The following is a 241033-nucleotide window of genomic DNA, read 5'->3' as shown; positions in this document are numbered from 1 at the left end:
AAAAACTGAATTCAATGTTATTGTTTAAGGGTGTTCAAGGGAGTCGGACATGTCATTAAAGGCAATGTTATGTGAGATATTAGTCATATATATGTAACAAGTATGTGTTAAGAGCATGTTTAATAACATTTCGAAACCAAAACTACTTCTATTAAACTTTTTAATTTAAGTTTTAATGTCCAAAATACATTCATACATATCGATATACTTATATTTCTTTTTAGTAATGTTTAAAGATATATTTATTGTAAATGTTTTCAACATTATCCTCTGAAGATTTAATTTGGTTAGAGCCAGAAGATTATTTTTTTTATTCTATTAAGAATTATGGTCATTTGAACAGAAAAAAAAATGGTTGCAGTTTACTTAGAAAATGAAATTATAATAGGGGTATTATTGAATCATATTACCAGAGGATACAGCCATGTCTGTTCACTTTACGCTGATACATGATTTGTATATATACGATGAAAAATACAGCTGTGGTGTAAGAATACATGGAGACGTGTGTCGCTCTCGCGCGAGTAACCGACTTCGTGTTTCGTTCCTGCGCAACCTTCGTCCCCGCGTGTCCGTCCACTGGCGCTCGTGGTGGCATTGCTTGGAACTACGTCCAGGAGCTCCCACCAGCCGCACCGCGCTACTGCGCGTTCGTCAAACACTACTATCGCGCGCATTTTGTGTTTTCTTTAGTGAAGTGCATTTGTTAGTCGTTGAGAATATTCTTCCGTGCGCCATGCCGAGGTCTAAACCACCTCCGAGCCGCTCTCACAAAAAAAAAAAAAAAAAAAAAAAAGCAAGAAAGCAAGGATCAAAAGGAATTTTTGGCTGGAGAAAAAAAGCTAAGGATACCGAATCTGAAAAACTTTCACATATTTTCATTGCGTGTATTTAGTTGTGTCTATTGGTATATCCTTAGACAATGTGTAGTTTTAAATGTATGTGTGCATTCCCACACTCTGTACTCATCATTTTTTATTTTCAGAAATATATAATCACCTACATCCAGCCCACAGTGGGGCTGTACACAATTTCTCTTTCAGTCGCCTCTACTTGGACCCTTGTGTCCTATTCCTTTGGTACCGCCCTCATGAAGTGATATCGGGACCTTGTCTCCGGGTTAGAACCTTTCGGCAGAAATTAACTTTTATCTACCTTTAAAATTCTAGCAGGAAAATGTCATAAACAATTATTAGATTTGTGACCTTGTAAACAGCGTCATGTAATGGTAGACTGTATCTGCTTTCGTGTGATTCTTCAGATGTTAAAGATTATTCATTCATTTTGCTTTCAAAAATTGCTTGCTTTAATTTTAAGTATACAGTGTAATTTCTTAAGTTTTAATTTCACAAGGAAGGTTATTTATGATCGTATTATATTTTTTGTGTTTGGAGTTATTTTAGGTATTGAGTTGATCGGGAGATTGAAATGTATTCAAAGTTTATAGTATTTATTTTATTCTTAATTAACTGCACATATTATTTAAGTAAATGTAGGTGTGGGTTTTAAGTATAGTAAAAGGTTTCAATTACTATGACTTAATAAGTTTTTATTAAATAAAAATATAAATTAAGTATGAGACTTGTTTTATTGACGAAATGTAACATTGCAAAACCCAGCAAATCTTTTAGTTTTTTAAGGTATACTAATATGTTTTATGTTATACAGAAGATTTGCTGATCATGTCAATCAAGGTCATGTTAATTAATATTTGCTTTTTTACTTAAAATGTGTATTTACACTATTTACTAAATTTTTCGTATTTGGTTAGGAGAATTTTTATGGATAAATATTTTACAACATACAATTTAAATGATTTTTTTTAATGTGAAACGGCCCTCGTGTCGAAATGTGCCGAAATACCTAATTTCCGGCACATATGGATTTGTGTTATATTAGCGATGTTATAAAAGCTATGTGTCGTTACTGCAATGTTGGTGCATGTGCTAGTGAAAGAATAGACGACAGGCAGGTGTGCACCGCGACTAGCCGGCGCTAAGACATTCTGAGGCCTACTGCATGTATTGTTATGATGGGCAGTTGAACCAGTGAACTCTGGGGACACACACGGGGAGACAGTAATTTCATCCATATTTTGTAACAACCAATGTATTTGTGTATGAAAAGTGTTTTGTCTCTCCATTTTCTCCCTCTGTGATTGGAGGAGTTGCGCCATCTTCCTCAATTTAATATTTAAATTAATATACTAATCATTTTAATTGGTTGTGCTAAAAAAATAACTGAAATAATTTTTTTCACATATTTAAAAATTGCGTTCTCTGTTTTGCAAATATTGTTTGATGTTTTTCTGCGATCTAATTATTTCAGGTTTCATTGCCAGTGGCCATTGTACTTTGTTGATGTTGTTTCCAGGATTTGGTATTTTATATGTTATTTTTGATGAATACTACCAGACAGCAAACAAGACAAAACACTAAGATGTGTTCATTATATTTGTTATTAATTTATACACTGATGATAAGAGTATTTTGTTTTATGATTAAAATTTGATATAGTATTTTGTTTTATGATTAAAATTTGATATAGATTATATTTTTCGTTTTTTTTTGTCTATTCAGTTGGAATGAATTTTGTGTGTTTAATTTTTAGATGAACGTTAACAGTCTTATGATTTATTTTGAGAATTATTTTACTGGCTCTCGTCCTTGAATACTTAACCATCAGTTCTCCTAGCTTGGATTAAGCTCTCAGTTATTCTTGAAATGTCATTTTAAAAATAAATAATACTTAGTTCTTTATCTGAATTCTGGTCAAATGAGTAACTTTCCGAGTGAATTGGTAATAATCATTACGATTTAAAAGGCACTTGAATTTAAGAATAGTTCTACTGAAGTAGTTCTAATATTTATCTATACGACTGTAACACTGCTTGGTCTGAATCGTTATTAGTTAAAAAAAAATTGTGTTGTACAATTAGGGATATCATATAATTTGACAAAGTACTTATAGTTAAGAAAATAAATTAATATTAAATTGCTAAAAACAGAAACATTAAAAATCGTGCCAAAATCGTTTACATGAATCAGCCTACATAAATTTCGGGGAATACCTATATATTTTTCTAGTTTTCATTTGCTAGAAATAATATATATATATATATAATTTCGATTTTGTTTATTACTTTAGTCAGAAGAGACGTCAGACGATTTCCATAGTTTCAACAACGTGTGTATACACATAGTCTACATACATACATACATATACATACTTCAACAGAAAAATCGTAAATTTACAGAAATTTACCTAATTGTTATAATAATTTGTCAGTATATTCACGGAAATTTCAAGATAAATATTTACCAATATTTTCCATAATATAACAGGATTTTTTTTAAACAGCATACCTAAACCATAGTCGATCATCATTATATACTTTATCAACTTATATATATATATATAATTTATAGACATGGGGCTTGTAGCTGATTATTTAGTGGGAAAATGCACGAGTTTGTGTGTTTTTCCATGATGAGGCTTCTACAACAATGGTACAATATCACGATGCTGCTATAACAATGGACGATGGCCTGGCTTGGTGGGGAATTTAGACGATTTTTTTATTGCGACGTCAAGAATAAGAAAAAATTCAACTTTTTGGAATTTTTCCGCCGGTCACGGGACGAGATCTATTTCGTGTGAAAATTTCGAGTTTCTAGCGTTTCGGGAAGTGGGTTAGAATTTTTATAGGTCACTTCAGTGAGTCGCACAAGGGGTTGGGTTGTAAATATATTTGGATTAAAAAATTAATGCATATAGGCCATACAAATTTTAAAGTATTAGCGTCACACCGCTCACCGAGTCTCAAACCAACGCAGGTTCTGCTCATCGCCGGAATTCGGTTACGTCTTCTGCTTTGTTTCAGAACATAAGGGATAACAGTAAAAATATTTCCATTGTATAAATATTTGTCAACAAAATCTGAATCAAATCATAGCTACCTTATGCTTGCAGGTTCCGTGATGTGTGTAATGTAGACAGTGCTAAGAGTTTTCTGTTGAGATAAATCAAGAAAGTGTTAATAATTTGATACAGAAATAACATAATGGTGATCTGAGTAATTTAAGTATTGAATCAATTTTATTTCTTCTTATATAATGGAACGGTTTTATCTACCATGTCTTTTCAGATAAATACGCCAGTCTTAAAAGAAATATGCACTGCATATGCATTGTGTCTTTGAGTTATAAAATGCAATACCTTATACCAAAATATTTTAGAACTATAAAATTTGTTTCCGCAATCATTGTTCAATCTAGAAACATATTGATATACTTTAACGTTGAATACAGACAAAAAGCTAAGAGAGTTTACACCTATATAAGTATAGCTGAGTACATGTGATAGATATATATAAGTATCGGCATGTGTATGAAGCAACAAGAAAGATAATCGAGACAGGATATTAAATGGCAGCCATATTATTCGCTGTGAAAGTACGCCGTTGCTTAGCATGAACACGCAAAGCTACGCTCCGTGCTGGCACAAAAAGCCTGGCGGACACCAGGCGAATACGACCCGGCGAGGAGTGAGTTCTGGTTGTGATATCCCAGCTGTTTCTTCCGCCCCCTCCATCCTACCTTTGAATATATGTACTGTAAAGAAGCGCCAGCCAAGGTTAAAATTTCTAATACGGTTTGAGGTAGTTGGTTAATTCACCGCCGCAATCGCCACCATCTCTAGGGCATCGACTTGTGGTGGTCCCTAGCGGACAAGTGTCGAACTCTTCAAACACCCCTTCCCCCTCCCGTTGAACGACCTTGAGCTGCAGTGAATGATGGGTGGGGGGTGCGGGGGAATGACAGCGGGCGACAGTGCTGCGCTCTAACGTGTAAATAACAACCTAAGACGATACTGGGCGTTACGGCAGCGCACTGCAGCGGTGAAGTTCCCAAGCTGCACATCATACGCTCCTGAAAAACGTAAGAGTAAATCCTATCCACTCGCGACTTCTATACAGTATATATATTCAAAGATCCTACCTGCTGCCAGCCTACAAACGGTTAGCTAAACCCCCGCTTGGAGCGACAGGGGCGACATTCTTACGCGCATCGACCTCCCGCTGTTCAGGAGCCGAGTGACACAACCTCCCCCTTCGAAGGCCCTCAGGCGACTGAGCGCTCAGCGGTGAGACCTAGACTCTTATACAGAGTGCTATTAGGGTGTTTAGAGATCAGTTTTTATGCTATTTTGAGTGATATATCAGTTTGAAGTCATTCGGAAGTGGGGACTTTTTTTGGACCACTGGAACACCCTTAAGGAACCGAGCAGACAATGAAAGCTGGTATCTGAATACATATTAGGTCTCCCATAGATTTAACCGATAAGATCGAAGATCCAGAGATCCCCAGATATCCCAATACAATATTGAACTTCCCACCTATCTTCTCTATCCCATTCCTTTTCAGAGTTTACTATGGTGGTGTCAGAACCTCGGACCACTACAGTACGGGGTCAAGACTGATTTTAGAATCCATACATACATACACACTTACACACACATATATGTATATATATAAATAATATGTTATGGGTAATGCCAGCCAGCGTTCGGCAGACCTAGGTGAACACGGGTAAACGTCGAACTCAAATTTATTTGAGTGAATATTCGGACTATAGTCAACAAACTTGGATAATTCTAAGTTAAGTTAACCCGGGATGAACTTAGGTTGACTTATTTTAGCATTATTCGTAACACACATATACACTGTATTAATGATACATTAAATAAATTATTAATTTCCGATCAGTCTGCAATATAATTCGAGACCTCCGGCACTGACTGAGTGGTAGGAGGAGGAGAGTGAGGGGGGGGGGGAGGGCCGGGTAGTGGTAGGAGAGAGGGGGGGGGGGGGCTGAGCATACTCAGAGCGAGAAATCTCGCTCCTACATTCTTCGCAGGACGGCTCTGTTGAGCGACAGCGATGAAGAAAAGAAATCCTCGGGAACCAGGCACTCGTTAATAAGTATTTTCCTTTGTTTATCGCGAGGGGCGTTATTATTAATGAATTATAAATAAAATTTCGTGCCCGGGGCCACACTACAAAATATTAGAGACCGGAATAATTCGTCGTCCATTGTAGTCCGGCCTCCACTAGGTACCGGTCGCCCGGGCAAGCGCGCATCGCCTCCCACTATCTGAATGAAGGCTGTGATCAGACAGGAGGGATCTCGCTGCCCGCCCTCTGCGCGCTCCTTTGTTCCCGCACGTCACACCTGAGCGCCAGCGTCAGAATAACAATAACAAAAAAAAAATTGTAAAGAGGGGTTAAGCCCGAGAATTGGGCAAGGCCCAATGTGCAGGGCGTTAAATGGATGCAAAAAATATGTATTGGACAGGTAAAACCCACTTAATGGCCCCCCGCCCACCCGGAGACACGTACGGTGTGCAGAAGAGCTCCAGAAAAGAAACTACGCTATTTGGAAACAGCTCGCGATACCAGACAATCATCTGCTCACGAAGAGCACTTGAGAATGCGCTGAGGGTGGATGAGTAATTCTGAGTCAGAAGAACCAGTGGGTGTCGCACTTATCATCCCGCCTCGCTGACGTTAACACACCTATGACTGGTCGGGGCCCCTGGAACTTCATAAATGCAAAAACCAAAACATTTCTGAGTTCAATTCAAAATCATTTGCATGGACGTGGGGCAGTTTGCAGAAGTTGATTTAACATCAACGTAAATATTACACAGTTACGAATGCGACAGACCAGACCGCAATGCCAGGTTCGGAGCTGGCTGGCAGCCCCGCACGGTCACTGACGTCACGCGCCATCAATTGACGTAAGGAATTACAAGCGTGCCTGGCCGGATGCCCACCCCTACCCCCCCCCCCTCCTTCCGCTCCCCGCGGATTGTCATGGCTCGGCGCTGCTATCTACCGTTGAGCGGCCTTGGAAATTCCGCGGGGCCGCCGCGCGGAGCGGCGTGAATTTACGCCGCCCTTCTGGATTGTTCGGGCGTCGGGTCGGCGCGGGATGGCGCGACTCGTCACGGCCGCTCTCGTCGGTTCGAGAAAGCACGCCCAGGTACTTAAGCAGCGAATCCTCCGGCCCTCCGCGGGAGTTCGACAACGGAGTCCCGCGTGGGAGTGTCGCGTTGAGTACCGAGTTCCGCGACAGTTGCGGAGTTCCGAGCGGTTTCCGAGCGAAGGGAAGTGCGACATCGGCGAAGAGGGCGAGAGACCCCCCCCCCTTCCCCAGTGAGAGTGGCGCGACGTCCCGGAGTTCGACTGGATCGTGAGAGTGCGGCGACCGAGTAGCGCGACACTGCTTAATAATTTGAAGTTCATACAAATTATCTTGCATATAAATATCGTAACTTCAGAATTAGAATTACGTGAATATGATTGTTACGTGAAAGTTCTCAAGACAATTGAAACCTTCGGAAATATTTTCGCAACTAAATTTGCCGACGAAAGCTTTTGCAAAATAAACTGGGAAGCCTCTCGCAGATATGAGGTAGATGACGTTGCTTCTTTACCAGCTGAGTTTGTTACGGCCACTTTTATGGTGTTTTACCACCTCAAATTATTTAAATGAAACAGTTTCGCTACAAAGGCAGAATTCTTTAAAATAATGCTGAACTTGAGAATACACAAAAAATAAATTGTTTTGAACTACATTTCTTGGCGCGAATCGCACGTAGTTTGCGCAACCACCGCTAGAATTCGCTTTAGAAGAAGCGGCTACGTCGACTAGTTTGCAGAGTGAAAATTGAAAACTATATTAACTAAACGGCTCCGATAAAAGCGACAAAAATACTTCAATGACTAGTGAATGTTATTAAAATAACTGCGAAGTATCCCTTTAACTTTGTGGATTACAAGCAACGCTTTTGCGAATTTTTCCGTTTTCCACGCGACTCCTGTTTCCAATTCACGAAATCATTGCAATGTCCGAGAGGTGAAGACGTTGCACGTCAGTAGTTGTGACCTGGGTCACTCTTGCCCGCTGGCCGTTGAAATGCGTCAGCGAGGCGGGATGATAAGCGCGATGCTCGCTGGTGCTTCTAGCGCGGTGTCTCCTCTGGACTGGCGCGCAGTCTTCTCGTCGTGCACAGGATAACTGTGAGATCTGAGCGGTGACCGTAACATTATATGGCCGATAAATGAAGATAAAGGTGTAATGCAAGTCCCTTAAGTGCTTTCAATAATCTGTATCTGTGGTTTTACGCCTAAAAAATTACTCTGAAAATATGCGTTTTAGCAATTTTAAGTGTTCTAAAAATACAGTTTGAAAACTTAATCCGAAATCAAAAAGTACTTTTTTGGCCCTCAGCGAACTCTTAAACGCTTTTCGTAAGCAGACCCCAACACGGATATCTCGAGTAGTTTTGAAATCGCGTTGTTTTTTCCTCCTGAAGCTCTGCGCACCGTGTGTGTGTGTGTGTGTGTGTGTGTGTGTGTGTCCGGGTGGGCGGGGGCCTTAAAAGGAAGAACGTAGCGCGGAGTCGCGAGAGTGTGTGACGGCTCGCGTCAAATGGGCCACGTTGGAGCGAGTCCGCACGCGCTGAATCAGTTAGTTTCAGTTGCGCTGCTGAGACGGGGGGAGACGTTCCACAGGTGAGTGAATCTTTGCGGTCACGCCACAGCGCGTTTAAGCTAACGGGAAGCCTACGATTCACTCGTCTTTCTGGACATACCCGAATACTCACGTTGGCAAGCCTTTTTTTTTTCACAGACGAGAGAGCCAAGCCCGAAGTTCCCCGAAGTTCATGCTCTCTTTTTTTTTTCGTTCTATCTCATTGTATAAACCGGTGTGGCATTAAATTTTGCGGTCGATTAGGATAGGTTAGCTACATTATAAATACTTTAAAACATTGTGGATGGTTGGTATAGCTGCATTAAAAATACTGCAAAATCATTTTATGGTTGCTTAGCAAATAACTTTTTAATATGTAGCTATCCAGGGCTAGGAAACCGTTTACATGATTTCACAGTATCTTTAATGTAGCTATCCTAACCAAATCAACCGTCTACAATGTTTTAAAGTAGGTATTTATAATGTAGCTAACCTAACCTAATTGACCATTAGTTATCATGAGTTACAATGAACAAAAAAAAAAACCGAAGATGCACGATCGGGCGTTTGGCTCTCTCGTTTGTTGAAAGAAGGCTTGCCAACGTGAGTATTCGGGTATGTCCAGAAGGATGAGTGAATCGTAGGCTTCCCGCAGTGCGTTTAAGCTAACACTAACGCGTTCCAATCATTCTCTCTCTTTTTTTTCTGAAGTGAAAACTTCTTTAGCCGCGTTGAGCTTTTTTTTTTGTAGGGGGCAAAACTTAAAGGGTTCCGACATGCTCGTGACGTGTTGCGCCAGACTGGCGAATCGCAGCGGCCTGTGTACATGTATACTCATATATACACTAATACATCGTATATACTCGACTGTATCATGTGCGTGTTGGACTCTGTTTGTATGGGAAAATCTTGTGAGCTCGCATCACCGACATGCTGTAGTAGCAGTAAGTGAAGTTAAAATTGATTGCGTTGAGCGATTTTCTTTTGTTCAGTTATTTACGAAGTGAATGTTTATTTTATTTGTGAGTTAAGTTCATAGATTTTTTAATGTTAAAACTTAATTTATTCTAATTCGAAGTTATTTTTGGTACGTGAAAAACTTACGGGTTCGCGTCACCGACATGCTAGTGACGTTTATATATATACATACACACACACACAGATATGGATATATAGAACGCTCCACACTCGACGGCCAAAGACGAAAATTACTCGCTAACGCGTGAAAAAATAGAAAAAGAGAACAAACGGTTTCGTCTCACTCGCACTCTCTAATAAAGACAGATAGGTCCGAGAATAGCCGAAGACCCTTCGTTTGTGTTCAGTTCACACGTACGCTCGCATGCACACTAGCCCCACTTTTACAATTACGCTTTACTACTTTCTCTCCAATATTTCTCGCTCATGTTTGCAAATACGAAGATGGACATGAGAACCTTTTTTTATGTATTTTTTAAATTCTCCGCAACATTTGTTTGAAACGTTTTTCGCTTAAACGCCTAAATTAGGAGAAAAACTGAGTCGAACCAATTTTTAACAACCCTTTTCTCTAAAAACTTCACGTCCGATTAAAAATAATAATAATAACACCATTCGATTCAGCATCCTCGAATTACCCTTATTTCAAGTTTTCAGGTCTGCTGGTGAAAAGTGCTTACTTTGCCTCTTGTTGACTGGCCTACGCTCGCGTAATGGAGGAGCCTTAAATTCCAACGACCCTCCGCGGTGCATTGCTGAACAAACTGCAAGTCTCTCGCGCAGTTTCGCTGTGGGAATAGCGCGTTACAAATTAACATTTCCTTCTGGTTTAGAGACACTGAACTATTTTTAAGTTTACTATAACAAAAATTAAAGTAAATACATACTCAGTATTAAATAATACAACAAACATGTGTATAAAACGAATTATTTAATTTGGTAAAATAATCGAGATGAATTTTAATTAATAATGAAAAGCAATAAATAATTTATTAAATGTTATTATTTATAATGTAATAATTTATAATATGCACAAATTAAACGTACATACAGTAACATACACTTGAAAAAGTTTATAAACACTATTTCTATCACTAATATTCACAATAAATTAAGATTTTTTTTTTATTTTCGTACACGTGAGGTCCACCGTCTTCCTGTGAAAATTTTCTTTGCAGGTGCGCAAGCATCGTAAAAATTCACTCACTTTTTTTTCATAACGCGCCTAAAGAATAACAACTTCAAAAGATCAAGCACCATTTGACTAGTTCCCCCCCCCCCCCCTTTTTTTTCCATTTAAGAGTAACTCAAAATCACTTTTTTTATGACCAAACTTCGTCAATACTAGCGATAACTACACTACTAAAAATTTAAAAAAAATAGTTGTCTGTAAAGTTGGTTTACGATAGTTTAACGTGACAACGTCATAACAAAACATTGATGAAATGATTGCATACTTTTATTAATAAAATTGAATAATTTTTATTTTAATAATAAAAGAATAAATACTTGAAATTATACTAGTAATCAGATTTTTAAAATGCAAGAATAATTAACCTTTATTGCCGAAATTGTTGTTGTAATAAGCAATGAAAACCACATTAACTTTTCACATCACTTTATAAACAGTCGACCTAACAGTTCACGTGTAGATGTAAGTTGTGTGCTGCCGCTGTCTTTCTTCTCCTCGGAAGCATAGGCCAATCGAGTGGAAGAGCGATAGATGCGGCGCAAGCGTACAATGAGCGTAATGGTACACAGCGTAACGGAACACTTTTTCGTTCGTGCAGCCGGCGCGGCGTTCGTCGATTTATTAGACGTTGTCACGTCAAAAATAGTTTAGACTGTATCGGTACGAAGCCGCAAATTTTTTAACGTGAGTACGTCGTGTAAATGGGAAGTTCAAAACTAGGCAAGGTGACGTCCGCCATTTTGGCTTTCAGAGTCTGCACCGGTGAATATCACAAGCTGTCCTTTCTTTAATCGCCGTTTCTTGCAATTAAGATCTTATATATTCGCTGTGTGCCCCGACATTGTAATTTTTGGTACAATTTATTTCGTAATTTATTTTCTCACAGTTTTACCAATAAATTTTATTTTTAACCTTTCAAGCGTGGTTTGTGTTCTAATAACTCTTTATGCTGCTGGCCCCTAGTTGTGGTAGCCACTGTAATAAAACCTCCTTGCTCTATAGTATATGGTGTTCAACTCTCTCTCTAATTATTGGTGTGTTCTCACGGGGTTCTTGGCGCCTACCCTCTTCGCAGTAAATATCAGGAACGCTGCTACTGGATGGTCTGCCCAGACTGATAGTCCAGCTAGCACGTCACTGCCCTGTGTTACTGACCAGAGAGTAATTATAAAAAGAAAATTTGGTATTGTTGTGTGACTAGTAGAAATTTGCATATAAATGAAATAATAATAACTGAAAAACATATGATTTTAATGGGTTCTTGAATATGGGTGTGAAGTTACTGTTAACCTGTGATTAAGCGAGAACAACCAAGGTGTCAAACCTAGGTGTCGGTAATTGGATGCAAATGACGTCACTGGAACACATTGAATACCATGCCGGGTCTAGCTATACGTTGTCGGAGGCTTGAGGCTCTCTTCACAGGACCTCCAGGTGGTCTGCTGCTACACTGGAACACTGGATGCTGTAAGCTGTAATTAGCGAACTACAGAAGGTCTGAGGTAGCCGGGTATCTGCTGAAGACTCGACTTCCCTCTCGTCCTAGAAAGTCTGGTTTAATCTGGATCGGTCTCACCAATCGTCGTGGCCGATCGCACCTGGCGCTGACCTCAGTTGTCTGGAACCACTACGGGACGAAAACGGGACCGACGCGGAAGTTGGCACTCGAAGTCGCCGATACTCCCTATCTAGGACTTATTTAGTCCAGATACAATTCTCTCAACTCGTAGAGCGGAGAATTCTAAGTAGGACACGATCGCGGATGACGCGAATCTTCTATTTCTCGGGCGGCAACCAAGGCTTTGGTTCGCCCCAGCCCGAGAAACGTCTTCCCGCTGCAAGATGGCAATGGCGTCTCCCTTCTTCCTCCTTATAACTATTTACTTTTAGTCCCTAGCAACCAAGGGGCTATCGATATCAGCAAACAGAATAAACTGCATAGTGAAATAAAAACTTGGATGTTAGAGTGTAAGAGTATCGAACTAAGAGCAAATGAATAAAGTTTCCAAAGAATAATTCTTAGAAGACCCTGAAGTTGAAAGTGTGTTGTCTATGGCAATAATATGTGTTATATCTGTTATACCTTGGTTGTCCTCTTTACAATCAAAACAATTAAATACATAATATTCGCTCATGAAATATACAATTAATGTTATAATAATAAAAATAATAATCATATAACTGTAAACAGTTGTACTGGTTACAGTGTAGTTCTTTATTTTTATGTGCAAAATTTATTTTATCTCGTTCAGTTTGGCTAACGCGTGTGTCAAATATCAGCTGTCAAATTATATGAGGCAACCGGACACGATCGTTCTAGAAACTTGCCTAATACTCGTGCAGACTTATAAGTATACCAAATCTGTTTATAATGGCGCATGAAAAGCCATGAATCGCTCTCTCTCTCTCTCTCTCTCTCTCTCTCTCTCTCTCTATGTCAAGCCCGGTTTATTTTTATAATGTTTAAAAATCCATCGTTATATTTTATTTTAACTTTGAGACTGGTATCCCGATTTATATAAGACGTGGTATTGAAGTCTAAATAGCGAATTTTGCCGAATGTGATGTTTATGCTACAGGCCTTACCTAACCTACCGCTAACCACATAAAAACAACAAAAAAATCCGCCTCTTTCGTTTTTTCTCGTAACGGTTTTCCCCGTAAAAAAACTCTTCTCTCGTCCAGATCACATTCTAAAACAAATCGTGAGGCAAATATTTTACTGAACCATCATACGAAAGCTTTTTTGAACATATTAACCTAAATAAGTGTATATACAACGATATTTAACTAAATGAAATACAAAATGACTTTCATTGTATTTTAGCGCGAACATCAAATACTTTTCCTAATTTATATCTATAGAAGTATTGGTTTTAACGTTTAATTATTTATTTCTAGTTAAGTTAGTTTTTTAGCACTTATAATTTATATATATTTTTGCCCTTTTAGCTAAGTAAATTTTTATGTTAAGTTATAATTTTTTTTTATATGTAGCGATTTATCTGGAAACAGGCTAAGAAAAGGAAGTAACTGTTAAGTTGGCAATACCTCACGTGATCCGAAAGCTACGAAAACTTTGTGGTTTGTTACAAATCGTGTTGTAGGGTATTTAGTATGCTTAAAAATATTATTTACATAAAATTTTAGCTTGAGATTTTTAATACTCATATATTACTTGGCTACCTGAGTTATAGGCACGAGTTATTATAAAAGAAGGGGGGTTTGAACTATTTTCGTGCCGTGTGCGCTGACGTCAATTTGGTCACGTGTGTTCACGTGTGCTTCCGGAGAAGCCTAAGATGTACATCAAGTTCCGTCCCTGCCCGAACACGCCCGAATATTCACCTTCGGCCAACCTCGGGATTTGTTTTATTTTTGCGCAGGAAAAATGAATTCAAATATTAAAAGTGGTCGGTTAGGTTAGCTACATTAAAACACTTTAAAACACTATGGACGGTTAGTTAGGTTAGTATAGCTACATTAAAATAAACAGAGAAATATAAATGAACCCGACGTTGGCCGAAGGTGAATATTCGGGCGTGTTCGGGCAGGGACAGAACTTGATGTACATCTTAGGCTACAAGAGTCTAGAGGCAGCACCGCTACTTCCTGCAACTGGCTGCAAATGCCGCACCGCTCACGCTCGTTCCGGGGCCGGCGGCGCGATTCCGCAACGGGAAGCCTTTTCACTGACGAGAGAGCAAAACGTCCGATCGTGCATTTTCGTTTTTTTTTTTTTTCATCGTAAATAAATATGGAGGTGTTGATAAAAGGAAAGACCATAAACAAGGCAATGGTATTTATTTGTAATTGTTTTTAGAGGAAAATACCTAATTGAAGAAACTTACTTCGTGGATTTATATATTTTTCATACCGTATAAATTCTAGGAAGTCTTTGTCTTCCACAAATATTCTCGGGGCGCCCCATATTCCCTTGCAATTTTACGCAACTTGTAATTTTCAAGTGAGGACATGATAACTAATAGTCAATTAGGTTAGGTTAGCTACATTATAAATACTTTAAAACATTGTGGACGGTTGATTTGGTTAGGATAGCTACATTAAAGATACTGTGAAATCATGCAAACGGTTTCCTAGCGCTGGATAGCTACATATTAAAAAGTTATTCGCTAAGAAACCATAAAATGATTTTACAGTATTTTTAATGTAGCTATACTTACCTAATATAACCAACCATACACTAAACAGTCTATGGTGGCTTTTTTTTATACTGGAGAGAAAAAACGCGCGCGTAAAAATAAAAAAATAAAAACATCCAGGGGGTAGGCGCTCCCGATCGGCCAACTTCGGAAAGGCTCGGCATTTGCAGCCAGTTGCAGGAAGTAGCGGTGCTGCCGCTAGACTCTTGTCTTAGGCTTGCCGTGCTTTCGTACGTTGGCGTGTTGGTGGGGCGGGAGGGCGGAGGGTGAAGTTGACAGATAGCCACTGGCCGCCGCGGATGACGCGTTCGCTGCTTCGCGATTATAAGTGTGCGTTACGTTTCGGGATGGCAAACTGGACGGTTTTTTTTTTTACCCCGAAGTGACGAGCCTTCAGAATCGGCGAGAGCGTTGACTTGCGTCCTACAGAACTGGGTGCAGTTGGTGCTACATCAGTGTGCTTGCTGCCCTGGCAAGCAAACACCCGGAAGAAGAAATTTCTAGAAGCCACGGAATCGAAAGTAAGTGTTGGCCGGCCATTTCATATACAAATTCCCCCCCCCCCCCCCTAGTGCTTTGCCTGATCGTGTCTGTTCCGAAGTATTTGTGATTTCACAAGTACACTGAAGAGAAAATCGACACGGTTTTTTTGTCTTGGTTTCGCTACGCCGTCGTGGAGTGTATTTAAAATTCCCCCCGGAAATGGACTTGAACGTAATGATCAGCAAAAAAAAGCCGCCATTTTACGGACCTGTTTAACGGTATTTTTTTTAAATAAACATTTTCTTTTGCACACGCGAAAGTTCAAATGACTTGATTTAAAAAAAAAATCATGTATTTGTCTCCGCCTGGGCGTAATTAATTAATTCTTAATGTCTAGTATTTTAACAGGTTGCCGTAATGCTTGGTGTTTTTTTTTTATATTTTCTGTAGTCATATTTTAGACGCAAGTTTATAATGGGTTTAAGTCTTATTAAAAAGTGTGTGTTTCAGAATTATTCAAGGCCATTTGCATTTTTTTTTTGCTGTAAGAGAAGTTATTTGTTTTATAGTAAATGTTAAAAATATAATTTTGAATTTTTTAAAATGCTGTTGCTTATCCGTACACCCAATTTTGTCTGCTGAGATTTTTTAACATAAATATCGATTTCAGGTATAGGTTTGCTGGCACCCTAGAAGACTCTAGAGATATTTTTTTTATTTGTGCGGCAGTTAGAAAAAAATCGGTTGATGTGTGCGACGCCATTGCGTAATGTAGATTCCCTCAAAGCGCTGCAGATTTTAGCACTGCCTCAGAGAAAGGGCAATGGTAAAAGAAGGTTTTCTTTACATTATCCTTGAGTTAAATACGAATAAATTAAATTTAAATAACGTCCTATGTACTAAGCATGATTTGCCTACACATTCTGGATGCAAGCCATACAAATATCCTGCTTCCGTCAACAAAAAACGTATTTGGAATGATTAAATGTGCATTACTCAATAACGTTCTATTACTGAAGCAGTTTTAGATGAAATTTGGATCAGAGGTAGGCCGTAATCTGGATTTAAGTAAAGGCTATGATATCGTTACGAAATTTCACTCCTAAGGGGCAAGTAATTATAAACATAAAGGGGCGTGGTCATAATTATTTCATAACATTCAATTCCTTTTAGGCTATCTTGGAAATTTGCTATTTTGTGAATCAAGGCGTAGGTACTCTTCATCTCTTTATAAGACAAGAATTCATTGAATTACAAATATGACATTTCATTTACAAAGATAACCCATGTTAGCCCAGGCCACAAAAAAAAAGTTACAACACTCATTACTCGCCAGACATGTGTAACATCTAACCTTGGTTAACGAGCCAATTCATATGTTCTCACGTTGAAAATAAACTTATAATATGAAACAATTACTCAAAATTTAATTCTTTAATTTTATGCCGAGTGTGGTAAAAATGTAAAAGCCATTTCCCCGTTTTAAAACTTGACTATAATTACTGTTAACAAGATGATAATAACCTTACCTAACTGAAACGAACCTAATCCCAACCACCCAACCCAGTTTATGTTAGGTAAATATATATTTTTTATATTCCTACAGTTTTTCTCAAAGTCAATACATCTGATGCGCTTCGGGTGGTTTCGTAACAGCTACGATGCTGTTCTTCCGCACGGTGTGAGCAAGTGTGTAGTGGCTTCACTGTGGTATTCAATTCCGTGCGAAAATTTACTCACATACCACCAAGAACGGGGAGAAAAAAATTATTAAAAATAGCGCAACTACAGAAAGCACAGTAGTTTTCCTGAAAAAAAGACCATTACGTAAGACATAAGTAATAAAAACATGCAAATTAATGTCAATCGAAAAGAAAAAAAAATCTGACTTGCGTCAAAAAACAGAATAAAAATAAATGTATGTTTAATTGTAGGTTATTGTGTCAATCTTGGTAATAAACATAAAAACATATTTATACGTGGGTCCGACCTATTTTCAAGATTTATGAGACTTCCCGGCAGAAAAAACACCCTGATTACGCATTTCCGATCATTTCACTGCCGTTCCATTCCCGAGACTACTTCTACCAAATGCCGTATACCGAGAGCTGAAATGTTTACACATCAAATTCGAAAGCAAAAAAATTGGTTGTCTGTAAAGTCGGTTTACGGACGATAGTTTAACGTGACGTCATAACAAAACATTGATGAAATGATTGCATACTTTTATGAATAAAATTGAATCATTTTTATTGAATTATCACTATTTTGTATGGATACAAAGAAGGAGTGAAATTAAATCCACAATTTAATTGATAAATTTACTTTTATTTGCACTCATTAATTCAAATATGTTTATTACTTTAACAAAAAGATTATTTTAACTATAACTTTTATACATGTTTGCTATTTAACTTCTTCCAATATGTGTTATTCTGTTAAGAATAGGACGATGTTAGGAAAAGTAGGAAACGAATGGGAGTGTTTCAAGTTTAATGTGCCTCGATAAATCAAATCGATGGTTGTTCCAATCGAGTGGAAGAGAGATAGATGCGGCGCAAGCGTACAATGAGCGTAACGAGACAATGTGCGTAACGGGACACTTTTTCGTGCGTGCAGCCGGCGTTCATCGATTTATTAGACGTCACGTCAAAAAAAATTAGCCTACTGTAAATGTTTACGTTAGCATTATTGAATTCCGTAACAAGACGAACATAAATGTTTTATTTTACTCGGTACAAGACGAATATATATATATTTATAAGTATATTTTTTTTTTTACTTTTCCCGGATTCTATATGGCGAGGATAAAGCGAGTATCAGGTGTTATCATAGATACAGACGTGCATATATGATGCTGAGAGCAACAGAACGCCGCATAAATGAACATAAATCAAACGCAGTCAATTATGGGTACCACAGCGAATTATTCATTAAATTAAAATAAAAATAAAATTAAAATTAAAATTAAAATAAAATTAAAATTAATATAAAATAAAAATAAAAATTAAATAAAAATTAAAATAAAATAAAAATTTAAAGTAAAATAAAATTAAAATTAAAATAAAACATTTTTATTTAAAAAAAAATTTGCACCAACGCTGTCGCCAAGCTACAGGCGTAGAGAGAGTGAGTGAGTGAATCCCATGCATGAGTGGTGGGGGTAAGTACCTGCGTACGCAGAGCATGTTCGCGAAGCATGACCTCACGAGAAGCAATGCAGTGGAAGCATTTAGCTGGGGGCTTTGTTCTACGAGGACGCATGGCACGCAGCGTGTCGGTGACACGTCTGGACGCATGTACGCACTCGTGAAACGCAAAGACCCCCGAACAGCTAAAACATGCGAGTAGCCGCGCTTCCGTGTAACCATCGCCGAGCGATTCATGCGCTCTACGCTTGTCACGCCCATGCAAGGTCCTGGTGCATGTGTGAGTGTGTGAATATCGACTGCATGAATGCTCAACTTTTTAAAGAAAGATTCACATAGTTGATTACGCGACGCGCGACGTCACACGATGCGAGTGCGCTGACGCACGTTGTCTTGCGTATTTTTTAGTTAAATATACGTAAAAAGGAAGAAATTTAAGTGTTGTATATGTTTTTTTTTTTTTTTACATTTTCGGTGGTACCCAACGTTGTCGGTTTAGACTTACGTTTAAATATTCTTTTTAAAAAAAATAAAGTTAAGTACAATTCAAAGGGAATATTATGTATATTATGCTTAACTACACTAATAGTTAACTTAAAAAATATGTATTATTTTACTTATTTGAAAAATTGGGTTGTTTACCCTCTCTAGAAGACGGACTACGGACTGACTTAAATTTTTTTTTGTTTGGTAAAATAAAAATGATTTAAAATTCTTGGTAGTGTAATACTGTAGCAGGAAATATATCCTTTAAAATGTGTCCTACACTCGGGTATCCTGCGAAACTTCGCGTCACACTCGATGCAGAAGGGGTGAAGTGTCGTGAAATTCTCTCAACGAGTATGTCGACGAAACAAGCGGTGAAAGGGTGTGAAAAAAAAATAATAATTGCGCTGTCATGGCGCGGGATTGAATAGATTCCGGTGGGTGGTCCAATTGATCTCCCCTCGATGGTATTCATCCATTTCGGTCTCCGTCTCGTGTCTCAACGTCTCGCGACGCGTCTTGATACTTCTCCGACAGGCTGTATCCTTAGAAGCGGAGTCTGTAGGCATGGTCCTCTGGCATACCTTCACCTCCGACCAGCAGCCGTCGTCCTAGCTGTTTCACTGTGGACACACTTATTATAAAAAAAAAATGGAAGTAAAACCGTTTGATGTGTAATACTTCAGCTCGCCTTACACGGCATTTTGTGGGAATAATTTACTGAACGTAAAGAAAAATACGTACCCACGGTACTGCTTTCTGTGGCTGGCGGCGCGAACTGAAAGTTCACAAAGCCAAAGGTAAACTTCATTTCATTAACTGTTTGATGAATTTTTAACAAGATAGGGGCGGTATTTTTTATGAAATTCCTTGTAGAAAATCAGGTTCTTAGCCGTGATTTATTATTTTTTTTCTTTTATAGGAACTTTTTTATTATACAGTTTAATCTTTTCGTTCTGAAAATCGAATGATTGAATAGTGAGGTAGCTGCTCCTGCAACGAATTCTAGCGGCGGGTGCGGAAACTACGTGTGATCAGCGTCAATGAATGTAGTTGAAAAAAATAAATTGGCGTGAATTTATCAGGCTCGACATTATTTTGAAGAATTCTACGTTAAATTTCGTTTACGAGTTTAGATTTATATAGTGTTTTTGCAACATGTGAACACATGAATTTGCTTGTTACCAAGGTTAGATGTTACACATTTCTGAGGAGAACTGAAAAAAACTCTCTCCCCTTTTTTTTTTTTTTTTTTTTTTAGATTTAATCTTTTACTATTACACCAACAATTCTCTCGTGATTAATGGCTTTCTAGAAGTGTTATGGATTTAGTTTATAGCATATTTTATTTCGATTAGTCTAACCATTACTGCAAGGGGTTTAAAAATTACTGGGTAGAATTTAAAATATATATATATATAACTCCATTAGTAGGTACACTATCAAATTCGTTCAAATTGTTTGTAGGGGAGAGTAGGGTATAACGGGGTACTTAGTATAAATCGCTTTAATTTATTGTTTTAATATTGCTGTATCTGTCTGAAAACATCAGCATGCGTAGATTAGAATGTGAGTTTAATTCTGCAACTAGTACCGTGTCTTCTGAAATATTATTCTTGCAGAGATATTTATTTATTTGAATGTATGCACACTACCCTGTTTTACCCAACTGGTTGGGTAAAACGGGGTACAGAAAGCAGATTTTTAAAATGATTTTACATGTGCATTATAAAAAATTCTGAACAACATGTAATATGACAAATAAATACAAATGTCAGTAAAAATATGAGAATTTAAAAAAAAATCAATTATAAGCCTTCACCTTACATTTTCCTCTGTATTTGCAGTAAAACTTCACAAAAAAATTGGTTTGCGGAAAATCACAAACATTGTTTGAACAACAATAACACAACACTGTTAATTTTGAGGAAGTGGTTAGTCTAAAAGCATAATCTAACTATGTATAATACAAACTTGCATATGCGGTGAACCCAAATATCTGACAAAACATATGATTGTTTAATTAGCCTAATATGGCATAGTAGGCCCATCAGAACACAAAATAAGGCCAGAGTCTTTATTCCAAACTGGCAGAAATCACATTCAAATGGCCTACAGTCATCTGTGTCTACACCAGCACATCCTTCATGGCTCCAAGAATGACACTTTAATCATTGCACCCAACTTTCGGCTGATTTTGAAGTGGAGAACTGTTCAGCGCAATAAATGCAAGGAACGTCATCATCATCAGACACACGCAAAGTTACTGTTGGTATGGATTTGTTGCTGTCTTCTTTATTCTTATGTGTTTTAGAACTGTTTTGAGATTTAGACACACCAGCATTTTTCCTTTTTAAAGATTTTGGTGAAGCTGACTGAATAATATTAGTTCGTTCTTATATGGCGAGTCGGTCAGCACAGCTGCCTTGCCACGTCGTCGTCCTCTTCCTTCTGCAGGATTCCTTTTGACATGGGAAATCGGCATCACTGTAGTCGGTGGAATTGTGAAGCTACTGTTTGATGAAGCATTTCGATTGTTTTTATCAGATAGGCCTAAACGAGATTCAGTTGGTGAAGATACCAAACCAGATGTCCCAGGAATATTACCAACACTGACATTTCCATGGGACTCTGAAGGCATTGTGTAAGCTCGATCAGTTGTTGCAGCAGTCACTGGAATATCACCTACACTGTCATTTCCACTCGGTTTTGAAGGCCTGGAGTTAGCTCGGTCAGTTGTTGCAGCAGTCAGTGGAATATCACCGACAGTGTCATTTCCACTCGGTTCTGAAGGCCTGGAGTTAGCTCGGTCAGTTGTTGCCGCTGGCTAAAACATCCAATCTGGGAAGATACTTGCATCAAGGGGAAATATTCCAGTTCTTCTGAAACCATTTACCGCAGTTTCCATAGAAGCGGCCTTCATAAATGCAGCGCCATAGAGTTTCCCGATCTGGTTAATTGTAATGGGACGTCCAGGATGTAAACGAACCCATTTCCTTGCTTCATCACTATAATACTGCATCAATGGGGACATGAAGGAAACATCTAAGGGCTGCAACCTATGGGTGCAGTGTGGGGGAAAACACAATAGGACGACATGGTTTTTTCGAGCATGGTTTTTATTTTTAAAAATAGAAAAAAAAGATAAAGTCAAATTACAATTTAATTACATGGGCCTACAACATTTTTACGTTTCCAATTTTTTTCCTCACCGATACAAGACTTTTGGTTGACTGTATAAATGTACTGTAGGTAACTCTGTATAACATTTAGTATGCATAACAAAACTGTTTTTAATTTTAAAAGTCATTTGCACAATTGATCGAAAAGATGATTAAAACAGGAAACTGGTTGGACAGAACGAGGTACTACCCCGTTTTACCCATTACCTGTGTACCCTGTTTTACCCTACATGCAGGTTCTCAAGCAAAAAGACAACAGAAAATCTTAACACCCGTCAATTACATCGGTTACTATGGCACAACATAGCAAATATAATACTTTACTTGAATACAACTTACCATAAAATATATCTGCAACCACTGATTAAATATTGTATAGCCAATACACGCTAAACATTTTAGTGAAACATCATAAATTTGTAATTTCCATTATTACGCACGAAAGAATACTGTGCGACACTTCATACTACCTCACTCTAGTGACGACGTATAGAGGAGTAACTTACCAAACGTACACACAGATAGCACCACGTGTACGGAAAATAACAGTGGTACCCCGTTCTACCCAACTACCCTGTTTTACCCAACTCTCCCCTAAATCTTATAATTTTTTATTTAAAACTTTTGTCTGAAAATTAAAAAAAAATACGAACCATTGTTCCAGGGTGGTTAAAAAATAAAGTTGTAGAATTTTAAAAAAAGTCATAAATTACTTACCGTGTACACTGTTAAATCCGTTCTGTTTAATTGTAAAACCTTAAATTATCTACAGTTTTCGTCTGAAATATTTTTTATGTGACCAATCAATGTTACTAGGTGTAGAATAAACAAGGGTTGGAGAAAAAAAATCGTTACTCCCTTCGTAGACACAACATTGAATTCGTTCAGATATTTTGTAGAGAACAGTTAAAAAAAAAGTTGAATACAAAGTTAGGCATAGAACTATGGAGTGTACATTTTCTCTTTCTTTACTACCTGATGACTGACTTATTTAATTTGGTTACGTTTGTATAAAACTGCTGATAAAAAATTTATTTATATGTTTCTGTGAAAGTGTAACTCGTTGGAAAATTTTCCGATTTAGCAGAAGCTTTTCCGGTGAGTTACAGTAAAAATATTTCCACAAATAATTTTTTTTTTTAACTGTTATCTCTAGTTGTAAGTCAGATGGAGGCGATGTCCTCCGAAAGTAGATCTACGATAGAACAAACGGGGCGGGGGCACCTTCAGGCACAGACACACATCGCTAAGGGGCTCCGAGCACGAATCAGGTTATAGGATTGAACATTACATCACAGCTGGATACCTCCCCCTCCCCCCCCCCCCTTGCTCGACCCTGACACGAGCCACTCTCTCCGGAGAATGATCGAATTACATCGAAGCTTTGAGTATATATACTGTATAGAAGTCGCGAGTGGATAGGATTTACTCTTACGTTTTTCAGAAGCGTATGATGAGCAGCTTGGGAACTACCACCGCTGCAGGGCGCTGCCGTAACGCCCTGTATCGACTTAGGTTGTTGTTTACACGTTAGAGCGCAGCACTGTCGCCCGCTGTCATTCCCCGCACCCCCACCCACTGCAGCTCAAGGTCGTTCAACGGGAGGGGGAAGGGGTGTATGAAGAGTTCGACACTTGTCCGCTAGGGACCACCACAAGTCGATGCCCTAGAGATGGTGGCGATTGCGGCGGTGAATTAACCAACTACCTCAAAACCGTATTAGAAAATTTTTAACCTGGGCTGGCGACTTATATACAGTATATATATTCAAAGGTCGAAGCTGCTGAGGTCTATGGAACAGGTGGAGGGGTGAAATTGAATGAAGGTGTTGGAGGGGGGGGGGTAAGGGAGCGTGAGAGGGTGCACGATGAAGTTATAAAGAAATCATAAACGATGCAACGCGGGTCCGTAGCGATGTGACCTTCGGCATGAACCTTCTTGTCCCGACGAGGCCCGACGAGGTACTATCTCCCCTCTTCCCATAGGCCGAGCCCACTCCACGATGAATAAAAGCATAACGACAAGTTGTTTCGGGCCGAAGCCCGGCCTAGCCTCAACAACCTCCACCTCCTGGGACTGAACCCGTCAGGGTGTTCCCAGGAGCACTAACTTTTCTTCTTTTCCTCCGGATGTCACCGGATGTACGATGGCATCTGGATGTTTGGCCTTTTGATGTTAACATATGCCGTGATTCGGATGGTTTTATACCATTTCTTTAGCCTCAACCAGAAAACAACTTAAACCTTTCTGTTTGAGCCGCCGTGCCCGCAGCCAGAATATAGCTTTGTCCAGTTGGTTATGAATCCTTGGCAATTGCATCAATGCTTTGTTAAAACACGACGGCTGTTGGTAAAAACACTACTGTCACTCCGCGTGGGGAGTAACATGACGACAATGATTTCCCTTCAAGCCGGGGTGGGGGGTTTCAGGGCATTAAGCCAACCTTGCTCACGGGCTACTTGGTCTCTTGTCTCACCACGCAGTCGCATGAATGAGCCGTCACCACGTGGCGCCCCTAATGCCACCTCTCGGTTGCCCGTGTGAACGAATAAGCCTCAAGAGGGGAAGTAGTTCGACCACGGCCATCACCAGCCTATTGGAACAAACGTTCCACTTTAAAAATAGCACACGTGCAGAAATTCTGAGCGTATCTGGTTTTGTACTTTAAAATGCAGCATCCACGTCAACAAAAAAAAAATGAGACAAAACAATTTGCTCTCACACCTTATCACCCGCAAACCTTCCCTCGTGACATCCTGTTGAAGTAAGGCACCGGAAGTGGCGTGTGGACAGCCGAGTCGCAGGAACATGCGCACGAAGCAAGGAACTATGTTGTTAGGAACACTAACCGCATTACGTTTAATGTAAATTTATTTATTTTTTCACTGCGTAACAACCAAAAACATTACTACCATAAAAATAATTTATCTTTTGTTACCTACAAATATTACAATCATGCATAGCAGCAAATTTATTAGTGCTGAAAATTTTAACGTCAGTTTCTATTGCAGAAAAAAAATAATTGCACACGAGCACATGCTTATTTAATTGATAAAAAAATAATTTAATTTCAGCATAAATTATCCCAAAGTATATAATATTTTGCCGTTCTAATCAAAACGCCACTACGTTAATACACAATTCCATAAATTCTTACCTAAGGATGTTCGTAAATATTATTATTTTTTATTTATGTTATTACTTTTAAGAATTGTTTTATGTTTCCCTCAAATTCGAAACTTAAATTTCGATGTTGGTATTTCTCAACCGCGCAGTTCCTTTGGTGGTCATGTTCCGCCCGTGCAGTTGCGTTGTGTGTGTTGTGTTTGTGTTTATTATTTTGTTTTTGTTGTTGTCAGTGTTGTGTGTTTTGTGTTGTTTTTGTTTTTCATGTGTTGTTTAGTTTGTGTTATTTTGTGTGTGTTGTTTTGTGTGTGTTGTTTTGTGTGTGTTTTGTCTGTTGTGTGTAGTGTGGTGAGGATAAGGTGCAGTGAGTTTTAATGTGTTTGTGGTGTTTTTGTGTTTTATGTTGTATGTTTGGTGTTTTATCTTATGTTTTTGTGTTATGCGTTTTGTGTTTTGTGTGTTGTGTGTTCTAGGTGTTGTTGTGGTGAGTGTTTTGTGTGTTGTGTGTGAGTTTTGTGGTGAAAGGAATGTGGTGTGATGTGTGCGGAGTGTGATGTGATATTGTGGTGTGCGGAGTGTGGTGTAATATTGTGTTGTTTGGTGTGATGTGGTGTAATATTGTGTTGTTTGGTGTGATGTGGTGTGTGGTGTTTGTTGTAGTGTGTATTGTTTGGTGTGTGATGTTTGTTGTGGTATTAGATGTGGTGTTGGTGTTTGATGTGTTGTGTGGTAAGGTATGTGGTGTCTCGTGTGTGTTTTGCGTTTTATGTTTTGTGATGTGAATTTGGTGTCTTTTGTGTTTGGTGGTTTATGTTTTTATGTTATGCGTTTTGTGTTTTGTGTGTCTTGTGTGTTTTAGGTGTAGTTGTGGTGTGTGTTTTGTGTGTTGTGGTGAGTTTTGTGGTGAATGGAAAGTGGTGTGATGTGTGCAGAGTGTGGTGTGATATTGTGGTGTGTGGAGTGTGGTGTGATATTGTGTTTGGTGTTTTTTTTGTGTTTCGTGTTGTGTGTTTTGCATTTTATATGTTTTGAGTTGTGTGTTTTATGTTTTGTGTTGTGTTTTTGTGTTTTGTGTTGTGTGTTTTATGTTTTATGTTTTGTGTTGTGTTGTGTTTTGTGTTGTGTTTTGTGTTGTTTTGTGTTTGGTGTTGTAAGTTTTTTTGTGTTTTGTGGTTTTTTTGTGTTATTGAGTTTTGTGTGTTGTGTGTGAGTTTTGTAGTGAATGGAATGTAGTGTGATTTTGTGTGCGGAGTGTGGTGTGATATTGTAGTGTGCGGAATGTGGTGAGATATTGTGCTGTGGTGTGTGTTGTGTGGTGTGATGTGATGTTTGTTGAGGTGTGTGTTGTTAGATGTGGTGTGGGTGTTTGAAGTATGGTATGGTGTGTAAAGTATGTCGTGTTTTGTATGTTTTTATGTTGTGTGATGTATGGTATTTTTGTTAGATGTGGTGTGTGATGTGTGTGGTGTGGTAAGGAATGTGGTGTGTGTTGTGTATGGCGTGGTAAGGTATGTGCTGTCTTGTGTGTGTTTTGTGTTGTATGAGTTAGTGTCTTATGTGTTTGTGTCTTATGTGTTTGTGTCTTATGTGTTTGTGTCTTATGTGTTTGTGTCTTATGTGTTGTGCGTGTTTTGTGTTGTATGTGTTTTGTGTGTTGGTGTTTTCTGTGTTGGTGTTTTGTGTTGTCTGTTGTGTAGTGTGCTGGGGTGTAAGTAGTGAATTTGGTGTGTGGTGTGGTGAGTGTTTTGTGGTGTGATTTGGTGTGTGGTGTGTGGACTGATGTTTGATGTGGTGTGTGGTGTTTGCTGTGCTGTTGGATGTGGTGTGTGATGTGGTGTGTGATTTGTTTTGTGGGTGTTTTTTGTGTTTCGTGTTGTGTGTTTTGCGTTTCGTGTTGTGTGTTTTGTGTGGTGTGTTTTACATTTTAGTGTTTTGTGTGTTGGTGTTTTGTGTGTTGGTGTTTTGTGTGTTGGTGTTTTGTGTGTTGGTGTTTTGTGTTGTCTGTTGTGTAGTGTGCTGGGGTGTAAGTAGTGAATTTGGTGTGTGGTGTGGTGAGTGTTTTGTGGTGTGTGATGTGGTGTGTGATGTGGTGTGTGATGTGGTGTGTGATGTGGTGTGTGATGTGGTGTGTGATTTGTTTTGTGGGTGTTTTTTGTGTTTCGTGTTGTGTGTTTTGCGTTTTGTGTTGTGTGTTTTGTGTGGTGTGTTTTACATTTTAGTGTTTTGTTTGTTGTGTGTTTAATTTGTTGTGTGTTTTTGTGTTATGTTTATTTGTGCTGTGTGATTTATGTGTTGCGTGATTTATGTGTTGTGTGTTTTATCTGTTGTGTGATTTATCTGTTGTGTGATTTATCTGTTGTGTGATTTATCTGTTGTGTGATTTATCTGTTGTGTGATTTATGTGTTGTTTGTTTTTTGTGTTGTGTGTTTTTGTGTTGTGTTTTTTATGTGTTGTGTGTGGTGTTTGCTGTGCTGTGGATGTGGTGTGTGATGTGGTGTGTGATTTGTTTTGTGGGTGTGTTTTGTGTTCCGTGTTGTGTGTTTTGCGTTCCGTGTTGTGTGTTTTGCGTTTCGTGTTGTGTGTTTTGCGTTTCGTGTTGTGTGTTTTGTGTGGTGTGTTTTACATTTTAGTATTTTGTGTGTTGTGTGTTTAATGTGTTGTGTGTTTAATGTGTTGTGTGTTTTTGTGTTGTTTATTTGTGCTGTGTGATTTAAGTGTCGTGTGTATTATGTGCTATGTGTTTTATCTGTTGTGTGTTTTATGTGGTGTGTGTTTTATGTGTTGTGTTTTATGTGTTGTATTTTGTGTTGTGTGTTTTATGTGTTTTATGTGTTTGGTGTTTTATGTGTTCTATGTTGTATGTGTTTTAAGTTGAATGTGTTTTATTTTTATGTGTTTTGTGTTTTGGTGTTTTTAATGTTGTGTAATGCGTTTTGTGTTGTCTGTTTAGTGTGGTGGGTTTATGAAGTAAGTTTTGGTGTGTGGTGTGGTGAATGTTTTGTTTTGTGATGTGGTGTGTGGTGTGTGGACTTATGTGTGATGTGGTGTGTGGTGTTTTCTGCGGTAATAGATTTGGTGTGTATTTGTGTTGAGTATTGTGTGGTGTGTGTTTGGTGTTTCGTGTTGTGTGTTTTGTGTTGTGTTTAGCATTTTATGAGTTTTGTGTGATGTGTTTTATGTTTTGTGTGTTTTTTGTGTTTTTTGTGTTGTGTGTTTTACGTTTTTGTGTTGTATGTGTTTTTGAGTTGTATGTGTTTTGTGGGTTGGTATTTGTAGTGTTGTGTAATGTGTTTTGTGTTTTATGTTTTTTGTTTTTTTTTGTGTTTGTGTTCTATGTATTTGTGATTAAATGTGTTTTGTGATTATGAGTTTATGTTTTTGCTGTGTGTATTGTGTTTTATGTGTTTTTGTTTTTAGTTTTATGTGTTTTGAGTTTTATGTGTTTGTGTTCTAAGTGTTTGTTTTTATGTGTTACTGTTTTATGTGTTTGTATTTTATGTGTTATATGTCTTTATGTATTTTGTGATTTATGTATTTGTTTTATAAGTGTTTTGTGTTGTATCTGTTTGGTGTTTCGTGTTGTGTTTTTTGTTTGTGTTTGTTTCAATTTTATGTGTTTGAGTGTAGTGTTTTTTATATTTTGTGTGTTTTTGGGTGGTGTTTTGTGTGTTTAATGCATTGTGTGTTTTGTGTTGTGTTTTGTGTTGTGTTTTGTATGTGTTTAATGTTTTTGTGGGTTGGTGTTTTTAGTGTTGTGAACTGTGTTTTGTGTTTTATGTTTTTGTGTTATGTGTTTTGTGTTTTGTGTTTTTGTTTTATGTGTTTTGAGTTTTATGTGTTTGTGTTTTATGCGTTACTGTTTTATGTGTTAATGTTTATGTGTTTGTGTAATATGTTTTTTGAGATTTCTGTATTTGTTTTATATGTGTTTTGTTATATATGTGTTTTGTTTTGTATCTGTTTGATGAGTACATGGTTTTTGGATGTGTTTTATGTGTTGTGTGTGTTGTTTTAATTTTTGTGTAATGTGTTTTGTGTGGTCTGTTGTGTAGTGTGGTGGGGTGTATGTAGTGAATTTGGTGTGTGGTGTGGTGAGTGTTTTGTGGTGAGGAAGTGCATGGTGTGTGGGCTGATGTATGATGTGGTGTGTGGTGTTTTCTGTGGTGTGTGTGTTGCATTTTATGTGTTTTGTATTGTTTCTTTTATGTGTTGTGTATTTTATGTGTTTTTGTTTAATTGCTTTGTGTTTTGTGTTTAATGTTTTGGTGTTTTTAGTTTTGTGTTGCTTTTTGTGTTTTGTGTGTTTTTGTTTTATGTGTTTGTGTTTTATGTGTTTTGATTTGTATGTGTTTTGTATTGTATGTGTTTTGTATTGTATGCATTTAGTGTTGTATGTGTTTTATGTTTTATGTGTTCATGTTTTAGTTTTGTGTAATGATGTTTTGTGTAATGATGTTTTGTGTTTTATGTGTTAGTGTTTTATGTGTTAGTGTTTTATGTGTTAGTGTTTTATGTGTTATATGTTTTATGTGAGTTGTGTTTTGTGTTGTAAGTGTTTTGTGTGGTAAGTGTTTTGTGTGGTAAGTGTTTTGTGTGGTAAGTGTTTTGTGTGGTAAGTGTTTTGTGTGGTAAGTGTTTTGTGTGGTAAGTGTTTTGTGTGGTAAGTGTTTTGTGTGGTGTTTTGTGTGGTAAGTGTTTTGTGTGGTAAGTGTTTTGTGTGGTAAGTGTTTTGTGTTGTATGTGTTTTGTGTTGTATGTGTTTTATGTTGTATGTGTATGTGTTTGGGGTTTTTAGTGTTGTGTAATGTAGTTTAGTGTTTTATTTGTTAGTGTTTTATGTGTTAGTGTTTTATGTGTTAGTGTTTTATGTGTTAATGTTTTATGTGTTAATGTTTTATGTGTTTGTGTTTTATGTTGTTTGTTTAATGTGTTATAAGTTTTATGTGTTTTGTGATTTATGTATTTGTTTTGTGTTGTTTGTGTTATGTGTCGTATATTTTTATGTTATTATGTGTTTATTTTTACGTGTTTATTGGTTGTGGCCGGCAGGGCCACATTTTTACTTGTAATTTATTTTTGTTGCTGGTCTCTAGTTTTATATGGTTTTTTATTTCACGTATTTTTACGCCTTTTTTAATTAATGTTAATTTATCTGTAAATTTTTTTAATTATATTTGTTTCTGTTAATTAGTTATACGCCGTTTGGTAGCTATCGATTATGAGTTTAAGAACATCGATTGTGTTTCACGTAAATACCACTTGGCGAGCGCCCGGCGGTTGGCTGATGACGTCAGACATTCGGCTTGCCGGGAAGAAAAAATCAGCTGGGAGTTGGTGCCGAGCGACCGTCGAGGGTGAGAGCCATGTGACGGCGCGGACTGGTGTGCCGGACGGCAACGGGCGACGAAGAGTATTGGGATGGAGGCTCCACGATGGGTGACAGGGCAAATGGATTGCCCTGTGGTACAGAAGAAATCAAGGTAAAGAGAAGCCGCGATTTTGATTTTTACCCTCGTGGTGCTGCACTGGTTTTTGGCAAACCTAGTGAACTGTGTATTTTCCCATACTAAATTTTATTTGGACGGAACTTTTTATTAGCCAGTTTGGTGAAGAGGCCCATTTGTTTCACACGTTGTTCCAGTGTGGGATTTTTTAAAAAGGTCGCCCGTTTGCCTGTAGTTGCAATAAAAGTATAAGTTTGGAAGAAACGAACATTTTGCAATTTGTTTTTGAGACTTTGTCATCGGAATTTGCATACGTAAAGTTGGCATTTAGCTAATATATCAGCTTGTGCAGTATTATTAAATGTATGCGATCGGTATTGGACTACATGCGCAGCCTGATGTTGGTTGGTGCGGCCATTCTACGTTTTTATAAAATCATTGGCAAGTTAATAAAGAAGTAAGACTTTGTTTGAAGCTGATGATAAATACTTCTGTGGTAACATGGTTATGTTACGTGAAGAGTTTTTGCTACATTTCCCTTAAAAATAAGATAATTTTTTTTTGATCATCGTTCACGTCTTTGTGAATTCGTACCTATGGCCCGGCGTGGCATTAGACTCTGGAGTTGGTGAGGAAGGTCAGGAAGCCAGCGCACGCCTAGGATATTAACTTTGTTTTTTTTTTGGCAAGTCTTTAGCAACGAACATCTGAAGAGAGACTAAACCGTTGATTGAGAGTTTAAGAACTTTATTTAAATAAATTGTTTGTACTTCAGTATTATTTTTGTAGATTTTTTATATATTTGTATTGATTGTCTTGTTTGATTTTTGGTATTAGGGCAGTCAGTAAATTTTGATATTTTATAGTGGCCACGCCTCACGCCCTTATATATTTTTATACTTGTTGTTATCAGTATTTATATTTTTACGATTTTTTAAAGGTTATTGTTAGTATCGCAAATGGGGATAAGATGCTGCCATTATTAACGTCAGCTTTTGTAACTAAGCTTGTATGGTTATGTATAGTAAAAATTATTTTTGCAAATTTCTATTTTTTAATAACATACGTCCAAAGTCTTGCCTCTTGTTTGTTTAATGGTTACTCTACTATTATATCCTTTGAATTTTTTGGCCTGACCCCTGGGCAGTGGTGTGGGGAATTTATATTGTTTAGCTTTTTATGCCTGGTTTTAATATTTATTTTTTCCCTTCGCGCCCAGAGTGAGTCGGGGACGCAACCCCTCTTCCAATTAAGGAGGAAGAAGGGTTACAACCTGCGCCACTCTGCTCGGCAGAGACTTTGGACTTTTGCGATTTTGCTGACCTTTTTGATTTTTTTAATAATGGCAGTTTCTTGGATTTATAAACTTCCCAAAGAACAGGTTTACGCTAATTTGCAAGCAGCGGGAGTAGAGAGTGGTCTGGAGGATGACATTGATACCTTACGCAGGAAATTAAGTACCCACATTAAAGAAGGGAGGAAAAAACCTGTTGAGGAAAATGTGGAGAATTCGGAGATCAGCCAAGTAAATTCATTGAATACTGCTATGCAAAGTAAATTACTTTTCAAAGAACTGGATAGGTTGCCATCTTTATGTTCCGGTGGGCCAAGAGATTTAATAAAGTTTTGCTTGGGAGTAGATAGTTTGAAAACTAATTGTTGTTTACAAAATGAGCAAGAATTGTTAAGGTGTATTTCGACTAAATGTAGCGGGATCGCTAGAGACGTGATTACGTCAGGTATAAATAAGTCTGTTGGATGGTCGGTAGTGAAAGAGAATTTGTGGGAATATTTGTGCCCTAAGAGGGTGAAGGACGATCTAATTAAGGAATTGATTTTCCGTTTTCAACGGGAAAATGAAAGCACCTTAGAATTTATACAGGATATTAGAAATCACGTTAATGTATTTGGTCTGCAGTTAGATGATCACCGTTTTGTAGCTATTATTTTGGAAAATCTAAATCCTGCCATCAGACACGAATGCGCATTTATTGGCAGACCTAATAGTGTGGAGGAACTCAACACTTGGGCTATCCAGGTAGATAATATTTTTTACGCTAAATGTGAATTCGATAAGTGTAAAGGCAAAATCAATTTTAAACCGGTTTGTTTTAAAACGCCGGGTAATGAAATAATTGATAAGACTTGTTTTAAGTGTAATAAGGTAGGGCATTTTGCTAAGGATTGCTCGGTTTCGGAGGTTAATAAATTTGTTTGTGGTTTTTGTGGCAAATATGGTCATTTAGAAAAATTTTGCTTTAAAAAGAAACCGGAGCAGGAAAGACACAAGACATGTTTTAGGTGTAGCAGCATGGACCATTTGATAAAAAAATGTAATCGCAAGAAAAAATTAGTTTGTGGTTTTTGTAATAAAGATGGTCATAATAGCGGGAAATGTAATTTCCGTAAGGAAGTTAAGAAATATCGATTTAACAATAAGCATAGTTTGGCGGTCATTCAGGCAAAAAGAGGTTTATGTGTCAAAGTTTGGTTGTATGATCGTGAGATAGAAGCTTTACTTGATACGGGGGCTAGTTGTAGTTTCATCCAGCAGAAATTTTTGAGTAATTTGGTGCGCGATCATAAATTTTTGAAAACTAAGATCGTAAGTAGTCAAGGCATTAATGTGGCCATGGCGGACGGGCAAAAGGTTCAGGTAAAGGTAAAAGTATTTTTACATTTTAAATTGGAACATTTATCTTGGACACGTGAATTCTGGGTAATGCCCGATTTGATCCATGAAGTAGTTTTGGGAATGGATTTTTTAAATGATAGTAAGGCTATAATAGTGTGCGGCGAGAAAGTAATGAGGTTCGATTTTAATGATAAAATTAAGATAAAATTGTGGGAGAATAAAAAAAAAAGAAAGGTGGTTTGTGGTGGTATCGAAGGGTTAGAGCAAAGGTTGGATGAGAAGGAAAAATTGCAGATACAGCAATTAAGCGAGGAATATAAGGATGTTATCACTACTAAAATTGGCAAATGTACGCTAATGCCATACAAGATCGTGCTGGTAGATGAAACCCCTATTAAATGTGTGCCGTATCAATGTGCCCCGCCTAAAATGAAAGCCTTTCGAGAAATTATTAATGATTTACTTGATAATAAGGTAATAGTCCCTTCTAAATCCAATTTTGCCTCACCTGCCTTTTTAGTAGATAAGAAAAATAAGGGCAAATATCGTTTGGTCCTTGACTATCGCCTCCTTAATGACAGGGTAAAACTAGATCCGTTTCCCATGCCTAAAGTTGAAATTGTTTTGCAATATTTGGGAAAAGCCAAGTTTTTTACGGTGCTTGATTTGAACTCGGCGTTTCATCAATGTGAATTAGAAGCAAGTAGTCAGAAATTTACCGGGTTTGTCACTCCTTGGGGGCACTTTGAATGGACTAGAGTGCCTTTTGGGGTGAATTTTGGGGCCCAATGTTTGTCACGAATTTTAGGGCACATATTACAAGAATATCAGTATAAATTTGTAATAAGTTTCTTGGATGATATTTGTGTTTTTTCAAATAGTTTTGAAGAACATATAGAACATATAAGAAAAGTACTTGAGAAACTAAAGGGAGCCGGCTTTACCGTAAATCCGGAAAAAATAGTTTGGGCCCGTAGCGAGATAAAATTTTTAGGATACATAATCCGAGAAGGTGAATTGGTCATGGACCAAGATAAGATAAACCCCATAGTTAATTTCCCGGCCCCCCGTAATGTTAAGGGAGTGATGCGCTTTTTAGGAATGCTTGGTTATTTTTCCCGTTTTATACCGAATTACGCTAACCTATGCGCGCCTTTAAATAATTTGAAAAGGAAAGATGTTAAGTTTGTATGGGGGGAAGAGGAAGAACAGGCCTTTAGGAATTTAAAGAAAGCCATAGCTCAACCCCCCATTTTAATACTTCCGGATTTTGAGCAAAAATTTATTGTGCAAGTGGACGCTTCGGGAGTAGGTCTGGGGGCGGTTTTGTTGCAAGAACGTGAGGGAGGTTTAAAACCGGTTATGTATGCTAGTAAATCCCTAAATAAGCACGAGTTAAAATACAGTGTATATGAGAAGGAAGCATTAGCGTGCATATTTGCGTTGGAGAGATTTGAGAGTTTTCTTGAACATGAGAAATTTGAATTATGGACTGACAACCAGGCTTTGACATGGCTTTTTTCCCACCCGCGGCAACTAGGGAAAATAGGGCGGTGGATCATGCGGTTGACGCGTTTTCGTTTTGACCTCAAACATATGAAAGGACAGGATAATGTAGTGGCCGATGCCTTATCGCGCATGTTTGATGAACATGAGTTTCAGTGTAAAGACGAAATGAGAACTGAAGACAAGGAAGAATGTAACATCCTGAGGGAATTCCCTCAAGGATTTATTGATTTGCGCGAAATACAAAAAGAGGATCCTGAGACTAAAGATTTAATAACGCGTTTGGGACAGGATACTACTATAGACTTAGGAATGAAAGACGGGCTTTTGTGTTGGATGAAAGATGGAGAACATAAAGTTTTTGTTCCTAAGGGGGTAAGGAAAATGATAATGCGGTATTACCATGATTCTAATATAGGCGCGCATGGCGGAATCGAAAAAACTATAGATAAAATCTCTAAAGAATTTTTTTGGCCAGGTTTGAAAAAAGACGTAAAAGATCATGTTTTAAGCTGTGAAGATTGCCAGCGCGCTAAGCAATCTAGACATAGTAAGATAGGTAAATACTCTGTTGAAGCTCTGACTAGACCTTGGGAAAGGGTTTATTTGGACATTTTTGGGCCCCTACCTAGATCATTAGGGGGGAATAATTGCTTACTTATAGCGGTAGATGGTTTTTCTAAATTTTGTTTTTTTTTGCCTTTGCGTAATATGAAAAGCGAGAATATTATTAAGGCTTTAGAAACTAAAGTGTGGGGTTTGTTTGGTAGCCCGGAGCAAGTAGTATCAGATAATGCTACATATTTTAAGAGTAAGTGTTTTGAAGTGATGTGTTTAGATTGGGGTATAAAACATATTACTACCAGCCCCTATTATCCCAACCCTAATTTGGTTGAAAGGGTGAATAAAAATGTCAAAGTGGCCCTCACGATTTTTCATCAACGTAACCAACGGAAGTGGGACAGTGTTATCCACGTATTAAATTTAGCTTTTAACATGACCATACACAGTGGTACTAAATTCACACCATCGGAAATTTTTTTGGGAAGAAATGTACCCCATCCTTTACTAAATTGTTGGGGTTTGCGTCCAGCCCTTTTGGAAACCCGAAGCCCCCGTTTGTTGGAAAAAATGTGGGAAGAAGCAGCCGAAAATCTGCAAAAGGTTAGAAAGAAAATGAGTAAGTTTTATAATAAGGGGCGAGTGGATAATGTATTTAAAATTGGTGATGAAGTGCTATGCAGGCAATTTGTTTTGAGTGACAAAGTAGGGTATCAGAGCTCTAAGTTAGAGAATAAGTATGATGGACCGTATAAGATTGTAAAGATTTTAGGGCCGGTTACTGTCTTGTTGGAAGAAGTTGAAAGAAATAATAAGGTAAAAAAGGCCCATGTTAGTCATTTGAAAATGTTTGTAAGGCGGAGTTCCTAAAATGAATGTGGATGACCCTTTTAGGGTGAATATGGCTAAATATTTTTATTTTTATTTTATTTGGAACTTACTCTGGTATGTTTTTTTTTTATAATTTGTAGTTGTGGTTATTTTTAAAATTTTCTTTGCTGTTTAAATTTTTTTTTTGTTCAAGGCGGAGGTTGTGGCCGGCAGGGCCACATTTTTACTTGTAATTTATTTTTGTTGCTGGTCTCTAGTTTTATATGGTTTTTTATTTCACGTATTTTTACGCCTTTTTTAATTAATGTTAATTTATCTGTACATTTTTTTAATTATATTTATTTCTGTTAATTAGTTATACGCCGTTTGGTAGCTATCGATTATGAGTTTAAGAACATCGATTGTGTTTCACGTAAATACCACTTGGCGAGCGCCCGGCGGTTGGCTGATGACGTCAGACATTCGGCTTGCCGGGAAGAAAAAATCAGCTGGGAGTTGGTGCCGAGCGACCGTCGAGGGTGAGAGCCATGTGACGGCGCGGACTGGTGTGCCGGACGGCAACGGGCGACGAAGAGTATTGGGATGGAGGCTCCACGATGGGTGACAGGGCAAATGGATTGCCCTGTGGTACAGAAGAAATCAAGGTAAAGAGAGGCCGCGATTTTGATTTTTACCCTCGTGGTGCTGCACTGGTTTTTGGCAAACCTAGTGAACTGTGTATTTTCCCATACTAAATTTTATTTGGACGGAACTTTTTATTAGCCAGTTTGGTGAAGAGGCCCATTTGTTTCACACGTTGTTCCAGTGTGGGATTTTTTAAAAAGGTCGCCCGTTTGCCTGTAGTTGCAATAAAAGTATAAGTTTGGAAGAAACGAACATTTTGCAATTTGTTTTTGAGACTTTGTCATCGGAATTTGCATACGTAAAGTTGGCATTTAGCTAATATATCAGCTTGTGCAGTATTATTAAATGTATGCGATCGGTATTGGACTACATGCGCAGCCTGATGTTGGTTGGTGCGGCCATTCTACGTTTTTATAAAATCATTGGCAAGTTAATAAAGAAGTAAGACTTTGTTTGAAGCTGATGATAAATACTTCTGTGGTAACATGGTTATGTTACGTGAAGAGTTTTTGCTACATTTCCCTTAAAAATAAGATAATTTTTTTTTGATCATCGTTCACGTCTTTGTGAATTCGTACCTATGGCCCGGCGTGGCATTAGACTCTGGAGTTGGTGAGGAAGGTCAGGAAGCCAGCGCACGCCTAGGATATTAACTTTGTTTTTTTTTTTGGCAAGTCTTTAGCAACGAACATCTGAAGAGAGACTAAACCGTTGATTGAGAGTTTAAGAACTTTATTTAAATAAATTGTTTGTACTTCAGTATTATTTTTGTAGATTTTTTATATATTTGTATTGATTGTCTTGTTTGATTTTTGGTATTAGGGCAGTCAGTAAATTTTGATATTTTATAGTGGCCACGCCTCACGCCCTTATATATTTTTATACTTGTTGTTATCAGTATTTATATTTTTACGATTTTTTAAAGGTTATTGTTAGTATCGCAAATGGGGATAAGATGCTGCCATTATTAACGTCAGCTTTTGTAACTAAGCTTGTATGGTTATGTATAGTAAAAATTATTTTTGCAAATTTCTATTTTTTAATAACATACGTCCAAAGTCTTGCCTCTTGTTTGTTTAATGGTTACTCTACTATTATATCCTTTGAATTTTTTGGCCTGACCCCTGGGCAGTGGTGTGGGGAATTTATATTGTTTAGCTTTTTATGCCTGGTTTTAATATTTATTTTTTCCCTTCGCGCCCAGAGTGAGTCGGGGACGCAACCCCTCTTCCAATTAAGGAGGAAGAAGGGTTACATGGTATGTGTTTATTTCTATGAGTTTTGTGTGTTGGTGTTTTTAGTTTTGTGTAATGTGTTTTGTGTTGTCTGTTGTGTAGTGTGGTGGGGTGTATGTAGTGAATTTGGTGTGTGGTGTGATGAGTGTTTTGTGGTGTAATGTGGTGTGTAGTGTGTAGAATGATGTGTTAAGTGTGTGGTGTTTGCTGTGGTGTTGGATGTGGAGTGTGATTTGGTGTGTGTTTTGATTTGTGTGTTTTGTGTTATGTGTGTATGTTTTGTGTTGTATGTTTTAAGTGTTGTGTTTTTTGCAATTTATGTTTTTTATGTGTTGTTTGTTTTATGTTTTGTATGTTGTGTGTTATGTGATTAAGTGTTCTGTGTTTTATGTTTTGTGTTTTATGTTTTGTGTGTTTTATGTTTTGTGTGTTTTAAGTTTTGTGTTATATGTGTTGTGTGTTTTATAAGTTGTGTTTTTATGTGTTGTATGTTTTATTTGTTGTGTGTTTAATGTGTGTTGTGTTTATTGCAATTAATTGTTTGTGATTTATTTGTTTTGTTATTTAGGTGTTTTGTTATTTATGTGTTTTGATATTTGTGTTTTGTTTTGTATGTGTTTTGTGTTGTATGTGTTTTGTGTTGAATGTGTTTTGTGTTGAATGTGTTTTGTGTTGAATGTGTTTTGTGTTGAATGTGTTTTGTGTTGAATGTGTTTTGTGTTGTATGTGTTTTGTGTTGTATGTGTTTTGTGATTATGTGTTTTGTGACTATGTGTTTGTGATTTATGTGTTTGTGTTTTAGGTGTTTTGTGTTGTATGTGTTTTGTGTTTTATATGTTGTGTTTTATGGGTTAGGTTTTGTGCATTTTATGTTGTGTGTTTTATGTTCAGTGTTTTATGTGTTGCATGTTTTATGCATTGTGTGTTATATGTGTTGTATGTTGATGTTTTAAGTGTTATGTTGATTTGGGTTTTGTGTTGTCTGATGTGTAGTTGTGTAGGGATGTATGTAGTGAATTTGGTGTTTGGTGTGGTGAGTGTTTCGTGGTGTGATGTGGTGTTGGATGATGTGTGTGATGTATGTGTGTTTGTTTTGTGTTTTGTGGTGTGTGTTTGATGTTTAGTGTTATGTGTTTTGTATTTTATGTGTTTATGTGGTGTTCTTATGTGTTGTGAAATATGCGTTGTGTGTTTTATGTGTTTTTAGGTTGTTGTTTTAAGTGTTGGGTAATGTGTTATGTGTTTTTTGTGTTTTTGTTTCATGTTTTTGTGATTTAATGTGTTTTGTTATTTATGTGCTGTGTGTTTTGTGTTTTATGTGTTTTTGTTTTATGTGTTTTGAATTGTATGTGTTTGTGTTCTATGTTTTTGTGTTTTATGTGGTATGTGTTTTATGTGTTTTATGTTGTAAGTGTTTTATGTAGTTTGTGTGTTGGTGTTTTTAGTGTTGTAATGCATTTTGTGTTTCTTTTGCTTAAAGTGGTGGGGTGTATTTAGTGACATAGGTGTGTGCGGGTGAGTGTTTTGTGGTGTGATGTGTGTGGTGTGTGGACTGATGTATGATGTGGTGTGTGGTTTTTGCTGTGGTTTTTGATTTGTTGTGTGTTTTTTGTTTCGTGTTGTGTGTTTTGCATTTTGTGTGTTGTGTGTTTTATGTGTTTTGTTTTATGTGTTGTGTGTTTTATGTGTTGTGTTTTATGTGTTGTATGTTTAGTTTTTAGTGTTGTGTTGTTTATGTTTTTATTTTTCTGTTGTGTAGTGTGGTGGGGTGTATGTAATGCATTTAGGGTGTGGTGAGTTTTGTGGTGTGTGGATTTTGTATGATGTGGTGTATTTTGTGGTGTATGGTGTTGGATTTGGTGTATTTTGTGGTGTATGGTGTTGGATGTGGGGTGTGATGTGGGTTGTTTTGTTTTGTGTGTTTTGTGGTATGTGTTTCTTATTGTGTGTTTTGAGTTTCGTGTAGTGTGTTTTGTGTTGTGTGATTTTGTATGTGTTTTGTGTATGTGTTTTTTGTGTTGTGTGTTTATGTGTTGTGTGTTTTATGTGTTTTGTATTGTATGTGTTTTTTATTGTATGTGTTTAGTGTTGTATGTGTTTAGTGTTGTATGTGTTTTATGTTTTATGTTTTATGTTTTCGTGTTTTAGTTTAGTGTAATGATGTTTTTGGTTTTATCTGTTAGTGTTTTATGTGTTTGTGTTCTATATTTTGTGGTTTATGTTTTATGTTGTATATGTTTTTCTATGTGTTTTATGTTGTTAGTGTGTTGAAGTTTTTAGTGTTGTAATGCATTATGTGTTGTCTTTTGCGTAGTGTGGTGGGGTGTATTTAGTGAATTAGGTGTGTGCGGGTGAGTGTTTTGTGGTGTTATGTGTGTGGTGTGTGGACTGATGTATGATGTGGTGTGTGGTTTTTGCTGTGGTGTTTGATTTTTTTTTGTTTCGTGTTGTGTGTTTTGTGATGTGTTTTGCATTTTGTGTGTTGTGTGTTTTATGTGTTGTGTGTTTTATGGGTTGTGTGTTTTGTGTTGTGTGTTTTATGTGTTGTGTGTTTTATGTGTTGTGTGTTTTGTGTGTTGTGTGTTTTGTGTGTTTTATGTGTTGTGTGTTTTTGTGTTGTGTTTTTATGTGGTATATGTGTTGTGTGTTTTATGTGTTTTTGTTTAATTGTTCTGTGTTTTGTGTTTTATGTGTTTTATGTAATATGTGTTGGTGTTTTTATTGTTGTGTGTTGCGTTTTTTGTGTTTTATGTGTTTGTGTTTTTAATTTTGTGTAATGTGTTTTTTTATGTTTGTGTTTAATGATTTTGTGTTTTATGTGTTTGTGTTTTATGTGTTTGTGTTTTATGTGTTTGTGATTTATGTTTTTTTGTGATTTGTTTTTTGTGTTGTATGTGTTTTGTTTTGTATGTTTTATGTGTTGTTAATGTTTTGTGTTGTATGTGCTTTGTGTTGTACATGTTTTGTGTTGTACATGTTTTGTGTTGTATGTGATTTGTGTTGTATGTGATTTGTGTTGTATGTGTTATATGTTGTATGTGTTATATGTTGTATGTGTTATATGTTGTATGTGTTATATGTTGTATGTGTTTTATGTTGTATGTGTTTTATGTTGTATGTGTTTTGTATGTTGGTGTATTTAATGTTGTGTAATGCATTTTGTGTTGTCTTTTGTGTAGTGTGGTGGGGAGTATTTAGTGAAATTGGTGTGTGGTGCTCTGAGTGTTTTGTGGTATGATGTGGTCTGTGGTGTGTGGACTGATGCTTGGTATGGTGTGTGGTTTTTGCTGTGGTGTTGGATATGGTGTGTAATGTGGTGGAGTTTTGGTTTGTGTGTTCGGTGTTACGTGTGTGTGTTTTTTGTTTAATTTGTCTATGTTTTACTGTGTTTTATGTATTATGTGTTGGTGTTTTTAGTGTTGTGTAATGCGTTTTATGTTTATGCTGTTTTGTTATTTTTATGTTTTTATGTGTTTGTGTTTTATGTGTTATTTGTTTTATGTGTTTGTGTTGTATGTGTTTTGTGTTGTATTTTTATGTTGTGTGAGTTTTATGTGATTTGTGTGTTTGTGTTTTTTTGTGTAATGTGTTTTGTGTTGACTGTTGTGTCGTGTGTTGTGTGTAGTGAATTAGGTGTGTGGTGTGTTGAGTGTTTAAGGTGTGATGTTGTGTGTAGTGTGTGGACTGATGTGTTAAGTGTGTGGTGTTTGCTGTGGTGTTTGATGTGGTGTGTGTGTTTGGTTTGTGTGTTTTGTGTTACATGTGTGTGTTTTGTGTTTGTTTTATGGTGTGTGTATTGCATTTTATGTGTTTTATGTGCTGTGTGTTTTAGGTTTTTTATGTGTGTGTGTTTTATGTTTTTTATGTGTTATGTTATATTTTATGTGTTGTTTGTTTAAGTGTTTTTTGTTTAACTGTTCTGTGATTTGTGTTGTATGTGCTTTATGTTTAGTGTTGTGTAATGCGTTTTGTGTTTTGTGTGTTTGGTTTTTTATGTGTTTAGTTTTATGTGTTTGTGATTTATGTGTTTGTGTTTTATGTTTATATGTTTTATGTGTTAAATTTTTGTATGTGTTTTGTGTTGTATGTGTTTTGTGTTGTAATTGTTTTGTGTTGTAATTGTTTTGTGTTGTATGTGTTTTATGTTGTATGTGTTTTATGTTGTATGTGTTTTATGTTGTATGTGTTTTGTGTGTTGGTGGTTTTAGTGTTGTGTAATGGGTTTTGTGTTTTCTGTTGTGTAGTGTGGTGGGGTATATGTAGTGAATTTGGTGTGTTGTGTGGTGTGGTGAGTGTTTTGTGTTGGGATGTGGTTTGTGGACTGATGCTTGGTATGGTGTGTGGTGTTTGCTGTGCTGTTGGATGTGGTGTGTGTTTGGTGTTATGTGTTTTGTGTTTAGTGGTGTGTGTTTTACATTTTAGTGTTTTGTGTGTTGTGTGTTATATGTGTTGTGTGTTATTTGTGTTGTGTGTTTTAGGTGTTGTTGTGATGTGCGTTTTGTGTGTGTTGTGATGAATGGAATGTGGTGTGATGTGTGTTGTGTGGTGTGAATTTGTAGTGTGCGGAGTGTGGTGTGATATTGTGTTGTGAGGTGTGTATTTTGTGGTGTGTATTTTGTTTTCGTGTATATTGTTTTTGCATTTTATATGTTTAGTGTTGTGTGTTTTATGTGTTTGTTTTATATGTGTTTGTTTTATATGTGTTTGTATTATATGTGTTTGTATTATATGTGTTTTGTTATTTATGTGTGTTGTTGTATGTTTTTTGTATTGTGTGGTGTGTTTAGTGTTGTGTTTTAGTGGTGTTTTTTTCTGAAGTGTTTTGTATTTTGGATTTGTGTTATGTGTTTTAAGTGTTGTTTGTTTTATGTGTTGTGTGTTTTATGAGTTGCATGTTTTATGTGTTGTGTTTTTATGTGTTGTGTGTTTTATGAGTTGCATGTTTTATGTGTTGTGTTTTTATGTGTTGTGTGTTGGTGTTTTTAGTGTTATGTTGATATGAGTATTGTTTTGTCTGATGTGTAGTGTGTGGGGTGTATGTAGTGAATTTGGTGTGGGGTGTGGTGAGTGTTTGGTGTTGTGATGTGGTGTGGGGACTGATGTATCATGTGATGTGTGGTCTTTGCTGTGGTGTTGAATGTGGTGTGTGTTTGTTTTGTGTATTGTGGCGTGTGTTTGGCGTTTTAAGTTGTTTGTTTTGTGTTATGTGTTTTGTAAATTGTGTTTGTATGTTTTGTGTGTTATTTGTGTTGTGTTTTATGTGTGTTTATGTGTTTTTTGTTTAATTGTTCTGTTTTTTATGTTTTACTGTGTTTTATGTGTTATGTGTTGGTGTTTCTAGTGTTGTGTATTGTGTTTTGTGTTTATTGTCTTTTGTTTTTATTGTCTTTAATGTTTTTTGTGTGTTATATGTTTGTGTTTAATGTATTATATGTTTTTATGTTTTTGTGATTTATGTGTTTTGTGTTGTATTTGGTTTGTGTTGTATGTTTATTATGTTGTATGTGTTTATTTGTATGTGTTTTATGTGTTTTTGTTTTTATTATTGTGTGTTGTGTTTCACGTTGTCGTTGTGTAGTGTGGTGGGGAGTGTGGTGAATTTGGTGTGTGGTGTGGTGAGTGTTTTGTGGTGTAATGTGGTGTGTAGTGTGTGAACTGATGTGTTGAGTGTGTGGTGTTTGCTGTGGTGTTGAATGTGGTGTTTGATGTGGTGTGTGTTTTGGTTTGTGGGTTTTGTGTTATTTTTGTATGTTTTGTGTTTGTTTTCTGGTGTGTGTTTTGCATTTTATGTGTTTTATGTTGTTTGTGTGTTGGTGTTTTTAGTGTTGTAATGAGTTGTGTGTTATGTGTGTTGTGTGTTTTGTGTGTTTTGTGTGTTGTGTGTTTTGTGTGTTTTGTGTGTTTTTGTGTTGTGTGTTTTATGTGTTGTGTGTTTTTGTGCTGTGTTTTTATGTGGTATATGTGTTGTGTGTTTTAAGTTTTGTGTGTTTTAAGTTTTGTGTGTTTTAAGTATTGTGTGTTTTATGTGTTGTGTGTTTTATGTGTTGTGTGTTTAATGTATTGTGTTGATTTATGTTGTGTTATTTATGTGTTTGGTGTATTATGTGTTGTGTGTTTTATGTGTTTTTGTTTAATTGTTCTGTGTTTTGTGTTTTATGTAATATGTGTTGGTGTTTTTATTGTTGTGTGATGCGTTTTTTGTTTTTTATGTGTTTGTATTTTTAATTTTGTGTAATATGTTTTTTTATGTTTGTGTTTAATGATTTTGTGTTTTATGTGTTTGTGATTTATGTTTTTTTGTGATTTGTTTTTTGTGTTGTATGTGTTTTGTTTTGTATGTTTTAATGTGTTGTATATGTTTTGTGTTGTATGTCCTTTGTGTTGTATGTGCTTTGTGTTGTATGTGCTTTGTGTTGTACATGTTTTGTGTTGTACATGTTTTGAGTTGTATGTGATTTGTGTTGTATGTGATTTGTGTTGTATGTGATTTGTGTTGTATGTGTTAAGTGTTGTATGTGTTTTATGTTGTATGTGCTTTATGTTGTATGTGTTTTATGTTGTATGTGTTTTATGTTGTATGTGTTTTATGTTGTATGTGTTTTATGTGTTGGTGTATTTAATGTTGTGTAATGCATTTTGTGTTGTCTTTTGCGTAGTGTGGTGGGGAGTATTTAGTGAATTTGGTGTGTGGTGCTCTGAGTGTTTTGTGGTATGATGTGGTGTGTGGTGTGTGGACTGATGCTTGGTATGGAGTGTGGTTTTTGCTGTGGTGTTGGATATGGTGTGTAATGTGGTGGAGTTTTGGTTTGTGTGTTTTGTGTTACGTGTGTGTGTTTTGTGTGTTTTTTGTTTAATTGTTCTATGTTTTACTGTGTTTTATGTATTATGTGTTGGTGTTTTTAGTGTTGTGTAATGCGTTTTATGTTTATGCTGTTTTGTTATTTTTGTGTTTTTATGTGTTTGTGTTTGTTTTATGTGTTTGTGTTTTATGTGTAATTTGTTTTATGTGTTTGTGTTTTGTGTTGTATGTGTTTGTGATTTATTTCTTTTGTGTTGTATGTGTTTTGTGTTGTATTTTTATGTGTATGTTTTTATGTGTTTTGTGTGTTTGTGTTTTTATTTTTGTGTAATGTGTTTTGTGTTGTCTGTTGTGTCGTGTGGTGTGTGTAGTGAATTTGGTGTGTGGTGTGTTGAGTGTTTAAGGTGTGATGTGTGTAGTGTGTGGACTGATGTGTTAAGTGTGTGGTGTTTGCTGTGGTGTTTGATGTGGTGTGTGTGTTTTGGTTTGTGTGTTTTGCGTTACATGTGTGTGTTTTGTGTTTGTTTTCTGGTGTGTGTTTTGCATTTTATGTGTTTTATGTGCTGTGTGTTTTTTTATGTGCTGTGTGTTTTATGTTTTTTATGTGTTATGTGTTTTATGTGTTGTGTGTTTAAGTGTTTTTTGTTTAACTGTTCTGTGATTTGTGTTTATGTGCTTTATGTTTTAGTGTTGTGTAATGCGTTTTGTGTTTTGTGTGTTTGGTTTGTTATGTGTTTAGTTTTATGTGTTTAGTTTTATGTGTTTGTGATTTATGTGTTTGTGTTTTATGTTTATATGTTTTATGTGTTAAATTTTTTTATGTGATTTGTGTTGTATATGTTTTGTGTTGTATGTGTATTGTGTTGTAATTGTTTTGTGTTGTAATTGTTTTGTGTTGTATGTGTTTTATGTTGTATGTGTTTTGTGTGTTGGTGGTTTTAGTGTTGTGTAATGTGTTTTGTGTTTTCTGTTGTGTAGTGTGGTGGGGTATATGTAGTGAATTTGGTGTGTGGTGTGGTGTGGTGTGGTGTGGTGAGTGTTTTGTGTTGGGATGTGGTTTGTGGACTGATGCTTGGTATGGTGTGTGGTGTTTGCTGTGCTGTTAGATGTGGTGTGTGATGTGGCATGTGTTTGGTGTTATGTGTTTTGTGTTTCGTGTTGTGTGTTTAGGGTGTGTGTTTTACATTTTAGTGTTTTGTGTGTTGTGTGTTATATGTGTTTGTGTTATTTGTGTTGTGTGTTTTAGGTGTTGTTGTGATGTGCGTTTTGTGTGTGTTGTGGTGAATGGAATGTGGTGTGATGTGTGTTGTGTGGTGTGAATTTGTAGTGTGCGGAGTGTGGTGTGATATTGTGTTGTGAGGTGTGTATTTTGTGGTGTGTATTTTGTTTTCGTGTATATTGTTTTTGCATTTTATATGTTTTGTGTTGTGTGTTTAATGTGTTTGGTGTTTTTTGTGTTGCGTGTGTTTTTTGTTGTTTTGTGTGTGTTTTCTGTTCTGTTATGTGTGGTTTATGGTGTGGGTTTTTGTGATGTGTTTTGCATTTTGTGTTTTATGTGTTGTGTGTTTTATGTGTTGTGTGTTTTATGTGTTGTGTGTTTTATGTGTTGTGTGTTTCGATTTGTGTTTTTATGTATTGTGTGTATTATGTATTGTGTGTATTATGTGTTGTGTGTATTATCTGTTGTGTGTATTATGTGCTGTATGTAGTATGTGTTTTATGTTTTTTTGTTTTATGTTTTATGGGTTTTATGTTTTATGGGTTTTATGTTTAATGTGTTTTATGTTTAATGTGTTTTATGTTTAATGTGTTTGTTTTATATGTGTTTGTTTTATATGTGTTTGTTTTATATGTGTTTGTTTTATATGTGTTTGTTTTATATGTGTTTGTATTATATGTGTTTGTATTATATGTGTTTGTATTATATGTGTTTGTATTATATGTGTTTGTATTATATGTGTTTTATGTGTTTGTATTATATGTGTTTTATGTGTTTTGTTATTTATGTGTGTTGTATGTGTTTTGTGTTGTGTGGTGTGTTTAGTGTTGTGTTTTTGTGGTGTGTTTTTTTCTGAAGTGTTTTGCATTTTGGATTTGTGTTATGTGTTTTAAGTGTTGTTTGTTTTATGTGTTGTGTGTTTTATGAGTTGCATGTTTTATGTGTTGTGTTTTTATGTGTTGTGTGTTTTATGAGTTGCATGTTTTATGTGTTGTGTTTTTATGTGTTGTGTGTTGGTGTTTTTAGTGTTATGTTGATATGAGTATTGTTTTGTCTGATGTGTAGTGTGTGGGGTGTATGTAGTGAATTTGGTGTTTGGTGTGGTGAGTGTTTCGTGGTGTGATGTGGTGTTGGATGATGTGTGTGATGTATGTGTGTTTGTTTTGTGTTTTGTGGTGTGTGTTTGGTGTTTAGTGTTGTGTGTTTTGTATTTTATGTGTTTATGTGGTGTTCTTATGTGTTGTGAAATATGCGTTGTGTGTTTTATGTGTTTTTAGGTTGTTGTTTTAAGTGTTGGGTAATGTGTTGTGTTTTTTGTGTTTTTGTTTTATGTTTTTGTGATTTATGTGTTTGTGATTTATGTGTTTGTGATTTATGTGTTTGTGATTTATGTTTTTTTGTGATTTGTTTTTTGTGTTGTATGTGTTTTGTTTTGTATGTTTTAATGTGTTGTATATGTTTTGTGTTGTATGTCCTTTGTGTTGTATGTCCTTTGTGTTGTATGTGCTTTGTGTTGTACATGTTTTGTGTTGTACATGTTTTGAGTTGTATGTGATTTGTGTTGTATGTGTTATGTGTTGTATGTGTTGTATGTTGTATGTGTTGTATGTGTTTTGTGTTGTATGTGTTTTATGTTGTATGTGTTTTATGTGTTGGTGTATTTAATGTTGTGTAATGCATTTTGTGTTGTCTTTTGCGTAGTGTGGTGGGGAGTATTTAGTGAATTTGGTGTGTGGTGCTCTGAGTGTTTTGTGGTATGATGTGGTCTGTGGTGTGTGGACTGATGCTTGGTATGGTGTGTGATTTTTGCTGTGATGTTGGATATGGTGTGTAATGTGGTGAAGTTTTGGTTTGTGTGTTTTGTGTTACGTGTGTGTGTTTTGTGTGTTTTTTGTTTTATTTGTTCTATGTTTTACTGTGTTTTATGTATTATGTGTTGGTGTTTTTAGTGTTGTGTAATGCGTTTTATGTTTATGCTGTTTTGTTATTTTTGTGTTTTTATGTGTTTGTGTTTTATGTGTAATTTGTTTTATGTGTTTGTGTTTTGTGTTGTATGTGTTTGTGATTTATTTCTTTTGTGTTGTATGTGTTTTGTGTTGTATTTTTATGTGTTTTGTGTGTTTGTGTTTATTTGTTCTGTGATTTGTGTTGTATGTGCTTTATGTTTTAGTGTTTTTAGTGTTGTGTAATGCGTTTTGTTTTGTGTGTTTTGTTTTTTATGTGTTTATGTTTTGTGTGTTTGTGATTTATGTGTTTGCGTTTTATGTTTTATATGTTTTTATGTGTAAAATGTTTAATGTGATTTGTGTTGTATATGTTTTGTGTTGGTGCTTTTAGTGTTATGTTGATTTGCATTTTGTGTTGTCTGTTGTGTAGTTTGTTGGGGTGTTTGTAGTGAATTTGGTGTGTGGTGTGGTGAGTGTTTTGTGGTGTGTGGACTGATGTGTGATGTGGTGTGTGGTTTTTGATGTGTTGTGTGTTTTAAGTGTTTTGTGTTTTTTGTGGTTTATGTTTTGGTGTTTTAGTGTTGTGAAATGTGTTTTGTGTTGTCTGTTGTGTAGTGTGGTGGGGTGTATGTAGTGAGTTTTGGTGTGTTGTGTGGTGAATGTTATGTGGTGTGTGGTGTGTGGACTTATGTGTTTTGTGGTGTGTGGTGTGAGGAGTGATGTGTGATGTGGTGTTAGATGTGGTGTGTGTATTGTGGTGTGTGTTTTGTGTTTCGTGTTGTGTGTTTTGCATTTTATGTGTTTTGTGTTGTGTGTTGTGTGATTTATAGGTTTGTGTTTAATGTGTTGTGTGATTTATGTGTTTTGTAATTTATGTGTTGTGAGATTTATGTGTTGTGTGTTTTATGTGTTGTGTGTTTTATGTGTTGTGTGTTTGGTGTTTTTTGTGTCAAGTGTTTTGTGTGTGTTGTGTGTTTTGTTTTGTGTTTTTAGTGTTTTGTGGTTTATGTTTTTGTTATGCGTTTTGTGTTTTGTGTGTGTCGTTTTGTGTGTTTGTGTGTATGTTTTGCGGTGAATGGAATGTGGTGTTTGTTGTGTGGAGTGTGATTTGGTGTGTGTAGTGTGGAGTGTGTTGTGTGTAGTGGTGTGTTGATTGGGGTGTGTTGAGTGGGGTGTGTTGAGTTGATTGTGTTGTGTGGAATGTGGTGTTATGTGGTGTGTGTTTTGTGGTGTGTGTTTTGTGGTGTTTGTTAAGTTGTGGATGGTGTGTTTTGTGTGTGTTTATTGTGTTGTGTGTAGTGTGTTTTTTGTGTAGTTTGTATTGTGTTTTGTTTTTTAGGTGTTTTTTGTTGTAGTGTGTTTTTTGTTGTGAGTTTAATTGTTTGTTGTGTTTTTTGTGATATTTGTTTTGTTTCATATTGTTTTTGTTTTGTGTTTTTGTTTAATGCATTTTGTGTGTTGTGTTTTTGTGTTTTGTGTGTTATGTGTGTTTTGTGTTTTTTGTATTTTGTGATGTGTGTTTTGTGTTAAGTGTGTCATGTGTGTTTTTTATATTGTGTGGTTTGTGTTGTGTGTTGTGTAGTATATGTTGTGATGAGTTGTGATGTGTCCTGTGGTGTGCTTTTGGTGTTTTTTGTGTGTGTTCGGTTTTAGTTTATGTTTTATGTTATGTGTTTTTGTGTTGTGTGTGTTATGTTTTTTGTATGTGATGTGTGTTTTGTTGGTTTTTTGAAATTTTTTTTGTGTGTGTTATGCTTTGTGTCATGTGTTTTTTATATGGTTTCTGTTGTGTGTTGTGTAGTATGTGTTGTATGGTGTGGTGTGTGTAGTGAATTTTGGTGTGTGATGTGGTGTGTTTTGTGGTTTGTGCTTGTGTGTTTTGTGTTATATGTTTTTTGTTTTGAGTTGTGTGTGTTATGTATTTTGCATTGAAATTTGTTTCTTGTTTAGAGTTTTTGTGTTATGTGTGTTTTTTGTGTTGTGTTGATTGTGTTTTGTGTTTAAGGTGTTGTGTGTTTTGCTGTTTGTTTTGTGGTGTCTGTTTTGTGTTGTGTTTTGTGGTGTCTGTTTTGTTATGATTGTGTTTTGTGTTGTGGTGTGTGTGTGTTTTGCATGTTGTGGTGTGTGTATTTTATGTATTGTTTTTTCTGTGTTTGTTTTATATTTTTTGTTTTTTTGTGTATTGTGATATGTGTTTTATGTATTTTGAGTTATGGGTTTTGTGTTTTCTGTGTGTTTTAGGTTATTTGTGTTGTACGTTTTAGTTGTTTGTTTGGTTGTGTGTTGTGTGTTTTAGTTGTTGTTTTTGATGTGTGTTTTGTGTTGTGTTTGGTGTGTGTGTTTGACGCTCCTTTGATGTTCGAAGGCGTTCGTAACAACTGCCAAAACTCATCCCATAATTAATGGGATGTGGAATACCCATTAAGTTAAGTCTACCTACTGATCTAATACAAAATGTATTTGTGACTGGTATATCCATACGAACATAAAAAAATATTTACTAAGGACTACTGAACTTATTTCAAAGTGCTTAAATTTTTTTACTGGATTTTTTTTATTATAACTACGTAACTATCATTTTTGTGCAAATGCATAGAATGGTTTTGATGTAATACGTTTAACCGTTTAAAATTTATTATATTAATGCCATTAATAAGTTCAACAGTTGACAAAAGAAAAGCTCGAGACTCTATGTGAAAATTCATAGAATAACATTTCCTAGCTTCCTATGAACAGAACCGACCTTACAGTGAATGGCATAAGAATTTAAAATAGTTTTAATTTATTGAAAGCTGCGTTGCGTTATTGCTAGAGACCGGAAGATATAGCGGTTTCCTCTCGCGATAGGCTGAAATTCAAATACATATATGTACTACTTATGCTTAGAGACCTGAAAAATTCGCGGGTTCAATGCCCTGTAGGATGAACTCCACAGTTCTACGTACACTCGGTCAAATGCCACCCACTCATTGGCTGCTGTCGTGTGAGACGTCCCAGCGTAGCAGCCTGTGATTCGATAAAGCTTTGGTTGGGCGTTTCTCATTGGCCCAGAGTCATCCAGGTGAATTGTGAGCCAATAGCAGAGGCCGCACTGAGGTAAAACTATTTGTATATTAGCCTATCGCGAAATGAATTCGCGAATTTTTCCGGTCTCTACTTATGCTGCTTCTGCTGTTGGCTCACAGTTAATCTGGAGGTCACTGATCCAATTACAAACACTGAACAAAAGAAGCAACCAATCACAAGCTACCCTGTTGACGTCTCACAAGTCGGCAGCCAATGAACGGTGGTATTTGCCACCGTGTCTACAGAGGTCTTAAAGAGTCTTTCCCAGAGGACACTGGACCGACGAATCTTTCCGGTCCCCAGCTATTGCACCTTGCGTAGTTCATAAACAGGTACTCTAAAATGAGGTTGTTCAATAGTTTGCATCTTACGTTCTTGCGTAGTTTATAAGCCAGGTCTAAGGCCCGTCATATATGTGACACGTAAACGGAGATGGACCCTTGCGGATTAACTCGGCAGTGCTGAGCTCTCCCGTTTACGTCTAGAAGCCGATTACTTGGCTGCAGCTCTTCCGTTTACGTTGCTACGTGCGACCAACAGAAGCCTACTACTTGGCTGCGGTGGTAGCCCTGTTTGTTCGTTTTCTAAATGGGTTTTTAAAAAAATTGTTTTCCAGTACAAGGACGCCCAAAGCGAAGGGGGGAGAGAACTCCCGCGCGCCCGTGCAGCAGAGGAGAGACTGCGGCGTGGTTCGGCCGGCTGCCGCCAGGATGCGCGCGTGTCGCTCCGCGGAGCGTGACAGACGGGCGGGCCCAACTGACGTGACGTGACGTGACGTGCGTGGACTAGCGATGAGGAGCGTGCTGCGCAGTAGAGACCTATGTGGCTCCATCCAGGGGCGTAGCCAGGGGGGGGGGGGGGGGTTAGGGGTTCCACCCCCCCCCCCCCTTAGCACCAAATCTTTAATTAATTTCTTGTTCACCACTCAAACAAATTTCATATTAAAATTAATAAAAAATTTACCATTACAATATTTAAATTTAAGAACCGAAAACTGCTAAAATAGCACTATTTTACACCTTAAAATCCAAATTTTCCCGGGGGAGGACCCCCGGACCCCCCGCTTTAATACGGAGGGGGGATGCTTCTTAACACCCCCCATACACAAATCCTGGCTACGCCACTGGCTCCATCCATCGAAATAGTCAGTCGAAATTGTCACTCGCCAAAACAAACATTGAAAAAACACACACGTCACAGATGGACACGATTTTCACAGTCCTGAAATCAGGGATTGATATCTGAACGCCTATTAGACTGAAACAAGGTATATACCCCGCTACCAGCGGTTTTTGCCAAGATCCCTAGCTGGTAATAGTTGTTTGCTCACCCTTGGTGGATGGTTTTTTTTTTTTCAAAATTTTTTTTTTCTTCCTTTGCGTAGTATGAAAAGTGAAAATATTATAAAAGCTTTGGAAAGTAAGGTGTGGAGCATGTTTGGTAGCCCGGGACAGATTGTGTCGGACAATGCCACTTATTTTGCTAGTAACAATTTTTAAGTCATATGCCTCCATTGGGGTATCAAACATATCACTACCAGTCCTTATTACCCGAATCCTAATTTAGTGGAAAGAATGAACAAAAATATCAAGATCGGTCTTACTATTTTTCTACAACGCAATCATCGTTTTAATTGGGATAGTATCATCCATATTTTAAATTTGGCTTTCAATATGACTGTGTAATTTACGCCGTCAGAAATATTTTTGGGGAGAAACGTACCGCATCCTTTACTTAACTGCTGGGGTTTGCATCCGAAATGTTTGAGTACTCAAAGTCCTCGTCTGCAGGAAAAAATGTGGGGCGAAGCAGCTGATGATTTGCAAAAAAGCTAAAAATAAAATAAGTATATATTATAACAAAGGACGGGTGAATGATGAATTTAAGATAGGAGATGAAGTTTTATGTAAGCAATTTGTACTAAGTAATAAAGCTATGTACAAAACTGCGAAGTTAGAATATGATTATGATGGACCTTTCAAGATCATAAAGTTTTTGGGACCTGTAACCGCTCTGTTGCAAGACGTCGAAAGGCCTAATAAGATTTAAAAAAGGGGCCCATTTAAGCCACATAAAGAAATTTGTAAGGCGGGACCTAAATTCCTGATTTATTTTTGAGTACGTCTTGTTGGATCGAAGTGTCCAAGTTAATTTATCGATCCTAACTGTTGGACTACACCATTTCAATTTTTGCTAATATCATGTTTTTGGACTGATGTACTAAAATTTGGATTTTTTTTTTGTCTTAGCTTTTAAGATTTACCTGCTAATATGCAGTTATTTGTAGTGCTATCTAATCATATCTTCTATGTGCTTTGTGATGTTAAGGTTTTCTAATCTTTTATATTTTTCTTAATCTTAACGTTTCCTATTTGCATATTTTTTTCTAGGTATCTTTTGAGCTAAGCAAAACATATTTTTAGTTACTAAATTTGTAAACGTAATGTTTGTCTCACTTATCAATTTGGCGTTTATCTTTAGCTAATTTATATACCAAAGTTTTTTTTGTTAGGGGTTGTTGTGGCCACCAGGCCACAATTATTATTTATATTTTATTTTGGCTATTCTGATTTTTCTCAATTATTTCAATTTTAAATTACCGTTTTAATCTTTAAAACTAAGTCGCAGTATTTTTAATTGTTTAATTTTTATGAATAATTCTTTTATTTATTATTCATTGTTTTGGTTTGATTCAGTTTCTTTAATACTGTACATCGATATTGGTTCTATGGCCGGCTACTGGGCGCGGTATCGTCGCTTCCCGGTCTGACGTCACCAGCCCCATAGTGCGGGAGTGGGGAGTGAGCTGTGAGCCTCGGGGAGCGATGGACTGCGAGTCGCCGCCGACGCACGTGCGGTGGAATTACGCCGCGGGCAGAGGTGTATAATGCTTCGACACAGCGCCAGGCAGTCCGTGCCTGGGTTGGCATGGATGGGGCCGTACCTCCAGCTGGTACGGAAGGAAGTGCCTCGCAAGAGAATACTTCGATAAGGTAAAGAGGCGACACGCAGTATTGTTCGGATTTGGCGCAAAAACTAAATTTTGGAAGCACTATTACAGTTCACGTGCGTGTGTTAATTATGCTTGTCCCAATATCGCAGGATCTAAGGCTCCATATTGTATAGGATCTAGGGTGTTATTGTTATTCCAGTATAATGGAAATATTTTTATAATTCCGCCCCCCCCCCCCCAATTTTTTTTTTTAAAATTGGAATCGTTCGGAGAATAACTTAGGTTATCATCTATCCATCAAATTAAAAACTTATTCTGAAGTCCAACAAATACACATAACCTAACAACACCATGTTTACTTGTAGATTGTTAAATATTTATTTTCAAATAAAATTTTTCACATAGTTTCTAGGCTTAATATTTTCACAGTGCGGCACCCAGCATCTTCTTCCAAAAGTTTTCTTCTTAACTTTTTACATCTAAATTTTTTAAATAACTCAAAGTAATACCAAATTGCATTCATTTCAAATTCAAACTATAACAGTTAAAAATTTTTAAACGAACAGTGACACCAACACCTACATTCAAAATATCAAAGAAATAATGTATTTAGCATGAATGATTTTAAACAAGTAAACTAAAGTAAATTTCGAAAATAAAATCAGATTCCTTCATCAAAGTCAAATTATTCAACATAAAAAAATTATAAAATTATTTAGTTTAAAATAACTTTCTCACGTTGGCACAAGGATTTTCCACAGTCTTCAATAAGCCCTATCTAGTGACTATCCCCTGTTTTAACCCATCCGAAAACGTACTATGCCGTTAACAATCGTGTCTATACACTGGTTTCTAACAAGATTTTAAATTTGATTCCTGTGTTAAAAAAAAAAAAAAAAAAAAAAAAAAACTATAGCAGTATATTGTGTAAACGTAATGTAATTGAACACGTAAGAAGTATAAAATGTTCTTAAAATCCAATTCAATTTATTATGTCACAATTATTTAAAAATAACATTGCTTAAGAAATTAGATTAACAAGTCACAAATACATACATAAAAATTCTTGTTTTTATTATATGACTAAGATATTTTTTTTTGTAAACACAACTATAGAATAACAAAGCATTGAGTACCTTAAATAAGGAAGGGAAAATCTATGAAACGTTTTGTTTGAATTAGCACAGCCGGGATTGGGGTTAATCATTTTGACAGATCATGTGGTTTTTTGGAGCGAAGTAGCGCACTGGCTTACTAGGAAATCACGTGGTTAAATGCATCTCTTCAGGTACCTATCGTATTACACGCCTTTACCTTCAACGACGTTTTTATTGTATGGAGCCGTCACTACAACACGACAGCCAACAGCAAAAAAAAAATATATTTATATACAATGTGCGTTATAAGCATATATATCTTTAAAGTTTATTGAAGTAAATATTTAAAATTACAAACATGAACATTGGGCATTTGAATTTTTTAAAAAAAAATTTAAATCCGATTGATAAAGCCATATAAAGTACAGTGCAGTTTGTGTCTGGTTTTAAAGTTTTAATGCAAGTTCTTTATAAGCAGCTTATTTCGAAATTTTTCGGAAACTTACGCACCAACGACACCATTTATTTTTTCGTGACGTCAATAGTAGTATGAAAATGCGGGTACTGGCACAGGTGCCAGAGCATGGATGTGGATGGGGTCAATGACCCACTGACCTCTGACGTCACGGTGGCCATCTTGGAAGACAATGACCTTCAAAATTCCTCAAAAATGACTCAAAACTCCTAAAAATTACCCTATTCCGAGGGGGAAATTCCAGTTTATAGGGAAACTTTCCCATTTTTTCATTAAAAAAATGCAAAAATTCGAAATTTGCAATTCCTCAAAAGATTCTTGCATTTTAAAGAATCCAAATTTCTAAAAATGGCTTAAATTCTTTATCGACAAGCCTCCCTAAGTCACCGAGGCCATGAACTCGATTCCCGGCGAGAAAAAAACATGTAATTTATTAATAAGAAATTAAAAAAATCTTAGTTACAATTTTAATAAAATGGTAGTAAAAATTGCTCATAACACCCACCATCTTGGAATCTAGAACATTACATTTTTCGGTAAGGTTGCCATATTGAACGTGTATGACGTCATTGTTGTACTTTAGGTTACGGTTGCAATCTCGAATAATAGAACGTTGCAATTTTTTGTTATGGCCGCCATCTTGAAAATCCGTAATTATTATCTGATTTTAACGGGAAGAATTTTAAAATTAATAAAAAAAAATAATTTGATTCAATTTTAATAAAACAAACGTACTTGCGTTATGGAGTCCTCGGTTCGAATCCGACGAGGTCATTTGATTCAAATGGCGATGAATACTTCCTCCAGGGAAGACACCAGCCGGCCGACCACCCCCCACCACTAATGGCAGGACAAATATTACGCCAGCCATTATGACGTCACGGCAGCCGTCTACACTGTACTAATTTGTATACTTCTACTTTACTTTTTTTGTCTTTTATACATAAATTTTAAACAATGTTAACTTTATTTTATTTTATTTTTTTAACTTTAAATTTTACAAATACTTCTGTCAGATTATTTAAGTTATTTTTATTGATTTATTTGTCAATTGTTACGTTTTTAATATGTTTAAATAATGCTAAATGTTTAAAGTGACTAGATGAACTCACACGATACATTTTCCTGTTAAATTCAGTGGATTGTAATTAATTCGTAAAAAAAAAAGCGGAAGATAAATAAATATAACAAATCTAAAAGTCCAGAAGGCAAGAAGTTAATAATGTTCGCAGGCTTTCACGGCCATTGTCTGAAGTAGCTTGGCTTCTGGGTTGCAGCCCTGTACTTGGCGAATAATTCACCGACGTTTCGGTCTGACATTGCAGTCTCCATCATCAGGGAGCAGTTACCTACCTGGTAAGAACCCCAGTAGGTAACTGCTCCTTGATGATGGCGACTGCAACGTCGACCGAAACGTCGGTGAACTATTCGCCAAGGACACGGCTGCAACCCAGAAGCCAGGCTGCTTAAGCCGAGGTGATGTTGGTAATCGACGATGCTATAGCGACTTGCTTGGTTTCCTGAGCTGGGTCGTTACCACAACGCCGAAATACCATAACGCCGAATGTCAAAACTGACCACAACGCCGACAGCTAGAAAACTGCTGTGTACCACAACGCCGAAATAACAACTGAACGAATTTGTGTGTGTTTATTAAATGTACCTTAACGCCGAAATACCACAGTCAAACCTAACCTTACCTTACCTAACCTAACCTAACCTAGCGTAATATAACCTAACCTAACTTAACCTAGCCTATCCTAGCCTAGCCTAGCCTAACCTAACCTAGTCTAACCTAACCTAACCATTGTGGCAGTCCTGCAATGACATTTTTCGGCGTTAGTGTTTTTCGGTGTTGTGGTACACAGCAGTTTTCTAACTGTAGGCGTTGTGGTAAATTTAGCATTTCGGCGTTGTGGTGCGTCGCCCCCTGAGCTCGCCGGCGAACACGAGGCAGCCCATCAGGAGACCCAGCCCCAGGAACGTGAAGGCACCCTGCATGTGGGCCGCCGTCAGCACTGTGGGCGCGTCGTCCGAGCTGGCCCTTCTGCGCGCCACCGCGTTCCGCTTCACCTCCTCCGTCCACTGGTCCACCAGTCCCGACTCGCGCAGTCGGGAAACTATTCCGTCGAAGACCCTCACGAGCCGGCTGCCCTTCTTCAGGTAGGCGGTGACGTCGTAGCTGACCACGTTCTTCGGCAGGATCCTGACCAAGGGCTTGTCGTCGTCGTCGGTGAAGCGCCTGCTGACGAGGAACTCGGCGCTGGACCTGGTCTGCGCCACGGCGAAGTCCCCGGCCCGAGCGACGCGGGCGATGCAGGACTCCACGTTGGGGCACGGGGTGTGGCCCTGGGAGATGGTCCGCGAGAGGCTCGAGCCGTCGGCGAAGAACCGCCGGGCGTTGGGGTGGAAGCCGAACCCCAGCCCCGAAGCCACCACCTCCTCCGCCGAGCCGATCTGGCGCCCGAAGCCCGGGTGCGTCATGCTGGTCACGAGGAAGGTGCGGTACGCCGTGTTGACCAGCAGGCTGTAGCACATCAGCCCCACCATGAACACCCTCAGCGAGGGGCTGAGCGGGACGCGGGGACTTGGGTTGCCGAGCAGCACGGAGTAGAAGTTCAGCGCGAAGTGCCAGTAGGGTAGGTACTCGGGGTAGTCGCTCTGCACGTACAGCTTCAGCAGGGCAACCAGCCAGAAGAACGTGTACGAGACGACTGCCGCGCCGATGACCGCCAGCCACAGGGACGGGGAGAATATCTTGATGAGGCTCTTCCACCTGGGCAGGGGCCTCGCCAGCGGGACTATCCACGAGACTCGCTCCTTCATGTAGGGGTACACGATGTCCAGGTGGGACAGGCGCTCGTAACTGGTCATCATGCCCGACAACCCCACGTCTGCCTTGCCGTTGATGATGTTCCCCACGACGCCCGTCCACGTGCCGTTAGGCAGCCGCCCGCCCCAGCGGTAGTTGTGAGGCGGTATGGGCACGTAGAGAAGGGTGAAATTCCTCCGACGGGAGACTTCTTCCAGCATGCGTATCTCGACGCCGTCTTGGAAGCGGAGCTCCCGGCGAGGGGTGCGGTAGGGTCCGACGGTGTAGGGGCCGTTGGGGAAGCAGGAGACCCTGAGTCGACGGCCGTGGAAGCTGACGGGGAATGAGGGAGCCAAGAGGGCCAGCCCGCGCTGGAAGCGCTCCGCGGAGAAGAGCCACCGGTCGCGCAGCACCGGGTGTCGCGCCGACCAGGAGTACACGTCCACGGAGCCGGGACACGGGGCCAGCACCAGCGAGTAGACGACCCCGCGGGCCCGCAGCTTGGTGAGCGTCTCGCGGGCGGCGGAGGGGTCGCAGGAGGGGGCGGCCACCAGGAGCCACCCCGAGGGGGACCCGGGAGACCCCTGGAGCAGCAGCACCTGGCCTCCGCCGGCGACGACACCCGGTGAACGGGCCGACAGCGCGACGGGCCAGCGCAGGTCGCCGTGCAGCCTCGCGGCCAGGCCGTCCACCAGGTGGCGCGAGCCGGGGTCCGCCATCAGCAGCACGGGCAGGGTGGCCGGCACGTGCGCGCGGCACAGCGCCGAGATGCAGCGCAGCAGCTGCAGCTGCAGCTGCGGGCCCGCCGCGGGGTCCATCTGCAGGCGTGCAGCTGCCGGTGTCGCCACCAAGCACTGCAGCAGGCCTGGAGCATCGACCAGCGGCTGGTGCTCGTCGCGACACGTGGAGCACAGCGGAGCACGACAACCCCCTGTTTCTAACTACCTGTAGTCAAACACAGGTCATTGCTGACCAAGTCTGACACAAGAGAACATTGAACACATTGCTTCTCTTGAGTCATACACTGGCAAATAAAACATTATTCTAGTTTGATAAACTTGTGGTGGATGACGAAACACTTCCACGTTCAAGCAGTTGTTAAAAAAAGCAAAGTGTAAGATGTTGAGTTGGGAGGAGAGGCCCACCTGCAACCAGCATCCTCTGGAGCATGGCGCGCGGGCCGTTGCGCTCGTCCCAGCGACGAGACACGGAGACACAGAGACACAGAGGCCCAGAGACACAGCGGAGCGCAGGAAGAGCCGCGACCGACTGCGGCCCAGTTAGACGGCGGTCGATGTATGTATCTTCCCCGCGAGCAGACCTTTAATTGACTCGGCTCGTTGTTTGCCCCGGACTCCCACCGGTGTTTGCCCCCCCCACCTCCTGCCAGGGCAGCCGCGCGGGACTGCTGTGTTTGTTTGTTTGTTTGTTTGTTTGTTCGGGCGCTCAGGACTTCGGGAGCCTCCGGAGACGTCTGCCTGGCCCCGCCCCCCCGGCGCGATGCTATCTCCAGACCTCGAGCCGCGCAATGTCGTCTCTCGAGCCGGATTATTAAGCGCCCCATACACTAGCGGATATGCTCGCCGCATGGCCGCCACCACACTCTACACGAGCATGCTCGTCTCTTTCTCTATAAATACAGGCGGTGTACTTACATAATGGCAGTAGGTAACATTGCACTGTTTATTTTGTTTGGATGTTTTAATTTTTCGCAGTTCACGACGAAAGCTTGCGCGTAAATTGTCATTTTTTTTCCCCTTCACAAAGTCAACATTTCTCTGGATTTTTTTTCACTAGCTGTTTGTGGCACTCTCGTTTGATATGTCTATTGACATATTCCTTAGTCCTTATATACCACACTGGTCGAAGAGTGCGATAAAAATTTATGAACTCCTCCCAAAAAACTTTATTGTAATTAGAAGGCATGATGATGCGACAAACGACAGCACACTCGCTGTGGGCTCGGGGCGAGCGTGTTGGGACCTGCCCCTCACTGGCGGATATGCTCGGTCCGGGGCCAGGCTCGAGGCGAGCATGTTGGGACCTGCCACACACTGGCGGACATGCTCGTAGCGGGGCCAGGCTCGGGGCGAGCATGTTGGGACCTGCCACACACTGGCGGACATGCTCGTAGCGGGGCCAGGCTCGGGGCGAGCATGTTGGGACCTGCCACACACTGGCGGACATGCTCGGTCCGGGGCCCGGCTCGGGGCGAGCATTTTGGGACCTGCCACACTCTGGCGGACATGCTCGGTCCGGGGCCCGGCTCGAGGCGAGCATGTTGAACCTGCCACACACTGGCGGACATGCTCGGTCCGGGGCCCGGCTCGGGGCGAGCATGTTGGGACCTGCCACACACTGGCGGACATGCTCCGGGGCCCGGCTCGGGGCGAGCATGTTGGGACCTGCCACACTCTGGCGGACATGCTCCGGGGCCCGGCGCGGGGCGAGCATGTTGGGACCTGCCACACTCTGGCGGACATGCTCGGTCCGGGGCCCGGCTCGGGGCGAGCATGTTGGGACCTGCCACACTCTGGCGGACATGCTCGGTCCGGGGCCCGGCTCGGGGCGAGCATGTTGGGACCTGCCACACACTGGCGGACATGCTCGGTCCGGGGCCCGGCTCGGGGCGAGCATGTTGGGACCTGCCACACACTGGCGGACATGCTCGGTCCGGGGCCAGGCTCGGGGCGAGCATGTTGGGACCTGCCACACACTGGCGGACATGCTCGGTCTTGGGCCAGGCTCGGGGCGAGCATGTTGGGACCTGCCACACACTGGCGGACTTGCTCGGTCCGGGGCCCGGCTCGGGGCGAGCATGTTGGGACCTGCCACACACTGGCGGACATGCTCCGGGGCCCGGCTCGGGGCGAGCATGTTGGGAACTGCCACACACTGGCGGACATGCTCGGTCCGGGGCCCGGCTCGGGGCGAGCATGTTGGGACCTGCCACACACTGGCGGACATGCTCGGTCCGGGGCCAGGCTCGGGGCGAGCATGTTGGGACCTGCCACACACTGGCGGACATGCTCCGGGGCCCGGCTCGGGGCGAGCATGTTGGGACCTGCCACACTCTGGCGGACATGCTCGGTCCGGGGCCAGGCTCGGGGCGAGCATGTTGGGACCTGCCACACACTGGCGGACATGCTCCGGGGCCCGGCTCGGGGCGAGCATGTTGGGACCTGCCACACTCTGGCGGACATGCTCGGTCCGGGGCCCGGCTCGGGGCGAGCATTTTGGGACCTGCCACACACTGGCGGACTTGCTCGGTCCGGGGCCCGGCTCGGGGCGAGCATGTTGGGACCTGCCACACACTGGCGGACATGCTCCGGGGCCCGGCTCGGGGCGAGCATGTTGGGAACTGCCACACACTGGCGGACATGCTCGGTCCGGGGCCAGGCTCGAGGCGAGCATGTTGGGACCTGCCACACACTGGCGGACATGCTCGGTCCGGGGCCCGGCTCGAGGCGAGCATGTTGGGACCTGCCACACACTGGCGGACATGCTCGGTCCGGGGCCCGGCTCGGGGCGAGCATGTTGGGACCTGCCAAACACTGGCGGACATGCTCGGTCCGGGGCCCGGCTCGGGGCGAGCATTTTGGGACCTGCCACATACTGGCGGATATGCTCGGTCTTGGGCCAGGCTCGGGGCGAGCATGTTGGGACCTGCCACACACTGGCGGACTTGCTCGGTCCGGGGCCCGGCTCGGGGCGAGCATGTTGGGACCTGCCACACACTGGCGGACATGCTCCGGGGCCCGGCTCGGGGCGAGCATGTTGGGAACTGCCACACACTGGCGGACATGCTCGGTCCGGGGCCCGGCTCGGGGCGAGCATGTTGGGACCTGCCACACACTGGCGGACATGCTCGGTCCGGGGCCAGGCTCGGGGCGAGCATGTTGGGACCTGCCACACACTGGCGGACATGCTCCGGGGCCCGGCTCGGGGCGAGCATGTTGGGACCTGCCACACTCTGGCGGACATGCTCGGTCCGGGGCCAGGCTCGGGGCGAGCATGTTGGGACCTGCCACACACTGGCGGACATGCTCCGGGGCCCGGCTCGGGGCGAGCATGTTGGGACCTGCCACACTCTGGCGGACATGCTCGGTCCGGGGCCAGGCTCGGGGCGATCGTGTTGGGACCTGCCACACACTGGCATGCTCGGTACGGGGCCCGGCTCGGGGCGAGCATGTTGGGACCTGCCACACTCTGGCGGACATGCTCGGTCCGGGGCCCGGCTCGGGGCGAGCATGTTGGGACCTGCCACACACTGGCGGACATGCTCCGTCCGGGGCCCGGCTCGGGGCGATCATGTTGGGACCTGCCACACTCTGGCGGACATGCTCGGTCCGGGGCCAGGCTCGGGGCGATCGTGTTGGGACCTGCCACACACTGGCGGACATGCTCGGTCCGGGGCCCGGCTCGGGGCGAGCATGTTGGGACCTGCCACACTCTGGCGGACATGCTCGGTCCGGGGCCAGGCTCGGGGCGATCGTGTTGGGACCTGCCACATACTGGCATGCTCGGTACGGGGCCCGGCTCGGGGCGAGCATGTTGGGACCTGCCACACTCTGGCGGACATGCTCGGTCCGGGGCCCGGCTCGGGGCGAGCATTTGGGACCTGCCACACACTGGCGGACATGCTCGGTCCGGGATCCCGGCTCGGGGCGAGCATGTTGGGACCTGCCACACACTGGCGTACATGCTCGGTCCGGGGCCCGGCTCGGGGCGAGCATGTTGGGACCTGCCACACACTGGCGGACATGCTCGGTCCGGGGCCAGGCTCGGGGCAAGCATGTTGGGACCTGCCACACACTGGCGGACATGCTCGGTCCGGGGCCAGGCTCGGGGCGAGCATGTTGGGACCTGCCACACACTGGCGGACATGCTCGGTCCGGGGCCCGGCTCGGGGCGAGCATGTTGGGACCTGCCACACTCTGGCGGACATGCTCGGTCCGGGGCCAGGCTCGGGGCGAGCATGTTGGGACCTGCCACACACTGGCGGACATGCTCCGGGGCCCGGCTCGGGGCGAGCATGTTGGGACCTGCCACACACTGGCGGACATGCTCGGTCCGGGGCCAGGCTCGGGGCGAGCATGTTGGGACCTGCCACACACTGGCGGACATGCTCCGGGGCCCGGTTCGGGGCGAGCATGTTGGGACCTGCCACACTCTGGCGGACATGCTCGGTCCGGGGCCCGGCTCGGGGCGAGCATGTTGGGACCTGCCACACTCTGGCGGACATGCTCGGTACGGGGCCCGGCTCGGGGCGAGCATGTTGGGACTTGCCACACACTGGCGGACATGCTCGGTCCGGGGCCCGGCTCGGGGCGAGCATGTTGGGACCTGCCAAACACTGGCGGACATGCTCGGTCCGGGGCCCGGCTCGGGGCGAGCATGTTGGGACCTGCCACACTCTGCTGGACATGCTCGGTCCGGGGCCTGGCTGGGGGCGAGCATGTTGGGACCTGCCACACACTGGCGGACATGCTCCGGGGCCCGGCTCTGGGCGAGCATGTTGGGACCTGCCACACTCTGGCGGACATGGTCGGTACGGGGCCCGGCTCGGGGCGAGCATGTTGGGACCTGCCACACACTGGCGGACATGCTCGGTCCGGGGCCCGGCTCGGGGCGAGCATGTTGGGACCTGCCAAACACTGGCGGACATGCTCGGTCCGGGGCCCGGCTCGGGGCGAGCATGTTGGGACCTGCCACACTCTGCTGGACATGCTCGGTCCGGGGCCCGGCTCGGGGCGAGCATGTTGGGACCTGCCACACTCTGCTGGACATGCTCGGTCCGGGGCCCGGCTCGGGGCGAGCATGTTGGGACCTGCCACACTCTGCTGGACATGCTCGGTCCGGGGCCCGGCTCGGGGTGAGCATGTTGGGACCTGCCACACACTGGCGGACATGCTCCGGGGCCCGGCTCTGGGCGAGCATGTTGGGACCTGCCCCACACTGGCGGACATGCTCGGTCCGGGGCCCGGCTCGGAGGGCGAGCCGAGTATGCTCGGTCTGACAGAGGTCGGACCAGCCCATATGCTCGGCGAGCATATCCGCTAGTGTATGGGGCGCTTACTATAATAATTAAAGGCATACCGTATGATATCTTCTCCCAGAACCAAACCCTGGGTCCATTTATCTTTCCTGTAGTTATTACTGTTAGGCCATCTTAAAGTAATTTAGTTTCTTGGGGCAAGAAATCTCTTCCGTCTAACACAAAATATTACACGATTATATTTGTGTATACATACAAATTGTAAAATAAATACAAGCTATCATAAAGCATTTCTTAAAACTCATACAAATTCACTGGATCATCTTCTTTATTTATCCATTTTTAATTTATTTATTTCATTGCTGTCTTGCCTTTGTTTTTCTTCTATCTCCTTTCTTTGTTAACTTCTACCTTGTATCTTTTTGTGATTGTTTATAACCACATCTATAATGTATTTTATTATTATTATACCACCTTTGAAGATCTCTTTTGATCTCAAAAATCGTGTATTGATGTCTCACCAAACTAGCATGTTTTCTTCAAGTTCTTCAATGTACTTCTTATGGGAAGTCGGTGCAGCAGCTGGGAATCGAGTGCCGAAGTGGCCGAGACTGGCTCGCAATGTTCCTGAATATTCTAGAAGATTCCTGAATGTTGTAGAATGCCGCAGAACGTTATATAATATTTCAATAGGTTCTAAAATGTTCTAGAACGTTCCATAATATTTATAGACATTTGTAAAATGTTCCAGAATCTTCCAGAAATTTCAAGAATTTTCTAGAATGTCCCAGAATGTTGTACAAACTTCCAGAAGATTCTGGAATGTTCTAGAATTTTCCGGGATGTTCGAGAATGACTGGAATGTCCCAGAAGGTTCTGGACCTTTGAAGGTATGTACTTCCGGATTCGAAATTTGCGAGAATATTTTAGAATGTTCCAGACGTTTCTGAACCATACGCAAGTACTGTAATATAATAAGTTAAATAAGAACAGAGTTTTCTTTCGCTAGATTAAATACAATTGTATTGAGAATATGAGTATTTGTTTAGCTTTACGATTTTAGTTTAAGGTTCAATTGTTCATATAATAGGAGGTTTGTGGCTTTGTCCCCAGTGTCCGTGTCGCAGCCTGGACACGACGGCCGCACAGATCGACAAGTCCACCGCGCAGAATTGCACGCCGGAGGGAATAATAAACAAAAAGGGGGGGGGGAACAATTTAACAAATGGAAGTAAATGAAAAAAAATTGGTTGTCTGTAAAGTCGGTTTACGGACGATAGTTTAACGTGACAAAGTCATAACAAAACATTGATGAAATGATTGCATACTCTTATGAATAAAATCGAATCATTTTTATTGAATTATCGCTATTTTGTATGGATACAAAGGAGGAGTGAAATGAAATCTACAATTTAATTGATAAATTTACTTTTATTTACACTCATTTATTCAAATATGTTTATTATTTTAATGAAGAGATTATTTTAACTATAACTTTTATACATGTTTGCTATTTAACTTCTTCCAATATGTGTTATTCTGTTAAGGATAGGACAATGATAGGAAAAGTAGGAAACGAATGGGAGTGTTTCAAGTTTAATGTGCCTCGAAAAAGTCAAATCGATGGTTGTTCTAATCGAGTGGAAGAGAGATAGATGCGGCGCAAGCGTACAATGAGCGTAACGGGACAATGTGCGTAACGGGACACTTTTTCGTGCGTGCAGCCGGCGTTCATCGATTTATTAGACGTTGTCACGTCAAAAAATGCTTCCAAGCGCGCACACTTCAGGCGCTGCAGTGTACATACAACTTGATTGGACGCGGGGCGATGGAGCGCAATACGACCCGTGGTCGAAACGTAAACAAAATAGAATCGCTGTTAGCAATTAAAAACCAACCACGTGACCGTACCCCATTCCCCCTATTAAAAGTTAAACCTTTGGATGGCTCTTTAAACATAAAAAAAAAAAAACTACCAGGATTATCTGTAATTGCGAAACAAAACGTGCCCGCGCCCATTAGTCGACGTCAGTCGACTTAAGCGATTGTGTCGGGGAGCGACCGGCGATGGAAATGATTCCGGGAGGTCACTACTAGTAGCGCGCACACGTCCAAGTGCGTGTCGCTACTCAGGCGACTCTTACTTGCTTCTATTTTCCACGTATCATGGTGTGTACACATATATATTTCATTTACTCATAACTTATTGTAATTGATATTTTTTTTGTAAAGATGCAGATTCTTTGAGGCTGATGATTAAAAATATATATATTAAATTGAGTGATTAGCCGGGATAAAATATATCTGTGTGTTTTGTTAGCTTGTCGATTGAGTTACTGAGCTACACCATTTATTTAAAATTTAAAAAAGGGTAAGAAGTTGATATATATATATGTATATATACACCATCAAGACTTTAGCTAGTAATTTATTCCACATAAATTAAGATATTTAGTTGTATAATATTAATATTATTATCTAATTTAATAAAATCTTATAATACAAACATATATTAATTATTAAGAATTTATTAAATATGTTATAATATTATTATTACTAATATATAAAAATATATTTATATAATTATATATAATAATATATTATTATTTAATATATCTTATGGTTTTTAAATATTAAAACTACTATTATGCTTAAAAAGTCAAATATTACAAAATCAATAACTGAAATATATAAAATTATTAAAAAAATATTAAAACCAATACTTGAAAATAAATTTTATAACAAACAAGAATAGGTAAAACTAAAAAAAACTTCTTACCTTTTATTTAAATTTTAAATTAATGGTGTAGCTTAGCAGCTCAATCGACAAGCTAACAAAACACACTGATATATTTTATTCCGGCTAATTACTCAATTTAATATGTATTTCTATGAATCATCAGCCTCAAATAATCTGCATCTTTACAAAAAATATTAATTACAATAAATTATGAATATATGTAATAAATTATAAATTTAAGCAAAGGCAACATAAAAATCTACGTGTGATATTCAGACAGCGTCCCACTGTCTGCACGCAGTACTATTGTTCAGGTTTAGAAACAGCAGCTGCAACTTACCGAGCAGAATGGAAACACTCTTCAAACCCACGCAAGTGATATGTGTATCTGCGAGTGGTATTGTACAGCAACATGCTTGAATATGTGTTAGCAACGGAATCATTTATCCGGTGGGAAAGGGGGGGGGGGAGGACCAGCTGTACAGTACATTAGGTTTTGCTGAAACAACTTTTGCTGATTTTATTTTCCATGGGGATATTTCCTTATTTTATTTTATAGAAACTGACAATGTTAATCCTTTTAATTCTGTTAATCCTTTTAATTCTGTTAATCCTGGGGATATCTATATTCCACTCCCCAGAATATTTATTGAAATATATATATTTATTATATTATAATTAGATATATTTATTACATAGAATATATTAAGAAGACCCAGCAATAACCCCAGAAAATGATTTTTTTAGAATTCAGGAAGAACTGTATATATTTATAAAGTAATAAACTACAGAAATCAATTCTTTAAGCATACCCCCAAGGGTATCTTGAAGAGGAAAATTAATTGCCGAATTAAATATGCCAACATAAGGTTGGATAACATCTGACAGTGTTTGAATGATTTTGAAAAAAAAAAAAGGGTACATGATGTCAATAGAGTAATGATAAATTTGAGCGCACTTTGTGCCGTGTTCCGACACGAACTGGCAGTTTCCGCGCCCTGCCGCCAGAGCGCGCGGCCTCGCCAGTCCTTGAAGAGGGGCTCGTGCGCGCGACATCGATTGTTCCTTCGAGTTGGGGCCGTCGGCGTCAGATAAAACCTGACGGTTATTGTTATCGCGGCAGGAAGATCCGCCCCCCGCGCGCGCGGTGGCTGATGGGGAAAGTCTGGTTGTCCGCGGGGCGAGGAAGAACAACAACGGGCTTGTTTCTCCCGACGTCCCCGCCCGGAGGATCCACGAGACAGCTCCGACGACGCAACGGCGAAACCATAACCACGTATCCAGTCGCCGACCCGGACAGGGTTCCACGGGAGAACCACCACTCATTTATTTATTTATTTATTTATTTATTTATCTATCTATCGTCTTTGTTGGTGGCGAAGTTAAGGTGGTACGCCTTCTCTTACACTTAACCACTTTTCTGCAATTACATCAAAGAGTTTAATATTAAAAACTAAGCATGATATAGACTAAATATTAAGAGAACAAATTGAAATTTTAACTTAATGTTCAAATATTAACTATTGCAAAAGATTCAACCATAACTAATTTAAATTAATTAAAAACCAAGCATAGCCATACATACAAAGGAAAGTAATTAGACATACAGCAAATAGTATTTAAAAAAAATAGGAGCTATGGTCTGTCTGCAAACAAGGGCAGAAAGTAGTCCTGTTTCTGTGTTTCTTTTTGAAGTGAAACTTCTAATGCGACTTCCATCAAGGTCGCGTTAAACGTTCAACGCTCCTGGGGAGGGGGAATAGAAAGAGACAGAGAGAGAGTGAATGCGTGGCACTCGAACGCATGCGCGAGCGTTAGCAACGAGTAGCGTCCAATATTCCGAAGCAAGAGGGAGAGAGAAAGAAAGATACACAAAGGTAGAAAGTAGGAGAGAGAAAGAGAGTGAGTCGGTAGATCCCAAGCACATGTGCGTGGTGTTCTTGCTACGCAGCGAAGTAAACAGTGTGAGCGTCGTGAATACCAAAGGGGGAACTACCATTTATGCAGTTTTTGCAAGAAATATTGAAAAAATAGAACTCAAACATTTCGTATCTTACTTTAGTTATCATAATCCCATTGTAAATTTTATAGATTTGGATATTTCTCCACTCTAAAATGATAATTAAAACTTGCGATCAATTGTGAATTGTAAGCAATGTTAATAAAGTTTGTCTTAAAGAAACAATATTATTTCACTAAAAATCAATTTATACCCCTTCCTATTTTCATTTACACATTACGATGTTTCACTTCTTCCGCGCGGAGGAACTCCACGCACTATTTTTTTTTTTTTTTAACTGATGTTTAAGAAGAGCGAAAAAAAAAAAAAATGGCTGAAACGCGTGTCTTTATAAATAATAATCTTTAGGCGTGAAACTCCCGCTAGTGATTGTTGCAAGCATTCGACGGCCTTGCATTACACCTTTACCTTCATTTCTCCGACGTGTAATGTTTTGGGTCGTCCTGTGCACTGGGAGAAGACTGCGCGCCAGCTCAGAGGAGACACCGCGCTAGAAGGGGAGCGCGTCGTTTGGCCTAAAATATTTGGCCTAAAACTGTTTGAGAACATTCATTCACCAGCCAGTCCCGCCTCGCCGACACAGATACGCCCCTGACTAGGCGGGTTGCCTTAAAGACCTACCTTTTCATTTGACATTTCGAAAACGGTGTAGTTGTGTGAGGCATCTCACGGACGCTGTCCAACACTGTGGCCATCGGTATCGTCAAGCAAGGCCCGCAGACAGAATAAGTCCAACAAGCCCAGGATGTAAATAGTGGACTTATGAAAGTATGATTAATTTGTGGGCCGTCATTAAGATTGCTGTTATTTTGGGAAAGTGTACAAAGTAGTTCATAAATAAACTCTAACTAATTCGTTTGGACTATACTTTGGAGCCTGTGTTCCCACAATTGTCACAATGTAGGTTTTTGTTTTTGCTTAAGGGGTTTGTATATTTCTCGTTATAGTAGTATTGTGTTTCATGTTTTGTGGCAGGTTTTGTTGTTAGATACTGCCTACATTATACCTGCTGTTACACAACAGGTACGAGTCCATGGTTTATTATTGATTTTGCCGTGGTCAAACAATAGAAGTTTATTTCCATTGGCCTCACAGCTAATTAGTTAATGAAAACAAAGCCCTAAAATCTCTGTTGCAATTTATTTTTTTTACAAGAGTGAAACATTCAATAGAGAAACGTAATATGGAAAGGAGGGGGGGGGGGGGGATCGAGCACCTGAGTGTAGGCATGTCTTTAGCCTTACATTCACGTCTCTTTCTACAGTGTAGCTTCTCGTGACATTCCAAACCAGGTGCTGACAGCAGATATGCTACGAAAAAAACCGGCTGCACGCACGAAAAAAAGATGACTCATTTCCCGTTACGCACATTGTCCCATTCCTTGTCCCGTTACGCTCATTGTACGCTTGCGCTGCATCTATCTCTCTTCCACTCGATTGGAACAACCATCGATTTGACTTTTTCGAGGCACATTAAACTTGAAACACTCCCATTCGTTTCCTACTTTTCCTATAATCGTCCTATCCTTAACAGAATAACACAGATTGGAAGAAGTTAAATAGCAAACATGTATGAAAGTTATAGTTAAAATAATCTGTTCGTTAAAGTAATAACCATATTTGAATTAATGAGTGCAAATAAAAGTAAATTTATCAATTAAATTGTAGATTTCATTTCACTCCTTCTTTGTATCCATACAAAATAGTGATAATTCAATAAAAATGATTCAATTTTATTCATAAAAGTATGCAATCATTTCATCAATGTTTTGTTATGACGTTGTCACGTTAAACTATCGTCCGTAAACCGACTTTACAGACAACCAATTTTTTTTTACTCCGATGGACATGCAAAGGAAACAGTTGACATCGATCTACTATTAGTATCTTTTTTTCCTGGCAACATTATTTTTTTTTAATTGACTACAGCATTAATTATGCTAGATGTAACAAGCGTGGTGGTTTTAAAACCACGAATATGAGGTCCCTATTACCTAACAGAGTCTCGTTTACGTAACGCGACCTCGAGCAGAAGTTATCGCGTACCAAGTTAGAGTTAAAAAGCAGACGGCGCGGTGGTTGGTCAGATAGGCGGTTCCCTCGCCGGTGTTTTGTTTCCAGATAAGCCGGAGTCCCGTTAGGTAGTAGCCCCTTGCGGGAATGACGTCCAGGGAAGGGTGAGGGGGTTGGGGTTTGGTAATTAGCGGTGATGAAGGAGCGAGTGTAACTCCCGGTGTTGATGGAGTCCTCCTCCACCTTCACAAACTCACGTTCAGGGGGCAAACGCGCAGGCAGTGTTGCCACACACGCCATTATCCCGCCCCCCCCCCCCTCGCGAGCCGCAATCAACATTTAGGTCCAAATTAAACGGTGTAAGTTGAGCATTCACGCCGGGACGTGTTTCACGGACATCCAAGATCGTGGCAAGCCTCGGAAAAAAAAAAACCCTCGCTCTTCAAATGACCGTAGCCATCGCCCAGGCCACATGAGGCAGTTAGTTGCTTTGACACTCACGGCTGCAGATCACATATGTTACTTGAGGGAAGCCTAAGATGTACATTCTGTATTGCACAGACCCGAATACTCACGTTGACAAGCCTTCTTTTCACAGACGAGAGCCACGCCCGAAGTTCCCCGAAGTTCATGCTCGCTTTTTTTTCCGTTCTATCTCATTGTATAAACCGGTGTGGCATTACATTTTGCGGTCGATTAGGATAGGTTAGCTACATTATAAATACTTTAAAACATTGTGGATGATTGGTTATATTAGGTAAGTATAGCTACATAAAAAATACTGTAAAATCATTTTATGGTTGCTTAGCAAATAACTTTTTAATATGTAGCTATCCAGGGCTAGGAAACCGTTATATGATTTCACAGTATCTTTAATGTAGCTATCCTAACCAAATCAACCGTCCACAAATTTTTAAAGTATTTATAATGTAGCTAACCTAACCTAATTGACCATTAGTTATCATGAGTTGTCCAAAGTAAACATTCACGGACACACGGCAAACGAAAAATATGGCGGCGTACAAATAAATACCGTTGCCTTGTTTATGGTCTTTCCTTTTATCAACACCGCCATATTTATTTACAATGAACAAAAAAAAAAAAACCCCGAAGATGCACGATCGGGCGTTTGGCTCTCTCGTCTGTGAAAATAAGGCTCCGCGTTCAAAAACCAGCATTTAACGGTTAAGTTAGACAGCTCGTGCAGTGACGCGGCCGCCATGTTGTGCTGTAATAGCGCAGCTGAGAGTGTTTTCCACGAGAGGTGTGGATGTTCTTCATACCAGCTGCAACTAGATCCTCTGGTTCTCCAGAGGTGCGCAGGGAACACAGAGTAACAAAGACTGTTTTAAAAGAGACAGGAAGGTTTAGTGTCAGTGCCTTACGGCCGGGGCCAATACCGCCCTAATTGTATTCATATTCCAAGCGAATATCGAAAAATATTTTTGAACGATATTCACTTAGAATAGAAAACCAATTAGGGTGGAAAACAATCTTGGCCCCGACCATAACGCACTGTCTTTTATAAAACAGTCTCGGCTACGCTAATAAATCACAGTACGGCGGTGACAGCAATGCTGCACAGGCTGCCAATTTTAACCAATAAACGGTAGTTTCTCAGAATCCAGGATGCATTTTCAAACGCTGTTCACAAAGTAAATAAAGGAAAGTTTGTAGTGCTGAAAAACACAGTTTTTTTGTTGGAATTATATCATTATTGTTTTATTGAAAAGCCTTTACTCTTTTTTATTTTGTTTTATCTATTCAACTTTTGTTCGACGCAGTCAAGGCGTGTACACATGCTCTTACTCTTAACGGTCTGATATAAACAATGTATAATAAGTTATACCTATATAGAAATAAAAAATTTAAATTGCACAGTAACAAATTAAAAAATTACAGCGATTACTGATGTTTCATCTACCAATTTTACATCCTAGATTAGTACTTACCAAGACCAATTTATTAACAGCTTTATATATATATATATATTTATTTTGCTCAGACATCACGATTACTAAAACTTCCCTGCCTGCACGCAACCCTGTTTTGCGAACGAGTGTTTTAAGGGCTAGTGGCAGGAAGGCCGTAGAGGAACTGCTTCAGTGCTGCATTCTAACCCTTACAGACACGCGCGGACTAATGTCACGTCATGCCGCCACTGAAACAACGTCTTGAGTGTATGAAAGAAAACACAGCTAACTTGATACGGACTCCATTTCCTTTTTATTTTCCAGGATAAGATGTGTCGCGCCGGCCGAGCTTTTATTAATTTAGCCTCGCTCGCCCAACGGGGAATTCCTCTAAGGCACAAAGCAGAGTCTGGAAAAATTAAATTATTTTTTATGCGAACGTCTCGGCCGGATTAATGAAGATGCCGGGTAACTCAGTCGCAGTGTTGGACACCCGACACACGAGCCGCAGTGTCGGACACACGACACACGAGCCACAGTGTCGGACACACGAGCTACAGTGTCGGACATCCGACATACGAGTCGCAGTGTTGGACACACGACACACGAGCCGCAGTGTCGGACACCCGACACACGAGCCGAGTGTCAGACACCCGACATACGAGTCGCAGTGTCGGACACACGACACACGAGCCGCAGTGTCGGACACACGACACACTAGTCACGATAAGTGGCAGGCCGCACATACCGCCTAGCTCATGTACCGCACATAGCTTCGTTATAGTGCAGCACATAAATTAAGCACTGTATCCTTTATACATTGATCAAAACAATCGAAATTTATAAATCAATATTGAAATTCATATAAAAAAGTTAACTTATATAAGCACGGTATTTCCAGCAATTATCAAAACTGACACACACAAATTTCGTATCCATTTTTATAGTGAATATATTGGAGTGTTTGAACATAAAATAAACTGTTTAAATAATTAAGGGATCAGACAAATATTACTTGGGTATCAGACAAAATATTTAGACGGTTAATACCAGATCCCTGCTGGTGTGTTTCGTGTTCCATGTTCCCTCCAGGTGAGAACACGGTGATTACCAGGTTCCACACGTAATCGCGACTCATCGGCGAACAGAAAGGATCACCATTTGGCGTGCTCCCATCCATGATGTTCCTCCGCACAGGTTCTAGTGGCTGTGGGGTGCTTTATTGCTAAAGGAACACGCACCATGGGCCTATGTGCATAGAGTCAACCTGCATGAAGACCATTACGGACAGTTTGGGAAGACACCCTCCGTCCTGTTGCTGTTAGCAAGTCTCGTCGCTGTAGCGTTACACTCTACCAATTGTTCGGACAGGCTGGCAATAGACACTGTTCGTAGCTCATACTGCTGCTGAAAACACATATGTTCTGATCCCGTATATATTTTTGTTTTGCAGTGTGGTTTTTTTGTCTTGTGTATATGTTGTTCCTATTTGTTTAATTTGTGTTTGTGTTTTATGTGAGTTGTCCTTTCGTATATGTTGTGCCTACCCCTAATGTTTCTAATTGTTGGTAAGCATATTACAAATAAATATATAATTTTTTTTTACGAGTGCAGTTTTGAACAGTTTTAGCTAACCAACGGAATTACCTTTCAGTCACGATCAGCAAGAGAATCCATTCTTCTTATTCTACAGCACCGTCGCTGATCCTTCGTGAGGGGTGGTGGGGACTACACCCCCTCCCCTACACACACACACACACACAAACAAAACAAAAAGAACTCCAAATAAAAGCTGCTTGAGAAATGACAAAAAAAAAAAATTATAATCTACCACAGTCCTCATCGAACTTGTGATGTCAGAATTCGATATTTTTAAAACATACAATTTTAAATTTTTTTAGTCATATTTTAATTTGTTTTCGTTTGATAACCTTAAGTAATTTTACAAATCAGAAGAAACCATAGTTTTTACTAATGAATTTTCAAGACGTCAGAAATTCTTTAAAGTACATTTTAAAGGAGCTTTATTATATATATTTCAAAATAACGGACTTATATTTAACTGGGAGTGAGTTACGTATTCCACACACCCGAGCAGCCGAGGTCTTCGCCCTCCCCAGAACTCGAGGCTGTGTCCGCCACTGCGACTTGCTATCTCGGGCTACTTTACATCCTGCGACAGGATATATCGCTGCTTCAGAGCCCTTTAGTAAGGGGGAAGGGGGTTGGATGGGGCGACTCTACAGGAGGAATACGGCCACTAAAATATCTGTGCGGTTGAGAAATGCCAACATCAAAAATAAAGTTTATATTATAAAGAAAGCATTGACATTTCTTAAACATAATAACTTAAATTTAAAAAAAAAAATTACAAACATTTTTAGTTTAGAGTTTATGGAATGGTGTGTTAACGCAATGGCGTATTGAGTACAATGGCACAATATTATACTTTGGAAAATTTGTTGACAATGTTGAACTATCTTGGTAGCAATGAAATGAGCATGGTTGCCATGTGCACATGTGTTTTTTTTGCAAATGATATTGAAGTTATGATTTTCAACATTCATACTTTGCGGCTATACGGTTTTTTTAAGGTTTGAAACAAAATATAAAGCACTTTAACATAGTGTTTTGATTGTTCCGTAATACAAAAATAATAGTTTTAAACATGTATAGTGAATATTCCCAGAAACGAACGACCTAAAAATAATTAAGGTTGACAGCATTTAATTTCGAAACGTTAACGACTTTTAGGTTGTTATGTTGCCTATGAATACAGCACAGTTCTCGGATTAATAATAATAATAATAATATGAGCGTTATTTAAAGCATTGAGTTAAGCTAAAGCAGACGACGATATTCATTTATGGTACAGAATGTTCATAAAAGATTTTCCCAGTTATAAAATTTAATAGCATCAAGTGTAAGCGTTGTAGAGTTTTGATTCAAGGTCCCAAGAAAGATTAACTCAAATTTTTTTTAGATAAGTGTACGCGCTAATATTGCTTGGTTTGTTTTCTCGCTTGCAGGGCCAAATAAGGGCTTTTCTCCCAATTAGAAGATGGTGAGCCTGTAAACTGTATATGGCAAATTCCCAAAATTGGAATCTCTTTCTGCAAGAGTGGTTGAACGTCGAAGACCCTAACCGTTGGATTGGTCGTAATGGTCGAGACGACAGAGCTCTTTTTCTCTAGCCTCCACGTTCACCTGACATAACGCCATTATATATATATATATATATATATATATATATATATATATATATATAACCCCATTTGGAGCTTTATAAAAGATCGTGTCTACATTCTGTAACTACCTAATTATTTGCCAGAGTTGAGACACAGAATTGAAGAGGCTATTTCTTCCATTACTCCGGACTTGTGAACCAAAGTGTGGGAAGAATTGGACTTTAAGTTGGATGCGTATCGTATAACTAAAGGTGCATATATTGAGAATTTGTAAAAAAAAACCTAGGTTAGCTTACGTTCAATTTGATGAATGATCAGTTGTAAATAGTCTAAATAAACCGTTATAATATACCATTGATACTGAGACTTTATTTTATGGACATACTATACTTTATTTCATGTGAAGCTTATTAGCCTATAAGTCAGGAAAAAAAACCGCGACAACAATGTCATTCTGTGGGCACGAGCTGTCGCTTATTTGTTTTTGAAGCTGCCGTCGCAACATGCTAATTTTACGGTCCACTGAGCTGGAACAAGAATATAATGTCAGCGGAAATTCTTGATGTGTAAAATCTGAGCTCTCGAGTGTACGGCATTTGGTAGGAGCAATTCCATGAATGTGGCGGATGTCGCATTGAACGGAAATGTGTAAAAACTACGGTGCTGAAATCTGTGGTGGATGGCCCGAACCAAAGTTCATAAAGCCAAATAGCAACTGTAAAATATTAACGGTTTCATTTATTGCAACAATATGGGCAGTATTTTAATAAAGTATCTTGTCGAAAATCAGTCCCAAAGTATGGTTTTTTTTCCTAAGTCTTTATCGTTTTTATCGGAGCCGTTTCGTTAAATAAGTTAGAAATTTAGGTCTGATAATCAAATAGTCGACGTAGCTGCTCCGGCAGCGAATTCTAGCGGCAGTTGGGGTAACTACGCGTGATTCGCGTCAAGAAATGTAGTTGAAAACATAATTTGTGCTTATTTATAACGCTCGGCATTATTTTAAGGAATTTTAAGTTAAATTTCGTTTCAGAGTTTCGTATTATAAGAGTATTTGCAACATGAGAACACATGAATGGGCTTGTTACTGAGGAAATGTTACACATCTCTGGTCAGTACTGAAAAAAAAGCTCACAATTATTTCTTTTTTACAGTAAACCCCAATTTTAGAAAACTGAGAAAATTTAATAGCAGAATTGTAACGTTGCCACATCCACTGCCATCTTGATACTACGAAATACATAAATTAACTGTGTGTGTGTAAGAAATCTACTAAACAAACATTAAATGAAATTCAAAACAATGGATTTATTCACACCACAATTTTTATTGCTAGGTGATTTTTTTGGAAACATTCCATTTATTTCAAAACAATGTTTTAGTGATGTTGCAGATTTTATTTCGTTTTCCAGTGTTAGTGCATTGGCTTGTGTGGCAACGGGAGTTGTTAAGTTTCACGATTTATTCTGGCCTATGTCAATTACAGGACCGACATTTTATGTATAGTAGAGACAATTATTTTAAAATTATTTTAAAACCCCGAAGTTAAAGTAGGAGTTTTGAGTAATATTCAGATATTTGATCTGAGTTTATGTTAATAGCAAGAACGGACCACAATACAAACAAATTTATTGATGCACCTCCAAGATATATACATATATATACAAAGAAGTAAATTCATCGAAGTGAAGCTATCTACATCAAGGCAAACTTCAAAAGTGATAACAGACAAATACATTTAACACATTTTAAAACAAGAAAACTTACTTTGTGTTAGTTTCCACTTGTTATAACTTACACAATTTTGCGAACATAGGTTTGCAAGAATGGCACAGAAAAAAACACTCAGACTGACATATTTTTGGTCGTTGTGGCCATAGCTTACAAATTGTATTTACCACTACTCTAAATACTTGTAGCATATGTTACTTTAGCCAAAATAAAATTAATTCTTGTACTTGATATGTCCTTTTTTACTTTACAGAGTGATTTGTTGAAACGGTAAAATTGACTTTATCGAATTAATGTTTATATAACCCATGGTAGCTCAGTGGTCATTTGTGACGTTTAGGCGAAAGTTAAGTATTTATGCTGTCCTCGTCACAATCAGCTCTTGAAGTGCTTGGTCTGATGTTTGTGCATGCGAAAAATGAACTCTTCTAAAAATAATTTCTTTATATTCTGGGCTTTATTCGCTTGGTTAGGTTTTCAACTTGTCCTAATAATGAGGATAACATTAAAGCCACGTGCGCACATTAAGCTACTGAATGCACAGCTTAATCATGTGAAAATAAACACACACGTATTGATGAATGAGACACAGCCGACATTCCAGTTTGAGTAAAGGTACGAGTCCATCGATTTGTCCAGCCCAAATGTACATTCCTCGACGGTCACTTGTTCCTGGAGTTGAGTAGAGACACCAAGAGAGGATGATCTCATCCACAATGCAGGTTCACATCAGCAGAAGAGACTATCAGTATTCAGAAGGACCCTGTAAACACGGACATAAGCAACCTGATGTGCTCACACCTGGACCCATGGCGACAGGACAATCACAATTCTTGAATGGATTCCCGCAGCAATTTTTTTTTTAAAACTAGTTTGTAAGGGTAACAGATGTAATCTTACATCTATCATATAACTAGTCGACCTGAATTATCATCTTACTTTTGCATGTGAATACATTTGTCCATAACAGCGCAAAACACACGGGTTTACACAAAAGCAATTTACACAGGCTCTAAGTATTATGTCCTTGTAGGTAAGAGAAATTTGATGATTCGACGCAAGCGTGAGTGCCTACATTTACATTACAACTAGTGGCAATAACAATATTTGAACTCTAATGTTTGTAATTTGCTTTAGAAATCGACATGTCACAGAAAGTCGTCGTTTGAGCTAAGCAACTGAAGAACATTATTTATTCTTTGTGCATGCTTGCTGGTTGCTCTAGCCATGTCCTCCAAAGAAAAGAGAAAGATCTCTCTAAAAAGGATTTGTAAAGGGGCCGTAAATGAGCATCAGTCGATGAACATCTCTTCCAGAATCACGATAGCGACCGAGGTGTGAGACGATCTTTATTATGTAAACACTCGGGAGTGAAGTGAAGAAAACATTCGCTGTTACAATAACACGACAGAGTGAGCGAGCGTCCTGCCAATGTTTGCCTCAGGACCACAGTCGCAGGGGTCGTGCCGAGTGCCGAAGGCCAGCACCTCGAGTCTAGGAGACACTAGCACAGTCGCAGGAGTCGTGCCGAGTGCCGAAGGCCGGCACCTCGTGTCCAGGAGACACGAGCACCGCCGCAGTGGGAGCACGTGGGTCAAGGAGACGGCAGGTCGCGGCAAGGCCCGGCGGGGAACGGGGTCCCAGCGAGGTCGCGCGGTTGGGCAGACTAGGACTTGGCGTTGATGATGTCGGACAAGGTGCCGCCGTTCACGAAGGAGGTGGCGCTGGGCTCGTCGTGGCGTGGGCGGCCGTTGTTGGCGTGCAGCAGCGTGAGCGCCGTCGAGTCCCAGTTGCTCTTGTAGTTGACGGCGCACAGGCGCTCCCTGCGCACCGACGACGTGAGGGACCCGGGGCGTCTGCGGCTGCTGGTGCGGCTGCAAGACGCGCGGTGACCCTGCCCCGCCGGGGAGCCCCTGCTTCTTGGGGTCCTCAGCCACGCGCAGCACAGCAGGTACCTGCGCCCACCGCCGCAACACCCTTCAGATCCACTCCGACACCAAGACATGCTTGTGGCTAGAGACCGGAAAAAATCGCGGATTCATTTCGCGATAGGCTGAAATTCAAACATGTGTACAATTCTGCTGGTTCTGCAATTGGCTCGCAGTTTAACTGGAGCTCTCTGGGCCAATGAGAGACCATCGAACAAAGAAGCGTCGAATCACAAGCTACCCAGTGGAGACGCTTCACAATTCAGCACCCAATGAACACGTGTGTTTACTTGAGAAGTGCAGAGAATAATGGAGGCTATCCTAGAGGTACTTGAATCCGCGAATTTTTCCGGTCCTTACTTATGGCGTACAGGATGTCCATATAATAATGTCCCAGTTTCATTGGTATATTGTAACTGTTTGTTTTTTTCCGAGAAAAACATAAGAAAACGAGGACTGGTTATAGGTAGGGACCGGAAAAATTCGCGGATTCAATGACCTCTAGGATAGCCTCCATTATCCTCTGCACTTCTCAAGTAAACACGCGTGTTCATTGGGTACTAAATTGTGAGGCGTCTCCAGGGGTAGCTTGTGATTCGGCGCTACTTTGGTCGATGGTCTCTCATTGGCCCAGAGAGCTCCAGTTAAACCGCGAGCCAATAGCAGAACCAGCAGAATTGTACACATGTTTGAATTTCAGCCTATCACGAAATGGAATCCGCGAAATTTTTCCGGGTCTCTAGTTATAGGTCTGTCTGCCGAAATATTTTAAGGTGATGAACGAACATATTTTATTCCACCTTTTGCAACCAAATTGCAGTGATCACTGGATTATATTTACGTTATTGTTAAGGGATATTATTTTTTTTTAAAATTCAATGCTAACAAAGTGATTTTAGATGTGGGATCAGTTCCTACACTCTAAAAAAACAATTTGTACTTTTACAAGGGAAATTCTTGGAAACCCTGTTGCCAAGGATATTTCTTGCTAAACTACAAGGCAGAGCCTTGCAAAATCGCAAATGGTACAAAGCTCTGCCTTGTAGTTTTACAAGTAATATCCTTGGCAACAGGCTTTCCAAGGATTTTCCTTGTAAAATATACAAAAATTTCTTTCAGTGTAGGGACTTGGCGGCGGGGAAGGACGCACCTGTTGAAGTGCTTGCGGAAGGCGCCGCTGACGCAGTACAGCGCGATGGGGTTCACGCACGAGTTGATGAAGCCGAGGCAGAAGCCCACCATGCGGAACACGTGCCAGAAGTCGTCGTACTGGCGGTCCGAGTCGGGGTTGTAGTAGAACCACAGCATGAACACGTGCTGCGGGAAGAAGCAGACGGCGAACACGATGACGAACACCAGCACCGTCTTGGCCACCTTGCGGCGCGCGCGCACCTGGCGCGCCTGGCCCTGCATCTCGCCCGGCATGTTGCGCGTGCTGAGGATCAGGTGGCGCGCCATCAGCGAGTAGAACAGCGCGATGATGCCCAGCGGCACCAGGTAGTACACGAAGAACTTGGCCGTCACCACGCCCGCCGGGTAGTACCGCCCCAGCGAGTCGGGAAACGGGTAGCACACCTCCAGGGTGAAGTTCTCCGTCACCTGCGGCAGACGACCACGGGACACTCTCGCACCTCGCGTCCCGAGACAAGCACTCTCGCGACTTCAGACGGGGTAGCACACCTCCGGTGCCAAGTTCTCCGTCATTATGTAAATCATCCAAAACTTTTGTTGAAAATAAATTTTGATACGACTAACCATTACTGCAAGAAGTAGTAGTAACTATTCAAAATTCATTAAAAATTTATTGTAAAAATCTTAAACGCTATCTAAAACTTTGGCTGAAAATGTTTTTAATGGGACGAACAATGAATACAACCTCATGAATAATGTTCGCAGGCTTTCACGGCCATTGTCTGAAGTAGCTTGGCTTCTGGGTTGTAGCCGCGTCCAGTTACCTCCCACGCAAAACATCAACAGGCAAGAAAGAAAAGCACCGAAAGACCTTCGCAGTGACAAAGCTGTCGTGATTCTGAAGGCAGACGAGGGAAATGCGACTGTGGTCATGAATACTTCAGATTATGAAGCCAAGATCCACAAACTTCTTGCCGAACCAACATACGCAGCAGTCAAGAGAGAAATCCCTCTAAAAACAAATAGAATCAACCACAAAGAAGTAGCTTGGCTTCTGGGGTAGGTAACTAACTGCTCCCTGATGATGGCGACTTCAATGTCAACAGAAAAGTTGGTGAGTAAACGCCGGGGCGTCTGAATTGTTGCCCATTGGAAGGGCAGCCCTTCAGGATTTTTCTGACAGTGATTTATTTGTACAGAGACTGGAAGGGCAGCCCATCCAATTTCTGAAAACACGCTCCTTTAAGAGTTTAAATAATCCTGAAAACTTGCCCCATGGATGGGCAGCCCATCAGGATTTTTTCTAACAGTAGTGTTTTTGAAAGGTTGTCTGAATTGTTGCCCATTGGAAGGGCAGCCCATCAGGATTTTTCTGACAGTGGTGGTTTTTGAAAGGTTGTCTGAATTGTTGCCCCTTGGAAGGGCAGCCCACAAGAATTTTTTTGACAGTGTTGTTCTTAGAAAGCTTGTCTGAATTGTTGCCCTTTGGATGGGCAGCCCTTCAGGATTTTTCTGACAGTGGTTAGTTTGTAAAGTGACCTAACCTAACCTAACCTAACCTAAACTAAATTAACCACTGTCGGAAAAATCCTGCAGGGCTGCCCATCCAAGGGGCAACAATTCAGCTCCCCCTATTCGTCAAGGACATGGCTACAACCCAGAAGCTGACAGTTGACGCTCACGCGCGAGACAACGGGGCGAGGACTCACGTTGAAGGGCTTGATGTAGGAGTTGACGGCGGCGGGGGCGGCGCACAGCAGCGCCAGCAGCCACACCAGCGCCGCCACGGCGACGGTGAAGCGCGTGGCCGGGTGGCCGCCCCCGCCGCCCCCGCGGTGCCGCCTCATGGGCGCCGCGATGGCGAAGTAGCGGTCGCCGCTGAGCGCCGTCAGCGTGAACACGGACACGCCGATGCTCACGTCCTTGGCGCTCTCGCTGAGCTTGCAGACGAACTCGCCGAAGGGCCACGACTCCACGGTGTACACGGTGGACGTGAAGGGCACGCACGTGACGATGACCAGCAGGTCGCCCAGCGCCAGGCTGAAGATGTACGTGTTGGGCACGTTGCGCATGTTGCCGTGCCGCAGGAAGATGAGCACCAGGGTCCCGTTGCCCACCACGCCGACGACGAAGATGAGCGCGAACACGACCGGGATCACGTACGTCTCCGGCCGCAGGCTGTACTCGGTGTAGGGCAGCTGCGTGGAGCCGGCGCCGGCGAGGCAGGACGAGTTGCCGCCGCATTCCCCCGCCTCCATGGCGCCGCTGTCGCCGCCTCCTGACCTCCTCCGCCGCCTCACATCTCTGCAACACGCGCGTCCGCCTTGTCACCGCCCCGTTGCTTTGCTGGTCGACAATCCGTCCTCACACTCTCGCCCCCAAGGAGGGTCAAACTCCGCGCGGGTGGCACGATCCCACCGCGCGCGACAGTACAGAATATAGTTCCCCCTTTTCATTCCGCAAGTTTGAGCTGCTTTAACACCACCTTTCCACAGACATCCACACACATCACTACATACTATAAAACAAGGTCGCTTCCCGCTGTCTGTCTGTCCCTATGTATGCTTAGATCCATTTTTTTTAATGATACGGGTCAGTATTCAATATCAATCACTAATGTATTCGATTTAAAAACACTTTTATATATTTTTATTTGTATGTAGCTTTTTTTTTTTAATCCTATGAAGATTTCGTTAGCATGGTTGCGCGCATATCGTAAAAATCCATCAGTTTTTTTTTTTTTCATATCTCGCCTGAACAAGTGTAACTTCAATTTACTTGTTAATATTAACACATTTGAAAACCTTCTGTTAAGTTGTCTACTCTTAGAATTTTTTTTAAAATGAATTATTATTTATGTGTTACTGGTACGAAATGCATATGTGATGTAAGTACCTACATACTTTGTATGTTTTATTTAATTTTTATATTGTAATGAAACATAATTTTTTTGCAATTAATATAGCCTATATATAGAATATCAAAAGCATCACACTGGATTTCCTTGAAGCAGGTTTCATCGGGAAAAAAGCCGGGTGTAACCCCGAGGGTCGGGCGCAGGGCTGCCAACCCTGCAGGAAACCCAACCCCCGAGGCGAGGCTGATACGGCCCGCCCACGCTCACTGTTACCAACAGTTATGAAACACTCCCACCCCCTCCCCAGAGACACCGCGCAGCCGGAGGGAGAAGTAAGTGGAGGGGGAAGACGGCGGAAGTGGCGGGAGAGCGATTCTCGCCCCGACGGGGATACCGCTATTTCCGGATCTGCAGCCCGGATCCGGTGTCTTCCGAGAGAACTCCGGTTCTGTTTATTGGATTCGACTGGGTTGCTGGGCGCCCGCTCGGCGCGCAGGTGCGAGAGGGGTCGTTACCACAACGCCGAAATACCACAACGCCGAACGTACAATACCGCCGAATGCCAAATTGACCGCAACGCCGACAGCTAGAAAACTGCTGTGCACCACAACGCCGAAATACAGTAACGCCGAAAAATGTTGCTGTGGGGTGGGGAGGCCACAGGAGCAAAATGAAAAACAACTGAATGAATTTGTGTACCTAACCTAACCTAGGCTAGCCTAACCTAACCTTACCTTACCTAACCTAACCTAACCTTTGTGGCAGTCCTGCAATGAATTTTTTCCGGCGTTAATGTATTTCGGCGTTGTGGTGCGTCCCCGTGCAAGAGACTAGCCGAGCGAGCTGTCCGTGAGGAACTCAAAACTATTCATAAACTAAAGTAGCTTGGCTTCTGGGTTGCAGCCGTGTCCTTGGGGGAAATAATGCTCCGACGTTTCGGTCGACATTGCAGTCGCCATCATCAGGAAGCAGTTTTTTATCTGCTGAGGTTCTTACAATTAGATTACTGCTCCCTGAAAATAATTTAATTTTGTAGTAATATATACGAGCTAACATCTTAATATAATTATTAAGATTAATCAGCTTTCATTTTTTTAATATAACTAAGTCCCATTGTATTATTTTATAACAGTTATATGATTACACGTAGCTAATTGAATCGAATTTTACACGCGTATACTCGAAAGAAAAAAAAGATACGAAAAACTTACATCTCATCTGGTGGCATTCCTCTCAGCGAAATTGTTTAAAAATGAAATTCTGGTCATAAAAATAAGGGAAGGATAAAAAAAACGTCCTGTCACAAATAAAACCGCCTCCGCAAAGTTCTGCAACCCGAGGAGAAGTTCGTCTGGAAAATGCATCTCACGTGTCGGCTCCTGCGGAGTTTCAGTTTATTGGTCTCATCCAAGCAGAAAAAACAGCATCATACTTTAGTGTGTCTCGGAAGTATCCAATCAAGCCCAGTCTCGTGGTTTCTCTATTAGGGAAAACATAGGGAAAAAAAAAAATTGGTTGTCTGTAAAGTCGGTTTACGGACGATAGTTTAACGTGACGTCATAACAAAACATTGATGAAAAGATTGCATGCTTTTATGAATAAAATTGAATCATTTTTATTTTAATAATAAAAGAATAAACACTTGAAATTATACTAGTAATCAGATTTTTAAAATGCAAGAATAATTAACCTTTATTGCCGAAATTGTTGTTGTAATAAGCAATGAAAATCACATTAACTTTTCACTTCACTTTATAAACAGTCGACGAAACAGTTCACGTGTAGATGACTTGTAATTAATTTTAAAAAAACTGGCGTTTAGCTATAAAGTTTAAATATAAATATGAACAAGTTTTCATATAAATAAAGTGTAATCAAACATCTATCATCAATTATATGAATACCATAATTTTAGTCAATTGTAACATAACCTATTATTACTGCACTCGCCGACAGCGTATCGGAACACAGCGTAACGGGACACCGCGTAACGGAAAAATGTGCGTAACGGGACTCTTTTTCGTGCGTGCAGCTGGCGTTCATCGATTTATTAGACGTTGTCACGTCAAAATAGTCTGTTTTGATCTAGAAACATTTCGAAAATTCAAAACACGAAACTTGTTAGTTAATAATACTTGGTATACTATCTTTACAATCAAAATGTGGAAATGTCAGCTATTTTATTAACCTGAGGTCTCACTTCTCTGACTCACAGGGGATGATAGTACAAAACTTTCAAGAGGGTGTATCACATTCCAGGTCATTATTATATATTTATTTAACACGGATAAACTTGTAAATTTTTTGAATGGCTGAACTTTAAAAAAACTAAGAAAAAAACTATATACTTTGCATACCTTTTTGCATATTTAGTTGGCAAATTTGAATGTTTAACATTTTTGTGCAGTGTGAATAAGAAGAACCAAATTGTATAAATAACTGAACATTTTTGGTTTAAAAGGCAATGCTAGTGGCTACTGCGTGAAATGGTTTTAATTATTTCAGAAAAATTTGTTTAATTTTATTTAGTCTTGGAAAATCATAAATAATTCTGAGGATTTAAAAATGCTAGGTAGGTAAAAGTAAATAACTGTATCTGATCGAAACTAAACTATATCACACCGTAGACAGTAAAATAAAATGTAGAGCTAAAATAAATTCCAGTTTTTTTATTCTATTTCATTCTTCTTATCCACGGTGCAGGAAAACATTAAAAATGAAATTTTACCAGCTAATTACGAAAAAAAGTATGTACCTACATGACATATTTTTTCATTTTGAGAAATTTCAGCCACTCTAAAAGTCAGCAAGTTTAACCACGTGGAATGTAAATATATATATATATATACATCTAACGCGCATTCGTAAGTACACGTTCTCATATATATATATATATCGAATCGGACATAACCCCTTAAAAGAATTTCTTTTATATGATAATAATTTGATGAAAAATACATTTAGTTTCAATACAAATGAGAACGTGTACTTACGAATGCGCGTTAGATGTTATACTTACGTGGCGTAAAAAAAAATTAACTTCAATTGTGTATGTAAACAATTAATATAAATAAAATAAAATAAATGGAGTGATATAAATACGGTTGGTCAAGTATATATTTAAAATCAAATGAAAAAAATAGTTAAAACACAATATTTAGCATTAGTATAAACATGTGTATAATATTAATTATTCAATTTGTATAATAATCGAGATAAATTTTAATTAAAAGTAAAATATATAATACACTGAATATTAATCCCAGACTATTTATTTTAACTATTTATTAAATAATAATGCAATAATTTATAAGGCAAATAAATTATACATACGGGAACACAAACTCACAATCACTCCCATGAAAACGGCCAGGAGACTACTAAACATTCCAGACACTCCTGCCAGCAACAATGGAAGCTTACAAGCAAACTGACATCGTTGTGCATACGGCAACATAACCTCACTTATACAATCTAAACTTTAAAAACTTTATAAACACAATTTCCAGCACTAACATCCAAAAAAAAAATAAACGTTTTTTTTAAATATATGGACCAGTATTCAGTATCAATAACTTAAGTATAAGTTTTAAAAGCACAAATATAATGTTTATATATAAGTAGCAATTTTTTTTTTTTTCATCCCGTGAAAATTTATTTTCGTGGTGCGCGTGCATCGTAAAAAAAATTCACTCTCGTCACGTCTCTTTTCTTCATAACGCACCTGAAGTATGACTTGCAAACAACTGTCACGAATTGACGGTTTGACGGAGAGGAAAAGGTTCGGAGTTGTCTTGCCGTGTCGCTTCACTCGGTGATGCGCGTGCTGCGGCCTCACAGAGAACCGCGGTCTGCCTGCGACCAGTTAGTACTTTCCTACTAGATCTAGTGCTTTTAGTGGTCCAGTACATTTACCCTCAGATATAATACTTTTTTCTTTAATATAATAATATTACAGTAACTCCAATATGTTTTATTACTAAGCGTAATTATTTTTAAAAACTATGGAATGTATATGTGTGTGTGGTGTAATATTTAAGTTCGAGCATTGAAATGTCATTATAACTTCCTAAATTATTAAAACCATAACAAATTATAATTTAGTACTTTTTTTTTTTTCAAATCTAGTACTTTTTTCCCGCCTAAGTTGGTACGAAATATTTTTTTCCTTGTGGAAACCCTGCCTGCGACGACTCCCGCCTCGCCCAGAGGGAAGCCTTCAGTTCACAGACGAGAGAGCCACACCCGAAGTTCCCCGAAGTTCATGCTCGCTTTCTTTTCCTCCGTACCACAACAGGTGTATTTATTTGGGGGAAAAAAAAATTCCGGGCATTTATTCTCCAAATGCGCGGGTTTAACTTATAAGATGTCATTCTTAAAATTAACAAGAAGTAATTTAAAGAATTATTCGGTAAATGAAGATAAAACGGTATCTTTTTTTTTGAGTCAAAAGAAGCATATGATCGGTTTTGTAATAAACTGAAAGCTGCGGGTTATTCTTTTTCCATCGTTATAAATACTTTAATATAATTTTGGATGGTTGGTTATATTAGGTAAGTATAGCTACATTAAAAATACTGTAAAATCTTTTTATGGTTGCTTAGCAAATAACTTTTTTTTAATATGTAGCTATCCAGGGCTAGGAAACCGTTTACATGATTTCACAATATCTCTAATGTAGCTATCCTAACCAAATCAACCGTCCACAATGTTTTAAAGTATTTATAATTTAGCTAAACTAACCTAATTGACCATTAGTTGTCATGAGTTGTCCAAAATAAACATTCACGGACACAACGTTTCTTCAATTAGGTATTATCCTCTAAAAACAATTACAAATATATACCGCTGCCTTGTTTATGGTCTTTCCTTTTATCAACACCGCCATATTTATTTACAATGAAAAAAAAAAAACCGAAGATGCACGATCGGGAGTTTGGCTCTCTCGTCTGTGAAAAGATGGCTTCCCTCGCCCAGAGGGTTATCTGCCTCCTCCGCCCAGGAAGGACCTCCCCCCCCCCCCCCCCCCCCACCACACGCCACCAAGCAACACGGGGCCTCCGCCGATAGCGCGGCCGAGTTGAGGTCAGCCCCATTCATCAGCCCCCCCCCCCCCCGCAAGCCCCGCTATCCGACAACTCGCAGCTTGCAGGTCGGCAACACTGCGTGGGAACATGCGCAGCGGAAACGTCTTCACATTGCCGACGTAACCAAAACGTAACACGAGTCGCTTGAACTCGCAAATCACAATACGTAAGCGTATCTGCACTTAACGTATCTTGCGTGACCCATCTGCGTAAGCCAGTCTCCGGGCTATAAGTACGTGCTTAAAATCGTGTCTAGGGACGCCGACACCAACAACTGCTTTACTTCCATTCTACCTACTTAGCAGTCAGACTTCAAATCCGTTTTAAAAAAAATATTGGTTGTCTGTAAAGTTGGTTTACGGACGATAGTTTAACGTGACGTCATAAAAAAACATTGATGAAATGATTGCATACTTTAATGAATAAAATGGAATCATTTTTATTGAATTGTCACTATTTTGTATGGATATAAAGAATAACTGAACTGAAATCTACAATTTAATAGATAAATTTACTTTTATTTGCACTCATTAATTCAAATACGTTAATTACTTTAACGAACAGATTATTTTAACTATAACTTTTATACATGTTTGCTATTTAACTTCTTCCAATCTGTGTTATTCTGTTAAGGACAGGACGATGATAGGAAAAGTAGTAAACGAATGGGAGTGTTTCAAGTTTCATGTGCCTCGAAAAAGTCAAATCGATGGTGGTTTCAATCGAGTGTAAGAGAGATAGATGCGGCGCAAGCGTACAATGATCGTAACGGAACAATGAGTCATCCTTTTTCGTGCGTGCAGCCGGCGTTCGTCGATTTATTAGACGTTGTCACGTCAAAAAACAACAACATTACACAGCACCCGGCGTCGCCCTGGCTGAACACAGGCCGAAGGGATGAGACGCACACGGTAATTGTCTTCTTGATTCCAACGTCAGTTCTCCCATGGCGATCGGTTGCACCGTACACAAGTTTATACGTGGCAGCGCCATCTTGTGACGAGTTATAGCTAGAGACCGGGAAAATTCGCGAATTAATTTCGCGATAGGCTAAAATAAAATTTTTTATACCTCAGTGCTGCCTCTGCCATTGGCTCACAACTCACCTGGATGACTCTGAGCCAATGAGAAACACCCAACCAAAGCTTCATCGAATCACAGGCTGCTACGTTGGGACGTGTCACAAGACAGCAACCACTGAGTGGGTGGCATTTGACCGAGTGTACGTAGAACTATGGAGTTCATCCTGCAGGTCATTGAACCCGCGAATTTTCCTGGTCCCTAGTTATAGCGAAATGTATATCATACGAACCTTCTCCCTGGGGGAAAAAAGCCTTCGACGTGCTAACTTTCATGACGCTCGGTCAACCGGAGTTTATCAACTTCGTATATACCAAAATCCACGTGTGTGTGTATATATATACATATATATGAGTATGATAAAATATAGAAAAAATCCATACTAATAATGGTCTTAAGTACTTCTTAACATTTAAATTGAATGTTATAGAGAAAGTATTTAAGATAGAACACTAAGCGACTAGATTGAAATATTTGGGGAAAGTAACATTCCACAAATGTGTGTGGAAAATAAGGTGTTACCCCTAATTGTTTCAATGAAGTAAATTTGCTAATTCATTGTGACTGTAGAACTTCGTTCGATGAAACATAATTCAGACGCTTATTTACAATAAAAATGTTGGACAGTTACAACTGCCGCCCATAAGGGGATTCACCCCGAAATTTACACTTGGGGCATTAGTCCCCCGAATGCTCACTAATTAATAATTCCGTTCCTCGTTGGCAAGTCCAATAACTTCCATTACAGTATGCATTTGGTAGACTCCTCCTGTCCCGTATGTACGATGACAAAACTGTGAAGAAAATGTGAAACTGCGCATCAAATCTTAAGTTTCCAGCCGATAGCAATGCGGAAACATGTCATACGATCTTGAGGATATTACGAAATCCTACACGAAGGAGCAATCCGGTTTTATTGTGTCTCACCATTTAGCCACAACAGACCTCTGAAGATAGGTATGCACAGAGGCATTTCAATGCGGCCATGATTTTGATTTCTTTCGGGGTTGAAAATTTCAAATCTTAACCTTTTAGGAATATTCCCGTTGGTTAAAAGATAATACATATAAGCTAACAAAGTTTCAAGTTTTTAGCTCACATGCTAGTGGTTTAGAGTTTATTTAGAGGTGAGTGAGTGAGTGAGTAGCACAAGGTATTGTGTGTATGCTTGGTCTGCTCATATTTATATGAGCCGAATACTACACACATACATGAACGCACGACTAAGAAAACAATCATTACGTTGTGCCCTTTTAAACCAACATGTAGATATTATGATTCAAAACAGTCACACAAAGTGTGTTAAATTTTTTTTACAAATATATATAATTTAGTTGTTTACCTCACACTTTCCAACAAGTTTGGCGAGAAGAGTTCGTACATGGTATAAAAGGAAATCAGCAAAAACCAATCTGGTATGTAGCGCGCAGCATAAATAGGCACTTTCCCGGAAACCAGAAGAAAATCCAATAAACCAATCGTACTTTTCTCGTTCGAAATTCTTCTGAAGAGCAGCAAAATGCTTTATGCCGACGGAATTACCATGAGATGAAAGAAATGGAGGTCACTCGCCATTCCGCGGGGAATAAAGCCCCATGCGGCGGCCGAGAGATTTGAATCCAGACGCCGGGGTTCTTACCAACGAAAATAAAAAAGAGCTCTCTCAAATTTGTAACGAGGCAGTGTTTGTGACACGGAATTCCCACAGTGTTTGGCCCTTCAAAAGACGGTAATTAAAATCGGTAGTTGAAGTACGAGTTCTCTGCGACCGCCGCTTTGAGGGTCGCCTGGGCAGAATTTTGTGGAACTTGAGATCTAGAGTCCAGAGTTCAGTGAACAACTGCACTGTAAACATTTATTTATTTTTTGTGAATGCAACGTAAATATTCATGTAATTGTACATGTGCATGAGAGAAATTGTGTTGACACTAACATTCATGGGCATTATGATGTGTGGTTGTCCCAATGCCTCTATTAGTTGAAGTATTTGTAAACCGTTCCCTGAACAGCTTTTCCAGTATTTACTGTGCGTGCTAATAAGCATAATAAAATAAAGTCAAATTATTGAATATTCGATTGATTTTCCACGGTTCAAAAAATTACACGGAAAGAAACATCAATTAGAATATAAAATTATGCGAAAATTACCATAAGAAATACTAATGTTATTTCGAAAAAAAAAACTAAATTAATGTGTGCAAAAACAAACACAGCCATGTTACAATATCTTTCTCGTTTTTTAAAAACTATTTCTTGGCAACTGGTTTTCAAAGGGAATCTTTTATAGGAGTACAGAAAAAAAAATGTTTTCTGTGTACAACCGTGTGCAGCTGGCGGATAAACTCTGTGTCGCCGAAAAAAGATTGCGCCAAGAGTTCTTGTTTGCGTGACGCGAACTGCGCCAGTTGTGGGCGGATTGGGATGAAACGAACACATTTCCTCGAAACACTGAAGAAATACGAGACGGAATGCGACCGTTCAGCAGAAGGCTCAGACTGCGTTGCTGAATGCCGGACTGAAACTGGAAATCGCATTGCAACGGAAGTGGTAACATTTGTATTTACGATTTGTGGGGGGGGGGGGGGGGAATCCACAGTTAACAAATCCCCATGCTACTTCGCAATTGAGACCCGGAAGTTTCGCTGGTTCGTCTGGCCTCAGGATAGAATTAAAAGTCATAGGTGTGCTCTACGCATGTTTGCTGTCTCATTGGTTGATTTCTTAGCGACGACATTCTTATTCTTGTTAATTGTTACTACCTGATTCACGCACTTCTCCCAATCGTAGATGTCACACACATGAGCTGAAGCACATCCTTTAGGACGGCGAAATACATTGCTCCAATGACTAAAGTTTCCAATAGTATGCCGATTCAAAGGATTCGCTTTTAAAGTTTCATTTTTTTTTAATTTCTGCATTAAAAGTAATGTAAGTTGAATATTTTATTTCAGTATCCTACATGTTAATGACCTTTGTTATTAAAATAAAGTTATCAAAACGATGAATCGACACCACATACCGTCATAAAATAAACTACTTTTTCCTACAGCACGTTTAAGGTAGATTTCGAAGAAAAAAAAAGACTGACTATTGCACTTCCTGAATATATCTGAATAGCTTTTTGTTTCATGGTCCCTATACCATCTTGGAATAAAAAGTTTAAATATTAATATATAACTTTTATCCACACAACAACTGTCGTAAGTTTGCACAAATTATTCCATACTGATAACTAAATCGAAATTAACGAACTTGTCTATGGACAAAATCGGACCGAGAAAATTTTAATGGGAAAAGGTATGTAATTTTAAAAAATGGAAAAATAACTACAGCACTCCTAATATTACACATAACTTCATCCGTTTGGAGTTACTTTTTTGGAAGATTTTTGAAAACATCAACCTTTAGCTAAGGGAAGGAAAAAATAGGGTTAGAATGACAAAAAAAAAAAAAAAAAAAATTCGTAACGACCTTAATAGGCACAATATAAAATCAGTTCAAAGTTATTATAAACCTTCTAAATATGATATGAAACACTTTTTGATACCCCTAAACCTTACTGCAAGAGGTGAACACAATGATGACTCACATAATATCCATTACTCTATTAGCGGATATTTTAGATCCCGTTAAAATTTGTTCTAAATCTCTACATGGATATCTGAAGCTGAATTTGCGTGAACCTTTCTTCAGTACAGATGTGTACCGGCGCATGTTGGCCGAGTATTAGCTCTATGATCACAGTTAGAACAAACCGCTTCATACTACACCACGATTCACGCGCAATTGTTATACGGTATTCATTTAACAACATATAATTCTCTGAAGCGAGTAAAACATTATCGTAACACAGGCTATACATAAAGATTTTAAATTATTCGTAATTGATAAAAAAAATCAGTTTTTTTTAACCAGTTTACGGTGATTTTTAAACATTGCAGAATCATCTACTACTAGCAAAATATTTTTTTTTTCCTGGTAAGCATTGTGAAAATTTTGAATTTTGTTTTGTCCTTCGCCGAAGTTTTAAAGGAAACCTCACGCACGAACTAACCCGTGATGGATTGAGCTCCCGGCGCAGGAGGTAATCGATAAGTTCCAGAGGAGACGCGGACATATCGATAGTCGCCGTCGATGCTGGCGAGCCCGAGCAGGCGGCCACAGGGTGTACACAGTTAGTACTTTCCTACTAGATCTAGTACTGTTAGTGGTCTAGTACATTTACGCTCACATCTAGTACTTTTTTTCCTTTAATATAATAACATTACAGTAACTCCAATATGTTTTATTACTAAGCGTAATTATTTTTAAAAACTATGGAATTTATGTGTGTGTGGTGTGATATTTAAGTTCAAGCATTGCAATGCCATAATAACAAATTATAATTTAGTGCTTTTTTTTAAATCTAGTACTTTTTTCTTGCCTAAGTTGGTACGAAATATTTTTTTCCTTGTTGACACCCTGGCGGCCACTCCTTCTCTGCTTGTCACCGCGACTAGGGTCGGCCAATCACGAACACAAGGTCACGTGACACTGTAGATGACAAAGAACCAACGTGAGGTATGCGTTCGGGTTATAACTCGACTTCTGAGCCACGGTTTCAAATCAACGACGTCAAAGGGCTAGCAACCACAACATAGTCAAGGGGCCCACCTCGTCAGGGGTATATGTGTGTCAGTGAGGCGGGATGATAAGCGCGACGCTCGCTGGTGCTTCTAGCGCGGTGTCTCCTCTGGACTGGCGCGCAGTCTTCTCGTCGTACATGTGACAACTGTGAAGTTTGAGTGGTGACCGTAACATTATATGACGGAGAAATGAAGATAAAGGTGTAGTGCAAGTTCCTTAAGTGCTTTCAAAAATCTGTACTGGTTGTTTTACGCCTAAAAATTACTCTGAAAACACGCGTTTTAGCAATTTTAACTTTTCTAAAAATATAGTTCAAAAACTTAATTCGAAATCAAAAGTTCTTTTCGGCCCTCAGCTAACTCTTCAATGCTTTTCGTAAGCAGACTGCACACGGATATCTTGAGTAGTTTTCAAATCGCGTTATTTTTCCTGAAGCTTTGCTCACCGTATGTGTGCCCGGGTAGGCAGGGGCCTTAATGTGTGCGTTGAATAAACTAGTTTGTCAATAACAGATTACTATTATGTTTTATTTAATTTAATTATATATTCATTTTTAATATTTTATTTTCTTGTTTCAAGAACTTAAAATTTCCGATATATATATTTTCATTAAAATATTATCTAAAATAAAGAAGCAGTAAAAAAAAATGTTCTGTCGACAATGTTGCCAAACGTGTGCATTGCTACAGCAAGCATGAAACTTTAGATTAAAAAAAACAGTTAATGTAACAGTTTATTCTCTTATCTCATGTACTCTAACTATCTGACCTTCCCTCATCTTAATTTTCCCAGGCAGCCTATCTTTTTCCATTCTCTGCGAAAGAATAAAGAAACAGAGGTAGATGGTGGCATTCTGCTTTGCTGATCCGGCCACAGATTGTAAAAAAGCTGATGATGAAGACGATGATGACGTAACCGTTTAATAACCTCAATTATTGTTAAAGTTAAACTTCAGTTTTGATGTATTCGGCTCCCTTACACTCATCTGTGTTAAACGAAAATAATACCACTAAATGTTCACGTTATTTAAAACTTGGTGAAGTTTAATTACATAAACAACGTTTCATTCGCTTCACACCACCAGCTGACAAGAGGCGTGAGGTATGACGAAGCACCGGTGCGAGACAAACACCGTCCGAAATACGTGCTCCTGCTCAACAAGCCACGGTGTGTTTTCATCAGAAGAACGTCATCGACAGTTGGAGTTGTCAGGGAAAATATGCTGTGTTTCGTGAACACGCTGCTTCTTCCTACGACCCATAGAGTAAGTAAAGGGAGAGGCGCCACTCCCATAGTAATGATCGTTCGCTTAAATTTGTAAACAAAACCCTTGCGATCATACCATTTCTTTGCAACTTAACAACGAAAAAATTACAGCCAAATACAATCCGAGGAAGGTTTAGCGCGTGATAGTTGGCATCTTTGTTCACAAGCTTGGTGCAAATACGGCACATCAATTCTATTTATTTTACTTTGCTCGTATTTTTGTTTATATAAACGGTGAAAGCAACCTCAACCTGTCCTCGATAATTGTGTAAACATTAAACTCCGTATCACGCCTCACTGTTATTGTTACGAGAATATGTGATATGTTTTTATGTTCTTTGCAAGACATTTATTTTTAACTTGCGTTAAATTAAGGCATAAGCTTTAAGTGGTGAACAATTTTTTTTTTCAACAATTGCACTTAAGTACATTGACTCGGTAAATAATTTTACTAACAGTTCAAATATTACATATGACGTATTAAATGTAGTATAAGCCTACTTTCACTAAAATTAATTAAAATTAATTTAAAACTATTTATAATTAGAATAGAAGTGATTTATAGTACTGTAACAGCAACTTAGATTAACACAAATTAATAACAACTGGACATGTAATAAACTAAAGAGATCAAAACTTGTAATCTATTTTTCCCGATGTTGGTGAAACATGGAATGATCCAACTTTTAAGGATACAGTTCGTCCTGTCTACTGCCCCCCCCCCCACCGATACGACTTCCGAGTCTTGCACGGCTAAATATGCGCTCATAACCAGCCGCGAACGAGGTCGGGCGCTGATTGGTCCGCGCGGCCGCCAATCCCCGCGGGCCCGAGCCCGCTACAGCCATAATTAGCCAGAGCTTGAAGGTAAGCACCTTACGTCGCGCCATCACGCTCAGCATTTCCCTCGACTACAGGGCACACTGATATAATGAGCGGGCTGGAAGCCTGGGGGGGCTGAATTGTATCCCCTTGAAAAGGATACCTTTCATACTTTTGGTGGCGGTAGTGTAGCCGGGTAGAAACTAGAAAAAGTACCCTTTTCCGCTTTCTTAAAATGTTTCGGTTTTAATGCAAATATGCACTGGGAAGGTATCCCCTCGGAAAGGGTACTTTTCCAGTTTATTTTCTGTACAAATACACAGCAGAAAATAAACTGGAAAGGTACCCTTTCCGAATTCTTAAAATGCATATTATTTACTGCTTTAAAATCCTGAAAGTTATCCCCTCTGGAAACATATCCCAAAATGGCTGCCAGACAAGTAATTAATCGATACAAGCACCTAGTTCCTCAGTTTCGTACTAGGCAGCGCTGGTAGGGAGTGTCCACAGAACATTTTAAGAAATCGGAAAAGGGTACCTTTCCAGTTTCTACCCAGCTACACTACCGCCACCAAAAGAATGAAAGGTACCCTTTCCAAGGGGATACAACTCTATCGTCCTGAAGCCTTCAGGGAGGCCGAACATTGAGCAGCAAGGACCAATTAATTTAAGCTAAAACAGTTTGTATCTAAATAAACAACGTATTTTAAGTATCGAAAACAAGCGTTTCAGAGCGCGGTTACACGAAACGCCGAACTAATTCAGGCGAACAGGTTTGAAGTAAACATGTTTACGACGGCAGTTGGTATGAAGTGTATCCAACTCCGTAACTGATTGTCTACTGTCGTCGAGTGAATGTGTTGTGGAAGTGTACCTCTGTCAGAGAATACAGTCACCGTCAAATTTTAAACACTAAAATATTTACTTATTAATCTTTTTTTTTGACGTGATAACGTCTTCTAAAACGATGAACGCCAGCTGCACGCACGAAAAAGCATGACTCATTGTCACTTTCCGCCTGAGCCGAGCGTGCAAGAACCGGCCAACCACCGTGCGAGAAAATCTTCTATAATACCAAACAGGTTAAGGCGGGCTTTTTAAAAGCAGCAATTTTAAAAAAATTGATTTATTTGTCCAATTTCTTCATTTCAAGTTAAAACTTTATTGAAATTGATTTGATTTCAGTTTATTTCTATAACTAACTGTTCGTGATTATATTTAAAAAAATCATTTACAATTAAATTTGCAAAAACTGTAAATAATATTTGAAAATTAAAAGTATGCAATTTTTCATCAATGTTTTCTTATGACGTTATCGCGTACAATTATCGTCCGTAAACTGACTTTACAGACAACCCTCTTTTTTGTTTTGTTGCAGTGGGAAAAAAATTACGCGAACTTGTACCAGGAACATTCTTCATCTTGCATTTTTTTTTTCTTTTTTCTTTTTTTTCCGCAAAGGGTGTTTGTACACTCAACAGCCAATCAGAGGTTTTGCGTAGGAGGGATGTCGTTCTGAACTACTTTGCCAACGTGTTAAAAGGTTTGAATGGGGAATGGCCTGGAACGAAACATCTCCGGACGCTCGCAGCAGTTGAACGTGTTCACCTGAATCAGTTCAGCGCCCCAAGTTACGTGTCTCTGTGTCGCTATGTCTCCGTGTCACGCGTGGATGCCGCATTCCCGGAGTGCTCGGTGTCTGGCGGCCGTCCACGTGGGCAGGCATTGCTCATGTCTGAGCACAGAGCAACAAACAGCCGCCACAAGACAAAAAGGGGAAGCCTTCTTTTCACAGACGAGAGAGCCAAACGTCCGATTTTGCATCTTCGGGCTTTTTTTTTTTGTTCATTGTAAATAAATATGGCGGTGTTGATAAAAGGATACTGATGGTCAATTAGGTTAGGTTAGCTACATTATAAATACTTTAAAACATTGTGGACGGTTGATTTGGTTAGGATAGCTGCATTAAAGATACGGAAAAAAAATGGTCGTCTGTAAAGTCGGTTTACGGACGATAGTTTAACGTGACGTCATAACAAAACTTTGATGAATTGATTGCATACTTTATGAATAAAATTGAATCATTTTTATTTTTATAAATAAAAGAATAAATGATGGAAATTATACTAGTAATCAGATTTTTAAAATGCAAGAATAATGAACCTTTATTGCCGAAATTGTTGTTGTAATAAGTAGAGACCCGGATAATTCGCGGGTTCAATGACCTCCAGGATAGACTCCAATATCCTCTACACACTCGGGCAAATGCCACCTGTTCATTGGCTGCTGACTTGTGAGTCGTCTCGACTGGGTGGCCTGTGATTCGACACTTCTACGAGTGAGGGTCTCTAATTGGCCCTCAGTCCTCCAGATTAACAGTGGACCAATGACAGAAGCAGCACTAAGGTATTATTATTTGAATTTTAGCATAGCACGAAATGAACCCGCGAATTTTCCGGGTCTCTAGTAATAAGCAATAAAAACCACATTAACTTTTCACTTCACTTTATAAACAGTCGAGTGGAAGAGAGATAGATGCGGCGCAAGCGTACAATGAGCGTAATGGGACACAGCGTAACGGAACAATGTGCGTAACGGGACACTTTTTCATGCGTGCAGCCGGCGTTCATCGATTTATTAGACGTTGTCACGTCAAAAAAGCGGGCATGAACTTCGGGGGACTTCGGGTGTGGCTCTCTCGTCTGTGAAATGAAGGCTTCGCGTCAAAAAGGGTTTTGAGGGGGAGGGGGAAGTAGGTTCAGGGGGAACCACCCCCCCTATCCACTTCCCCCCAGAGCTCTGCCCCGCCCACCGCAGATAACAAATGCCGCACGCGGGAACAATAAAATAAATATGCGCCCCGCTTTTACGAGAGCAGCCGCAGCATCGACCATGGTGAGGAGGGGGCAGGGGGGTGCAGTCAGAACATTCGCGGTTTGAGGACCCCCGCTCTACCGCTCTACTTGGCCGACCCCCCGGAGACAACAAGTTCCAAACTAACTAACACCCGCGCAGCTTTTACATTAACGGAGTTCCCAATGCATGTTACACACACACACACACACACACACCCAACACACCGTGTTTTTAAAATACCACTTTACCCGCCCGCACAGCTTTCCCTTTTTTTAAAAAAATAATAAAATAATAAATACTTGAAATTATACTAGTAATCAGATTTTTAAAATGCAAGAATAATTAACCTTTATTGCCGAAATTGTTGTTGTAATAAGCAATGAAAACCACTTTAACTTTTCACTTCACTTTATAAACAGTTGACGAAACAGTTCACGTGTAGATGACTTTTAATTAATTTTAAAAACTATAGTTTAGCTATACCTAAAGTTTAAATATAATTATGGGCAAGTTTTCATATAAATAAACAGTAATCAAATATCTATCATCAATTAGCTATATGAATCACCATAATTTTTTAGTCAATTGTAACATAACCTATTATTACTGGACTCGCCGACAGCGTAACGGGACACAGCGTAACGGAACAATGTGCGCAACGGGACACTTTTTCGTGCGTGCAGCCGGCGTTCATCGATTTATTAGACGTTTTCACGTCAAAAAAATACGTCGAAGAATCAACGAATGCTAAATGCATTGCATTTTTAAAGATGATTATTATTCGTCCAATTTTAATGACATATATATCATAGTGTATGCGATAAACTTATTCGTGGAAATCCAAACATACGAAAAAAGAAGGAAAATAAATTACTTGTTATACTGTGTCTGACGGGGAATGTAAGTTTTTTAAACAACCCCACTTCCCCTTTTTAATAAATAAGTATAATCTCAAAAATTTTGCAAATTTCTGCAAAAAATTTTTTGTAAAATTATATTTTATTGGAAGGTTTTAAAGTTTGATTATTAACTAATTTTTGACATTTGAACATATTTGAAAATTTATTTTGAAATTAAAAAAAAAAAACGCTCAAGTCACGGAATTTCAAAATATTACGTAGGGTACATACACTTGATGAATGTTAAAATAAATGCCACGCAGAAAGCAAATGTTTGAGACATTAGTGCATGGCTGACATAATATCGTCAAACTAATATAGTTATTCAAGAGAATTTTCTCCAGAATGAAAGTGTTCTCGCCAGTTGGTGGTATATAAAATTGAGAAGAAAAAAAAAAAGGGGGGGGGGGGGTCTTTATTACGAGGACGTGTGGAGTGTTGTAAATCGCTTTGAGTGATGACGGACAGAGTATGATGAGTGAACAGACAACGGACGGACGCGATGGGTTTTTTCTGTTTATGGAACGGGGATCAGAAGTTTGTGTTGGCTGATAAACCTGAGAATTCCCGCTTGAAATTAATGGTTATCCTGCCCGTGTTAACGTTAAAGGTATTCAACAACTGCGAAAAAAAAATATATTGTGTGTGTACTTAATGTTCGCGCGTTAGATGTTATAATTTTTTTTATTCGAGACACCGAACTATTTGAAATTTATTGTGACAAAAATTAATTAAATACTTAAACACTCATTATTCAATTTTAATATTTAAATGAGCATAGGCCTAACGTTATTGAAATTGGTCAAATATAAATTTTAATTTTAATCAATAATAAAAATCAATTAATAAGCTTAATTTTTATTCTAATTTATTAGTTTTAATTGTTTATTAAGTTATAACTTATAATACAAATAAGTACCTACGAAAACATAACCTCACTATTTCCATCACTAACATTCACAATAATAATTTTTTTAAAGATATGGACCAGTATTCATTATCAATCACAAAAGTAAATGATTTTAAAAGCACACATATATATCTAATTTTTATTTATAAGTAGCATTTTTCTCATCGTGTAAAAATTTTATTTTCGTGGTGTGCGCGCATCGTAATAATTCACTCTCACAAGGAAGTGTACCTTAAAAAAAAAAAAAAAACGCCCTGGAAACTGAGTGTGCTAGGGAGGGCTCTGGGTTTGCGTCTCGGGCGAAGCTGGGTCCGGTGGAGGGGGGGGGGGGGCGGGGTATGGAGTTTTTGCTGCGCGGGGATTGGTAATAATGTTATGCAGAATCAAATTTGGAAAATAAATTGCTTGTTGCATACCCCTCGGGGGTTTATATCGAGAAGATGAAAGTTTAAATGAATGCCTATTAAGAATAGGACGAGTGTGTGCCGCGCCGGGTGTGGAACACACGAGGGCCCTGGAAGAGGGATAGAGGGATGCGTGCCTGCGCATGGCGGCGTGTGATTGGCCTCTGCAAACACCGCCACCGCCATCCCCGCGGCTCCCACGCTCCAACAGAGAAGACAAACACCGCAGTTCCTGCGTCGCTCGCCAGAGAGCCGACACTAAAGGCCCGTCTACAATAGCAATGTCCTGAACTGTGTCCGAAGGACACTCGTAGCTGATTGGTCCACGTGACCCTCTGACGTCATGCGTCAAACGGTCGAAGGTCCGAACCTACCTGGTCCGAAGACATTCGTCAATTTTGAACTTTTTGTCCCAACCTGTGTACCTACTTCGGACACAGAAATAGAACAGAACACTCACGGTATTTGAATTTCCGGTTCCCGTTTGAAAACGTGGTGTTTGTTTTTGTTATTGAAGGAAATTGAAGGTGTTGTAATTCAAGAAGAGCAAGACTACATTTAAATTAGTGCTGTTCGATTGCTGTGATATGAGTTCATTTTTTAGCATTTACATTTGCCACTTTGCCTTACTGAATAAATATATAAAATTGAACTCCCACAACTTTCAAAAGTTCAATCTCAAACTACAAAGCATCAAAACAATAAACAAAAACATTTTGTTTGGCACATTTACCGCGCTCTAGGTAGCAACTTTAGAAATCACTACATTCGGACATCGGACATCGCAGTTGTGGACAGGGCAGTTTTCGGCGAGACAATGTGACGTCACTCACATTCGGATAAGGACACGGACCACGCACAGGTTCGGACTGTTGTAGACGGGCCTTAAGCCGTTCAGCTCATCTCCGGGTGCCCGGACATTTGGTGCGTGTGACCGCGGTGCTGCCATCTGTGGCGGACGGCGCGAAACAAAGTCCACAAAGACAAAGAAAAACTTTATAGATATTAACTGTTTATTCAGTTTCAACAAGATGAACAGTATTTTAAATAAAATTCCTTGTCGAAAATTAGGACCATAGCTGAGGTTTAGTATTTTATTCAATTTTTTTTTCTGCAAATAGAATAATACGATAGTCGACTTAGCAGGGCCGTATTTACGCGCAGGCTATCTAGGCTGTAGCCTATGGGCGCGCACCACAAATGGGGGCCCGCACCACACGACACGAAAAAAAAAATTATACTGCGATGTGGATCTTCTTATACTTATTCTGAAAATACGCGTCGACATAGTGTCCAGTTGTTTTGTGTGGATTAATTGCGCCGAACTAAACTCTTCTGTGGAAAGCTGATATATGAGTTGTGTCAGCATTTAGAAATTTTCGATTATTTTAATTGATTTTGGTGTCACTTAATTCCTTAACCTCTAAATACTGTTTGGTTAAATTGTCTAGTTTAAAAATAAACTAATTTTTTCAAAATAGAAAATTAATCAGAACTATGAGTTTTGTAGGTCAATTAAAATAAACTACCCACCCAGACCCAGGCAAGAGGCACTGGAAGGGGATACTCAATATTTACCCCCCCCCCCTTCCTCTTAGATAGAGCCCGCACCACAGACTCAGCCTAGGGGCCCACAGGCAGTAAATCCGGCCCTGCGACTTAGGGTTGGGGTCGGTAAAAACACGCAGAACCACTTAAACAACCATGTCGAGGGCACAGAGCGGGGCGAGCTACTGGCTGCTGATGCGCTCCAGTGGCCAGTGACACTGCTAGGATGGCGCTGGAGTCGCATCCAGCACGGCAAGTTTAAATGTACACATCAAGCAAACACTGTACACAAGTACAAATTGTACGGCTCAAAAGATACCAATGGTCTGCTCTTAAAGATCCAGAGGCAAATCACGCTTCGAGGGATTGAGTGTTGTTTGGGCGAACCGGCCGGGTGTGTACATACGCACGTGAAGTCGTATGTAGCCATGCGTAGCGGAGTAGCCAGGCCCTGTGTAGCCGTGTTTAGCCACCATGCGTAGCCGTGTGTAGCTACCATGCGTAGCGGTGTGTAGCCACCGTGTGTATTCAGGCCACGTGTAGCGGTGTGAAGCCACCGTGTGTAGCCATTGCATGTGTAGCCGTGTATAGCCACCATGTGTAGCAGTAGTATGTAGCCACCACATGTAATGGTTAGAGACCGGAAAAATTCGCGGGTTCAGTGAGCTCCAGGATAGACTCCAATATCCTCTACACACTCGGGCAAATGCCACCTGTTCACTGGCTGCTGACTTGTGAGTCGTCTCGACTGAGTGTCTGTGATTCGACACTTCTGTGAGTGAGGGTCTCTAATTGGCCCTCATTACTACTGATTAACAGTGGACCAATGGCAGAAGCAGCGCTAAGGTATAATTATTTGAATTTTAGCATAACACGAAATGAACCCGCGATTTTTTCCGGTCTCTAGTAATGGTACGTAGCCATGTGCAGCCGTGTGCAGCCGTGTGCGTGCTGCGGTACTCCTGACAGCTCGCTGGCTCGCACCCACAGTCACGCACACCTCAAGTCGCACTCGCCAAACTTGCACTTTCACAAATAACAAATAACGGTAAATATGTAGTTGGGCGATATGTGTTACAATTTTTTTTTAATCCGAAAATACTTTTATTCTATGCTCTTTAGCTCCCTCTTTTCATTAAACCCGGCGGAGATAAGAAATTCCAAATACTTTAGGAGATATCGAATTTTTTAAATTTTCATCACAATACCTGTGCATTCATGCGGCGTTGACATTTGTTTCTTGTTTACGAGTATCATTTTTTTTTTCCGTTTTATTTGTTATTTGGATATTGTTGCGCAAGTAATAAGTAAAAAAAAAATTACGTAAGTTGTTACTGTTCATACTTTGTCCCGGTTTGTTAGGTCAGGTCAGTTACATTATAAATACTTTAAAACTAAACAACCATTAAAATTAATTCATATGATTTTTAATGTCCGCTTAGTTTGAAAGTATTTATAACGTAACTGACCTGACCTAATCGAATCGACCATTTTAATTAATTAGGCATTCACGAACACACGGCAAAATAAAAAATGGCGACGGTCGAATGATTGCACAGGTCCTGTATTGCAAATAACAAATATTTCACCTTTAATTTATGAATAGCATTCGTCACAAATTATGTAGGGATCTTCGTAAACTTATCTTCGACATTAAAAGTCACTGAGTTTATTCACTTCTAAACATGACGTGACAATGATTATATTGAGCTTAAACAAAACATTCAAAAACGCCATTATTACTCCCACGAGCGTGCTTTTTTTCCCTGTTTACATTATAACAAAGAACAAATAGTAGCAGACAAGACTCCGGCGTAAGTTGTACGAATATCGAGTTACCAGAAACTTCCACGAACTGTTATTTGAGGTTCATTCTTCGTTGGAAAGCCTGTAAACTTACTGCAATATTTTCACCACGCTAACGAATCATGGAGCCAGCCGTAAGACTTACCTATGTCTTAAGAGTGTAGCTATTATAACATTTTAAATTGAAGCATTTAAAAGTATTTTTCTTGCATACATTACACATTAAAGTGCATATGTTAAAAGACATAACTCTATGATTTAAATTATAAAAATTCAATACTCTATTTAAAAATTATTAATATATTTTTGCTTAAATGAAGAGACATGTGGAAGGGGGCTTAAGTTCAAGGGCACAAATGTTTTTAAAATCATAACTATAAATTAATATTATGTAAATGTTTGATATATATTTTTAGCATAAGTTATATATGTATGGTAAAGATTATAAATTTACTAAAGTTTTATTCACAAAACATTTAATGTTATTATATGTGGTACAATTGAGCGGGCATAGGGCGCAGGAATTTAACATCAGAAGATTACAAATATATATATAGATTTTTTTTTAAGTGCAAACTTCTATAGGAAGGTTTGGATAGGGAGTAATTTCATGTAAGTCGTCATCGACATGGTCACGTGACGTGTTAATGATAACACTATATCTGTTCCTATTAGTATAGCTTATTGCGCTTTTAAATCTTAAGTTTACTATTACTGTGCAGTAAATAGTGAGTATAAAATATATTAATATTCTCATATAGATATATAGTTTGAATAACAAAGAAAACGGAGTATTTGTAGCAATAAAACCTAAAAATTAAGAACATCATTATTTATTTTTTTAATACCTACAATTACAATGCAATGCGTATTTTATAGTAATTTAGGAGATATTTTACTAACGTGATAAAACAAATTAGTTGTGTGATAATATTTTTTCCGTTAAAATAGCGAAAACAGTTTCCACTTCTGTCGGCAGTCCTCATGACTGCTTTGAATTTTTTTTTGACGTGATAACAACTTATAAATCGTTGAACGCCGGTTGCACGCACGAAAAAGCATGACTCATTGTCACGTTCCACCTGAGCCGAGCGTGCAAGACCCGGCCAACCACCGTGCGAGAAAATCTTCTATAATATCAAACAGGTTAAGGCGGCCTTTTAACTACTTGTTCGTGATTATATTTAAACAAATTATTTAAATTAAATTTGCAAAAACTGTAAATAATATTTGAAAATTAAAAAGTACGCAATTTTTCATCAAAGTTTTTTATGACGTTATCACGTAAAATTAACGTCCGTAAACCGACTTTACCGACAACCCCTTTTATTTTTAAACAAAAAAATTAAGTAAACTAACGGTTTTAATACAAGTCTTTCCTAACGATAAAAATTAAATTTTGACCACGAACTATTATACAGGATTAACCAAAGCTTCTTAAATCATCGAAAAAGTAATTCGTATGGTCCCTGTCCAAACATTTAATTTTTTTTAACCACTTTGGAAACTTTCAATAATGAGCATTAATTAGCGTCTTTCATACATGTCTGTTCTGTAGAGAAAACAATTTAATTTAGATTGCGAACTTCGTAAAGGTTTAAATCGGCGCAATTAATTCTTCTAGTGTGTTATTTCCATGGTCTCTGGACAAAAAATTATTTGCTTTTTGTTATAAATACTTTTTTTTTTAATTGCAGAGAAAAGTAGCAGAGTGCGTGGCGAGGGGTAGATGGGGTAGGGGGGGAAGGGGTGTGGCGGCGGGCTTGCCACAGCCGGCCAATGGCGAGCCCGCTGTAAGCTGCTTGCCGACACAAAAGCTCCTTACGTCCGCGCCGCGCCAGGACGGCGACTGCAGCGCCTCCCTGCGACGGCCGGGCGAACTAGCTTCTTGCGCGCTGCTGACCCACGAAGACTGTCTGTCCCTCGCGCCAACGAGTCGAGTCTTTGTGTCGCAAAAAGGGAAGCCTTTATTTCACAGACGAGAGAGCCACACCCGAAGTTCCTCGAAGTTCGCTTTTTTTTTTCTCCCGTTCTATCTCATTGTATAAACTGGTGTGGCATTTTAAATTTTGCTGTCGATTAGGATAGGTTAGCTACATTATAAATACTTTAAAACATTGTGGATGGTTGGTTATATCAGGTAAGTATAGCTACATTAAAATTACTGTAAAATCATTTTATGGTTGCTTAGCAAATAACTTTTTAATATGTAGCTATCCATGGCTAGGAAACCGTTCACATGATTTCAGGGTATCTTTAATGTAGCTATCCTAACCAACTCAACCGTCCACAATGTTTTAAAGTATTTATAATGTAGCTAACCTAACCTAATTGACCACTAGTTATCATGAGTTACAATGAACAAAAAAAAAAAAAAACCGAAGATGCACGATCGGGCGTTTGGCTCTCTCGTCTGTGAAAAGAAGGCTTCCCTCGCAAAAACCTCTCTCTCTCTCTTCTTCACCTCCGCGACCCCAGCTCGCTCGGCTGGGAATTCATTCAATCTGTGCGCGCGGTGCGGGTTTGTCGCAAACTAGACGTCGAACGTCGAAATCTAACTTTTCCGATTGGTCGTCAGTCACCTCCTGATTGGCTTAAAATGAAAACCAACGAGGAGTTAACACTGTTTGCAGGCTTTCGCGGTCATCGTATGAAAGTATAGCTTTGGCTTCTGGGTTGTAGCCGTGTCCTTGGCGAATAATTCAACCGACGTGTTTCGGTCGACATTGCAGTCGCCGTCATTCAGTAGGTTAACAACTGCTCCCTGATGATGGCCACTGCAATGTCGACCGAAACGTCGGTGAGTTATTCGTCCAAGGACGCGGCTACAACCCAGAAGCCGAGCTACTTTCACTGACTTAATACGTTCTTCAAATGGGGAATTTTCAGTTTAATACAATTTCTTAGACATGAGCCATTGCAGTTTTGCACTGTTTGTAACGGGAAAATTTCATAAATGTAAAATAAGACTTAAAAAAAAAGATTATAACCTAGACCCACAGAAATCAAGCCTAAATCAGCTCATGTCAAAAAAAAAAGACAAAACCAAAGACGACGATACAGACAAACACATTCAAACTTAAATATCAGTCAGCAAAAGAATTCGGTGGGTGTTTATCATCATCATTTTGTTCATATACATATTTGCTGCGTGGTCCAGGTTTGGTTGTCTGTCTGCATTTACTCTAATTGTTTAAAATTTCTCGTCTTTGTTAGCCCACTGTGTTCAACTGTGCTGTTATTTTTTTTCTTCATGACTAATTTCCTTCCACCGAATTCTTTTGCTGACTGATATTTCAGTTTAAATGTATTTGTATGTGCTGCCATCGTGATGTCCATAGTACTTCTTTAGGTTCATCAATGGGTTTATATTTTTGATATAAACTGATTTAGGCTGATTTTCTGTGGGGGTTATGTTTTAATTTTTTATTTATTATTTTGCATTTGTTTTTAATTTTCCCCATGATGAACAGTGTAAAACTACAATGGCGTATGAATAAGAAATTGTATTAAATCAATGTATTGAATCTTTAATTAATCTAATATGTTTTTAAACAAAAAAAATGTGTTGGAGTAACGAATACTGGTAGGAAAAGAAAAAGATATAAAACTTAACATATTCTTAAAAAAATATTTAAACTATCCAGAACTCTATAAATAATACAGAACTTGAGTTAAATACAAACGCTAATATAAAATACCACTATGTTTTTTTTTTTTTTTTTTTTTTTGCGATTTCACACTTTTAGAAGTAACGTAAATTTTGAGTGGGTCCTATATCGCCAAGCTTTGTGAAGCAATGCACAAGATAAATGCCTTCCGTAAATTTCTAGTCACATTTCTTTCTTTTTACTACACCACTCCTGAGTCACCTTCTCCTTTTATGCTTTTTTTTCTTTCCTGTTTTCAAAGCACAAAATAAAGGCAATAAATTGTTCTTTCGTTGCTGTAAATGTAAAGGAGTGTTGTTAGGTGGGTATAAATCATGCTCTTATCATTTCGGGGTGCAAGGGGGTCAAAATAATGTAAACAAGCACGTTTGCAATAATGCGCGTCTAAGGGATTTTGTTTGCTATTCGCGAATGTGTGCCATTTAGTAAAAAATTTACGAATGCAGGTTTACTCTCCCATAAACAATTTCATAACTACCTCTCGTTAGTGAAAGTGTAACGCAATGCCAGCAGGATCGGATGAAGAAATGGACGAGATAGAGCAATTTGTGCTAAAGACAGGGTTCTGATGCCGACCACACTTGGGAACAACTGCGTGGCTCGACACGCTAGGGAAAGCCTTCATTTCACTGACGAGAGAGCCAAACTCTCTATCGTTAGAGACCCGTGAATTTCGCGGATTCATTTCGTGTTATGCTAAAATTAAAATAATTATACCTTAGTGCTGCTTCTGCCATCGGTTCTCTGTTAACCTGGAGGACTGAGGGCCAATTAGAGACCCTCGCTCGTAGAAGTGTCGAATCACAGACACTCAGTCGAGACGACTCACAAGTCAGCAGCCAATGAACAGGTGGCATTTGCCCGAGTGTGTAGAGGATATTGGAGTCTATCCTGGAGGTCATTGACCCCGCGAAATTCACGGGTCTCTAGTCGGGCATCTTCGGTTTTTTTGTTCATTGTAAATAAATATGGCGGTGTTGATAAAAGGATACTAATGGTCAATTATGTTAGGTTAGCTACATTATAAATACTTGAAAACATTGTGGACGGTTGATTAGGTTAGGATAGCTACATTAAAGATACGAAAAAAAAGCATGAACTTCGGGGAACTTCTTCCAATCTGTGATATTTTGTTAAGGATAGGACGATGATAGGAAAAGTAGCAAACGAATGGGAGTGTTTCAAGTTTAATGTGCCTCGACAAAGTCAAATCGATGGCTGTTTACAATCGAGTGGAAGAGAGATAGATGCGGCGCAAGCGTACAATGAGCGTAACGGGACACAGCGTAACTGGACAATGTGCGTGACGGGACACATTTTCGTGCGTGCAGCCGGCGTTCATCGATTTATTAGACGTTGTCACGTCAAAAAATCTTTATCTGTTGTGCACCACCTCGTGGCATGCAGGTGTAAGCCATTATTAGCCACTGTGTTGTTATTCGCAAGCTAAAAATTAAACAGTGTCCCCGGTTTTTTTTTGCGTCGTGGGGTAAAACCAAATTAATAATATTGTGTGACGACTCCGAACATTCACCGCGCCGACCACCTGAAGCCACGCCCCCCAAAGACTTGCCGCGTCGCCTGATTGGCGCGCTTCACAGCCACCAGACCGTGTCGGGTCTGATGGGAACCGGCCTGCAATATCCCCCACCCGGGATTTGCGTGCAAAAGGACAGAAGTATAATTCAGCCCATATTTCGACAGACGGCCTACACGAGATGACGAGAGTAATTAAAAAAAAATGGCAATGTATAGCACCGCACCGGGCTGAAATTACACCTGACGGCTTTTCAATCAAACGCAGTCGAGTATGTGCTGTGGATGCGTGTAATCCAATGAGGGCGCAGAATAAACATGCGCGGCGCAGGTAGTCGTTTGAAGTGCAGTCCGTGTACATATTCCCCCGTTGGAGACAAGGGGGGGGGAGGGGGGGGGGGCACAGCCCAGCCACAAGTAACAAACTTTTTAAACCCTTTTCATTAAAAAAACCCACTTCACACAGACAAAATTCGAAAACTAAATTGACAAATAACAAACGAAAAAAAGGTGCGTGTACGAATATACGCTCGTTAAACTTAAACTTAATTGGCGTAGTAAAAAACTAGCTAATTTTGCAGGCAAATAATAAAAATATAATATTAAAAGGACTGGAATGATTATTATAATTTTGTTTGACAGAGTATAAATTAAATCATATTGAAAAAAATTGTCAGTATTTAATATTAATATAAAACATTTTTGTAAAATTAAATATTAAATTTATTAAAATCTTCTAGATAAATTGTAATTAATATATTGTAAAATCAATATATATGCTGAATGTTTATTCTAATTTATAATTCATATAAATTATACATACGGGAACATAACCTCACTTATGTTAATACACTTGAAAAAGATCATAAACACAAATTATATCACTTATATTCACAATAAATTAATGGTTTTAATGATATGCACCAGTATTCAATATGAATCAATAAAGAGCGCAGGCTAACGCGGCCATTGTCTGAAGTAGCTTAGCTTCTGGGTGAAGCCGCGTCCAAAGCGAACATATGACCGACGTAGGTAACTCCAACCTGATGATGGCGACTGCAATGTCAACCGAAACGTCGGTGATATATTCGCCTTGGACACGACTACAACCCAGAAGCCAAGCTACATCAATCACTAAAGTTTAAGATTTAAAAGAACATATATAATTTTTATTTGTATGTGGTTTTTTGTATGTAGTCTTTTTTTCACGTAAAAATTCACTCTCATAATTTATTTTCCATAACGTGCCTAAAGAAGTATAACGTCAAAAATATTGATAGTTTTTCAGCTGAATGAAATTAATAATTGAAGTTATAGAGTTTTGAAAATATCATAGACTATTATCCAAAAACACAAAAACGTTAGTCAAAACTCGCTTTTACGAGTAGTAAGCAAGCTCCGTTTTTTTCTAAAAATTTCCGCAAAATATTTCTCGTTTGTTACAGGAGAGCTATATGAAAAATAAATAAATAAAAACTGATACTATTTTAGATTTTCCGTGATTGGTTTAAAAATTTTCAACAAAAAAATTTAAAAAAAAATGAGATGGTATAATTAATTGTTTTAAATGTGTAATAATGACTAATTCCACAGTTATTTGTGGCTTGAACGGGGTCACTCAGCATGCTAGTGTGTTATCTCGGGAGCAACAGCGCTACATGATAACACCTGCGCGTCGATATTTGCAGGAAGTAAGAGTTTACGAGGGATTTAAGTTCTCCTGCTAGAGCGTCACGCCACAGCGAAGGTAGAGCCCCTGTGGGTTTATGCAGCCCCGCTTATCAGCTGTGCACGCAGCACAGCCTGACGCGATAACTGCAGGCGCTGTGAGGCGACGACACACGCACTAATAATGAAACTTAAATTTCGACAACAATTTTGTTTAAGGATTTTTGATACTCTTCCCCGAAAAATTATTAATTGGTAAGTTTCATAAACACCAACGGTAAAAATCGGTGAAATCGCGTCATTATGTATCGACCTTCACTTTGGAATACATAGTAATGAAAATTCAACACTTCCATTTTTCCTTTAATACCAATATATATTTTTTAACATAAATGTAGATAAACAAGGAAAACCAAATTAATGTGTGCGTGCAGTTCACGAGCGACAGAAGTGAGATTTTTTGCTCATTATATTATCAGGTATAGGAACCATAATTCTCTTTGGATGAGGTCGCAGAAAAAACAAATATATGCATGTATGTGAACGATAAATTATGCTATTGCGCAAGTATGCAAGTACGAAAGTGTGCTAGTGTAAAGTACGCAGGTATGCAAGTGTGCAAGTATGCTGCGTCTTTTCCACCTTTCCCCTGACGACTGCTCTCCCGGTTTCGCCACCACGTCATGCGACCAAAATAAAAATGGGCGGAGTGGGGCCCTGGTGCAGGGGCGGGGCCCCGGGCGTCCCTGTTTCTCTCTTCACAGTCTTCTTCACGGTCTTCACAGTCTTCACATTCTTCGCAGTGTTCACATTCTTCACAGTCCTAATATTCTTCGCAGTCTTCACATTATTCACATTATTCACAGTCTTCACAGTCCTCACATTCTTCGCAGTCTTCACATTCTTCGCAGTCTTCACATTCTTCCCAGTCGTCACATTCTCCACAGTCTTCACATTCTCCACAGTCTTCACATTCTTCGCAGTCTTCACAGTATTCAATCTTCACATTCTTCCCAGTCTTGACATTCTCCAGTCCTCACATTATTCGCAGTATTCACATTCTTCACAGTCCTCACATTCTCCACAGTCTTCACATTCTTCACAGTCTTCACATTCTTCACAGTCTTCACATTATTTACAGTCTTCACATTCTTCACAGTCCTCACATTCTTTGCAGTCTTCACATTCTTCCCAGTCGTCACATTCTCCACAGTCTTAACATTCTTCGCAGTCTTCGCAGTATTCAATCTTCACATTCTTCCCAGTCTTGACATTCTCCACAGTCCTCACATTATTCGCAGTATTCACATTCTTCACAGTCCTCACATTCTCCACAGTCTTCACATTATTCAATCTTCACATTATTCAAGTCTTCACCGGCCCCGTGGACGTCCTTGTGTCTCACTTCTCAGTCTTCACAGCCTCCACTGTCTCCATGCAGATCGCCCAGCAGGTTCAGTGACCCGCGCTGCTGGACTTGTTAGGAGCCAGTGTCGCACCTCCCCCGTGTCGCACGAGTTTCAGCCATTATCTCGTCAGGAGTTGGCAGCCGTGCGTGTCCCGGGGGTCGTGAGGGACACGCCCCGCCGGCAAGTCCCGACCCGCGTCGAGCCCACTTCCCTCCACCCGGCACTGCTGGTACTGGTGCAGCCAACACTGCTAGTACATCAGCGAGCCTGGTCCTTGCGGAGTGGAATATCAAGTCCGCGATTCGTATTTGCGTTCTTGGAAAGAAATACAACAATGTAGATAGCAGTATATCTATACACATAAACAGTATATCAATGTGTAAATTCATAAATTTATAATTTTTGATTGTATTTTTACATAAAAATAGAGAAAATTTCGTTTGGTTGGCATTGAAAATAATATTAATATTTTAGAACCAGTAATATTTTGAATATTATGATTAATAAGTAAATTATAATTACTAAAAAAAAGTTCCTGGTCTTCATGTAAATGAATCTCCAGCTCGAATATGTTATTCGTGCGCTTGGAAAGTGATGAAACGATGCGCCCGATGAACGTATGAAAGGGCTTGGAGGGAGGGGGGGAAGGAGAGCGTGTGATCAGTAACTAAAAAAAAGAAAACAATTGAATCACGAAAGAATCTCTCAAACATGGGAATCCTTCTTTTCACAGACGAGAGAGCCAAACGTCCGATCGTGCATCTTCGGGGCTTTTTTTTTTGTTCATTGTAAATAAATATGGCGGTGTTGATATAAGGATACTAATGGTCAATTATGTTAGGTTACCTACATTATAAATACTTTAAAACATTGTGGACAATTGATTTGGTTAGGACAGCTACATTAAAGATCCGTAAAAAAAAACATGAACTTCGGGGAACTTCGGGTTTTGGCTCTCTCGTCTGCGAAAAGAAGGCTTCCCCCCAGATATTGCTGGGAACAGCAGTAGGCAGCAGACACGGCCGGAATCGAGAAAGACGCATGTTCTCGGCGCACACACAGCTCGACAGAGCTTTTTCAAATCAAGTTTCATTCCGAAACCGTGTTTCGTTCGTCTCGGGGGCCGGGCCGAGAGCTGGAGACTTGCGGGGTTGTCGCTCGACGCGCGCGCCTCGCGGACGCTGACGGAAGACTGCGTCACGAGCCGACGAGGGCGGGGCTCGGCGCCGGTGCAGCTGGCCAATATGTACCCCGGCCCTCCAGGAGGACTCGTGGAGGAGGGGGGGGTGGTGTCATATGACCTGCCAGCCGCCACGGGGGCGTAATTACCTCGCGGCCCCCTCAGGAGGCTCAGTCAACAAGCCGGCCGCTCCGTCATCGGAGCTGCCTACCCCCCCCCTCCCCGCCCCCTGTGATCCCACGGCCATCGGCTGCCGTCCTTACAACCACTCGTCCAGTCGGGAGTTTCCATTCGATGCAATGTCTTCTTGGGCATGCTCCATTTCACTTTTTTTTTTATTTCACTGTCTGTCATGGATAGAGACCTGCAAAATTCGCGGATTCATTTCAAATAATTATACCTTAGCGCTGCTTCTACCACTGGTTTCACTGTTAATCTGGATGACTGAGGGCCAATTAGAGACCGACCCTCGCTCAAAGATGTGTCGAATCACAGACACTCGGTCGAGACGACTCACGAGTCAGCAGCCAATGAATGGACAGGTGGCATTTGCCCCGAGTGTGTAGAGTGTAGTAGAGTCTACCCTGGAGGTCATTGAACCCGCGAATTTCGGCAGGTCTCTAGTCATGGATGTTGGTATGTAGGCCTACAACATGACTCCGAAACGGTTTGACCGATCGCCTACGAAAGTCGGCACGTCGACGTGTTTCAACGGCGAAAACAATTAATTTTTTGACAAATTTGAGCGGTGACCGTAACATTATAGGGCGGAGAAATGATGATAAAAGGGTAATGCAAGTCCCTTGAGTGCTTTGAAGAATCTGTACGGGTTGTTTTACGCCTAAAATTTACTCTGAAAACATCATGCGTTTTAGCCATTTTAACTCTTCTAAAAATATAGTTTAAAAACTTAATCCGAAATAAATAGTACTTTTCGGCCCTCGGCGAACTCTTAAATGCTTTTCATAAGCAGACTGCACACGGATATCTTGAGTAGTTTTGAAATCGCGTTGTTTTTCCTGAAGCTCTGCGCACCGTGTGTGTGTCCGGGTAGGCGGGGGCTTTAACAGCCTGTGTGGGCTGTAGGTAATAAATAAAACCACAGCAAAAAAAAAAAAGTCCAGATAAAACTGTAGAGATTTTCGTTAGCTTGTAGGTTGTTCCAAGTTAAAAAATAAAGAAACAAAAGAGGGATGAAAGCTGCTTCGAAGGAAGCGACTATCTGCACAAATCCGCCGAGTCTAACGGTCAGACACTTCCAAAGCGGATAGCTCATTAGCAGGGCCCCGTCGGGGGAAGATCCATTATGCAAACGAGTCTGCGGGTTCTTGGGTGCGGTCTGGAGGGGGGGGGGGGAGGGCGCGCGAGGATCTAGGCTCAATGTCACCATTTGGGTTCCAGATCCTCGCCGCAAGAGTCCGGGGGATTTAGCCGCCGCTAAGACCCGCCAGTATGTGAGAGCTGGCACAACAGCTCTTCATCCGGACACTCCCACGCCAGAGAGAGTGAGAGAGAGAGAGAGAGAGAGAGAGAGAGAGCGAGCACCGCTGCCGACTGTTTACCGTCTGCACAATGAAGAGTACGTTCTCTAGAAAGAAAAAAAAAACTGTCCAAGAACCATTTTCTTTTTTTGTGTTTTAAATATTGTTCAGATATTTTTGTTGTAACCCGCCTTGCTTCCTCGAAGAAAGGGGAGTTGCATCCCCGATTCACTCTGGGTAAATTTTTAACTATCTATCATTAGCTTCCGTATGAGACGTACTGTTAGCTACCATATTTTGTATCATGTTGAAGGATTATCTGGTAAACCTCTATATTTGCTTTAATTCCTTTTTTGTATTTAGTTACCAAAGACTAGCCCTTAATGTTTTTGCTACCTTTTTATGTTTACGCCCGGCTACTAGGGATTTTGACATTTATTATTATTATTATTATTTAACCTTTTTTTTTTAGATTTTTTTTGTGATAGTACAAAATTTACCCAGAGTGAGTCGGGGACGCAACCCCCCTTTCTTCGAGGAAGCAAGGCGGGTTACACAGTGCTTAAACTAACTAACAGAAAAAAAAAATTGTATTCGAAACAATTTTTCGGACACGCGCCACTGAATCATTCACGAACTAAATAAATTGAATGTAATTGCTACTTGTCTCTCCTGGTAGCTCCAGAGCGGGGAACTGCGACGGGCGCTGCTGCAGCGAATGACAGCGGCAGTTGAGTCCGTCACTGCCGACACGAAGCAACAAAGTGTGCGACGAGTTGTTCGAATACCGCCTCGGTGTTTGCCGCGTTGCTCTAGAAGCTTATATCGAGTCACTTGTAACTTGTAAAAAAAAAACTGTGTAGAGATTGCCCAGAGTTGTAGAAGACGGGAAGCCTTAATTTCACAGACGAGAGAGCCACACCCGAAGTTCCCCGAAGTTCATGCTCGCTTTATTTTCTTTTCCGTACCACAACAGGTGTATTTATTTGGGATGTAGCTTACTCATACGTCATACACCGTTCTATCTCATTGTATAAACCGGTGTGGCATTCAATTTTGCTGTCGATTAGGCTAGGTTATCTACATTACGAATACTTTAAAACATTGTGGATGGTTGGTTATATTAGGTAAGTATAGCTGCATTAAAAATACTGTAAAATCATTTTATGGTTGCTTAGCAAATAACTTTTTAATATGCAGCTATCCAGCGCCAGGAAACAGTTTACATGATTTCACAGTATCTTTAACGTAGCTATCCTAACCAAATAAACCGTCCACAATTTTTAAAAGTATTTATAATGTTGCTAAGCTAACCTAATTGACCAATAGTTATCATGAGTTTGTCCAAATTAAAAACATTCACGGAACACACGGCGAACGAAAAATATGGCGGCGTACAAATAAATACCGTTGCCTTGTTCATGGTCTTTCCTTTTATCAACACCGCCATATTTATTTACAATGAACAAAAAAAACCGAAGATGCACGATCGGGAGTTTGGCTCTCTCGTCTGTGAAAATAAGGCTTCCCGTAGATGTTGGCAAGGGGGGGGGGGTTGATTCGCGTGCACAATAAAGCCGTCAACACCTTGCAGGTGGGTAGGGAGGGAGCGAGGGGAGGTATCTAGGGCCGGCATCTCCTTCGCCGCGGTGCTGGTCTGATAAGCGGCGCGTGCAGAGCAGCGGTAGCTCTTATCACCCGCGGCAGCCGCCGTGTCTGAGGTCACGTGGGCGAGACAAGAGCCAGTACAAGCATGGTTCCACGGTGGTTGCCGGGGTTGTAGAAGGGGCGCAGAATGTGCCGACACTGTTCACCGGACCTTGAGGATGTAAAGGAGTTAGGCAATGCAACAGTAAAAGAATTATTTAGTTTCTGTACTTTATCAAATATATATTTTTCAAAGTGATAACGTCTTATAAATAGATGAACGCCGGCTGCACGCACGAAAAAAAATGTCACGTTCAGCCCGGGCCGAGCGTGCAAGAACCGGGCCAACCACCGTGCGAGAAAATCTTCTATAATATCAAACAGGTTAAGGCGGTTTTTTTTTTAAACTAGTTTTTCGTGATTATTTTTTACACAAATTATTTAAATTAAATTTTGCAAAAAAACTTTAAATAATATTTGAAAATTAAAAAAGTATGCAATTTTTCATCAATGTTTTGTTATGACGTTATCACGTAAAATTATCGTCCATAAACCGACTTTAGAGACAAACCCCTCCCCCCTTTTTTTCAATATTTTAATTTTAACATTGTAACACAGTTAAAACTAATTTTTTTTTGTTTAACGTCTCGTATCTCTCTGTATACGGCATTTGGCGGGAGTAATTACGTGAATGCGACGGCAGTCAAGGAACGGAAATGTGTAACATCTGTGCTGCCATCTGTGGCGGATGGAGCGAACCAAAGATTACACAGCCACAGGGTAACATTAAATTATTAAATGTTTAATTAATTTGGACGCTATGGGCAGTATTTTAATCAAATTCCTGGTCGGAAATCAGGTCCAAATGCCGTGGTTTAGTTTTTTTTTCTCAAGTCTTTTTTCGCTTTTGTGGGAGCCGTTTCCAATAGTTTAAAATTTTGGTTTGCTCGTTACAGAGGTTAGATGTTTAAAAATCACTGGCAAGTGCTAAAAGACTCGCTCACATTCATTTTATTTTATTTGCAACATCTGGATGGGGACTCACCACAACGCCTAAATACCACAACGCCGAACGTACAATAACGCCGAAAACCATAACGCCGAATGCCAAATTGACAACAACGCCGACAGCTAGAAAACTGCTGTGTACCACAACGCTTATTTTTATAATCCAATACATATTTATAAAGCGGGTACAATTTACAATGTTTTTCTACGCTTAAAGAACGTATTCCTTGATACTGACTTTTGGACAGTTTATTTTCCATAACAAATGATAATATTCTTCGTTGCCTGACAGTGTAACACGTTGCATAAATTTCTGGTACTTTGATGCTTTTGACGGACTGCCTTCTGTGACATACTCAATTAATTTCGAAGCATGTACATTTCCTGAAGCCCGGAGACCCATTTCTGCTTTGACGCTATGTTCTTCTCGAACCTTTTCTGTCTTCCTCCGTTTTGACCGTTCACTCAAATCGTCCCAACTTGACGAAGGACGCCCTATTGTTTGCTTCTCGGAAGCCTCCGCACCTTTATTTTCAACTGTGAAATATACGTTGAGCCAATTATCGAATTATTCGAAGAATTTTCTTTCAATTCTATTAACCTGTTTCCACTTTTTTTTTCTAAACTTCGATACCAATTTCACAATGACATATTTTAAATTTTGTGGCAAAATGTTTTGATGTCTAAACTTTTTCGATACCTCTGTTTCAACAATTTCATTCACCAAGTTAATATTTTCATTTAATACAGTTTTCACAAATAGAAACATTTCCTTTCTCGTGCAAGAAAATTTCTTTGGTATCGTTTGAAGATTCTGAAAAATTAAGAATTAAAGGTTATTAAGAAATATGTTTACCAATTTATTGAAAATAATATTTAATAATAAAAAAACGCAAATTGAATGTGAAAAATGCGGGTTTAAAAGCGCATCCATATCATCGAATAAAAATCATAACAGAAGCCATAGCTGCAGCTAGCTGCAGCTAATTTTTTGACATGTTTTAAAAATATTAATGATCTACAAATGCTATTTGGTTTCAGAGTGGGATCTTGTGGGACTTTTAACTTATGGCTTTTTTAAAAACTTCTTCCTCGAAAGTGATATAGAAATCACGCCATCATTTATTATTCATTTTTTTATTAAAATAATTAATAATATCAATTAAGGGCAACATATATGAAATTTACTTACGTTCTGTAGAATAATACATTTTGCAGAATCCTAATAGGTTCACTTTTCACTTTTCTATGCGTGCTTGAACTTGAGGAATGTTTGGGTGCGTCACACGCTAACAATGCGACACGCTCGACGCTTCGAAACAAACTGAATTCCTGAGCCAGGTAGGGACCCTTACCCATCCCTAAAGCTGGGTTTACGATTGATTTCCTTAAGAATTATAACTTAACATCGAGCACACGATTAAGTCAAAACTACATTTTCCAGTTTATGATTGACATAGAAGTCGTTAATTCTAACCAATCACAGCACAAAACACATGGTCGGCCATTGTTCGAAACGGAGAAGCAGGTTTGAAATAGGTTATTGACAAATGGGATATCTATTTTTCGAAATGGATGATGATTACAAATGACAAATATACGAATTCTAACCCAAAATACTGCCTCGCTCGGTCCAATAATAAGACATAAACTTCCGGTTGAAAGGTTCCGGTTTGTTGTGATTGGTCGCTTCCCTCAAGTTTTAACAAAAAAATATAAAATATAATCATTTCTGTTAAGTCTTAAGTCATCATATGGTTCGCACACGACCCGTCAAAATTCACACACGACAATCATAAACCATTCCACTAGTTTACATAGAGTCATATGGTAAGTACACGACTAAGTCTTAAGTCTTAATTCTTAATTTTCAATCGTAAACCCACCTTAACGGTGATAATACGTGCTATAGAGGTACCACCACTTCTCCTCCAACAATCAAATGTTCCTAGAAAAAACTTTTTTTTTTCGACTTTTGGCCAGCTTTTCGGGATTTGGGACCAGTGCGCGCCGGGGCGACACAAGTTATTCTGGGCAAAAGCCCGGCCAAGCCTCACCTCCTCCTCCACCTGGAACTAAACCCCAATAGGGGTGTACCAAGTGCACTACTTTAATTTTCCAATTTTTGGCCTATATTCCCATGTTTCCATTGAGTGACTTGATTTTCGTCACTCGAGGGCCATTAACCAGAATAACCTATCCAACCTGTTTTCACCGCCGGCGCTGCAGCCAGGTTATAGCTTTGTCAAATTTTCAAATATATATGCATTTCTTGTGTCCACAATTATATAAACCGGCGGTGGATATATAAAACTTTTACCTCATCAATCCACGTGGAATCACCCCGCATGTCCCCGGTGACAGGACGATTACTTGTACCCGGCACCGAAACCATGCAGGGGCGCCGATTCCACAGCCAGCAAGTGTTTCTCTTCTTTTCCTTTCAGAGTTCTATCATAAAATGCCAATCCAATCCATCTGTTGCATCCGCAACCCTCTCCAACACCTGCTTCCAATTCCCTTACTTAATCATTCTAGTTCCATCAACAGTTGTCACTTTAGTGAGTTAATAAAATACCAAATCCGAGCATGGGCTATATCTTGATATTCTTCTTCTTCTTCTCTTCTTCTTCTTCAACTATTGTCTCTTGTCTAACTATTCTCCACAATTGCAGATGTTATTCTCCTTCTTGATGTTCTTGAAGACACAGCCGCTCCCGAGGAACCGCTGTTCCGGGATCGATGAGGGGCCCCTGGGGGCGTGGAGGAGACAAACGACAGTCGCTCGTCACGCGCCGATGCAAATGGCCCTCCCTCCTTCCCTCCCTCCCTCCTACCCTCGGGCGCCACTCGGATCGCTCCGTTATCCTCAACAATAGCACGCAGCAGATTGTGATTCGCGGCGACCGAAATACCCACCTCGCCTTGCACAGTCTAGAGCCGGGACTACAATGGTTAGAGACCGGAAAAATTCGCGGATTCATTTCGACGATAGGCTGAAATTCAAACATGTGTACAATTCTGCTGGTTCTGCCATTGGCTCGCGGGTTTAACTGGAGCTCTCTGGGCCAAAGAGAGACTATCGACCAAAGAAGCGTCGTAATCACAAGCTACCCAGTGGAGACGACTCACAATTTAGTACTCCCAATGAACACGCGTGTTTACTTGAGATGTGCTGAGGATAATGGAGGCTATCCTAGAGGTCATTGAATCCGCGAAATTTTCCGGTCCCTACCTTGTAGTCTTGTAACCTTGGAGCTGAACACAGGCTGTACTTCAACATGGTATGGGCCGTCCTTTTTTCTTTCTATCCCTCTGAAGGTGTGTTTGGGCTTCTTGGAAGCTTGACAGCGACACTTCGAAGCCTGCTGTCCCAGTATAAATTACTATTTTTCTCTCGCTATAAACCGATTTTAGTAGTTTTATTAGTTTTGATTGACTAAAACACTTAATATTTTATTCTTATGACATCAGAGTGTGTCATATGGTCGAATGAAAAAATTTAATTTATTTTCTTGTTTTTTGCTTAAAATAGTTAAAAGCAAATTTCATTGTTATAAACTTGTTAAATTATGCTTTAATGATAAGCCATCGAAAACATCAAAATTTAAATTTTAAAGTGACGCAGATGTAAAATTAATAATACACGTTATTTATGTTGGAAATGACTAACTAGCTTCGCGCATTACAAGCTTGATTGTAACAAATATTCTCGTACGATTCTCATGAATAATTAAGTTTCGATATCGAATCATATACAATAACATTCAAGCCCTCTATGTAGCGCTCGTTTTGCCAGTTACGTGGTACAACCACAGGTCCATGCAAACACGGGGTAGCCGCCCTGTTAGTAATAGTTATTAACTTCATTACGGAAGCAACTCGTTAATATTTAATGTCAAACACGTGAAGAGCATTTAAAACTACCTCGGGCTGAACTCTGATGTGTTGTGAATAATTCAAACCTTGCTATTTATGCACGCTTAATATATTTGTCTGGTCACAAGGTTTAACTACTGCGATAGCCTTCGTTTGTGTTCTGTGTGAAACAACAGAGTTCCCGACTGTTTGTGACTAATGACTCGCTTATTTGTCAGTGAATTTTGCACATTGCTCTTGCAAACATATTTTCAAGTTGACGTTTGCAAAACTACTTTCTCGATACACCCACCCAAGAGAATCTTTGGTTTCCAGTTACAAAACACCCTTACTTTCACATGAATAATAAGTACTAAAAGAAACATCCATCAAAGCTTTAGGGACTAATGACATGTTCATAGACAGCAAGTGAAGTTACGAAGGCAACGATAATGCAGCACAAACAAGCTCCAATGAGAATTAATTTATGAATTTTAAATTTAACGTTAACAGGATAGAAAGTTGAGTATTGTAATGAAATAATTTTTATGCTATAGATAGCTTGCCAATAGTAAAAAATTAATTTGATTTCGGCAATGAAAGAGTCGTAAAAAATGAGTGTTTATAAAACTTAGTACGCACCAGATGAATCTCATTAAGACGTTTTGCCGGTTACCCTAAGATTATCCGCTTCGATTTCACTCTAATTTGAAATAATAAAATTTCTTTCGTGTTTCGCGATTCACGGAACGCATCTTTGTCAGTTTTCTCAATCCCGTTAATTGCGCAGTTATGAAGAGATTCTAAAGAAGATTTTAATTGCCTCGGGCTGCCTGCATAGGATAAATGAAGAGGAGGATTTGTTTTTTTTCTTCTTTCCGGTTGTTCGCTTCCCTCGACGTCTCTTGCTTCGAGTTTACAAGCTTTTGTTTTGTGTTCCCTTTTGTTCGCGCGTGAAGTACTCGAGCGAGAAGGACGCGTGCCACAAAGCAGTGAGATCTCTTCATCTCCTCCCTTCTCCGCTATGCCGGACGCGATTGAGTCACCAGCAGCTGCGCCACGCTATTTCTGTAAGTTAAACTCGATACCTCTCTTGCATCTGTTGTTCTTTCACACTCATATTTATCAGCAGATATATTTCTAAGTGTGGTATGATTAGAGACCGGAAATATTCGCGGATTCATTTCGCGATAGGCTCAAATTCAAACATGTGTACAATTCTGCTGGTTCTGCTATTGGCTCTCAGTTTAACTGGAGCTCTCTGGGCCAATGAGAGACTATCGACCAATGAAGCGTCGAATCGCAAGCTACCCAGTGGAGACGCCTCACAATTTAGTAACCAATGAACACGCGTGTTTACTTGAGATGTGCAGAGGATAATGGAGCCTATCCTAGACGTAATTGAATCCGCGAATTTTTCCGGTCCCTAGGTATAATTATTGCTGTAAAAAATTCGTGTGATTGATAACAATTACACATTCTCGCAAGAATTGTTTACACCCATTTTATAACGTCTGTCGAAAAAAATTTGTGACATTAAAGAAGTTAAGAGATTTGTAACGTTAAATTTACAAAAAAAAAAAAAAAAAAAAAATCACGGCACAGACAACCACAGCGGGCTGATGACAAGACAGTTGTAACATATGCAAAAAAAAGGGTGTGTGTGTGTGTGTGTGTGTAAAGTCGGTTTACGGACGATAATATTACGTGATAACGTCATATCAATATTTTTAAATTGCTGCTTTTAAAAAAGCCCGCCATAACCTGTTTGATATTGTAGAAGATTTTCTCGCACGGTGGTTGGCCGGTTCTTGCACGCTCGGCTCAGGCGGAACGTGACAATGAGTCATGCTATTTCGTGCGTGCAGCCGCGCGTTTCATCTGATTTATAAGACGTTATTACGTCAAAAAATGGGGTATGGCTGCGTCATGGACACGGCCGTGTGTTGTACGTGAATACGTGTACGTAACAGGTAATATTTTATATACAACATATAAAATACGCTATGTTATAACCATGTTTTAAACGCTAAGAAGTCGTCATCGACTTGCATAATTTCAACCGTCGCCAGCTGCAGATGTACTGGCACCGTCGTTGATCCGCTCGGCCGCATTCATTCTTTTACGTTCCCGGCACTGCTTCCTTCGGTCGTATGGTGTTTATATTATACGGCCCTTAACTATTAGTAGAGACCGGAAAAATTCGCGGATTCATTTCGTGATAGGCTGAAATTCAAACATGTGTACAATTCTGCTGGTTCTGCTATTGGCTTGAAGTTTAACTGGAGCTCTCTGGGCCAATGAGAGACCATCGACCAAAGAAGCGTCGTAATCACAAGCTACCCAGTGGAGACGACTCACAATTTAGTACCCAATGAACACGCGTGTTTACTTGAGAAGTGCAGAGGATAATGGAGGCTATCCTAGAGGTCATTGAATCCGCGAATTCTTCCGGTCCCTAACTATTAGCGATGGCGAGAAGGGAATGAGCACGGCGGGTCGCGGAGGCCTGGGCGCTGACAGCGACAGTGAGTGGGGCAGGTCCTCGGCGTCTCCGGAGACTTCGCCCCCGGGCGGGTGGCTCGTTACCGCCGGCTCCTCGAAGCGCCTACTTCGCGCTCAGCTGTTAATTACCCGCACAATAGGCGCGCCTGACGGGGACACGGCGCGACAGCGGCGTGTGCCCTGAACTATAGGGACCGGGAAAACACGTGGATTCAACTACCTCTACGATAGCCTCCATTATCCTCTGCACTTCTCAAGTAAACACGCGTGTTCATTGGGTACTAAATTGTGAGTCGTCTCCACTGGGTAGCTTGTGATTACGACGCTTCTTTGGTCGATGGTCTCTCATTGGCCCAGAGAGCTCCAGTTAAACCGCGAGCCAATAGCAGAACCAGCAGAATTGTACACATGTTTGAATTTCAGCCTATCACGAAATGAATCCGCGAAATTTCCCGGTCTCTACCCTGAACCTTCCGTGTTCTTATTTCGCGAAATAATTTAAATAAAATTTAATTAATAATATAAATAAATAACAATTCAGAATGTTTATTCAAGGTTATTATTTTAATTAATTATTCAATATTAATGTAATAATTTATAAATATGGAAACATAATTGCGCTTATATAAATACCTACACTTGAAAATACACTTAAAAAAAGCTTATAAACACAATTTATATCACTAATATTTGACAATAAATATAGGGTTTTAATTATATGGACCAGTATATTTCTGAACGCGACTCACACGTAGTTCCACACCCGCCGCTAGAATTCGCTACCGGAGCAGCTACGTCGACTATCGAATCACTCGATTTGCAGAGCGAAAGGTTAAACTACATAATGAAACATCTTTGACTAAAACTATAAAAAGACTCGAAAATATACTTCACCTCGGCTTGGGCCTGATTTTAACAAGGAATTTCATTTAAACACTGCTCACCTTGTTAAATTTCATTATAGTTTCCGCCTATGTTATATGAATATAAATTGTTAAGTATTAAAGTGAAACGCCCCTCGTGCCCTAAAATTATATCATTTTAACTTGATAATAAAACCTTGGAAACTGCTGGGTTCACAAATATTAAGAAAATTAAAATTATTTACCAGAGGGGGCAAGAGGCGGTGAACAAGACATATTTCATACTCCCTGCACACAAGCAACTTGGGAGTTCGTGGATCGTTAAATAGAAGAAGGTATATGATAAATAAATACACTACATCAGTAGCTTGGTCTATAGGTTTTCCTGGTTTATTATGAAGAGGTTTTGTTTTCGCATTATTTCGACATGACAATAAAGATCTTAGTAAGTAACAAAGTTAAGGGTCTCCCCGAAATTATTTAAAGCAATACATATTACACCTTAACAAACGATTACATAAACAAAAATTTGAAGTATTACACCAAAATTTGATTCGCCCAATGATTACATAGATTATTACTTTCCTTGATTCTACATGTTCATGAGGATTAAGTTCTTAAGGCACTGCTCGCTGGTATATTTTTAATTAATTTAGTTCATTCTATGCAAGTGGAAAATATATTGCTCATATCACCCGGGTCTTCCCAGGATGATGTCGGACCGGGAGGAAAACTCTTCTTAAGGGGAAAATCATATGGAGGTCCCGAAGATCATGCGGGGAGCAATTTGTCTCCCCAGCTCTTGGACCCTGTCTGAAACACAAGTCAAATTCAAAACGAATTAGACCTGCTTCCAGACAGTCAAACACAGTCGGCGCGAAAGGCCAACAAACGCGAATTTGGGGAGGAGAAAAAAAGGCCGGATTACTCACCAAACAGGGTGTAGATTCAGGGCTCACGAGATGTCTCGCGCCGACATCAGGATGGCGCGCACCGAGAAATCGCGGATGCGCGAAAGAAACCAAATTTTTAGGAAAATAAAAAAAATAATAAAACTTATCTAAACATGACTTTTTCTAAAGACTACATCTGACTGGCTACTGTACCACTGGGATCACATTCCTTAAGACAGCTGACTACATTCTTGTGCACACGATTTCGCCGTTGCCGCGAAAAGCCTCTTAGCACAGAGGACGCCGAGAAGACGTGGTAAGTAGCCGAGGTCAGAGGACTAAGTGCCGGCGATGGCGGACAAAGATCCTAATTAAATCGGGCGGTCGGCCCTAGGAAAAAGGAGGGGGAAGGTTTGGCCTAGGGCCGAAAACATGCGGAGGTGCCCGAGTGGTTGTAAGCACAACTTCAGTTGTTCGCGCCGAAGAACGACTGCTGCGGTCTCTACCGGCAAGTACAGGAAGCAACAAACAATCGACTTCTACAGGTCGCGAGGAGGAAGCATAGGGCCTTAGGCGTAGCTGATGGTGCGCTCTGGCGGCCTAAAGGGGAACTAACGGAGGCGGTGAACTGAACCGCCGCTAGGTGTCACTGGCGTAGGCTCAGCTCGCTGGCCACCGGGGCCGAAGTAGCTTTTTCTGCCGCTAGATGTCGTGGAGGTCTCTGTAGGACCAGGGAGTATGTCCTTGAAGTAGGCCATCGTCTTGGCTAGGTTCACGTCAGGTCACTGCTCCTAGCATAATTTCTCAGTACTAAGGGGGTGGGGGGTGGGTAGAGAGGGGAGGGTGGACAGAAAACGCCATTAAGCTGGGAACGGAGGTCCACTGGAGACCCTTCCTGACGAGACTAGCTAGTCTCAGCAGGCCTCTAAGAAGTAGCAGCTTGCAGGCCACAAGCTGCTCTATGCAATTTTGGTCATGCAGGGAATTAATATTACAATCCCGGGACGTGACTGCAGGCGAGAGAAATTTCAACCGGGCTGCCAACGTCCACATTAGACAGCAAAATATCAGATTGGCCCCTGAGAAAGGTGCTTCAGTCCACTGGCACAAAGTTGAACTACGTAGGGTACACCGGCCTAACAAAGAGTAAATCACCCCTTTAGCAACCAGATAAATTGAAAAAATAAAATTTCCAAAATTAATTTAAAATTATAGTAAAGATTTATAAAATGTGTCGAAATGCCTAATTTCCGGCACATAATGATAATTGTTCTGTAATAAAATTTTATTTTATTACCTATGTAAATCCATAGACATTAATTTCCCAAGAAGCGTGATTAATTTAATAAATTTTAAATAAAAATAGAAGTTATAGGCCTTCAAGGAAGAAATAATCAATCCAATGGACTGAGCTATGAATTTAATAATATTTTAGCAAAACGATAAACAAATAAAATGTATTCATATATATCTGCTTAAAGCAAAGTTTGTTTAATCTAGTAATATGTAATTTAAAGAGTATAAAAATTTCCCAATAAACATAACCAGACTGTTGTATTGATGCTCGGATGCCTCACTCATTGCAAACATAAGTTTCGTAACCTGCATCAAAATAAAATAACATTTGTCCCTCCAATGTCATGGATAATTGTTGCAGTTTTATTGGCAACTACGATGTAATGAACGAACCGCTGTTACAACTACTTCGCACCACCGTCTCAGCGTGCGACGCACGCAAGGTGTCTGAGGGGGTCGTTACCACAACGCCGAAATACCACAACGCCGAACGTACAATAACGCCGAATGCCAAATTGACCGCAAAGCCGACATCTAGAAAACTGTTGTGTACCACAACGTCGAAATACAGTAACGCCGAAAAATGTTGCTGCGGGGAGGGGGGGCCACAGGATCAAAATGAAAAACAACTGAATGAATTTATGTGTGTTTCTTAAATGTATGCTAGCCTAACCTAGGCCAGCCTAATCTAGCCTAGCCTAACCTAGCCTAACCTAACCTAGCCTAACCTAACCTAACCTTACCTAAACTAACCTTTGTGGCAGTCCTGCAATGACATTTTTCGGCGTTAATGTATTTCGGCGTTGTGGTAATTCAGCGTTGTGGTACACAGCAGTTTTCTAGCTGTCGGCGTTGTAGTCAATTTGGCATTCGGCGTTATGGGATTCGGCGTTATTGTACGTTCGGCGTTGTGGTATTTCGGCGTTGTGGTGCGTCCCCTGTCAGAGGCAGTGATGCAATGCCTGGAAGAGGCAATACCTCGTGAACGCCGGGGAAATATGATAAAAAGTGAATCAACCAGGAATCGAACCAGTACTTAAATCGAGGAAGTAATTAAATATCAGAAATAAATTATTTTTAATTTATTTTTTTTAGAATTCTTTGGACAAAAATTAAAGAACTTCAAGTTTACGGTCAAGGTCATGACCCAGAGGCTTGCATTTTTGCCATTTTTAGGAATTTAAGCCTTTCTGAGAACAATTTCGGCTCTATGAGAAAAATTAAGAAAAACAAATAGGAATTTTTCTCTTGAAAAGGGAATTTTCCCTTTGGAATTGGTAAAAAATTGTATCATTTCGAGGACTTTTTAAATACTTTTGAGGAAAAAAAAGGAACATTATGAAACCAGCATGGCCGCCGTGACGTCATAATCCAAGATGGCGGGCCGGCTCCACGTCTCCACAGCCTGAAGCCTGTTCGAGGAGCCCCATTGTTATACTACTACAAATATCCATTTCATCGCAAGATACAAATCTGATATGCAATAAAAAGGTATTGCTCCATATTTTAATGAGTCAGAAGTTGTACTTATTTTTAGAAGTTTGATAAAAGGCGAAGAACTCTATGTCATAAAACAATTACAACTACCATAATAATTGTGACCTCATAAAATTTTTTTTTTCTTCAATATTTTCCATGGATATTTCTTCATAAATCTGATTATCAAGCGCTATTATTACCGCGAAGAACTGAGCTAGCCCTGCCCCAATTTTCACAAGGAATCACCTCCCGAAATATGTCAGTGTGTTTCTGAACAATCTCTTATCTAATTAAAAATCTTTGGCAAAATTAAAAAAAAAATTCCTCAGAATAATTTATAATGAAATTCCGCATCGTTGAAATCAAATATCACAACCCTTGTGTCGTACCGCTGGAACACAATGGAGCGGAACCCCACTAGAACTTATCGCGGAACCCCACAAGAACTATCGCGACTTCGGGGCTTTACAGAAATAATTAAATTCTTAAACTCGGCTGAATGACTGGGAAGCAGAGCGAACAAACTACCTTGGATCGTCGTGTAGACAAATGAAAGAGAGAAACGATAGGCTTTCGTGTAAATCAAGCATCGAATTATTTTCTTAAAAGACGTCAAAGCGGAAAATAATTCGTAACTAAAATAAAATATACAAAGAAGGTATTAACATTGAAAATATGCTTTTGCCTAGGATAATAATACCATGCAATTTTTTTTAAGTAAAGTTTGATTTTGGAAAGAGAAACCACTGCCCCAAAATTACAGATTAAAAATGCACATGAATATTGACATGGTATTTTGCGTACAACGAAGCTATAAGATCACATAGCAATAAATCAACAAAATAAAATAATTACAACTTAAACAAATTAATTTTTAAATGCTTAAAATCATCACATTGAATTTACATGATAAACATATTTTAAAGCTACAGCTAAACGAATAAAACCTTCGTAATTACATCATTATGAAATTTTTTAATCGTCAAAATTATAAATTAACTTATGTATCCTCTTCTAGAATTTTTCTTTTTTTGTAAGAACCTGTTCCAGATTATTATAACTGTTGGCCGCTACGAATATAACTCCGAAAATTAAAATTCTCCACTATTGCGGTCACTATTGCCACGCTAAAAAAATTTTTGAAGTGAGTAAAAAATTAATTTGTCCAAAAGCTATGCTTCGATGACAGAATTTGTCCTTTAAGAGAATTAATTGTAATATATAACGACGTACTGAGAGAATACCAAAATTAATATATACACTGTTTTGAATCAGCTGCAAGTTTCAGGGGCTCGCCCATTTCATTCACAGTCAAAGCAAAAAAGCTAATACGTAGTTGCAATTATTTCTTCATAATTCTAATGTTCAAGAAGAAATCCACCACAATTTTCTGTTTGCTAAACGTCTAAAGCACATTTTATATTGGGTCAAAGGCTTCTCTTCAAAAAGATTTACGTGACTTAATCAAAATATTAATTCAGAAAATATTAATTAATTTTACCTGGCATTTCAAAATTCTCAAATTTGTTACGATTTCGACAGCCAAGAAACATGAAATGAGTTTTTGTGATATAAATGCAAACCATATCATGAAGTATCCAGTGGCGTTGCAGTTAAACCTAAAAAAGTTTTCAGTTCTGCAATAAATTAACTTCTCCTTATTTGTACAACCCAAAAAAGGGCTAAAAATGTAACTTTTTCAGCTAATTATGCAAAAAAAGTATGCGCTGTATATAGTTTTCATTTCGTGAAAGTTTAAACAATTGAAAAAGTGTAAAAGTTGATCAGTGATTATTATAAATATATAAAATCATGACCTGATATAGGAGGCATCCCCCAGGGGGCAGGAGGCGCGGGTCGGTCGGAGGAGGGGACTCGTGTGACGTCACCCGAGACCCGCTGGCCCCAGGGGGCCCGCAGGCCCTAGCAGTCCTCGGCTAGAGATGCAAATATCGGCGGAAAATATAGAATATGAATATATCGATTACTTTTAAAACTATTCAAATATTCACCACGAATATTTAGGAAAAAATATCGATATTTCGATATATCGACATGAATATTTTACGATAAATGTTTCTACTACATAAATAAATGCACAAATATGCTGTATTACTCAGTTTTATTCAGTAATTTCCAAAAATAATAAATTCTTCATCTTTGATGACTAAAATAAGTATCGATGTTTTACTTAAAGGTAAAGTAAAAATATTTGAACAGTGAAACTAACTTTCTCATGTTCAGTTGGTGCTGTAATAAATGATTTTAGCATCATTTCTGATTGATGAAATATTTTCAATTAAAATGCATTATTTATATCAGGTGCAGGAAGTAAACAAAACACCATAAAATGCTATCTATGCATTTTGATTAAACTATATGACGATAGTAATGATTTTTTTAAGGATCTGAAAATACGCTGTAAAATAAACATAAATCAAACTTTTCCTCATGGTTGTACCGGGTTAGGCCTAAGTCACAGAAAATGCGTAAAGAACAATGTGTATTATGTCTAAGAATGAAGAGGTGATTTTTCTATATACTGTAATACAATGAAAAATTTAATCATAGTAAAAAGCATTTATTTTAGGCAACTGTACTAGGTACGCTAAATAACTGAAGTAACACATCCCAGGTACATATTTGTAAATTTGTAATAAATTATGTGCATGCAAAACTCATTCTAATCAATGACAAATTATTATTTTAAAAAATTTAACAATGCAAGGTTGATGTATAAATCAGTTGTTCGGCGCAATATTAAACAAACAATAATTTGAAAACTTACCTCTGTTAAAAGAACAGTTTGCTTCCTTCAGCTTCTTACTCTCCAGCACACATTCATTATAAGCATTAATATGCTTACTTTTAAGATGTGCAAATAAGTTTGTAGTTGTTCCTGAGCTGCGATATGTTTTAAAACATAAATTGCACTTCAAACTTTTACTGTCTTTTTCCAGTTTTCTGAAATATTTCCACACTCTACTGGTGCTCATGATGCACACACAATTCACATTAGATTATACAGCACACCACAACACAGCACTAGCAGGAGATGAACACAGTAGAGTAAAGGCCAGCCCAGGACCCAGGAACCAGGAGTGATGCATCGAGGCTTTTGGCGAGAAACTTAGAAAAAAACCATAAGAAAAGGTTTTTCCCCTTGTGCTTCACATAAAGTGGCAGTTCCCACTTCCCAGTGAAGTCATAAACACATATAGAGGGTTTCCAGTTAGTGTTGCTAACCTTAAAAATCTAAAATAAAAAAAATAATAAAAATATTTACATGAATATGAATACTTTTATAATATCGTTTGAATATATCGTAGTTACAAAAATATTTACTCGTTTCGATAATATCAAGAGAAAATATCGAATAGTTCGATATATTCGATATATATTTGCATCTCTATCCTCGGCGCTCCGCACAGCAGCCCGGGTCGCAGTCCCGTGTCCGGCGGCGCCGGAGGAGCGGGCTGCCGTGATTGGCCAGCCCTTCCCCCCACCACCCCACCCCCCAGCCCCAGCCCGAGGGTCCATCCAGGACCTTCTCTCACGGGAAGCCTACGATTCACGCCGAGTATTCGACATGCCCGAACATTTCCGAGTACTTGCCTTCCGGTGTCTTCGGATTTTTTTTTATGTGAAAAAAAAGTCTGTTTTAAATGCCGGAAATGTCAGTGCTAACTTCTCCAATGTTACCAACGAGTAAATCTAGTCAATGTGAGTGTTACATATACTGGAAAGTTATGTACAAACGAAAATAGAAATAAAACACCATTTATGTTTGTTCTTCGGAAATAATAAATTTGTAATTATTAAGGTGAGTAAATTTTATAAAAGGGAAAATAATAATAATAAAAAACTACTTTTTGACATAGTTTTTCTGACATTGTGATCTAATAGTTCACAATTTTAACAAATTATTAGGTTAGGTTTATGTATTACAAATCTGTGATATAGAGAATGAAAATAATCAGTTGGATTAGGTTGTGTGGACAGTGGGTTATGATAGGTTAGGATAGGTTAGCTACATAGCTAAACAAAAGAATTCCGAAGTCACCCGAAGGCAAGTATTCGGTAATCTTCGGGTATGTCGAATACTCGGCGTGAATCCTGGCTTCCCCTTCTCTCACTCCGGTCTACTGGACCTGCCAGCGACAGAAGCCACTCAGAGTATATCACGGAGAATAAATAAAGAGAAAATCTATGGGTGTATATATTTTAATCGTTTTGTCATTGTTAGTTTTTGACGTGACAACGTCTTATGAATCGATGAACGCGCGGCTGCACGCACGAATAAGCATGACTCATTGTCACGTTCCGCCTGAGCCGAGCGTGCAAGAACCGGCCAACCACCGTGAGAGAAAATCTTCTATAATAACAAACAGATTAAGGCGGGGCTTTTTAAAAGCAGCAATTTAAAAAATTTTGATATGACGTTATCACGTAAAATTATCGTCCGTAAACCGACTTTACAGACAACCCCCTTTGCTTTTACATAAATTTTTTATCTTATTAAATATCTTTAAATCTTTATAACTTAAGCATTAGATAAATTAAACAAAAGCCCCTTTTTTATAATATTTCTTTAATATATTATACTTTAGGTAACTCATGTATCTTGTATGCTAATTGTTTTTGTTATTTTCATATTTGTACTGATGTGTTAATTCAATTTTTATTTAAATGTATTTGTGATAATTTTTGGTATGTATAGGCTATAATATTTATCAGGTTTATTTTGCATGTACCTTGTTAGTAAAAATGTATGTGTTTAAGTGTAAAACAAGGCGATAGGCCTTAACTTCACCACTTAAAATAAGACAATAAATAAATAAATAAATAAATAAATAAATAAATAAAAGGGGGTGCGTGTATTGATGTGCATGCGTTATAAGTTATACTTAGGACTACTTGGGGAAGTAAAAAAAAAATAACTTTAAATTTGCATGCAAATAATTAAGAGAAATTAAATAATAAAATGACTGGAGTGACCTTATAAATACGGTTGGTAAAGTATAAATTCAATCAAATTAAAAAGTTAATACATACTCAGTATTCAATATTAATACAAATACGTGTGCAAAATTAATTATTAAATTCAGTAAAATAATGGAGATAAATTTTAATAAATAACGAAACTCGATCAATATGCTTAATGTTTTTTTAAATTTATTAATTTTATTAATTCATTATATATTGATGCAGTAATTTATAATGCAAATAAATGAGACACACGGGAACATAACCTCAATTAAATAAATACACTTGAAAAAGGTTTTATAAACACAATTTATATCACTAATATTCAGATTAATTAAATGTTTTTAGTTATGTGAACCAGTATTCAATATCAATCACAGAAGTATATGATTCAAAAACATATGAATGATTTTTATTTGTATGTATCTTTTTTGTATGTAGACTTTTTCTCAACCTGTAAAAATTTCGTTGCATGGTGCGAACGTATCATAAAAATTCACTGTCATCGTTTTTTCATAACGCGCCTACGAAATAGGTATAGATACAAAAATCTTATTTTTTATATACTGTGCTGTCAGTGCCACACGACTGTTCGTGTTTATCTTGTATACCTACTAAAATCATTTCGAAAGTAAACGATGTTTTGTCTGAAGTTAAGATGGAATAATTAGGCAAAAATAAGGTAAAATTAAATAAATTGGTTAAATAAGGTTAGTATCGGCTAGTAGGTAAGTAGGTAAGTAGGTTAGTAGGTTAATATCGGTTAGTATCAGGTATATATTAGGTACGTTATAATATGATATAAACGAAAAAAAAACTTGAATTTACACTAAAACGTTGACAGAACTTGGCACAACACTAAATTTATTTACCAAAATAAATGTAACATTTGCTATGGAAATAACTAACGTAAACGTATCGCCACAGCTTTAAAACAACGCTTTTCTGTGATATTTAATTGCCTAAAATACTTTTTTTTTAACAGAAATAATGTACATGTACCACACTGGTTAGTAATTCAAAAAAGAATTATTATTAGTTTCTGAAGGAAATTAACCACGGAGACTTATGACAAGAGGTAAATTAAATGTTTGTTTATAGCTCGAGCTCAAGCTTAATTATTTAAACTCGTAGCTTCTTGATTAGGAACTTGTTAAAGATGCAGAGATACGGCCCGCTCTGTCGACGAGAGGAATATCTCCTTTAAGCAGTCCTGATTGTGGCAGTTGGTTTACGAGGAGGGGGAGAGAGGGGTGAGAGTGGGAAGGGGGTGTGGGAAGGCAATATGGCAATAAGAGGCACGAGCCAGTCTCCCCCGCACTGATGCCAACACGCGCCGGAAAAAAAACTTCCCTCGCGCGCAGTTACTTTTTCCCTAATGAAGTATTGAAGCAGCCCGCGTCTCAGTGTGGATCCCGAACCAAGCGGCCGGCCCGCCTGGCCAGGGGCGTATCTGCGTCGGCGAGGCGGGACTGGCTGGTGCTTCTATAGCGGGGCATGTGTCGTTTTGCCTAATTTTAGGCAAAACGCCGTTTAGCAAAACGCCGTTAGGCAAAACGCCGTTAGGAAAATCGCCGTTTAGCAAAACGCCGTTAGGCAAATCGCCGTTAGGCAAAACGCCGTTGGCCAAATAGGAGTTACGCAAAACGCCGTTAGGCAAAACGCCGTTAGGCATAACGCCGTTAGGGAAAACGCCGTTAGGCTAATCGCCATCAGGCAAATAGCCGTTAGGCAATTAGACATTAGGCAAAACGCCTTTAGGCGAAATGACTTTAGGCAAATCGCCTGTTACTCTTCTAGCGCGGTGTCGCCTCTGAGCTGGCGCGCGGTCTTCTCGCAGCGCGCGGGACAACTGTGACCGCCACGTTACGTGGCCGGGAGAAGAAGATAAAGGCGCAATGCAAGTTCTTCAGGTGCTTTCAAGAATCTCCACCGAGAGTTACCATGTCTAAAAATTATTCTGAAAAAAAAAACCCACGTGTTGCAGCCATTTTTTTTATAATTCTTCTGAAAATACGATTTAAACTACTCATCTACCTTCAGCACACATTCTTAAATGTGCTTCTAGTGAACAAACCCCGTCGCTCGGATGTCTTTGAGCAGTTTTTCAAATTGCGTGGTTGTTTCTTCTGAAGCTCTTGAGCAGCGCGCGGGTGTCTGGCCCGTAATCCAGTCAAACCGGCCGTGCGAGTTCATACCTGTCCAGTCACGAGTGACGACCCCCTCCCTTGCCAATCGCCCTCTGCCGGGGAAGAAATGAGCGTCGATATGTTAGTGGAGTTCATTTAACCCTCAACAATATTTATTATAAATACTAATAGCATAACACCCATAGGTAACGAGATATTTGCAATAAATGTGTTTAAAAAAAATTGGTTGTCTGTAAAGTCGATTTACGGACGATAGTTTAACGTGACAACGTCAAAACAAAACATTGATGAAATGATTGCATATTTTAAGGAATAAAATCGAATCATTTTTATTGAATTATCACTATTTTGTATGGATACAAAGAATGAGTGAAATGAAATCTACAATTTAATTGATAAATTTACTTTTATTTGCACTCATTAATTCAAATGTGTTTATTACTTTAACGAACAGATTATTTTAACTATAGCTTTTATACATGTTTGCTATTTAACTTCTTCCAATCTGTGTTATTCTGTTAAGGATAGGACGATGATAGGAAAAGTAGGAAACGAATGGGAGTGTTTGAAGTTTAATGTGCCTCGAAAAAGTCAAATCGACGGTTGTTCCAATCGAGTGGAAGAGAGATAGATGCGGCGCAAGCGTACAATGAGCGTAATGGGACACAGCGTAACGAGACAATGTGCGAAACGGGACACTTTTTCGTGCGTGCAGCCGGCGTTCATCGATTTATTAGACGTTGTCACGTCAATAAACAAACGAAATGAGCCCAAGCATAGAGTATAAAGTTCCCGTGTGTGGATGAAGCGAGTTCAGTGCCGATGCGTTGGCAGGAGTGCGCACTGCTCTGCGTGCATCCTGCTCTATGGCCCGCGGTGGACGTGGAAGAAGGGTTGCCGGGCGCGGCTGGCCAGGGGGAGGGGGAGAGAGGGGCACCTCTAGGGGTAATTTACCGTAATAACAAGTGCGGCGACGTGGTGTCTCTCATTAGGCGCATCTCCGCCTAAACTCGCTCGTTAGAGACCCGCGCCTCGAGTCGGTGGCGCGAAGCATGCCGGGAGCTCGGAGCTTCAAAGAGCAACTTTCATTCGGTGTCGAAATCATCGCAACTTTGAAGAATTTCAAAACCTAAAAAAAAAAAAAAAAAAAAACCTTAAATAATTTGTCTGAGAGAAATTATGATCATCCTGTCATTAGGCTCCGTGAACTTTGCCTACGGTACGTTTCACTTTGTAGTAAAATTTTTGTAATTTTTTTACGTTGGTTTCCATGATGTTAAAAAACGTGGCTCACAGTGCAAATTTTTTTTATCTCACGAATATCATATTTCACCTGAAAATTCTTTTTTGTTGAAAAATTTTTCACGAAAACGTCAAAGCAAATTGGCTGAAAGGCAAAGGACCATCAGATAGCTAGCAATATTCGCGCGCTGTGCAAACTACATGACTGTAAGCCACGTCCTTTAAATTACACAGCTGGATTGCAGTAACATTCAGAGTACAAGTGCCTTAAACTAAGTGCTATATGCATCATGTTAGTACTTTCTAAAAATCATCTGATTAGAAAAATACCAATATTGACCAAGTTTAAGGTTTAGATTACACGCGAGGGAAAACAGTCCCGAAAAGATAGTCCAATTAGTTAAGTTAATTAGTTTAATTACAACATGTAAATACCGCCTCGTAACAATACTATGCGAAACAACTAGAAATGATTATTCGCCAGACGGTTGAAATACTCACCACGTATTTCTAAAACAGACATATAAGAAGGTTTGAAGCCAATAAAAAACCTGAAGGAAATTATTTTTTTTGTATTTTTTGACGTGACAACGTCTAATAAATCGATGAATGCCGGCTGCACGCACGAAAAAGGATGACTCATTGTCCCGTTACGCACATTGTCCCGTTACGCTCATTGTACGCTTGCGCCACATCTATCTCTCTTCCACTCGATTGGAACAACCATCGATTTGACTTTTTCGAGGCACATTAAACTTGAAACACTCCCATTCGTTTCCTACTTTTCCTATCATCGTCCTATCCTTAACAGAATAACACAGATTGGAAGAAGTTAAATAGCAAACATGTATAAAAGTTATAGTTAAAATAATCTGTTAGTTAAAGTAATAAACATATTTGAATTAATGAGTGCAAATAAAAGTAAATATATCTATTAAATTGTAGATCTCATTTGACTCCTTCTTTGTATCCATTCAAAATAGTGATAATTCAATAAAAAAATGATTCCATTTTATTCATAAAAGTATGCAATCATTTCATCAATGTTTTGTTATGACGTTGTCACGTTAAACTATCGTCCGTAAACCGACTTTACAGACAACCAATTTTTTTTTACCGTAAAATAATGGAAATACAGAACATATTCTTTAAGGAAGTATCCGGAGACCAGAAGTCAGAGTGAGGTACCAGGAACGTGCTCACAGCTCTGCGATGCTTCCCCCCCCCCCCCCCCCCGCCTGATAGAGGAAACACTTAACTTATTCACAGAACCCGACGCTTAGAAACTGCATAGACGTGTACTGCTTCACCTTCCTACCAGGCTACAATGGTGATGAAATATACGTTTTGACTCATTTTAAAATTCAAATGTCAATCTACTACACGCTTGTTAATTTATAAAATCTTGATGATTTGAAAGCAGCGATGGGGAAGCGGTCGTGCTACGGTAAGCCTTTCTTTTCACAGACAAGAGAGCCAAACGTCCGATCGTGCATCTTCGGTTTTATTTCCTTTGTTCATTGTAAATAAATATGGCCGTGTTGATAAAAGGAAAGACCATAAACAAGGCAACGGTATTTATTTGTAATTGTTTTTAGAGGAAAATACCTAATTGAAGAAACGTGTTTCGTGGATTTGTATATTTTTCATACCGTATAAAATCTAGGAAGTTTTTGTCTTCCACAAATATTCTCGGGACGCCCCATATTCCGTGAATGTTTATTTCGGACGACTCATGATAACTAATGGTCAATTAGGTTAGGTTAGCTATATTATAAATACTTTAAAGCATTGTGGACGGTTGGTTTGGTTAGGATAGCTACATTAAAGATAGGTACGGTTGCCTAGCGCTGGATAGCTACATATTAAAAAGTTATTTTCCAAGCGACCATAAAATGATTTTACAGTATTTTTAATGTAGCTATACTTACCTAATATGACCAACCATCCACAATGTTTTAAAATATTTATAATGTAGCTAACCTATCCTAATCGACTGCAAAATTTAACGCCACAACGGTTTATGCAATGAGATAGAACGGGGGGAATAAAAGCGAGCATGAACTTGGGGGAACTTCGGGTGTGGCTGTCTCGTCTGTGAAATGAAGGCTTCCCTCGTGCGACTGACGAGGGCCGGACTCCGGCGAACTGCTGTGGAGGGACGCGCAGCGCCACTCCGCGCCACCGGGTGGTGCACTAGGTGGTGCACTGAGTGGTGCACTGAGTGGTGCACTGAGTGGTGCTCCTCGTCGCAGGCGCGTCTGACATGTCTGACGGCGTTGCGCCTCCGTGTCTTGGGAAGCCTTCTTTTCACAGACGAGAGAGAGCCAAAACCCGAAGTTCCCCGAAGCTCATGCTTTTTTTTTTTTCCGTACCTTCAATGTAGCTATCCTAACCAAATCGACCGTCCACAATGTTTTAAAGTATTTATAATGTAGCTAACCTAACCTAATTGACCATTATTAGAGACCGGAAAAATTCGCGAGTTCATTTCGCGGTAGGCTAAATTACAAATAGTTATACCTCAGTGCTGCCTCTGCTATTGGCTCACAACTCACCTGGATGACTCTGAGCCAATGAGAAACACCCAACCAAAGCTGCTACGTTGGGACGTCTCACAAGACAGCAACCAATGAGTGGGTGACATTTGACCGAGTGTACGTAGAACTATGGAGTTCATCCTACAGGTCATTGAACCCGCGAATTTTTCCGGTCCCTAACCATTATCCATTGGTATCCTTTTATCAACACCACCATATTTATTTACAATGAACAAAAAAAAACCGAAGATGCACGATTGGGCGTTTGGATCTCTCGTCTGTGAAAAGAAGGATTCCTCCGTGTCTTCCTCTGACTCTGGTCCACACACACAGCAGCACTGGGACTAGCTTGGCTCTTCTCCAGGCCGTTATACTCAACAGAGCTTCGATAAAAAAAAACACCTGCATTAACGGCATTTAAACGCATTTCTTGAAAAATTTAACCAAATTTTCAATATATATTTGGTACCAAACATGTTATTTTCCACGCCTGCACACTATCGTAATTTTTTTTTAATTACATCGTCGTGTAGGCTTCATTTCCCGTTTCAAGGAAACTTAATGAAAAAAAAAAAAAACGGTGCCCAAGATGAAGTTATAGAAATAAAATTTAAATTAGTAATTTTTGTCAGGAAATTATTATTATTTATTTTCGCGCTAACTTGCAGTTTATTTTTGCACTCATCTAGCACCTTGTTGTCCACCAGGTCAGCTGCAGATGGCGCTGCCCGACCGCGGATGTTCCGCCCCGCGCGACTGCGCCGCCAGCAGCTGACGTCACAGGTCACCTGGACCAATCAAGAGCCACATCCGCCCCTGCACGCGTGGAAATGAAGTTGCCAGGAAACGCAGTTCGTGAAACATCGCCGCCCAGCTCTTCCGCGTTGCCGCGTAGCCAAATTGCCACGTTGCCACGTTGCCGCAGTCCGGATAACACGTCGTGGGGTGAGCGTTGCGGCTACGTGGCTGCAAGTCTGTTGGTTCCAGAACAATGCAAATTAACGTTTATTTTTTCACGATTTCGAAAAACATTTTTTGACGTGACAACGTCTAATAAATCGATGAACGCAGGCTGCACGCACGAAAAAGTGTCACGTTCCGCCTGAGCCGAGGCGCGCAAGAACCGACCAACCACCGTGCGAGAAAATCTTCTATGACATCACACCGGTTAAGGCGGACTTTTTAACTGATTGTTCGTGATTATATTTAAACAATTTATTTAAATTAAAATTGCAAAAAAACTGTAAATAATATTTGAAAATTAAAAAGTATGCAATTCTTCATCAATGTTTTCTTATGACGTTATCAGTAAAATTATCGTCCGTAAACCGACTTTACGGACAAACACCCCCCCCCCCCCCCAATTTTTTCAGATCCTATGAATCAACAGATTATTTCGCAAAAAATGTTACCCGCGAGTTATACCAGCGCCAAAAAGTTCCAGCTAGGAATAGTTCAGGTCGGGATTTCTGGCAGCTGCTCGACACAGGAGCGAGGTTTACAAGCTATCTTTAAAATCATGCGTATTTCGCTAAAAAAAATTCCAAGACTAGCAGGAAGTTAAAATACTGCGTTGTCGTCTGTGTTTCGTGATTTCGTGCGTTTCTTTCATGCGCATGTCGAGTGTTACAGCACCAAATCACAGCAAACGAGTCCAGAGTGGCTTGGGCTTATAATGCAACAACTTCTCTCGCAGACGGCCGCCAATCACAAGGAAGAAACAGCTGACGGCGGGTATGCCTTTTTGGAGTCTAAAAAGGCGTTTAAAATTTTTTATTTTCACGAAAAAATGCCTGTCCCTGGCTATCGTGAGCAGCGCGCTACGGTGGTACAACAACTACGACTAGAGACCGGAAAAATTCGCGAATTCATTTCGCGATAGGCTAAAATACAAATAGTTATACCTCAGTGCTCACAACTCACCTGGATGACTCTGGGCCAGTGAGAAACACCCGAGCAAAGCTTTATCGAATCACAGGCTGCTGCGTTGGGACGTCTCACAAGACAGCAGCCCAACGAGTGGGTGGCACTTGACCGAGTGTACGTCCTGCAGGTCATTGAACCCGCGAATTTTTCCGGTCCCTAACTATGACCCCTTATGGGACCACGCACTGCCCTCTGCGAACCACCAGCTGCCTCGATGCAGTCGAGGTCGAGATACGCCACTCATGATCGACCCGCGCGCCCCTAGCGTCCAACTGCGGCCGTTTTCCCGAGGGGACTTCCCCCTTCCACTTGTGGGCGGGGCAATCCAGGCGCGGTCAGATAATACGGCCAATAATCCGATTACGAACAAAGTAATGAAGCTTACTTCAAATTTGAAATAATCCCGTTCTAAATACAGTGAGTCAGTGGTTCCCAAACTTTTTTCAGCTGGCGACCCACCTTTCCTTATAGGTAGAGACCGGAAAAATTCGCGGATTCATTTATTGATAGGCTGAAATTCAAACATGTGTACAATTCTGCTGGCTCTGCTATTGGCTCACGGTTTAACTGGAGCTCTCTGGGCCAATGAGAGACTATCGATCAAAGAAGCGTCGAATCACAAGCTACCCAGTGGAGACGCCTCACAATTTAGTAACCAATGAACACGCGTGTTTACTTGAGAGGTGCAGAGGATAATGGAGGCTATCCTAGAGGTCATTGAATCCGCGAATTTTTCCGGTCGCTACTTATAGGAATACCTCCATCGGTCCATGGTGGAGTAAAACAACCTTATTTGTATCGTATCCCTTCCTTATGTATATGTATTTCACCATGAAATATTGCAAATATATATCCTTTTTTTAAGATACCGATTTATTATTGATAAACAATTTGTGTTCTGATTTGAAAATGGTTTACAAAATATAAGCACTTTTTACCAAAACATTTATTTATTTATAAATAGACATGTGTTTGCACACAATTCGATTTGTTTCGATTTTTCTTATTTTTTCTGGTGGTTTGCTCGATGGTTTCTGATGGTTTTGGGATCGGGTCGCAACCCACCTGTAACCCTTCCGCGACCCACCGTTTGAGAACCGCTGCAGTAAGTTCATTAAAGAATGCCCCAGTTCAAAAATTTTATTAGCATGACTGTAACTGAAAAATGTTTTTTGAATGAACGCAATGCGCGAGTACTGCTTTGTTGTTTCTCTCGCTTGCAGCGCCACCTACGCAAAATGGCGGCTACTGAGCATGAAGCGATTTGTGTCCTGCAATTGGCTAAGAGCGAATCTGTAATTTCAGTTCAAAGTTGCGTTTTCGTTTAAAATTTTAGTTGTGATCCCCCACGTGGCAAAAAAAAATAAATCTGCCGATGGTAGGTACAGGCAATTCGAAACGACAGAGCTCTTTTTCGCTGGCATTTCCAATAAGCAATGCGATTTTTTTTCTCCTTTTGGGCTTTATAAAAGATCGTGTCTACGCAACGCCGCCACATAATGATTTGCCAGAGTTGACACACAGAATTGATTAGGTTATTTCTTCCACTACTCCTGACTTGTTAACCAAAGTGTGGGAAGAATTGGTCTTTAGGTTGGCTGCGTACCGTATAACTAGGGACCGGAAAAATTCGCGGTTTCAATGACCTCTAGGATGGACTCTAGAGTCCTCTACACACTTGAGCAAACATCCCCTGCTCATTGGCTGCTGACCCGAGAGTGATTAGACACTTTGGCTGAGAGTCTCTCTCTCATTGGCCAAGAGTCTTCCAGGTGAACCGTGCGCCAACAGTAGAAGGATCGCAAACGTATGAGTATCTGAATTTTAACCTATCGTGAAATGAATCTGCGAATTTTTCCGGTCTCTACGTATAACTAAAGGTGCACATATTGAACATTTGTAAGAAAAAAACTAGGTATATGTACTTACAGATTGATGTATGATTTGTTGTAAATAGTCTAGATTAAAAGATTATAATATACCATTGAAATTGGGAAATTTCGTTTATTTAAATTCTGTACTCTCCTTGGCTAGCGATGCGTGTTTATCCCAAATGTTAACTACATAATGGAAGCATTTCTGCACGTGGACGGACGGGATCCTGTTGTTCCGCCAACAACTCACGTGTCAGAGGCGAGACGATGCGCGGCGCGTTGTCGTGAGGAAGGAGGAAGCCATTCACCATTTTGACGTGACAACGTCTAATAAATCGATGAACGCCGGCTGCACGCACGAAAAATTGACCCGTTACGCACATTGTCCCGTTACGCTGTGTCCCGTTACGCTCATTGTACGCTTGCGCCGCATCTATCTCTTTTCCACTCGATTGGAACAACCATCGATTTTACTTTTTCGAGGCACATTAAACTTGAAACACTTCCATTCATTTCCTACTTTTCCTATCATCGCACATTATCCCGTTACGCTGTGTCCCGTTACGCTCATTGTACTCTTGCGCCGCATCTATCTCTCTTCCACTCGATTGGAACAACCATCGATTTTACTTTTTCGAGGCACATTAAACTTGAAACACTTCCATTCGTTTCCTACTTTTCCTATCATCGTCTTATCCTTAACAGAATAACACAGATTGGAAGAAGTTAAATAGCAAACATGTATAAAAGTTATAGTTAAAATTATCTCTTCGTTAAAGTAATAAACATATTTGAATTAATGAGTGCAAATAAAAGTAAATTTATCAATGAAATTGTAGATCTCATTTCACTCCTTCTTTATATCCATACAAAATAGTGATAATTCAATAAAAATGATTCAATTTTATTCATAAAAGTATGCAATCATTTCATCAATGTTTTGTTATGACGTTGTCACGTTAAACTATCATCCGTAAACTGACTTTACAGACAAGCAATTTTTTTTTCTGGTCTCCGTCTCGCAAAATAAATCTAATTGTTAACACGTTGTACGAAAATACGCGATTAGAGATAAGGAAATTCGGCCCATTCACCAAGTCGCCAATTAGAACGCATGCCTTCACACTCTCTCACTACTGTGGTCATGATTGGACCGCAGTTATTTGAACACGCCGTTCTACGACCGTGAGGCTAGGGGAGAAGTAGGCGAATCCAGGTAGTGCCAACTTACAAGGATTAAAAAAAATTCTCGCTAAGATATTCAACCAATGGGAAAGCAAACATAGGTGGAGCACACCTATGACTTTGAATTCTACCCTGAGGCCAGACGAAACCGCGAAATTTCCTTGTCTTCACCCATGATTAGGGACAGGCATTTTTCGCGAAAAAATCTGAACGCCTATTAGACTGCAACAATGTATATCAACATCAGCTGTTTTTTCCTTGTGATTGGTGGCTCTCTGCGAGAGAAGTCGTTGCCTTATTCGGCCGAACCACTCTGGACGCGTTTGCTTCCTGCTGAATTACCGTGATTGGTACAATCGAAATGTACCTGAAAAAAATTCACCCAACCATGAAACAAAGACGATGCTACAGTGTTTTAACTCGCAGCTGGTCTCTGAATCTTTTCGCGAAATATGCATGCCCCTACCCATGATGCGCGACAGGACATCACTCTTCCGGCTCTGGGAGCCGACTGACAAGTCACGACTTGTTCAGACCTGACACCGACTATCTCAACGGATCAGGCTATCGGGCATATCACTTCAGATCGACGTAGCGTCAGCAGTTGCTGCTACGACAGTTCATTCGCCTTGTTTGTTTGATGGCACCTCGTACCTACACTCCGTGATGCAGGCAGTGGCGTGCGCACGTGGGAGGACCAGACAAACCGTGGAGTCTGCTTCTGGCCCGCACTTGTCACTCGCTTGTCACTCCTCCAGCAGTCACTCACTTGTCACTCCTCCAGCAGTCACTCACCCGTCACTCCTCTGAAGAACCCCCGACTGCGACACAGCAGCTGAAACAGCCGGTGGATCGGTTAACACTGCAACCGTTCACACAGGGGATGAAACAAATGTAACAAAAAATCTACGTGTATCTTACAAAACACAAACTACAACAAACTTCGCAAATATCGTTTCATTTGTTTGTTTGTTTCCAGTCAAATCACAAGCGCTCTGCAATAAAACGACTGCGTTACCAGCGTTAACAAAATGGAATATTTCTGAAAATTAATGGTGTCAGGGATTTTAAAATGTTACTAACGCCCAATTAAATTTTTATGTTATATATTTTTTTTCTTTTGTGGTCACTTTAAAATTTCAGCTGCTAAAATTATTGGAAGATAAACAGTTGCACCTTATAAATATAATTTTTTTGTGAAATATTTTTTTAATAATTTAATATGTGGGATTTACATTTGCACAATATTAAAATTAACTGAATTAAATTTTTTTTTTGTATTGATAATTGGGCATGTTACAGCCTCTGCATGGGAACAGGGATTGTTTCTGAGGGGCGGACACACAGGCCGGCAGGCGGTCTCGTGGAGGGGTGGAAGGGAGGTAAAAGCAGTGCAGGGGAAGTGGTCGATGATCTGTCGAGGTCGTGGAGTTGTCCATTGCCCCGTGGGGCCCGGGAAGCCTTCTTTTCACAGACGAGAGAGCCAAACTCCCGATCTTGCATCTTCGGTTTTTTTTTTTGGTTCATTGTAAAAGGTTAGGTTAGCTACATTATAAATACTTTAAAACATTGTGGACGGTTGATTTGGTTAGGATAGCTACATTAAAGATATTGTGAAATCATATAAACGGTTTCCTAGCCCTGGATATAGCTACATATTAAAAAGTTTTTTGCTAAGCAACCATAAAATGATTTTACAGTATTTTTAATATAGCTATACTTACCTTATATAAGCAAACATCCACAATGTTTTAAAGTATTTATAATGTAGCTGACCTATCCTAATCGACCGCAAAATGTAATGCCACACAATGAGATAGAACGGAAAAAAAAGCGAGCATGAACTTCGGGGAACTTCGGGTGTGGCTCTCTCGTCTGTGAGATGAAGGCTTCCCTCCAATCACAGCCGCGCGCCGCGCAGGACCGACACAACGAGAGAGTAACCCTGTTGGCATATATCGGCAGCGACAGCGACCATCAGTCATCCCGGCAATCAAATCGCTTGCGTTTGTTTCTCTCGCCGCCGCCGAGAATGACGCCAGCACAGAGCGTCAATTTTGAAATATCCAGTAATGGAAACATTACATTATTAACCCCGTCGCAGTGTTGTTGTTGGTGACCGTCGAGAGAGAACTAATTCGATGCATTTCACTCCGTCCCCCACAAATTCGCTCGGCAATTAAAACACGGCGGGCGAGCGAGCGGGAAATCTGCTACCGCTCGACTTTATTTACAACCGACAAAAGAAAGAATTTAAAACGAACTCGAGGGAGTTTAACACGGATCAAGATTATTTATCAATTCAGGATGATATTATCTCCACACTAAATAGCGTGAAAACTTAAGAGGTTCAAATGTAGGTATATATTCGTCGTCTGTCCACTATACTGTGTCATTAACGAAACGTTTGTTCAGTTGGTATGTAGCCATTGGTAGAGACCGGAACAATTTGCGAATTCATTTCGCGATAGGCTAAAATTCAAATAGTTATACCTCAGTGCTGCCTCTGCCATTGGCTCACAACTCACCTGGATGACTCTGGGCCAATGACAAACGCCCGGGCAAAGCTTTATCAAATCACAGGCTGCTACGTTGGGACGTCTCACAAGAAAGCAGCCAATGAGTGGGTGGTATTTGACCGAGTGTGCAAAGAACTATGGAGTTTATCCTGCAGGTAATTGAACCCGCGAATTTTTCCGGTCCCTAGCCATTGGAGATGTTTTTTTTACTCCCGCCATCGCCTTCGATTATTCACAAACACTCTTCGGAACGATCGCATGTTGTCCAAATCCTGGCCTTTACGTTTCTATAGTTGAATATGTAACTGTTCTTCCAAGCCTGCTGTTTTTAAGACACCGCGAGTGTTTGTGAGGCGGTTGTCAGGGCTGGGTACTGTCGATAACACCCGGCCTTCAGTCAGGACCGCCGGGTGTCGGGGAGTGTCGGGGAGTGTCGGGGAGTGTCGGGGAGTGTCGGGGAGTGTCGGGGAGTGTCGGGGAGTGTCGGGGAGTGTCGGGGAGTGTCGGGGAGTGTCGGGGAGTGTCGGGGAGTGTCGGGGAGTGTCGGGGAGTGTCGGGGAGTGTCGGGGAGTGTCGGGGAGTGTCGGGGAGTGTCGGGGAGTGTCGGGGAGTGTCGGGGAGTGTCGGGGAGTGTCGGGGAGTGTCGGGGAGTGTCGGGGAGTGTCGGGGAGTGTCGGGGAGTGTCGGGGAGTGTCGGGGAGTGTCGGGGAGTGTCGGGGAGTGTCGGGGAGTGTCGGGGAGTGTCGGGGAGTGTCGGGGAGTGTCGGGGAGTGTCGGGGAGTGTCGGGGAGTGTCGGGGAGTGTCGGGGAGTGTCGGGGAGTGTCAGGGTGTGTCGGGGAGTGTCAGCAGCCTAGTTTGTAAGTCATTTATCTTTTTTCTGTCTTAGTATCTTATTTTTTTAGGTGCTGACTGGCGGCGGAGTGAGTGGTCAGTGTAACCACTCACCACCAGGGGCGCTTGCGTCCCTGGTCACTAAATCCAGTACTGGACAAATAGTAAAGCGGACCACGAGTCCAAGTGCCCAACCCCCGCATGGTAGACTCTTTTCTACTCTGTCCAACACTTCATCCAGACCATCCTCTGTCTGCTGTAGATTCCTACACGTAATGCATGCCGATTTGCATCCCGCATGAAATGTGCCCAGGGTTTTCCCCTGTGTCTATGCAGGTTTTACCTGGGCCTAACCTATCTCTAGTTATAGTCTAGATTTAAGAGTGAGGGGAGTTAGTCATGGCGCCAATCGCTGCCATGGCTGGCCAATCCCCTCCTAGCACATGATGCATGCGACCCTCTCCCTGCATGGCTAATCCCAGCATGACCAGGCGTATAGGCTTCGACCTGAGACTCACCTAGGTCCCTCCCTAACCCGGACCCCTCCAGAATACACTTAGTTTTAGTTAGGTTGGAAAAATTAAAAAAATCGGGGAGTGTCGGGGAGTGTCGGGGAGTGTCGGTAGGAGGGGAGCAGGAACGCCGAACCGCGCCGAACAGCGACACACGGAGACGTCCCTCCTGCAATGAAGCCGTCACATTCCTCTCCCCGGACGAACCGACTGCGTGTTTTAATTCCGTTTTTAAATCCTGCGAACGGCAATTTTTGATAAAGAGGATCAGAAGGAAGCTTTATAGCCAATTATTATTTCTGTCAGTTTAATGAACAATCGCGTTTTGAGAGAGCATTATTGTTTTTTTAAAAATAAACTCTAATATTATATAAAAATAACCTACAGTTATTCGCGAGGTACACAGAACTTTCGGAAATTACAGGGATAAATTAAATGAAAGGCAGAGGATTAATTTTTATTTTTTGAAAGAACGCGTGTCCGGGAAACCGGTACCCCGCAAAGCGACGAGTGCGAGCGACAGCGCGCAGCTACATTCCGCGCGCATCGAGGCGCTGCCGCACTGGCCGAGAGCGCGCCCGGTCGCGGTGACGTTACCACGGCCCCTGGGAAGCAGGCAGCGCGCGCAGCAGACGTTCAGAGCTAGTTAGAAACACGCACCAGCGACCAGCAGTCTGGCGCGGGTCGTTACCCCAACGCCGAAATACCACAACGCCGAACGTACAATAACGCCGAATACCATAACGCCGAATGCCAAATTGACCGCAACGCCGATAGCTAGAAAACTGCTGTGTACCACAACGCCGAAATACAGTAACGCCGAAAAATGTTTCTGCTGGGAGGGGGGGGGGGGCACATGAGAAAAATGAAAAACAACTTAATGAATTCGTGTGCTAACCTTACTTAACCTAACCTTTGTGGCATTTTTCGGCGTTAATGTATTTCGGCGTTGTGGTAATTCGGCGTTGTGGTACACAGCAGTTTTCTAGCTGTCGGCGTTGTAGTCAATTTGACATTCGGCGTTATGGTTTTCGGCGTTATTGTACGTTCGGCGTTGTGGTATTTCAGCGTTGTGGTGCGTCCCTGTCTGGCGAAACTGTTTCTGCGTCACGTGTCCTTCTTGTTTCACTAGTAGTTTTATTATTTATTTATTTTCTTACCTAACTTATAACTAAGTGCATTTGTTTTGAAGGGGTCTGGGTGATGTGAAGATTCTAAGTGCGTCTCAGGCCAAAACCTACACGTCTCAGAATGAGGAGTTTCAGCCATGTGGGACGGGAAACATGCATCATGTGCCTTGTGCTGGTATTGGCCAGCCACACAGCTACTGGTGCCATGACTAACTCCTCTCTCTTAAGGCCCCCGCCCACCCAGCACACAAGGTGCGCAGAGCTTCAGGAAAAACAAAGATATTTCATAACTACTCAAGATATCCGGGCGGGGATCTGCTTACGACAAACATTTAATAATTCGCCGAGGGGGAGAAAAGTACTTTTGATTTCGGATTAAGATATAAACTGTATTTTTAGAAGAGTTAAAATGGTTAAAAGGCTTGTTTTCAGAGTAATTTTTTAGGCAGAAAACAACCGTTACAGATTCTTGAAAGCACTCGAGGGACTTGCATTACACCTTTACCTTTATTTATATGCCATGTAATGTTACAGTCACCGCTCCTGTGCACTGGGAGAAGACTGCGCGCCGGTCCAGAGGAGACACCGCGCTGGAAGCACCAGCCAGTCCCGCCTCGCCGACACAGATACGCCCCAGAGACTATATCTAGACGAGTTGGCCGAGGTGGGAACCCTGGGTTCAGTCACGCCAAGTGGAGTTCAGAAGGCAAGCTCAGTGGTTGGTCCAGGGGAATAGTTCCGCTCGGCAGAGATGTTCATATCGTGCATTGCTCGGGTGCTTGGACACGAGTATTCGGTATGACTGTACTTTCGTCCTCCGCTAGGCTGCCAGTCAGAGGCAAATTAAAATTAAAACATCAAAAACAATAACTAACTTAAACAAGCAGAAATAAAAAAATTAAAGTATTCAACTTTTAAATAGCCTATTCTAAAGACATTTTTTAAATAATAATAAGAAAGAGTAAAAAAAATAATTTTAATAAATGCCAAGAACAGTTTTAGCCGTCATTAAAAAGCTATTTATATTACTTTTTAGCAGACGACAGTTCAAATATTATGGATTTTAATTTACAAATCTCTACCAGTTTTATCATTGTTCACCAGGTTTTACCAACGTTGTCTAGGCCGTTAACCAGTGCGTTCAGGAGCACGACAACTAAATTTCCAAAAAGGGGGGGGGGGGGGGGCCAATACAAGCAATATACCTTTTTATAAAGAATCATCGATCCCCCCTATTGAAGCGGGGGGGGGGGGGTCCGGGGGTCCACCCCCGGGAAAATTTGTATTTCAAGGTGGAAAATGGTGCTATTTAAGCAGTTTTATTATCTAAAAATTGATTACACAGCACTTTCTTTGCCCCCGTTTGCGTTGTAACGTTTTTATAAATCATCAGTTCAGTGACTACCAATTCAAACATTTCTTAGTTAATACGTTTGCAAACTTACTGCCCAATCCAACGTGATGAGGGCAAAAGCTTTCGTCGCGCGGAATGATCCCAAAACTGGCGGATTGATGCGCACCGCCAGACGGCTGGCGACCTGATAGCGCGGAGATAAGAGAGTTGGCACTCCTGTTCTACTCAGTATCACGATAAGAGGCATAAGAGGCTGTGTGCTCTGTGCTCTGTGCTCTTTTCCGCCCTGCACCCGCGGAAAGGGTGGGCGAGGTTGCAATCGCCCGTAAATGCAGAATATAGATAAAGATCGCTCAAAATTAATGGCTCGCTTTTTTTTTAATAGCTCCTAAGTGGCGAGGCTGCCTGGTGAATGATCCCCTGTTGTAAAATTATGTCTTTTTTAGTGTTTTACAACGAGACATTTAAAACGCCCGTAACTGGTTCCCGTTCAAATATAAAGCAGTTTATACCTCAATTTTCTCGCGCATCGCAAAAAAAAAAGTTGTTTTGAAGCTCTTCAACTGCACATACATAAAACCCCAATATTCTAACATCTAAATCAGGGAAATATAATTATTTAAATACCTGCGTCGGCCCTTGCAAGGCAAGGCCTGGTTTATGAACTAAGCCAGTAACGCAAGAACGCAAGACGCAAAACGTTCAGCAACTACAATCTAATGTACCGGTTCATAAACTGCGCAAGCACAATAACTAGAGACAGAAAAAATTCGCGGATTCATTTCGTGATAGGCTGAAATTAAAAAATGTGTATAATTCTGCTGGTTCTGCTATTGGCTCGCGGTTTAACTGGAGCTCTCTGGGCCAATGAGAGACTATCGACCAAAGAAGCGTCGAATCACAAGCTACCCAATGGAGACGCCTCACAATTTAGCACCCAATGAACACGCGTGCTTACTTGAGCAGTGCAGAGGACAATGGAGGCTATCATATAGAGGTAATTGAATCTGCGAATTTTTTCCGGTCCCTAATAATAACATGTTCACATTATTGCGATGTTTTGCTTTTAACATCGCAATCCGCGCGTTATTGTGATTCCAGCGTCGCAGTATGAACTACACTGGCGGAGTGTTTCAAGCACCGCCCAGGTCCACCCGGGACACGCCACGGGAGGGAGGGAGGGGGGACAGAGGCTGGAACATGGGACCAGTTGGGCCCCGCAGGGGAGCGGCGACACGGAAGCAGTGAATCAACCAGGAACCACTCCTCCATCTGCCCGGGGACCAACCTCGGAACACACACGGGCTGTCCCGTGCACGCAGTTCTTCAATTGTACCGCACAAGTTCATACAAGTTCCCAGAACAAAATAAAAGGGGGATTTGTTGTCTGTAAAGTCGGTTTATGGACGATAATTTTTACGTGATAACATCATAAGAAAACATTGATGAAAAAATTGCATACTTTTTTTTAATTTTCAAATATTATTTACAGTTTTTTTTGCAAAATTCAATTTAAATAATTTGTTTAGATATAATCACGAACGATTAGTTATATAGAAATAAACTGAAATCAAATCAATGTCAATGAATTGTTAATTTGAAATGACCAAATTGGACAGATACATAAATATATTTTTTTAATTTTTTTTTTTTAAAGGCCCGTCTTAACCTGTTTGATATTATATGTAGAAGATTTTCTCGCACGGTGGTTGGCCGGTTCTTGCACGCTCGGCTCAGGCGGAACGTGACAATGAGTCATGATCTTTCGTGCGTGCAGCCGGCGTTCATCGATTTATTAAGACGTTATCACGTCAAAAAAAAAAGATACACCGAAATCTACCTACGCCTGTGCGCTGTGCCATTTTATCTGCGACCTCAGCCATACTTCCGTAGCGCGGGGACTTGAGCGCGCGCATTGGCTTGGCCACCGTTGAGGTCACTTGTGGCGGCCAGTCGTCTTGGTTATTACTATTACCTTTATTTTGCGTAAAGTTTATTTTAAGATGAGTTAATTTTTTCAATAACATTATTCATGTGTTTATATTATTTAATGGTGTATGTTATTATTTATTTATTGTAACTTTTTAATCGTATACCTTTTTTATTTTACGTTAAGTACCCTTATTCTGGAGTGGGACTTGCAAGAAATAACCAGAACGATCTAGCGGAGTGAGGGGAGGTAGTAGAGGAGGGGGGTGACGTCAGCTGACGTGACAAGGGGAGGCGACGGCCAGCTGTTTGCAGCGGAGGAGTGTGTGTTTGACCGCCGGCCGCGGAACTACTCGGTGGAGAGTAGAATTTGCATCCCAGCGATGAGTAACTGGTGTTACGTTACGTGAATAAGATTGAATATGACGGTAACGCCACGACACCTTGGGCGAAGCAACATAAGTGGTGGTATACGAGAACGCGATATTTGGGGGCCTAGTGCACGGGCCACCGATACAGCGCGATGCAAGAGGCGCTAAAAAGTGAGTGGGGTTTACACCCGACTACAGAGGTATGCTTCAGTAACAAGTAAGTGCGAGAACTGGATTTTGTTATTTGTGCCCGGCTGGTATGACTTATGGAAGACGTGTTTCAAAGACGTGTGGCGACGGGAATTGCTGGTTGAATTTATCTAGACTGAAGGACGTCACTATTTCGTTTCCCCCCCCCTCCTCCGTAATAGACTTTATGGGACTTTGGAATATAATTAAGTTTAGTGTAAGAGTGTCTGTATACAAAGGTCGCCACATGTGTTGAATTCAATTATAGCAATTTAAATGATATCTCGAATTAACCTTTTAGATCCCTTTACCCTTTTACAGTACTTAATTTTGAGCATCTTGTTTTTGGTAATTCATTATTATAACTATCACAATAGGTTATGCAGGACTGTCGGTAAATTTAGCATGCTAATGATTTATTTTGCGCACTGGCCAAATGTTACACCAGTCCATGCGCGTCTGTTGAATTTAATTTTACTACACTTTCAATATCAGCATGGCAGTGGTGACGCGTACACGGGACTGGCGTGGCGAGTGCGGATGTGTGCAACTACCCCGGTATAAGGGGGGTTGGCCACACCGTGTATTTGACTTTAAGACCGGTCCACACGCAACGTTTTGTTCATAGTTTTGACTGCGCAGGCAAAACTGTGCAAACAAAAGGCTGCAGTTTAGCCGTGTACACACAACACAGTTTGCAGCCAAGTTTTATCCTATCAGTTGCGAGAATTCCTTCCTTTGGCCAATTCTTTCCGGTATACCGACCTCAAAGAATTAATTTTTTTTGTGATTTTATCTCTGTTAGCCGCGATGTCAACCTCTTTGTATTTTTGCACAAGTGCTTCATACTCTTGACTTTTTTTTTGTCCCTATCGCTATATTATTTTGATTTGACCCGCCACAAACACGGAAAGGACTTGAACAGACCAATGAACTCTGTTATAAATTCACGTGAACACTGTCGCAAATCGGTCATCGTTGAACAGATTACGCTGTTCCGGCACAAATATCGAGGGAGAACTGAGCCCCGTGTACGGAGAAGACGGAGGAAGTGTCCACACGCTACGACAAGTAGTCTGTGCAGGTCGACTAAACTGCGCGGACATACATAAATGCTCTTGGCCACAGTTTTCCTTCTCCGTGTTCCGTCTCCGCGCAGTTTTCCTGTCCGCACGCTACGCCTTGTCTACAAAGATGTGACCTGCGCAGGTGAATCGTTTGCTGAAAACGTTGCGTGTGGACCGGCCTTTAGAGTACAAAGTTGGTAGACACTCGGTAGAGCCTATGGCGGTTGGGAAGGGGAGGGGGGGGGGGGTCGCCCCCAGCTGGCCCCGGGCACTCAGCCTCTGGACGCCGACTGCCCTGGCATCGCCGCTGGGTCGGATAAACACCGCGCCGCGGGAGGAACTCGTAGAGACGAGCGGCGGGAATAGCCTTGCTCCACCGGGGGACCTCGCCGTACACTCGCTGCCCGCGGCAACTGGCGCCCCGGTGCCCGCAGACGTCGGCGCCAGCATCTCCACACGTGGCCAGCCAGGTACACACAGCCTGGTGCCAAACGGTTCCTCTCCCTTATTTTTTTTTGACGTGATAACGTCTTATAAATCAGATGAACGCGCGGCTGCACGCACGAAAAAATTTGCCACGTTCCGCACGAGCCGAGGCGTGCAAGAACCAGGGCCAACCACCGTGCGAGAAAATCTTCCATAATATAAAACAGGTTAAGGCGGGCTTTTTTTAAAACTAATTGTTCGTGATTATATTTAAACAAATTATTTAAATTAAAATTTACAAAAAAAAACTGTAAATAATATTTGAAAATTAAAAAGTATGCAATTTTTCATCAATGTTTTCTTATGACGTTATCACGTAAAATTATCGTCCTTAAACCGACTTTACAGACAACCCCCTCCCCCCTTTTTTAAGTTTATAAGTTTATTAGAAAACCTTTTTTGTCAGCTAGATTTTATTTATTTTAAGACTCGCAGTGACTCTTTGGTTTAACGGTACGTGAGTAGTTCGTTCCTTAAGTATATATTTGAGTGTCACGATGCAGTAAATAACGTAGAATACAGTCTTGAGAATTTTGAAACAATGCTACTTTTAACTTGTAAACAGAGATATTTCGCATGCGACAATGTATCTATTCAAGTTGATATTATTTTTAATGCGCTTTCATTCGCTTAACTTTTAAAGAACTATGTTTATGTGAACAAATCTTGGAAGTCGATTTTAACCGAATTCTAACTGTCGTATCGATTTGAAACTTTTGCAAGTACCGATGACAATATAATAATTCCATGACTATCACCTTTAGAGAAAGGGATGAAGGGGGGGGGGGGTAGAAAAATTACGTTATACAGAGTTATATTTCATTCTATAGATGTGGAACAAATTACTTAAATTAAAAAATATTTATATGTATTTTACTTTTTATTACATACAACAATAAATACGTGTTTTTTTTTAAATTTTTAAATGTGGAATTTTACTAAACCTAATTAATCACTACTACAAACAATTTGAAATAATGTTTTTAAAACAAACAAAGATGGCTGTGGCTCGCGCAGCGCACCTGGTGGCCGAGGAACGAAGCTGTGGGCGTGTTTCTGCTGAAAGCCCTGCAGGTACGCTCGTTATTCACCTGTATATATTAGCTTTCATGAGCATCGGGGGACGTACCAAGAATATCAGCGCGCCAAATACATTTTTTGTGATTAAGAAAAATACGCGGTAGTCTTGGGATTGCACCTCTGATAACCCAGTATTCTTCGCCTTCTTTTGTCGAGTCTGAGCAGCGCGGTCGAGCCGGCCTCCGTGGCGTAGTCGACGACAACGTATCTGGGTTCGAATCCCGGGAAGACATGGACAAGTGTTGTCCTAATCGTCTCATTGGCGCTTACCCATAAACCAACAAATACAGCAACAACAACCACAATTACACAACGACTCGGGGTTCCATAAAACAAAAAAAGAAAGAGGGGGGCATATTATGGGCTCACGAGAGACTGTCAAACTCACCAGTGTGCCACTCATTTATTATAAATTAAAAATTTTCAAAAGTGGCTAATTATCTAGTACAAGTTGAATGCAATCACAAAAGCAAACAAATTTTTAAAACTTTTTGACGTGATAACGTCTTATAAATCGATGAACGCCGGCTGCACGCACGAAAAAAAAAATTGTCACGTTCCGGCCGAGCCGAGGCGTGCAAGAACCGGCCAACCACCGTGCGAGAAAAATCTTCCATAATATCAAACAGGTAGAGGCGGGCTTTTTTTGACTAATTGTTCGTGGTTATATTTAAACAAATTATTTAAATTAAAATTTGCAAAAAAAAAAATGTAAATAATATTTGAAAATTAAAAAAAGCATGAAATTTTTCATCAATGTTTTCTTTGAACTTTATCACGTAAAATATCGTCCGTAAACACTTTACAGACAACCCCCTTTTTTGTCAGAATACAAACGTATAAGTAATTTTTTTATACAATGTATTGTTACACTGTTTTGCGATATGATTAAAGAAAAATGCTATTATTTTCTTACTGTGTGAGTATTCCGTTACTACTCAGCGCTGGCAGGTGAGGAGACGAGCACACGGGCCTACAGCAGGGCGCGGCACGGCTGACTCCGGCGAGCCGAGGAAGCCGTCTGCGTGTCGGGAGGTTGTTCTGAAGACCCGCCTGAAGAACCCCTGCCCCCTGCCCCCCCGGTGCCTCTTCAAGCCGCTGCTCAAAGGACGGCATCTCCGCGCGGTATGCGGCCTCTGGCCCGGGGCGCGCCCCTCTGTGAATGGTGCCCTGCCTCGACTTTATTTCACAGACGAGAGAGCCACACCCGAAGTTCCCCGAAGTTCATGCTCGCTTTTTTCTCCGTACTATCTCATTGCATAAACCGGTGTGGCATTAAATTTTGCGGTCGATTAGGATAGGTTAGCTACATTAGAAATACTTTAAAACATTGTGGATGGTTGGTTATGTTAGGTAAGTATAGCTACATTAAAAATACTGTAAAATCATTTTATGGTTGCTTAGCCAATAACTTTTTAATATGTAGCTATCCAGGGCTAGGAAACCGTTTACGTGACTGCACAGTATCTTTAATGTAGCTATCTTAAACAAATCAACCGTCCACAATGTTTTAAAGTATTTATAATGTAGCTAACATAACCTAATTGACCATTAGTTATTATGAGTTGTCCAAAATAAACATTCACGGACACACGGGTAATGAAAAATATGGTGGCGTACAAATAAATACCGTTGCCTTGTTTATGGTCTTGAAGATGCACGATCGGGCGTTTGGCTCTCTCGTCTGTGAAAAGAAGGCTTTCCGTCGACCACCCTGCCACCCCCCTCCGCCCACCCTCCCCGAGGCGGCGGTGTGTTGGCAGCAGAGCTGTAAAAGTAACGAGAAAAAAAATTCAAAGCAGTCATGAGGACTGCCGACAGAAGAGAAAACGTTTTCGCAATTTTTACGGAAAAAATATTATGACACAACAAATTTGTTTTATCACGTTAGTAAAATGACTCCTAAATTACTATAAAATACGCATTGCGTAGTATTTGTAGGTATTAAAAAAAATGATGTTCTTAATTTTTAGGTTATATTGCTACAAAGACTCCATTTTCTTCGTTATTCAAACTATATATCTAAATGAGAGTATTAATATATGTATTTCATGCTCCCCTTTTTACTGCACAGTAATCGTAAACTTAAGATTTAAAAGCGCAATAAGTTATACTAATATGAACAGATATAGTGTTATCGTTAACACGTCACGTGACCATGTCGATGACGACTTACATGAATCTACTCCCTATCATAACCTAAACATATTTCGTAAATGCATCGGCCGGGTATTACACATTCTCTTCTGATATCTTTGCTAAAGACCTAAATCAATGTAGACCAAATAATAGTTAAAATTATTATTATTACGTACCAATAATAACTATTAAATTAATAATGACAATTATTACGTGTTAATTGAATATACTTACTAAACACAGCGACACAACAGCGAAGAGCAGATGACTGTATCTTTCTCGCTCGGGTACACTCGGCGGTACCGAGTTCACCCGATCGAGCCTTTCACCTCAGAGCGTGACGGGTCAGCCTAACTTACTACCTACGAAAAAAAATTGGTTGTCTGTAAAGTCGGTTTACGGACGATAGTTTAACGTGACAACGCCATAACAAAACATTGATGAAATTATTGCATACTTTTATGAATAAAATTGAATCATTTTTATTGAATTATCACTATTGTTTATGGATACAAAGAAGGAGTGAAATGAAATCTACAATTTAATTGATAAATTTACTTTTATTTGCACTCATTAATTCAAATTATGTTTATTACTTTACCGAACAGATTATTTTAACTATAACTTTTATACATGTTTGCTATTTAACTTCTTCCAATCTGTGTTATTCTTTTAGGGATAGGACGATGATAGGAAAAGTAGGAAACGAATGTGAGTGTTTCAAGTTTGATGTGCCTCGAAAAAGTCAAATCGATGGTTGTTCCAATCGAGTGGAAGAAGAGATGGATGCGGCGCAAGCGTACAATAAGCGTAACGGGACACAGCGCAACGGGACAATGTGCGTAACGGGACACTTTTTCGTGCGTGCAGCCGGCGTTCATCGATTTATTAGACGTTGTCACGTCAAAAAAAAAACACGACAAAGAAGCACATGCCCTAGGAAAGAGTACAGAGATCCACAAGTGCACACAGGGACGCAGGCGGCCAGCACTCTCCACTGACCCTAAAGGTGGCCCGCGGTCGCCCGACGCTACCGGTAGCTCGCAGCTGACTCGCTCTGAGCGCTGTGGCTGCACCTCTGTAGCCCTTGCGCTCTGTGTCCGCCCGTCCGGTCGCACGGGCCTTCCCCCTCTACTCCCCTCCCCGACCCTGTCCTATATGCGAGTCCCGGAGAGCCAACAAATACTTATGGGAGACGTCGCGGCGCATTATCGGCCGCGCCGCCATGTTTAATCTGTGTTCGCGTGTTTGCTCGGCGCTGATTGGACGCAGGCCCCGGCACCGCCCGAGGTCGCCGGCGCTGCAGCGGCCCCTGGGCTCGTGCGCGGCGAAGTGGCGTCGACCCCGCGCAAGAAGGATATTACTTAGTATGCTGCTGGTTTTTTTTTTTCGGTTACGATTAAGATAATGGTTTCTTTCTGTTGAGCGAAATCTTCTAACATATCCTCAAAGTAAATTGTTTGAAGGATGTCACTTTCTATGCACATAACTAGAGACCGGAAAAATTCGCGGATTCATTTCGTGATAGGCTAAAAATTCAAACATGTGTATAATTCTGCTGGTTCTACTATTGGCTCGCGGTTCAACTGGAGCTCTCTCGGCCAATGAGAGATTATCGACCAAAGAAGCGTCGTAATCACAAGCTACCCAGTGGAGAAGTCCCACAATTTAGTACCCAATGAACACGCGTGTTTACTTGAGAAGTGCAGAGGATGATGTAGGCTATCCTAGAGGTCATTGAATCCGCGAATTTTTCCGGTCCCTACACATAACTGACAAATTACTTAGTCGTTCTTGTAACATTGTTGATCGCAATTAATTTTTTTTAATATTCTTTTAAGCTGCGAAAATGAACGCTCTCCACCACAATAATTGGTAACCGTTAGACAAAGGAATATGTTTTGGTAGCAACTTCAACGTTTGGAAATGTTTATTGTAATTTATCCGATTTTATTAGGTTATGTATAAGGTTGAGATATTTTAAATCCGCTGATTGCTCTGTTATGTTTATTAATTAGTGCAACCCGACAAACAAAAATTTTGACGGTGGCGCTGTAAGGTACTGTGCTCGACAAAAATGTTTTGAGAATAAATGTGAGAGGAATTGTCGGTCCTTCGTGGCCCTGGGCACGGGCCCCGTGTGCCCTTGTGGTAGAGACGGTATTGGGAGGGGGAAGCCTTCATTTCACAGACGAGAGAGCCACACCCGAAGTTCCCCGAAGTTCCCCGAAGTTCATGCTCGCTTTTTTTCCCCCGTTCTATCTCATTGTATAAACCAGTGTGGCATTAAATATTGCGGTCGATTAGGATAGGTTAGCTACATTATAAATACTTCAAAACATTGTGGATGGTTGGTTATATTAGGTAAGTATAGCTACATTAAAAATATTGTAAAATCATTTTATGGTTGCTTAGCAAATAACTTTTTAATATGTAGCTATCCAGAGCTAGGAAACCGTTTACATTATTTTACAGTATCTTTAATGTAGCTATCCTAACCAAATAAACAGCCCACAATGTTTTAAAGTATTTATAATGTAGCTAACCTAACCTAATTGACCATCAGTTATCATGAGTTACAATGAACAAAAAAATAAAACCCGAAAATGAACGATCGGTCGTTTGGCTCTCTCGTCTGTGAAAAGAAGGCTTCCCAATGGGAAGAAGCCACTCCGGCCAGGCGAGAGACTGCCCTGGCGGTCGGCTACACCCGGGGAAAGAGACTGCGTCCAATCCCGTGGCGCCCGGGACTCAGCTGCGCCCTGTCGCTAGCCAATCAGCGGCCCGACCCTCGACGACTCCACACACGCGCGCCCACACGCGTCCACGGGCTGTCTTCCCATCAGCCTTCCTCCCTCGACGGCAGAGACCTGGGGATACAATTCGCGGGTTCAATTCGTGATACGGTCCAAACTTCAAATAACTGTACAACTGTACTGCTTCTGCCATTGGTTCGCTGTTAGCCCAAAAGGATTTTGGGTCAACTATAGAACCTTGAGTCGATGAAGACTCGTATCGCGTGTTGTCCAATTGAGTCTATCCTGAACATCGCGAATTTTCCCGGTACCTACACTCATCGGTAGAGACAGGAAATATTCGCGATTTCAATTACCTGTAGGATATACTGCATGATCCTCTATGCACGCGGGAAAATTACATTTGCTCATTGGCTACTGACTCGTGACACCTGTTAACTGGGACGCTAGTGATTCGATACTTCTTTTGTTAAAGGTTTTTCATTGGCCGGGTATCATTCAGATAAACTGTGGCCCAATCACTGATGCAGCAAAAGGGCAAACGTTTTTGGACTCTGGACTGTCACGAAATGAATCCGCGAATTTTTCCGGTCTCTACTCATCGGTTGATGCCGGTATGTTCCGTGGGTTCGTTCGCCCGCCAGGTTGAAACTACACGCTTCAATTCTGAGGATGCACTTTCTCTTCGGTTGGTAGCGATTGGCCGCGAGTCTCAAAGAGGGAGGTGCCGAAGAGAACAAGTAGTGTCCGAAGGCTCACGGTGACTGCCGATGTATCCTGCGGGAATGGCGGCCGGTGGGAAATGAGTCGTGGAAAAGGTCCGAGTGGACAGGAAGCGAATCTAGGACAAGGAGCGAGCTTGTAACGTCTCTCAACGAGAGGAGCTTGGAGAGTGATTGTTTCTGAGGTAGCGGACCAAGACCGGCAGGCGGTCTCGTGGAGGGGTGGAAGGGAGGTAAAAGCAGTGCAGGGGAAGTGGTCGACGATCTGTCGAGGTCGTAGAGTTGTCCATTGCCCGAAGAGGGTTGGTCACGAACATGCGGTGGCCTCGCGTCATGGAGCTACACCGCCCCCCTCCACCACAGGCGGTGCACAGGCGCTGGACAGAGCTGGCGCTTCAAGCAACCCGCCGTCACTGTCCGCGTCTTCTCGCGCCTTTCTACGCTTGTTCGTGACTGGGAAACCACAGTTCTTATCAGTAGAGACCGGAAAAATTTGCGGATTCATTTCGTGATAGGCTGAAATTCAAACATGTGTACGATTCTGCTGGTTCTGCTATTGGCTCGCGGTTTAACTGGAGATCTCTGGGCCAATGAGAGACCATCGACCAAAGAAGCGTCGAATCACAAGCTACCCAGTGGAGACGACTCACAATTTAGTACCCAATGAACACGCGTGTTTACTTGAGAAATGCAGAGGATAATGGAGGCTATCCTAGAGGTCATTGAATCCGCGAATTTTTCCGGTCCCTACTTATCAGTAGAGACCTGTAAAACTCGCGATTTGAAATCCCTAAAGGATAGGCTCCATGATCCTCTACGCACTCGTGCAAATTACATCTGCTGATTGGTTACCGACTCGTAACACCTGTTGACTGGAATGATCGTGATTCGATAATTATTCTGTTAAAGATTTTTCATTGGCCCCAGAGTCCTTCAGATAAACTGTGGCCCAATCACTGAAGCAATATAATGTCAAAAGTATTTGGACTCTATCCTATCGCGAAATGAATCCGCGAATTTTACAGGTCTCTACTTATCAGTCAAAACAGACGTGTTTTGCATCCCATTCAATGAAGATTTTTTTGAGCAAGACCAAGTGAACAAAACACACTTTAAAGATTTTTTTATTAATTTGTCAAAACGTTTTACCGCTGTTAAAATATGTTAAAAATTTACGACCACAAATTTTTTAGTTCAATTTTATAGGGTTAGGAGTCATTTGGGGTTATAAATCTTTACGGGGCAGGGAGAAATGTTTTTATAAATTTTAGTCCTTTTTCAAAACTTAAAAAAAAAATGTTTTTTTTATTTAATTAAATTTCTATGCTTTTAGTCATGTGTATGAAATTTTATAATTAATTAAATTAATTTTTTAATACAGATTAAGTACCTGATTTTATTTCTAACCCTACACAGATTGTAATGAAAATTTGTTATTATGAATTTTAAATATCTATAAATTTGCTTGTAAGGTTTAAAACTATAAATGAGGGGCACTTGTAATATATAAAAGCAAGGGTATAAGCCGTGACGGACGCACCAAACGACAGTGCAACGCCATCAATTGAAGAAGTACTAAACTAAACTGTTATCAGTGCCTTTATTTTGCTAGTCGCCGTGAGCTCTGCTAAGCGGACGTGTCTCGCCAAGGAGGTTAGGAAGTTGCCAGAACTTACTGTATGACCGTGTGGCGGACATTTCTCCTAGCCCCATGTGCGTGATATAGGCACCGCCTGCGAGTGCTGCGTTATGCATCCCGCAACACTATACTGTTCTGCTCGCAGCCTAACGCCACGAATTAGGAGACAAAAATAAAGCAAACCGAAAAGAAAAGTGACTTAATATTGCATTGTATTCCAGTTATGAACTACGTTCAAATTTCAAGTCTCTAGCTAATCGGTGAAGTTAGTTGAAAATAGATTTAAAAATTTGGACCGAACAGAGAAACAGACGAGAAAGCGAGTTAATAAAAAACTTTTTAATACAAACATGGTATATCTCGATCCAAGTTCGTTAATATGCGAAATCGTACCAATAGGTAGAAGTCCGGGAAGTATTTTAGTAGAACAGAAAAATCACTATAAATTAATTAATATGAGATATGTGTACACGTTTTAATCTCATTACAGTGGAACCAAAAAGTTTGGTTAAAATTTTTTTGATAGCAACCATTAGCTGAAAGTTGGAAAAAGACAAAAAAAATTGAAGACATGGGCGGATGAAGGTTATATGTAACACTTTGTTTTAATTTTTATTTTATGGCATAACAAATGTTTGCGTCGACATAAGCATGATGTGCCATTAAAATCACGTGTATTAGGCTCAAAAAGAAAATTACAAACGAACGAAGGTGTCAGTTTAGGTCAAAGAAGCATTAAAAATAATTAATGGAAGCATTATGAGCACATGTTCCATGTGACCTTCTTGCACTCGTGTCTTCAATTCATAACTACCTTAGTATGCATTGTATCGCATCCGTTCAAAGTTATTTTGGCCCTGTGAATAATAGTATATAAAACTCTGTATTAAACCGTATTTTATATTACCAATTCTTACTGCAAAGAATGACCAAATTTTGGTCACAGAACAAAAAAAAATTTTTTATTCCCTCAGTAGACACAATAATGAACTCGTTATAAATAGTTGTAAATATTCTAAATATAAATACAATATTTTGGTTGCACTAACTACGCGAAAATTCAGTAACACTGGGTTCGGATTCTTGCCCGGGAATTTATGCTTAGTGTTGTCCGTGTACCTCCAGTAGTTCAGACCATTCCCTGAATAGCTTTCCAGTATTAACTGCGCACATAAATAAGCATAATAAAATAAAATCAGGTACAAATGTCGAATATTCGATTACCTTGATCGTGGTTTAAAAAAAGAAATTTATGCTTGTATATAATATCTATCATAATTTAAAATAAACAGGACAGTTTTTTTCGCAAGCGTAACAGCAAATATTATTTATTGTGTCCACAGAAAAAACGTATTTCGTATACACGGAGGTAAGAAATTCACATGCGTAAAAGGGGTTAAGTCCCAAATCATAGTTTTTAGAAAATTGCGATTGAAAATTATCAGGTTTCTTGAAGTCAGTTATTTTAGCTTTAATAACTGCTTTAGAACTTTGGAAACTCATTAATTGTTTTAAAATAATGTCTCTAATCCCCCTTATCAATTTTAAAAGTAAATATTTATTTTTAACTATTTTTGACTTAACCCCCTTTACGCAACAAGCACAGATATAAGTTACAATATTTTTCTTGTAGTATTATAATTAGTAGGGACCGGAAAAATTCGCGGATTCAATGACCTCTAGGATAGCCTCCATTATCCTCTGCACTTCTCAAGTAAACACGCGTGTTCATTGTTTACTAAATTGTGAGGCGTCTCCACTGGGTAGCTTGTGATTCGACGCTTCTTTGGTCGATAGTCTCTCATTGGCCCAGAACCAGCAGAATTGTACACATGTTTGAATTTCAGCCTATCACGAAATGAATCCGCGAATTTTTCCGGTCTCTACTAATTATGATATATTTCCTGGCGACTGGTTTATGTGGAAAGCACGGATACTTGATGACCGCGCGAGGTCCGAGACGCGGAGGCTGTGCTCCAGTGGTGGACGCTGTGCTGTCCGGCTGGGACAGACCCGGGGCGACGGTCGACGAGAGAGTAGCTCGCTGCACCGAGAATAAAACATGAGACGCCCCGCGACACCGCGAGAACAGGCGGGCGCCGCTGCATAATGCACGCCGCGCGGGAAACACAGCTTCCTCAAGAGGACCGCAGCTGCGAGTCTGCTGCTACCCGTCTCTTTGACTTGATGTAAGCTTTTGGACATACGCCATTGCTGTAGAAGAAAACTACAAAAATCCAAAAGACAAAAAAACACAAATTAAGCAAAAATTGCTGTTGTCAACAGGATATAGCTATACACCACATAATATTCCATAACAGGAATATGGTCAACAAAAACAAAGAAAAACAAAGAAAAATGGACCAAGAGAACGAAAAAAAACAACACAAATGATGAATTGAACCCAAAAAAAATTCAGCACAACAGTTGAAGCGAGACAAAAACACAACAAAACGAAAAGACGAAACAAACACGATAGTTTTCCGAAACAGAAACAAGCCAGCACAACAGTTGAAACAAGACAAACATACATGTGCAGACATACAGACATACATGTGCTTAGCAATGGCGTATGTCCAAAAGCTTAAATCAAGGCATGCACTCCCATTTCACAAATCTTTCAAAGATAATACCCGTTTCTTTGCTGCACCAACAGACTCGCGTGAATCCCTCAGGGCTCCGTGTGCGGGCGATAGGGGCGACGTCCCCTTGGTGCACGCAGCGCAGTATCGCCTCTACGGGCTGGGACGGTACTGGCGTGCAGGGATACGTACGTCTTCAACCCGGTAGTCATGCAGTCATATGTCATATGTTTGTTTGACAAGTCAGATGGCTCAAGTTTCCGGCAGATACTTCATATATGTATGGCAGATTATCAAATAAGTAGGATGCTTGATGGAATCTGCCAGCCAGAATCGTGACCAGCCAAAACGATAATGGCTTTCGTTTCTGTCACAACGAATATGTAAAATTGCAAAAGACAAATCGGAGATTTAAGAGGTTGTAAAGGAAATATAATATTAGTATGAATGCAGTTTGTAAAGTAACTTATCTGGAAAAAGTAAATTATCCGTCTATAATTTTAAATATCGCAAAACACTTGTCATTGTGTGCAGCAAGTATTTGTGTGATTTAATTTTTAAATCTTAACCAATTCAAACTTTGCATCTAGCACTACAATGTTTTAATTTTAAAATATTGAAACTTATGACTATATCTAATTCTTATGAATTTTTATTCCTAAAACCCTTGGGCGTATATGCCGGAGGGACAGGGGGACCCGCCCCCCTGGAAATTAAGAATCCCCTCACTGAGGAGGCCCGCCAGCACTTGCAAAAGCGTTGACTGTGAAGCACGTTTCATGTCAAAACTATTTTTCTTATGGAAAACTTTCTGTATACTTTAAAGTTTTCTGCTTATTGCATGCATGAAGGCCAACATATGGGCAGTATGCAGTGATGAAGTGTCGGTTAACGCCACGTGCAGAACTCTTGGAAATTTCCGCGGGCCCCCCTTGCAAATCCACTGTAGATAAGCGCGCCTGCTAAATCCTGTAGTTCAAAAATACTAGATTTATCTAGTTACAACATCAACAAAATTGCAGCTCACCGATCAAACGTGACAAAAAACAAAGATACAAATAAACACCAAAAAAAAAATTGTAAACCGGCCTAGTGATGAATTTCGTTCGTGTACAAATAATTATACAAATAAATAAAACGAATAGCTTCGGATAATCGAGTATTTTGGCAAAACCTTTTTTTCACAGACGAGAGAGCCAAAAGCCCGATCGTGCATCTTCGGTTTTTTTTTGTTCATTGTAAATAAATATACAACTCATGATAACTAATGGTCAATTAGGTTAGGTTAGCTACATTATTAATACTTTAAAACATTGTGGGCGGTTGATTTGGTTAGGATATAGCTACATTAAAGATACTGTGAAATCATGTGAACGGTTTCCCCCCAAATAAATACACCTGTTGTGGTACGGTAAAAAAAAAAAAATAAAGCGAGCATGAACTTCGGGGAACTTCGGGTGTGCTTCTCTCGTCTGTGAAATGAAGGCTTCCCGTTTCGTTAAATACGTTCGCTCCTGTTGCACTACTTGTCCCGAGCGGCACTGCCTGCACTACGACGCCTGCTGGGTAGCGCGGCGCTACGTCGTCAGTAGCACTGCAGGCGAGGAGTCGCAGTCCTGACCACTGACCACTCGGGACATCTCAGCGCGGTGCTTCTCATGGGGGAGAAACTCTAATCACCGAGACTGAGACCTAGTTTATTGAAGTAGTTATGGGCCCGTCCGCTAGATAGTAGTTTTCATAACATACTGCTGACATAACTACATTAATTTATTAGGAGAAGTAATGTATAAGCTATTTATCAGGCAAACAAACCAGTGAAAATTCACTCTATTTAGGTAGCCTCTAATTTTGTGGTGTGTAATGCAATGAGTTTTTGCACCTCCCGCTCCTTTATTTATTACATGACGGTTTATTACAAAACAGCTTTAAGTATTTTCGCATCGATTAAATTAGTTTGGCGCCGCCAAGGAGATAACTTAATATAACCAAAAAAAATCGTATTAACTATTCCGATTTTATATTTGCTGGTAGTTATGGGCCCGCCCAACAGATAGCGACACATGGTTTCAGTTTCCACTGTAAGGGTGCGGTTACACGGGACCCTGAACTACTTCAGGTGAACATGTTTAAGTAAACACGTTTACAAACGCGAAAGTGTACGGTTACACGGTAGTTGCTGAAAAGTGTGTTTAGCTCTAAAACCGATTGTCTACTGTCAACGAATGACTGTGTTGTTGATCTCTATTTTGTAATCGTATCCAGAAAACGCGGATTTTCTCACTTGTTTATACAGCATTATCAGCAGAAATGGAATGTGTTTTCATATTGCTCAATATTTTTTTTTACAAATCGGGAATTCAAACAACATGCACAGTAAAATTTTTAAACTAATTTATTATTATTTTTTGAGCGAGAGTACCTATCTCAGTTTTAAGAAAATTAAGGTCTGGATCAATTAAAAAATATATATATAATTATCTGTTGATTTTTTTTTTGTTGCATTCGGTAAAATATTACTCGAACTTGTGCCAGAAACACTTTCCATCTTGAATTTCTGCAAAAGACTTTTTATATTCTAAACAGCCAATCAGAGGCTAATGTAGAAGATATGTCGATCTGAACTACTTTGCCAACCTGTTTAAGTTAAATGGGAAATGGCCTCGAACGAAACATGTTCAGACTGTGTGTAACCGCACTCAACAGCTGAACATGTTCACCTGAAGTAGTTCAGACTCCCGTGTAACCGCGCCCTAAGAGTCGCACTTGTTTATCTCCCTCCTTGTTCTGTGGTGCTCCTCAGCTCTGGTGGTCGCACTCTTAGATGTGAACAAGTGGAGGGCCGCTTGAGCTTGATCTGTTTGCGAGACACTTCCCTACACCGTCGAAAATGTTCACCGCAAATATCCGAAGATCTGGGAGGTTTTAAGGCACCAAGGCAGCCTTGGGAAAAACTTTACACCATACGTCATATATACGTATATGTTTTCAACATATTTTGTGATAAACGTGAAGCCAAAGTTTTTCGGTCGAATATATATATATATATATATATATATGCGTGTGTGCGTGTGTGTGTGTGTTGGTGTGTAGGTGTGTGTGTGTATAGGTGTGTGTGTGTGTTACACGAACCGCCAATTAATTTTTCAGTTAAATTATTGTCATTTACATGTTTTGCGTTAGGTATAATTCAAATTTTGAGCTACCACTGCTTTAGCTTTTTTTTATTAACATACAAGAATCTATACTACAGAAATATATACAAATTTAATATTAAAATATAAAGCTGGTAATACCCCACACTAAGTTACCATGTAGGTACTTCATCATAAATTTACGTAGCCCATGTGTTCCATTTTAATATCATATTGACCATACATAAACTGGTAGGTAAGTAAAGGAATGTTTATTTCATTTATTGATCATAATGAGTAAAACTAATATTTTTTTTGTTTTTGTTTTTGACGTGACAACGTCTAATAAATCTATGAACGCCGGCTGCACGCACGAAAAAGTGTCCCGTCACGCACATTATTCCGTTACGCTGTGTCCCGTTACGCCCATTGTTCCGTTACGCTGTGTTCTGTTACGTTGTCGGCGAGTGCAGTAATAATAGGTTATGTTACAATTGACTAAAAAATTATGGTGATTCATATAATTGATGATAGATATTTGATTACAGTTTATTTATATGAAAACTTGTTCATAATTATATTTAAACTTTATAACCAAACGCCAGTTTTTAAAATTAATTTCAAGTCATCTACACGTGAACTGTTTCGTCGACTGTTTATAAAGTGAAGTGAAAATTTAATGTGGTTTTCATTGCTTATTACAACAACCATTTTGGCAATAAAGGTTAATTATTCTTGCATTTTAAAAATCTGATTGCGAGTATAATTTCAAGTATTTATTCTTTTATTATTAAAATTAAAATGATTCAAATTTATTCATAAAAGTATGCAATCATTTCATCAATGTTTTGTTATGACGTTGTCACGTTAAACTATCGTCCGTAACCGACTTTACAGACAACCAATTTTTTACGACGTTAACTTGTTGCTTGTCCGCCGACTCTTGTTCTTCTTCTCTCTCTACCTTCTCCTTCCTTCTCTCTCTACCTTCTCCTTCCTTCTCTCTCTCACACTCTCTGTGTGTATCTCACAAACACTTCTAGCTGCTGGAGACCACTGTGTATCCTGGTTGTTCACACCCACGCCACCTTGCTTACACCAGGTCTCGTATCTTCACGTAGTTGTTATCTTCTCAACTCGGTAACTCTCAAAGACGCGATGGTGGTAAGAGAGGACCAATGGCTTGGTAATACGCACTTCAGCGCGTGAACTGTTACCTCTTCATACCTTCAACGGAGTAGAACCTCAGAAACACCGTATCTAATATTAAATTTTACCTTTAACTAGTATCAGCTTTCGGATGAATATCCAAAAATATTCATTTCCGTGTATTAAATGGCACATTTACACGTTAACCCATTAAATCTATTCGTCGACTGAATTGGACTATTGATATCTTATTAATACGTTGATTACTTAAACTTTGAATGTACGGGTCATGGTGTATCCTACATTATAACCGACATAACTATTTAGGGCTATGGAAATGTAATAGTTATATAAAAATTGTATATTAATATTTGATAATCGGAACTGTTGGTTATTACCATATAATAAGTTAAGTAAAATAAAAAAAGGAAAATGATATCTTAGGAAATAACAAAGAAGGCTATGACTGAAGTTGTAAGTTTCAGAGTTCGATCCCAGACACCACAATAAATCTAATTAGCTTGTACGTTTACTTCAAGCTGAGTTTCACACTTCATGTGTTTTTTTTTTTTTAATTTTCTTGTCATAACTATTTGCTAAGGACTATAATTTTAAAACTAGTTTTCTTGCATTTGTTCTGTCACAGATATTTACTAAGTATAATATCCGTTGAAAATATTTGTGAAAGAACATCAAATGCAAAAGAGCTATTGTCTTAAATTTAAAGAAATAGCCCATAAACTATCAGTACCCTAAATGACAATTTTTCACTTTTTGGAAATTTAAGTTTTTGTCACTGGGAATATTTTGATTATATTTAAATTTTGTACTTATGCCTTTTCGAAAATCTTGGTTTTTTAATATGCTTATATCTTTGAAGTTTATACATTAAAAAAACATTCGTAATTTTATGTTATATATATATATATATATATATATATGTATATATATATATGTGTGTGTGTGTGTGTGTGTGTGTGTGTGTGTTTGTATGCCCAATGGTATTTTGGGCAGATTTGCTTTTTTGTAGTTATGCCTTTTTATATTTTCATATTATATTATATTCATCTTTTCTAGTCGCTTGATTTCTAGCTGCTTAAATCATCGGTTATAGGCACAGATTAAAGTGTTTGTTGTAGTCGCCATGTTCAACGGGCGCCTCCCAACCTCCTGGTGTGGGATATTCTTCGAGGGAGCAGCGCGACACCACAAAGGAAAAGGAAAGCAGGCTCCGTGAGTAGTCTTGCCGGCGAGTAGACTCCCGGGGGGGGGGGGGGGGGTCTTGCTGCCGCACTTCAAAGAGAACTCTCCGAGCCTCCTGCCCTCGCACGACTGTCCAATACACTCGCCCCAGCCGCCAGTCGGGGTGCCGTCACAACTTAGAAACACACAAGATACAATCTTCTAAGTTATGCCTGTTCTAAGTTGTGTGTTTCTAAGTTATGATAGTTCTAAGTTACGTGGTTCGGAATTGCGAGTTTCTAAGTTATAACAGTTCTAAGTTGTGTTTCTAAGTTGTGATAGTTCTAAGTTATGACTTTCTGCGTTACGACGTTTCTAAGTTGTGTGGTTCTGCGTTGCGTGTTTCTAAGTTACGTGTTTCTAAGTTGTGATCGTTCTAATTCATGACAGTTCTAAGTTACGTGGATATTTTATCGAGGTTTCTAAGTTATGACTGTTCTAAGTTGTGTTCTAAGTTGTGTGTTTCATTTGTCGTAGCGTGCAGTCAGTTTGAAGAGACCGGCTCTGGTGAAACTCTGTGCCCTGATGGGATGCGAGGAACTGTCGCACCGCCCGCTCCACCACTGCATTGTCTCGCAAGTGACGCACCGTGAGTGCGGGGACGTCAGCTCGCACCTCCATCGGCGACCACGTGGTCAGTAACACGTTTGTCCGCCATCTTGATCTGTACTAGGATAACCGAGGCTTTAAACCACCCCACAGGGAGGGGCCTCAACTCGAATATTGGGCGTAGACCAGCTGTAATCTCACAAAAAAAAAATCGACCAATCAAACGCGCTGTCCACACCCACGCAAACAAGCAGAGTGAAACAAACATTAGCGGAGAATATTATGAGAGCAATTCGCGCTACGTTAGGCCCTACAGGTTGTACAAACAACTTACAATGACTTGTTCTTGGATTCCGACTGCGATACATTTATTTTCAAAAATAAAAAGCAGCGGTTTTACACGCCTGATCGTACAGGTCTGAATACCAAATAATTTACAATAAAATAATAATAATAATTTACAAAAAATAATTTACGTATGACCTCCGGCTGCCGCTCGCTCTTCTCCGGCACTCTGCGCATGCGCCGTTCCTCCTCCGCTGACTCCTTCAGTCGCTGAACCAGCCATGGGTTCTCGTGGCCAGTGTGTGCCATCTGCTCTTTCAAAAAAAAAATTACGAATCTTCACTTTCGGATCGTCCCCTCGTAAGTTGCGTGTTCAAGAGTCGGCAAACCAATATCTATATCTGCACATACAAAGGAATTAATAAAAAAAAAAGGTGGTTGTCTGTAAAGTCGGTTTACGGACGATAATTTTACGTGATAACGTCATAAGAAAACATTGATGAAAATTTGCATACTTTTTTAATTTTCAAATATTATTTACAGATTTTGCAAATTTAATTTAAATGCATTTGTTTAACTATAATCACGAACAATTAATTAGTTATAGAAATAAACTGAAACCAAATCAATGTCAATAATTGGTTGATTTGAAATGACGAAATTGGACAAATAAATCAATTTTTTTATTGCTACTTTTAAAAAGCCCGCCTTAACCTGATTAATATTATAGAAGATTTTATTGCACGGTGGTTGGCCGGTTCTTGCACCCTCGGCTCAGGCGGAACGTGACAATGAGTGATGATTTTTCGTGCGTGCAGCCGGCGTTCATCGCGTTATCAACGTTATTACGTCAAAAAAAAAAAAAAACGACGAAAGCTTCACTTTCGGAACGTCCCTTATAAGTTGCCTGTTCAAGAGTCGGAAAACCAGACAATATCTATATTTGCACATACAAAGGAACAACAACAAAAAAAAATCGTACATCTACAAACATTGTGAAAGCAAAACATATTAAAAATATTTGCTTTCTCTTTCCTTCCCCCCCCCCCCCCAAAATTTTAACCAAACTGATCCATAGCAACGCATGGCCGGTTACATCTAGTAGGTAATATATATATATATATATATATATATATATATATATATATATATATATATATATATGGAAAGTAAATTCTCGAGTTCATCAACAGTTGGAATCCAGTATCGTGGGATAAATAAGTCAAAATTTGTAAAAATACTTTATTTGATGTGTGTTTATTTGAAATCACAGTTCGGCGGCGGCGATGCGGAAAGAAAATAAATTCGGGCGCGCGCACGCAATCCTTCTTCATTCGGCGCACAGCAGATAAATATTTATTAGCTCCTCGTGTTTATCATTTTTTAATATCAATATGACGGAGGCTGAAAGTACACTATAACGCCTCTCCTTTACACGTCACAAATATTTATTTCCGCTGATGATACAAGAGCTCAGATGTTGCAAAAAAAAAAAATCAGCTGAAATTGAGGAACAAGTTCCGTAAATTCTCTGTGAGCAGGAAAAACAACAACATTTCCCTTGCAGTTTGATGTTTATTGAAACGAAGTAACGACGTAGTTTTGAGAAAAAAAAAATTGGTCGCCTGTAAGGTCGGTTTACGGACGATAATTTTACGTGATAACTTCATAAGAAATTATTGATGAAAAATTGCATACTTTTTAATTTTCAACTATTATTTACAGTTTTTTGCAAATTTAATTTAAATAATTTATTTAAATATAATCACGAACAATTAGTTAAAAAAAAAAAAGGCCCGCCTTAACCTGTTTGATATTATAGAAGATTTTCTCGCACGGTGGGTTGGCCGGTTCTTGCACGCTCGGCTCAGGCGGAACGTGACAATTTTTCGTGCGTGCAGCCGGCGTTCATCGATTTATAAGACATTATGACGTCAAAAAAAAAAAAGGCGCTCTCACTTGGTTTGCTGGACGTGTTAGTTATGAGCAATGCTTCTTCCCACCTGGATGTTCTGTCGGGCGCGACGATAAACATTCAGGAAGCGAATGCGCGGACACATAAACACGCGCGCGACCATAAAGAAGCCTCTGAACGCCTGCAGAGGAGGTGAGTGGTCCTTACTGGCTGAGAGCCGCTCCGACCCCATTTGACGGCCATCAGTTCCCGGACTCCCGCTACATGCTGCGTGCAGACACACACACACACGCACACGCACCCACACACACACGCACACACGAGGTCGCAACGCGAATAAATGATTGAATTTTAACGAAATAAATCAAGAGAAAAGATTGAAATATAAGAGGCCTTCTTTTCACAGACGAGAGAGCCAACCGTCCAATCGTGCATCTTCGGTTTTTTTTTTTTTTTTTGTTCATTGTAACTCATGATAACTAATGGAATGGTCAATTAATTAGGTTAGGTTAGCTACTTTATAAATACTTTAAAACATTGTGGACGGTTGATTTGGTTAGGATAGCTACATTAAAGATACTGTGAAATCATGTAAACAGTTTCCTAGCCCTGGATAGATACATATTAAAAAGTTATTTGCTAAGCAACCATAAAATGATTTTACAGTAATTTTAATGTAGCTATACTTACCTAATATAACCAACCAACCAACCAACCACAATGTTTTTAAAGTATTTATAATGTAGCTAAACTATCCTAATAGACCGCAAAATTTAATGCCACACCGGTTTATACAATGAGAGAGAACGAGAAAAAAAAAAAGCTAGCATGAACTTCGGGGAACTTCGGGTGTGGCTCTCTCGTATGTGAAATGAAGGTTTCCCTTGAAATATATTAGAACGATACCTTACCCTACATTTCTAAGTGAAACAATCGAAATAATCTGAAACGAAACAAATGGAAATGAAATACAACCAAATGTAACGAAATGAATTGAAAACTAACGTATCAAAACTAAATGATTGTTAACAATATAAATTAACAGAAATGTAGCCAAATGAAGAGACAAAATGAAATTTAGTGAAACCACGTGAAATGGAATCGAAATAAACCAACATTAATGAAATAAAACGATTTGAATGGAAACGAATTCAATGTATCGATATTTTGAATTGTAACGAAATAAATAAATTTTTAATACCTCAATATAAGAAAAAAAATGGTATCCACGTGTTAACGTTTTGGCCTAGGTGAAATTAACAAAGCGAAACCTCGTTTATCCTGCCCTCGTTTATCCGGTTCTCCGGATAATCCTGATCAGATTTTTAGATATTTTATCTAATATTCACACAAAAAAAAGACAATTGTATTCTACATCCATGCAAACAAAGACGGTTAGCACACGATAATGTTTCTGAACGTGTTTCGTTAAAACGCCATACATGTTTGAAACAGAAGAAAGAGACGAATTGTTTGCTAAGAAATTGTGTGAAAAGTTTACTTTCGTATTTTAAACGACTTGTTAGCAAAGTAATTTTTTTATCGAGCTCCATTTCCGAAATGTTTTGAGGCGTGGAATGATGGTGATGGCGAGGCGAAAGTCAGACACTTCACCCATGCGCCAGCATGTCGTCTCCTGACAGGTCCTGACTCCGTGGTCACGAGCCATCTCACTTCACGTGGTTGTGGCTTCAAGAGTCCGCATGCAAGATCGCCCAGTCATTTTGACGTGACAACGTCTAATAAATCAATGAACGCCGGCTGCACGCACGAAAAAGTATCCCGTTACACACATTGTTCCGTTACGCTGTGTCCCGTTACACACATTGTTCCGTTACGCTGTGTCCCGTTACGCACATTGTTTCGTTACGCTGTGTCCCGTTACGCTCATTGTACGCTTGCGCCGCATCTATCTCTCTTTCACTCGACTGTTTATAAAGTGAAGTGAAAAGTTAATGTGGTTTTCATTGCTTATTACAACAACAATTTCGGCAATAAAGGTTAATTATTCTTGCATTTTAAAAATCTGATTACTAGTATAATTTCAAGTATTTATTCTTTTATCATTAAAATAAAAATGACTTAATTCTATTCATAAAATTATGCAATAATTTCATCAATGTTTTATTATGAAGTAGTCACGTTAAACTATCGTCCGTAAACCGACTTTACAGACAACCCATTTTTTGAAGTGAAAACTTATTTAGCCGCGTTGAGCACTTTTTGGTAGGGGCAAAACTTATGGGTTCGCGTCACCGACATGCTAGTGACGTGTTGCGCCAGACTGGCGAATCGCAGCGGCCTGTGTACATGGGTAAAATCTTGTGATTTCGCGTCACCGACATGCTGTAGTAGCAGTACGTGAAGTTAAATTGACCGCGTTCAGACATTTTCTTTTGTTTATTTTATTTAAAAACAACTAGTGATCTCTAAAATTTGTTAACATTTTAAATTACAAATACGGTTCGTGCATCACATTATTATAAGCGACAATGTTTAAAAAAATAATTAACAACTTTTTATAGTGTCAATATTTTGGTTCACTATTCAAAGTGGCAAATCGGTTTTCACTGAACCTTTAGATTTGTGGTTGCATCGTCGACTTAAATAGTCTCCACTCGGAATTTCCATAAAGGCGCGTTGCCGTGGAAAGCTCTGCAAGCTTGTTGAGAGCCTTGTCGACAGTCGTCCTTAACGCCTTAAGGCCGCCGCCTACCCGGGCACACACACGGTGCGCAGAGCTTCAGGGAAAACAACGCAATTTCAGAACTATTCAAGATATCCGAGTGGGGTCTGCTTACGAAAAGCATTTAAGAGTTCACTAAGGCCCGAAAAGTATTTTTGATTTTGGAGTAAGTTTTTAAACTGTGTTTTTAGAAGAGTTAAAATGGCTAAAACGCGTGTTTTCAGAGTAATTTTTAGGCGTGAAACAACTGGTATAGATTCTTGAAAGAACTTAAGGGACTTGCATTACACCTTTTTTTCATTTGGCGCGCAGTCTTCTCGTCGTCAATTGATAACTGTAAAATTTGTGCGGTGACCGTATTTTTATATTACGGGGAAATGAAGATAAAGGTGTAATGCAAGCCCCTTGAGTGCTTTCAAGAATCTGTACCACTTGTTTTACACCTAAAAATTACTCTGAAAACATGCGTTTCAGCCATTTTAACTCTTCTAGAAATACAGTTTAAAAACATGATCCAAAATTAAAAGTACTTTTCGGGCCTCAGCGAACTCTTCAATGCTTTTCGTAAACATACCCCACTCGGATATCTTGAGTAGTTTTGAAATCGCGTTGTTTTTCCTGAAGCTCAGCACACCGTGTGTGTGACCAGGTAGGCGGGCCCCTTAAGGGGGCCGCCTCGTCAGGGGTGTATGTGTGTTAGTGAGGCGGGGTGATAAGCGCGACGCTCGCTGGTGCTTCTAGCGCGGTATAGCCTCTAAGCGCAAGGCTCTAAACTGGCGCGCATTCGTCTCGTCGTCACAGGATAACTGTGAAATTTGAGTGGTGACCGTAACATTATATGGAGGAGAAATGAAGATAAAGGTGTTATGCAAGCCCCTTAAGTGCTTTCAAGAATCTGTACTGATTGTTTTATGCCTAAAAATTACTCTGAAAACACGCGTTTTAGGCATTTTAACGCTTCTAAAAATATAGTTTAAAAACTTAATCCGTAATTAAAAGTACTTTTCGGTCCTCACCGAACTCTTAAATGCTATTCGTAAATAGGCCCCACTCGGATATCTTGAATAGTTTTGAAATCGCGTTGTTTTTCCTGAAGCTCTGCACACCGTATGTGTGCCTAGGTAGGCGGGCCCCTTAATGCCTGAGCCATACCGGGAAAGGACAGAACAAACATTACCAGAAGCTTTGAATATATATACTGTATAGAAGTCGCCAGCCCAGGTTAAAATTTCTAATACGGTTTTGAGGTAGTTGGTTAATTCACCGCCGCAATCGCCACCATCTCTAGGGCATCGACTTGTGGTGGTCCCTGCCGGACAAGTGTCGAACTCTTCAAACACCCCTTCCCCCTCCCGTTGAACGAACTTGAGCTGCAGTGAATGATGGGTGGGGGGTGCGGGAATGACAGCGGGCGACAGAGCTGCGCTCTAACGTGTAAATAACAACTAAGACGATACAGGGTGTTACGGCAGCGCACTGCAGCGGTGAAGTTCCCAAGCTGCTCATCATACGCTTTTGAAAAACGTAGAGTAAATCCTATCCACTCGCGACTTCTATACAGTATATATATTCAAAGCCAGAAGTGAAATGACGCGGCAGCTAGTAGCAGAGTTAGGTTTAGCACATCTGAAATAATCGTGGTTTTAACATGCCAGTGTGGCAACTGCTGGAACAAAGTATGTTTTAAACATACCGTTGATGAGCTGAATGGTGCATTTCATGGCGCCTCGCTAAAGAAAAAAAACAGGGGGGGGGTGTGTGTGAATAGATAGGGGGAGGGGAGGGGCATGACGGGAACAAACGCCGAGGAAATTAAACCCCCCGCGGTTGGCACGCCTGGCGTAGCGTCGTGCGTTCCGGGGGAAATTAAAGCCTCGCGCGGAATCCACATTCGTCTCTTGGTCGTGCGTCACTCGTGTGTTTTCACACCCTCCCTCCCCCCCCCTCCCCAGCGGGTACTACGCGCGAGTACTGATAGCGTACCGGGGCGCGCGGCGTGATAAAAACATTTCCTCTTTCGACGACGGTCTCCGGATGAAACCGCTCGCCACTTTCCACAGGCGCGAGTTTGAAAGAGTCTGCTCCGGTGCGTTGCGATCGTGTTCTGCGCTGGGACCAATCAATCTCTTTTCAACTAGCGAGATGCAATTTACGAAAGTTTCGCTAAAATATAAAAGGTGGCCAGTGTCGCTTCTCCTGTAACCAGCCAGCCCGGAGTGTGAGATCCAGTCCTGCGCCCGGCAGCATATTTCCAAACCCTAGGTTGACTCGCCGACCATGGTATTGAAAGTACAGTGGCGGTTTTACCAGCAGGCTGAGTAGGCTTGAGCCTAGGGCAGCAGATTTTTGAGGCGGCAAATTTGGGTACCGATTTTTTTTTGCTACCTCATAGAAATTAAAAATATTTCTGCATGACGGTTTTCTGTTTTCTGATGTTTTACAGATATAAGTCTGCAACAAATTTGCCGATGACTTTCCCCCTTCCCTTATTGTACGTTCCGTGAATCCGTGTAGCAAACTTTCATATTCTAGAGTAAAACAGCTAGTTCGCCGCCCCTTAACCAGTAATCGGCCAAAAATTATCTTACGTGCAATTTCAACGAAATTTTAGGATTGTAAAAATAATCTCGGACATGAAAATTGTAGAGGAAAGAGCGGCAAAAACTTTACAGCCTATTCCTTGAAAATTTGTAAATCCGTCACTGATCTGGTACATTTTAATTGTAATCGACATAGGTATTGGTCCACGGAGTTGTTTACTTAGACTGTAGCTGGAAAGAGGGTACTTAGCAGGAGGGTGTGGGAATATCAGACAAGCAAGAGGTGAGACGGATTGGACAGAGTAGGAACAGTATGCACTTCTGGGAAGGAACATTTCGACGAAACTCGTGGTGACCGTTTACGTCATACACGTTTCCTGCTTGCGTCGCCCGGGTAGCAGACAGCATGACCACCGCAAGCTGCCAGGGGTGATGGCAAGATGAACCATGGAGGCACAGCTGGTAGAGTAAGCATACTTGCTGCGCTTAGACGAATGTCTGGTTCTTATACTACTGATTGGGTTGGCATCGAAAGAGAAGTCAGAAAATTGTATCAAGAATTACTCGTGTAACATATTTTTCACAACAAACTTGTTAATTTGGCTTATCATAGGCCAATAATAAATTCTAAAAAATATCACGAATATACCTTAGATTTGTATTCCGTATGTAAACAAACGTTTTAAGTTTTTTTGTTCACGTTCCATAATTTATTTAGAGTTCCATACCTCATATAGTCAAAATTTTATGTTTTTCACTGCCATGCTAAGCAAACCTCTAGTGGATGTTGGTGTCCAGTGACCATCATATAGAGCCCAGTGACCAATTAAGTTTGCACAGTGCCCAGTTCAAGTGACCAGTGAATGGTGTCCAGTGACCAGTATCCAGTGACCAGTGTCAAGTGACCAGTGTACAGCAAACGACCAATGTCCAGAGACCAGAGTCCAGCAAAAGACCAATGTCCAGATACCAGCGTCCGTTGGTGTATCAGAGATGTGGTGGCGGTCAAAGAAAGCAATGATACGTCACTTTTAATAGTTAGTCTAATACCTGAGGTATGTTTTATCTTGCCAAGTTATGTATGGTAAAGCCTGCCAGCCTAGAACAGCACATTCGGTCTTACAGCAATAACGCACACGTAAACAATATGTTCTTGTTGGAAATTTGGAATTGTGACAATCGTTCTTATTGCTGGAAAATAAATTCCGTGACTATTATTTGTGACGGTTAAAATTACGTTACTAAAAAAAGGATAAACTTATTTTATGATAAGTGAAGTCGTACGAAAGTAATGGGCTGTTCCCGAATGCAGAACGCATCAGCATGAGAAATTACGGCCACACTTCCAAGCACAGAATTCCACCGAGTATATGCTTTAGACGGCGAGAGAGTGTGGGAGCAAAGCATTAGAGATAAAGGTAAAGAGAAAAGTAGAAATAAAGGTAGAGAGGGAGTTGTAAAGAGAAGAGGGAAGTAGAGGGAGAAGGAGAAGGATGATAAGAGATAGAAAGAGGGAAGTAGAGAGAGATTGAGGTAGGTAGAGATAGAAAGGGTTGAAGTAGAGAGAAGGAGGTAAGGTGGATAGAGAAGGAGGTGAGGTAGAGAGAGAAAGGAGGGAGGTAGAGAGAGGATAAGGGAGAACGAGATGAAGGTGAGTTGGCGGGAGGGAGGTAGAGAGAGTGAGGGAGGTACAGCGGTGGGGGTATCTACATTGCAGATGCTGGCGAGAGGGACCCTGGAGTCAGCGCAGCCGTGCTTGTCGCCGTGTGACGACACCCGGGCCTAGCTCGACGGACGAGGCCACTGCTGCGGCTACAAGCATGACGAGGGCAGCGCGCCGTGTGGCCGTACTCGGCATCACTCACTCACTCACTCACTCGCCGGACTACCACCGTGGACGGGGGCTCAAGTATTTAACCATGCTAAAAATACAAATAAATATGATTATTTTCAATTTTTGTCCTGCCTAACTGTGTTTGTGGTTAAATAAAACTTTTGGAAGCCAGTGATGTTTATTAATTTTCACATAGCGTTTTTTTTTACTTCCGCTATCAAGATGAACGTTGGTTGAAAACTGATGAATTCTTACAAAAGAACGTAAATTTATAAAAAAAAAACACCCCAACGTCCCAAAAATCTAGATGCAGGGAACAGCATTTCTCACTGTGTTGATATCTTTATGTAATGTACGACAATTATATTTTTGTCAAACTATAAATTCAAAACTATTTAATGTAGTGGGTTCCCATGAAATTCCAGCGAGGGTGGGACACACAACAAGATTTTTCCTTCGCCTTTATGTAAGTATATGTAATACGCAAACAGTGGGCAGATATTCTCACGGGTCGGGCACATACTTGGCAAGGAAAATTCAGGAGTTAAAATACCAGAATTTTACTTAAGTTATTTTGAAAAGCAGTGACAATTAATTAAATCAAAACGGGATTTAAACCCAGGTCCACCTCAATGCAAGTCAAATGTCACTCGCTAATTTGCGACTATGGGGCACAGAAACGGAAATAAATTATATTATAGATTTCCTCCTCCCTCTAACACTTCGTTGTCGAACTATGTTCCATTCTTCGGTTTTACTTCGTCAATTACGTCTTTTTTTATGCTGGAAACACGCCATAAAATGATTTATATTCATACCAACCAAAAGGCAAGCATCTGCCATGATTCACAATATCGGCGAGCTGAAAAAAAAAAGTCCAAAGCCACGCAGTGATAATTCTCTTCTGGGATGCAATCATATTACCAGCAACTTATTTTAACTTGCTTTTTTTTTATTACAACGCCGTTGAAATTGAAATTTATCGCAGCTGAAGTACTTGGATTTTTTTTTTTCGTGGGGTTTCAGCCAAAAAAGTTGTCGGGGTTCTTGAATGCCAATATGTGTTCACGAAGTGAGCCAGGCTGTGATTCCCGGGTGGACATTTCATATAAAAATATTGGTCTTAATATGTTTGTACCGCACGTTAACAGACGTCGTACCAGTGTTATTGTTGTCGTGGCCTTGTCAGCTGTCAGTGTGTTGCTGACAAATGGCTCGAGTGACGGACCGTCAGCAATGCAATTAAGTACTATCTTTGAAAGACTTGTGCAATGGGAGAGCATGATTTGATGTAAGCTTTTGGACATACTCCATTGCTAAGCACATGTATGTCTGTATGAGAAAACTACAAAAAACCCAAAAGACAAAATCACAAATTAAGCAAAAAATTGCTGTTGTCAACAGGATATAAACACCACATAATATTCCATGATAGGAATATGGTCAACAAACAAAGAAAAACAAAGAAAAATGGACTAACAGAATGAAAAAAACCGCAAATGATGACAGTACAAAAAAATATTGAACCCAAAAAAATTCAGCACAACAGTTGAAACGAGACAAAAAACTCGACAAAACGAAAAGACGAAACAAACACAATAGTTTTCCAAAACAGTTATTTTCTTCTACAGACATGCGTGTGCTTATCAATGGCGTATGTCCAAAAGCTTACATCAAGCAAATAAGTACGTAGTACAAACAGTTCATCTGGGCAATAATATATTCTACCCTTTTTTTTTTCCAAAGGTCTCCAAAAACATGAATTGACCATTCTCTGTACCACAAGCCTAGTCAGGGGTGTATCTATGTTAGTGAGGCGAGACGGTTAAGTGAGTCGCTCTCTGGAGCTTCTAGCGCGGTTAAGTGCAAGGAAATTTTCTCGTCGTGCATAGGGCAATCATGAAATTTGAGAGGTAACCATAACATTATACGGCGGAGAAATGACGATAAAGGTGCAATGAAAGTTCCTTGGGTACACTTTTAAGAATCTTCACCAGGCGTTTCATATCTACAGATTATTCTGACAACACGCGTTTCTGCACATTTTTACTCTTCCAAAAAAAAAAAATACAGTTTAAAAATTAAATACGGAAAAAAATATACTCAGCCACCCTCAGCGTATTATTAAATGCGTTTCGTAAACAGACACTCGGATGTCTTGAGCAGATTCCAAATCGCTAGGTTTCTTCTGAAGATCTGCGCTGTATGAGTGCTCAGGTTGGCGAGCCGCTTAGGCTGACAGCTAATGTGTTTTAAGGGCGTATGTCCCGTCCGTTTAACGCGGTTAAACTTGTTCACTTTTTGATCGGCCGAACTTCAACAAAATGAAAAAAATATATATATATATCGCATCCTTTTGGCATAATTAGCTGACAAAGTTCCTTTTGGCATAATTAGCTGGCAAAGTTGAATCTGTAACCAAACGAAATAAACAGCTGAAAATGTTCGGGTTCGAAGGAAATGCTAGTTACTAAGTGGTATAATTTAATAGTCTTTCAAAAAAAATAATTAATTTTTATTTAGCCTTTTAAAATCATAAACATTCTAGGTAAAATATTTTTTTCTGTAATAAATTAAACCATATCTCTTAGCAGCCAGTAAATTTGAATTTTTAAACCTAAAAGATTCCATTTTTATATTCCATTTCATTCTCCTCATTCGTACTGCACAAAAACTTCAAAAATGCAACTTTACCAGCTATTTATGCAAAAGTATGTGATACATATTTTCTGATATGTGGCCACCAAAATAAAGTGAATTATATCTCATTGGTTTGTTTGCCTGATAATATTTTATGCATTTATTCTCACAATCACTGCAGCTATGTTAGTTTTATATTATGAAAGCTACTATCTACTATCTAGCTACTTCAAAAAAACTAGGTATCAGTCTCGGCAATTAGAGTTTCTCCTCCATGATTATTTTCTACTACCACGCCGTAACGCAAATCCCTGTCCGTAATATTATCGTGGCCTTACAAATGCTCTCAAAACATTTAAATAGGCAGCGTGCACTTTCTGACTTAATAAACACGTAACATGACGTCACAACTATACACACACATTCCCAAAGAAGGCTAATCATAAAGACGTTATCAAACCACCGCCTTGGACCGACCACCAACCAAAGCATTTATTTAACTTGGGGTTGAAACGTTTCATTCAAAAACCTGCCCACGATTCTTAAAAGGAGTTTTTTTTTTTTACTATGGAAATAATTCAAGTACATTGGCGCTTTCCCCATTCGGCCGTTTAATACCATTTATTTTGACGTGAAAACGTGTTTTAAGTGTTGAACGAACAGTAGTCTAGCACGGCGTCGGTGTCATTACGAAGTTACGAGCGACACTAAAACTGTCGGTTCTAGTACTAAGGACTAGGTACCGGGGGGGGGGGGGGGGGCAGCGTCTGACGGAGTAAGGTTGACAGTGATAAGCGAACAGCAGTACTTTCCCCCACCCGCCGTCTTTATGACAAGAGGATGGTGTGTGTGTGTGCGTTCAGTCGGGTAACGAAACCACCGTCATACAGATACATCTAGCAACTTCCCATCCTTTTGCCTCGGCATGTCTCGTACGCTTAATGAAGCTCGCGGCGGCCTGCGAACCAACGACGCTATAAATTAACAGCGTTTAAAAATGTGCATTTCGTGTGTAATATTGTATCATTCGATATCAATCAGGCGGTGTGTCGAAAGAACGATACATTGATGCGTTGAAAAGCTCTGCCATCATCTGTGCCAGCCAGAGAGGGCCGCCCCAGTCGGGAAGCCTTCATTTCACAGACGAGAGAGCCAAAACCCGAAGTTCGTGCTTTTTTTTTTTTCCGTATCTTTAATGTAGCTATCCTAACCAAATCAACCGTTCACAATGTTTTAAAGTATTTATAATGTAGCTAACCTAACCGAACTGACCATTGGTATCCTTTCATCAACACCGCCATATTTATTTACAATGAACAAAGAAAAAATCCCCGAAGATGCACCATCGGGGGTTTGTCTCTCTCGTCTGTGAAAAGAAGGTTTCCCGCCCGTCACTCAGAGTCGGGCCGCGAGGGGAGAAGGAGTGAGGTTATGTTCGGCCGGCCGGCGGGATCCAGCCAACCGACGGGGAAATAAAGGGACTGACAGCGGGCATGGTTGGAGGTGATTCATTCCCTCAGTTTCCCCCCTCCACTCGAACACCTCCTCTACACCACCGGCCGTCAGCCTTCTTCTGGAGGCGCCCGCGCCACTCCTTCCGAACACAGCTGCGAGCGAAGATGTGCAGCGCATCGCAAACTACTACCGACCCGCTGGTTAGAACCTTCTACAATGGCACGGAAACGAAAACCAATCTCCCAGGACATTTCACTGCCGCGTCTCTGCTGCTCCCCCAGTGCAGGAAACGTAACAAATGGCAACCGATGAGATTGTATTTCAAGATAACGAAATAGCAATATCATTAAAAAAAAATTTCAAAGCAGTCATGAGGACTACCGACAGAAGCGAAAACTTAAATCTATAAACAAAATGTTTTTTTTTTGGATATCCAAATTAATGTTAGATAAAAATCAGAGACTATTTTTTTTCGCGATTTTTACGAAAAAATATTATCACACAACAATATTGTTTCATCACGTTAGTAAAATAGCTCCTAAATTACTATAAAATACGCATTGCATAGTAATTGTAGGCATTACAAAAATAAATAATGATGTACCTTAATTTTTAGGTTATATCGCTACAAAGATTCCGTTTTCTTCGTTATTCAAACTATATATTTATATGAGAATATAATATATTATTTATACTCATTTTTTACTGCATACACACATTCGATTCACATATGCACAGCACTAATGTACAGGGACTGAAGACGCGTATTAATAAGATATGTATTGGTATATGTCGTGTGCATTACTTGTCGACCTGTGTTTATGTGTACTGGCTGCGCGCGCACCACTGAGTATATATATATATACATATAAAATTCAAATCATTCACCGCTGAATGTATAGAATACCTTTATCTGTTTTCTGAAACAAGAGCACGCACACACTCTCTGTCTTATTCCTTCGTTGATCTGTCTTTCTCGGATCTATTTTTGTTTTGGGTGGGGGACGAATCATCGTATAAAGAAAACAAAACAAGCCCAGCAACATATATAGCATAGTTTGGCTAAGTACCTATTCTCTTTCCTTTTCGCGTCAGAATCGTTTCATCAATGTTCGCCCTTAAAATTTAACTCTTTATCAGGTCCAAAGCTTTACTTCAAAAATAAAATATAAAGTATCGTAGTTTTTGAGTTACATACAATTTGTTTTTAAATGTATAATGTGAAATTCATATGATCAATTCAATTCTTACTACAAAAAGTAAAAAGCTAATTTGGCAAGTTTTTTGAAAATAAATTGTAAAATTTACTCGATTAAAAATTATTACCTAATAAGTCGTGCAAAATAATTTACCTCAAAACGTATAGCATGCGTAATTTTATTTTTAACTAGCTGACCCGGCGAACTTCGTACCGCCTTAGCGTAGCAATGATGCACTACTTTATTTTGTATACCTGACCTATCTTAGGTATGAGTACCTATTCAATTTGAACTGGAATCTATAATATCCTCCATATAAAAATGAATCCATAATTCCCTGGTATCACTATAACTGAAAAGGACCTTACTAATTCAATTAAATAAAAAACAAAATATATATTGTCAAAATAGTGTTTATTCCATAGGATTCAATAATTCCACTAATATTTTTACAAATTGCTATTGAACAACTTGGCATTTTTAAGTAAACAATGAGCTCAATACCACGCGCGCTCTATAAATCAACTAATAGTCTCTGTACCCCTCACTGCTTCTCTCTACTCTAATGCTTTTTGATAAACTATATTTTTAGTTTTATGTTCTGGCGCGTAAATAAATAATGTTGATGGTTTTCCGACACGGGAACAGGCGACATATAATTGGCCATGTGAAAAACATGGATTTTCTAGGTTGATGCCACATACACTTAGCGACTGCCCTTGCGATTTATTTATTGACATTGCAAATGCAAGCCGCACTGGAAACTGTAAACGCTTAAAGCTGAATGTCATAAGGTTACTTTAAAAATATTTATATTGTACAAAGTGTTGGGTTAGTTTGGAAATAATTTTATATATGGTGGTTCAGTATTCTTAAATTTTCTAATTTTCCGTTAAATTTTTTCTTTCATAAGAACATTCTCGTGACAATAACAAACACAACAAAAAAAGAATTAGTGAAATCGGTTCAGTCATTTACGCGTGATGGCGTGACCAAGGGAAATAGGAATTCATTATTCTTAAATTTTCTAATTTTCCGCACAATTTTCTTAATTTTTTCTTTCATAAGAACCTTCTCGTGACAATAAAAAACACAACAAAAAAGAATTAGTGAAATCGGTTCAGTCATTTACGCGTGATGGCGTGACCAAGGGAAATAGGAATTCATTATTCTTAAATTTTCTAATTTTCCGCACAATTTTCTTAATTTTTTCTTTCATAAGAACCTTCTCTGACCATAGCAAACACAACAAAAAAAAAAAATCAGTGAAATCGGTCCAGCCGTTCACGCGTGATGCCGTGACCAAGGAAAACGGGTTTCATTTTTATATATATAGATTGTTTTCAATAAGTTAGTAGGGTTATTCATGACTGCGTGAAAAAAAAATTGTTTTGTCAACGTATGTAATAATTTGATGCAGGTTGGGGAATTGAAATCTTCAGAAAAAATTGTTATTACTCTAAAAAATAATAATTAAATTTTGGGTTTTACATCCGACTTGTTATTAAATGGCCTATCGAAATTTCTTAACATTAAATTATGTGACATGTATAGCATATTTATTTTCCCAGTACATGTTCTCTTAAGACGTTTAACATTAACTAGGCATACACTTTATTTAATCGATGATCCCTTGCTGTACATACGTCAGCCAACAGCGTGTGGTTGTTGCGTTTAACCTCTATTTTCAACGGTTAGTTACAAACGTTTTAATTTTGGTGTAGAATATTTATATCTTCATTATCATTCAATCACAAACCTAATCCAAATCAAAATATTGCAATTTGAAAAGAAAAGAAAACCACGCAAGCATCTTTGCCGAGAATTGTTTTTTTTTTTTAAATTTCAATCTCTCCGAACTTAACAAACAACTTTACATAGCTAGGTTGTATAACTGAAAATTCGAATCAGATTCCATAGATACGGGTAAACGCAGCTCATCTATTTGTTTTGATGCATCGAGCATTTTGATTCAAAATAACCAATTCAGAAACACATAATTTTTATTTTTATTTTAGATATCTGTGTAACTCAACATAAACATGTAAGCGCGTTTCTGGTGATTTTTCCGTGTCAGCAAAATTGGAACGCATTTGAGCTCAACCGTAAAACACGATACTCACGCCAGCAAGATATTATTTATTCTTGGTCATCGGAAATGCAGGTGAAATACTCGCGATGAAAAAAAAACGTAGTTGAAAATGTTCGAAACCGGTTTGAAGGGGTTTGCAGGGAGGGAAGCGTTGTTTCCGGTTGTGAACCGCGTGGCGACAGATGGTGTCTCTACGTGACCGAAAGAAGAGTTGTTCTGGGTGGGAAGCCTTCATTTCACAGACGAGAGAGCTACACCCCAAGTTCCCGAAGTTCTTGCTCGCTTTTTTTTCCGTACCACAACAGACGTGTTCATTTGGGATGTAGCTTACTCATACGTCATAAGCCGTTCTATCTCATTGTATAAACCGGTGTGGCATTAAATTTTGCGGTCATATGGATATGTTAGCTACATTATAAATACTTTAAAACATTGTGGATGGTTGGTTATATTAGGTAAGTATAGCTGCATAAAAACTACTGTAAAATCATTCTATGGTTACTTAGCAAATAACTTTTTAATATGTAGCTATCCAGGGCTAGGAAACCGTTTACGTGATTTCACAGTATCTTTAATGTAGCTATCATAACCAAATCAACCGTCCACAATGTTTTAAAGTATTTATAATGTAGCTAACCTAACCTAATTGACCATTAGTTATTATGAGTTGTACAAATTAAACATTCACAAACACACGGCAAACGAAAAATATGGTGGCGTACAAATAAATACCGTTGCCTTATTTATGGTCTTTCCTTTTATCAACACCACCATATTTATTTACAATGAACAAAAAAAAAAAAACCGAAGATGCACGATGGGGTGTTTGGCTCTCTCGTCTGTGAAAAGAAGGCTTCCCGTTTGGGTGTGGAGGGCGAGAGATAGGAACGCGCCCTGTCGCTCACGGCAGAGCTTGACAGCTGCGGCGCGCAGGAAGCGAGAGCTATTAGCCTGTCCAAGTTGTCAACGCAGATAATTGAGAAGTGAAGCCCACAGCCGCCGCCGCCCAGAATCACGTGGGCCGCACGGAAGGGTTTGTACACCTGGCGTGTGGGTAGCACTGCAGCAAACACACTGGAGACTGAAACGGAACAGCCCTAAACTTTCAACACAGGCGAGAGGTGTAACCAACACATATTTTACATATACATTTTCAAATTACGTATAATATTATCTAGTGACCACCATTAATTACTTTTTGACGTGATAACGTCTTATAAATCGATGAACGCCGGCTGCACGCACGAAAAATTGTCACGTTCCGCCTGAGCCGAGCGTGCAAGAACCGGCCAACCACCGTGCGAGAAAATCTTCTATAATATCAAGCAGGTTAAGGCCGGCTTTTTAACTAATTGTTCGTGATTATATTTAAACAAAATATTTAAATTAAATTTGCAAAAACTGTAAATAATATTTAAAAATGAATAAGAATGCAATTTTTCATCAATGTTTTCTTATATCGTTATCACGTAAAATTATCGTCCGTAAACCTACTTTACAGACAACCCCCTTTTTATAAAAAAAACTTTAAGTACTGTGGGTTTATAACTCTCACAGATATGTATAATGATTTAAAAAAGTTTTTTTTCTTCAGAGAAATGAAACTTATTCTGTTGTCATAATGTTGGTATCACGTGTGTTAAACAGAAGCATTGTTCACACTCGGTATACCGTCTGCCATATATCGGACTGACGTAACAAAAACGCCAGGATTTTTTTTCACTCAAAATTCTTGGAGCTGTACAGTTTTAGTCTCTAGTGTATTTGACTGTAGTACTACCTATCTGTCAACGAGGGTAGACATGTCACGTATCCGTGCGAAGTTCGTACACTGACAGAAAAAAAATATATTCTCTGTCTGTACGGTATAGCATACCCTACTGAAGTCACTCAGCCGAGTCTAGCTGTTTCTAAAAATCATTTCGAAGTTATAATTTTTGGGGGAAAAAATCTGTAACAAAGATATTATAAGAAACTAGCTGGAGCAAACGTGAGGGCAAAGAAACTGCAAGCAACAACCGGCCATTTCATTTTCCCAATATGGCGGTCGTAAGAACCACTCACATGACCTTATGAAAAAAAGTTATTTTCAGCAGTATCCCTCCTTCCCACCAAATAATCCAGCCTTATGCTACTCCCATGTCCAACAATCGTTTGAAGGACATCAAACGCATTCTGCATCAAGACTTCTTTAAAACACGTATGGATATGTTTCAAAGTAAACAATGGCCTCCAGTATTGCATACACGATGTTAACAAATACTATGTCATTTACATCAGTGTATTAGGCTCTAAAATACCGTACAGAATCACCCAAAATCAGTTTGAAAAGTAGCCAACCTAACCTAATGCCAAAAGTGTACACTTTCTTGTAGCCTTACCACGAATGACAAGGCCTCTTTCATCAGCACAGCGACGCTAACAGTTAACGTAAATATTGGGATGTATGTTCGCTCGTGCTGTTGGCGATAAGTGTCAATTTTTTTTTTTAGTAGCGGTGTATTTAACGCCCTCTTACAAAATACGAACGAAAGATTGCACACCAATAAAGTCCTATTTCATGTTACTCTGAATTCAAGTGCTGAACATGGATGAATAAGAATGAACCCAAGCCAATACCTCACGCGCAAATAAAAATCTACACAACCAATAGCGTACGCAGAATTATAATATAAGATGGGGGATACAACCTCTTTGCTATTTTTCTTTCGTTTCCTTTCCTTTTTCTGGTGAGAATGTCAGATAATTTTTAGAATATCTTAGGTTTCTGGGAAAGGGGAGGCGAACGCCACTTCACACAATTAAATAACAAACTTAGGAAGCAATAAAGGTCATACATATCCATCTTGGGCGTTTTTTGAAATTTTCTTAAAAAAAAAAAAAAAAAAAAAAAAAAAAAAAAAAAAACCGCCTTACTTCTGTTACCTATAGTTGATGATAAATTTCAACGTGTTATTTTTTGTTTGCGACAAGAGATATTCAAAAGACAATGGAGATTTATAAACACTTGGGGTCAAAAGATATTTATTTCATAATAGTTCTGGTATTTACCGGCGAATCAAGGACCTTCTGAAACCCAGCAGCTGAGATCTCATTGGCCCATTCCCAGGGCGAAACTGGCTTCTTCAGCAGATCACGGCAGACAGCAAGTGGCTCGTAGACGTGACATCAAACACACGGGCAGTGAATTCAGCGTCCATGGGTACTGTGTGGCCGCACTACTTACAGAGCACCGTCAGGCTCATCTATACGTTGGAAAATACTTACAAACACTACTGAGCGATATTGACGAAGCAAACTAAACATTTTCAATACCAAAGTGTATTACCGTGCAAACTAATTTCCCCCAAAATGTATAGCATGCGTGATTTTATTTTTTTTTATTGTTTTCAATAAGTTGGTAGGGTTATTCATGACCACATGAAAAAAAAAAATAATGTTTTGTCAACGAATGAAATCATTTGGTGCAGGCTCGGAGTGGCAGATATGGAAATTTTTCCAGAGAGGAAGGAATTTAAAAACAAATTAGTTTTTATTCATTAAAAAAAAATTAACGTCAACAAACAAGAGGTTTGTTCTGATACGTTATCAATCTCAACATGAGTCGCTTTCTGTGTTGCTTGCTGTTCCAGACTCCGTGGCAACTCACTCTGCATCACCAAAAACAACATGCCGGCTTCAACGATCGCAATATCACAAATTTGATCATAACATCAAGGGGGAAGGGGGATATATTGGAGGGGGGGGGTGATGTATCACCCCCTCCCCCTTCTTTGTGGAAACCACTGCAACGATACTACAAACAAGGTCCAGAATGGAAATTAAAATAAAGCTGGCTTGGTGCCATTTTTCCCATACCCGATTCTTGGCTGGGAATGTGCAAATATTTAACTGCTTCTAAAAGTAGTAACACTGAACATTTTCAAAAACATTCAGACAGCTCTTTAGGCGCCGACATTGGGAGAAGCGCCTAGTTTCATGACGGGATAGAGTGCATGTTGTAATAAGAACACAGTGAGGATCGTGCTTCTTGCCTGGTCGGCTAGACAATAAGGCATAGCTATGACTATAAAATACATTGCAATTTAGACGTTCTTTGAATGATTCCCGCAATAGAGAAGAGATTAAATTAATTTTTTTTAATACGCCACTGCTGGTTACACTGTATGCCATCAAAAACCTCAATAACTGAACAAAAATGTTTAATATGCAAACTCATAGAAAATAAGCCAAAATCACCCGAGATAAAAATAAAATAAAAGCATAGCACAGAAAATTCCGTTGAATTAAATAGTAAAAAAAAAATTGTTACAGCACAGACGGATACCGTGGGGTAACAACGGCGAGAAAATTGCAACAAGAACAGAAAATAAAGAGAAAAAAATTTGTTGCCTGTAAAGTCGGTTTACGGACGATAGTTTAACGTGAAAACGTCATAACAAAACATAGATGTAATGATTGCATACTTTTATGAATAAAATGGAACCATTTTAATTGTAATAATAAAAGAATAAATACTTGAAATTATACTAGTAATCAGATTTTTAAAATGCAAGAATAATTATTAACCTTTATTGCCGAAATTGTTGTAATAAGTAATGAAAAACACATTAACTTTTCACTTCACTTTATAAACAGTCGACGAAACAGTTCACGTGTAGATGACTTGTAATAAATTTTAAAAACTGGCGTTTAGCTATAATTTTAAATATAATAATGAACAAGTTTTCATAAAAATAAACTGTAATCAAATATCTATCATCAGTTATATGAATCAGCATAATTTTTTAGTCAATAGTAACATAACCTATTATTACTGCACTCGCCGACAGCGTAACGGAACACAGCGTAACGGAACAATGGGCGTAACGGAACAATGCGCGTAACGGGATGCAGCGTAACGGGACAATGTGCGTTACGGGACACTTTTTCGTGCGTGCAGCCGGCGTTCATAGATTTATTAGACGTTGTCACGTCAAAAACTACCTTAGATAACACAGTGACAGACGAACCCAACGATGGAACTGAACAGATGATGTGGACAACACAACACGACAGCACAAACAAACACAGAAAGGTGGGCTTCCTAAGACGTCAGTTGTGACGTTTCGGGAACTGAGATCTCTTCCCATTCTCATACACAAACATATAACATTTTTGTCCTTTATTGAGGTTTCTCATGCATACAGTGTAAAAGCAGTTGCGTACGTCCCAAAAAATAAATCTTAGATTACACCTTGTACCATGCAACCAGGTATTTTTTTAAGTACCAGGTCCTTACTGTGCTTATTTGCCAATAAGCCACAGCGTCAGTCGCACAAATGATTTTGTTTTGCTGTTATTCCCGCAGCAGGTTGATGAATGCCACCAAGTGGTACAGATCGGTAAGGGAGTGCTACAGCAGACCGAGTGTAGCCGCGGCGTACCCCCCACGGCGGACGGAGTGTGCGCGGCAGTGGGGTAAGCGGATTACAGGAGTCACTGCTGCCCTGGACCGCAATCCATCTGTGTCGGCGGGTTTTGGGTCGTGGCCGGGGCAGGGGGTGAACGGTGCTGCAATCTGCCGACAGGCGGAACTAACTGTCCCCTGTGGGGCAATCCCCCTTGCCCCCCGCGCGCGTTCCAGCGAGACAGGAGACAGGAGACAGGAGACAGGAGACAGGAGACAGGAGACAGGAGACAGCGCATTGTGCACGCCATATCGCAGCGCGCGACACCCCGCCATCGGGGGTCTCGGCCTGGACTGAGACTTAGCTCGAGATCCAGGAAGGGGGCGGTGGGGGCGATAGCCCCTCCCGAGACCAATTTTATTGATTCGTGTACGTTTATGTTTACTTAAATATTTGATTTCATATGTTAAACTTTTATCTCATCAAAAGTTGCATGGAGCTACTAAGGTTCTGTATTTGAAACCTGTAATTTGTAAATAACATTCCAAGGCCAATATCTGACCACTTTCATTTTTTTTTTTGCTACTACGACCTTTCTTTGTGCGATAGCCCCTCCCGAAAAGTCATCCTGAAGCCGCCATTGGGGGGTGCCTCCTATTTCAGGTCATGAATTTATATTTATATTAATCACTGATTAACTTTTACACTTTTTCAATTGTTTAACTTTCACGAAATTAAAAATATATACAGCGCATACTTTTTGCATAATTAGCTGCCAAAGTTACATTTTTAGCCCTTTTTTGGGTTGTACAGATAAGGAGAATTTAATTTATTGCATAACTGAAACTTTTTAGGTTAAACTGCAATGCAACTGGCTACTTCAAGAAATGGTTTGCATTTCTATCACAAAAACTCATTTCATGTTTCTTGGCTGTCGAAATCGTAACAAATTGAAGAATTTTTAAATGCCAGGTAAAATTAATTAATATTTCCTGAAATAAATTGAAAACCATTTCTGGAAGTAGCCAGTGGCATTGCAGTTAAACCTGAAAAGTTTCAGTTTTGCAATAAATTTAATTCTCCTTATTTGTACAACCCAAAAACGTTAAAAATGTATTTTTGAACTTAGACAACTCAGTGTTATATATACTTAAATATTAATTTCATAAAAAGGAACTCAAGGATAATAATTTTTCGATATTTTGATAAACTATAATTTGGATATTTTATCATCGATACTAAACTATGTATCGATATTAAACAATATATCGTTTTAAACTATATTAAACGATATAGGTATCGATGTGTGTGGAACTTTTGGCCACCCCTACGCGGCGCTGGGAACCTGTGCAACACGGCACTTCGCTGTCTTGTTCCCCTGCCTGCAGAGCTGCTACGTGATTGGACCAGGCATCGCTCCTGAAGCCAACCAGACGCCCCGGTGTAGAGTTTCTCTCTGCTCGCGAGATCGCGCCCTCCCAACTTGGCGACTCCTTTAACCTCCACCCCCCAACCACCCTTCTCCACCCCCTGCCCCCAAGAACCTATCCAGGGTGTCACGTCTGTCGGGAATACAGCGAGAGAATACAAAGTTGGAACCGGCTCCCACGCTGACCCCAGAGACCCGAGTGGCTGCTGTCACGTTCCGCAACTCTCAATCGTATCATTCCGCCGACACTCTGCCTCGGGCTAGCCTTCCGCGACATTTCAAAAGTTAAACAAAAACACGAGGGAAAATAAATACCTGCTCTGTAAAGCTCAAATTCCAATGTTAACCAGACTTTAAGTTGGAAATTGTCTCAAGGTCTACAATTTAAAAAAGAGAAGCCAAAGATGTACATCAAGTTCTGTCCCTGCCCGAACACGCCCGAATATTCACCTTCGGCCAACCTCGGGATTTATTTTTATTTTTGCGCTGGAAAAAATGAATTCAAATATTAAAAGTGGTCGGTTAGGTTAGCTACATTAAAACACTTTAAAATACTATGGACGGTTAGTTAGGTTAGTATAGCTACATTAAAATTAATATATATATATATATATATATATATATATAAACCCGAGGTTGGCCGAAGGTGAATATTCGGGCGTGTTCGAGCAGGGACAGAACTTGATGTACATCTTAGGCTTCCCATTTAAAAGCACTGAAGTTTTTTTATTGTTCAATGATAAGTAGTAGAATGGTTCTGAATATTAGTCAATCACATATTTTACACTATAAATATAATTAATTGTATGGATTTTGATATATTTTAATAATCAAACGAGTTACTAATTTCGTAATCAATAAAAGTTTTTGACTACAATCACAAACTCTCGTTCAATAATAAGTCAGACACTTCAAATAATTCGATAGCTCGAATCGGACAGTCGATATAATGTCTCATCCTTAGTTTTCTGTGTGCATTGTAATGGACTTTTACTCTCTCTCTCTCTCTCTCTCTCTCTCTCTCTCTCTCTCTCTCTCTCTCTCTCTCTCTCTCTCTCTCTCTCTCTCTCTCTCTCTCTCTCTCTCTCTCTTAAAAGCACGATTTCTGGCATTGGCGATATACTTGATTGGGATGTACATTCTAAAAATAATAATAAATTATTTTGCATTTATAACTAAAGGCATCGCGCGGACATCATTTCAATATCAATATATTATGTTTCAAAGATAAATCAATGGTATGTAACAATTACTGTAAATAATTATTTATTTACTTAAGCTCTCGATTTTCAAGTCGGTAATTTATCGCGCGATTTGGGAGAGAGAGAAAAAATAACGTTAATTAAATAGAGTATAACTAAATTACAACGAAAAACAAATGCAATGCTATATCCGAAGGAAAAGAAGAAAAAATGCTGTGGACATGAATATTTATATAAATACGATTATGTATTTTGTGGATTTGACATTTGAGCTATAATATTAAAATATGTTTTAAAATGATTAACTGCGAGAATGTGTCCAGGTAATGTGTGTAAAGGTTCTGTGAAGAAGAGCGGAAGCCTAACATGTACATCAAGTTCTGTCCCTACCAGATTACACCCGAACAATTCACCTTCGGCCAACCTCGGGTTTATTTATATATATTTATATTTCTCTGTTTATTTTAATGTAGCTATAATAACCTCACTAACCGTCCATAGTTTTTTAAAAGTGTTTTAATGTAGCTAACCTAACCGACCACTTTCAATATTTGAATTCATTTTTCCTGCGCAAAAATAAAACAAATCCCGAAGTTGGCCGAAGGTGAATTGTTCGGGTGTGATCGGGAAGGGACAGAACTTGATGTACATCTTAGGCTTCTCGAAGAGGAGCGGGGTGCGTCTCGCCCAGTCAGCAGAGTTGCGCAGTTCGCGCCCGCACTCGGCTGGTCCCCGGGCTCCTGTGTTGTCCCAGGGAGGCTGTTTGCCGCCGCAAGAGCTGCGTGTGACGTCACGGGCGTGTTTGTCCTGCCCCGCATTGTTTATGGTCGCTGCGTGAGGCGGGGGGCCACTGCACACAACGCGCCTACCAGACAGCGCTCGCGGGCAAACTCTGCAGAAACAGACGATACATTTCTGAATCGTCTGCTGCAAGGGGTGTTTACCTACCGGTCGCGCCAGATGTCAACCCTACCGTCAACACGAACCCCCACTAACCCCAACACATAACACTGTGTAACTTGAGATTTCATTGTAGGGATGATCAATGGTTGATATAAAGACGAAATGCCTTCAAATCCCCCCCCCCCCCCCAAAAAAAAGCGCATGCGAGTCGTGTGTTTTAGCGCCAACAAAACATAGGTAAAAAGAACAAGGTGGTGAGTTGTAAACTGGTCAAAATGATCACGGCATCAGACAAAAATAATTATAGGAATAATAAAAAAAACTCCCTGCTGGTGGTTTAAAACAGCGCTGTTGTCTTGTCGTAGATGTGTAGTATGTTCTGCTGAACGTGAATACAAACGAACAGTTGTTACTTGAAGCACGAGATATTGTGTGCGGACTCATTTGGTAATAAAGTAGACTTGAAGTTCTTGTGTTTTGGCTTCTTACTTTGATATTTGTCCCGTAGTGCTAATGTAACTCCCTGCACTTCCTTTTCAACCAGTAATGAACAATGTGAAGAGATGTTGACCCACCCAGCTGACATAATAAAAAACAAACACTGACTTTGGTATCGGTCAGTTACTACGCTGATCAGACTGTTTGAGACTACACTGGAGCTTGAACAATACGCAAAATAATAGCGAATCTAGGGTTTTTCTTTTCAAGCATATGATACCCGATTGATTCGTCATATAATCTTCTGTCCCGTTCTATGCGAGGATAACGGCGAAAAGAGAGACACAAGTGCGGCTGCGGTGGTTCAGTGGCCAGATCATTCGCGCCTGATAAGGGCGATCAGGGTTTGATCACTAGGGAGAAATGTGTTTATCCCGAGGTACAACAGCACTGTGACTGCTGTTTTGAAATCGCGTTGTTTTTTCCTGAAGCTCTGAACACCGTGTGTGTGTGTGTGTGTGTGTGTGTGTGTGTGCCCGGGTGGCCGCGGGAAGAAGAGATGGTTAGGTCGTTGCTAGTAACGATTTTCCGACGAGACAACCATTAGGAATAAGTAGAGACAGGAAAAATTCGCGGATTCATTTCGTGATAGGCTGAAATTCAATTCAAACATGTGTACAATTCTGCTGGTCCTGCTATTTGGCTCGCGGTTTAACTGGAGCTCTCCGGGCCAATGAGAGACCATGGACCAAAGAAGCGTCGTAATCACAAGCTACCCAGTGGAGACGACTCACAATTTAGTAACCAATGAACACGCGTGTTTACTTGAGATGTGCAGAGGATAATGGAGGCTATCCTAGAGGTCATTGAATCCGCGAAAATTTTTTCCTGTCCCTAGGAATAAGAGGTGTGTGTTTGGTTTCTCCCTCGCCAGAGCACGTGACCGCTCCGGATGGGCAAGATGCAGATGCTCGCCCCGAGCGGCGGCAGTGAGGTCCACCGCCTGGGACACGCAGCCGGGTCTGCTGTGTGTGTGTGTGTGTGCTTGGCGGAGTCCGGCGAGGTGCCACCGTTCATCACGGAGCTGCTTAATGTTCCTTGGCCCGGGCCGTATATCTGGGCCTGGAGCGGACACCGCGCCTCGGGCGGGAGGACTGCAGTCTCCCCAGTGCGCTCCCCCCTGCCCCCTCCCCACCCCCCCCCCCCCCCCGTGGGGCGACGACCCGGGCTGGTCGGCCTCAACCAGTCTCTGTGCTCCTGGGATCGTAGTGGGCATGTGTCCTTCCGCCTAAAGGCGTTTTGCAAATCGGAGCTAGGCAAAACGCCGTTAGGCAAATCACCGTCAGGCAGAACTCCGTTAGGGAAAACGCCGTTAGGCAAATCACCGTCAGGCAGAACTCCGTTAGGCAAATCGCCTTTAGGCAAATTTCCTTTAGGCAAATAGCCGTTAGGCAATTCGTCGTTAGGCAAAACGCCTTCAGTCGAAATGACTTTAGGCAAATCGCCGTAACGAATTCATGTTTAGGAAAACCGCCTTTAGGCAAATCGCCTTGTTACTCATAGTAGTCACTTCACTAACCAAGATTACCTTTCCCAGTGTGTCACGTGATCGCCGAGTCGGTTTCTCCACGTCGAAATCAATTCTGACATTTCCGGAAGAGCATGCGACTGCTAGGACAGCTATGACAGCTAGGACAGCCAGGACTGCTAGGACAGCTAGGACAGCTAGGACTGCTAGGACAACTATGACAGCTATGACAGCTAGGACTGCTAGGACAGCTATGACAGCTATGACAGCTAGGACTGCTAGGACAGCTATGACAGCTAGGACTGCTAGGACAGCTATGACAGCTATGACAGCTATGACAGCTAGAACAGCTAGGACTGTTAGGACAGCTATGACAGCTATGACAGCTAGGACTGCTAGGACAGCTAGGACTAAGTGCTAGACGCCGAGTCTTGCGGTATTGTCTTGCGGTATTCCACTCGTGCGCTGCTCTGCCTTCCAGCCTCACAGCGACCAGCGATATAATGCAGTCCACAAACAAGCTCATGTGAAAGTGATCCATCATCAGTTCGCCCCAAACTGACGCATTTGTGCATGGGTTGTTGTGTTAGGGGCGTAGGCGCTTCTTACTTTTTCTTTTCAGGCTAAAAGCTTTTAACGGCTCCAAATTATATTAGTGTCTATTTTTAGGGCGTTGACGCAGTAACTGGGGCGGAAAGGCGTGATTGCAGTCTATCTGTATGGTAATAGCGGGAGGCTGGCGGGGAATAACAAATGGATGGATTGGGGGTGGTGGTGGGGTGTTCGCTCACCAGGCGGCGATGTGACGATGCAAATCTGTTTTAGCACAGAGGACGCGCATTTATGTTAGAGACGTAAACAGACGTAATAAAAGCTAGTACATGGCTACAGAAGAGAGAGTGACCGGCATTTGTAGCGCAGTCGGTCGCACGTCGAGGTATTTTGGGCTCGAGTCCCGGATGGGACACGGGAGTGAAATTTTGATATTCCTAAATCTGTATGAAACCTTTTTGCCGCCACCGAATTTGTCGAAATTAAATCTTGCCAAAAAAAAAAAGCATTAAGGGGCCCGCCTCGTCAGGGGTGTACGTGTGTCAGTGAGGCGGGATGATAAGCGCGACGCTCGCTGGTGCTTCTAGCGCGGTGTCTCCTCTGGACTGGCGCGCAGTCTTCTCGTCGTGCACGGGACAACAATGAGATTTGAGGGGTGACCGTAACACTATATGGCGGAGATATTAAAATAACTGTGTAATGCAAGTCTTTTCAGAGCTTTCAAGAATCTTTACCGGTGTGTGTTATGCCTACAAATTACCCTGAAAAACACACCTTTAAGCCATTTTACCTCTTCTAAAAAATACAGTTTAAAAACTTCCGGAAAACCAAACTATTTTTCGGATCTCGGCAAACTCTTAAATGTTTGTTTTATTTATTTATTTATTTTTCGTAAACGGACCCCCACTCGGATTTCTTGAGTAGTTTTCTCGTCGCGTTGTTTTTTTTTTTTTCTCCTGAAGCTCTGCACGCCCGCCGTAATTGTGTGAGGGAAGAAGAGATAGCTAGGTCGTTGTTTGGTAACAATTTTTCCGACGAAACAATCATTAGGGAATAAGAGTTTCGAGACTCTTAACACGCGTCTGTAGTTCTCGATGCGGAGCAGAGACGAGAGGTCGTTACCACAACGCCGAACGTACAATAACGCCGAATACCATAACGCCGAATGCCAAATTGACCGCAACGCCGACAGCTAGAAAACTGCTGTGTACCACAAAGCCGAAATACAGTGACGCCGAAAAATGTTGCTGCGGGTAAGAGGGGGGGGGGGGGGCCACAGGAGCAAAATGAAAAACAACTGAATTAATTTGTGTGCTAACCTTACCTAACATAACATTTGTGGCAGTCCTGCAATGACATTTTTCGGCGTTAATGTATTTCGGCGGTTGTGGTAATTCGGCGTTGCGGTACACAGCAGTTTTCTAGCTGTCGGCGCTGTATAGTCAATTTGGCATTCGGCGTTATGGTTTTCGGCGTTATTGTACGTTCGGCGTTGTGGTGCGTCCCCAGAGACGAGCAGGAGGGGGGATAGACGCGGCAGAACTGGACCCGGGCGTGTGTGTGACGGGAGTCCACGCGACAGCCTCGCATATGGACGCCGTCTCCGCCGCGGGAACGGCGAGAGAAGAGAGAGAGAGTAGAGAGAGAGAGAGAAGAGAGAGAAGAGAGAGACCCGGCACTCGGTCACGGCGGGTGACGGCCAGACGACCTCTGCTCTCGGGACCATGAGCCCGCGACGAGGGGCCTCAATTGCGGGGGAGTGGACCACTAACAGCCGCTACTCGAGGCCTCCAAGGTCACCGCCGAGGCCGCGTGCGTCTCTCTCTCTCTCTCTCTCTCCGCTGATTGCTGGCGGGGGTCCCCGCCTCCGGTGATGGTCTCACTGTGTCGACGACAAGCGAAATGAAACGGCTGGCGATGGTACAGCTGTCGACGAGAGCTCGGCCAGACTCGTCAAATGAAAAATGGCTCATGATCCTTCGTTTCCCCTGAGAGCGCGCGGAGAACATGGACGTTAAGAAAAAAACTTGCTCTAAAATACACACACGGCCAATCGCAAAGACCTTAAGAAAAAAAAGGACCAGTAGTAAAAAAGAGCAAATGAAATGATGACAGTAACGTACCGCGCGCGTTTGAAGTTAAACTTACTTGGCATAAAAAAATTGGTTGTCTGTAAAGTCGGTCTACGGACGATAGTTTAACGCGACAACGTCGTCATAACAATACATTGATGAAATGATTGCATACTTTTATGAATAAATTTGAATCATTTAAATTTTAATAATAAAGGAATAAAGACTTGAAATTATACTAGTAATCAGATTTTTAAAATGCAAGAATAATTAACCTTTATTGCCGAAATTGTTGTTGTAATAAGCAATGAAAACAACATTAGCTTTTCACTTCACTTTATAAACAGTCGAAGAAACAGTTCACGTGTAGATGTAAGTTGTGTGCTGCCGCTGTCTTTCTTCTCCTCGGACGCATAGGCCAATCGAGTGGAAGAGAGATAGATGCGGCGAAAGCGTACAATGAGCTTAACGGGACACAGCGTAACGGAACAATGTGCGTAACGGGACACATTTTCGTGCGTGCAGCCGGCGTTCATCGATTTATTAGATTTTCTCACGTCAAACAAAATAACTTTAACTTTGCATGCAAATAATTAAAATTTAAAAAAAATTATAAAAGGACTGGTGTGATATTATAAATACGGCTGTTAAAGTATAAAATCAATAAAATTAAAAATTTGAAAAATATTTAATTTAGTACAATAATTGAGATAATTTAAATTAATATTGAAAATTAACAAATATGCTTAACGTTTATTCTCATTTATTAATCAAAATCATTTAATAAATAATAATGCAATAATTAATACTGCAGATGAATTACACTTACGGGAACATAACCTCACAAACACTCCCCGGAGTCTACTAAACCCTCCACAGACACTCCCTGCCAGCGACAATGGAAGCTTACAAGGAACATGGCATCGTTATACATACGGGAACATAACCTCACCTATATAAATACACTTGAAAAGATTATAAACAGATTCTATCACTAATAGTCGCAAACATAAATCTATTATTTTGATTATATGGATCAGTATTCAATATCAATCACTTAAGTATATTATTTAAAAGCACATTTATAATTTTTATTTGTATGTAGCCTTTTTCCATTATCAATTGTTGTTGTATGCGGAGCGCTCTTAGTAAAAATCCATTCATATATATTTTTTTTATAACGCGACTAAATAAGTATAATTTAAAAAAAATGGGGTGTGGCTGTTTCATGGACACGGCCGTGTGTTGTAGTGAATACGTGTACGTTACTGGTAATATTTTCCATACGAAACTATAAAATATGTTATTTTATGTATGTTGTAATCTTAATTTATTTAAATTTTAACACCATATATATTCACTGTAACTATCTACACTAATGTTTTATACGTGCAATCGATAGATTTTGACGAGAGCTGACGATTGAAACTCAAGCGAACGTCGTAGCTTCTTCGGGTCAAAAGTTATACTAAATGGAAATCACGAAACGCAGCAAAATGACCTCAAAATGGCAGCGCTCCCCCCCCCCCCCTCCTTGGGCAGGATGCGTCACAGTCCTCATTCAACGTAACGAATTCTTTTATCCTATAGCTATCCAGTGGTGTAATTAAATTTTGGATGGAGATGATATATATGTAGCTGCAACACCAAACTGTATCCCCCGATTTTGTTATCATTCTTTTTTTGAATTGCCTCCAACTATGGAAGCAAATTTTAATGTCGTATTCACGTCCAAAAAAATGGCACGACCCGGGCATACACAATTTTTGTGACGTCTGACCGACCGAACGATGGGCCTGGAGTTCAGCGACTTGTTTCTTACTTCCGACTGTACCCTGAAACCAAACAGAGGGGAAACTAGTGAGGCCTCGACACAGCAGTACCATGCCGCACACTCGGGTCCCAAAATATATCGTGGCCAAAGTTTTATCGCAATCGGATGCATGATATAGGACGCATAAAGCAAACAAACAAACAAACAAAGAAACATTCAAGACGTGACGAACGCGCCAAACGATAGCGCGTTTCGAATTCAAAGCAACGCCATCTATTGAAGGAAGTTCAAAAACTGAACTGTTATTAGCGTCGTTAGTTCGCTAGCCGCCGTGAGCTCTGCTAAGCGGGCGGGTCTCGCCAAGGAGAATGATAGGAAGTTGCCAGACCTTACTATATGACCGTGTGGCGGACGTTGAGAAATTACGAACATACTCACTGATCGTACGTCTACGACCTATTTGCCCATGGCGATCGGTTGAACGATATAGAAGTTAGATTGCGCTGCAGCGCCGTCTAGTGGAGAGTTACAAATATGGAGAAAAAAACCCGCTTCGATGTGCCAACTTTTATGGTGATCGGTCAAACGGTGTCGGAGGTTATCAACAATATTTTTTGCCTTTTTTTTCCTAGCCTAAGTTAATCTAAGTGTGTAAGGGGTGGGTCCAGGTTAGGGGAGGACGTAAGTGTGTCTCAGGCCGAAGCCTATACACTCTACCATGCGGGTTTTTTTACCATGCAGGACAAGGGCGCGTGCATCATGTGCTAATTGGGGTTTACTGGCCAGCCATGGCAGCAATTGGCGCCATGGCTGACTCCCAATTGAACGTCTAGCTTAAAAGCTAACTAATGTGACCCAGGTAAAACCTGCACGGACACAGGGAAAACCCTGGGCCGGGTCATGTGGGGAATAAATATCATGCATTAAGCAAGCAGGTAACTAACTACTGGACAAGAGGGAAGAGGGTCCAGGTAAGAAGCTATATACCGACGCCGATAGCAGGCGCTGAGGCGCAGAGCTGGTCGCCTGCTGTCGCGGCAGCCAGGAGGGTTCGTGAGGGGGGAAGGGGTGGTGTTCCAGCCCCTGGCTCCGGTACACGCTGCCCCCGGACTGCGCCCCCCTCAGCTAATCTGCTGGCGGGGCCGGTTGAACGCGCGCGATTAAGCGCTCCGCATAGTTTTTGCCCCCAGCTTCCGGACTCAACACACAGAAGAGAAGCGCAATCGCGAAAACTGCGATCATTTCTCTTTCCAATGAAGCACATTCCGTTGCGTGGACAGCAATTCTGTTTCGCTGCCAGGGTCTTTATTAAACACGGACCATTTGCTTAATTTAGCAGTTGGCACGCTGCCAGCAGCTCTCAGAGAAGTTCTTTTTTTTTTAATGCGAAATATCTTAGCGCCCGGCATACGGCACTTGGTAGGAGCAATTTCGTGAATGCGACAGGAAGTTGCATGGAACGGAAATTTGTAAACCATGGACCTGCCATCTGTTCACAAAATTAAAGGGAAACTTTATAGTGTTAACTGTTTAATAAATTTTAACAAATTGGCAGGATTAAAAACAAAATCCTTGTTGAAAATAAGGTCCAAAGCTGGGGTTCAGTATTTTTTTTGAAGTCTTTTACGCTTATATTGGAGCTGTTTCATAATATATGTAGTTCAAAATTTCGCTCTGCAAATCGAATGATTCGTTAAGCAACGTAGCTGCTCCGGTAACGAATTCTAGCGGCGGGTGCGGAAACTACGTGTGATATGCGTCCAGAAATGTAGTTGAAAACATAATTTGCGCGTATTAATCACGCTCGGTGATTTAATGAACGATATTGTGCACTAAAAATAAATAGTTTCAATACGAAGGCTACAATCGAATGGGTAATTTAAAATTATATACTACATTATATCATGCTGGAACTGACATAAATATTTGCCAGTAAGCTTACAAAAACCGTTATCGAAGGACTTGTTTAATAGAAAAAATTTTTTTGTAAACAATTAAGTAATGTTATTTTTATGATCCCACCCCTAACACGAATAAACTACAACGTCCCGTCTGACAGCAGTCCCGACTGTTCGTTATCTTCGAGTCCTAGGCACAGAGCTAGCAAGTGTCACGATGCGGTCGCTGATTGGTCCGCCACTGGCGAGGCCACTCCCACTCGCCACTGGGTCAACCTCCCGCCAAGGGGCCGTTCAGGGGACGCACCACAACGCCGAAATACCACAACGCCGAAATACACTAACGCCGAAAAATGTCATTGCAGGACTGCCACAAAGGTTAGGTTAGGTTAGAATAGGTTAGGTTAGACTAGGTTAGGTTAGAATAGGTTAGGTTAGGCTAGGCTACGATAGGCTAGGTTGTTAGGTTAGGTTATATTATGCTAGGTTAGATTAGGTTAGGTAAGGTTAGGTTTGATTGAGGTATTTCGGCGTTAAGGTACATTTAAGATACACAAACAAATTCATTTAGTTGTTATTTCGGCGTTGTGGTACACAGCAGTTTTCTAGCTGTCGGCGTTGTGGTCAATTTTGACATTCGGCGTTATGGTATTTCGGCGTTGTGGTAACGACCCGGCCGTTCATTAATTACGCAAGCACGATTTTGGCCATTTTCGACGCCCCCCTCTCCCCTCCCCCCCCCCCCAATAAACCCCATGGAAGGGCACCATGGACCCACCCCCTCCACCCCCGTACATAATATTTCACCTAGAAATTCCCTAAAGAGCGATAAATAGTTAAATGTTGTTAGAAAATGTTCAGTTACATTTTAAAAATAGTTATAATTTGACATAAATCAGTTTTTTTTCAATATACATTGGTCTTTGGAAACGTATTAGAATGTAAGATAACATTCGAAACAAACTTAAAGTAAGGGGGAAAAAAAACTTGAAACTATTGCGTTACCAAAATATTTTTCCGTGCAGGCTAATTTAGACTCGTAGTAAAATAATATTACGCAAGCATGGCTTTCGCCCCTCAGAGGTTAGGTCTTGTAGAGAGGTTTCAACTATCTCCACCTCCTCCAGGTACTAACCACCCGCCGCGGGTCCCTGAGACCAGGCGCTGGGTCGACACGGATGCTGACGAATACTCGACCTGACTTCTGCGCCAAGGCGTTGTGTTTGGCAGGTGATGTCCGAGTTCTACTATTATTTACAGTTCACATTCGAATAATACATTTTTATACACAGACTACGTATTAAAGTTTAAAAAATATATAACTTGGTAATAATAATTATTATTATTATTTATTTCCCATTTTTTTCCATTTTGTTAACAATATTCACTTAATTAACCAGGAACTTTAGCACTCACGAAAGCAAGCTTGTATGTGAGTGCATCTAGTCACTTCAAATTACATGCGGTATTTTGACGATTGTAAACATTTGTATATGTATAATAACTGAGAAATAAATATATAAAATATAACCTAAGAATCTTTACATTTGTTATATAAAGATGATAGTTAAAAAGAGATATTTATTAAAATTCAATATTATGTATAAATTATAACATTGTTACATGAATAAATGAAAATGTAATTAAATAAAAATTAGTATTCAAGTAAAGTACAGGTACAAAGTTATAACAATATACAAAACTTACTTAAATACTTAGTATTTTTGCGAAGCATTTAATTTTTACGAGCTCACCCTGTGAATGTAGGCGTGGAAATAATTTATCACGAAATCACTTCTTATCGCGTCCTTACCCAGGAATGAGGTAGTTCGAGGGTTAACAACCCACCCACAGCGTTGAGCTGCCGACTAAATAAAAATACCTTAAGCTAAGCTATTTCGGATTATCTTTGAGAAGAAAGCAGCCGGGTCGTAAGGACGAGTTGATGTCACGCATCAAGGCTGGCGCCGTCTTTACGACCCGCTCTTAGCTCCCGCCTGAAGAGGGCTGGTGACTGGTCTCTTCACCGGTAAGTCTGCGCTTCCGCCTCGCCAGGGGCGTATCTGTGCTAGCGCGGTGTCTCCTCTGAGCTGGTGCTTCTAGCTTCTAGCTTCTATTTTGTTGAGGCAAACAAAACTTTCTCTTGGTGTACCCACCAGAAAAAAAAATAATAATTCGCGGTCCCGATGAACCTTCGTGGTAGACTTAAAACTGCCCTCTGCATACCCGGCCAAAAAAAAAAAAACAACGCCAGTTCATTGGCTGCAGGGCTTGTGAAGTCGTCTCAACTGGTCTGCCCGTGATTCGATACTTCTTCGGTTTGAAGGTTTGTCATCGGCCCCAGAGCTGGCAGATGAATTGTGAGCCTATGGCAAAAGCAGCTACTATGCCCGGCAGATATCTTGGCGTCTGAGCTCCCTAGTCCTGTTTTGGAGGAGGGGAGGGCGAAGAGAAAGCGATACCCTATTGTCAAGGTCAGCGGCCAGGTTTGTACTAGCAGAACAGAAAACATTCGGCGCGTGACTTCCTACACTACGTAAGTCTGTATCCACGTCCGTGGGGGCCCCATGGCGGTATAGCCTTTTGGCTAAGAGCGCTGGGTTACCAAACCAAAAGTGAGAAATCCTATGAATTGTACTTGTATTACATAAGTGTAACATTGTGTAAATTGCAGTGGTTGTGCTCGAATATTTGTACTCATCTGTCAGGAAAAGTAACAAACTATTATCTAAACCTGCAACGTTTTACTTTGTCCCATTAAATATACTTACGGTGTCTGCTAATCATTATGCTAATCAAAATTAATTGAAATGTTAACTCAGTAACTAGCGAAAACCAGACACGATTTATTTTGGAAAACTAGGTCACTTAGTATGTAAAATAAATTTAAAACTATGCTTCTCAATTCCTTCTGTTTTCAAAGTTAATTAAAACAAAAGTCTTACAAGAAAAAGCAAACGACCAAAACATTACGCAATTGTAGCTCTCCGCGCGAAAGCTATCTCACAGTTGATGACGCAGGAGCCAGTCTAGCCCTTATCGTTCTCCGGTTTCCGTACCTAAAACGTTCCATTTAGCGCTGGATGTACATTTAAGTAAACATGGAGCTTGTTATGTTATATTTGCTGCTTTAACTTCATGTCAGTCGTTTAGTAAACACCTGACTACCAACGTTAATGGCATTTAAAAAATGCTTGTGTATGTGTGGCTTTTTATTTTTAATGCACCTAAAATCGATTATTTATTATAAATGTAAATACAATTTGCATTGTATTTCCACTTAAGAAAGCATATTATAACCTTCAAAACCTCATATATATTATATGATTTGTTTAATGTAAGTGTGAAGTTCTCTTTCCATGATAATTGATTGTATTAGGTGACGAAAAACAAAATTAAGTTAGAATTAATTACTATTACTACTGTTCTATTACTTTCTCTAGGTACTCCCGTTTTCCCCGTTCTGTCATTTCGTCAACGCTTCATACTCATCATTTCTCCACAATAGACTATCAAGACCTTACTTGTTAATAGCCACCCAACTCACACAACCCTAATTGCCCAAATATTTTACTCCACTATACACTACGTAACAGTAAAGTAGTAAAGATATATTGCCATTGTTTATTAAATACTTAAAATACCTGTTATTTTTCTGGCGTAGTCTGTGGGACATGTGGTCGTTCTTTGCTGACTTTACGAATCCTGACTCACACTCACACGTCTGTCTCTGTAAAGGCTCGAGCAGACATTTATTTTTCGCTTCATCACAAAACTGCATCACGGTTTTTATTATTTCCCGCTCTCCGCTATGTATCACTTTACCGCGCCTCTGCGAGCTGCCACCTTCGCCTTCCATTTTCGGGTATACACTGAAGGGCGATATTTTCCTAACAGCCACTACACGGCTCTCGGCTACGTGTCGCCTGCTTACCCCCTCTTCTTTCTCCGGTCCCGCTGTCCCCGCACCACCGCGCTGAGAGACGCTAAGATAACTGCCGGCCACAGTACCGTGAAATGAATCCGCGAATTTTTTCCGGTCTACAGTCATCAAATACCCGAATAATAAAACTGGATCAAGTTTACGTGAAAAACTAGACCTTAGATAATTATTAATACAGTTACACAGTAACCAGCCAATAGCCCGCCTCTTCACTCGCGCAGTTTCAGGGTGTTGCTGATTTCTTACCAGTGAAAGAAAAATACATGATTAATGACAAGCATTTTTACAACACAACTAGACACAATAAATTGTCAGGCGCGTAAAATATTTTATTCATAACCAAACAATTTTAAGAATTATAATTTTTTTTAAGTGGCTGTGCGGTGGCGTTTTAAATTTTTTAGTAAGAGATTAAGTATCTGTTTTAGTTCGAGGATAATATTACGGTCCAAACTTAATTTGATCTCTAATGAAGTACACCCGTGCTTTCAAACTATAAATTAATCTCTTCGGTAAGGGGTAACAGAAAAAGAGGACAGCTCAAATTTGATTGACATCGCACTTCCATTAGTATTGTCAAATTTGATTGAATATCGCACTTCCATTAGTATTGTCAAAGCAAGTAAATTTTCAATAGATTAAATATCGGGAGATGTCACAAAATATATTTTAAAAAATCAGCGAAACAAACAAAAGCTTTCATATGATGTACAATGCTTTAGAAGTTCGATAAAACAACTAATTTTATTAGTACCTATTTAACCATTACATTTTGACCGTCCAGACCTTTATATATGGAGCTACTTTATTTCTTCGTCTTTCAGTAACACAAAAAGTTTAAAACTTTTCCGGGTCTTTTCGTCTTTTGAATGACCCTGTCACTTTATTTTAGTAATTTTAATTAATTTTTTTGGATCAAACTGGGGTAATCGAACTAATAATAATTCAAACACGTTATTGACGTGACAACGTCTAATAAATCGATGAACGCCGGCTGCACGCACGAAAAAGTGTCCCACTACGGATGTCCCACTACGGATGTGTTCTGTTTGCTCATTGTACGCATGCGTGGCATCTCTCTTCCACTCGATTAGAACAACCATCGATTTGACTTTTCAATCATATTTTCGTCGTTTGAATTATTATTATGTAATTTAACGATCGTCCACCGATTTTCAGCACAATCGGTATGGTTATTCAAAAGTAATGTTGAAAATTCAAATACGTTTTGAACCAACAATGGTGTTTTACAGTTATACATAATAATTCAAATTACACCCGGGATCTTTTGCACAATGTTTTAAAAAAATATTGTAACACATTATAAATAAGTTTGGTATATTTGGGATGCGTATTTGCTATAAAATCGTGTTCATATTATACCCCTACCGTGAACAAAGTTTTTATAAATATGTATATATTACAGTTGAAACTACGTTACTTTAGTATGGCCTCGTGGGCGTGTGGTTAGCGTACCTAACTCTTAAACTAATGATTGTCGGTTCGAAACCCGGCAGCTACGACAACTCTTTTTGTACTTGTAAAAATAAATACGGCGCACGCAACATTTCAAAAGTAATAAATATATTTGAATTAATGAAAGCAAATAAAAGTAAATTTATTAATTCAATTGCACATTTCATTTCACTCCTTTGTATCCATACAAAATAGTGATAATTCAATAAAAATGATTCAATTTTATTCATAATAGTATGCAGAGGTAGATTTTATCATGCAAAAGATAGAAAAATAAAAAATTCTTCCTCAAATTATATAATATTTTTAATGCCTAAATGGTTTGGTTGCAAAAAATATTACGGCTCAGTCTCAGGCCGAATATGATATTTCCTTTTCTTCTGGATCAATCATTTCATCAATGTTTTGTTATGACGTTGTCATGTTAAACTATCGTTCGTAAACCGACTTTACAGACAACCAATTTTTTTTTTAATGAATTTTAGAAATTTTATTTCTGAATTTCTACCTTATTCTACCTTAATAATTACAGATTTCCAAGATGGTGAGCGCCACAGTAATAAATTAATACTGGACTATATCGGGCAAAAATTAATGTGATAGCGACAGCGCTCTCTAGCAAACGAAAACGAGATGGCTGCCATTACGACATACTGGCTGACGTAATTACTGATTTAAAATTAGTGGTGGTAGATCAGTCTGCCGGTGGCTTCCGTGGAGGAAGGATCTGTCGCCATATTTATTTTACCGTCACCGTGTTTCAATCCAGTACTTTATTAAAAATGTTATTATTTAAATTTTTTTTTAATTTTTCTCAATGAAATCTAATAAAAATTAAGGATTTTCAATGGCGGAAAATCATCAAAATGAAATAAGTTTTTTATATTAAAATTTTATTAATTAAATTATTATAAATTTAAATATCGTTCCTAAATTTATATCATAAAAATTACTAGTTTTCAATATGGTGGCCGTAACATAAGTTGCAAAACCAGGGTGTGGATGTTATACGGCGGAAAATTATAGAGTTCAAAATGGCGGATCCAAAATTTGGTGATCTAAGATGGCGGAAACCCAGATGGCGACTGAGATCAAATGTCAAGGTCGAGGTCAAAGTTCAATGTCAAGATGAAAGTAAAGATCAAGGTCAAGGTGATACCAAGAAGGCCGCCGGGTCGTCAGAATTCAATATGGCGGACTCCGCACACCTCAAGCCTCAGCCTGAAGCCTGCCGCAGGAGCCTCAGTTACATACTACTCAAGTTATTCGGGCGTATACGAAAGCATTAGTGAATAGTGGGAAGCCTTCTATTCACAGACGAGAGAGCCAAACGCCCGATCAATCATCTTCGGTTTTTTTTTTTTGTTCATTGTAAAAGGTTAGGTTAGCTACATTACAAATACTTTAAAACATTGTGGACGGTTGATTTGGTTAGGATAGCTACATTAAAGATACTAGTGTGAAATCATGTAAAATGTTTCCTAGCGCTGCGCTGGATAGCTACATATTAAAAAGTTATTTGCTAAGCAACCAAAAAATTATTTTACAGTATTTTTAATGTAGCTATACTTACCTAATATAACCAACCATCCACAATGTTTTAAAGTATTTATAATGTAGCTAACCTATCCTAATCGACCGCAAAATTTAATGCCACGCCGGTTTATACAATGACATAGAACGGAAAAAAAAATAGTGCGTGGAGTCCCTCCGCGCGGAAGAAGTGAAACTTTGTAATATGGAAATGAAAAAAGGAAGGGGTAGAAATTGATTTTTAGTGAAATCATATTGTATCAAATCAAACTAAAATAAATCATGAAATCATTCAACGATAAAAGCTGTTTATTTAACTAAGCGGACGGGTTCGCCCCAGGGAGAAAATTGACACGGCGAGACCTCGTGGACATAGAGAAATGACACACACTCACTATTTATGTGTCTATGAAACATGATTTTTTTTCTGCAATTTAAATTGTAAAATACAAAAAGGGTACTGAAAAATGAAACAAATATGGCGACACTACAAACTGTCAGGATCTTTATTTTTTTTCTTACTCTCTACTTAGTTCGTTGGAATATTGGACACTACTCCGTTGCTAACGCTCGCGCATGCGTTCGAGTGCCACGCATTCACTCTCGCTCTGTCTCTTTCTGTTCCCCCTCCCCAGGAGCGTTGAACGTTTAACGCAACCTTGCTGGAAGTCGCAATAGAAGTTTCACTTCAAAAAGCGAGCATGGACTTGGGGGGAACTTCGGGTTTTGGCCATAAACTGGGAAACACCGCAACCCTTGACAGAGGGCGAAGTAACACACCAGTTAAAACCAGACCAAGTACCTCATCTCTTGAGTCTCATCAACAATCAACATTAAGGTATTCAAAGTCAGAGAGCGGCCCCAGCAAACCACCTCAACAGAACATCAGTTTCACCTCAACAGCCCAACACCAGTTTACGATCGGCCAAGCCTACCAAGCCGTACAGAAACAGCAAATCATACGAGAGCAAGTCGAGGAGATGAAGAGGCAAAGGATAATGGAACCCACCAACTCTGCCTACAACTCTCGAATCGTGCTGGTTCCTAAGAAAGGTGGGTCGTCCGTGAAATGGAGGCTGCCCACTCCGCGTGCTGAGTGGCTGGGTAGAGCGACGACCCGGGTAGCGCGACGGGCGGCGGTCTGACCGCCATCGCCAGCCCCCGGCCTGCTGACGGCGCGCTGCGATACAGCTCGGATCGAAACACTTTCCCAGGGCCGGGTCATTATTCATTTCTTTGTCCCCCCGCGGCAAGGGGCCTTTCTTTGCCTCTTGTTCTCTGAGATCTCGTGCCGCCCCCAAGGGCGGAACTGCCGGGAAGAGTGATCAGCTGTCACGGTGAGACGAGCAGAGTCGGCAACCCATGAACCCCTACTTATTTATATTTGCACACCGCAGGGGGGTCGCTTGGCTCCGGTTGCGGTGGAAATTCCACCCCTCCCCCCCCCTAAACACAATGTCCCCCATGTCAGGGGCGTATCTGTGTCGAGGAAGCCTTCTTTTTAAAGACGAGAGAGCCAGAACCCGAAGTTCCCCAAAAATTCATGCTTTTTGACGTGACGACGTCTAATAAATCGACGAACGCCGGCTGCACGCACGGAAAAAAGTGTCCCGTTACGCACATTGTCCCGTTGCGCTGTGTCCCGTTAAGCTCATTGTACGCTTGCGCCGCATCCATATCTCTTCCAACCGATTGGAACAACCATCGATTTGACTTTCTCGAGGCACATTAAACTTGAAACACTCCCATTCGTTTCCTACTTTTCCTATCATCGTCCTATCCTTAACAGAATAACACAGATTGGAAGAAGTTAAATAGCAAACATGTACAAAAGTTATAGTTAAAATAATCTGTTCATTAAAGTAATAAACATATTTGAATTAATGAGTGCAAATAAAAGTAAATTTATCAATTAAATTGTAGATTTCATTTCACTCCTTCTTTGTATCCATACCAAATTATGATAATTCGATAAAAATGATTCAATTTTATTCATAAAAGTATGCAATCATTTTATCAATTTTTTGTTATGACGTTGTCACGTTAAACTATCGTCCGTAAACCAACTTTACAGGCAACCTTTTTTTCCCCGTATCTTTTATGTAGCTATCCTATCCAAATCAACCGTCCACAATGTTTTAAAGTATTTATAATGCAGCTAACCAAACCTAATTGATCATTAGTATCATTTTATCAACACCGCCATATTTATTTACAATGAAAAAAAAAAAAAAAAAACTCCGAAGATGCACGATCGGACGTTTGTCTCTCTCGTCTGTGAAAAGATGGATTCCCATCTGTGTCAGTGCGGCTGGTGCTCCTAGCGAGGTATCGCCTCTGAGCACGAGTCACTTGTATTGTCGTGCTGAACCCGCAGCTGACGTTTGTTGGTCAAATTCGTCTCACCTGTAGTATATGTCACGGTTAGTGCTACAAGAAGACGTAAACCTGGGTTAACCCGATTCAATTTGGCAATATCCAAGGTTTTTTTTTTTTTTGTGGTAAATACCGAATGACAACTGAAATAAATCTGAATTCGGCGTGTACCCGTTAAGTTAGTTAGAAAAAGTTAGAAAAAAAAAACAAACAAATAATTGATAACTTAAGTTGCATAGATATATCAACTAACTAACTGACCCCAACCTAATCTAACGTGCTCAAAAGTGACGCAACAACTAAACACTACCCATTCAGCGTAGGGTGTGCCTAAGTGTACACGGGCAATCTACGGATTCAAATTTAACCTTAATGAATATTCCTAATTTACCCTAAAACCTTTGATAATGCTAAGTTAAGCCGGGTGAACCTAGGTGTACTTCTTCTAGTTTTCCCCCTAGCATGTAAGGGTTAACCTAGGTGTACTTTTTCTAGTGTTCCTGCTAGCATGTAGAGGTAAACCTAGGTGTACTTCTTCTAGTTTTACTCCTAGCAGGTAGGGGTAAACCTAGGCGTACTTTTTCTAGTGTTTCCTCCTAGCATGTGAGGGTAAACCTAGGTGTACTTCTTCTAGTGTTCCTCCTAGCATGTAGAGGTAAACCTAGGTGTACTTCTAGTTTTCCTCCTAGAATGTAGGGGTAAACCTAGGCGTACTTTTTCTAGTGTTACTCCTAGCATGTGAGGGTAAACCTAGGTGTACTTCTAGTGTTCCCCCTAGCATGTGGGGGTGAACCTAGGTGTACTTCTTCTAGTGTTCCCCCTAGCATGTGGGGGTAAACCCAGGTGTACTTCTTCTAGTGTTCCTCCTAGTATGTTGGGTTAACCTAGGTGTACTTCTTCTAGTTATCCTCCTAGCATGTGGGGGTGAACCTAGGTGTACTTCTTCTAGTGTTCCTCCTAGCATGTGGGGGTGAACCTAGGTGTCCTTCTTCTAGTTTTCCTCCTAGTATGTAGGGGTAAACCTAGGTGTACTTCTTCTAGTGTTCCTCCTAGTATGTAGGGGTAAACCTAGTTGTACTTCATCTAGTGTTCCCCCTAGCATGTGGGGGTAAACCTAGGTGTACTTCTTCTAGTTTTCCTCCTAGCATGTAGGGGTAAACCTAGGCGTACTTCTTCTAGTGATCCTCCTAACATGTGGGGGTGAACCTAGGTGTACTTCTTCTAGTGTTCCTCCTAGCATGTGGGGGTAAACCTAGGTGTACTTCTTCTAGTTTTCCTCCTAGCATGTAGGGGTGAACCTAGGTGTACTTCTTCTAGTGTTTCTCCTAGTATGTAGGGTTAACCTAGGTGTACTTCTTCTAGTGATCCTCCTAGCATGTGGGGGTGAATCTAAGTGTACTTCTTCTAGTGTTCCTCCTAGCATGTGGGGGTGAACCTAGGTGTACTTCTTCTAGTGTTTCTCCTAGTATGTAGGGGTAAACCTAGGTGTACTTCAAATAGTGTTCCCCCTAGCATGTGGGGGTAAACCTAGGTGTACTTCTTCTAGTTTTCCTCCTAGCATGTAGGGGTAAACCTAGGCGTACTTCTTCTAGTGATCCTCCTAACATGTGGGGGTGAACCTAGGTGTACTTCTTCTAGTGTTCCTCCTAGCATGTGGGGGTAAACCTAGGTGTACTTCTAGTTTTCCTCCTAGCATGTAGGGGTGAACCTAGGTGTACTTCTTCTAGTGTTTCTCCTAGTATGTAGGGTTAACCTAGGTGTACTTCTTCTAGTGATCCTCCTAGCATGTGGGGGTGAACCTAGGTGTACTTATTCTAGTGTTCCTCCTAGCATGTGGGGGTGAACCTAGGTGTACTTCTTCTAGTGTTTCTCCTAGTATGTAGGGGTAAACCTAGGTGTACTTCTTCTAGTGTTCCTCCTAGTATGTAGGGGTAAACCTAGGTGTACTTCTTCTAGTGTTCCCCCTAGCATGTGGGGGTGAACCTAGGTGTACTTCTTCTAGTGATCCTTCTAGCATGTGGGGGTAAACCTAGGTGTACTTCTTCTAGTGTTCCTCCTAGTATGTAGGGGTAAACCTAGGTGTACTTCTTCTAGTGTTCCCCCTAGCATGTGGGGGTAAACCTAGGTGTACTTCTTCTAGTGTTCCCCCTAGCATGTGGGGGTAAACCTAGGTGTACTTCTTCTAGTGTTCCTCCTAGTATGTAGGGGTAAACCTAGGTGTACTTCTTCTAGTGTTCCCCCTAGCATGTGGGGGTGAACCTAGGTGTACTTCTTCTAGTGATCCTTCTAGCATGTGGGGGTAAACCTAGGTGTACTTCTTCTAGTGTTCCTCCTAGTATGTAGGGGTAAACCTAGGTGTACTTCTTCTAGTGTTCCCCCTAGCATGTGGGGGTAAACCTAGGTGTACTTCTTCTAGTGTTCCCCCTAGCATGTGGGGGTGAACCTAGGTGTACTTCTTCTAGTGATCCTTCTAGCATGTGGGGGTAAACCTAGGTGTACTTCTTCTAGTGTTCCTCCTAGTATGTAGGGGTAAACCTAGGTGTACTTCTTCTAGTGTTCCCCCTAGCATGTGGGGGCGACGGAAGCACTCTCCGCCACGGGCAAAAGGCTGCAGGCGGGCGCCCTGGCAGTGGCTAGCGCGCCAAACCGCCGATTTACAACCCCGTCGATGTGGACGGAGGTTTAATTGGCCAGCGTCCGCCTCTGACGGCGCGCGCGGCTCCCGTTCAAACAAACAACTGGCGCGCTACACGGCCGCCTCCACCTTGCAGTCGCGCTGCGAGACGAGGCTGTTTCAGGCCCCCGGTGTACGCCAGGGAAGCCTTCATTTCACAGGAGAGCCACACCCGAAGTTCCCCCAAGTTCATGCTCGCTTTTTTCCCCCCGTTATATCTCATTGTATAAACCGGTGTGGCATTAAATTTTGCGGACGATTAGGATAGGTCAGCTACATCATAAATACTTTAAAACACTGTGGATGGTTGGTTATATTAGGTAAGTATAGCTGCATTAAAAATACTGTAAAATCATTTTATGGTTGCTTAGCAAATAACTTTTTAATATGTAGCTATCCAGGGCTAGGACACCGTTTACATGATTTCACAGTGTCTTTAATGTAGCTATCCTAACCAAATCAACCGTCCACAATGTTTTAAAGTATTTATAATGTAGCTAACCTAACCTAATTTACCATTAGTTATCATGAATTACAATGAACAAACAAATAACCCCGAAGATGCACGATCGGACGTTTGGCTGTCTCGTCTGTGAAAGGAAGGCTTCCCGTGTGAGTATAGTCGGCGGGAACCATCTCCCTGACGCAACGGGAATCAAGGAACGGAAATGCGTGACGACCACGGTGCTGCGATCTGTTGCGGATGGCGCGGACCAAAGTTCACAAAGACAAAAGGATACGTTGTGGTGCCAACTGTTTGATGAATTTCAACCATTTGTCCACAATTTAAAAAAAAAAAAGGAAAAGGGGGTTGTCTGTAAAGTCGGTTTACGGACGATAATTTTACGTGATAACGTCATAAGAAAACATTGATGAAAAATTGCATACTTTTTTAATTTTCAAATATTAGGCCTATTTACAGTTTTTTGCAAATTTAATTTAAATAATTTGTTTAAATATAATCACGAACAATTGGTTAAAAAGCCCGCATTAACATGTTTGATATTATTGAAGATTTTCTCGCACGGAGGTCGGCCGGTTCTTGCACGCTTGGCTCAGGCGAAAAGGGACAATTAGTCATGTTTTTTCGTACGTGCAGCCGGCGTTCATCGATTTATAACACGTTATCACGTCAAAAAAAAAATGCTTTGTCGAAAATCGGACCAAAGTCGGGATGTAATATTTTTTCAAGACCTTTTTTGCTTTTCTCGGAGCAATTTGATTAAATAGTTTAAAATTTGGGGCTGCAATCAAATATGCCTTTTATGACTTGGGCAGAGGGCAACACAACGGGGTTTGAGGTTATAGTGCACCGTGTCCTTCAAGTACGAATATTTTAATTACTTGTTTAAATCAGTATCGTAAAACATTTTGTTGTTTTAGCTGAGTAACAAAATATTTCTTGTTGGTATGATGATTGTTCACGATTTAGTTTGACAGGGTAATTAATTGTGATGAATTATTATTTGACTAACTAAATTACACACCGTATTATAATTATGAACCCAAAAGCGTGTAAATATTTTGAGGCCAACTAAGAAATTGCTAGTTAAAAAAAAGTCCAAACAAATCCCGTGCGTAGAATATTAATTGTTTTTATTTTCACTTTGTGGCTATATGGTTATAAAGTACATAATTACTGCGAGGAAGGTCCGTGCCGTTTATATTTCGCGTCGCGGAGCGGCGGACATGTTACTCATTGTTCATTCATTCGACGGCAGAACATTATCAATGCGTATGAATACATTACATGTCTATGTAGCCAACTGGCAAACCTGCTGCACTATAACTCAATGATAAGGTGACATTTGGAGAACTACAAACTCAGTCTATAAAAATGCCTGATCACATCTAATCTATACATGATATAAAATTAAATGAAAAACATATTTATTATAATAAATCACAGCTATGATATTTTCTTCAAAGTTTTCTTTATGGTTTGAGTATTTAAACAGTGAGTAATATTTATTGTTAATTAATCAATATTGTTTGATCAATAAAAATTTAGGTCCTGACCTGTTATTTGGAAGTTAGTACCTAATAATTTTGTTAATTCATGTTTATTTATTTCTTTTTGAATCAAATTAATAATAATTACAAATGTTAGGATTCTGAAATGTATGTTATCTTGTTATTATATTGTAAAAATGAGTATTACTAAGTAATATTATAAATATGGTTGAGAATAAAATTTACAGAATATGATTTACTTTTTTTAAAGCGTATAAATTGTAGTTAGAATTGTTTTCGTGCAATAGTTGGGGTCCTGAAAATCTTAATACAACATTTTATGGTTGGATTTTTTTAACTGTGAGTAATATTTATTGCTGTTTAATCATTATTTATTGATATCCCGAGCAGTTATTTTGAAATGAGTAATAATTTTGTTAATTCATGTTTATTCAGAAAATTTTTCTTCTTTATATCTTTTCCTCTCGCTGCAGTTTTATCTCTTACGATATACTTACGAGTAAAGGTTTGAATGGCCAAAGAAGTTTCATTTATATTACATATACTGAGTTACACGCGCTCTTTTTTTGTTGTAAATTTATATTTAAGTTTAGCAATGTATCACTTTTAATTCTAGAATCCTCTTGGAAATGTAAACTGTAAATATTACAATTATTCACGTATAAATGACGTGTCCCATATCCTTACGGCACCAACCATAATTACAGGCTCATGGGAATGTATGGAAAAAATCAATAAAATATACGCATATAAAGCACATAGCTGGGACTGCCTCACGTGACAACATTCGTACAGGCGTTTCTGCAAAGTGAAAGTGCAAGTCGACATAGCACCACACAATCAGGAGTATTTATCGCCTGCAACACTCATGAGTAAGTGCACATAAGGCTTTAACGCTATTCATTTGCTCGAGATGATACCGATTGTCAGTTTGTTTGTACGAGTGTAAATCTGGGCCAGTTTGAATTTTTCAGAAGAAATTTGTCTTCAAATGAATGCAGTGGCTTTCAATATTCCGAACGAATATATAAGTACAATATTTTTTTTTGTTTCGTTGATAAAAAAAAGGTAATGTTTGGGAAGTAAAATATCTGCAACACATAATGCGAGTTTCTTTTTAGCAGAAATAAAAAAGTAAAGAAATGTTCGTGTTCGTACTAGACTTGTTATTGATAGAAGTCCGGAACTGCGCATATTCATTGGACGGCGGTCCAGCCAATGAAGGACGCCCACGTCACTGCTGGCGCCAGATCGCCGGGTACGAGTGGAGGGGGTCGCTGGTTCGAGCCCAACCTCGGGCGTTGCCAACTGTCACAACACAACACGGGAAACTAAAAGTCTCTTGTCATTGGCGAAACGCGAGACACTGTCCAGCTATTTTCCACTCCACGCCTCTAGATGCCACTACCGTACCTAGTCTAATACACTTTTGGACTCATGTTGTAGAAACGGTAGAGACACCCTATGCCGCCAGGTTCGCTGACATCGCTGGCAAAAAGTGTGCGCAGAATTTTATTTGGTGAGGAAGGGGGTTAGAACCACTTTGCCTCTCTCTTTGCTTTTTTTGTTGGTGCGGAAACGATAGATTGTTTAAGGATTAACGCGGTGGGAATGCATGCGCTTCCTGAATACTGGTGTATCTCACGTTTTTTTTAGCAGTATTCAACATTTTTCCTTACTACCATATTTGTAGGGGCATGCAGATTTCGCGAAAAGATTTCGAGACTAAATGCAAGTTAAAACACTCTAGCATCGTCTGTGTTTCGTGATTGCGGGAGTTTCTCCCATGATAGTTATCGATTGTAACAACACCAATCACAGTGATTCAGTGTGGAAGTAAACGCGTCCTGAGTGGCTTGGTCAAATAAGGCAACGACTTCTGTCGCAGACGGCCGCCAATCACAAGGAAGAAACCACAAGTGCGGTTGTACCTTGTTGCAGTCTAATAAGTGTTCATATCTTTTCGCGAAACATGCCTGCCCCTCCCGTGACGACAACGCTGTCCCGAGACAAGGCGCCAACACTTCCTCGTTTCAAACTTCGAAACAAAAGGCCCTGCTCATAATATATAGCATACGGCGTGGCTGTGCCGTTCGCGAAATTTTAGTTCCCGCAACTTGCGAGCTCGTCGAGAGCGAATAAATGTTAAATTACGTTACCCATGGGGATGGGTTCACGCTCGTTGGAGTAACATCGTTACTTGATTTAAAGATGAAGACATCACAAACGGTCTGACGTGTTGCTAGGGCAACGTTGCAAGGATGCTGATGAGCGATGGACGAGGGGATAGCAACTGCTCTGCTATCTGTTTGCTATGATGGCGGGAATGATGGATATTATATTGTTGAACGAGTTCGGGAGAGAGGAAATCACGGACGGACAGCTGTGGCCACCAGGCCACATTTAAATTTTTATTTTTGGCTATTCTGGTTTTTTTTTTCAATTTTAATTTACCGTTTTAATCTTTAAACTGTATTACCATCTTAAGTATCGTGATGAAGTATGATTCAGTAAAACTCTGCATAATTGTACTCTGCATTTTTATTACTATTAGCCAATGACTAGCCTATAATTTGTTTGATAACATTTATATTTTTGGCTCGATAACTTGGGTAAATAGAGGGGTTGATATTTATGAGTTTTAATTTTTTTTTTTTTTTTTTTTTTTTTGGTATTTCATATTTTTAATTGTATTTGCCCTGAGTGTGTCGGGGACGCATGGCATGACGGACGGAAGGCGGTACTCACCGGACGGCGTGGCGGCGACGCCCGGTGCACACGAGCGTGTCCGCGGTCCGTGTGAACCCGGAGCGGGCCGGCGAGCTGCGAGGGACGCCCGGAGGACACTGGCCCGCGTCGGGCGCGCGCGGCGCGTCTTTCCCGCGCGCCGGAGTCGCCCGAGCGGAGCCGAGCCGAGCCGAGCCGAGCCGCGCGGCCATTGATTCCTCTTCAGTCCCGCCACGTCCCTGCTGTGTCTAGTGCTCTTTGGAAACTTTCAGTACGTTTACGAAATCCTGTAGGATAGCAAATGAAAGCACGAGCGCACGAAGGGGTGGGGGATGAACGGTAGATATATCCCCCCTCCCCTCCCCAAATTCCTAAAAAAAAAAAAAAAAAAAAAAAAACACAAACCCCGAACCCCCCCTCTACCTTTCATACAAATGAAAATTTGCGTACTCTCCAGATTGAACACACAAATTCCAGCAGTGACATTAAACAAAAGTAAATTAATAAACACAAACACTACAATCTCCTTTCGTTAGATTGACGACTTTGAACAAAACATTATTATATACTTACATTAGCTTCATTGTTTTCCATTACAGAAGAACAGATTATTTAGCAAGCTGTGCTAAAAAAAAGTGAATGAATACTTTCTGTTTTATTTTCCCCCTTCGCGAACTAGAACACTGTGAAAATGTAAATATATTATATTACTGACAGTTTGATTTAAAAAATTTAATTTATATAAAATAATTATTATTTTAAACTCTAAAAATTTCATGATTCGATAGTCGACATAGTTGCTCCGGCAGCGAATTCTAGCGGTGAATGCGAAAACTACGTGTGATTCGCGTTCAGAAATGTAGTTGGGGAAAAAAAAACAATTTGCGCATATTTATCACTGTCGGCATTATTTAAAAGAAATTTACGTTAAATTTTGTATCCGAGTTTCGTATTGTAAGTGTACTTGTAACATGAGAAAACATGAGTTTACTCGTACCAAAGTTAGATGTTACACATCTCTGGCGAGAACTCAAAGACTCGCTCGCAATTATTTTTAATTTTCTATTTGTTTTTAACGTAACAACGTCTAATAATTAGATGAACGCCTGCTGCACGCACGAAAAAGAGTCCCGTAACGCACATTGTCCCGTTACGCTGTGTCCCGTTACGCTCATTGTATGCTTGCGCCACATTTATCTCTCTTCCACTCGATTGGAACAACCATCGATTTGACTTTTTCGAGGCACATTAAACTTGAAACACTCCCATTCGTTTCCTACTTTTCCTATCATCGTCCTATCCTTAACAGAATAACACAGATTGGAAGAAGTTAAATAGCAAACATGTATAAAAGTTACAGTTAAAATAATCTCTTCGTTAAAGTAATAAACATATTTGAATTAATGAGTGCAAATAAAAGTAAATTTATCAATTAAATTGTAGATGTCATTTCACTCATTCTTTGTATCCATACAAAATAGTGACAATTCAATAAAAATGATTCAATTTTATTCATAAAAGTATGCAATCATTTCATCGATGTTTTGTTACGACGTTGTCACGTTACACTATCGTCCGTAAACCGACTTTACAGACAACCAATTTTTTTTTATTACACCTGGTGCCCGGGGAACGCTGCCCCCCTCCCTTTCTCTCTCTCTCTCTCTCTCTCAAATACCGTTAATCTGTCCATGTGACCGATCCTAAGATTTTCTTTGAGTATATGCAGGTTTACTGCCGTGGCCTGCCAATCCGAAAACAATCACACGATTGTCTGCGACCCTTTCTGCGTAGATAGTACCCAGCATGATTAGGCGCATAGGCTTAGGCCTGAGACGCATTTAAGCCCTTCCCTAATTCGAGTCCCTCCTAAACATATTACAATTTAGCTCTAAGTTCGAACGGTTTACGTAGATTATTCAGACTGTTCTACTGTATGGTATTTTTTTTTATGGTGGAGGAATGAGAAAAATATCAATCAAACCACTTATAAAATACAAAGGCTGAATTGTTGTGTAATTTTAAAGAAAATATTTCTATTCACACCTAAGGAGCTTTAACTTCTGGAATTACATGCTACTAAAAGATTGTAATTTAGAACAGCAAGATATAATACGTAAAGAAGTACAAAAAAATTAATTAATTTAGCACATTACTATCCTATTCTGCGTGAACAGAATATAATATTTTACCTTCTCCTCTACTTCATTAAACAATTTCACCCTAATATTGAGAATTTTTTATTCCTATATTTATGGCTGTTTTTCCTGTAAATATTTAACACATTGAAAAATATTTATCAACTAAACAATCTTTAAAATCTTTGGTTATGGGCAAACCCCTCCTATATTTATTTTTTCTGGGCTCGGAACTTAACCTTATACTCCACTTCATCGTTACTCAGCTTACAGAAGTAATACTTAAGTACGGTGGGTGATGCCGCAGAGGTGAAGAAAATATTTAATCTGTGGTGTTGATGACTCGTTGAAACATTTAAAACTAATTTATACAAAAACCCTTGAACACTAGATACATTAAAATAAATGAGCCAACAATAAATAACTCCTGTTGCAGATAAAACTGTAGGGGATGTGGTCAGTATGCTATGGAACCCTATACTATGGTATACTTGTAGGAATGCAGTTAGAAAAAGAAATAACAAGAGAATTATGATGAGAAAAAATATATTTAATGGTGGAAGATTTATTATTTAAAATTAAGAGCAGTCTGAATGAAAATATAGTTGTGAAGGTGGAAATGGTATATAAAATTACTATAAACAGGAGGCAAAACACAGCAAACACTTTCACTAACGACCAAACACTGACACATGTAACCAAACACTGATTACTGAAAACCTTGAAAATCTTATTTAACCAGTATTAAGATTAATAAACATGAAAATCTTACAATAAGTTTACAATTCTCTTTGGTGTATGACGTAGTTAGGGATTAGTAGAAAAATTATTATATTATACAGGCTTTTTTTCTGAGCAAAACAAAATTATAATTATTTTGAATATTTAAATTTTACGTGTGATCAATCCCTTCTGGAGGCTAATTGTAGCTAAACTCATTGGGAGATACGGAGGCACAGATAAATTACAAATGTTTGTAGATTCTTTAATCCAGTTTAACTTCAAAGAGATAGTTTTAATGAAAACGGAATCTCAAATTAAGGGGAAATAATAGTTACATGTTCAATCTTAGTTACTTAAGGCACACGGCATTACTCAGTAGAAGCAATTTTAACTCGATCTATGGAACCACTGAGTGTTCGTAAAACGTACTTCTCTTTCTTTAAAAATAGCCAAAAATATTTGATTTTCGTTCTAAATAATGTTTAAAGTTACAAAGTTTACGTGGCGGTACAGTTCAACAATTAATGCGGGCGTAAAATCACTTTTACTATAAGCCCCTTGCTTAGTACAATGGCGACGCTATTTGCTTATGGCGTACCTTTAGTAGTGAAACTCAAGTCAAGTTACATCTAAAATAATTTGCTTAGTACCAGAACAACTTTACTCACAGTCGATGTCTGGGTCGAGATGCACAATTTTACTCTACACCATATAAGCTACAACACAAGAAAACAATATTTTACCAATTTTAATCACCAAGGCGTTAGGCATCAGCCTATACGTGGTAGCGCCAGAAAAAACGTATTTTTTTAAAATCTACTTCCTGTTTCCGGTGCTGCTGAATCCCGTGAAGACCCTGTCTGGGAGGTCCAGAGCAGCATCTCATGGCCTTCGGTCACAACAATAGAGTTAAATCACAGGTAAGTAATAGCTCGAAAAACAATAAGATTTCAAATGAAAATGTGAACAGGATGAAATAAACATGAAAAATCAATAGGACTTCCAACAAATACATAGGAAAATACGTTCATCATAATAAGGTTCAAAATATTATAAGTTCTTGTTTTCAGGTTAGGCCAATAGTGTTTTTGAAGTTGAGGTAATACAACAATAGCGTGACACGAGATGAGGTTAATTTAAACAATAGGAAAGTATATAAATAATACCGTAAATACATTTAAATAAGAATTAAATGTATGTACGGACACTTTGTGATGGTACAGTTGTATAACTAAACTGAAATATCTCTAATATTTAAGTAAAAGTTCTTCTTCTGGTAGTTAAAGCAGATTTGTGTTTCTTAAATACCGTAATTTTAGATTTTGCATCTATTTGGATTAAAGTATTGCTTTATATTAGAAAAAGTATTAAATTTTAATACTTGAGACATTAAAAATAATTAATTTAATTTTTATAGAATGGGTTGTAGAATAAAAAAAAACCAACCTGGACATAAAGTTAGTAGACTATCATCACACATATATACACACGATTGATAGAGAGTTATATTTACTGTAAAAAGTAGTTCTTATATTCAAACAAATGAAAATAAATCATTAAAATTTAAACATCAATTCATGAACATTACATAAAACTTAATTTTTGAAATATTAAAAATACTTTTCAAGGTTTTATTTTTAAATCATTTTAACGATTCTCATATGGTTCGATATAAGTTGGTTAGCTCTACACGTTCAGAAACGTTAAGTAAACACTATGTGTTATCGCTGATGAATATCTATAAACCTTGACACTGGAAGGCACGAACAAACGTTTCTTCATCGCACGAGAACGTGTCGAGCAGTGGTTGGCTACGAAGTGGCCAGTTGTTACCGGTGAGGCAATGCGACTACTAACCTGTTGCAAGACATTAGCGCCAGACTGTACCTCCCCCTCGTTGAGTGCGATGTTTTGGGGGCGGCTGTACCACGATGCGCCCTCGAGCAATCCTCTGCGATCACGGTGGTTCGGGAAACGGAACAGATGTGCTCTGGCGGACTCCGAAACGACTGCCATTCCTTGGTAAGTTGTTTTTCGTTTATTTACGTAAGCGTCTCTGCAGTGCGGGCTGTATCTGATAAGTTTCCAACTGAGCTCGGATCACCAACTCCTGGCGTTGTGGGCGACTCGTTGGAGCGCTAAGACCTGCTCGTGGTTGGTCGGATGATTGCAGGGGGGAGGAAAGGAAGTAGTAAGGGTGAAGAAGAAGGGGGGGGATATGGCCCGGGGCGGCAGCCGAACCGCGCGGGAAAAAACAGACATCAAAGTTCCCGCGCGTCAAACAAAACTGCTCTCGGAATGAACCGGCGAAATGGTAATTATTGTTTCTGTTTGCCCAGCTGAAGGATATCGAGGACACGGAACACTGTAATAATAAAAACGAAAAACTCAACACATGTTCACGGCAGAATAAAATAGCGCCGTTCCGAAAACACACAAAAAAAATCCTTTGATGTGATGAAAGAGATCATTTGACAGGCGGGAATATAAAAGTTACAGTTCAAAATTTTAAATTGTTCATACAGTGAGTGAATTCTCACTTTTGCTAAGTATTGTGAAGTCATGGCTGGCAAGTTGTCATGAACTATCCTGACTTCTCTAAATATATGACGCGTGGTATCAAAAAAGAATTTGTCTCCGAAGACAAACGTTTTGCCTAACATACATTACAATGATAATACGGAGGTGCAACTATATTTTGTTAATTCATTTTCTTGTTGTATTTGATCAGGAGCATCATTTGATGATATTTAATTATTTAATTCTTACTCCTAAGGAACCGTGGCTGAAAGACACAATTTTTTGTTATATTTTTTTATCATATAATACTAAATTTGTTGTCCATAGAGGTTAATTAAACCAAGAATTTTTCCAGTCCTTAGCTATTTCTCACGAACACACGAATTTTATAGATTGTAAATAATCTGGTGTTGTAATTTTAAAATGTAATAAACTACACATGTTCTTTATAAAGATTTTTTTTTACGATGAAACTGATGACGGCACCGTAGCTGGGTGCCTGTGAACAAATTAGTTAAGGCCATTTCATTATTAAAATACACATATTGTAAACCCTTAGACAAAACTTTGATAACTATAAATACTGGGCCTTCTGACTCTCCCACTTTACTTTATTAACATGTCCCGTTATCACTGACTCAGTGTCAGTTTTAAATCTTATCCTTACATTGTACTTCTGGTTCCAGGGACATGGAAAAAGGAATTCTCTTGTAGAGGGGACGGGAACGAAAAATTTATATATATTTGGATACTTTTTAATAGCGGGTTAAGATTTCGAATGATGTCAATAACAAATTTTGCAATAATGTAAAATATCAGCAGATGATCACGATTTAAAACAGAATCTGTTATCAAAAATTTAACATAAATATAAATGTGGGCATTATTATACTTTATCGTCCGAGGTTTACTACTTTGCCACCATCTGTCGGCACGGCCCTGCCTGGTTTTGAATATTTTAGTCTATAGCAACAAGTAGCAGGCCTGCTAATCAACCTTGTTAAATTGCGCAATATTTGAAATGCGGACTTGGTCAACAACTGCTGGCAGATTGTGACTCATTCTTGAATGCGGTTGAAGGCGTCTTCGACGAAGTCAACCGGATTTGTGACGTATCGCCCGTCCGGGCACCTTGCGAGGGAGACGAGGGACTGCATTCCGATATCGACCCTGGATCGTAGCCAGGGGGGGGGGGGGGCGAATCATGGGGTAGAGGGCACACGGGAACTGCGCGGTAATACATTTTGGGGTTTCCGGCGTCCAACGGCCCGTTCGTCAATAGGGTTGTCGGTTGTCGCCAGCACGTGTCTCGCAGTTCGCCAGTCACGGAGGCTACACGTTCCCTCAGCACTCCGTCCGCGCTCCCGAGCAGGAAGTATCTGGTTATTTCGGGACGAGCGAAACACGCAATGTGCCAGACTGGAAATATACAGCCAACAAACAACCGTATGTCTCCTCGAATGCAAAATGTAAACAAATACACGCGTCATTAAATGATTTTTACCAATTATGTTCTTCAAAAACACTTAAGTTGTTTTTACTATGGTGTGGTGCTTTCAGGCATGATAAATTGTTTGGCAAATATATTAATATGCAAAGAAAATTGTTTCCTTGCAATATTTGAAACTTTTTTAAATATTATTTTGTGTAGGCTAATTTTGTTTCAGTATATTTAAAGATTATTTTAACAAACGTATTTAGGACAGTCACAAAGCCTTTTATTTTTTTTAAGTATTTTTTATTTTATTTTATAAAATTTTATTTGATAACCTCTGGTCGTGTTATAGAGCGCATTGTCGCTCCTCTATGGAGTTGCTCCGTGGTGAATACACAGCTGCCAGTGCGTGGTAGTGACGCACGCCGCCACCAGGTCGCAGCACGTGTACAGCGAATGTAATATGGTGATCTCCCATGGAGCTATTAATCTGTGGAGTGGGTGTCTGTTCCAAAATTGAAATGACTGGTCAACAATCATAGGATAAAAAATGTAGCCGTATAACGGCTAATTATGCTATAAATTTGTTTAATTGTCTGAAAATACCTTACTAGAAAGAATCAAAAAAATTCCATTATCTAGTGAATGTTGCTAAATGAACATGATAACCTGCAAGGAATCAACGCTGAACTTCATTATAACCAAGAAATATTTTGCTATCCAGATAGGGCATTCTCATTTTGACTTGGCGAAGACTGTACGGCTGGACTATTGTTCACAGGGATGAAACCCACAACCCGAACAGTTCCGACGTTTACCGAAGTATAAATTCAATCATACTAAAAAATTAAATAATTACTCAGTTTTTATTAGTGATATAAACACGTGCATAATATTAATTATTTAATTTGTGACAGTAATAGAGATAAATTTTAATAAATAATGAAAATCAATAAATATGGTGAAAGTTTATAATAGTTAATTAATTTGAACTATTTATTAAATAATAATTTAATAATTTAAAATTTATAATGCAAATTTATTGTACTTTCCTGAACATAACCTCACTTACATAAATGAAATTGAAAATCCATTTGAAATAAGTTTATAAACACAATTTATCTCCCCAATATTCACAATAAATAAAATGTAAATCATTAAAATTATATTATTTAAAAGCACACATACAATTTTCATTTGTTTGTGGCCTTTTGTTCAGCTCGTCAATTGTTGTTGCATGCTACGCGCACGGCGTAAAAATTCTTTCTTGTCATTTTTTTCTCCATAACGCGCCTGTAGAAGTATAATAAGAAGTGAACTGTGGGCTTCCCAAGCACAAGCCTCCAAGAATTTTAATTTTTTTTTTTTTTTTTTTGCTTCCAGTTCCTTCACAGCCAAATCGCTAAGCTTGCGACGACAAAATTCATCTAACTTGGCTGTTACTGCTGTTCTGCACTCCTGCTGGGCTTCTGTGAAGCGAGCATGTGCATTGCGTGCTTTGTAAGTGGCACTGACTAACTGAATACCATTGAGATTGCTGACCGCATCATACACACATCTGTGAGCTATGAGGGTTCTTTCTTTCATGTTGTCTATAAAACTATATGCATTTACAGAAAACCCTAAATGAACACTTGCATTACCATGCGTCTAACAACCATTAAAATCATGTTCATTCAGTCACTGGTCCTGAAAGGAAGACTTTCCCTGTGTGACGTGGTTTGGACAATTTGAAAACTAGTCTCAGTAGGAAAAAATTCAACAACACTGAATATAAACTTATAATAACTTATCAGTAGTTAAATTGTGTACACGCCAACTCCCTCAGCACGGGACGTGAAGCCTAAGATGTACATCAAGTTCTGTCCCTGCCCGAACACGCCCGAATATTCACCTTAGGCCAACCTCGGGTTTATATATATATTTATATTTCTCTGTTTATTTTAATGTAGCTATACTAACCTAACTAACCGTCCATAGTGTTTTAAAGTGTTTTAATGTAGCTAACCTAACCGACCACTTTTAATATTTGAATTCATTTTTCCTGCGCAAAAATGAAACAAACCCCGAGGTTGGCCGAAGGTGAATATTCGGGCGTGTTCGGGCAGGGACAGAACTTGATGTACATCTTAGGCTTCCCGCACGGGACACGCGGGGTTGCTTCTCCGTACTTGACGCTCTAAGGCGAGCCGCAGCTGGTGTCGACTCGCGCCGCCAGGTCGCAGCACGGCCGCTTGTTTGCGGTGCCATTTGGCTGATTCGCGGCGCGCACCGCCGCACTTCGCCGCCGGATATTCCTAATGGAAATTTAATTTGTGCCTCCGCGTGTTTCCACTGCAAACGGACGGCTTCTCGCGAACACTAAACACTACTTTCTGGGAACTCGGAGGAGACAAATATTTGAGTGAGGTTTCTTTCGAGTTTCTCCTCGTCGTAGGAAAAAATAACATAAACAGAGAGTAAATATGCATGCATGATGTGCGCATTACGATAAAATACACATTAATGCTTCAAATAAAATTTCGTTCTTTTCCCGCGTTTATTTTATTGATGTGTAAACATTGTGTACAGCAATTTGGTACCTTAAGAGTAATTTCGTAAAAAGGAACTGAAATGTATAATCACGGTGCTGCCATCTGTGGCGGATACCGCTAACTAAAGATTATAGGGACAAAGGGAAACGTTATAGTATTAACTCTTTAATGAATTTTAAGAAACTATGCAGTGTTTTAATAAAATTCCTGTTCGCAAATCAGGTCCAAAGACGGGGTTAAGATTTTTTTTCAAGTCTTTATTTTCGCTTTTATCGGAGCAATTTCATTATATAGTTTAACCTTTCGTTCTGCAAATCTAGTTATTCTATAGACGACGTAGAAGCTTTGGCAGCGAATTCTAGCGGCGGGTGCGGAAACTACGTGTGGTTCGCGTCAGAAAATTTAGTTGAAAACACAATTTTCGTATATTTATTACGCTCGGTATTATTTTTAAGATTTCTAGGTTAAATTTCGTGACCGAATTTCGTATTATAAGTGTATTTGCAACACGAGAACACATGAGTTTGCTCGTTACTGTGGTTTGATGTTTTCACATCAGTGGCGAGTACTGAAAAACTCGCTAACAATAATTTTTTTTTATTTTATTTCAGCCCCTGCAGTTTTCTCTTAAGTTGTGACAGTTATCCGGAAAGATGAGAGAAGGTTGTGCAAATATATTTTTTTTTTCATTTATTTCACGATTATCACGTGGTTCAAATACTTTTTTTTTTAACTTTTCCTATAGCAGGTCTTACGCAGAAGTCTTTTTAAAAAACTTATTATTGTACTCGGGGCTGGGTTTTCTTCGTTTTTCAAACAAATGAAAAGAGTCTCTCTATCTTTCCTTCTTTTAAATGTGATCGTCTTGAAATTTCCCACCCAACTACAGAGCAAGAAAGATGTAAGGTCGCAACTCAATGCTATCTTATTTTATTTGGAAATCAGCGAACTGTGCGGTATTTATAAGCAACCTAACAACATAAAAGTCGTTAAAATTTAGAAAGTAAATATTAGCAACCGTGATTTTTTTTTTTTGTGGTCGTTTGTTGCTGAGACGTGAGGGGTTGAATTTATTATTAAATAATATATAATTGCGTGTACTCTGCATTTTATCACAATTTTCTGATGAAATAAATGATTATCTAAACTTTTATTTTAAAAACATTTGTTACGTGAATGTAAGCCTACCTGTTTATGTGTTCTACGGCAAACTAAACATCCACATGATAAACGTTCGGTTATAGTATAATTGTAATGCTTTCTCTGGGCGTAATTTGATTGGAAAGCAAGCCTATTGAGAATACTGTTTGTACATTTAACCGTCACAATTACACTTTCCACGAGGATTTGTACCAGCGTGATTTATCGTTTAGCGGTTCCTGATTGAAAAATGCTTTTGTTCGTAATTAATTTTCAGTAGCGCTTTTATTAATTGTGGATTTTGTCCTAATTTAGATTATTAAAAAGCTTGTAATTGCACGTTTTCTGGGAACAATATTCTGTTTGTATGCAAATTACAGCATTGAGTTATTTCTAGAGCGATTAGCCTACCTGCCAAAAACATTTATTTCCACAGCTTTGCAAACTTCGCCAAATTATTTTTATCAAAAAATATCAAATTTTAGTTTTATCGCATTAAAGTAACAAGGCAATATTGTAATAATGTATTGTGTTGTTGGAATATTTCTCAAAACACTTAATTATTTATTAATTTTCCCACTAAAGATATCTCATCTGTGCTACAAATGAATTCTATGTTTACGTGCGGTACGTTTTACTATATGTAGATTTAAAAAAAATTTAAAAAATCGGATGCTTATACTATTACCACTTATTGATATTTAATAATAGTTTCATTTATATAACTACGTGCTCACCGAGTATAATTTTTAATATTTAATCATCTGTTTTTATAGTTTTAAAAGAATGTTATAGATAACCATTAAAATAAAAATTGGTATTTACGTATCAACGCCACCGCAGCTACATATTTGGAGGTTTTTAAGTGCCGCCAATCTACACGTAAAATTTTTGCGACAAATCATAAAATAAAACACTTTTTAAAATCAAAACACTTTCAAAATTCAAAACAATTTATTTAATAACATTGTAGTCAATCGGATTTCGGTGGAAATCTCAAAGCTGAACATAATGAAATTCTGCTTCCCTCAAACCAGTTGTCTTTTCTAAGTCCCACTTGCTGATCACACTGTCTTAAATTACATTTCCAAAACTTAAGTTTACCAAAATGAAGTTTCATGTCATAGGAATTGATACATTTTCGTTTTTTTTTTATTGTAAAAAAATTTCGCTCTTGAAAAAATAAATTTGCATCTGGCGCATTAGCGCAACTTCTGCTGCGGTGGCGTTAATACGTAAGTACCTAAAAAAAAAGTCAATAATATAATTTTTGACGTGACGTCTAATAAATCGATGAACGCCGGCTGCACGCTCGTAAAAGTGTCCCGTTACGCTCATTGTTCCGTTACGATGTGTCCCGTTACGCTCATAGTACGCTTGCGCCGCACCGACAGAAATGAAAACTTAAAACTTTGTTTATAAATGTGTAATATGAAATAATTTCTACGAAAAATGTACGTAAGAAAATTAATCTGATTACTAGTATAACTTCAAGTATTTATTCTTTTATTATTTAAAAAAAGTAGCATCTGTCGGCGAGTGTAGTAATAATAGGTTTTGTTAGATATTTGATTACAGTTTATTTATATGAAAACTTGTTCATAATTATATTTAAACTTTATAGCTAAACGCCAGTTTTAAAAGTTAATTACAAGTCATCTACACGTGAACTGTTTCGTCGACTGTTTATAAAGTGAAGTGAAAAGTTATTGTTTTTTTTTTTTTTCATTGCTTATTACAACAACAATTTTGGCAATAAAGGTTAATTATTCTTGCATTTTAAAAATCTGATTACTAGTATAATTTCAAGTATTTATTCTTTTATTATTAAAATAAAAATGATTCAATTTTATTCATAAAAGTATGCAATCATTTCATCAATGTTTTGTTATGACGTTGTCACGTTAAACTATCGTCCGTAAACCGACTTTACAGACAACCAATTTTTTTTTCCTGTTTATATAATCTTTCAAGTGTCATTTTGAATCACTCGTGTGTGCGTGCTTGCCCAATCGCAGCTTGCCATGTGGACATGTGGTCACAGGAGAAAAAGGACTAGTGTAGGTAGTGTGTATAATATTTCGCGGCACTGTCAGTTTGTCTTGAGTTGTTTGTCCGCGGCTAGACCGGATGCAGGTGTACCCGCCGCTGTTGGTGATGGAAGGGGGGGGGGGGGGGTGGTAGAGTCGAAACACGACTGAAGGACGCTTGTTTCATCCAGCGAATCAACATCACATTCACAGATCTTGTCTTGCCTTGGTAAACACCAAACGAAGCATACGCACACATGAGCCGGCGACGGAAGTCTTGGAGCGCCATCTTTGAATGTCGTCACAGAGCGAAGTGTGTGACAGTGAGTCGCGAATCAATCTTACTGAAGGAGATAAACCTGATGTAACCTCACAAACAAAAAAAAAACACGTAAGTATGAATATTATAAATTTAAATTAAACATACTTATTCATGTATAAACGATAATAAGTTTAAATAATAATAAAATTATTATAATCACAATTTAAGTAATTAAAAATGATAAATATCTAAAAGAAAATAAAATCCATAAAAAAGTGATGTAATAAATTGTTGGAATGACGAATTGATGGGTGGAGGGACTGAGTGAGATTGTTCCGACCTTAAGGTCGGCATTCTCACGGTACCCTCCCACATATGCGCCCTATCAGGGGAGGATGGGAGAAACTTCCAGTTCGTTCTATACAATACAGAGCAATAAATTAAACAGAACTGTCAGGGATAGCTCCCTCTTGTTTGATCGGGAGGGTATTAGGGCTTCGGCAATGACCAGCGGCTGGGGCCACCAACCCAGCATAGTCGCCGCCTCAGCCCCTCTACCGCGCTCAGCTGACCAGACAGTTGGCTGTGTCCTGAGCCCTGAGACTTTATCAGCACTGCTGGCGCCTTCCCCGATCTCCCACATCACGCTGACTGAGCGACAGAGCGATGGACGGAAACACACACACACGCTGTTCACGTCGCCATCGACAAGATCGGCGACAAGGGTGAGTCTTCTCTTCACTCGCTGCGAGACCTGGGGGTTGTTCCAGGGCGCAGCCAATGGGGGTCCGCTCTGTGCTTGTGGCGAGTGATGAATCGAGTGTCCATAGCCCGCGCGCAGCCTGTTGCGTGGATAACAGCTCTGTCGCTGCCAGGGATTACATTACTCCGTCCGCCGCCTCCAGCCCCGTGCTTTGTCTTTGCAGAGCAGAATGCTTTTTTACGTCCAAACACAAAGAAATAATAAACCCCATGACAAATGTTGAAAGATTATATAAAATATAATCAACCTGTCGACAAAGTTTTGTAAAAAAAAGACCACTTTTGTTTTACAATTTTATCATGTCTTTCTCATTTTTTAAAATTATTTCCCTTATGACGATTGGTTACTACAGAGATCCATGGTATTATTAGTATTGCTATGACTGAGAATATTAGTATAGATATTAATTGATTGTGAAAACACGATACTGTTAGTATAACTGAGACTCATGTTATTACTATTAAGACTGATTCTCATGGAATTATTAGAGTGACTTACTACTTATATGACTGAGACCCATGGTACTAACTACATGCATGGCAGTCGTCCATGTATCTACTACTATTTTATTATATCTACGATTCTTCACACTAGTATGATTCGCAACTAGTTTCCACAAACCTGTCGGTATGTTTATAACTTAATGTTTATTGTTATGTCATAGAAATTATGCGAGATGTTGCATACACTTTTTTTAATATCTAGCCAATGTCAAAAGGGTTTAATTAAGCAGACAATAGTAAGCTATTTTGAGTGTTCTTGCAGATAGTGCTAGGTAATTTTTTTTTGCAATACGTCTTAATAAGCCATAAACCTTTACTTGCATGAGTATAAAGCGCTCTCTTAATATATTCGTAATAATTAAAAATTAATTTCTGGTTACTACGATATTTACTGCTTTCCTGAAATCCGACTCTTCGATAACTTTGCCAATTATCTCCAATAGATAACGAGGTTCTCTTGCATCAAACACATTAGTTACATGTTCATCGCAGGAAACAATTATTTTTTTGATCTCAAATGTATTTATTTAACTATCGTTTTTTTTTTTATAAGACTGCTAAAACGTAATCTTCGAATACTGTTCAGACGCGGCGGCTGTGCAAACCAAACCACGTCATATTAGATTTTTCTTTCGCCACAAAAAAAACTCTCTTCTGTTTTTGCCAAAAAAAAAAATGTTTAGCCACAAGAGAATATAAATTGTAGCTACAGTCCTTTGAAGAATGTCTCTTGAGTGAATTCTCACGTATTCTTAAAAATTAGAAATAATTTTTTTTATTTTATTTTCGACGTAATAATGTAACCAGGCTGCGTCGATAGTAAAAAAAAGGGGGGAGGGGGGGGGGGGGTAGTCTGTAAGTCGGTTTACGGACGATAATTTTACGTGATAACGTCATAAGAAAACACTGATGAAAAAATTGCATTTTTTTTTTTAATTTTCAAATATTATTTACAGTTTTTGCATATTTAATTTAAATAATAATTTGTTTGAATATAATCACGAACAATAATTGGTTGAAAAGCCCGCCTTAACCTGTTTGATATTATATAAGAGATTTTCTCGCACGGTGGTTTTCCGGTTCTTGCACGCCTCAGCTCAGGCGGAACGTGACAATTTTCCGTGAGTGCAGCCGGCGTTCATCGATTTACAAGACGTTATCACGTCAAAAAAAAAAAAGACGTTTCACAGTCTTTATCTCCATGATGATTGCAATGCCACGTGTCATCAGGAGGCTCGTTATCTGCAGGCCAGGTTCGCCACTCGCGAGGCGGAAGAATCGGAACTGACTGCCGGTGAACGAGGAAAGCTCTTTGCCTTCAGGGAGCTGCGCCACAGCTTCTCGCGGGCATAAACACGTCTGAATAACAGTTATTTACGACTGCCTGGCTGCGTGCCATCTCCCCCGCGCCCTGACCGGCTATCTGCGAGCTGCCGTAGGGAGTCGCCGGGCCCACTGTGTGCGCAGGGTGCGTCGCGCTCGTAGTTAGCCGGGGTTTATGGGTCTCGGAGGCGCGCGGGAGCTGTTGGCAACCCTGCGGCTGGAGCAGGCGGCAACACCGCTGGGCTCCCGGCATCAGCGCCTGTGTCTCACGGGCAAGAGCGTAGGAACCGGGGGGGACAGGGGGGACGTGTCCCCCTGAACTTTTTGGGTGGAGGGGACTGTCCCCCCCAACTTTCTAGACCGTGATATTTTTATTTTATAATATTATTCTGCCCAACTTTATTTGTAATTTCTTCACTCTCAAATTTAACTTAAGGAAACAATAATAATTTCAACATCGATGTATCCAATGGTTAGATACAAAAACTGCTTAAAAAGCGCTATTTTGAACTTTTAAAATCAAAATTTTCCGGTGGAGGACCCCCGGACCCGTCTTAGTAAGAGGGGAATCGGTTTACATGACATCAAAATCAGTATTTGTCCCCCCCCCCCCCCCCCAAACTTTATGAACACAGCTACGCCAATGCTCAGGGGAAGCCTAAGATGTACATTAGAGGTGTAAAAGTAACGAAAAAAAAGCGTACCCATATGTATTCGTTACTACAACAACTGGCACTCGTTACTATCGTATCGTTAAGTTACTCGTTACTTCTGATGCGTACCTCATAACATGCTATGTTATGTTAGACCAACGAATCGAGTCGTATTGCGTACGCGTACAGTATGACGTCGCGTAAATAATAATAAATCGAATATAAACAATTAACAATATTTGATAATTAACAGCTTTTGTTAACCAAGAAAAAATTAAATCTTATTAGGGGGACTTAATTATAATATCTCTTTTAAGATAAGAAAAAAAGAAACGTGAAAATACGCGATAATAAAAAAATATACATATTTATAATTTGTAAAAAATGCTTTCTTACGTTGTTTCTGTTCCAATCTCAAACTTTGTCTACACACACAATACCTTTAATAAACAGTAAAAAACTTGGACGACGAATTTCCAAATTATACTTTACTTAATAAACAAACATCGTTCTTTGTAACGTACGTTTTTAAATTCACCGAATATGTGCACACATACGTAAAACATACGAAAAATGCGAGTAACGAAATGCATTCGTGTGTAACGTGTAGTTACTCGGTACTAGATGGCGCACCCGTCACTCAGTACCGAATACATACGGTTTCCTACAGCTCTAGTCTCAGCAGCTACCCGGCATTTAGTCTCTCGAACCAAACAATGGCACGAGAGACGCACAAATCATCTGAGAATTTATTAGCTGAGGTGATTCCGGCAGAGCCGAGGAATTAAGTCCGAACAATCCGATCCGAGCCGAGCTCTTCCGGGAAGTGAAACTAGCGTATAACTATCTGCGTGCCTCGGTCAGAAGTCAGTAGTCAGTAGTCCTTCAGCAGGAGACATCGGCCCGAGCATACGGAGAAAGGGTGGCTGCAGCTCACAAGTGACGCGACATAGAGTCAGGGCAGCGTGTAGAAGTGTGCGGAGTATGAGATAGTCCATGGCGGATGTAGCGCACAAGTGACGCGACATAGAGTCAGGGCGGTGTGCAGAAGTGTGTGCAGTATGAGAGAGTCCACGGCGGATGTAGCGCACAAGTGACGCGACATAGAGTCAGGGCGGTGTGCAGAAGTGTGTGCAGTATGAGAGAGTCCACGGCGGATGTAGCTCACTAGTGGCGCGACATAGAGTCAGGGTGGAGTGCAGAAGTGTGTCGACTATGAGAGAGTCTACGGCGGATGTAGCGCACAAGTGACGCGACATAGAGTCAGGGCGGTGTGCAGAAGTGTGTGCAGTATGAGAGAGTCCACGGCGGATGTAGCTCACTAGTGGCGCGACATAGAGTCAGGGTGGCGTGCAGAAGTGTGTCGAGTA

At 40.0% G+C, this 241033-nt stretch overlaps 1 protein-coding gene and 1 long non-coding RNA gene across 2 annotated transcripts; one reads left to right on the top strand and one right to left on the bottom strand.

The window, feature by feature from the left end:
- The first annotated feature begins 15177 nt into the window (after window positions 1–15177).
- Window positions 15178–182491, top strand: LOC134543080 (uncharacterized). The gene is made up of 3 exons (XR_010076889.1): window positions 15178–15395; window positions 173033–173189; window positions 182248–182491. It is a non-coding gene; the product is annotated as an uncharacterized LOC134543080 (long non-coding RNA).
- Window positions 77988–223754, bottom strand: LOC134543079 (neuropeptide CCHamide-1 receptor-like). The gene is made up of 5 exons (XM_063387842.1): window positions 223661–223754; window positions 146519–146558; window positions 82875–83469; window positions 81185–81633; window positions 77988–80061 (listed from the first exon to the last, which is right to left on the bottom strand). The coding sequence occupies exons 3-5, from the start codon at window positions 83421–83423 to the stop codon at window positions 79773–79775; spliced, it is 1287 nt and encodes a 428-aa protein (XP_063243912.1). The 5' UTR covers window positions 83424–83469; window positions 146519–146558; window positions 223661–223754; the 3' UTR covers window positions 77988–79772.
- Window positions 223755–241033: the final 17279 nt, after the last annotated feature.

This window comes from Bacillus rossius (assembly GCF_032445375.1).
Source record: "Bacillus rossius redtenbacheri isolate Brsri chromosome 9 unlocalized genomic scaffold, Brsri_v3 Brsri_v3_scf9_2, whole genome shotgun sequence".
NCBI classification, from domain to species: Eukaryota; Metazoa; Arthropoda; class Insecta; order Phasmatodea; family Bacillidae; genus Bacillus; species Bacillus rossius.
This window is presented reverse-complemented; position numbering and strand designations above follow the sequence as displayed.

What these genes read in the sequence shown, in the direction of transcription:
- LOC134543079 (XM_063387842.1), bottom strand. Translation starts at nt 83,423, where the DNA reads ATGGAGGCGGGGGAATGCGGCGGCAACTCGTCCTGCCTCGCCGGCGCC. An exon ending in CCTACATCAAGCCCTTCAAC is followed by an intron (nt 81,634 to 82,874) that starts GTGAGTCCTCGC and finishes CGTCTGCCGCAG; the next exon opens with GTGACGGAGAACTTCACCCT. An exon ending in TTCCGCAAGCACTTCAACAG is followed by an intron (nt 80,062 to 81,184) that starts GTGCGTCCTTCC and finishes CGGTGGGCGCAG; the next exon opens with GTACCTGCTGTGCTGCGCGT.